Source organism: Phyllobates terribilis, unplaced genomic scaffold (assembly GCF_046119375.1).
Source record: "Phyllobates terribilis strain yellow unplaced genomic scaffold, ASM4611937v1 Scaffold_5__5_contigs__length_657084704, whole genome shotgun sequence".
Classification (NCBI taxonomy): domain Eukaryota; kingdom Metazoa; phylum Chordata; class Amphibia; order Anura; family Dendrobatidae; genus Phyllobates; species Phyllobates terribilis.
This window is the reverse complement of record NW_027362765.1, coordinates 623,810,092-624,098,449: the sequence shown is the minus strand read 5'-3', so window position 1 is coordinate 624,098,449 and position 288,358 is coordinate 623,810,092. Positions and strand designations below refer to the sequence as shown.

Sequence of the window (288,358 nt, the reverse complement as noted above, 5' to 3'; positions counted from 1 at the left end):
AAGTGCCGACAATCAAACACCGCTGGAAGTCCTCGCTGCGGAGACGCTGGGGAAGCGGTGTGGGCCCCGATGGCGAGTGGGCCCCTCTGATCGTCCAGGGCCTGTGATGGCCATCAGACAAGCCAGCGACCCTGCACAGTTGGACCGGACACAGGACAAGGGGCAGGTGAGTGAGGCTTGTCGCCAGATTTCCCATTCCCCATATTAAATATATTTCTAATGTGTCTTGTGTGTATGACTGTGTATATATATTTATGTCTGTTTTATGTGTTTTTAAGAATGTGTTCAAATATATACGTATGTCTGTATGTGTACTTATTTGTGTATCTGTTTGTGTGCATGGGTATCTGTGTATCTGTTTGTGTGCATGCGTATCTGTGTATCTGTGTGCATGCGTGTCTGCGTACCGTATGTGCGTGTGTCTGCGTACCGTGAGTGTGCATGTCTGTGTAATGTGTGTGTGTGCGCATGTCTGCATACATGAAGGATGAGGGGACAGCCTGGGCCATGTGTTGTATACCTATATTTCTCCGCCATATCTGTGCATCATGAATCGTGGTATGTGTTAAAGGGGCCCACTGAGACTCTTTCGCCCGGGACCCACGAAAACCTGGAGCCGCCCTGGTTGATAGCAATGATGGAGGAGGGAACGTCATGTGACACTCTCTCTCCCATCATTCCTCCTCTGCATCTGAGGCAGCGGCGTGATGACGCTCCACGCTCTGTCAGACAGTAGAGCTGACCGCTGCTGAGGTGATGACAGAGACGCGCTGCAGAGACTGAAGCAGCAGGGAACGAGGAGCGGTAAGTATGTATTTATTCATAAATCAGTGAGTACTGATAATACTGGAGGACTGGGGGCTGCATTTTACCCTATGGTGGGGGGGAGCTGCGTTTTATCCTATGGGGGGCTGCATTATACTGCGTACAGACCATGGGGTGCATTATACTGTGTTGAGGACCATGGGGAGTGCATTATACTGTGTGGAGGACCATGGCGAGTGTCTTATAGTGTGTTGAGGACCATGGCGAGTGTCTTATAGTGTGTGGAGGACCATGGCGAGTGTCTTACACTGTGTGGAGGACCATGGCGAGTGTCTTACACTGTGTGGAGGACCATGGCGAGTGTCTTACACTGTGTGGAGGACCATGGCGAGTGTCTTACACTGTGTGGAGGACCATGGCGAGTGTCTTACACTGTGTGGAGGACCATGGCGAGTGTCTTACACTGTGTGGAGGACCATGGCGAGTGTCTTACACTGTGTGGAGGACCATGGCGAGTGTCTTACACTGTGTGGAGGACCATGGCGAGTGTCTTACACTGTGTGGAGGACCATGGCGAGTGTCTTACACTGTGTGGAGGACCATGGCGAGTGTCTTACACTGTGTGGAGGACCATGGCGAGTGTCTTACACTGTGTGGAGGACCATGGCGAGTGTCTTACACTGTGTGGAGGACCATGGCGAGTGTCTTACACTGTTTGGAGGACCATGGCGAGTGTCTTACACTGTGTGGAGGACCATGGCGAGTGTCTTACACTGTGTGGAGGACCATGGCGAGTGTCTTACACTGTGTGGAGGACCATGGCAAGTGTCTTACACTGTGTGGAGGACCATGGCGAGTGCATTTTACTGTATGGAGGACTATGGCGAGTGCATTATACTGTGTGGAGTACCATGGCGAGTGCATTATACTGTATGGAGGACTATGGCGAGTGCATTATACTGTGTGGAGTACCATGGCGAGTGCATTATACTGTATGGAGGACTATGGCGAGTGCATTATACTGTGTGGAGGACCATGGCGAGTGCATTATACTGTGTGGAGGACTATGGTGAGTGCATTATACTGTGTGGAGGACCATGGCGAGTGCATTATACTGAGTGGAGGACCATGGCGAGTGCATTATACTGATTGGAGGGCCATGGCGAGTGCATTATACTGTGTGGAGGACCATGGCGAGTCCATTATACTGAGTGGAGGACCATGGCGAGTGCATTATACTGAGTGGAGGACCATGGCGAGTGCATTATACTGAGTGGAGGAGCATGGCGAGTGCCTTATACTGTATGGAGGACCATGGCGAGTGCATTATACTGTGTGGAGGACCATGGCGAGTGCCTTATACTGTATGGAGGACCATGGCGAGTGCATTATACTCTGTGGAGTGTGGAGAGGTGTGGGGCCACTATACTACATATAGGCCCATTATACTGCATGGAGGGCTGTGTGGGGGTCACAGTTGGGGGATCATACTGTGTTGGGGTCAGCATACTTTGCCCTGGGAGTTGAGGTGGGGTACAGTAGGGTCATCATACTGTGCATGTGGAGGAATTCACCATGGGGGTATCATACTGTGTTTGGGGGCACTTTTGTTGGCATCATACTTTATGGGGCAATGAAAAAGGAATTTAGGACTTCAGCAGGAGGAAAATTACTATGTAAAGGCTGGAAAGTTGTGAGATCTGCTCTTCTGTGACCCCGACAATTATTTACATTTTTTTTTGGGGGGTGGGGAGGTGCCCAATTAGAACTTCTGCTATGGGGCCCCATGATTCCTATGTACGCCCCTGCCGGAGAGGCAGCCCCACCAGCAGGGGTCGTGACTCCATTGATACCCATGGCCCTGCCGTATATCCCTGGAGCAAAATGGCTTCCCCAGTATGATGGCAAACCAGACACCCTGTCCGGGTTCAAGAGAAAAATATGCGGTGTACTGGACATGTATTCTATGACTGGTAAGCAGAGAGCCGTTGTTGTGCTGGGACAATTGACTGGTGCCACAGAGCGGGAAGTTGAAACCTGGCCAGCCGCAGACCAGGAATCAGTATCCATTATCTTTAAGAGACTGCAAACTGTGTTTGAAAACCGCACTGAGACAGATCTCCAGATGAGGTTCTACCACTGTGTCCAGCAACCTGAGGACAGTATCTGTGACTACGCCTGGCGCTTACATGAAGCCCTGCGGGCCCTGAAACAGGTTAGTCCAGCCAGCATACAAGATGAAAATAAAATGCTGACGGAACAGTTCATCGGGGGTTGAGGTCCCAGGAGGAGAGCAGAACCGTACGGTGGTGGGCCTTAGATCATTCAAATGCCACCTTTGACACCCTGAAGGACATGGCTATTAAGGGCCTGCAGCCCCTGGAAACATCAGGGACTGCTATCCAGCGTTACCAGGGTGGAGCTACCACAGTGCCCACAGAACCCACCGCTCCTTCATTAACGGCTGAAACAAAGATGCAAAAAGTGCCCCCTAGTGAGCTGGACAGCCTGCGCTCTGAAGTGCGTCAGCTAAGTAAAATCCTGGCCACTGTCCTGAGCACCCTGCAGCTATAGGAGGAGCCTGAGCTGGAAGGAAGGATCCTACTCGCAGACAGCCATGAGGATGTCCCCTGGATGAGTCGAAGAAGGAGGACAACACCACCCCGTAGGAGGACAACGCCACCCAAGAGGAGGACAACGCCACCCCGTGGGAGGACCAATGACCAACGTCGCCCTCCAGGAGAATTCATCTGCTACCGCTGCCACAAGGCAGGCCAAACCGCGCGGAACTGTCCTTTAAACGAGCAAACCCTGGGGCCGAGGGCCGACACCCAGGAGTAAATCAACCAGGCACATCAAGCTGGTACAATCGGTTTGTAGGAGGAAGGCCTTTCCTGTCCATCGTGCTGGACAGTATAGCAACACCTGCATTACTGGACACCGGCTCACATGTAACCATCATACCTGATGTCCTCTACAAGAGGTACTGGTCCGTAGATGAACTCCGCCCGCAAGCCCCGAACCTCTCTGTGTATGCCTCTAACAGCCTTCCTCTTAACCTAGTAGGGATTAAGGATGTGACAGTGAAGGTGCGGAGAGTGGAGCTAAAGGACCAAGGACTAATTGTCATATAATCTAACCCTGGTGATACAGACTTGTATATAATACTTGGTATGAATATTGTTGGTAACTGTTTGGGAGAAGTGTTGTTTTTGCTCCAACAGATTGCTGACACTGCCAAACCAGGGCAGAGGAAGGTGCTCCAGAGAGAGATTCGAGCCCTCCTGTACCAGCAACAGCTAAAGTTAACAGGTGGTGAGATTGGTAATGTATGGGTGACAGACCCGATACCCATTGTGATCCCCCCAATGAGTGAGATGCTGATTTGGTGTAGGGCAGCAATAGGTCTCAAGGGACAGAACTACCAGGCGGTAGTGGAGCCCATTAGCTCGGAGCACAGACCTACACTCTTAACTGCTAGAGGGGTAGTTGATGTACAGAATGGGAGGGTACCCATACGTCTCCTAAATTGTGGGGAGGAGGAAGTTAAATTACCAAGATACACCACTGTTGCCAGGTTGTGTACTGTGAATGATGATGCCATACACCCAGTGGAATCTTTGACCCTACCACATACAGTGGAGGACAATGACTCCGAAGCTCAGCTGGAGGATTGGTGTCAACAGCTCCATGTTGGGACTGACGCCACTCCTGTCCATCAAAAACAAGGTGTACACAGGGTGGTCCAGGAATATGAACAGGTATTCAGCAAACACCCACTTGATTTTTGGAGGATTAAAGGGGTACAACACCATATACCCACAGGTGACCATCCACCCATCAAAAAACGTTACAGGCCCATACCACCAGCACACTACCAGAAAGCGAAGGAAATGTTGCATGATATGAAGAAAGAAGGGGTAATAAGAGATAGCTGTAGCCCCTGGGCAGCTCCCCTGGTCCTGGTCAGGAAAATGGATGGAAGCATGAGGATGTGTGTAGATTACAGACAGGTAAACCGCATAACACATAAAGATGCATACCCTTTGCCCCGTATAGAGGAATCCCTGGCTGCACTAAAGTCTGCAAATTACTTCTCTACCCTTGACCTCACTAGTGGGTACTGACAAGTAACAGTTGCTGAGGAGGATCGGGAGAAGACGGCCTTCAATAGCCCGATGGGGCTCTGTGAGTTCAACAGTATGCCGTTCGGACTCTGCAACGCCCCTGGAATGTTCCAGAGATTGATGGAGTGCTGTTTGAGACACCGTAACTTCGAGACCGTGCTGCTATACCTGGATGATGTGATAGTGTACTCCAAGACGTATGAGGACCATTTGAAGCACCTGGCGGAGGTATTTGAAGCATTGTCCCGGTACGGAATGAAACTAAAGCCCTCTAAATGCCACTTGCTCAAGCAGAAGGTTCAGTACCTGGGGCACATCGTCAGTCCAGAAGGAGTAGCACCAGACCTGGAGAAGGTCACTGCCATCCAGAAATGGCCGGAACCAAAGAATCTCAAGGAGGTACGTCAGTTCCTGGGACTGGTCGGGTATTACCGGAGATTTATAATGAACTTTGCAAGATCTCCTGGTAGGACAGTCCCACAGAGGCAAAAAAAACCCCTTCCACTGGGGTAAAGAGCAGGCTGAGTCCTTTGCAGGGATGAAAGAGATCCTGACTGGCGAAGAAATCCTGGCCTACCCTGACTACAGCCAACCATTCCTGCTGTACACTGATACCAGCAACGAGGGACTAGGAGCTGTGTTAAGCCAGAAGAAGTATGGCAAAGAGAAGGTGATTGCCTATGCCAGCAGAAAGCTCCGTCCTACCGAGATGAATCCAGAAAACTATAGCTCTTTCAAGTTGGAGCTCCTGGCCTTGGTCTGGGCCATCACTGAACGGTTCAAGCACTACCTGGCCTCCACTAAGTTCACGGCCTATACTGACAACAACCCCTTGACACATCTAGAGACAGCCAAGTTGGGAGCCATGGATCAGCGCTGGATGGCCCGATTGTCAAACTATCAGTTCACCATCAAGTAGCGGGCAGGCCACAAGAACGCCAACGCCGATGCCCTATCCAGAATGCCTCACCAGTCGGACACTGAAGAAGTGGATGACCTGGAGGAGATTGAGCTACCTGCCTTCCATAGAAATGGGATGGTCCACGAGCAGCGTACCTCCAGGAGGTATCGTGGTAAGACGCTAAACCCTTTTCCTCATCACAGTTGGAAGGAGACCCAGGACAGTGACCCGGTTGTCAGCCGTATCAAAGAACTGATAACCCAGGAAGGTTCCTCCCTGGAGAAGGACGCTTCTCCACAAGCCAAGCAACTGTGGAATGAGAGAAGCCGGCTGTTCATCTATAGAGAGAAGCTGTGCTGAAGGTAATGTTAACCCCAGGACCCATGAGATGGTATGGCAGATCGTAGTGCCCAGGACAGACATCCAGATGGTGTTGGAGGCCTACCATGATCAAGCAGTGCACTTTGGCTGGAAGAAGCTGGAAACTCTCCTGAAGAGTTCCATAGAGAGGTGGTGCCGGGATTGTGGACCCTGTAGCCTCAGAAGAAAAGACTACAGCTGCCAGAAAACACCCTTGCAGTTCATCAAGACAACCCAGCCCCTGGAGATTGTCGCCCTGGATCACGTCAAGCTGTCACCCAGCAGATCAGGCTACTCCTATGCACTGACCATGGTGGATCACTACTCCCGGTTCCTGGTGGTAGCCCCCTTCAAGGATCTGACGGCAGAAACTGCAGCAAGGACGTTTCAAGCATACTTCTGCAGGCCCCATGGATACCCGGATAAGGTGCTGATGGATCAAGGCCCTGCCTTTGAAGCCGAGCTGTTCAAAGAGTTTTGCCATCTGTACTGGTGCAAGAAGATTTGGACTACGCCGTACCACCCTCAAACCAATTGTCTATGTGAAAAGATGAACAATATCGTCATAGACCTGCTGAAGACCTTACTTCTAGAAGAAAGGAATCAGTGGCCAGACAAACTACCTGACCTGGTAGATCTGTAAAATCACATACCTGTGAGTCCCACCAATTATACTCCAGCGTACATCATGAGAGCAAGACCCGGAAAGTTGCCCATGGACCTGGAGCTTGGAGTGGTAGAGCTGGAAGCAGACATGTCCACTGAAGACTGGGATATGACCCAACAGGAGCAGTACAAGAGAGTACAGGCCTGTGTCGAAGACAGTCTAAATAGGATGAGAGATAAGCAGGAAGCACAGTACAACAGGAATGCACCAGCAGAACCCTTGACACCGGGAGAAGTTGTGCTGAAGCGAAAGAGAAGAAACCACAAGCTTGACGACCAGTGGGAAAGAGAGCCTTACACTGTGTTGGATTCCAGGTTCGACAATAGAAAAACCTGTCTAATCAGTAAAGATGGAGGTTCGACAGCTGTAACAGTTTCAAGAGACCACTTGAAGTTGTGCCCAGGTCTATTGAAGCCACAGGAAGAAGTACCTCTATAGTGACTGAAGTACCCAAAGAAGATGTACTCTATACTGTCTTAGGAGATATTGTTTATTGTATAAACTGTCAATAATATGTGCCTTTAGTTACCCGTCAGGGTACAGAGACTTGTAGGCTGAGGCCTGTGAGCAGCCCAAAAACTGTCCATATACACAGTTGCACTCCCTGGAATGCCCCGTAAGTGACCACAGAACAAAAACCCCTTTGGCGTGGCCGAAGACGTGGTCCAGCACCTAGATCACTTATGCCCTGCAGCCACGCCCAGGGCCTACGTTGAGGGTTTTCAGGCGGGTCCCCCATGTTCTTTCATCGGTGAAATGGACACCAGGTTACGGGACTTACTGTAACTCTATTGTTATTATAATTGTTATAATTGTTATTATTGTTGTTATTGTTGTAACCTGTTACAAAATGCTTCAGTTCAGGAGTACTGAATTGTACTAGGGGGGAATGTGGCGCCCTGCTATGTACAGGTGCCACAGAACCCAGTAGGGTGCATGCATGGACTTCTCCATAAGAGGCCCTCACACATTCACACACCTCTACCCTACCACCTCAGACCACTAGAGGGAGCCCTGATAGGGATATAAAAATGGAGGGTGGAGCCAGGCAGTTAGTCAGAGTTTAGTTTTCAGTCTGAGAGTGTGCTGGCACTTAGACCAGCAAAGACGCAGCTCATCTGCTGCTGCCGTAGTGAGGGCCCTGAGTGTGGCCGACGGCAAGGAGGAAAGGAGAGAGGAGATGAGGGGGCAGAGGAGCGTTACCAGGCTCACCCCGAAATATACACCCCGCGCATACAGGGACTCTTTATACCCAGTAGGGACCACCGGATACCTGGAGGACTACAAGTCCCAGGTCGACCAACGCTGACTATTGTACCAGGGCTAGGAGTCACGGAGGCCCCAGCATCCAGGGAGAGTGATCTCCAAGAGAAGGCCCTACCAAAAGGTCAGCAGGTGCAAGAGAGAAAGAGAGACAGTAATAAAGCCAGGCCTAGCTCCAGGCAGGTCAAAAGCTTAGCAAGAGGAAGCAACGGATCAGGAGGCCCTATACCCGCTCACTGGGGAGAGTCCAGAAGTGCACCCTGCCTACCGAGTACCCTGGACCATACCTGCATCTACACCAGTAAAGGTACTGAAGCGAACCCCCGTGTGAGTGTCCATCATTTCTTTCTGAACCGCCCCGGCCGTCTCTCCCCTGTACCACCATCCATTACCCCACACTGCCCTGAGGCCCGCTCCACCTGTGGGGAGCTGTTCCATCACAAGCTGCCCAACCATCTGCCTCAGAGGACTGCTCCGCAGCGGCGGCTCCCTTTAGCCACCTTCCACAGGTGGCGTCACGAACACATTACAAATCCCCTATAAATAATTCCCCTTTTGGGTGACCGCCCTGGGCCACGGACCGGGTCAGCCACCGTGATATCCCCCACCAGCATCAAGAGTAGTGTTGAGCCACCCCCGTAGTGTTCGAGTTCGGTTCGATTCGTCGAACACCCGTGTGTTCGCCGAACTGTTCCTCGAACTGTTCGTCGAACACCTTCGAACACCGTTAAAACCAAAGGCAGGCAAACAAAAACACATAGCAACACATAGAAAACACATAGAAAACACTTCAAAGGTGTCCAAAAGCTGACAAACTGCACAGAAGACACAACTAACACATGGAAAAGTGACAAGTACATATAGTCATGCGAAAAGAAAAGAGGTGGAGGAGTAAAAGGAGGGGGAGACACAAATATAGGCATGTCATTGTAACATACCTGGCGGCGTCCTTGCATAGTGGTCCATCTCCCACTGTGCAAGAGCGCGCACTTGATCTCCAGTCCAGTCTGCTAGCCTGGCTTCCCTCCATGCTGTCTGTTTGCCTCTGTGTCTGCTGCTTAAGGGCGGCGCCCGATCACTTCCTGCTTTTTGTTCCTGCTGCAGGCACACCCCTTGTGCGTCCTCAGCCTATTGCTGTCTGTCATCTGGTATTTAACCCAGCTGCTCCAATGAATCCCTGCCTGAGCATTGTGTTCTGTCAGTTGGCCTTTGGTCACTGATATGCCAGGTCCCGTTTATGTTTCCTGCCTTCGGTATCAGTTCCCGTCTCTGAACTGTGTCCTGTCTGTATTATCTTCTAGCCTGTTGTCTTCTGCCTATCCTGGAGGCTGTATTTCCAGGCCTGTGTGAACTCGCTCCTGCCTGTTCGTTCCACCTTCTAGGGACCGCTTACCTAGACCCGCTCCTGTATCTTGCTGCTGTGTCTGTTCTTGCCTGAATACTCTCCTAGCCTGTTTTGTTTTTCTCTATGTCCATACTTTCCCTTTTTCTGCAGAGTCTGAACTCGTACCTAACTCCTGCTCGTTGTTACTGTACTTCCGTTTGTGAGTTTGTGGTCCCCTCGCTACTTCTCTGCAAGTACCCTGTGGGTGTCTGGTTCTGCCTTTCCCTTCTAGTCTGTTCCGTGTGAACAGAGCCCTGTTTCCACCGCGTCTGCGTTTTTCGCTTTGCTCAGCTCTGTCCACCGCGTCTGCGGTTTTCGCTTTGCTCAGCTCTGTCCACCGCTTCTGCGGTTTTCGCTTTGCTCAGCTCTGTCCACTGCTTCTGCGGTTTTCGCTTTGCTCAGCTCTGTCCACCGCTTCTGCGGTTTTCGCTTTGCTCAGCTCTGTCCACCGCTTCTGCGGTTTTCGCTTTGCTCAGCTCTGTCCACCACGTCTGCGGTTTTCGCTTTGCTCAGCTCTGTCCACGCGTCTGCGGTTTTCGCTTTGCTCAGCTCTGTCCACCGCGTCTGCGGTTTTCGCTTTGCTCAGCTCTGTCCACCGTGTCTGCGGTTTTCGCTTTGCTCAGCCCTGTCCACCGCGTCTGCGGTTTTCGCTTTGCTCAGCTCTGTCCACCGCGTCTGCGGTTTTCGCTTTGCTCACCTCTGTCCACCGCGTCTGCCGTTTTCGCTTTGCTCAGCTCTGTCCACCGCGTCTGCCGTTTTCGCTTTGCTCAGCTCTGTCCACCGCGTCTGCCGTTTTCGCTTTGCTCAGCTCTGTCCACCGCGTCTGCCGTTTTCGCTTTGCTCAGCTCTGTCCACCGCGTCTGCCGTTTTCGCTTTGCTCAGCTCTGTCCACCGCGTCGGCGGTTTTCGCTTTGCTCAGCTCTGTCCACCGCGTCGGTGGTTTTCGCTTTGCTCAGCTCTGTCCACCGCGTCGGCGGTTTTCGCTTTGCTCAGCTCTGTCCACCGCGTCTGCGGTTTTCGCTTTGCTCAGCTCTGTCCACCGCGTCTGCGGTTTTCGCTTTGCTCAGCTCTGTCCACCGCGTCTGCGGTTTTCGCTTTGCTCAGCTCTGTCCACCGCGTCTGCGGTTTTCGCTTTGCTCAGCTCTGTCCACCGCGTCTGCGGTTTTCGCTTTGCTCAGCTCTGTCCACCGCGTCTGCAGTTTTCGCTTTGCTCTGCCCTGTCCACCGCGTCTGCGGTTTCGAATTTGTCTCCCAGTCTTTACTGGACCCTACCCAGCCTGCGCTCTAGTCTGCCTGTTCCTGTATTCCCCGGTGTGGGTCAACAGCCGTGTCCGGAGTCTGACCTGGAGTAGACCCTGGTTCCTCTGCTCGGTTCCTCCCTGGTGCACTGGCGTCGTATGCCGTCGTGCGACCTTGGTCGGATCGGGCAGATACTTAGTTATGCCCCTCCAGGCACTCTCCGGTTCATGGCACAGTGGAATCACTACATAAACACGCACACGCCAGTCAGTCCGGGCGTGTGCATTACAGCATGCTCAGGCCATGGTTCCCGTTGAGCCCCACGGCCTTCGCTCTCTGAGACGTTTTCCAGCGAATACGTGCATTAAAAATAAATAAATAATTTTTTTTTTTTCTCTAGCTGAGTTCCAGGCGAATTACACACCCGTCCAGATGGATCTATCAGCTCTCGTTCCTGCGGATCCGCCACGGTACTATGGGGATCCAAGACAGAGTCGTGCATTTGTGGAGCAATGCATGCTACACATCAAGTTCTACCCTCTTTGTTTTCCAACCGATCGGGTGAAGGTGGGATTCATTATGTCTAACCTAGCGGGTGATGCCTTGGAATGGATCAACCCCTTATGGGAAACACAGGATCCTATCGTCCTCAACATAATGGCCTTCCTGGTGGCCTTTCTAATGGTCTTCGATGATCCTAACCCGGAGGCTCCTGCTGAAGCTTCACTTCCCAATAACCCGGAGCAGCCCCGATGGGTAATGTGTGTGGGTAGCGCAATAGTCCTCCAGCCCAATGAGACTACTGCCCACCCAGAATCCTCACAGGGTGACTACGCTCTCCGGAATACTTCTCCCACCTCAAGAGGCAGTCCAGACATGCTAGACATAGAGGCAAGCCGTCACGCCAGGGTCTGTCCTCCCTGAGACCTCCTGACCCCAATCTTGAAGTCCCTACTGAAGCTTCATCTCCCTGTATCCCGGAGAAGCCCCAACGGGTAATGTACGTGGGTAGTGCACCAGTTCTCCTGCCCGAAGAGACTACTGCCCATCCAGACTCCACACAGGAGAACTTCCTGCACCCGGTATCAGATACTTCACCCACTTTAACCAGTGTGCATGTCCAAGGATGCTCTGAAGCTGTGATTACCTCCGAGTCTGTGCACCTCTACTACCCGGCGAGGACTCCCTGTTGCCTCCTGAATCCTCCGGGATACCACTCGATGACAAATGGAGAGAGACTTCTCTATACCCGGTACTCGATATTTTGTCCGCTCCGTCCTGTGAGCCTGACAATGTGTACCCCAAAGGGGTAGTTACCCCCGAGTCTCTACACCCCTCCGACCAGGCGGAGGACCTCCAGTTGTCTCCAGAACCCTTCGGGGTGCTACCTGGTAGCGAAAGGACAGAGACTCTCCTATACTCTGTACCTGATACCTCGCTCGCTTTGTCCAGTGAGTCCGACCTAGTGTACTCCGAAGAAGAGGTTACCTCCGAGTCTCTACACCCTTCCGACCAGGCGGAGGACCTCCAGTTGTCTCCTGAACCCTTCGGGGTGCTACCTGATAGCGAATGGACAGAGACTCTCCTATACTCGCTACCTGATACCTCGGCTGCTTCATCCAGTGAGTCTGAACAAGTTTGCTCCGAAGCAGAGGTTATCCCCGAGTCTCTACACCCCTCCGACCAGGCGGAGGACCTCCAGTTGTCTCCTGAACCCTTCGGGGTGCTACCTGATAGCGAATGGACAGAGACTCTCCTATACTCGGTACCTGATACCTCGCCCGCTTCTTCCAGTGAGTCCGACCTAGTGTACTCCGAAGCAGAGGTTATCCCCGAGTCTCTACACCCCTCCGACCAGGCGGAGGACCTCCAGTTGTCTCCTGAACCCTTCGGGGTGCTACCTGATAGCGAATGGACAGAGACTCTCCTATACTCGGTACCTGATACCTCGCCCGCTTCTTCCAGTGAGTCCGACCTAGTGTACTCCGAAGCAGAGGTTACCCCCGAGTCTCTGCATTCTTCCGACCCGGCGGAGGACCTCCAGTTGTTTCCTGAATCCTCCGGGGTACCACCTGATAACAAAGAGACAGTGACTTTTCTACACCTTGTACCTGATACCTCACCCATTTCATCCTATGAGCTTGACAAGATGTACCCCGAAGCAGAGGTTATCCCCGAGTCTCTGCACCCCTCCAACCCGGCGGAGGGCTTCCAGTTGTCTCCTGAACCCTCTGGGGTGCTACCTGATAATAAGTGGAGAGAGACTTCCTTGTGTGCTATTCCTGGTACTCCACCCGTTTCGTCTGTTGCTGAGGATGGCTGGATAGGAGGTAGCATCCTAGCTACCCAGAGGAGACCAGTTTTTTCGGTGGACAGTGGAAGTGATCTCCTTGAAGTAAAGGATTGGCCCTCGAATTCCCTGCGGAACATTCTGGCAGGCCTGAAGAAGAGGGGGCGTTTGTGGGGGGGGGGTAGTGTAACATACCTGGCGGCGTCCTTGCATAGTGGTCCATCTCCCACTGTGCAAGAGCGCGCACTTGATCTCCAGTCCAGTCTGCTAGCCTGGCTTCCCTCCATGCTGTCTGTTTGCCTCTGTGTCTGCTGCTTAAGGGCGGCGCCCGATCGCTTCCTGCTTTTTGTACCTGCTGCAGGCACACCCCTTGTGCGTCCTCAGCCTATTGCTGTCTGTCATCTGGTATTTAACCCAGCTGCTCCAATGAATCCCTGCCTGAGCATTGTGTTCTGTCAGTTGGCCTTTGGTCACTGATATGCCAGGTCCCGTTTATGTTTCCTGCCTTCGGTATCAGTTCCCGTGTCTGAACTGTGTCCTGTCTGTATTATCTTCTAGCCTGTTGTCTTCTGCCTATCCTGGAGGCTGTATTTCCAGGCCTGTGTGAACTCGCTCCTGCCTGTTCGTTCCGCCTTCTAGGGACCGCTTACCTAGACCCGCTCCTGTATCTTGCTGCTGTGTCTGTTCTTGTCTGAATACTCTCCTAGCCTGTTTTGTTTTTCTCTATGTCCGTACTTTCCCTTTTTCTGCAGAGTCTGAACTCGTACCTAACTCCTGCTCGTTGTTACTGTACTTCCGTTTGTGAGTTTGTGGTCCCCTCGCTACTTCTCTGCAAGTACCCTGTGGGTATCTGGTTCTGCCTTTCCCTTCTAGTCTGTTCCGTGTGAACAGAGCCCTGTTTCAACCGCGTCTGCGGTTTTCGCTTTGCTCAACTCTGTCCACCGCGTCTGCGGTTTTCGCTTTGCTCAGCTCTGTCCACCGCGTCTGCGGTTTTCGCTTTGCTCAGCTCTGTCCACCGCGTCTGCGGTTTTCGCTTTGCTCAGCTCTGTCCACCGCGTCTGCGGTTTTCGCTTTGCTCAGCTCTGTCCACCGTGTCTGCGGTTTTCGCTTTGCTCAGCTCTGTCCACCGCGTCTGCGGTTTTCGCTTTGCTCAGCTCTGTCCACCGCATCTGCGGTTTTCGCTTTGCTCAGCTCTGTCCACCGCATCTGCGGTTTTCGCTTTGCTCTGCCCTGTCCACCGCGTCTGCGGTTTCGAATTTGTCTCCCAGTCTGTACTGGACCCTACCCAGCCTGCGCTCTAGTCTGCCGGTTCCTGTATTCCCTGGTGTGGGTCAACAGCCGTGTCCGGAGTCTGACCTGGAGTAGACCCTGGTTCCTCTGCTCGGTTCCTCCCTGGTGCACTGGCGTCGTATGCCGTCGTGCGACCTTGGCAGATACTTAGTTACGCCCATCCAGGCACTCTCCGGTTCATGGCACAGTGGAATCACTACATAAACACGCACACGCCAGTCAGTCCGGGCGTGTGCATTACAGTCATGCCCTTCTAAAACCAAAAAAGTGCGAAGCCGACACGGCCAGTCCGTTCCTGCCCGTGCGACCTCCGTGTCGCCGGGTTTGTGCCAGAGCTGCGGTGGACCCTGACGGCCAGCCCCCCTCTCCCAATACTGGTGCCTGTCCGCTGGTAGGTTGAGTGAGCCCCCCTGTGGTGGAGGCAGGTCTTACCTTTTTAATTTAAATTGTCTCTCTAATTTGAATGAATACACTTTAAATCCTTTTACAAGGATCTATTGGAGGGCAAGTCTCATGCCAGCAGCCACGTAATTCCAGCTCCAGTAGCGTCCACTAAAGCTGCTGCAGTTAAAAAGCTTTTATAAGGATCGAGCTCGGCGGTCCACCGCAAGGTGTCCTACCGCCAGTCCCAGCCCCTATGCCTTGGGGTGTCTCCCTGATGCTCTTCACTGAGTGTCCCGGGGGCCTGAACCATTTCCTTTGAAAAAATTAAGTGTCCAAACTACAGGTGGTGTAGCTTGCTTAACAGCTGGGATAATCCGCTTACTAGCAGACACTGCTACTAGGCACAAAGTATTTCCCTGGCTAGATGCAGTTAAAAATTTGTAATTAGATACTCTCGTTGGATGCTGAGAAAGCACTCCATGGAGTCTCCTGGCACGCCATATATTATTCCCTTAAAAAGCTTGGGGTAGGGGTCTAGGGGACCCTTTTATAGGCAAAATCACGGCCTTGTATCGCAATACGTCACCTAGGCTGAAGACAAATGGAACATTTTCATCACCTTTCATAATCACCAATGGGACAAGGCAGGGATGTCCTCAGTCCCCTCTCTTATACATCCTAGTGACGGAGCACCTGCTCTCATCAATTCGCCATAACCCCAATATTAGGTGGATTGAGGTGGGAGGCACCGAGTACAAGTGCTCTGCATTTGCTGATGATGTCCTAGTATATATCACTCAATCACATATATCCATCCCTGCTGTTATGGCTGAAATAGATCACTTTGTTACATGGTCAAATTTTAAAATCAATGCAGCGAAGTCTGAGGCCCTCGCTGTCTCCCTCCCCAAATCCATACAGGATTCCATCCAATCCAACTTTCCCTTTGGCTGGCCCTCACAGGGTATCAAATACTTAGAAATTCGTATTCATAGAGACCTCTCCCGTCTATGTTATCTTAATTTTGGGCCCTTTATTGAACAACTCCATACAGACCACGGTTGGCAAGTTAGAACTGTAAAATTCACTACGTGAACCACTGGTGTTTTGTGGAAAAGCACATGTACACTGTGTTCCAAATTATTATGCAAAAAGTGTTCAGTAGTGATAAGGTAAGAATTTTTTTGTTTGTCAGTTAAACTCATTGATGGTGATGTGTGTCAGGGCTCTTTATATCACTGTAAGCAATTGCAGACACCTGTGCTAATTAGTTTGGCAGGTGTGTCCAATGAAAGGCAAGACTACTTAAGAAGGCTGTCCCACATTATTAAGCAGCCTACATTTTCTGCCAAAATGGGAAAGTAAAAGGATGTGTCGGCTGCTGAGAAGCAACAAATTGTGGAGTGTTTAGGTCAAGGCATGACTACAATCAACATTGCCAAGACACTTCATCCTGATCATCGCACAATCAAGAAGTATGTAGCTGATTCACAGTACACACGTGTGCGTGCTGATAAGGGAAAATTGAGGACTCTTTCCTCCAGGCAATTACATCAGGTTAAAAGAGCAGCGGCAAAAAAGCCTTGTCATAGCAGCAGACAAGTTTTTGAAGCTGCTGGTGCCTCCAACGTCCCCCGAACAACAAGATGCAGAGTCCTTCAGAGGTTTGCAGCTGTGCGTAAGCCATCCTGTCGAACTCCTCTATCCACTGCGCACAAGCAGAAATGGCTCCAGTGGGCCAAACAATACATGAAGACTGACTTCAAAACTGTTTTGTTCACCGATGAGTGCCGTGCAACGCTCGATGGTCCAGATGGATGGAGTGGAGGATGGTTGGTTGATGGACACCCCACGCAAACACGGCTACAGCGCCAACAAGGAGGAGGTGGAGTAATGTTTTGGGCTGGAATCATGGGGAGAGAGATTGTCGGCCCCTTTAGGATCCCTGAAGGGGTAAAGATGAACTCCATAATGTATGTGGAGTTTCTCAAACAGTACTTCCTGCCATGGTTCAAGAAGAAGAACCGTGTATTCCGCAGCAAGATCATTTTCATGCGTGATAATGCAGCGTCTCATGCTGCACATAACACATCTGCATCTCTGGCTGATATGGGCATAAAAGGGGGCAAGCTTATGGTGTGACCCCCATGCTCCCCTGACCTCAACCCCATTCAGAACCTCTGGAGCATCATCAAGAGGAGAGTCTATGATGGCGGGAGGCAGTTCACATCTAAGCAACAGCTCTGTGAGGATATTCTGTCCTCATGCAAAACAACTGAAGCAGAAACCATCCAAAACCTGACAAATTCAATGGACGAGAGAGTTCAGAAGCTCCTTTCGAACAAGGGGTCCTATGTGCAAATGTAACATCACCTAGAATAAAGTTTTGAGTTGAAAACTGTTTGATTTCAGTTTCTAATAACCTGCTAATGCTTATAATTTCAAAAATTACCATTTTTTTTATTCTTTATTAAAATGAAAAGGTTGATCGAAGAGTGTGGGGGATCTAAGAGTGTGGCAACCCAGTAGTCAGGATTACTTCGAATTCTGACAATCTGAGGGTCATGTTGCAGGTAGTGCAGCAAGAAGGCACTCATGTGTCTTGCGCATCTAGGAGACCCAAAATTATTTTCCGGGCTAGATGCAGCGAAAAATTATTATTAATTTGAAAGCTGGTGGAGCTTAGTATAGATGGCCTAATAGAATCAGTACTGCAAACTGCTACAAAGCCCAAATTATTTTCCAGCCAAGATACAGATAACCATGATTAGTAATTTTAAATCTGGTGGAGCTTAGTATAGATGGCCTAATAGAATCAGTACTGCAAACTGCTACAAAGCCCAAATTATTTTCCAGCCAAGATACAGATAAACATGATTAGTAATTTTAAATCTGGTGGAGTTTAGTATAGATGGCCTAATAGAATCAGTACTGCACACTGCTACAAGGCCCTAATTATTTTCCAGCCAAGATACAGATAAACATGATTAGTAATTTTAAATCTGGTGGAGCTTAGTATAGATGGCCTAATAGAATCAGTACTACACACTGCTACAAGGCCCGAATTATTTTCCAGCCAAGATACAGATAAACATGATTACTAATTTTAAAGCTTAAAACGGTTGGTGAGGTGATTTTAACAAATCATCAAGCTTTTACTCTCCCCAGGATGACACAGGGGTAGAAAAGTCATTTCGGATCCATGATTTGTTCATCTTTATGAACGTGAGTCTGTCTACATTATCAGTGGAGAGCCGCGTGCGCTTATCTGTCAGCACACCACCAGCAGCGCTGAACACACGTTCAGACAGAACGCTGGCTGCGGGGCATGACAAGATCTCCAAGGCGTAAGTGGCGAGCTCCGGACATTTATCCAGATTGGAAGCCCAAAAAGAGCAAGGGTCCAGTGACACAGTCATGGCTTCAATGTTTACTTGGAGATACTCCTGTACCATCGTCTCTAGGCGTTGACTATGTGTCAGACTTCTTGTCTCCTGTGGCCTTGCAAAGGATGGGCTAAAAAAGTGGTGAAATGATTCCGCAAAATTGATGTTACCAGCAGATACTGTGTTTCTGTTACGGTTTGAGTGCTGAACACTCGACGGTCCCACGGTTGGCAAGTTGGAACTGTGAGATTCACTACGTGCACCACTGGTGTTTTGTGGAAAAGCACATGTAAGATTCTGCAACAGTCTCTGCTGATACTCCTGCATGCGTGCATCCCTTTCTATGGCAGGAATAATTTCTGCAAATTTACTTTTGTACCGGGGATCTAACAGTGTGGCAACCCAGTAGTCAGGATTATTTCTAATTCTCACAATAAGAGGGTCATGTTGCAGGTAGTGCAGCAAGAAGGCACTCATGTGTCTTGCGCATCCAGGAGCACCAAGTCCCTGTTGTGTTGGTGGCGAGGTAACAATCATGCTTCCTTCCTCTGTCCTCTCCCCTCAACCTCGCACAACAGAAATGTGATCAAGGTCTCCCTCATCTGATGAGTCTTCCACTTCTTCCTGGGCTCCTGCACCTTCCTCACTAGTTTGGCTGCTACCATGCGCCCTTGTAAAACCATCTCCCCCACCCTCACATGCCTGCCTCCTTGGTGCTGCCGACAGTCTGGACCTTGCAGATGTTAGCCCTTCCACATACAACTTCTCCTCCACCTCCTCTTGTGCCACCACCTGACTCCGAATTCTGTTTAACATGTGCTCCAGCATGTAAATCACCGGAATAGTCATGCTGATAATGGCATTGTCAGCACTAAACATCTTCGTCGCCATTTCAAAACTGTGCAGAAGGGTGCATAGGTCCCTGATCTGAGACCACTCTTCCAGCGTGATTTGCCCCACCTCTGGATCTCTTTGGCCCAGGCTATATGTCAGAACGTATTGCACCAGGGCTTGTCCGTGCTGCCACAGTCGCTGCAACATGTGCAGAGTTGAATTCCACCGGGTAGGCACACCGCATTTTAGCCGGTGAAGTGGCAGGCCCAACGACTTCTGTAGAGATGCAAGTCGCTGAGCTGCGGGATGCGAACAGCGGAAGTGAGCACACAGCGACCATGCCCTTTGTAGAAGGCCATCTAGTCCGGGATAGTGGGCTAAAAATTGCTGGACAACCAGGTTCAACACGTGAGCCATACAAGGCATTGCCCCGGCGAAGGGCCGCACCCAGGTTTGCAGCATTGTCGCACATGGCCATCCCTGGTTTCAGGTCCAGTGGAGACAACCATTCATGAAACTGGTTCTCCAGAGCTGACCACAACTCCTCAGCTGTGTGACTCACATTTCCCAGACATTTCAAAGTAAAAACCGCCTGATGACGTTGAGCCCTGCTGCTCGCATAGTAAGGAGGTGTGCAGGATCCCTTCTGCGCAGTTAGAAAGCTTGTGGCATGACCAGACAGGCTTTGGGTGCAGGTGGAGGACCGATAGGAGGTTGAGGAGGCAGAAGCATTGGAGGTACTTTGAGATAAAGAGGATTGACGCACAACTCGTGGGGACGGCAAGACTTGGACAGCAGCCCCTTGACTTGCTGTCACCATAGTTACCCAGTGCCCAGTCAGCGACATGTAACGCCTCTGTCCATGCCTACTAGTCCAAGTGTCTGTGGTGAAATGCACCCTGTCACACACAGAGTTTCTCAAAGAAGCGGTGATGTTGTGTGCGACATGCTGGTGGAGCGCAGGCACACCTTTCTTTGAGAAGTAGTGCCGACTGGGCATCTGGTACTGGGGCACTGCGATGGACATAAGGTCTCGAAAATCCTCTGTGTCCACCAGGCGGAAACTCATAGACACTGCCGAGCGCAGGCATGCTTGCGCTCTGCACTGTCTCTGAAGGATGACAAGCTGGATGGCAGTTCTCAGCTGCGTTCCAGCCTGTCATCAGAATGCCATCCCAGCATGGGAGAATTCTCCTGCTCAAGCGCTGAGTGCAGGAGAATTCTCCCACGCTGTCAGTGACGTGCATGAGGTGAGCTGAGTTCATTAGACATGAACTTGACTCATCTGGATGCTGTCACTGCCAGATACTGAGGAGCCTCACTGAGGAGCTTCTCAGAGTCTGCGGCATGGCAAGCTGGATGGCAGCGTTTTGCTACGATCCAGCCTGTCATGTCAATGTAGCAGAGCTGAAGCTGTCCTGGGAACCATGGAAAGATAAGGATGAGGTTGGTTTATTATTTTACTTTTATTGCAGAAGACATTGGCTTCAGCTGGAATGGGCGATACGGTAAGTAGGGTTTAATTTAGAACATTAAAGGAATGTGTCTTTATTTCAATTAAAGGACTTTATTCTGGGTGTTGTGTTTTTTTTAAATACTTTACTAGAAATTCATGGCAGTCATGTCTAATATTGGCGTGACCCGATGAATTTAGGGTTTAGGGCCAGCTGATAATGCCAAGCTGGCCCTAACCCCTTTATTACCCAGTGAGCCACCGCACCAGTGCCCTGAATGAGTTGGGTAAAGCGCCAGAAGATGGCGCTTCTATGAACGCGCCATTTTCTGGGGTGGCTACGGACTGCAATTCACAGCAGGGGGAGCCCAGAAAGCTTGGGCCACCCGGCGCTGCGGATTCCAGCCCCCAGCTGCTTAGTTGTACCTGGCTGGACACAAAAATAGGGCAAAGCCCCACGTTTTTTTTTTTTTTAAACTATTTCATGAAATTCATGAAATAATTAAAAAAAGGGCTTCCCTGTAATTTTGTTTCCAGCCAGGTACAAATAGGTAACTGGGGGTTGGGGCAGCCCGTTCCTGCCTTCTGTACCTGGCTGGACACAAAAATATGGCGAAGGCCACGTCAAATTTTTGGTGAAAAATTCATTAAAAAATAAAAAAAAAAACACATTTAGGGACTGCATCTTTATTAACCCCTCCACTTGATGGGTTAATAAAGATGCAGTCCCTAAATGATTATTATTATTTTTTTTAAATTAATTTTTCCCAAAAATTTTGACGTGGGTTTCGCCATATTTTTGTTTGCCAGCCAGGTACAGCATCCAGGAACGGGCTACCCCCAACCCACAGATGCCTATTTGTACCTGGCCGGACACAACAATATAGGGAAGCCCTTTTTTTTTATTATTTCATGAATTTCATGAAATATTTTTTTTTTAATTAAGTGGGGCTTCGCCCAATTTTTGTGTCCAGCCAGGTACAACTAAGCAGCTGGGGGCTGGAATCTGCAGCGCAGGGTGGCCCAAGCTTTCTGGGCCCCCCCTGCTGCGAATTGCAGTCCGCAGCCACCCCAGAAAATGGCGCGTTCATAGAAGCGCCCTCTTCTGGCGCTGTACCCAACTCATTCAGGGCCCTGGTGCGGTGGCTCACTGGGTAATAAAAGGGTCAGGGTCAGAAGCTCCTCAGTGAAGCTACTCAGAATCTCGCTGTGACGGCATCCAGATGAGCCGAGTTTATGTCCAATGAACTCAGCTCACCTCATGCACGTCACTAACAGCGTGGGAGAATTCTCCTGCTCAAGCGCTGAGCGCAGGAGAATTCTCCCACGCTGGGATGGCATTGAGATGACAGGCTGGATCGCAGCTGAACGCTGCCATCCAGCATGCCATCCTTCATAGACACTGCAGAGCACAGGCATGCAGTCTTTCTTTCAATTAAAGGACTTTATTCTGGGTGTTTGTGTTTTTTTTAACTTTGACTATGGGGTTAGTAATGGGGGTGTCTTATAGACTCCTCTCCATTACTAAACTGGGCTTGATGTCAGCTGGCATTATAAGCTGACATCAACCCCAACCCTATTACCTCACTGCCACCACTACAGGGCGGTGGGAAGAGCGAGGCTAAGTGCCAGAATTGGCGCATCCTATGGATGCGCCATTTCTGCGGTGGTTGAGGGCTGGTGTTTCTAGCCTGGGAGGGGGCCAATATTCATGGCACCCTTCCTGGGCTATTAATATCAGCCCCCAGCTGTCTGCCTAGCCTTTACTAGCTATTAAAATAGGGGGGACCCCATGTCATTTTTTTTTGGGTCCCCCATTTTAATAGCTAGTAAAGGCTAGGTATTCAGCTGGGGGCTGATATTAGTAGCCTGGGAAGCTCCGTGGGTATTACCCCCTTCCCAGGCTTCAAACATCTGCCCCAGCCGTCTGCTTATCCTCCTCTAGAGACTAAAATTACGGGGAACCCCATGCCAATTTTTTTTTTAATAAATCCTTTATTTTAACACTAAATGACAAGTACAGTAATCAACACTATCACTGTACTTATTATGTATGTGATTGACATGTTTCTATCTATCTAATGTATGTGTGATGTTCTATTTGTTCTGTTCTAAAATGTCGGGTACCGGTGTATGCCGCTGCTGAATTGCCGGCTTTTCATGTTTCACTGTGTGCACTGTTTCCATCGATTTGAGCAACCACTGTAATGCCACAACCACCATGGCTGTGGCATTATAGTGAGTGGCAGACAATCCCTGCATGATTGGTGCTCTAAATAGCGCCAGACATGCAGGACGGGGACCCGAGCTCCCGCCCGAGCATCTCAAAAGTATTACTGTGAAAAAATCCAGTTAAGCTTTTGGTGCATGAACAGTTATCGAACATAACCTCGATCAGCCGAATTTTTTACAAATCGTTCAAGTTCGTCGAACGACTCGAACACCGCCCAAAGCAGCTCGAATTTGAGTTTGGCGAAAAGTTCGAGTCGAACATCGCTCATCTCTATTGAGGGCTTATTTTTTACGCGCCAAACTGAAGTTTTTATTGATATCATTTTGGGGTAGATCCGATGTTTTGATCGTCCATTATTGCATTTTATTGCAATGTTGTGGCGACCAAAAATCGTAATTCTGGCGTTTAGAATTTTTTTATCGCTACGCCGTTTACCGATCGGATTATTTTTTTTATATTGATAGATCGGGCGATTCTGAACGCGGCAATACCAAATATGTGTATGTGTTTTTTTTTTAATTATTTTATTTTGATTGGGGCGAAAGGGGGGTGTTTTAAACTTTTATATTTTTTTAATAATTTTAAAAACTTTTTTTTCACTTTCTGCTTGATTCTATAGTCTCCATAGGAGACTAGTAGCAGCACTTGTCTGATCGCCTCTGCTACAGAGAGGTGATCAGCAGATCACCTCTATGTAGCAGAAATGCTCCTGTGCTATGAGCGCCGACCACTAGGTGGCGCTCATAGCGATCAGCTAATGACAACCACTAGAGTCTGCTGCAGACCCAGGGTTGTCATGCCCATGCATCGGTGACCCGCAATCACGTGACGGGGTCACCGATGGGCGAGGCTAAGGCCGCTCTTCTGGCGCGGCAATGTTAAATGCTGCTATCAGAGATTGACAACGGCATTTAACATGTTAACAGCCGCGGGTAGATCGCGATTTCACCAGCGGCTGTTGCGGGCACATGTCAGCTGTAAGAATCAGCTGACATGTGCCCGGTTCAGTGCGGGCTCACCGCCGGAGCCCTCACTGAACCAGGGGTTAAACCTGGTGCATACTTATATGTCCCAGGCTGTAAAGGGGTTAAAGACACATAGAGCAGGTCCACAGTAACAAGTATGACATGTTCCCATTAGAAAGGAGAGGGTCTGCTATACAGTTATAGGGTATGCATTGAGTCCAACGGCTGACCAATTTTAGGAAAAACACCACTAAGAATTTAAAGACACATAGAGCAGGGCCACAGGAACAAGTATGACACGTTCCCATTAGAAAGGAGAGGGTCTGCTATACAGTTATAGGGTATGCAGAGAGTCCAACGGCTGACCAATTTTAGGAAAAACCCCACTAAGAATTTAAATACACATAGAGCAGGGCCACAGTAACGACAAATTCCCATTAGAAAGGAAAGAGTCTCCCATAGTGTTGGCTTATGCAGTGAATGCAAGGGTTGCCAAAAATTTAAAGGCACTTCAATGCCCCTTGGAAGAGACATGGAGGAGGGCCTCATAAAAAAAATGTTCCCATTAGAAAAGGAGCGGGCCTTCTATACTTGTAATGCCCATGCACTAAGTGTATGGACTGAAAAACATTTACCCCTAGGGGATATACATGAACATACTGTATAAAATTTTTTTTTACGGGCATCATAAACACCATTTAAAAAAATTATGTGGGTGTTGCATTGCGGACCACGGTCACCCTGGTGATATGGTGGTGGAGGATGAGGAAAAGGAGGAGGACAAGAGCAAATAGCCAAAATTAGGAAGCGTATGTGGGTGTGAAAAGGAGCATGGGAGTACACCTACCAAGAAAAGACACTGGATTTGAGTTTCTGTTACGCTGCTATCATTCGGTGGTGTTGAGAAGTCTGGCCCAATCCAGCCCTTGTTCATTTTTTATAAGAGTCAGCCTGTCAGCATTTTCAGTTGACAGGCAGATGCGCTTATCTGGCAGGGCAGGCCAGAACCTCCAAGGCATAGAGAGCCAGTGCATTCCACGTATCCAGCTTGGATACCCAATAATTATAAGGCACAGAGGAATCACGGAGGACATTGATATGGTCGGCAAGGTACTCCCTCAGCATCTTCCAAAACTTTGCACTCCTTGTTAGAGTACCCCATGCCTCAGGGCCTGTGCGATGAGAGGGTCTGAGAAAACTCTCCCAGAACTTTGACAGTGTTCCCCTGCCTCTGTTGGATTGAAGTTTTGTCTCTTTTGCCTGTACTCCTTGGTTGTCCAATGAAGTGTGCCCTCTGCCGCCAACGTTTTCAGATGGGAATTTTTTTAATAGTTCCGCAACAAGGGCCATCTGGTACAGCCCTATTTTTGTAGACCTGTCCGCCTCAGGAATAAGAGATATAAAGTTCTCCTTCTAGCGTGGGTCTAGTAGTCTCACCAACCAGTAATGACTGTCACCCAAAATTTTGAGAACGCGAGGGTCATGGGAAAGGCAGAGTAACATAAACTCAGCCATGCGTGCCAGACTACTACCAGGCAAGACTTCCGTGTCCTCACCAAGAGGATGACGGACCATGCTCTCCTCCTCCTCCTCCTCTCTGTCCTCTGGCCATCCATGCTGAACAGACGGTATGACAGCTGTGCAGGTAGTACCATCTATAGTGCATGAAACTAGCTCCTGTCCTTCCTCCTCCTCTTCCTCATTGTCACCCAATCCACGTTGGGATGAGATGAGGCTTGGCTGTGTGTAATCACCCTGTATGGTTCCTTGCTCCATCCCATCATGCTCCGCCTGCAATGCATCCTCTTTGATTGTGAGCAGAGAGCGTTTCAGAAGACAGAGAAGCGGGATGGTGATGCTAACTATGGAGTCATCGCCGCTCACCATCTTGGTGGAGTCCTCAAAGTTTTGGAGGATGGTACATATGTCTGACATCCATGTCCACTCCTGAGGTCTTATGTGTGGAGTCTGAACTGAATAATGACGGCCTTGTTGATGGTGGTACTCAACAACTGCACTCTTCTGTTCACAAATCCTTCCCAACATCTGCAGTGTAGAGTGCCAATGCATGGGGACATCACACATCAGTCTGTGAGCCGGAAGCTGCAAATGCTGCTGAAACACGGCAAGGGTGGCAGAAGCTGTAGCTGACTTTCTAAAATGGGCACACAGGCGGCGTACTTTAACAAGCAGATCCGGCAGCTCCGGGTAGGATTTGAGAAACCGCTGAACCACGAGGTTAAGCACATGGGCCAGGTATGGTACGTGTGTGAGCTCACCTCGCCTCAGAGCCGCCACCAGGTTCCGGCCATTGTCACACACGACCATACCTGGCTGTAGGTTCGGCGGTGTGAGCCACAGATCTGCCTGCTCTTTCAGAGCTGTCTACAACTCTTCAGCATTGTGCAGAATGCTTCTGTCTCCACAAGCCTAAAAAGCAACATTTAGAGTACAAGCAGTCGTGAAATGTGAGAATTTAATAGTGTGGCCTGTGGGGCGTTGGCTGCATATTTGCGCTTGCGTTCCAAGAACTGGGGTATGGACAACTGAACACTGCGCTGGGACAAGGACGTGGACGTGCTTCCTGATGCTGCTACTTGAGAGTGCGCAACGACAGGTGCAGGGCAGGAGGCATCTTCGCATGCACCATGGACAGGGGATTGGCTTGCATGTACAACAGCGGAAGAAGCAATGGTGCCACCTGCAGACACTGTTCCTGGACCCTAGGGTTCGGCCCACAAAGTCGGGTGCTTTGCTGCCATGTGCCTGATCATGCTTGTGGTGGTCAGGCTGGTCGTTTTGCCACCCCTGCTGATGCTGGCCTGGCAGGTGGTGCAAATGGCCTATTTGGGGTTATCAGCAGAGTCTTTAAAAAGCAACCAGACTCGGGAAGACCTAACAGTTGTACTGGCAACTTCCTTCTTGTTGGTGTTACGGGGAATGGTTGCCTGCCTTCTGTCTGCGGCCAACACACTGCTTCTGCCTGCCTGTTGGGGTGCTCTGTCTCCCTCCCCCTGTGTGCTGCAGTCCTCGCTCTTCACGTCCTCCTGCCAGGTTCGGTCAGTTACTATATCATCCACCACCTCGTCTTCAACTTCCGCACCCTGGTCCTCCTCTTGACTTTCTGGCAATTGTGTCTCATCATCGTCCACCTCTTGTGACACTTTCCCACCATCGCCTTCGTGTGACCTTGGCTGCTCAAATATTTGGGCATCGCTACACGCGATCTCCTCTTGCCCCGCTTCAAGTGGACTGGGCGAGAGGCCCGAATCTATAAATGGAAAAGTGAACAGCTCTTCAGAGTGTCCAAGTTTGGGATCAGTTATCTCTGGGCACTCAGCATGGTGGGAGGAAGGAGGATCAGGGTGAGGAATATGCGATCCAGACTCACGGCTACTGAGACTTGACCCTGTGGAAGACAGGGCGGTGGTAGTGGTGGCTAAGTGACTGGAAGCATTATCCACTATCCAACCAACAACCTTTTGACACTGCTCTGGGTTCAATAGTGGTGTACTGCGGTCCCCTAGAAATTGGGGCACGAAGGTCAGGCGAGAAGATGTGGGTGTTTGTTGTGGCACAATTTCAGCTTGCCCACGGCCTTGTCCTCGGCCTCTGCATGCACCATTACCATCACGTCCAGTTGCCCGTCCCTTGCCACGTGCCTGGCCCATTTTAAATGGAGGACAGTATCTTCCACGCTCACTACAAATGACTGAGTTTGGAGCGAACTTATATGTGATCCATGTGACAGAGAAAACAGAATTTTAAATACCTGGTCTGTAGGTAAGTAGTTTGAACAGCAAACTGCTGTGAATTGCTTCACTGACACACTAAAAGGTGCTATATGCACTGCAGTATGCTATATACCCTGCCTGCCTGCCTATATACACTGCCTGCCTGATATCTCTGTAGATTTATTAGTTAGTCCTCAAAAGGACTGTTTGTTAAGATGGTTATTTGTAATGTACGGTTTTTCTCCCTACACTACATAGTACACAAGCAAATCTCTCCCTGACGCAGCAGCACCTCTCCCTACACTGTCTGATTCCGGAGTGACTGTGACAAACATGGCGGCGCCAGGTCTGATATAGACCTGATGACGCTGTGCGGCCAGCCAATCACTGTACTGCCACAACCAACATGGCTATGGTATTACAGTGCGTGGCAGGCAATCTCTGTATGTTGACTGGTGCTCTAAAGAGCGCCAAACATGCAGGGAGGGGTACCCGAGATCCCTCCGAGCAACCATGTAAATACTCGGCGAGCACCTCGAGCAGTCAGATGCTCGGGCGAGCACTGAGCAGTAGCAAGCATGCTCGCTCATCACTAACAATCACATTTCACGACTGCTTGCGCTCTAAATGTTGCCTTTTAGGCTTGTGGAGACGGAATCATTCCGCAACCTCGGTACTCGGTCCCCAGCCACCACTATTTCTCACGGTGTGCCGTCCCCGCATTACACAAGCACGTGTCCCAACACATTAGCCGTGCCCTCAACAATGCAGTTACCGGGAAAGTCCACCTAACCATGGACACGTGGACAAGTGCTTGTGGGTAGGGACGGTACATCGCACTGACGACACACTGGGTTAACATAGAGGAAGCCGGGACCTAGTCGGACCTTGGGACGGAACACATCCTCACGACGCCAAGGATTGCGGACCCTAGGTCTATCACGGTTGCCCCCACAGTCTACAGCTCCTGCACCTCATCCTCCTCAGCCTCCTCCTCCTCTTCAGCCTCCATCTCCGAAATGACCACATCAGTCACAAGCTGGAAGCACTGCAGCACTGCCTCGGCCAAGCGGCAACAGGCTGTGCTGAAGCTAATATGCTTAGGTGACAAATCGCACAATGCTGAAGAGTTGTAGACAGCTCTGAAAGAGCAGGCAGATCTGTGGCTCACACCGCTGAACCTACAGCCAGGCATGGTCGTGTGTGACAATGGCTGGAACCTGGGGGCGGCTCTGAGACGAGGCGAGCTCACAATCAAAGAGGATGCATTGCAGGCGGAGCACGATGATATGGAGCAACGAACCATACAGGGTGATTACACACAGCCAAGCCTCATCTCATCCCAACGTGGATTGGGTGACAATGAGGAAGAGGAGGAGGAGGAAGAAGGACAGGAGCTAGTTTCATGCACTATAGACGGTACTACCTGCACAGCTGTCATACCGTCTGTTCAGCATGGATGGCCAGAGGACAGAGAGGAGGAGGAGAGCATGGTCAGTCATCCTCTTGGTGAGGACACGGAAGTCTTGCCTGTTATTAGTCTGGCACGCATGGCTGAATTTATGTTACGCTGCCTTTCTCATGACCCTTGTGTTCTCAAAATTTTGGGTGACAGTCAATACTGGTTGGTGAGACTTCTAGACCCACACTACAAGGAGAACTTTATATTTCATATTCCTGAGGCAGACAGGTCTACAAAAATGGGGCTGTACAAGAAGGCCCTTGTTGCGGAACTATTAAAAAAATTCCCATCTGAAAACGCTGGCGGCAGAGGGCACACTTCGTTGGACAACCAAGGAGTACAGACGAGAGAGACACAACTTTAATCGAGCAGAGGCAGGGGAACACTGTCAAAGTTCTGGGAGAGTTTTCTCAGACCCTCTTATCGCACAGGCCCTGAGGCACGGGGTTCTCTCGCAAGGAGTGCAAAGATTTGGAAGATGCTGAGGAAGTACCTTGCCGACCGTACCAACGTCCTCCGTGATTCCTTTGTGCCTTATAATTATTGGGTATCCAAGCTGGATACGTGGAATGAACTGGCTCTCTATGCCTTGGAGATCCTGGCCTGCCTTGCCGCCAGCGTTTTATCAGAGCTGGATTTTAGTGTCGCTGGTGGAATTATAACTGACAAGCGCATCCGCCTGTCAACTGAAAATGCTGACAGGCTGACTCTTATAAAAATGAACAAGGGCTGGATTGGGCCAGACTTCTCAACACCACCGAATGATAGCAGCGTAACATAAACTCAAATCCAGTGTCTTTTCTTGGGAGGTGTATTCCCATGCACCTTTTCAAACCCACACATGTGTATACGCTTCCTGATTTTGGTTATTTGCTCTTGTCCTCCTCCTTCTCCTCATCCTCCACCACCATATCACCAGGGTGACCGTGGTCCGTGATGCAACACCCACATAATTTTTTTAAAGGGTATTTATAATGCCCGTAAATAATTTTTTTTATACAGTATGTTCATGTATACTCCCCAGGTGTAAATGTTTGTCAGCCCATACATTTAGTGCATGGGCATTACAAGTATAGGAGGCCCGCTCCTTTCTAATGGGAATATTTTTTTATGAGGCCCTCTTCCATGTCTCTTTCAAGGGGCATTGAAGTGCCTCCAAATTTTTGGCAGCCCTTGCATTCACTGCATAGACCAACACTATGGGAGACTCTCTCCTTTCTAATGGGAATTGGTCGTTACTGTGGCCCTGCTCTTTGTGTCTTTAAATTCTTAGTGGGGTTTTTCCTAAAGTTGGTCAGCCGTTGGACTCACTGCATACCCTATAACTGTATAGCAGTCCCTCTCCTTTCTAATGGGAACATGTTGTACTTGTTACTGTGGCCCTGCTCTATGTGTCTTTAAATTCTTAGTGGGGTTTTTCTTAAAATTGGTCAGTCGTTGGACTCACTGCATACCCTATAACTGTATAGCAGACTCTCTCCTTTCTAAATGGAATTTGACATTACTGTGGCCCTGCTCTATGTGTCTTTAAATTCTTAGTGGGGTTTTTCCCAAATTTTGGCAGCCCTTGCAGTCACAGCATTGGCATTACCACTATAGGAGACCCGCTCCTTTATAATGGGAACATTTTTTTTACTGAGACCATCCTCTATGTCTCTTCAAAGGGGTATTGGGTTGCGTCCAAATTTTTGGCAGCCCTTGCAGTCACTAGATACACAATAACAGTATAGGAGACCCACTTGTTAATAATGGGAACAACAAAGCATAGCCGGCTGAAGGCTTTCTAACAATAGCGAGGGCCGACTGCTGGACTTTGAAGAATAGTAAGGGCCGTCTGATGTCCCTATAAAAATAGGCTTTATGACTTTCCGAGTCCCTCCATCATAAATAAAACAGAATGTGTCTGATGATGTGTCACACACCACATTGCCAGATAAGGTTGTAAAATGTTAAAATGACATTTCCCGGTGAATGCATTTGTCTTAAAAAATAACGTAAAAAAAACATAACAATAGGATCTTTCTTTAGTATAAAACACAGCATCACCAATTTAACCTCAATGTAATCACATTGTTCAGTTCCTGCATCTCCTCCTCCATCTCCGAAATGACCACATCAGTCACAAGCTGACAGCACTGCAGCACTGCCTTGGCCAAGTGGCAATAGGCTGTGCTGAAGATAACATGCTTCATGCATAATTGACAAACCGCCCACTGCTGCAGAGTTGTTGAAAGCTGGAACACAGCAGCCTGATCTGTGGCTCTCACTGCTGAACATACAGCCAGGCATGGTGGTGTGTGACAATGGGTGGAACCTGGTGACGGAGAAATGACAGCCGGAGTAGATACGGTTTCCCTCTATGCCAGTCCTTTCACCGAGCTAAATACAACTCTCAGCAAAAAAAGCTGTGGAGGGCACGGGTAATGTTGTGGGACCCACTCTTGTGGAAGGCGGAGACGATACCGGGAAAAATAATGGCGGCTGGGGACCAAGTATGGATACCTGGTCGCCGCCGCCATAAGATTGTGGACAGCTTCTGCCTCCACGAGCCTAAAAGGCCATATTTCAAGTGCAAGCAGCTGCCCAGAAATCTGGCAGTTTAGTGTTGCGCTATTTCTCTGCCTTCTACCCCAACGCGCGTTTCTTGTGCTGCCCGACGAAGCAGCACGCGAAACGCGCGTTGGGGTACGAGGCAGTGTGTGTTCCCTAATCACATGGCAACGGGTGTGTATGATATCTGCCCTCTGGGCATCATGGTCTAAATGTACCACTGGGTACTTTTACTCTGAATAGACCTGAGTGCATGCAAGGGCTGCTTATATGTATTGTAACTGCATTACTATCTGCAATACTCATTTTGTATGCTTTATCTACCCTGTATTCATTATACTGTGTGTGTATTGTATCAGCTCTTGCATCATTGCTAGTCTATATAATTGTTTGGGGGAATTCTAAGACCTGGTTTATGGTGTGTAAACTTTACCTATTGAATATATGAAGGATCTCTTTAGGGTTGTCATATACCCATGTATTGGAAGTGTATATGCATCCCTTATGTTGTCATGTCATTGTATTGATATCTTGTGAACCACACTGCCTCAAATTTTATGGGGTCTGTCTCTTTTTTAGGGGCTCTTAATTAATTTTATGTGGTGTCTAAATGCTTTTGTAATAATAAAAATTTCTTTGATTAGCACATTTATTTAGTAATTGATTTTCTTATCTATCTATGAATCCCAGTGAGGAATGAGAAATAGTGTACTGGATTTGGTTATCCTCATTGTTTCGATATTGGTGTATTGTACTTGAGATGAATCTTGGTATCCTATTTTGCTTGCAAGTTTAGTGTTACGGCCTGTGGGTGGGTGGGTGGCTGGCTGCATGCTTGCACTTGCATTCCACGTAACAGAAAACTAAGCAGATAGTGGCCTGTATCATCATCATGACCTCACCTCGGCACTATGAACTCTCCTGAAGGAGAAGCCAAGGCCCGCCGGAGGAGTCTCCAGTTCTCTGGTGGGCCCGTCCAACCCTGCCGAGAAGCAGCCCTGGCTAAGAAAAGTGTGGGGGAAGGTTCCCGGACACTCTATGGCTGCTTTTTTATTGTGGATCGGACATGCTTATGCATGTTATTTCTTAAACCGCATTGCAGATCAGGCCATTGTCCAACTCTGTATTCATGAAATTAAATGCACAAAGAAAGATGTTTGTGTGTCAAAGCACCACCGACAAGTGCGAGTTGATGTTGGATGGGCTGCCATTGCTTCTGCAACAAGCTGCATTAGAGGACTTCCTGGGAGAAATGACACCCAGGGTAGATACAGTTTCCCTCTATGCCACTCCTTTCACCGAGCTAAATACAACTCTCAGCAAAAAAAGTTGTGGACTGGCTCCATACCGTCCCTGGCCACATTCACCTGGCCACATTCACCTGTCCATTTGTTTGTGGTTAGGTGGTCCTTCCCAGTAAGTGCACTGGGGAGGGCACGGGTAATGTTGTGGGAACCATGCCTGTGGAAGGCGGAGACGATACCTGGAGAAATAGTGGCGGCTGGGGACCAAGTATGGACACCCGGCCGCCGCCGGCACGAGGATATGAAAAGATTCTGTCTCCACGAGCTTAAAAGGCCACATTTCAAGTGCAAGCAGTTGTCAAAAATTTGGCAGTTTAGTATTGCAGCCTGTAGATGGGTGGGTGGTTGGCTGCATACTTGCGCTTGCATTCCAAGGAATGGGGTAGAGACAACTGAACGCTGCACTGGGACAAGGACGTGGATGGTGATTGTTGCAAGTCTGCAACGACAGGCATCTTTGCATGCGCCAAGGATCACTTATAATGGGCACACTTTTAGGCAGTGACCTGGGAGTCAGAAATGCTTCCACAGGTCTTCCCCATGCTGTTCCCATGTCTTTTCAGCACTGTATGCACGTTTCGGATGATGTGTCACACACCAGATTGCCAGATAAGGTTGTAAAATGTTAAAATGACATTTCCCAGTGAATGCATTTGTCTTGGTTGAAAGCAATGCAAAAGTGCAAAAATGCATCAAAAACGCTACGTGTGAACATAGCCCAAGGTGTGGAGGAGTATTTTTGGTTTTGGTATTTATTTTGAGTTATATACAAGTCATTACCCTGGAAAGAATGTTCCTTAATATATTTCCCAGGAAAATCCATTTTGGTTTTGTTTTTGTATGTTTTATTGTGAATCCGTAAAAGTGGCGTAAAACTCTGACAACGTTGTTGACAGCAGTGACCTGGGAGTCAGAAATGCTTCCAGGGGTCTTCACCATGCTGTTCCCATGTCATTTGAGCACTGTTCCCATCGATTTGGGCAATGTTTAGGCCCTCTGCAGACCGCTGGGGGGAGCCGCCTGAAAAATGCTCGAGTTTCCCATAGACTTACATTGGGCTTGTTGCTCGGATCGAGCACCCGAGTATTCCAATTTGCTCGACCCGAGCAACGAGTACCCGAGCATTTTAGTGCTCGTTCATCACTAGTCTTTATATGTTTTTTTTTCTGAAAACCCTAAAAAAATTATTAAAAGAAAGAACAATGAGCTGTGCATTCAGGAACATTAGTTGGAGCACCATCATCTTTTGCATACCTTGACATCGCTGAATAGACAGAATGACTCGTAGATGAGTTATAACTAGTGTTGAGCGAAGGTGCTCGAATAACGTGTTATCCGAGTACACTCGGGTGCTACCAGAGAATCTCTGGCGCACTCGAAAAATATGTTTGTGATGCCGCAGCTGCATGTCTCGCGGCTCTTACACAACTGCAACACATGCAGGGATTGCCTAACAAATAGGCAATCCCTGCATGTGGTGCGGCTGTCTAACAGCTGTGTCAATGCAGACATATTTTTCGAGCACGCCGAAGATATTCTGTTACCACCCGAGCATGCTTGGATAACACTTTATCCGAGCACGTTCAGACAACACTTAGTTATAAGCACTGGGTTCCCTTTCTTTGGATGTGTTTCTTTGATCTCACCATTTAAAATATTGGTCCTGGTGAGTCTAGCACTCATTACCATGCCTCATTTAAAGTTGCTCAAATTGCTTGAATTTTCCATTATAATATGGATTTAAATTAAAAATAATGCACTCACAGCGCATCACATGTCTAATTATGTTCATGGAAGCTCTGATTGTAAAAAGGCAGGGAACTCTAATATTATGGTTCTTCAGATCATTATTTGAGATTGTCTTGCAATGTTCTAACTTTCTGATCACCAGGTATATCAGATTATTGGTAAATAAAGGTGCAATATTTGCATTCTGGATTTTTCTTGAACTTTCAAATATCTGTGAAATTAAAATTAATGGGAATTTGCAATAATTGTCAAAATTACAATTTACAAAAGGAAGAAAACGTCATTTTTTTATTACACGTGTGGCAATAGTAATGTGCAATTTTTTATGCCTTCACCTCTAAAAGAAACCTGATACTCGTTCCCAATGGTGTCACGCGAGAGCTAGAGAGAGCTTTGCAAGTGCCTCACTTAATTGGATTCATATTCCTAGACAGCCTGGGTTTTAGGGATGAAGGGATATGTAGTTTCAGTCCCTCTAAGTATTTGGATTCTGGTCTCAGATTACATATAAGAGACTATCCCTAGAGAACTAGGTAACCTGGAGTACAGGAAGTGTCAGGCACAGCAGTGTTGGAATGTAGCAAAGGATTTTTGTAGGTGTTTCTAAATCATTCTTTTTTTCTCAATCCGTATGCAACTGAGTCATGAACTTGCTAAATTTTAGAAATAGATGTCATGTTATAACCTTCTGAAACATCTGGAGCATAGAAAAAGATACTAATCCAGTATTTTATAATCCACTGAGGGCAGCAGCAATTGTAAATAACAAGTGAAAAGAACATTTGGGCCACGATGCAGCATTGCCTTTGTGCCAGTTTTTTGTCAAGTTTTGTGTATTTTGAATTTTTTTGTTAGCACCAAATTCATTATATTTTATTTGGACTTTTTTGAAGGCTATTTTTTATGTGCTCGCCTAATGGTCTTTTTGTATTCTGCTTTATGGAAGGACTTTATGGATTCCAGATGTTTTTGGCTGATTATTTATTTGTGACTTTTTAAAAAGTTGCAAAATGTGGCACAAGTCCACTGCAGTCCTCTACTGGAGTGATTTTATGCACTTCAAGCAAAAATTTTTACAGCATTTTTAAAAAGATGAAACTTTTTCTCCAAAAAAAAAAAAAAATCACAAAAATAGTTAACCCTTTTACCCCCCCCCCCAGACTGTTTTCACCCTCAAGACCAGGCCAAATTTTACAATTCTGACCAGTGTCACTTTATGTGGCAGTAACTCTGAAATGCTTGAATGGAACCCACTGATTCTGAGATTTTATTGGGGTCATATTGTACTTTATGATAGTAAAATTTCTACAATATCACTTGCGTTTATTTGTGAAAAAAGCAGAAATTTGGCAAAAATTTTGAAAATTGTGCAGTTTTCAAACTTTTAAATTTTATGCCCTATAAGGGGTTTGATACTCACTCAGCTGCTTTTGAGGTAGTCACAGGAGTCAATTTCTTTAAAATGTCCAAGGTGGGTTTATTCGGACTTCATAAACCGCACTCTCCAAGTAAATGAAACATAGCCTTGTCCGGCACAATGTAACAAAACACCACCTTGTCTGGCACAAAGTAAGAAAACAAGAAAACAGTCCATGCAGTGCTGCGGGTTCGCCCGCTCACAGTCAGTGTCCTGTGGCACAGACACACTGGAGGTCTCCACACCTCCAGCCACAGACACTGCATGAGACACTCTGTCTCATTTTCTACACAAGCCCTGGGGTGGGGACATGTGAGCAGCCAATCCCGCCCAACTCTTATGACTGCTTGTAAAAAACGGCCCTGAAACGCCCTATTAACCCTCTCAGTACTAAACGTGCTGGAGCATGCTTTCCCGGTTTTACATCACCGAAGCTACCAACCTGGGTGATACATATCTCCCGTCAAGGACCTGTCCAGCGGCCATCTTACAGCCCTTAAATCTGTCTTATGGTAAGTACATACGCACACTAAACCGCCCCTGAACTTGTCTAGTCTTAATTCACACAGTGGAACTGCACTTTTTCACATGCTTAGTAATAAATGAACCTCAACCCCTTAGTAACCGAGACAATTTTGACCTTACTGACCAGGTTAAAATTTTGAAAATTGACCAGTGTCATTTCATGTGGTAATAACTCTGGAATGCTTAAACGGATCCCACTGATTCTGAGAATGTTTTTTTGTGACGTTTTGTATTTCATGATAGTTGTAAAATTTGTTTGATATGACTTGCGTTTATTTGTGAAAATATCGGAAATATGGAGAAAATTTTGAACATTTTGCAATTTTTACATTTTAATTCTTATGCCCTTAAACCAGAGAGATATGTCACACAAAATAGTTAATAATAATAAATAACATTTTGCACATGTCTACTTTAAATCAGCACAATTCTTGAAACATAATTTTTTTTTTTTAGGAAGTTATAAGGGTTAAAAGTTGACCAGCGATTTCTCATTGTTCCAACTAAATTTAAATTTACAAAACCATTTTTTTTAGGGACCACATCACATTTGAAGTGACTTTCGGGGGTCTATATGACAGAAAATAACCAAAATGATGCCATTCTAAAAACTGAACCCATGAAGGTCCTCAAAACCACATTCAAGAAGGTTATTAACCCTTCAGGTGCTTCACAGGAATTAATGGAATGTGGAAGGAAATAATGAACAATTAACCTTTTTTCACTAAAAAGTTATTTTTACCATTTTTTTTTAATTTTGCCGAGGTATGGACCCCAAAATTGGTTGTGGAATTTCTCATGAGCATGCTGATACCCAATATGTCAGAATACGTGGAAGCCCATATATTTCCATTGACAGATGACGGAACTGAGTGGGGGCTTTTTTTGCATAATTTCCAAAATGGGGTCACTTAAAGGGGGATTCTGCTCTTTTAGCATTTACAGGCTCTGTACTACTAGGCACTATAATGTACGGACTAGTGATGAGCAAGCTTGCTCGTTTAACCCTTTAATTGAGCACGCTCGGGTGCTCGCCGAGTTTTTGCGGTATACTCGGCATCTATGTTTGATCCGCCGCGGCTGCATGTGTCAAGGCTGTTAGACAGCTGCGACACATGCAGGGATTGCCTAACAAACAAGCAATCCCTGCATGTGTCGCAGCTATCCAACAGCCGTGACACATGCAGCCGCAGCGGATCAAACATAGATGCCGAGCATGCCGCAAATACTCTGCAAGCACTCGAGCGTGCTCGATTAAAGGGTTAAACGAGCACACTCGCTCATGACTAGTATGGACATGTTGATACCACATGTGCCTCACAGAAATTTATACCATTGGATGGTGAAGAAAGAATTATTACATTTTTACCATTAAAATGTTGTTCTAGCCCTTAATTTTTAATTTTTATAAGGGTTAATAGGAAAAAATGGACCTCTCAGTCTCTTATGCAATTTCTTGACAGTACACCAATACCCTACATGTAATCGGGAACTACTTTTGATGCACAGTGCAAAACTCAGAAGGGAAGGAGCGCCATAATTTAGTGCAGATTTTACTATTATGGTTTGCAAGTGCCATGGCCCACTATGAGAGCCCTTGAGGTGCCAGAATATCAGACTCTATTTTACAAATTATACCTCTCAATGAATTCATCTATGGGTGCAGTGATCATATTGACAGCATGGATGTGTCACAGAATTTCATACCATTGGGCAGTGAAGAAAAAATAGTTACATTCTTAACAGAGAAATTTAGTTTAGCCCCAGATTTTACAATTTCACACTGGGAAATGGGTAAATATGGCACCAAAATTTGTCACAATTTCTACTGAATGTTGCAATACCCCATATGTGGCTGTACTGTAATGTTTATCCATATAGCGAGACTTGGGAGGGATGGAGCACTATTTGCCTCCTGGAGCGTAGATTTTCCTAGAATAGTTTGCGGACTCCATATACACAGCTCCTAAGTGCTAGAAGAGCAGAATTCCCCCTCAAGTGACTCCAGTTTGGAAAAATATCCCTCTGAGGATTTATCTACAAGTGTAGTGGTGATTTTGACCCAATTGGTGTTCTCCAGAAACAAGCAGCAATGTTTCTGAATGATAACAATGATGTTACTGAATGAAAATTTCACATGGCTCTGCTTCTACCGGGCATCCGTCTTCCGGGGATTCTTCCTGAGCAGGCTCTTCTGGGGCACTTACAGGTGTTACTTGCAGTGGAGAGTCTTCTGGCTGTTGGTAGAAGTGTAGCACAGGTATTATTACCGCTCCATACAGTTGAGGCCAATCTGCCGGGAAATCTCCTAAGACAGTATGGAGTACTTCTTCTTTAGGCTCCTCCGGTACGGTGAGAGGCACTTCCTCCTGGGGCTTCGGTGGACTTGGGCACAACTTCAGATGGTCTCTTGATACCATTGCAGTTGTTCTTCCTCCGTCTTTGCTGATTAGACAGGTTTCCCTATTGTCGAATCTGGAATTCAACACAGTGTAAGGTTCCCTTTCCCACTGGTCGTCAAGCTTGTGGCTTCTTCTCTTTCGTTTCAGCACAACTTCACCAGGTGTCAAGGGTTCAGCTGGTGCACTCTTGTTGTACTGTGCTTCTTGCTTATCTCTCACCCTATTTAGACTGTCTTCGACACAGACCTGTACTCTCTTGTACTGCTCCTGTCGGGTCACATCTCAGTCTTCAGTGGACATATCTGCTTCTGGCTTTATCACTCCGAGCTCCAGGGCCATGGGCAACTTTCCGGGTCTTGCTCTCATGAGGTACGCTGGAGTACAATTGGTGGAACTCACAGGTATGTGATTGTACAGATCTACCAGGTCAGGTAGTTTGTCCGGCCACTGGTTTCTTTCTTCTAAAGGTAAAGTCTTCAACAGGTCGATGACTATATTATTCATCTTTTCACATAACCCATTGGTTTGGGGGTGGTACGGTGTAGTCCAGATCTTCTTACACCCGTACAGATGGCAAAACTCTTTGAACAGCTCGGCTTCGAAGGCAGGGCCTTGATCCGTCAGCACCTTATCCGGGTATCCATGGGGCCTGCAGAAGTATGCTTGAAACGTCCTTGCTGCAGTTTCTGCCGTTAGATCCTTGACGGGGGCTACCACCAGGAACCAGGAGTAGTGATCCACCATGGTCAGGGTATATGAGTAGCCTGACCTGCTGGGTGACAGCTTGAAGTGATCCAGGGCGACGATCTCCAGGGGCTGGGTTGTCTTGATGGACTGCAGGGGTGCCTTCTGGCTGCTGTAGTCTTTTCTTCTGAGGCTACAGGGTCCACAATCCCGGCACCACCTCTCTATGGAACTCCGCATTCCAACCCAATAAAACCGATTCTTCAGGAGAGTTTCCAGCTTTTTCCAGCCAAAGTGCCCTGCTTGATCGTGGTAGGCCTCCAACACCATCTGGATGTCTGTCCATAGCACTACGATCTGCCATCTCATGGGTCCTAGGGTTGACATACCTTCGGCACAGCTTCTCTCTATAGATGAACAGCCGGCTTCTCTCATTCCACAGTTGCTTGGGTTGTAGAGACGCGTCCTTCTCCAAGGAGGAATCTTCCTGGGTTATCAGTTCTTTGATATGGCTGACAACCGGGTCGCTGTCCTTGGTCTCCTTCCAACTGTGGTGAGGTAAAGGGTTTAGTGTCTTAACTAGACATGAGCGTTGTTCTACTCGAACTGTTCGCCAATCTCAAATTCGAGCTGTTTTGGGCGGTGTTCGAGCCGTTCGGCGAACACGAACGATTTGAGAAAAATTCGGCTGTTCGAGGTTATGGTCGATAACTGTTCTTGCACCAAAATCATAACTGGATTTTTTCTCAGTAATGATGAAAATTAATGTTAATATGCAGTTTGAGTGTACAGCGGGGTGGGGGGAGGGGCAGGGGATGGATCTCTGCAGGAATAATGAAGATCTCCATTTTTTTTTCTCTTTCCCGCATTTACAGTGGGGAGGTGCAATCTGTCAGCCTATCAGCAGCGCACACACGGAGCGAAGTGCTTTTTTTCACACAAGCAAGGGCATGTGTCATTGGCAGTGTATGTCACATGTCCTTGCCCTATAAGACCAAGCCATTTTCCCCGTCGCCACCATTTTCTCACTGCTGCAGCTGCGTGTTAGACGGCACCGCTGTTGCTGTGTGCGCTATACCTTGTTAATTTCAAGCCAATTTTCGCACAAATCTACAGATAGCTTGCTAGTAGGGAATAGTTGTGATTGCAGTCCTTTTAAGGACTAGGTTACAGCATTTCCTACGACTTTTATCAGGCAGGTCTGTGCTCTTAAATAGATAGGTTGTGGGAGTAAAGACTAATTGTAATTGGAGTCCTTTTCAGGACTAGGTTACATCAGTTCCTATCAGTTTTTGCCAGGCAGGTCTGTGCCAGTGCTGTGCAAGTTTTTTTCACAGCATTTGGCTGAATCTAGCAAAGCTAATCCTTTTTGGCCTATTGCAGAGTGTGTTAGTCAGTAGTGTTGAGCCACCCCCGTAGTGTTCGAGTTCGGTTCGGTTCGTCGAACACCCGTGTGTTCGCCGAACTGTTCGTCGAACTGTTCGTCGAACACCTTCGAACACCGTTAAAAGCAATGGCAGGCAAACAAAAACACATAGAAACACATAGAAAACACCTTCAAAGGTGTCCAAAAGCTGACAAACTGCTCAGAAGACACAACTAACACATGGAAAAGTGACAAGTACATATAGTCATGCGAAAAGAAAAGAGGTGGAGGAGTAAAAGGAGGGGGAGACACAGATATAGGCATGTCATGCCCTTCTAAAATCCAAAAAGTGAGAAGCCGAGACGGCCAGTCCGCTCCTGCCCGTGCCACCTCCGTGTCGCCGGGTTTGTGCCAGAGCCGCGGTGAACCCTGACGGCCAGCCCCCCTCTCCCAATACTGGTGCCTGTCCGCTGGTGGGTCGAGAGAGCCCCCCTGTGGTGGAGGCAGCTCTAAGCTTTTTAATTTAAATTGTCCCTCTAATTTGAATGAATACACTTTAAATCCATTTACAAGGATCTATTGGAGGGCAAGTCTCATGCCAGCAGCCGCGTAATTCCAGCTCCAGTAGCGTCCACTAAAGCTGCTGCAGTTAAAAAGCTTTTATAAGGATCGAGCTCGGCTGTCCACCGCAAGGCATCCTAGTGCCAGTCCCAGCCCCTATGCCTTGGGGTGCCTCCTGATGCTCTTCACTAAGTATCCCGTGGTCCCGAAGCATTTCCTTTGAAAAAATTAAGTGTCCAAACTACAGGTGGTGTAGCTTGCTTAACAGCCGGGATAATCCGCTGACTAGCAGACACTGCTACTAGGCACAAAGTATTTCCTGGGCTAGATGCAGTTAAAAATTTGTAAGTAGATACTCTCGTTGGATGCTGAGAAAGCATTCCATAGAGTCTCCTGGCACGCCATATATGATTCTCTTAAAAAGCTTGGGGTAGGGGTCTAGGGGACCCTTTTATAGCCAAAATCACGGCCCTGTATCACAATACGTCACCTAGGCTGAAGATAAATGGAACTGTAGCACCGAGGGCTCGGTTGCTACAGACGTATTGCACCTCACCCAGAGGTGTGATATCTCACTCTCAGATAAGGATGGAGTGTGGATCAGGACCCGACACCTGCATGCATTACACCACATTGCCGTGGGGCAGGGCGACCAATATGCCCCTGAGATGGGCACGACAGTCCCTGTCCCTGGCTGGAGTGGGGGGAGGGAACACTGAGGAAGGGGAACCCTGCAGTGCAGGAGCAGGGAGGAAGCAGTTCCTGGGTGCATTGAGAAGGGAGTATAAAAGGTGGGCACCATCTTAGTTCAGTGCAGAGAAGTCTGAGCAGAAGTGGAAGGGAGCAGGGGCTCTGCATGAGCTCTGCTCCGGAGGCGGGCCTAGTAACAGAGGCCCAGGCCTGCAAGAGGGAGAAGGAAGGAAGAGGAGCGGAGAAGGCTCCAGGAACGAGGAATGAAGGGATCCCAGGGGTGCGGACGGGCGAGTCGCCACCGCACGCCCGAATCCACCTGCGTGGAGGGGTCAGGCCAAAGGGGGAGACCGGTCCCCGAACTAGTGGAGGCAGGAAACGACCCTCAGCTAGAAACCGGAGGCTCTGACATTTTATGTGGCGCAGCCCCTTGCTCCACCCGCTAGGAAGGCACCACATAGGGTCAGGGAAACTGGCGCCAAGTTTACCAAGAGGAGGCCCGAGGCAGCCGGACAGAAGTGTTGGTAAGAAAGGCCAGACAAAGGACACACAAAGGGGGTCCTGTGAAGCGCTCCAAAGTTATCTGGGAGTTGTCTGAGCCCCTCACCTGGTGAGCACAGTACGACGTGGGCAGCCGTTACCTGCAGACGTGGTCTGGATAATAAGAACTGTGAGTAAAGGCCCTGAACTGCATCACTGACTCCGTGTCGTTACTGCTGCTGCCCTGCACCATCACCCCCATCCTCCGCATACACTGCCCTGAGGCTATACTCCTCCCGTGGGGAGTTATGCTATGCTCTGCTGCACCCACAACACCAGCCTTAGCGGTCTGCCCTGTAGCGGCGGTTCACTCTGACCGCAATCCACGGGTGGCGTAGTCGGACATTTAAACATCAAAACCACATAAATAGTTCCGCCACTGGTTTGACCGCCCTGAGCCACGGAACCGGATCGCCGCCACGAAGACTACAACCACCAGCATCCACCAAAAAGGGTCCGGCTCCGGGTGTCCCAAGGCCCAGGGGGTGCGTCAGAACATTTTCATCACCTTTCACAATCACCAATGGGACAAGGCAGGGATGTCCTCTGTCCCCTCTCTTATACATCCTAGTGACGGAGCACCTGCTCTCATCAATTCGCCATAACCCCAATATTAGGTGGATTGAGGTGGGAGGCACCGAGTACAAGTGCTCTCTATTTGCTGATGATGTCCTAGTATATATCACTCAATCACATATATCCATCCCTGCTGTTATGGCTGAAATAGATCACTTTGTTACATGGTAAAATTTTAAAATCAATGCAGCGAAGTCTGAGGCCCTCGATGTCTCCCTCCCTAAATCCATATAGGATTCCATCCAGTCCAACTTTCCCTTTGCCTGGCCCTCACAGGGTATCAAATACTTTGGAATTCCTATTCATAGAGACCTCTCCCATCTATGTTATCTTAATTTTGGGCCCTTTATTGAACAATTCCATACAGACCACGGTTGGCAAGTTAGAACTGTAAGATTCACTACGTGAACCACTGGTGTTTTGTGGAAAAGCACATGTACACCGCGTTCCAAATTATTATGCAAAAAGTGTTTAGGAGTGATAAGGGAAGAATTTGTTTGTTTGTCAGTTAAACTCATTGATGGTGATGTGTGTCAGGGCTCTTTATATCACTGTAAGCAATTGCAGACACCTGTGCTAATTAGTTTGGCAGGTGTGTCCAATGAAAGGCAAGACTACTTAAGAAGGCTCTCTCACATTATTAAGCAGCCTACATTTTCTGCCAAAATGGGAAAGAAAAAGGATGTGTCGGCTGCTGAGAAGCAACAAATTGTGGAGTGTTTAGGTCAAGGCATGACTACAATCAACATTGTGCGATGATCAGGATGAAGTGTCTTGGCAATCAAGAAGTATGTAGCTGATTCACAGTACACACGTGTGCGTGCTGATAAGGGCAAATTGAGGACTCTTTCCTACAGGCAATTACGTCAGGTTGAAAGAGCAGCGGCAAAAAAGCCTTGTCATAGCAGCAGACAAGTTTTTGAAGCTGCTTGTGCCTCCAACGTCCCCCGAACAACAAGATGCAGGGTCCTTCAGAGGTTTTCAGCTGTGCATACGCCATCCTGTCGACCTCCTCTATCCACTTCACACAAGCAGAAACGGCTCCAGTGGGCCAAACATTACATGAAGACTGATTTCAAAACTGTTTTGTTCACGGATGAGTGCCGTGCAGCGCTCGATGGTCCAGATGGATGGAGTGGAGGATGGCTGGTTGATGGACACCCCACGCAAACACGGCTACAGCGCCAACAAGGAGGAGGTGGAGTAATGTTTTGGGCTGGAATCATGGGGAGAGAGATTGTCGGCCCCTTTAGGATCCCTGAAGGCGCTAAAGATGAACTCCATAATGTATGTGGATTTTCTCAAACAGCACTTCCTGCCATGGTTCAAGAAGAAGAACCGTGTATTTCACAGCAAGATCATTTTTCTGCATGATAATGCACCATCTCATGCTGCACATAAAACATCTGCATCTCTGGCTGATATGGGTATAAAAGGGGACAAACTTATGGTGTGACCCCCATGCTCCCCTGACCTCTACCCCATTCAGAACCTTTGGAGCATCATTAAAAGGAGTGTCTATGATGGCGGGAGGCAGTTCACATCTAAGCAACAGCTCTGGGAGGGTATTCTGTCCTCATGCAAAACAATTGAAGCAGAAACCATCCAAAACCTGACAAATTCAATGGACGAGAGAGTTCAGAAGCTCCTTTCGAACAAGGGGTCCTATGTGAAAATGTAACATCACCTAGAATAAAGTTTTGAGTTGAAAACTGTTTGATTTCAGTTTCTAACAACCTGCTAATGCTTATAATTTCAAAAATGACCATTTTTTTGGTCTTTATTAAAATGAAAAGGTTGATCGAAAAGTTTGGGGGATCTAAGAGTGTGGCAACCCAGTAGTCATGATTACTTCGAATTCTGACAATATGAGGGTCATGCTGCAGGTAGTGCAGCAAGAAGGCACTTATGTGTCTTGCGCATCTCGGAGCCCCAAAATTATTTTCCGGGCTAGATGCAGCTAAAAATTATTTTTAATTTTAAATCTGGTGAAGCTTATTATAGATGGCCTAATAGGATCAGTGCTGCACACTGCTACAAAGCCCAAATTATTTTCCAGTCAAGATACAGATAAACATGATTAGTAATTTGAAAGCTTAAAACGGTTGGTAGGGTGATTTTAACCAATCATCAAGCTTTTACTCTCCCCAGGATGACACAGGGGTAGAAAAGTCGTTTCGGATCCATGATTTGTTCATCTTTATGAACGTGAGTCTGTCTACATTATCAGTGGAGAGCCGCGTGCGCTTATCTGTCAGCACACCACCAGCAGCGCTGAACACACGTTCAGACAGAACGCTGGCTGCGGGGCATGACAAGATCTCCAAGGCGTAAGTGGCTAGCTCCGGCCATTTATCCAGATTGGAAGCCCAAAAAGAGCAAGGGTCCAGTGACACAGTCGTGGCTTCAATGTTTACTTGGAGATACTCCTGTACCATCGTCTCTAGGCGTTGACTATGTGTCAGACTTCTTGTCTCCTGTGGCCTTGCAAAGGATGGGCTAAAAAAGTGGTGAAATGATTCCGCAAAATTGATGTTACCAGCAGATACTGTGGTTCTGTTACGGTTTGAGTGCTGAACACTTGACGGTCCCACGGTTGGCAAGTTGGAACTGTGAGATTCACTACGTGCACCACTGGTATTTTGTGGAAAAGCACATGTAAGATTCTGCAACAGTCTCTGCTGATACTCCTGCATGCGTGCATCCCTTTCTATGGCAGGAATAATTTCTGCAAATTTACTTTTGTACCGGGGATCTAACAGTGTGGCAACCCAGTAGTCAGGATTATTTCTAATTCTCACAATTCGAGGGTCATGTTGCAGGTAGTGCAGCAAGAAGGCACTCATGTGTGTTGCGCATCCAGGAGCACCAAGTCCCTGTTGTGTTGGTGGCGAGGTAACAATCATGCTTCCTTCCTCTGTCCTCTCCCCCCAACCTCGCACAACAGAAATGTGATCAAGGTCTCCCTCATCTGATGAGTCTTCCATCAGTTCGTCCTCCACTTCTTCCTGGGCTCCTGCACCTTCCTCACTAATTTGGCTGCTACCATGCGCCCTGGTAAAATCATCTCCCCCACCCTCACATGCCTGCCGCCCTGGTGCTGCCGACCGTCTGGACCTTGCAGATGTTAGCCCTTCCGCATACAACTCCTCCTCCTCTACTTCCTCCACCTCCTCTTGTGCCACCACCTGACTCCGAATTCTGTTTAACATGTGCTCCAGCATGTAAATCACCGGAATAGTCATGCTGATAATGGCATCGTCAGCACTAAACATCTTCGTCGCCATTTCAAAACTGTGCAGAAGGGTGCATAGGTCCCTGATCTGAGACCACTCCTCCAGCGTGATTTGCCCCACCTCTGAATCTCGTTGGCCCAGGCTATACGTCAGAACGTATTGCACCAGGGCTTGTCGGTGCTGCCACAGTCGCTGCAACATGTGCAGAGTTGAATTCCACCGGGTAGGCACATCGCATTTTAGCCGGTGAAGTGGCAGGCCCAACGACTTCTGTAGAGATGTAAGTCGCTGAGCTGCGGGATGCGAACGGCGGAAGTGAGCACACAGCGACCGTGCCCTCTGCAGAAGGCCATCTAGTCTGGGATAGTGGGCTAAAAATTGCTGGACAACCAGGTTCAACACGTGAGCCATACAAGGCACGTGTGTGACATTGCCCCGGCGAAGGGCCGCACCCAGGTTTGCAGCATTGTCGCACACGGCCTTCCCTGGTTTCAGGTCCAGTGGAGACAACCATTCATGAAATTGGTTCTCCAGAGCTGACCACAACTCCTCAGCTGTGTGACTCACATTTCCCAGACATTTCAATGTAAAAACCGCCTGATGACGTTGAGCCCTACTGCCAGCATAGTAAGGAGGTGTGCAGGATCCCTTCTGCGCAGTTAGAAAGCTTGTGGCATGACCAGACAGGCTTTGGGTGCAGGTGGAAGACCGAGAGGAGGTTGAGGAGGCAGAAGCAGTGGAGGAAAAATGACATAAAGAGGATTGACGCACAACTCGTGGGGACAGCAAGACTTGGACAGCAGCCCCTTGTCCTGCTGTCACCATAGTTACCCAGTGCCCAGTCAGCGACATGTAACGCCCCTGTCCATGCCTACTCGTCCAAGTGTCTGTGGTGAAATGCACCCTGTCACACACAGAGTTTCTCAAAGAAGCGGTGATGTTGTGTGCGACATGCTGGTGGAGCGCAGGCACACCTTTCTTTGAGAAGTAGTGCCGACTGGGCATCTGGTACTGGGGCACTGCAACGGACATAAGGTCTCGAAAATCCTCTGTGTCCACCAGGCGGAAAGGCAGCATTTCTGTAGCCAAGAGCTTGCAGATGGTGAAATTCAACCTCTTAGCTTTCTCATGGCTAGGAGGAAATGGTCTTTTACTTGTCCACATCTGAGGGACCAAGGGCTGGCTGTTGTGCTTTGACGGGGTTGAGTAGGGTGTCCCTGGCAAACTGCCGGTCTGTGAGGAAGATGCAGGCGGACATGTTAGGTTGCCTTGATCCAAAGGTGGTGCTCTCGATGTCAGAGAGCTCTCAACACCAGCAGGTGTTTCCACTTCCCAATGAACTGACGACCTGCCAATCACACTGGCTGTTGCAGGTAAAGAGGTGACAGGTCTGCGTCCAAAAACATGTGTGACTGCTGTCCCCCCAGTCACAGAGGATGAAGAGGCCGCGGATGCACAAGATGGGGCAGACGGTGGATGGCCCAGCCTGCTAGGCCGCATTGTAGCACAGTGGGCTTCCCACAGCAACTTATGCTTCATATCCATGTGACGGTACATGCATGAAGTACTCAAACTATGGATTTTTTGGCCTCTACTTAGCTTTTGGTGACAAATATTACAGATAACACGAGTTGGGTCATCCTTATCGATCTGAATAAATGCCCAGGCTATGCAAGGCTTAGAGCCCATTCGACCTGAAGAGCCACTACGACTTGTGGTCAGAGGCGGAGTTGTGGTTGAGGATGCAGTTGTTGACGTGCTTCCAGTACTCCGTCTCTGTCCAGGAAGGCGCAACCTAACCTCGTCATCAATAGCATCTGTGACGCCCCGCTGTGCTTGGTATCACAGATCCTAGAAGAGTGTATTGATGGAATCCTCCACAAGAGGCCCCCATAAACATTCACACATCTCCACCTTCCACCTCAGACCAGCAGAGGGAGCCCGTTAGGGATATAAATAGGGAAGGTGGAGCTAGGCAGTTCAGTTCCTCTGAAGAGTTCCTGCAGTAGAGAAGCCTAAGAGAGGTCAGTCTGCAGTGGAGCTCAGTCTAGTCTAGAGAACTCAGTTAATAGTTCAGCAGTGGAGCACGAGGCTCCTGCTAGCTAGATTCAGGGAGCCCAGATAGAGCTTAAGGTGTGCCGGCGTCATAAGATCGGTGAAGCGCGGCAAGCTGCCGTTAGTGTGTATAGCCTATTGAGGGCCCGAGTAGGCCGAAGGCGAGTGGCGAGTTAGTACATAAGGGGCAGAGGAGCTTAACCAGCTCACCCCGAAGCATTTACCGGACACCGGATCCGAGCTTACCGGGATCTCTATGACCCAGTAAGGCATAACCGGAATCCCTGGAGAACTACAAGTCCCAGGATCGCTAAGGTGCTGATACGTAACAGAGCCAGGAGACGCTTAGGCCCCGCATACTGGGAGCGTGAACTTCAAGAGAAGGCCCTACCACAAGGTCAGCCAGCGCAGGACAGAGACAAAGTTAGGCCTAGCTCCAGGCAGGTCAGAAACTTACTGCGCAGAGGCAAGAAACAGGAGGCCCTACACCCGCTCATTGGGGAGGATCCTGATATGCACCCTTCACCCTACAGTGCTCCAGGATGTGCCTGAATTTCCTCCAGTAAAAGGTACTGAAGTGACTACCGTGTCCGTTTCCATTCTTGCTCTGACCCAGCTGGGTCTCGCCTGTCCTGCATTCCCCTTGCATACGCTGCCCTGAGACCTAGCTCCACCTGTGGGGAGCTATACCATCGAGCTGCCTTATCACGGGCCTCAGTGGACTGCTGCAGCGCTGGTGCTTCTCACCAGATACCACAGGTGGTGTCACAAACTCTTATAAAATTAACAATTATCCACCCTTTTAAAGAGTGACCCCAGGGTACGGGCCAGGGAGCCGACCACCGCGACATCCCAAAGGCCAGGCAAAGGCCCGGGTGACCTCATCGACTGGCTGACTGTGGGTTGACAGTAAGTGGGATCTCCAACCTTGTCATCATCACCCTGTGTGTTATCACACCCGTCGTCCTCAAAGCCAACCTCTTCCTGCCCTGACCGAAAAGTCAAGTTGTCGCTCCAATCAGGTATTTGAGTCTCATCATCGTCTTCATCATTGTCTCCACCAACAGGAGTTACAGTTTGGGAACGAGGGTCTACATTATGCTCAGAACCTTCTTCATCTGGTCCTGGATCCGACTTATAAAGATTCTGGGCATCAGTGCAGATCATTTCCTCGTCTGGATTAACAGAAGCTCTGGAGCAGACCTCCGTTTCCCAGGCTATAGTATGAGTAAACAGCTGTGCAGACTCAACCATCTGTGTTACCCCATACTCAGACGGGCAGCTGGAGACTTGGGAGCTGTGAGGAAGCAAGTGCGATTGGGGTGACACCTCTGAGGACTGGAGTATTTGTGATGTTGAAGTTGAGGTGGAGGAGAGCCCACTTGAAGGAGCACTTGATATCCGCTGAAGCACCTGCTGTTTTTGTGCCTCATCTGGAATTTGTAGCGATGGGCGTGTCCGTAACAAAGGGATCGTATCACATTGTCCACGAAAAGAAGTCGACATGTTAGTTTGGCTGGAAGATGGTCTTTCTTCTGCAGATGTTAGCTTTTGGACACCTTTGAAGGTGTTTTCTATGTGATTCTATGTGTTTTTGTTTGCCTGCCATTGGTTTTAACGGTGTTCGAAGGTGTTCGACGAACAGTTCGACGAACAGTTCGGCGAACACACGGGTGTTCGACGAACCGAACCGAACTCGAACACTACGGGGGTGGCTCAACACTAGTGTTAGGCCCTCATTTAGGGCAATGTGAACACTCCTGGTTAGGTCTCCATCTCCTAGGTTGGCTGTGCTGGAACAGGTGTGGGTCTAATTTACACTATCTGCACTGTAGTGAAATTGATTACACATTGCTACCGTCTGCCACTAATTTTTTAAATGTGGAGAATCATGATTGGGTCTCCATCTATTGGGTTGACTGTAGTGGAAGAGGTTTTGGTCTCCATGCATTTCTATAGTTATACAGTAGTGAAATTGAGCATTTGGTGCAGATATTATTCTCCCCAAACGGGTACACAAACATGATAAACTCTAAATTGATTTTCAATAAACAATCATCAGCCGCCCCATCAAACACCTCTGCTTCTTCTTCCTCCTCCTCTGTTACCATGCCAAGTTGTGTCACGCAGGTGTCCGACAGAACCAGCTGTATACCCACTGCAGTTAGGCTGAGTGACAGCCCGTCAGCTGTAAGTGAAGCAGACATGCATGCTGTGTTTATTTCCCTGAGCACACCACACGTTTCTCAATCCACTGTAACATCTCCGCCTGAACCTCACTCACGGTCTATCGGTTTGTCCGTTTCACCTTACTCTGCCCTCTCTCAGCACTGCAGCCAGCCCTCAATCCCGCTGTTGTGGTCACGTAAAAGATTGTTTCATCCTACACATGACAAAGCTAAGAGATTGAACTCCACCATCTCCAATCTGTTGGACACAGAAATGGTGGTCTTAGGCCCTATTTTTTTAAATGTAAACAATTCTGATTGAGTCTGCATCTCCTGAGTTGCCTGTAGTGGGACAGGTATGGGTCTGCGTTAAACTACTTGTAGTCTGATGAAATGGATGCAACTTCGATGGTGTTAGGCCCTCATTTAGGGCAATGTGAATACTCCTGGTTAGGTCTCCATCTCCTGGGTTGGCTGTACTGAAAGAGGTGTGGGTCTTATTTACACTATTTCTACAGTAGTGAAATTGATGCCACTTTGCTGGCATCTGCTACCAATTTTTTTAAATGTGGGGAATCCTGATTGGGTCTCCATCTATTGGGTTGGCTGTAGTGGAACCTTCCTGTTCTGCAGTCTAAGTTGTGTAAGGTTGCATACCAGTCCTTGCTGCACTCCTGATACAGACTCTGCCTACTGCACTCCTGATACAGACTCAGCCTGCTGCAGTCCTGATACAGACTCTGCCTGCTGCACTCCCGATACAGACTCTGCCTGCTGCACTCCCGATACAGACTCTGCCTGCTGCACTCCCGATACAGACTCTGCCTGCTGCACTCCTGATACAGACTCTGCCTGCTGCACTCCTGATACAGACTCTGCCTGCTGCACTCCTGATACAGACCTTGCCTGCAGCACTCTGATACAGACTCTGCCTTCTGCACCATCTAGTCTGTCCTACTGGGTCCAGCTGTTGCGCGTTCGTTGGTCTGTCCTGGAATGGCACCTGGCAATCATCGGGAGCCAAGTTTAACCTCACCATCAGAGGCTCTAGTGAACAGTCTGATGCTTGCTTAGTCACGCCCCTGCTCGCTTAGTTCCACAAACCATGTCCGTGACAGTATGCCCTCGCAGGCAGGGTCCACTCTCCTGTTGTACCAGTCAGTGACCCCTTTTGACATGTAAAGCGCAACTGAATAAATGTCGCTGTCACAGTAATAATAGTTATAGTACTTGTACTCTGGGTCAATTGATGGCACTTCCCTGGTGTCTACACCTAATTTGATGTGTTTTGGCAGCTTTTGGTCCCCTTTCTAGGTGTTATATATGCATTTTTTGGTCCCCTCATTGACTCCTATGGGATTCGGAAATGTTCGACGAACATTCAGCGAATAAATTCGGCGAATATCAATTTGTTCGGCAAACTTTTCCAAACTGAACATTGAAATGCTCGCTCATGCCTAGTTTCCATCTATTGGGCTTGGCTGTAGTGCAAGAGGTTTCTGTCTCCATTAAACTACTTCTACTCTGTTGAAATTCATGCCACTTTGGTGGTGTTAGGCCCTAATTTAGGGAAATATAGACACTTCTGATTGAGTCTCCATCTACTGGGTTGGCTTTAGGGGAAGACAATTCTACAATTTCTACTGTACTGAAATTGATGCCACTTTGCTGGTGTCTGTCAGTAATTTTTGCAAATGTAAGGAATCCTGATTGGGTCTCCATCTATTGGGTTGGCTGTAGTAGAAGCAGTGTCAGTCCCCATTATACTACTTAAACTCTAGTGAAATTGATGCCACTTTGCTGGTGTCTGCCACTAATTTTTGGAAATGTGGGGAATCATGGTTGGGTCTACATCTATTGGGTTTCGCTGTAGTGGAAGAGTTGTTGGTCACCATTATACTAGTTCTACTCTAGTGAAATGAATTCTTTGTTGCAGATAATTTTGTCACAGGGGTACACAAGATGAAATCAAAAATTGGTTTTCTTTGTACCGTGGTATATAAAGCAGGCTATATTTCATTTTTTAAATTTTCAGTGCTGATATTGTTCTCCATACAGGAGTTCACATTAGTAATGGGAGAGCATTAAATGTGCTCAACTTAGTGGTTCAGCAGTTTTTCAAACCTTACCCAGATCTGCCAGAGCAGCTTTTCAAAGTACACCGCGTGTGTGCCCATTTCAGAAAGTCAGCTATAGCTTCCCCCACCCTGGCAGTGCTTCAGCAGCATATGCATCTTACAGCTAAATGACTGTTGTATAATGTCACCACATGTTGGAAATCAACGTTGCAGATGTTGGGAAGGATTTCTGAGCAGCAGAGGGCAGTTGCTGAGTACCGGCTTCAACACTCCCATCGGCATTCAGGTTAGCCTCCGCACATAAGAACTGATGAGTGGGCATGGATGTCTTGCATTCATGACATTTGAGGACTTTAAGGACTCCACCAGGATAGTGAGCGGCGATGACGCCATAATTAGCATCACCATCCCGCTTGTCTGTCTACTGAAACGCTCTATGCTCACAGTTAAAGAGGAGGCATTGTAGGCAAAGCAAGGAACTATGTAGCCCAGCCTCATCTCATCTCAATGAGGATTGGGTGATAATGAGGAGGAGGAGGAGGAGGAGAACATGAACAGTCGTCCTCTTGGGGAGGACAGGGAACTCTTGGCTGTCTTGGAAGTCTTGATACCCCTTTTTCAGTCTGTGGGAAAGCTGTATGAGTTTCGCTTAATAACTAGTGATGGGCGAGCACACTGGAATACTCGGGTTGCTCGACCCGAGCAAGGAGCCCAATGTAAGTCTATGGGAAACTTGAGCATTTTTCCGGTGGCTCCCCCCCGGCAGTCTGCAGAGGGCCTAAAAATTGCCCAAATCGATGGGAACAGTGCTCAAATGGCATGGGAACAGTATGGGGAAGACCCCTGGAAGCATTTCTGACTCTCATTTCACTGCTGTCAACAATGTTGTCAGAGGTATTACTCCACTTTTACGGACTCTAAAACATACAAAATCGAAACCAAAATGGATTTTCTTGGGAAATATGTTAAGGAGCATCCTTTCCAGAGTAATGACTTGTATATAAAGCAAAATAAATAACCAAAAACAAAAATACTTCTCCACACCTTGGGCTATGTTCACACTTAGCGTTTTTGGTGCATTTTTGCTCTTTTGTATTGCTTTCACCAGTGACAAATGCATTCACCGGGAAATCTAGCCATGTGGTGTGTGACACATCAACAGACACATCTTGTTTCATTTATGAAGGAGGGACTCTGAAAGTCACAAAGCCTATTTTATAGGGCCATCAGGCGGCCTTTACTATTCTTAAAGAGCCATCAGCCGGCTATGCTTTGTTGTTCCCATTACTAAAGAGTGGGTCTCCTATATTGTTATGCATTGAGTGGCAGGGCTGCCCAAAATTTGGACGCACCCCAATACCCCTTTGAAAATTTGGATGCACCCCAATATCCCTTTGAAGAGACTTAGAGGAGGGCCTCCTGAAAACAATGTTCCCATTATTAGGAAGTGGGTCTCCCATACTGTTTGCCTATGCAGTGAATGCAAGGGTTGCCCAAAATTTGGAGGCACTCCAATGCCCCTTGGAAGAAACGTGGAGGAGGGCCTCATAAAACAATGTTCCCATTATTAGGAAGTGGGTCTCCCATTGTGTTTGCCTATGCAGTGAATGCAAGGGTTGCCAAAAAAATTGGAGGCACTCCAATGCCCCTTGGAAGAGACGTGGAGGTCAGAGGGCCTCCTGAAAAAATATTCCCATTATTAGGAAGTGGGTCTCCCATTGTGTTTGCCTATGCAGTGAATGCAAGGGTTTCCAAAAATTTGGAGGCACTCCAATGCCACTTGGAAGAGACGTGGAGGTCAGAGGGTCTCCTGAAAACAATGTTTCCATTATTAGGAAGTGGGTCTCCCATAGTGTTGGCCTATGCAGCGAATGAAAGGGTTGGCAAACATTTGGAGGCACTCCAATGCCCCTTGGAAGAGACATGGAGGTCAGAGGGCCTCCTAAAAACAATGTTTCCATTATTAGGAAGTGGGTCTCCCATAGTGTTAGCCTATGCAGTGAATGCAAGGGTTGCCAAAAATTGGGAGGCACTCCAATGCCCCGTGGAAGAGATGTAGAGGGACTCATGAAAAAATGTTCCCATTATTAGGAAGTGGGTCTCCCATAGTGTTGGACTATGCAGTGAATCCAAGGGCTGCCAAAAATTGGGAGGCACTCCAATGCCTCTTGGAAAAGACGTGGAGGAGGGCCTCATAAAAAAATGTTCACATTAGAAAGGAGAGTGTCTCCTATACTTGTAATGCCCATGCACAAAGTTTATGAGCTGACAAACATTTACCCCTGGTGGGTATACATGAACATACTGTATAAAATTTTTTTTTACGTACATCATAAACACCGTTTATAAAAGTGATGTGGGTGTTGCATCACGGACCACGGTCACCCTGGTGATATTGTGGTGAAGGATGAGGATGAGGAAAAAGAAGAGGATAAGAGCAAAAAGCCCAAATCAGGAAGAGTATACCCATGTGTGGGTGTGAAGAGGTGCATGGGAATACACCTCCCAAAAAAAGACACTGGATTTGGGTTTGTTATGCTGCTATCATTCGGTGGTGTTGAGAAGTCTGACCCAATTCAGCCCTTGTCCATTTTTATAAGAGTCACCCTATCAGCATTTTCAGTTGATAGGCAGATGCGCTTATCAGTTATAATTCCACCAGCGGCACTAAAAACCCGCTCTGATAAAATGCTAGCGGCAGGGCAGGCCAGGATCTTCAAGGCGTAGAGAGCCAGTTCATTCCACGTGTCAGGCTTGGATACCCAATAATTATAAGGCACAGAGGAATCACGGAGGACGTTGGTACTGTCGGCAAGGTACTCCCTCAGCATCTTCCCAATCTTTGCACTCCTTGTGAGAGTACCCCGTGCCTCAGGGGCTGTGTGATGGGAGGGGCTGATAAAATTCTCCCAGAACTTTGACAGTGTTCCCCTGCCTCTGCTGGATTGGAATTGTGTCTCTCTTGCCTGTAGTCCTTGGCTGTCCAATGAACTGTGACCTCTGCCGCCAGCGTTTTCAGATGGGAATTTTTTTAATAGTTCCGCAACAAGGGCCTTCTGGTACTGCCCCATTTTTGTAGACCTGTCCGCCTCAGGACTAAGAGATATAAAGTTCTCCTTGTAGCATGGGTCTAGAAGTGTCACCAGCCAGTAATGACTGTCACCCAAAATTTTGAGAACGCGAGGGTCACGGGAAAGGCAGCGTAACATAAACTCCTCCATGCGTGCCAGACTGCTAACAGGCAAGACTTCCGTGTCCTCACCAAGAGGACGAGTGACCATGCTCTCCTCCTCCTCTCTGTCCTCAAGCCATCTATGCTGAACAGGCGGTATGACAGTTGTGCAGGTAGTACAGTCTATAGCACATGAAACTAGCTCCTGTTCTTCCTCCTCCTCCTCTACCTCATTGTCACCCAATCCACGTTGGGATGAGATGAGGCTGGGCTGTGTGTAATTACCCTGTATGGTTCCTTGCTCCATCTCATCGTGCCCCACCTGCAATGCATCCTGTTTGGTTGTGAGCAGAGAGCGTTTCAGAAGACAGAAAAGCGGGATGCTGACGCTAATTCTGGCATCATCGCCGCTCACCATCTTGGTGGAGTCCTCAAAGTTTTGGAGGATGGTACATATGTCTGACATCCATGTCCACTCCTGAGGTCTTACTGTATGTGTGGAGTCTGAACTGAATACCGACGGCCTTGTTGATGCTGGTACTCAACAACTGCCCTCTTCTGCTCACAAATCCTTCCCAACATCTGCAGTGTAGAGTTCCAACACGCGGGGACATCATACACCAGTCTGTGAGCCGGAAACTGCAAACGCTGCTGAAACACGGCAAGGGCGGCAGAAGCTGTATGTGACTCTCTAAAATGGACACACAGGCGGCGTACTTTAACCCCTTAAGCCCCGCGGGTGGTTTGCACGTTAATGACCGGGCCAATTTTTACAATTCTGACCACTGTCACTTTATGAGGTAATTACTCTGGAACGCTTCAACGGATCCCCCTGATTCTGAGAATGTTTTTTCGTGACATATTGTACTTCATGATTGTGGAAAAATTTCTTCGATATCACTTGCGTTTATTTGTGAAAAAAACGGAAATTTGGCGAAAATTTTGAAAATTTTGCAATTTTCAAAATTTGAATTTTTAAGCCCTGAAATCAGAGCGATATGTCACACAAAAGAGTTAATAAATAACATTTCCCACATGTCTACTTTACATCAGCACAATTTTGGAACCAAAATTTTTTTTTGTTAGGGAGCTATAAGGGTTAAAAGTTAACCAGCGATTTCTCATTTTTCCAACAAAATTTACAAAACCATTTTTTTAGGGGCCACATCACATTTGAAGTCACTTGGAGAGGTCTTTTTGACAGAAAATACCCAAAAGTGACACCATTCTAAAAACTGCACCCCTCAAGGTGCTAAAAACCACATTCAAGAACTTTATTAACCCTTCAGGTGCTTCACAGGAATTTTTTGAATGTGGAAGAAAAAAATGAACATTTAACTTTTTTCACAAAAATGTTACTTTAGACCCAATTTTTTTTATTTTCACAGGGGTAACAAGAAAAAATGGACCCCAAAATTTGTTGTGCAATTTCCCCTGGGCACGCAGATACCCAATATTTGGGGAAAAAACACTGTTTGGGCGCACGGCAGGGCTCGGAAGGGAAGGAGCGCCATTTGACTTTTTTATTGTAAAATTTGCTTGAATAATTAGCGGACGCCATGTTGTGTTTGGAGAGCCCCTGTGTACCCAAACTTTGGAGCTCCCCCACAAGTGACCCCATTTTGGAAACTAGACCCCCCAAGGCACCTTTCTAGATGCATAGTGAGCACTTGGAACCCCCAGGTGCTTTACAAATTGATTCGTAAAAATGAAAAAGTGAAAAAAAAAACACTTTTTCATTTTTATGAATCAATTTGTGAAACACCTGGGGTTCCAAGTGCTCACTATGCATCTAGATAGGTGCCTTGGGGGGTCTAGTTTCCAAAATGGGGTAATTTGTGGGGGAGCTCCAATGTTTGGGCACACAGGGACTCTCCAAATGCAACATGATATCCGCTAACAAATTGAGCCGACAATTTGTTAGTGGATATCATGTTGCATTTGGAGAGTCCCTGTGTGCCCAAACATTGGAGCTCCCCCACAAGTGACCCCATTTTGGAAACTAGACCCCCCAAGGCACCTATCTAGATTCATAGTGAGCACTTGGAACCCCAGGTGCTTCATAAATTGATTCATAAAAATGAAAAAGTGTTTTTTTTTTCACTTTTTCATTTTTACGAATCAATTTGTGAAGCACCTGGGGGTTCCAAGTGCTCACTATGCATCTAGATAGGTGCCTTGGGGGGTCTAGTTTCCAAAATGGGGTCACTTGGGGGGAGCTCCAATGTTTGGGCACACAGGGGCTCTCCAAACGCAACATGGCGTCCGCTAACAATTTGAGCCGATTTTCCATTCAATTTGTTAGCGGACACCATGTCGCGTTTGGAGAGCCCGTGATGTGCCTAAACAGTGGAGCTCCCCCACAAGTGTCCCCATTTTGGAAACTATACCCCTCAAGGATTTTATTAAGGTGTATAGTGAACATTTTGAATCCAGAGGTACGGCACAGAATTTGTTTACATTAGGTCATCATATTGAATAAGTTGTCATTATTCTTGAGCGCAAGTGCTCGCTACTTGAGTTTGCATCGGGTACTCAGGTATGCACCATGTACAGCGTGTGCTCGAGTGACATGCTCGAGTCCCTGCTCCGCATGTTTCACGGTTATTAGACACCCCAAAAAAAACATGCGGGGATCGCTCGTGCATGGCAGGCAATCCCCGTAAAGTTTTTTGGCCGCGAAGCATATGGGGCAGAGACTCGAGCATGTCACTCAAATACCCACGATACTCAATGCATACCAGAGCACCCGATGCAAACTCAAGTAGCGAGCACTTGCTCTCAACACTAGTCGCCATATCGTCATCTTTTTTTCTTACTTTTGAAAAAAATCCCAACCCCAGCCCTAGCCCTAGCACAACCCTAGCCCTAGCACAACCCTAGCCCCAGCACAACCCTAGCCCCAGCACAACCCTAGCCCCAGCACAACCCTAGCCCCAAACCCAGCCCTAACCCTAGCCCAATCCTAACCCAAGAGTTTATTTTTGACGCCGTTCCTTGTGCGGTATAAGTGATTAGACGACTTTATTCTTCGGGTCGGTGTGATTACAGCAATGCCAGAATCATATGGGGTTTTTATGACTGACAGCTGTCACACACTAAAAGACGCATTTTTTGTAAAATCTAGTTTTTGCATCGCCATATTTTGAGAGCTATAATTTTTCCAGATTTTGGCAGACAGTCATGTGACGGCTCGTTTTTTGCGGGATGACTTGATGTTGTTATTGGTGCCATTTTCAGGCACGTGACATTTTTTGATCGCTTTCTATTCCGATTTTTGGGAGGCAGAATAAACAAAAACCAACAATTCAGGAATTGTTTTAGTTTTTTTTTTTTAATTCTGTTCCGCGTGTGGTAAAATTGATGAGGTAGCTTTATTCTTCGGGTCAGTACGTTTACAGCGGTACCACATTTGTATCATTTTTCTATGTTTTGGCGCTTATACACAATAAAAGCTATTTTATAGAAAAAAATATTTTTTAGCATTGCTTTATTCTGAGAGCTATAACTTTTTTATTTTTTGGCTGATGGAGCTGCATGGCGGCTTGTTTTTTGTGGGACGAGATGACGTTTTCAGTGGTATCATTTTTATTTATATGCGTCTTTTTCATCGCGTGTTATTCCACTTTTTGTTTGGCGGTATGGTGATAAAGCATTGTTTTTTGCTTCATTTTTTTTTTTTTTTTTTTTACCGTGTTCACTGAAGGGGTTAACTAGTGGGACAGTTTTATAGGTCAGGTTGTTCCGGACGCGGCGATACCAAATATGTGTACTTTTATTGTTTTTTGTTTTTTTTATAATAATATTTATTGATGGGTACATTATATTTTAATTTTTGGTGTATTATTTTTTTTATTTTTTTATAATATTTTTGCACTTTTTTTTTTTTTTTCCACTTTCACACAGTTTATACACTTTATTACTTTGTCCCACTCTGGGACTTTCACTTTTTTTCTTCTGATCGCCTGCATGGCACAGGAATGAAGCACCATCCCTATGCCATGAAGGCTGTCAGAAGTGCACAGTGTGAAGATTGCTTGGAGATGCACTGCGCATGCCCAAGCAATCTTCCTGCTCTCTGGTGACCCGGATGTTGTCATGACGACATCGGGTCGTCATGGCAACACCCGGGAAGCCTTTGCAGACTGCGCTGGAAGCCGGAAGAGGAGGTGAGTATCACCGATCACCTCCCCTTGCCCCCGCAATGCCGCGATCGACTTTGATCGCAGCATCGCGGGGGTTAATGTGCTGGGAGCGGTGCAGGACCGCTCCCTGCACATAGTACCGGGTGTCAGCTGTGACAATCAGCTGACACCCGGCGGCGATCGCGCCCGCACAGCCTGTGTGCGCGCGTGATCGCCATGACGTACTAATACGGGTCTGGCTCTTAAGTCCCAGGGCACAGACGCGTATTAGTACGTCAGATGTTATTAAGGGGTTAACAAGCAGATCTGGCAGCTCCGGGTAGGATTTGAGAAACCGCTGAACCACGAGGTTAAGCACATGGGCCAGGCATGGTACGTGTGTGAGCTCGTCTCGCATCAGAGCCGCCACAAGGTTCCGGCCATTGTCACACACAACCATGCCTGGCTGTAGGTTGAGCGGTGTGAGCCACAGGTCTGCCTGCTCTTTCAGAGCTGTCCACAACTGTTCAGAATTGTGCGTTTTGTCACCTAAGCATATTAGCTTCAGCACAGCCTGTTGCCGCTAGTGCTTCCAGCTTGTGACTGATGTGGTCATTTCAGAGATGGAGGCTGAAGAGGAGGAGTAGGCTGAGGAGGGTGAGGTGCAGGAGCTGTAGTCCATGGGGGCAACCCTGATTGACCTAGGGCCCACAATTCTTGGCATCGGGAGGACATGTTCTGTCCCAAGGTCCAACTGGGTCCCAGCTTCCACTATGTTAACCCAGTGTGCCGTCAGCGAGATGTACCGTCCCTGCCCACAAGCACTTGTCCATGTGTCCGTGGTTAGGTGGACTTTCCTGGTAACTGCGTTATTGAGGGCACGGCTAATGTTTTGGGACATGTGCTTGTGTAATGCGGGGACGGCACACGGGGAGAAATAGTGGCGGCTGGGGACTGAGTACCGAGGGATGGCTGCCGCCATCAGGTTGCAGAAAGCTTCTGTCTCCACAAGCCTAAAAGGCAACATTTCGAGCGCAAGCACTTGCGAAATGTGGTAATTTAGTAGTGTGGCCTGTGGGGCGTTGGCTGCGTATTTGCACTTGCGTTCCAAGGACTGGAGTATGGACAACTGAACGCTGCGCTGGGACAAGGACCTGCTTCCTGATGCTGCTACTTGAGAGTGTGCAACGACAGGTGCAGGGTAGGCATCTTCGCATGCACTATGGACATGGGATTGGCTTGCATGCACAACAGCGGAAGAAGCAGTGGTGCAAACTGCAGACACTGTTCCTGGACACTGGGGTTCAGCCCACAAAGTCGGGTGCTTTTCTGCCATGTGCCTGATCATGCTGGTGGTGGTCAGGCTACTAGTTTTGCCACCCCTACTGATGCTGGCCTGGCAGGTAGTGCAAATTGCCTTTTTGGGGTTATCGGCAGAGTCTTTAAAAACAACCAGACTCAGGAAGACCTAACAGTTGTACTGGCAACTTCCTTTGTGTTGGTGTTATGGGGAATGGTTGCCTGCCTTCTGTCTGCGCAAAAGAGAAGGAAATACTGTATGCAAAGGCAGGGATCATTCACTATAAATCAATATTTATTAAGCAACAACCATGTAAGCAAACCACAAAATGTTAAAAACACTTAAAAACAAGAATGTTTCATTATGTGCCAAAACCATAGCAAGTCATGATATGGCAAGCCCTCATATACGTGTGGCGCCCTGCTGCGCACTGGTGCCACAGATCCCAGAGGGGTGCATGGATGGAATTCTCCCCAGTGTCCTCAATACATACAGACACCTCCACTCAAGTCCACTAGATGGAGCCCTGTCAGGTATATAAATACTGGGGGGGTGGAATTCAGGAAGTCAGTCAGCGGGAAGCAGACAGTGTGACACCAAGCTGCAGCTCCAGACAAGTGGAAGTCTGTGTGGCTGAAGGCCATGCTAGGCCCAAGCTGCGGGCTAGTCTGGCCAGTGAGAGCCTGGAGCAGGCTTGAAGGCAAGTGAGAGTCCATGTCAGGCACAGACAGGGACAGAACTCAGAGAGTCTGCTCAGGGAGTCTGCATGAGAGAGTCTGCAGACTGAGGAGAAGAAAGAGAAACGCATAGGGGGCAGAGGAGACATAACAGGCTCACCCCGAACCATATACCGGACACCGGGTCCACGCCTACAGGGATCTTTATGACCAGTAGGAACAACCGGAATCCCTGGAGAACTACAAGTCCCAGGTTAACCAACCGCTGACCACAGCAACAGAATTAGGTACCACTAAGGCTCCAGCGACCAGGAACAGTGGGAACCAGGAGAAAACCCTACCGCCAGATCAGTGGGTACAAGAAGGAAGCAGTAAGCAAGCCAGGCCTAGCTCCAGGCAGGCCCGAAGCTTAGAGAGTTAAAGACACAGATCAGGAGGCCTTACACCCGCTCACTGGGGAGAGTCCAGAAATGTACCCTTCGCCCTGAGTGCCCTGGACCGTACCTGCATCACCACCAGTAAAGGTATTGAAGTTTGCCCTTGTGTGTGTGCCTGTACTTCCTCTGGGACCGTTCTGCCATCTCTCTCCTGCTTCCACCATCTTTCTACACCTCTACACTGCCCTGAGGCCTGCACCACCTGTGGGGAGCCGTTACATCATAGCTGCCCCTAACATCAGCCTCAGTGGACTGCCGTAGCGCTAGTAACCTCTTACCAGAATCCACAGGTGGCGTCACGAATAATTTCAAAAACCCAAAATAATAGAAGTTTCCCCATTTCACTGACCACCCTGGGTCACGGACCTGGCCAGCCACCGTGATATCCCCCGGCAACCAGTGGCCCGACTGCCGAATACCCCACGGCCCCGGGGGCGCGTCATATGCAAGCCAAAAACAAGGTATTAGGAGGTCTGTTATAACGAAAACACCTTAAAGTGTCATTGGTAGAAAAAAAGTGGTAAGGCAGCACAAAAAACTAAAATAAGTTATATACAGTGGTGGCCAAAAGTATTGGCACCCCTGCAATTCTGTCAGATAATACTCAGTTTCTTCCTGAAAATGATTGCAATCACAAATTCTTTGGTATTATTTTCTTCATTTAATTTGTCTTCAATGAAAAACACTAAAAGAATTGTCCTAAAGCCAAATTGGATACAATTCCACACCAAAATTAAAAAAGGGGGTGGAAAAAGTATTGGCACTGTTGGAAAAATCATGTGATGCTTCTCTAATTCGTGCAATTAACAGCACCTGTAACTTACCTGTGGCACCTAACAGGTGTTGGCAATAACTGAATCACACTTGCAGCCAGTTAACAAGGATTAAAGTTGACTCAACCTCTGTCCTGTGTCCTTGTGTGTACCACATTGAGCATGGAGAAAAGAAAGAAGACCAAAGAACTGTCTGAGGACTTGAGAAACCAAATTGTGAGGAAGCATGAGCAATCTCAAGGCTACAAGTCCATCTCCAAAGACCTGAATGTTCCTGTGTCTTCCGTGCGCAGTGTCATCAAGAAGTTTAAAGCCCATGGCACTGTGGCTAACCTCCCTAGATGTGGACGGAAAAGAAAAATTGACGAGAGATTTCAACGCAAGATTGTGCGGATGGTGGATAAAGAACCTCGACTAACATCCAAACAAGTTCAAGCTGCCCTGCAGTCTGAGGGTACAACAGTGTCAACCCGTACAATCCTTCGGCGTCTGAATGAAAAGGGACTGTATGGTAGGATACCCAGGAAGACCCCACTTCTTACCCCGAGACATAAAAAAGCCAGGCTGGAGTTTGCCAAAACTTACCTGAGAAAGCCTAAAACATTTTGGAAGAATGTTCTCTGGTCAGATGAGACAAAAGTAGAGCTTTTTGGGAAAAAGCATCAACATAGAGAGTACAGGAAAAAAAAGAGGCATTCAAAGAAAAGAACACGGTCCCTACAGTCAAATATGGCGGAGGTTCCCTGATGTTTTGGGGTTACTTTGCTGCCTCTGGCACTAGACTGCTTGACCGTGTGCATAGCATTATGAAGTCTGAAGACTACCAACAAATTTTGCAGCATAATGTAGGGCCCAGTGTGAGAAAGCTGGGTCTCCCTCAGAGGTCATGGGTCTTCCAGCAGGACAATGACCCAAAACACACTTCCAAAAGCACTATAAAATGGTTTGAGAGAAAGTACTGGAGACTTCTAAGGTGGCCAGCAATGAGTCTAGACCTGAATCCCATAGAACACCTGTGGAGATATCTCAAAATGACAGTTTGGAGAAGGCACCCTTCAAATATCAGGGACCTGGAGCAGTTTGCCAAAGAAGAATGGTCTACAATTCCAGCAGAGCATTGTAAGAAACTCATTGATGGTTACCGGAAGCGGTTGTTCGCAGTTATTTTGGCTAAAGGTTGTGCAACCAAGTATTAGGCTGAGGTTGCCAATACTTTTGTCTGGCCCATTTTTGGAGTTTTGTGTGAAATGATCAATGATTTGATTTTTGCTTCATTCTCTTTTGTGTTTTTTCCTTGCAAGCAAATTAAATGAAGATAATAATACCAAAGAATTTGTGATTGCAATCATTTTCAGGAAGAAACTGAGTATTATCTGACAGAATTGCAGGGGCGCCAATACTTTTGGCCATCACTGTAGAAGTATGCTGCTGACACAAGGAATTATTTAAGGAGCATAAGTGCCATGATGAAATGTGGCAAAGCTACTGATAAAATAAAACATCAGTAGGTGGTCAGAAGATGATATGTCTGAGCCAAAAGGTGAGCCATAAGCTATACCTGAGAGGGTAGAGAAACAACCAAAAGCCCCAAGCAGCTTCATCAGGGGAGGTGATTGTGGCTGGTTTGCCTGCTGGCCTTTTATCTGCCTCAAATTGATATTTACCATAATCAGTATCAGCTGTAGGAGGCGTGTTTTCATGTGCCGGTCACCTGGTCAGAAAGCGGGCCGACGGCCCATGTTAATATCCGGGGCAAGTTGTAAGGTGTAAGAGCGCGATCGTGCTTTTGACTCGGAAGCGGAAGTAAGAGCTTACAGCGTGCTTTCCACCATGGAATGTAAGCAAAAGTAATGCGCAGGCGCACATGTGACCAATCAGGTCGTCACCAGTGTGCAGGCGCAAAGTACGCCCCCGGTTAGGGCATGCCCGGCATGTATCAAGTATGTGCGGGCCACACACAAAAGCGGTGCGCATGCGCATTTCAAGATTGACAAATACAGTGCCGCTGTAGCATCGGCGTCTCTGCCCCCTGCCAGGCAGAGACGCTGTCCTTCTCACCTCTCCGCTCCCCGCGCGGCGTCCTCCCGCGCTCCTCTTCCTGCTGCTGTCGGCGCGCGCAGCTTCCCGGGCACTGTGCTTAGGGCGCGCGCGCGCTCCCTCTCTCTTAAAGGGGCCGCGCGCGCCGTCCTAAGGAGTCCCCGGCCAATTGCCGGAGGACCTCCCATATATAAGGCACCTAATCCAAAATGGAGGTGCCCGAGCAAAAGTTGTTGCACAGTATATTACCTCTGCTTCAGCCCTCAGGTCCCGTTGCCAGCCTGACTACTGTTCCAGTCCACCAGCCTGTCTACTCTCCAGCCCGACAGTCTGCCTACCGCTCTACCAGCCAGTCTGTCTATGGGCAAGCCCACCTGCTTACCAGGAAGCTCCTGCCTGCTACCTGCCGTGCCTGCTAGCCTGCTCACCTGGGAGCACTCGCTTGTTACCTGCCTGTTACCAGCTAGCCTACCTGGAGGCTCCTGCTGTCACTTGCCGTGACCACCCATCTTCTAACCCTGAGACTTCAGCCTGCTCTGCCTTCACGTACCATGACCACCCGTCGGCTAACCCTGAGACTTCAGCCTGCTCTGCCGTCACGTGCCGTGACCACCCGTCGGCTAAACCTAGAGACTCCTGCCTGCTTGGCCGTCACTTGCCGTGACCACCTGATAGCCTACCTGGAGGCTCCTGCTGTCACTTACCGTGACCACCCGTCTGCTAACCCAGAGACTTCTACCTGCTAATCTTGCCTACCCGCTATACCGGTCAGTCCCAGTCATCTGACCCGTGGGAGCCACCTGCTCTCTTACAAGGTCGTCCCCAGAGTAGCACCTGGTCCCTCGGCTCGGTCCCTCCCTGGTCACGGAGTGGTTAGCCGCCGTACGACCAGGGTCGGTCTGAGTTGATACTTAGTCACGCCCCTCTGGGTCCCTCCTTGCACCTCGGCACAGAGGTTCCACCACCCGGACCCGTAACAGCCGCATCGTTGTTGATAAGGGAACAAGACCAAAGTAGTAAATTTCCAGGTGGATGAACCAAAGGATAATGGGGGAATATTCAAAAACAACAAGTCAATAAAAGTATGGAAAGGTTTGGGGAAAGACAATAATTAATGTAGTGTGAAAAACCAAAATACAAAATTCCAGAGGCTTTTTTTTTATTACCTTTCCCCTTCCCTCCTCCCCTTTGGATTAGCACCACTGATACATACAAATACATACAAACATACATGCTGATGCGGCCGCATCAATCAAGACATGCACCCACCAACAAACAGAACTTGTATACACATAGCATACATTTGTACAAAACTTCTTTATTAGTCAAAAATATAATGCGATTAGAGTATACATGTCCTTTGGCGGCGTAAAATGTAGAACTATTAAATATTCAATATTATGTGCCCAAAAATAACGGCACAATCAGCCCTGTAGAATCCAAGCCACTTAGGTGGATAAGTCAATTTCATTGCAAATCGAGTAAAATCCAATTTGTAAAATTTGAGGAAATTTGTATGAGCAGCAAGATGGTTTAATCGTGAGAGGATTATTACCAGTCATGTCAATGACATAAGGATTAAAGCGCAGCTTGGCAAAAACAGTTATGTCAGCAGCATAGTAAAGATAGAAAGTGAAAAAATGAAAAAAAGAGAAAGCAAAAAGTTTTTCTATGTATCAACTCTATGGATAAAAGCATATGGAACAAGAATTCTCGCATATTCTAGGTCCTGGATTTTCCAATGGCAGCCGTAGAGGATACATCCAGAGAGGCAGGCCTATATGGACAGAGAAAAAGTAGGGATAAATAATGGATCATTAAATAGTCTTGTAAAAGCCAGTAAAAAGAAGATCCTCGTTCAACCCCCTAGGGGAACGACTATCCAGCTTAAATATCCATTTGGACTCTTGGCGTAAAAGTTCCGGAACCACATCCCTATTTCGGATGTCTGTCTGGATCCTTTCCAGACCGATTATAAGTATCCCTGTGCAATCACCGTTATGTGTATCCAAAAAGTGCATAGCTACTGAAGTGAGGGTCTTACCTTTTTCCTTGTCTCTTTTAGTCGTATTGATGCTAGACAAGTGCTGTTGAATCCTGCGTCTTACCTCCTGAGTTGTTTGTCCCACATACATTTTTGGACACCCACATATTAGGGCATATACAAGATTCTTTGTTTTGCAATTGCAATAATCGCGCAAAGGAATCTGTTTGGGAAAGAGAGGGAGGTCAATGTTGTTATCAGATAACATTAAAGGGCACACCGTGCAGGCACCACAGGGGTATGTATCCTTCAATCTGAAGCCCCTATTAAGACGTTGTGTGGGCCGTTTGTAATGACTCACAACCAAATGATCTTTAAGGTTGCACGCCCTTCTTGCAATCACCTTCGACTGTGGAGAAATAAATTTATGTAGTCTTGCTTCACTCAAGAGGATGTCCCAATTCTTATTCAAAATGCGGTACATATCTCCCCACTGGTTATGGTAGGAAGTAATTAGATTCATGGTGCGTGGATTCTCCCGTTTCTTAGGTATGAAAGCCTGTTCATGATTTATCTGCTTGGAGAATTGAAAGGCATCAGACACAACTTTGGTGGATATTCCCTTGAAACAAATCTGTGAGTTAGATCGGAAGCTTCCTTCCTAAAATCCACATTGGTACTACAGTTCCTTCTGAGCCGCAAAAACTGACCTTTGGGGATGCCCTTCCTCACATGTATCGGGTGGAAACTTGAGAAATGTAGTAAACTGTTTGTTGCTGTAGATTTTCTGAAAAGTGTTGTCATCACCGAAGGTCCATGCAGAGATATTTTAAGGTCCAGGAATTCTACGGGGGAACATGAAAAATTGGCTGTTAAAACTATGTTCCATGGGTTGTCATTTAACATTGTGACAAATTGGTGACATTCATCCATGGACCCCGACCAAAAAACAAGGATGTCATTGATGTATCGGTACCACCCGACAACATATTTGTGAAAAAGGTCCATCTTGCGTACCTTGGTCTCCTCCCACCACCCCAAAAAAAGGTTGGCATACGCTGGGGCACAATTAGCCCCCATTGCGGTCCCAGATACCTGTCGGTAATATGTCTGGTCAAAGACAAAATAGTTGTTTTTTAGGACCATTGATAAAAGGTCAAGAAGAAAAGAGTCATGTTGTCTGGTTCCTGATGTATATAGATCCAAAAAATAGGATACAGCCATCTGTCCCAAATCGTGTTTAATGTTTGAGTACAACGACTCCACATCCAGTGTTACCATTAAAGAATTAGTAGGTAAACTAATTCTGTCCAACATTTGGAGCAAATGTGAGGAATCTCTAACATATGAACCCAAAGGTAGAACCAGAGATTGGAGAAAATTATCCAGGTAGATACATGGTCGTTCAAAGAGACCCCCTATGCCGGATACAATTGGCCTACCTGGTGGTTCTTGGAGGGACTTATGCACCTTCGGTAGCATAAAGAAGGTGGGGACTGTGGGAAGTTGGCAGGTCAAAAAATCCCGCTCCTTTTTGGTGATGATGCCATGTTGAAACGCTGTGGCAAGCAATTTATCTAGCTTCTTTTTGAAGGCTGATGTCGGGTCTGAGGGAAGGCTCTGGTAATAAAAGGTATTGGTTAGTTGTCTCTTTGCCTCTCTGAGTTATGGGTCTGTAGGCCACAGAACTACATTCCCCCCCTTGTCCGCCTCCTTGATGATAAAAGAGCTATTATTTTTTAAATTTGCAAGAGACCTCTGTTCTGTTTGGGATAGATTACCCTGTGCACAGGTGTCAATTTTAAGACGTTGTATATCCCTAAAGGATGTGACAAAGAAAATTTGGATGGCCGGAAAAAGGGAAAAGGCTGGAGTAGCATGTGAAAGTAACCTACTGGGGAAGGGCGATTTCCCACCAGAATGTTGCTCATTTTCAGTAAGTAGATCAATCAAATCCTTTAATACCCCTCTCTCATCCTCAGGTAGAGTGTCAATAATTGTCGTTTGTTGGTAGAGGAGTTTAAACGTTAACTGCCTGCAAAACAAGTACAAGTCTTTAATTAGCATAAATTTATCCAAGTGACATGTGGGTGAGAATGAAAGCCCCCTGGAAAACAAGGACTTTTCTCACTCCGAAAGAGTATGTGAGGAGAGATTGATGACACGCAGATTACCTTCATTGTTAGCGTCATCTATCTCCTTTTGTTTCTTTCCTGTCTCGTGTTTCTTTTGTACGTGGGAGACCACTCTTTGAATCTTCTGTTCCTTTTGCGTAGATTTGGTTTCTCTATGTCTCCCCCTCCGGTTGCGCCGTCTGCGTCGCTGAGCTCGGCCACCACACTGTCTGCGGCAACCACACTGCTTCTTCCTTCCTGTTGGAGTGCTATGCCTCCCTCCCCCTGTGTGCTGCTGTCCTCATTCTGCATGTCCTCCTGCCTCCTATGGGTCAGTTACTATATCATCCACCACCTCTTGATCCACTTCCGCACCCTGGTCCTCCTCCTGACTTTCTGGCAATTGTGTCTCATCATTGTCCACCTCTTGTGACACTTTCTCACCTTCGCCTTCGTGTGACTGTGGCTGCTAAAATAGCGAGAGGCCAGAATCTATAAATGGAAAAGTGAACAGCTCTTCGGAGTGTCCAAGTGTGGGATCAATTGTCTCTGGGCACTCGGCTTGGTGGGAGGAAGGAGGATCAGGATGAGGAATATGCAGTTCAGACTCATGGCTACTGAGACTTGACCATGTGGAAGACAGGGTGGTGGAGCTGGTGGTGGCAAAGTGACTGGAAACATTATCTGCTATCCAACCATGTGGAAGACAGGGGGGGGCGGTGTTGGCAAAGTGACTGGAAGCATTATCTGCTATCCAACCAACAACCTTTTGACACTGCTCTGGGTTCAATAGTGGTGTGCTGCAGTCCCCTAGAAATTGGGACAGGAAGGTCAGGCGAGAAGATGTGGGTGTTTGTGTGGCACAAATTTCAGCTTGCCCACGGCCTCGGTCTCGGTCTCTGCATGCACCATCACCATCACGTCCAGTTCCCTGTCCCTTGCCTCGTGCATTGCCCATTTTAAATGGAGGACAATATCTTCCACGCTCACTACAAATGGCTGAATTTGGAGCGAACTTATATGTGATCCGTGTGACAGACAAACCACAGTTTTAAATACCTGGCCTGTAGGTAACTATTTTGAACAGCAAACCGGTGCCAAAAACTAAACTGACACACTGAAAATTGTTTTTAATGGAGGCCAGAAAATGCAATATTTTCAGCGCAATTATATGTGATCCATGTGATAGACAAACCACAGTTTTAAATAGCTGGCCTGTAGGTAACTCTTTTTAACAGCGCCAACCTCGTTTCAATCAGTTTCAATCAGAACTGGAATGGATTATGCTATATGCACTGCCGTCTGCTATATACACTGCCTGCCTGATATCTCTGCAGATGGATTAGTCCTCAGAAGAAGTTTGTTGAGATTGATATGTGTAATATACTTCTGTTCTACCTAAACTACCTAATAAACAAGCAAATCTCTCCCTAACTCAGCAGCACCTCTCCCTACACTGTCTGATTGTGGAATAGACTGACGAGCACGGCGGCGCCAGGTCTGAAATAGACCTGGTGACGCCGTGCAGCCAGCCAATTACTGTAATGCCACAACCAACATGGCTGCGGCATTACAGTGAGTGGCAGACAATCCCTGCATGTTGATTGGCTCAGTAAAGAGCACCAAACATGCAGGGAGGGGACCATAAATGAAATAGATACGGTTTCCCTCTATGCCAGTCCTTTCACTGAGCTAAAGAATATGGCTGTGGCGAAATACAACTCTCACCGAGAAGCAGTGTCAGACTGAAGAACATTGGGCCAACCAGAGGATTTGATTCTGAGGGACCACCTTTCTCCCCTACTAAAGAGCCCCATAGCAGCTGCAAGGCTTGCGCTATGAACTCTCCTGAAAGACCAGGGCCCATTGGAGGATTCTCCGGTTTTATGGTGGGCCCGTCCAATCCTGCTGAGAAGCATTCCTGGCTAAGAAAAGTGTGTGGGAAGGTTCCCGGACACTCTGTGGCTGTTGTTTTTACTGTGGACTGGCTCTGTACTGTCCCCGGCCATATTCACTTGTCCACATGTTTGTGTTTATGCGGTCCTTCCCACTATGTACACTGGGGAGGGCATTGGTAATGTTCTGGGATCCGTGCTTGTGAGAGGCAGAGATGACACAGGGAGAAATAGTGGTGGCTGGGGACCGAGTATGGAGACCCTGCCACTGCCACCATGAGGTTGTGAAAAGCCTCCGCCTCCAAGAGCCTAAAAGGCAACATTTCAAGTGCAAGCAGCTGTCCATAAATGTGGCAGTTTAGTATTGCGGCATGTTTTGCTTGGCTGGCTGCATACTTGGGCTTGCATTCCAAGTAACAGAAAACTGAGGAGATGGATGGCCTCATCATCATCACAACCTGAAAGTTTTGCGCTATGAACTCTCCTGATTGAGAAGCCAGGGCCCACCGGAGGATTCTCCAGCTTTCTGGTGGGCCAGTCCAAACCTGCCGAGAAGCATCCCTGGCTAAGAAAAGTGTGTGGGAAGGTTCCCAGACACTTTTTGGCTGCTTTTTTACTGAGGGGGAAACGCATGCAAACACGGGGAGAACATACAAAATCCTTGCAGATGTTGTTTATTCTTGGATTTGAACCCAGGATCCCTGCGCGGCAAAACTTCAGTGCTAACCACTGAGCCACTGTGCTGCCATTCACCCTCTGATATCTAACAGGCTGGAGAAACTTGTACCTACTGCTACACTGTATCTTCAGCTCCTTTGTGAGAAACTAATGTATTTGGGCAGCCACTCAGTCTACCAAATAAAGTTCCTGAGAAGTTCATTCCCACAGAAAAGTAGCAGCAAGCTAAGGAGATGGTGGAATTTATCATCATGAAGGAGTTTGCTCGTTGTCTAGTAGTCTGACTTTTATACTAAAGATCTTGCTCATTTTTATAGTTTTAAGTGAGCACGCAGAGACCGTGGTTTCTGCAGCAGAGCATCCAGATCGGGATAGTGGTGGAGAAATTGCTGTACCATCAGCTTAAGGATGCGAGCCATGCAAGGCACGTGTCTGAGGTTGCCCTGGCATAGGGACGCCTCCGGGTTTGCACCCTTATCGCACATGGCCTTCCCTTGCTCCAGGTTCAGTGGAGACAGCCATTGCTCAAACTCGGCCTGGAGAGCTGCCCACAACTCTTCAGCTGTATGACTGCGAATTTCCAGGGCATATTAATTTGAAGACTGCCTGATTGCTGTGAGCCCTGGCTGCACAGTACGGAGGTGGGGAGGATTCTCTCTGCATTGTTTGAATGTGTGTCTCAGTAAGGCAGAGGTTGAGCCTGCAGGTGGAGGCCCTAGAGGAGATGGAGGATGCAAAAGCACTAGAGGAAGTGTTAGATACAAAGGTTTGTCCCGCAAGCCTTGGAGATTCTAACACTTGCTGTCTAGTGACACCTTGGTGTCTAGTGTTTTAGTTATCCATCCCCTGGTGTGTAGTGGTTTAGTTCTCCAACCCTAGCAGTTTAGTAGGTTAGTTCTCCAACCCCTGTTTTCTATTAGTTTAGTTCTCCATGTTCTGGTGTGTATTTATTTCTTTCTCCAACTCATCTATGCCCACCCCAAAGGGTTAATGTCTGGTGATGAGGGTTTGGATTCTTTTCGGACTCTACTTCGTCCGGGCCCGTATCAACTGAAAAAAAATTTGCGCATCGCTACACATGATTTTCCTGTCTTGAGTCTGTGAAGGTTTGGATCATTCATCTGACGCCGCGAAATAGGATCTCTGAACAGCCCTGCAGACTCTGTGCTTCACCATAGTCAGTTGGCCAGTTGGAGAGTTGTGATGTGGGCGAAAACAAGGGTAATTGCGGTGGCACCTCTGAGGACTGTACCATGTGTGATGTTAAGGTGGAGAAAAAGGAGCAGAGGCCATTTAATGCAGCGCTTGTCATCTACTGGAGCACATGTTCTTCCTGCCCCTCATCTACAAGGCATACCACTGTGTGACTGCCAAAGAAAGGGAGTGGAGTCCAGTAACAGAAGTTTTCAAAATGCTGCACAATTGCTCATTGCAGCAAAACAAACCTACTTCTCATCTCTCATATCATACGTGTCTCACAACCCTAAACAGCTATTGAGTACTTTCAAGTCCCTCCTCTGTCCACCAGCTCCCCCTCCCTCTCCTGTCCTCTCAGCTGAAGACTTAGCCTCATTCTTCAAGCAGAAGATTGACAACATAGGGCAAAGCTTTTGCTCAAAGTCCCAACAGCCCCTTCTCATAACGACTCAACTCTCCTCCTCCAAAACCAGCTTCTCCGCAATCATGGAAGAACATCTTTACTCTCAAAATGACATCTCAACACCTGTGAACTTGACCTAATACCATCCCACCTCATTCCAAACTATACCACAGTCTTCATCCCAAGCCTAACCCTCCTCTTCTACCTGTCACTAACAACTGGCATCTTCCCACCATGATTCAAACATACCTCGATCACACCCATACTCCAAAAGCCCTCCCTTGACCCATCCTATGTTTAGTTATCGCCCCATCTCACTTCTCTCCTATGCCTCAAAACTACTGGATCAGCATGTCTAATTTGAAGTGTCCTCCCACCTCTCCTCCTGCTCCCTCTTTGACCGCTTACAATCAGGCTTCCGACCTCACAATTCCACTGAAACTGCCTTGACTAAAGTCACCAACAACCTACTAACTGCCTAATCCAAGCCAGACTACTCTGTCTTCCTCTTCCTAGACCTGTCATCTGCCTTTGACACAGTAGACCATACCCTCTTACTACAGACTCTCATCTCTCGGGATCACCGACTTGGTCTTGCATCTTTTCATACCTAACCGACAGGACATTCAGTGTCTCCCACTCACATACCACCTCCTTATCTTACCCCCTATGTGTCGGTGTCCCCTAAGGTTCAGTTGTAGGACACAAGCTCTTCCCCTTCTACACCTTTGGCCTGAGACAGCTCATGATCTCACGGCTTTCAGTATCACCTCTATGCTGATGACTCATAGATCTACCTCTCTGGACCTTATTTCACCTCCTTACTAACCAGAATCCCACAATGTGTGTCCTGTATTTCATCTTTCTTCTCTGCTAGATTTGTAAAACTTAACATGAATAAAACAGAATGCATCATCTTTCCACCACCTCTTTCACCCCCCCAACTGATCTATCTATCAAAGTGAATGGCTGCCCACTCTCCCCAGTCCAGCAAGCTTGACTCTGATCTGACCTTTGAACGTCAGATCCAAGCCCTTTCCACTTGCTGCTGACTCCAACTCCAAAGTATCTCGGGGATCCGCACATTCCTCAACCATGAATGTAGAAAAGTACCAGTGCACGCCCTTATCATCTCCCGCCTCGACTTCTACAAGCTCCTGCTGTGTGGCCTCCCTTCTATCACTCTCGCACCCCTCCAATCTATCCTAATCTATTCTGGCCGATTAATCCACCTGTCAACCCGCCATTCCCAGGCTTCTCCCCTCTGTCAATTCCTGCGCTGGCTCCCAGTTGCCCAGAGACTCTAGTTGAAAAGACTAACTTTGGAATACCAAGCCATCGAAAAACCTGTCTCCTCCATAAATGTGTAACCTAGTCTCCCTGTTCTAGTTACCTGCACGCAACTTCCCATCCTTCCAAGATCTCCTTCTTTACTTCCCTCTTATCTCTTCTTGTCACAATCACATACAAGATTTGTCCCGTGCATCTCCGCTACTGTGTATTGCTGTACCCCAACACATCAGACTCTCGCCTACCATGCAAACCTTGAAAAGGAAGCTGAAGACCCACTTCTTGTGACAAGCGTACAATCTGCGGTAAGCTTTGCTCCAGCATACTAGCTGTACCCTCACCTACTGTATCCTCACCCATCCCTTGTAGAATGTTTGTGTACCCTCTCGAGCAGGGTCCTCTCTCCTCTTGTACCAGTCGGTGACCCATTTTGACATGTAAAGTGCCATGAAATAAATGTCGCTGTAATAGTAATTATAGTACTAGTACTCTGGTTTAATTTATGGCACTTTTCAGATGTCTACCCCTAATTTGATGTGTTTTGGCAGCTTTTGAGCCCGTTTGAAGGTGTTGTGTATGTGTTTTTTTGTCCCCCCATTGAATCCTATGGTGTTCGGTAGCATTCAACGAACATTCGACGAATAAATCAACAAATTTTCTGCACACGCAATAACAGTATAGGAGACCCACTCCTATGTAGTATGTTGCAGTACCAGATGGCTGCTGTTGAAGAATTATCTAAAAAAAATCCAATAAACAACCAATGATTACAGGCGAGGGAGAAACAAAGCAGATGCAGCAGAGGCAGGGTTACTCTGACAAAGAGAGAAAAGTTTTGGAAGATGCTGAAGGACTACCTTGGTGACCCTTCCAACATCCTCCGTGATTCCTCTGTGCCTGGGTATTCAAGCTGGACATGTGGCATGAACTGTCTCTCTACGCCTTCGGGCTCCTGGCTTCTGGCATTTTTGTCAGAGATGGTTTTTAGTGTTACCCGGGGTATTATAACCCACTCCTTAATAATGGGAAGGCCATTTCAAATCAATTCTACATTCTACAATATTACCTCTCATCTGATATTCCTTTTACGGGTGAGCTATTGCAGTATGGATAACATATTACACCAATCCAGCCAGGTATTATTACCTTATACTGCGTACTGTTGCTGCAAAAAAAAAACATCTATTCTATTCACTATTGAATACCGCTGTTAACTTGCACTTGTCCCTATTGTAAATGCAGCTGTCATCAACTGGAGATGAGTGTTGTTTATTGTCCTCGTACTTCATTGATATTTTCTCATTGACCGATTCATATTTTTTAACGATGATCTTTACTCACAAAATCATGAAAGCAGGCAGGGTTGCTTGTGTCCCTTCACAGTTTGTTGCTGCTACGCACCAAAAAAAATTTGGGGGGCCGGTTAAAATCTATTTTTTTATTGCACAATATTACCTCTCCTATCTGAGATTCGTGTACGAGTGACCTATAGCAGTAGGGATAGCATCTTACAGGCATGTAGACAGAGGTTATCGTATTATACTCTGTGCTGAAAAAAAAATCTATCCCCTACTGATAACACTGTTAGCTGCTTTTAAAATAGGGATAGGTATTAGATGATATTATCAGCTGAAAATGAGTGTTCATTCTGATCACATACATCCCTACAACAATCCATAACTTAATAGATTTTTTTCATGCATTCATTGACAGATTCATAATTTTTAACGGTGATCTGTAATTAGAAAGTGATGAAAGCAGACAGGGTTAGTTGCATTCTTTCACAGTTTGGTGGTGCAATGTACTACAAAAAAACTCTTGGGAGCTGGTTAAAATCTATTTTTTAATATATTAGCGCTCTTACCTGAGATTCATATACGGGTGACCTATAGCAGTTGAGATATTGTCTTTCAGGCATCTAGTCAGGGATTTTTGTCTTATACTCCGTGGTGAACAAAGAAAAAAATTCTATTCCCTATTGATAACGATGTTAGCTGCTTTTAAAATAGGGACAGGAGCTAGATGGTATTATCAGTTGGAAATGAGTGTTCATTCTAGATGTGTCTGATTATGTCTCACACACCACATAGCCAGATAAGGTAGTAAAATGTTAAAATTACATTTACTGGTGAATGTATTTTTCACCATTAAAATCTAGGGGTAATATTTCTCCTTGCAGAGAGTGACGTCTTAAGCTTGTCAGGTGAGAAGACTTTTAAAACCACAATGCTCCTCTGGGAAATCTGCAAATTGTCTCTTCCTCTCTGAAGAGACAATTCACCAGTAAAAGAAATGCACAAGGGCAGAAATGCAACAAAAACACTACGTGTGAACATAGCCCAAGGTGTGGAGGAGCATTTTACTTTTTGGTTATTTATTTTGCTTTATATATGTCATTACAATGGAAAGAATGTTTTTTAACATTTTTTCCAAGAAAATCCATTGCTTCATTTTTGTATGTTTTATTGTCATTCCGTAAAAGTGGCATAATACTCTGACAACAACATTGATCTGGGAGTCAGAGATGCTTCCAGGGGTCTTCCCCATGCTGCTCCCATGTCATTTGAGCACTGTTTACATCAATTTGACCAATTTTTAGGCCCCCTCCAGACCTCCATGGCAGCTGCTGAAAAAATGCTCGGGTTTCCCAATGACTTACATTGGGCTCGTTACTCGGGTCGAGCACCCGAGCATTATTATTTGGTCGACCCAAGCAACAAGCCCCCAAGCATTTTAGTTCTCTCTCATCACAAGTGTAGAATATAACCTTCAGCATGTCAATTCTCTGTGCATTTTTGACTGCGTTTTTCACCCATTGAACTCATTGAAAAAACACAGGCAAAATTGCAACAAAAAACGCAGAAAAAAAACAGGCAAAAAATGCAGCAAAATCATGGCACAAAACGCAGGCAATAAAACACATAAAAATCGCGGCATAAACACAGGCAATAAAATGCATCAAAATCACGGCAAATACGCAGGCAATAAAATGCGGCAAAAACTGAGGCATTAAAATACATCAAAATCGCGGCAAAATGCAGGCAATAAAACTCAGCAATATCGCTGCAAAAATACAGGCAATAAAATGCAGCAAATTGCGGCAAAGACGCAGGCAATAAAATGCAGAAAAATTGTGGCAAAATCTTTGCAAAAAGTCGGCAATAAAATGCAGCAGAATCACAGCAAAATCATGGCAATATCGCGGCAAAAACAATAATAATACGCAGTAAGTAAAAATGCGGCAAATAAGGAGGCAATAAAATGCATCAAAATAGTGGCAAAATTGTGGCAAAACTGCAGGCAAGAAAACACATCAAATTTGTGGCAAAATCGCGTCAACAACTCAGGCAATAAGGTGCAGCAAAATCACGTTTTAGTTACATGCATTTTAATGCCTGTGATTTTGCCACGATTTTGATGCATTTTATTGCCTGCGTTTTTGCTGTGATCTTGATGCGTTTTTTTGCCTGCATTTTTGCCACCATTTTGATGTGTTTTCTTGTCTGCATTTTTTCAGCGATTTTGCTGAGTTTTATTGCCTGCGATTTTGCCACAATTTTGATGCGTTTTATTGCCTGCATTTTTGCCGTGATTTTGCTGCGATTCTAATGCGTTTTCGTGCCGGCATTTTTGCCACGATCTTGCAGCAATTTTGATGCGTTTTATTGCTGCAATTTTTATGCGTTTTATGCCTGTTTTTTTGCCTTGATTTTGTAGCATTTTTTGCCTGCATTTTTGCTGCAATTTGCTGTGTTTTTTGCCTGTGATTTTGCTGCGATTTTGCTGAGGCAAAAATGCAAGCAAAAAACCCCCGCATTTTTGGTCACGATTTTGCCAGCGTTTTTTCAGTGTATTCAATAGATGAAAAGTGCAGTCAAAAATACACAGAGAATTGACATGCTGGAGATTATTTTCTATTTTAATTTTTGGTGCGTTTTGCCTGTGCTTTTCACCCATCGAATGCACTGAAAAAATGAAGGCAAAAACCGCGGCAAAAATGCACAGATAATTGACTTACATGACTATATTTTGCACCAAATCTGCAAGTCAAAAAATACTCAGCGTGTGCATGACACTTCATGTTGCTGCAGAAAAAAGTGTTTTTGCTGAGTTTTTGCATGCATTTTTTGCATGTGTTTTTGTACAGCAATGAATGCTTTTGGAGATAAATAAAGATATTTGAAAAAAGAAATGTGGGACATTGCTTTAACCCTTGTATTACCATTGGACCCGGGTGAGTATTTTCGCTGCGTCCAAAACGCTGCGTTCTAATGCCGCACTTGTTTTGTCAGTACATGCGGATCCAACACATGTAATGACTAGTGTTGAGCGAGCACTAAAATGCTCGGGTGCTCAAAGCTCGGGCCGAGCTCACCGTGATACTCGGGTGCTCGACCCGAGCAACGAGCCCAATGTTAGTCTATGGGAGACCCAAGCATTTTTTCGGCGGCACCCCCGGCAGTCTGTAGAAAGCCTAAAAAGTGTCCAAAACGATAGTGACAGTGCTCAAATGACATGGGGACAGCGTGGGGATCGCCACAGGAAGCATTTCTGACCCCCAGGTCACTGCTGTCAACAACGTGGTCAGAGGTATTAAGCCACTTTTACGGGCTAACAATAAAACGTTCAAAAATGAAACTGAAACTGTTTTCCTGTGAAATATGTTAAGGAACTTCCTTTCCAGGGTAAAGACTTGTGTATAAGGTAAAATAAATAACCAAAAACAAAAATACTCCTCCACACCTTGGGCTATGTTCACAAGTAGCATTTTTTATGCGTTTTTGCACTTTGTATTGCTTTCAACCGTAACAAATGCATTCACCGGGAAATGTCATTTTAACATTTTACAACCTTATCTGGCCATGTGCTGTGTGACACATGCATACAGTGCTGAAAAGACATGGGAACAGCTTGGGGAAGACCCCTGGAAGCATCTCTGACACCCAGGTCACTGCCTAGAAGTGTGCCCATCAGAAGTGATCCTTGCCGCATCAGAAGATGCAGACTTGCAACTATCCCCGTGCAAGTCCTTGTCCCAGGGCAGTGTTCAATTGTATCTCCCCCATTCCTTGCAATGCAAGCGCAAGTATGCAGCCTGCCACCCACCCCACTCCCAGGCTGCAATACTATACTGCTTGTTGGCTTGCACTTGAAATTGGGCCTTTTAGGCATGTGGAGGCGGAATCTGGCCACCACGTCATGACTGCGTCGGCGGCCTGGTATCCATACTCAGTCCCCAGCCGCCCGGCGGCCGGGTGTCCACGCTCGGTCCCCAGCTGCCAGGGGGCGGCCGGGTGTCCATACTCGGTCCCCAGCCACCCCGCGGCTGGGTGCCCAAACACAGTCCCCAGCCGCCGCTATTTGTCCCATTAACCTTCCCCACACTTTTCTTAGCCTGGTCTGCTGTAGGGCAACATTGGACGAGCCCACCAGACAACCAGACTCCTCCGGTGGGCCCTGGCTTCTCAATAAGGGGAGTTGAGAGTGCCAAGGTGAGGAGCATGATGATGATGATAGAAGTTAGCATCTGCTTTGTTTTCTTGGAATGCAAGCGTAAGTGTGCAGCCTGCCACCCACCCACCCCCAGGCTGCAATACAATACTGCTAGCTTGCTTGCACTTGAAATGAGGCCTTTTAGGCTTGTGGAGGCAGACGTCGGCCACCATGCTATGGCTGCGTCTGCGGCCTGGTATCCATACTCAGTCCCCAGCCGCCCGGCGGCCGGGTGTCCACACTCGGTCCCCAGGCGCCAGGGGGCGGCCGGGTGTACATACTCGGTCCCCAGCCACTCCGCGGCCGGATGCCCACACACAGTCCCCAGCCGCCTGGGGGCGGCAGGGTGTCCATAAACAGTCCCCAGCCACCCCTATTTGTCTCGGTGCGCCTTATACACAAGCGCGCATACCAAAACATTACCTGTGCCCTCCCCAGTGCATTTAGTGGGAAGGACAGCCTAACCACAAACACGTGGACAAGTGAATGTGGCAAGGGATGGTCCATCTCACTGACGCCTTCACACTGGGTTAATTTTGTGGAAGCCGGGACACAGTTGGACACTGGGATGCAACACGTCCTCCAGACATAGAGGATTGCGGGTCCTGGGTCAATCAGGCTTCAACACAAAGTTCAGAAGGTAGTCAGCAGCAGTGGTCAACCTCCTACACAAAGAGTAAATTATTCATGATCATTCAATGAGGCCATCCATCTCCTTAGCTTTCTGTTCCTTGGAATGCATGTGCATGTATGTAGTAGCGGCTAGGCCTGAGGTGGTCAGCGTTTTGACGCATATCCTACCTTCTCCGAGGATTGCTGGATGTTTTCCTGCTTCTATCCCAGTTCTATGACTCCCGTTAAAACAAAGCTTCAGGTGATGAATGATGGATGAGGTGGTGGCAAAGGAGAAAGAGTACGAGGAACAGGGACCAGTCACATCAATATCAGGCCAGTCATTCACACATGTCTTGTAGGATATGTTTCTGTACCAAAAGGAGCGGTTCAGCTATACAGTTCTAGGGCATACAGTGAGTGCAATGACTACCAAAAATTTCGAGGCACTCCAATGCCCCTTGGAAGTGACATGGAGGTCAGAGGGCCTTAACTAAACCGTTTTTTCCATTTATAGCAACTGGGTCTCCTGTACACTGTTGGCCTAAGCAGTGAATGGAAGGCTTTCCAAAAATTATGAGGAACTGCTATGCCCCTTGAAACAGACGTGGATTACAGCGTACTAAAAACCTTCTACCCATTATTGGGGAGGGGGTCTCCCTTAGTTTTCATCTATGCATTGAAAAGCAAAAGCTGACTAAAATTAGGAGGAAATGCAATGCCCGTTGGAACAGTCGTGGAGGTTAGAGGTAATTAAAAACAACATTTCAATGCCCCTTGGAAGAGCTGTGGAGTTCAGAGTGGTTTATCAAGATGGTTTTAATGCCCCTTGAAAGAGCTGTGGAGTTCAGAGTGGTTTAACAGGACGGTTTTAATACCCCTTGGAAGAGTGGTGGAGGTCGCAGTGGAATAAAAAGACTAAATCAATGCCCCGTGGAAGAGGCATGGAGGTCACAGTAGCTTAACAAGACAGTTTTCATGCCCCTTGGAAGAGCTGTGGAGTTCAGAGTGGTTTAACAAGACCGTTTTAATGCCCCTTGGAAGAGTGGTGGAGGTCGCAGTGGAATAAAAAGACAATATCTATGCCCCTTGGAAGAGTGGTGGAGGTCGCAGTGGAATAAAAAGACAATATCAATGCCCCGTGGAAGAGACGTGGAGGTCACAGTAGCTTAACAAGATGGTTTTCATGCCCCTTGGAAGAGCTGTGGAGTTCAGAGTGGTTTAACAAGACGGTTTAAATGCCTGTTGGAAGAGACGTGGAGGTCACAGTAGCTTAACAAGATGGTTTTAATGCCCCTTGGAAGAGCTGTGGAGGTCACAGTAGCTTAACAAGACGGTTTTCATGCCCCTTGGAAGAGCTGTGGAGTTCAGAGTGGTTTAACAAGATGGTTTTAATGCCCCTTGGAACAGACGTGGAAGTCACAGTAGCTTAACAAGACGATTTTAATGCCCCTTACAAGAGCCATGCAGTACAACATATTAAAAACATTATTACCATTAGTGGGGAGTGGGACTCCCATAGTCTTTGCCTATGCCTTCCAAGCAAAAGCTGCCAAAAATTAGGATGGAGGAACTTGCAATGCTGGCAAACAAGAGCCATGCAGTACAGCATATTAAAAACATTATTCCCATTATTGGGGAGTGGGTCTCCCATAGTCTTTGCCTATGCCTTCCAAGCAAAAGCTGCCAAAAATTAGGACGGAGGAACTTGCAATGCTGGCAAACAAGAGCCATGCAGTACAGAATATTAAAAGCATTATTCCCATTATTGGGGAGTGGGTCTCCCATAGTCTTTGCCTATGCCTTCCAAGCAAAAGCTGCCAAAAATTAGGACGGAGGAACTTGCAATGCCCCTTACAAGAGCCATGCAATACAGCATATTAAAAACATTATTCCCATTATTGGGGAGTGGGTCTCCCATAATCTTTGCCTATGCCTTCCAAGCAAAAGCTGCCAACAATTAAGACGGAGGAACTTGCAATGCCCCTTACAAGAGCCATGCAATACAGCATATTAAAAACATTATTCCAATTATTGGGGAGTGGGTCTCCCATAGTCTTTGCCTATGCCTTCCAAGAAAAAGCTGCCAAAGATTAGGACGGAGGAACTTGCAATGCTGGCAACATGGACGACAGCCACCCTGGTGGTATAGTGGTGGTGGAGGCTGACGATAAGGAGAAGAGCAAAATACAGCCGAAATGAGGAAGCGTATACCCATGTGTGGGTGTGAAGTGGTGCATGGGAATACACCTCCTAAAATAACACAGTGGATTTGACTATGTTACTCTGCTGTCATTTGGTGGTGATGAGAAATCTGGCCCAATCCAGCCCTTGTTTATTTTGATAAGGGTCAGCTTGTCAGCATTGTCAGTTGACAGGTGAGTGCGCTTATCAGTTATAATTCCCCCAGCGGCACTAAAAACACGCTCCGATAACACGCTAGCGGCAGGGCAGGCCAGGACCTCTAAGGCGTACAGAGCGAGTTCATTCCAAGTGTCCAGCTTGGATACGTAATAATTAAAAGGCACAGAGGAATCACGGAGGATGCTGGTACGGTCGGCAATGTACTCCCTCACCATCTTTTGAAACTTTCCACTCCTTGTGAGAGTACCCCGCGCCTCAGGGCCTGTAAGCTGGGAGGGTCTCAGAAAACTGTCCCAGAATGTTGACAGTGTTCCCCTGCCTCTGCTGGATTGGAGTTGCGTCTCTCTCGCCTGTACGCCTTGGTTGGGCAACGAACTGTGACCTCTGCCGCTAGCGTGTTCAGATGGGAATTTTTTTAACAGTTCTGCAGCGAGGGCCTTCTGGTACTGCCCCATTTTTGTAGACCTCTCCACCTCAGGAATAAGAGAGTGAAAGTTCTCCTTGTAGCGGAGGTCTAAAAGTGTCACCAACCAGTAATGACTGTCACCCAACATTTTGACAACGCGAGGGTCACAGTTAAGGCAGCGTAACATAAAGTCAGCCATGCGTGCCAGACTGGTAACGTGTCCTCACCAAGATGACGACTGACCATGCTCTCCTCCTCCTCCTCCTCCCCCCTGTCCTCAGGCCACCCACGCTGAACCATCGGTATTACAGTTGTACAGGTACTACCGTCTACAGCACATGACACCAGCTCCTGTTCTTCCTCCTCCTCCTCCTCCTCTCCCTCATTGTCCCCAAATGCACATTGGGATGAGATGAGGCTGGGCTGTGTGTAATCGCCTGCTACGGCTTCTTGATCCATCTCATCATACTATGGCTGCAATGCCTCCTCTTTAATTATCCGCAGAGAGCATTGCAAAAGACAGACAAGTGGGATGCTGACGCTAATGATGGCGTCATCGCCACTCACAATCTTGGTGGACTCCTCAGAGTTTGTCAGGATGGTACATATGTCAGACATCCAGGTCCACTCCTGAGGTCTTATGTGTGGAGTCTGACCTGAATATCGACGGCCTTGTTGCAGCTGGTACTCCACAACTGCTCTCTTCTGCTCACAAATCCTTTGCAACATGTGGAGGATAGAGTTCCAACGTGTGGGGACATCACACACCAGTCGGTGAGCCGGAAGCTGCAAATGCTGCTGTAACACAGCAAGGGCAGCGGAGCTGTACCCGACTTCCGAAAATGAGCTGACAGGCGGCGTACTTTGACGAGCAGATCTGGCAACTCGTGGTACGATTTAAGAAACAGCTGAACCACGAGGTTAAACACATGAGCCAGGCATGGTACGTGTGTGATCTCGCCTCAGAGCCGCCGCCAGGTTACGGCCATTGTCACACACGACCATGCCTGGATGTAGGTTCAGCGGTCTCAGCCACAGATCTGCCTGCTCTTTCACAGCTGTCCACAACTCACAAGCATGTGAGGTTTATCACCTAAGCTTATGAGTTTCAGCACAGCCTGTTGCCGCTTGGCGGAGGCAGTACTGCAGTGCTTCCAGCTTGTAACTGATGTGATGATATCTGAGATGGAGGCTGAGCATGAGGAGGAGGAGGATGATGCGCAGGAGCTGTACACTGTGGGGGCAACTCTGACTGACATAGGGCCCGCAATCCTCGGTGTGGGGAGGATGTGTTCCATCCCAAGGTCCGACTGGGTCCCGGCTTCCACTATGTTTACCCAGTGTGCCGTCAGGGAGATGTACCGCCCTTGGCCACAAGCACTTGTCCACGTGTCCGTTGTCAGGTGGACTTGTGTCAGGTGGCATTGTTGAGGGCACGGCAGATGTTTTGGGACACGTGCTTGTGTAGTGTAGTGTAGGCAAAATGGTGTTGGCTGGGGATCGAGTACCGAGGGACGGCCAACGCCATAAGGTTGCGGAAGGATTCCGTCTCCACCAGCCTAAAAGGCAGCATTTCCAACGCAAGCAGACGTGAAATGTGCAAATTTAGGACTGTGGCCTGTGGGGCGTTGGCTGCAAATTTGCGCTTTCGTTCAAAGGTCTGGGATATGGGCAATTGAACGCTGCGGTGGGACAGGGACGTGGACGTTAATGCTGTTTCTTGAGAAACTGCCATAACAAACTGCCATAACAAGTGAAGACTGAGAGGAGGAGGCATCTTTGCATGCAGTATGGACAGGGGATTGCCTTGCAGTCACAACAGGGGGTTCTCTTACTCGCACAACAGCGGAAGAAGCAGTGGTGACACCCGCTGACACTGGTCGTGGAGCCTGGGGTTCGCCCCACAAAGTCGGGTGCTTTGCTGACATGTGCCTGATCATGCTGGTGGTGGTCAGGCTGATACTTTTGTCACCCCTGCTGATGCTGGCATGGCAGGTGGTACAAATGGTATTTTTGGGGTTATCAGCAGAGTCTTTAAAAAACTTCCAGACTCTGGAAGACCTACCGGTTGTACTGGCAACGTCCCTCGTGTTGGTGTTACGGGGAATGGTTGTCCACCTTCTGTGTGCGGCCACCACACTGCTTCTTCCTGCCTGTTGGGGTACTCTACCTCCCTCCCCTTGTGTGCTGCTGGCCTCCCTCTGCGTGTCCTCCTGCCACATTGGGTCAGTGACTAGATCATCCACCTTCTCCTCCTCCACTTGCGCACCACGATCCTCCTCCTCACTTCGTGGCAATTGTGTTTCGTCATCGTCCACCTCTTGTGACAAATTGCCAGCGTCGCCTTCCTGTGGCCGTGGCTGTTCAAATATTTGGGCATCGCTACATGGGATCTCCTCTTCCACCACTTCAAGCGGAGCAGGCGAGGAGCACAAATATGGAAATGGACCAGTGAACAGCTCTTCAGAGTGTCCAACTGTGGGATCAGTTGCTGTCTGACGACACTCGGCATGGTGGGAGGAAGGAGCATCAGGGTAAGGAGGAGTACGCGGTTGAGACTCACGGCTAATAAAACTTGACCGTGTGGAAGACAGACCGGAGGTGGTGGTGCCCAGGTAACTGGAAGTATTATCTGCTATCCAATTAATAACCTGTTCACACTGATCAGTTCGCAATACTGGTGTTGTTGTGTGCTTCCCTAGTAATTCGGTCAAGAAGTAGGAGCGAGAAGATGTGGCTGTTGGTTATGGCACATTTTCACCTTGGCCACCGCCCTGTCCTCTACACGCACCATCACTAGAACGTCCAGTTCCACGTCCCTTGCCACGCGCCTTACCCATTGTAAATGAAGTGAAATAGCTTACACTTGCACTATCAATGGAAAAAGGGTAATAAAAAGGAGATTAGAACCGTGGAAGAGGAAAACCACAGTTCTATTTCTCTGGCCTATGCCAGAATCTTTTAAACAAATATATTTGTATCTGAACAGTCAGGGAGACACTATTACTGTTTTTTTTACGGAAAAAAGACCAAAAGCTGGATAATACAGAGATTTGAACCGTGGAACTGCAAAACCACAGTTATAGTTATGTGGCCTACACCAGAATCTTTTAAACAGATATATTTGTGTGTGAACAGTCAGGGAGACACTATTACTGTTTTTTTTTACGAAAAAAAGGCCAAAAGCTGGATAATACAGAGATTTGAACCGTGGAACTGCAAAACCACAGTTATAGTTATGTGGCCTACACCAGAATCTTTTAAACAGATGTATTTGTGTCTGAACAGTCAGGGAGACACTATTACTGTTTTTTTTTACGGAAAAAAGGCAAAAAGCTGGATAATAGAGAGATTTGAACCGTGGAACTGCAAAACCACAGTTATAGTTATGTGTCCTACACCAGAATCTTTTAAACAGATATATTTGTGTCTGAACCGTCAGGGAGACACTATTACTGTTTTTTTTTACGGAAAAAAAACAAAAGCTGGATAATACAGAGATTTGAACCGTGGAACTGCAAAACCACAGTTATAGTTATGTGGCCAACACCAGAATCTTTTAAACAGATATATTTGTGTCTGAACAGTCAGGGAGACACTATTACTGTTTTTTTTTATGGAAAAAAGGCAAAAAGCTGGATAATACAGAGATTTGAACCGTGGAACTGCAAAACCACAGTTATAGTTATGTGACCTACACTAGAATCTTTTAGACAGATGTATTGGTGTCTGAACAGTCACAGATACACTCATTTTTTTTTTTTTGTGGGGGGAAATGCCAAAAGGTTAATAAGACGCGTATTTGTACAGTCTGACTGAGGGGAAAAAAAAACACAGGTTTTAGATGAAAAAAAAGGATTTTTCCTGGGCTCTGAGACCTGGGGATAAGTCTAGCAATTTGACCAGCAGGAGCACACAGGACTGTAATTCACTGTTTGTTGGTATAACCACTGTGTCTCCTATACAGCCTGCCAGCCTGATATCTGGGATGGATATTAGTCCTGAGAAGGATTGTTTGTTTGATTTGGCAGGCTTTAGAGACCCTACACTACCTATTTCTCACTATATATGTCTCCCTAACTTAGCAGCACTGACCCTACACTGTCTGATAGCGGGCGACTGTGTCCACGATGGCGGCGCCCGGTTTTAAATACTCGAGGTGACGCTGTACGGCCAGCCAATCACTGTAATGCCCACAAACAACATGGCTGCAGCATTACAGTGACTGGCTGGCAATCCGTGCATGTTCATTGGCTCTGTAAAGAGCGCCAAACATGAAGGGCAGAGACCCGAGCTCCCGCCCGAGTAACCCGGAAATGCTCGGTGCTCACCGAACATCCCAAGTAGAGAGATGCTCGGGCGAGTACAGAGCAATGTCGAGCATGCTCGCTTAACACTAGTAATGACATTTCAATCGGTCAAAATCTGAAATTCACATGCTGCGGGTGAGTGTACGCAGCATCAAAAACAAGCACAGTGGGCATGGGATTTCTTCTAAATGAAATAAAATGAAGAATTAAATTTAAAAAATTAGCCAAAGTTGTTCCTTGGCTATTAGTAACAGCTCACAGCTGTTTGCTTATCTTTTACTGGCCAGAGAAGGAGCAATTATATCAGCCCTCAGTGACCCCAGAGATGGAACATCCATAAGATGTGCCAATTCTGATCCTTAGCCTCCGCTCTTTCCACTGCCCTGGTGCGGTGGCAAGTGTGGTAATAGGGTTGGGGTTCATGACAGGCTTTAATTGTCAGCTGACATGAAGCCCAGGTTAGTAATAGAGGTTTTGAAATAAAGATACGGCCAGAATAAAGTATTATATTTAATATAAAAGTCCACACGGTTTTAAGAATTTATTAAAAGATAAAAAATCCCCCGTCTCCTGTAAGAAACCAAAAATAAAAAACAACCATATCCCTCACTTGTCCACCGTGATGACATAATCCCAAGTATCCCACTGCGATCATTTGTAAGTCAGTCACATCAGTTAATGTTCTACAAACCACAGGCTATGCATTGACACAGAAGTGTAATCACTTCTGTGTCAGTGTACAGCACTGAGCTGCCGGGATTGAGGTCACTGGAGTTCAATCAGCTGAGAGTTCCAGTGACTTAAATTACGGCAGCACTACTGCATGGGAAATTTCTCACACGGCAGTGCAGTAAGTGAGGTCGCATGATGAACTCGTGTGACCTAACTGCCGGCAGCTTATCGCGATACACTGCGGGAGCAATTGCGCTCCTGTCAGTGTATAGTCGGCTGCTGGATAGCACAGTCACATCTCCGGATGTGGCTGTGCTGTCAGTGAGATTATCGTGGGACACTCCTTATTACCTGGACTATGGTGGATAGGTGAAGGTGATGGTGGTTTATTATTTTCTCTTTATTTCAGGAGACATGGACATCAGGGACTAGTTGTAAGGTGAGTATATGGTGTATTTTATTTTTTACAGGGGATGAGAACATCGGCAATTAGGTGTAGGTGAGTATAATGTGTTTATTATTTTTATTTAAATAATGATTTATTAATTGTAACTTTTTTTCTCACTTTCACTGCGCAAGTGCTGGCTGATGAGGGGTTATTCCTCCCATCAGCAGCGCTTGCGCTGCTTATTTACAGTGACAGCAAGCACCGGATGATGGGAGAAGTAGTCCCATCTCCCGGCGCCTGCTACCCGCGGTAAGTTTTTTTACCGCGGGTCACTGTCACAGCTCCGGGATCACCCTGACACCATGACCCCGCAAAGCTGTGACCGGCGGTAGCGATGTTACCACCAATAAAAGCCCCCTGTTGTCCGTGCTGTCACGCAGATGACAGTGTGGGAAACCAGGGATGTTGGTGTTCGGGCTGACTTTTGTCGATTTTTGTGCAAAAGGCTCTTGAACCCAAATACGAATGTGCAACGTTCGTGCCGAATTTGAAAAAAACAAACGTTTGCCAAACATGTTCACTTATCTCTAGTGGTTAGCACTGTTAATTTGCAATGCTGGGGTTGTGGATAGAAATCCCACCAAGGACAACATCTGTATTTTCTCTTCATTACAGTCATGCGGTTAGGGACAGGTAAGATGGTCCCAGTAGTCCAGCTCCCACCATTCTAACGTTCAAAATTTTTACTCTATTTTATTCTGTTTATTTGAACAGGGATATAAGTGTTTCTCACTATATAACCCTTTAACCTATATCTTGTGGAGTCCTGGTTACTATGAGATACATACAATTTTGTGATGAAAAAGAAGATATTTGTCATATACGTGCAAGTTTGATTTCTTCTTTTTTTACTTAACAAACCCCTAAATAATTTCTGATCAAATGTGAATGATTAAACTTTGAACACATGATTAGAAAATGCTTCTTTATTTTGTACATACCATACATTGTGTACAAGTGCAAAGGTAAATATAAAAATTAAATGTATTTTGTGTGAAAAGTATACATTGTAGGTAGAAGAGATTACATTGATGCAGAACAGACTTGCATAGTTGGGAGCTGCCTTCATGCTACCTGGAGTCTTTGTTCACATTATCTGGGAGATCTGATGCACGAAAGAATGCAAACATGGACCAGACAGAATCTATCTTTCTCTAGCATGTTGGCACTTTAGTGCAGGTTTGTACATGCAGAGCAATGTCTCACTTAATACAAAAAGATACTTTAAAGACTTTAGGATAGCTACATGTTACTTACGTTTATATGCTATAAAAATTAGGTTAACTTTAAAGAGGACCTGCCATCCTTTTGGTAATTTCTGCTTAGAAAAATACATTGCAAATAATTCTAAGAACTCAGCATAGTGTCATCACTCTGTCATTTCTTTTGTAAATGTACAAATAATTTGACATGAGTCTCTTGCCTCTTGACAATTGGGTGCAATCAATGCTCAGGATGCATTCACATATTGCATCTCTGATCTGGTCTCTCACTGTAGTTCTCCAAAGCTGCAGTAACAATATTGCATTATTGCTGTTATTCAGAGTAAACTGCCATAAAAAGATGCATGGATAAAAAAATGCAAAGCGCATTAGAGTCTTATCCAAATAAATTATTGAGAATAAAAAAAGGTTTAAGCTCACCTTAAAGGGTTAGGTTGTGTAAGACATAACCACTTATGAGGCAAAGATGTCAGCTGCTGCAATATCCACTAGTGTTTTACAGAAAGATATCAGGTAGAGTGGATGTTTGATATGCGCTACTGATTTAAACACAATCCAAAAGATCTCAGGAAAATGTGGTTTAATGTCAATGCATTTCATCTGATGCAGTCCATCTGACTCCTTCCTCAAGATTTTGTGCTTGTCCTGAGGAAGGAGTAAGATGGACTGAAATGCATTGACATTAAACCACTTTTTCTTGAGATCTTTTGGATTTGTGTAAATCAGCAGCGCATATCAAAAATCCACTCTACCTGATATCTCTCTGCAAAACAGATGCATAACATATGTCAGTAAAGTCTGTATTGTATATGACAATTTAAAGGCCACATTTTCATGCCAAGTGTTATTTAGTAGAGCTAAGAATCATGCTAATTTTCCTTAAAGGGAATCTGTCACCACTTTGGAGATATCGGACCTCTACTATGAGCATGCAGGGTATAGAAAAGTAACTCTATACCTACCTGTATGGCCATAGTAGAGGTCTGATGGGAATCTGTCCCCCCCTGGGAGATATCGGACCTCTACTATGGGCATGCAGGGTATAGAAAAGTAAATCTATACATACCTGTATAGCCCATAGTAGAGGTCTGAATGCAGAGAAATGTAGTTTTATCTTCTTGGTTTTTCACAGGCTTGGTGTCCCCTGGACGCCAAGCTATCCCTGCCCATCTGCTTATTATTCCACCAAATCCCAGCCTATGTACATGTTTACCATATTTCCCCCCCTCCCCGCACGTCACAGGGCCCTGTGACGTGCGCTTTTTTCCCTCACCTCCTGGCGCATGTGCAAAGCACGGCTCACAGGGAGCACGCTTTATTACCTCCCGGGCCTGTTTGGCTGAGTAGAGTTCAGCAGTGCTTAGGTGTCGGGGAGTCACAGTCACTCCTCAGCACCTGCGCAGAAGTCAAAAAACACTTTGGATTTTTGGACAAAATTAATTTAGAAGAATTTTGCACAAAAACATCAACGAATAATGTTCATCAATGAACAGACAAAAAAAAATCACTTAAAAAACACAAATGATGGTTTTATCAAGGTAATTCTACTATGTTAGATATAAATAGATAAGTAACATCCACTTATCTTGAGACATGGAAAAGTATCTTTTAAAAGGAACCTATTATGCTGTCAAAACCATGGGCAGCATGAACCGCAGCCTGGCGGCATGATGGTGGCCTGGTGTAGCATTCTCTGAAATGCTCCAGTGTTTAAAAGAAAATATACAGTACATACCAAAAGTTTGGACACACCTTCTCATTTAAAGATTTTTCGGTATTTTCATGACTATGAAAATTGTACATTCATAATGAAGGCATCAAAACTTTGAATTAACACATGTGGAATTATATACTTAACAAAAAAGTGTGAAACAACTGAAAATGTCTTATATTCTAGGTTCTTCAAAGTAGCCACCTTTTATTTGATGACTGCTTTGCACACTCTTGGCATACTCTTGATGAGCTTCAAGAGGTAGTCACCGGAAATGGTCTTCCAACAATCTTGAAGGAGTTCCCAGTGATGCTTAGCACTTGTTGCCCTTTTGCCTTCACTCTGCGGTCCAGCTCACCCCAAACCATCTCGATTGGGTTCAGGTCTGGTGACTGTGGAGGCCAGGTCATCTGGCGTAGCACCCCATCACTCTCCTTCTTGGTCAAATAGCCCTTATACAGCCTGGAGGTGTGTTTGGGGTCATTGTCCTGTTGAAAAATAAATGATGGTCCAGGATGGAATAGCATGCCGCTGCAAGATGCTGTGGTAGCCATGCTGGTTCAGTATGCCTTCAATTTTGAATAAATCCCCAACAGTGTCACCAGCAAAGCACCCCCACACCATCACACCTCCTCCTCCATGCTTCACGGTGGGAACCAGGCATGTAGAGTCCATCCGTTCACCTTTTCTGTGTCGCACAAAGACACTGTGGTTGGAACCAAAGATCTCAAATTTGGACTCATCTGACCAAAGCACAGATTTCCACTGGTCTAATGTCCATTCGTTGTGTTCTTTAGCCCAAACAAGTCTCTTCTGCTTGTTGCCTGTCCTTAGCAGTGTTTTCCTAGCAGCTATTTTACCATGAAGGCCTGCTGCACAGAGTCTCCTCTTAACAGTTGTTGTAGAGATGTGTCTGCTGCTAGAACTCTGTGTGACATTGACCTGGTCTCCAATCTGAGCTGCTGTTAACCTGCGATTTCTGAGGCTGGTGACTCGGATAAACTTATCCTCAGAAGCAGAGGTGACTCTTGGTCTTCCTTTCCTGGGGCGGTCCTCATGTGAGCCAGTTTCTTTGTAGCGCTTGATGGTTTTTGCAACTGCACTTGGGGACACTTTCAAAGTTTGCCCAATTTTTCGGACTGACTGACCTTCATTTCTTAAAGTAATGATGGCCACTCGTTTTTCTTTACTTAGCTGCTTTTCTCTTGCCATAATACAAATTCTAACAGTCTATGCAGTAGGACTATCAGCTGTGTATCCACCAGACTTCTGCATAACACAACTGATGGTCCCAACCCCATTTATAAGGCAAGAAATCCCACTTATTAAACCTGACAGGGCACACCTGTGAAGTGAAAACCATTTCCAGTGACTACCTCTTGAAGCTCATCAAGAGAATGCCAAGAGTGTGCAAAGCAGTCATCAAAGCAAAAGGTGGCTACTTTGAAGAACCTAGAATATAAGACATATTTTCAGTTGTTTCACACTTTTTTGTTAATTATATAATTCCACACGTGTTAATTCATAGTTTTGATGCCTTCAGTGTGAATGTACAATTTTCAAAGTCATGAAAATTCAGAAAAATCTTTAAATGAGAAGGTGTGTCCAAACTTTTGGTCTGTACTATACTTTGAAGATCTGTACAGGGACCATAGTCAGAGACCAGACTAGTCTGGTATGTCCCCCATCTGGCTCATTCCAGCACCGCTGCAGCTGATTTTTTTGCTTATTTTACTCACATAGCACCATTAATTCCACAGTGCTTTATAGACATTATCTGAACTGTCCCCATTGGGGCTCACAATTTAGATTCCCTATCTGTATGTCTTTGGAATGTGGGAGGAAACTGGAAAACCCAGAGGAAACCCATGCAAACACGGGGAGAACATACAAACTCCTTGCAGATGTTGTCCTTGGTGGGATTGGAACCCAGGACCCCAGCGCTGCAAGGCTGCAGTGTTAACCACTGAGCCACTGTACTGATTGACAGGTTTCTAACCAGACTTTACATAGGGAAAGATCTTCAATCAGCTGGGAAGACATGGCCAGAAACTGGAGCATTTCAGAGAATCATATACCTGTCTGCAATCGTGAAGCCATGCTGCAATTCATGTTGCCGGGGGTTTGGACAGCATGAATCACCTCACAGGTTCCTTTTAATGGAGAACAATTTGCTCTGCATGTACCAAATATATCAGTCAATACATTTCTGATTGGAATGCTTCACATTTATTGAGGTTACAGTGGAACATTTAGTTCAAAACAGAAAATGAACATATTACACACTTTATATGGCAGTGCATTTTTCCCATTAATCCAGTGTTTTCTAGTATACTTTCCTGTGTATAATATCACAATTATGGTTTACAGCCAAGGTTTTTATAGAAATTGTATATATTGGTGATCAAAGTGTTTATATTGATGATAACAGAACATTAGAACTTCAGACTCTGACCTACAAGCATTGCCACACCTCATTACATATTATTCAGAATTGCATTTGTAAATAAATTTTTTTATTAAAAATATATATTTTTTTTTTATTTTTTTTTTGTCATATGTGAATACAACTGATGAATGAGCCATGATAACTGAGCACAGAAAACTCGATGACAGTAAATAGAGACGTAATTTGAAGCTTCTGGACCCTAATGCAACATATGTAGCAGGACCCCATCCAGCATCTGTTATTTATGGCACTAGAGGGCTCTTAGGCCCCCTCAGACACCAGGTCATGGTTGCTACTTGTGCTTCTGCCTTTTGCCAGGTAGACAACAATGGCCTTTGCATTTACTGTACATGAAGTTTCTGTCTTGGTATTGCTGATTTAAACACAGAGTTCTCCTTCAAAATCTCTTAATTTAAAACACCAGTGGCATCTGTAAATCCAGACATTTATTGCTGCAATTGTTTTGCCCAGTGGGTGAATGAAGCAAAAACAACCCATAAGTAAATAGATACACTTAAGTGGATGAATGCTTATGGAATGTGTATGCAATATTATTTCTGAAAAACATATTGTTACATTGGAAAAAGGTGTTGTTAAAATATTCTTGGGAGGGCTGCTGAACAAAACATTTACTCTGTTCATGTAAAATGGAGCTCCTTGCTATACTATTAAAAAGACCTAAAGATGGCAAAAAAGAAATCCGGAAGCTTCCATGGGCCAGACACCTGACCAATAGAATATATCTGGGTTATGCTTGATTATGCAGTTCACGAAAACGTGCTTCCTAAAGAGTGTATGTCAAGTGTCCACAGATCAGAGCACTCACTGATTCCAGACCCGACCGGGTTAAAGCTTTAAATAAATCAAGTGGTGGGACAACTATATTTTAATATGCATTTATGAGATTTGTATCAAGTTGAAAGTGTGAAATAAAAAGCAATGTCCGAAAACTATGGAGTCTGTTTTCTTAGGGGTTGTCTCTGTATCACTAGGGTACATATTTCTTGTTTTTTTGAAGAGCGATCAGTAGAGGATTTTGATTTAGAGTCAACAGTTGTAGTATTCTGCATTAATGTGCAATATAAAATACTCAAAATGTAAGTTTATACTGTGCTTTCTATACCTGAAAAAGAAGCTTCCAATCCGGAATTTGTAGGGCTTTAATTTTTGAGGAGACATTTTATAAAAAAATGACAGATTTGTATAAAGGAAAACAGTTAGAAAGACCTAGAAATAAGACACATAATGTGGGAATTAGGTCCTGGGCTCCGAAATTATGTATCTTGGGGGTATATGCAATGTATCTTGCACTGTCCCTATTCTGTTGTTTAGATAGTTGCAATATATTGTATGAACATAGCTGTAGGCCGTCTGCACACAGGACAGACATGTACACTTAGTCTGTACAGGTAAGTACATTATAAACTTCTGTGGGTACCATACTATTGGCACATGCAACTTAAAGTACATACCAACTTATATTAATTAGGTTATGTTCAATTTTCATAAAGAACGTCGTTCCTCATATTAGAATTCTGGGTTAACAGAATATTTAGAAATATGTCTGCCCCTACAAATGCTAATTTAGCACTGAATTCTTTAATTCTGACAATAACATCCAGAAGTATTTCTACACATATTTCTAAATGGAGTAAACTTTAAAGTTTATGTTTAGCAATCCTTTAAATCAAAATATGCTTGTTGGGAAATGCAAGTTGTTGACTACTAGAAGGGTGCTTTGTTATCTCTCCTCGCTGTAACTACACTTATCACAAGCTTGCGCAGATATTTTTTCACTCTGTTCTTCATTAATCCAGTATCTTAGATCTAAAACAGTGCAATCTACCATTGTCCGAGTCTTTGGTTTGGCTGATATGAGCCTTTTTACAATTCTCTCATATGCAGTTGGTGTCAATTCCCAGCAGTTCATTATCTTTCTCATTCTAGATTGGAGTGGTGAGTTGTAGACAAAATAGCAAAAGGGTCCTCTTATCACTTCTCAGACCGATGAATTTTCACTGAATAACAGCCAAAACACAAGTTTTATCTCTCAAAGACATGCTTAAGGAAGGTTGGCAATAAAACACTTTTAGTGAGTTCTTTTAACATCTATTCTATGCTTACATTTTGTTGAAAAAGAAGCTTGCTGGAGCAATACTTAAGATGTGTTGGAAAACACACTAAACAACTGGTGTCTGAACATTAAAAATACTCAATTATAAACATGCCGGCTTGGCCAAGTCAGTTTGTGCTTAATGTGAAGAGGCACCTATGGTAGCTGTTTATCTGTTCTAGGAAGAAAATATGGGGCATGGTAAATTCCAGCATGACTGATACTTTTTTTTTTTTTCAACATCGATGTTGCCAGACAGGAAGAGTCTACATTACTCCTAAATTTTCCTTTTTCAAGTGGCACTGTCTTTATTGTTGATCTAAATGGAAATACAGTACATATGCATTAATAATAGTGTATAGTGACTGGGGTCACTGATTCTTACATTTCGGCTGTTCAAAAAAAAGGTCTTGCAGGTAATAAAAACTAAAAGGTGCTAAGCTGCAATAACTCGAGTCCACAATTGTGAATGAGCATTCCTGCCAATCAACCAATGAATGAGCAAAATGTTTGTTGTTCGGTGTGATATGATTTCTAAGCTTGCTTAGTAGTAGATTATCATGTGTAAACCAGACATGTGCTACCGAGAAGAATGAATATCAATATTAGGTAGACTGCAGGTGTGACCGGCAACCTAGGCAACAATCTGTACACTATAGAATTAAAAATGCCCCCTGTCCTTGACAACAGAGAGGACTTTTAATAGGCAGAAAACTGCAAACTTGCTTATTTTTATATAACTTTACAAGCACTAAACAGAACTTTACAATTTGAACAATTTGAAAACGTAACCTCTTTCACCTCCTGTTTACAAGTACGCTACTTTTTCGGCTACGTTTTTTTCTGCTCATGTCTGCATCAATCACCAATATATGCAATAGGAATCTGCTCTGATTGTTGAGGGTTTTTTGTTTAAATTTTTCCAGTTTTTATGTGTTTTGGGGACAAATTTGAAGCAAAGTTTTGTAAAGTGTTTTTTTATACTAGGATTCTGCATTTAAAAACGAAATAGCATTTTTACAAGTGTTTTTTCATGCTCCCCATGGAAGCCCATATTCATGGCCTGGGGGATTCTTGCTAGACCTGAAGTTGAATGCAGCTATTAAAAGTGTATGAACCAACCAGCTAAAACAGCAGTTTTAGCATAGAGTTTAGAAATTGAGTATATTACAAGGTATTTTAATACATTTACAATAATTCATACCTTTTGAAAGACTGATCGATAACCAATTTTTTTTTCAATTGCCAAATGAAAAAATATGAGATTTTGTAATGTGATTCCTTACCTGATTTGGTGGTCTTCTCTGTGCAATGCAATGCCATGATGCCGCACAGGTCTACCTGTTGGATTTCTTCTTCTGCCTTCCATTGCTACATTTGAACATCAGAGAATGGATAGTGTGGAGATGGGGCTTACACAGGACACCATCCACCAGTTTTGCAGAGCTGGAGTCTGTGACCAATCTGCCATTGCTTTGCACATCTCTTTCTTCTCCACAATTAGAAGTGCAGTGAATCAGAATGTGTTTCATTATCTTAGCTGCTGCTCCTGTTAAAAGGTCACCATTAGGTCTTCTGCTGTCTCGCTTTGCGTTTATCCACCGTGATTGCAGAAAAACTACGACATTTTTGATGCGCACACTGTTCTATCGTCACCCCAACACCTAAGCATTGATACTCTGAAAGTATGGATGTTCAAATACAGCAAGGGAAGGCAGCTTCTAAAAAAGATGAAACCCCAACCTGTGCAGCAGCATTGCACTTTATACAGAGGACAGTCAAATCTGGTAACGAAATATATTACAAAATCTCTTCATTTTTAATTTGGAAATCGATTATACAAAAAAATACGTTTTTGTACTCTTTAAGGTATTCCTAAGGTGGCATTCACATTTTCTCAGTTGACCCTATTTATTGTACTGTATATTGAGGAGCTATATAATTTTCTGCTGTAATAAATTAATGACATCCTCACAATTTTCTGTCCTCATGATGATATAATTACAACTTTGCATAGCTTGTGACAGCATAAAGCGACTAGTAGACCAGCTAACTACCTAATCGGCATTGGGAAGTCCTGACTCTCCCAGATGGGATTTTTTAGATTTCAACATTTCCGATCCTTTTGTATCTGGAAGATATGGCACCATCAGCAATGTCTGGCTGCTGATTACTCAGCTATCTCCATGCATGCTGGGTTGACACCTATATGAAGTGTATGGCAAGTGTATAACAAACTTTTGAGAAGGCTGTATGGGTTTTTAACCTCTGGAAATAAACATAATTGTTACATATCAAGTTATAGAAAACCAAGTGGTGTGGGATTATAAAATTTGGAAACTTCTTTCCAGATGTAATCTGTGAACCCTTATAATCTCAGTGCAAACATATTTGTGATACTAAAAATAACGGAAATCTTGCTATTGAATGGATATGTCATCTCTGAAATAAAGACAGTGGTGTAGGTATTAGAGATCAAGCTGAGAAACGTTAGTGCAGCCCAGTGATCTCAATGTTTTAGTGTTTCATTTGGAATTTCTTCTCCTTCAGACACTTATCTTCCATCTGATTTTATTTCTTTCCTCAGAAGTAGATTCTTCCTGAACAGAGGAAATGTGAGGAGAGGCATTATAGGAAAAAAAGATAAGGTTGCAAAGGGAATTCAACCAATCCTTGTGCTTAGCTAAAGGATAAAAAAAATTAAAAAGTGGATACTAAATTTTTTTCACATCTGTCTAATTTAGTTATGAATGTAGGCCCATATCTTAGGCACATAGGGAGCCAAGTTGTGCACTTCTGTGATAAGGAAAGAACTATCGGTGCTAATATCTAGAAAAATAAAGATAGAATAATAGAATAAAAAAGGACTAGTAGACTTAGTATTAGCACCATATCAGTGAAACCCTACAAATAATAATGGGTCCTATACCTGTCGTAGATGCACTCTTGATTGTCTGCTTTATGATGTATTTTATTATTGTTACGTTTAAAATAAGGTCAATAAATGCATTGCTCTAAAAAGATCAAAACTATTGGTAGGTTTTATTAACCTCTGATTAAACATATAAGGAGGGAATTGCAAAGTTAACAAGGCTAGCAAAGGAAAATAATTATATTTTTCTTTTTTTTTTTTTTTTTATCCTTCTCTACCTTGTTTTAACCCTTTTCTGTGCATCTCTGTATATGGATTAAGTGCCATAGTTGAAGAACCAAAGGGAAAATTGAAGTTGAATCAGTGTAGATGTCCATTCTGCCAACAGCATTGGAATTACCATTAGTGAAGTGTCCATCTCTCTTTACATATAATAGAAGCACAATATGACCTGAAGTACTGTGTGCAGTTGGAAATCTGTGATAGATTTGCAAGAAACCAGTGCTGTATAGTTCACTAAATGTCTTCTGCTCCAGAATTTGAGAGAAAGTTTAAGTTTTCACCTTCCTGTTGGTACAGAAGAAAAAATTGGTAAGAAAAGGTTTGATACTGCTTTATATAATATAAATATGAACATATTATAATATAGTGGCATAGTTTGCTTATTGATTTTTTAAAAATATTGCTAACATTTTACTCATACACAAAGTACATTTTAATCAATAGATCTTATAATTAAAATAATTTCCACAATTGGATGTATAAAAAAAAGTTCCTGTGCTGGGATACTGCAATCAACATAAAAACACACACCACAGCCGCAATATTTGAATGCAGGGATTGTCTAGTCAAATAATATCCTCCCTTTGCAGTAAAATATGCAGCAAATGTTCCTGCATTGAGATTATCTGGTCTGATCATACCACATCTCCTGGGCAGAGGAGGAAGCAAAGGAGTATACAGACATTACAGCTGGGGATTGCAAATGGTTCTTTCTGTGAGGTAAATCATTGTTTATAAACAGGAAGGAAAACATTTTTACCTTGCAGAAAGCAGAATCTGCGATCCCATGCTGTAATGTCTGTATACCCTTTTTCTTCCTCCCCTGCCCAGGAGATGTGCTATGATCAGACATTGTCCTTGCACAATGAGATACAACCATTACATAGTACATAGCAGGGGCACATTTATAAGATCTCAGCGCAGGAACATTTGCTGCATATTTTACTGCAAGGAGAGGAAATTATTTGACTAGATAACCCCTTTAAAACTGCATTCAAATGTTGCAGTTACGGTGTGTATTTTTTACAGCGATTGCAGTAGAACCTCAATATGTTTGCTGTTATTTTGCTAAAATCTCACCAAAACAGCAATAAAGCAGACTGTCAGTCAAGGCGCTGTGGAAAAGATTACAATGTGCTCACTGATTAGTGAGTGCTGACTTTGTAGCCCCCAGACCATCATGAATGACTGTAAGTGAATGGCTGCAGGGAGAATATAACTTCATTAATAGAGATGAGCGGTGTTCGACTCGAACTGTTCGCCAATCTCAAATTCGAGCTGTTTTGGGCGGTGTTCGAGCCGTTCAGCGAACACGAACAATTTGAAAAAAATTCGGCTGTTCGAGGTTATGTTCGATAACTGTTCGTGCACCAAAATCATAACTGGATTTTTTCTCAGTAATGCTGAAAATTAATGTTAATACGCAGTTTGAGTGTACAGCGGGGCGGGGGGAGGGGCAGGGGATGGATCTCTGCATAAATAATGAAGATCTCCATTTTTTTTTCTCTTTCCCGCATTTACAGTGGGGAGGTGCAATCTGTCAGCCTATCAGCAGCGCACACACGGAGCGAACTGCTTTTTTTCACACAAGCAAGGGCATGTGTCATTGGCAGTGTATGTCACATGTCCTTGCCCTTTAAGACCCAGCCATTTTCCACGTAGCCACCATGCGTGTTAGACGGCACCGCTGGTGCTGTGTGCGCTATACTTTGAGTGTTAATTTCAAGCCAATTTTCGAACAAATCTACAGACAGCTTGGGAGTAGGGAATAGTTGTGATTGCAGTCCTTTTAAGGACTAGGTTACATCATTTCCTACGACTTTCATCAGGCAGGTCTGTGCTCTTAAATAGATAGGTTGGGAGTAAAGACTAATAGTAATTGCAATCCTTTTCAGGGCTAGGTTACATCAGTTCCTATCACTTTTATCAGGCAGGTCTGTGCTCTTAAATAGATAGGTTGGGAGTAAAGACTAATTGTGATTGCAGTCCTTTTGAGGGCTAGGTTACATCAGTTCCTATCACTTTTTGCCAGGCAGGTGTGTGCCAGTGCTGTGCAAGTTTTTTTCACAGCATTTGGCTAAATCTAGCAAAGCAAATCCTTTTTGGCCTCTTGCAGTGTGTGTTAGTCAGTGGAGTAGCCTATCTGTGTTGCAAGCTACACCACCAGTGTATAGAATACAATTTTTTTTACTGCACCTAGTGAAGTAAAACCTTTGGGCATAGCATCATTCTATTAGTCCATCTATACTAATCTCTCCACCAGGTTGCAAATTCAAAATAATTTTTATCTGCATCTAGCTCTGAAAAAATATTTCGGCTTGTAGCAGTGTGTGGGACTTGATCTATTAGTCCATCTATACTAACCTCCACCAGGTTGCAAATCCAAAATAATTTTTATCTGCATCTAGCTCTGAAAAAATATTTCGGCATCTGGCAGTGTGTGGGACTTTTTCTATTAGTCCATCTATACTAACCTCCACCAGGTTGCAAATTCAATATAATTTTTTTCTGCATCTAGCTCTGAAAAATTATTTCCGCTAGTAGCAGTGTGTGGGACTTGTTCTATTAGTCCATCTATACTAACCTCCACCGGGTTGCAAATTCAAAAAAATTTTTATCTGCATCTAGCTCTGAAAAAATATTTTGGCTTGTAGCAGTGTGTGGGACTTGTTCTATTAGTCCATCTATACTAACCTCCACCAGGTTGCAAATTCAAAATCATTTTTATCTGCATATAGCTCTGAAAAAATATTTCGGCTTGTAGCAGTGTGTGGGACTTGTTCTATAAGTCCATCTATACTAACCTCCACCAGGTTGCAAATTCAATAAAAAAATTTTCTGCATCTAGCTCTGAAAAAATATTTCGGCTTGTAGCAGTGTGTGGGACTTGTTCTATTAGTCCATCTATACTAACCTCCACCAGGTTGCAAATTCAATATAATTTTTTTTTACAACTAGCTCTGAAAAAATATTTCGGCTTGTAGCAGTGTGTGGGACTTGTTCTATTAGTCCATCTAGACTAACCGCCATAAGGTTGCAAATTCAAAATAATTTTTATCTGTATCTAGCTCTGAAATAAAATTTCGGCTTGTAGCAGTGTGTGGGACTTGTTCTATTAGTCCATCTATACTAACCTCCACCAGGTTGCAAATTCAATATAATTTTTTTTTGTTTCTAGCTCTGAAAAAATATTTCGGCTTGTAGCAGTGTGTGGGACTTGTTCTATTAGTCCATCTATACTAACCTCCACCAAGTTGCAAATTCAAAATAATTTTTATTTGCATCTAGCTCTGAAAAAATATTTCGGCTTGTAGCAGTGTGTGGGACTTCTTCTATTAGTCCATCTATACTAACCTCCACCAGGTTGCAAATTCAATATAATTTTTTTTGCATCTAGGTCTGAAAAAATATTTCGGCTTGTAGCAGTGTGTGGGACTTGTTCTATTAGTCCATCTATACTAACCTCCACCAGGTTACAAATTCAATATAATTTTTTTCTGCATCTAGCTCTGAAAAAATATTTCAGCTTGTAGCAGTGTGTGGGACTTGTACTATTAGTCCATCTATACTAACCTCCACCAGGTTGAAAATTCAATATAATTTTTTTCTGCATCTAGTTCTGAAAAAATATTTCGGCTTATAGCAGTGTGTGGGACTTGTTCCATTAGTCCATCTATACTAACCTCCACCAGGTTGCAAATTCAAAATAATTTTTATCTGCATCTTGCTCTGAAAAAATATCTTGGCTTGTAGCAGTGTGTGGGACTTGTTCTATTAGTCCATCTATACTAACCTCCACCAGGTTGCAAATTCAAAATAATTTTTATCTGCATCTAGCTCTGAAAAAATATTTCGGCTTGTTGCAATGTTTGGGACTTTTTCCCTTTGTCCGTCTATACTAACCTCCACCAGGTTGCAAATTCAATATAATTTTTTTCTGCATCTAGCTCTGAAAAAATATTTCGGCTTGTAGCAGTGTGTGGGACTTGTTCTATTAGTCCATATATACTAACCTCCACCAGGTTGCAAATTCAAAATGATTTTTATCTGCATCTAGCTCTGAAAAAATATTTCGGCTTGCAGCAGTGTGTGGGACTTGTTCTATTAGTCCATCTATACTAACCTCCACCAGGTTGCAAATTCAATATAATTTTTTTCTGCATCAAGCTCTGAAAAAATATTTCGGCTTGTAGCAGTGTGTGGGACTTGTTCTATTAGTCCATCTATACTAACCTCCACCAGGTTGCAAATTCAAAATAATTTTTATCTGCATCTAGCTCTGAAAAAATATTTCGGCTTGTAGCAGTGTGTGGGACTTGTTCTATTAGTCCATCTATACTAACCTCCACCAGGTTGCAAATTCAATATATTTTTTTTCTGCATCTAGCTCTGAAAAAATATTTCGGCTTGTAGCAGTGTGTGGGACTTGCTCTATTAGTCCATCTATACTAACTTCTACCAGGTTGCAAATTCAATATAATTTTTATCTGCATCTAGCTCTGAAAAAATATTTCGGCTTGTAGCAGTGTGTGGGACTTGTTCTATTAGTCCATCTATACTAACCTCCACCAGGTTGCAAATTCAATATAATTTTTTTTTACAACTAGCTCTGAAAAAATATTTCAGCTTGTAGCAGTGTGTGGGACTTGTTCTACTAGTCCATCTAGACTAACCGCCATAAGGTTGCAAATTCAAAATAATTTTTATCTGTATCTAGCTCTGAAATAAAATTTCGGCTTGTAGCAGTGTGTGGGACTTGTTCTATTAGTCCATCTATACTAACCTCCACCAGGTTGCAAATTCAATATAATTTTTTTTGTTTCTAGCTCTGAAAAAATATTTCGGCTTGTAGCAGTGTGTGGGACTTGTTCTATTAGTCCATCTATACTAACCTCCACCAAGTTGCAAATTCAAAATAATTTTTATTTGCATCTAGCTCTGAAAAAATATTTCGGCTTGTAGCAGTGTGTGGGACTTGTTCTATTAGTCCATCTATACTAACCTCCACCAGGTTGCAAATTCAATATAATTTTTTTTGCATCTAGGTCTGAAAAAATATTTCGGCTTGTAGCAGTGTGTGGGACTTGTTCTATTAGTCCATCTATACTAACCTCCACCAGGTTACAAATTCAATATAATTTTTTTCTGCATCTAGCTCTGAAAAAATATTTCAGCTTGTAGCAGTGTGTGGGACTAGTTCTATTAGTCCATCTATACTAACCTCCACCAGGTTGAAAATTCAATATAATTTTTTTCTGCATCTAGCTCTGAAAAAATATTTCGGCTTATAGCAGTGTGTGGGACTTGTTCTATTAGTCCATCTATACTAACCTCCACCAGGTTGCAAATTCAAAATAATTTTTATCTGCATCTTGCTCTGAAAAAATATCTCGGCTTGTAGCAGTGTGTGGGACTTGTTCTATTAGTCCATCTATACTAACCTCCACCAGGTTGCAAATTCAAAATAATTTTTATCTGCATCTAGCTCTGAAAAAATATTTCGGCTTGTTGCAATGTCTGGGACTTTTTCCCTTAGTCCATCTATCCTAACCTCCACCAGGTTGCAAATTCAATATAATTTTTTTCTGCATCTAGCTCTGAAAAAATATTTCGGCTTGTAGCAGTGTGTCGGACTTGTTCTATTAGTCCATATATACTAACCTCCACCAGGTTGCAAATTCAAAATGATTTTTATCTGCATCTAGCTCTGAAAAAATATTTCGGCTTGCAGCAGTGTGTGGGACTTGTTCTATTAGTCCATCTATACTAACCTCCACCAGGTTGCAAATTCAATATAATTTTTTTCTGCATCTTGCTCTGAAAAAATATTTCGGCTTGTAGCAGTGTGTGGGACTTGTTCTATTAGTCCATCTATACTAACCTCCACCAGGTTGCAAGTTCAAAATAATTTTTATCTGCATCTAGCTCTGAAAAAATATTTCGGCTTGTAGCAGTGTGTGGGACTTGTTCTATTAGTCCATCTATACTAACCTCCACCAGGTTGCAAATTCAATATAATTTTTTTTTACAACTAGCTCTGAAAAAATATTTCAGCTTGTAGCAGTGTGTGGGACTTGTTCTATTAGTCCATCTAGACTAACCGCCATAAGGTTGCAAATTCAAAATAATTTTTATCTGTATCTAGCTCTGAAATAAAATTTCGGCTTGTAGCAGTGTGTGGGACTTGTTCTATTAGTCCATCTATACTAACCTCCACCAAGTTGCAAATTCAAAATAATTTTTATTTGCATCTAGCTCTGAAAAAATATTTCGGCTTGTAGCAGTGTGTGGGAATTGTTCTATTAGTCCATCTATACTAACCTCCACCAGGTTACAAATTCAATATAATTTTTTTCTGCATCTAGCTCTGAAAAAATATTTCAGCTTGTAGCAGTGTGTGGGACTTGTTCTATTAGTCCATCTATACTAACCTCCACCAGGTTGAAAATTCAATATAATTTTCTTCTGCATCTAGCTCTGAAAAAATATTTCGGCTTATAGCAGTGTGTGGGACTTGTTCTATTAGTCCATCTACACTAACCTCCACCAGGTTGCAAATTCAAAATAATTTTTATCTGCATCTTGCTCTGAAAAAATATCTCGGCTTGTAGCAGTGTGTGGGACTTGTTCTATTAGTCCATCTATACTAACCTCCACCAGGTTGCAAATTCAAAATAATTTTTATCTGCATCTAGCTCTGAAAAATTTTTTCGGCTTGTTGCAATGTCTGGGACTTTTTCCCTTAGTCCATCTATCCTAACCTCCACCAGGTTGCAAATTCAATATAATTTTTTATTGCATCTAGCTCTGAAAAAATATTTCGGCTTGTAGCAGTGTGTGGGACTTGTTCTATTAGTCCATATATACTAACCTCCACCAGGTTGCAAATTCAAAATGATTTTTATCTGCATCTAGCTCTGAAAAAATATTTCGGCTTGCAGCAGTGTGTGGGACTTGTTCTAATAGTCCATCTATACTAACCTCCACCAGGTTGCAAATTCAATATAATTTTTTTCTGCATCTAGCTCTGAAAAAATATTTCGGCTTGTAGCAGTGTGTGGGACTTGTTCTATTAGTCCATCTATACTAACCTCCACCAGGTTGCAAATTCAAAATAATTTTTATCTGCATCTAGCTCTGAAAAAATATTTCGGCTTGTAACAGTGTGTGGGACTTGTTGTATTAGTCCATCTATACTAACCTCCACCAGGTTGCAAATTCAATATAATTTTTTTTTACAACTAGCTCTGAAAAAATATTTCAGCTTGTAGCAGTGTGTGGGACTTGTTCTATTAGTCCATCTAGAATAACCGCCATAAGGTTGCAAATTCAAAATAATTTTTATCTGTATCTAGCTCTGAAATAAAATTTCGGCTTGTAGCAGTGTGTGGGACTTGTTCTATTAGTCCATCTATACTAACCTCCACCAGGTTGCAAATTCAATATAATTTTTTTTTGTTTCTAGCTCTGAAAAAATATTTCGGATTGTAGCAGTGTGTGGGACTTGTTCTATTAGTCCATCTATACTAACCTCCACCAAGTTGCAAATTCAAAATAATTTTTATTTGCATCTAGCTCTGAAAAAATATTTCGGCTTGTAGCAGTGTGTGGGAATTGTTCTATTAGTCCATCTATACTAACCTCCACCAGGTTACAAATTCAATATAATTTTTTTCTGCATCTAGCTCTGAAAAAATATTTCAGCTTGTAGCAGTGTGTGGGACTTGTTCTATTAGTCCATCTATACTAACCTCCACCAGGTTGAAAATTCAATATAATTTTCTTCTGCATCTAGCTCTGAAAAAATATTTCGGCTTATAGCAGTGTGTGGGACTTGTTCTATTAGTCCATCTATACTAACTTCCACCAGGTTGCAAATTCAAAATAATTTTTATCTGCATCTTGCTCTGAAAAAATATTTTGGCTTGTAGCAGTGTGTGGGACTTGTTCTATTAGCCCATCTATACTAACCTCCACCAGGTTGCAAATTCAATATAATTTTTATCTGCATCTAGCTCTGAAAAAATATTTCGGCTTGTAACAGTGTGTGGGACTTGTTGTATTAGTCCATCTATACTAACCTCCACCAGGTTGCAAATTCAATATATTTTTTTTTTACAACTAGCTCTGAAAAAATATTTCAGCTTGTAGCAGTGTGTGGGACTTGTTCTATTAGTCCATCTAGACTAACCGCCATAAGGTTGCAAATTCAAAATAATTTTTATCTGTATCTAGCTCTGAAATAAAATTTCGGCTTGTAGCAGTGTGTGGGACTTGTTCTATTAGTCCATCTATACTAACCTCCACCAGGTTGAAAATTCAATATAATTTTCTTCTGCATCTAGCTCTGAAAAATATTTCGGCTTATAGCAGTGTGTGGGACTTGTTCTATTAGTCCATCTATACTAACCTCCACCAGGTTGCAAATTCAAAATAATTTTTATCTGCATCTAGCTCTGAAAAAATATTTCAGCTTCTAGCAGTGTGTGGGACTTGTTCTATTAGTCCATCTATACTAACCTCCACCAGGTTGAAAATTCAATATAATTTTCTTCTGCATCTAGCTCTGAAAAAATATTTCGGCTTATAGCAGTGTGTGGGACTTGTTCTATTAGTCCATCTATACTAACCTCCACCAGGTTGCAAATTCAAAATAATTTTTATCTGCATCTTGCTCTGAAAAAATATTTTGGCTTGTAGCAGTGTGTGGGACTTGTTCTATTAGCCCATCTACACTAACCTCCACCAGGTTGCAAATTCAAAATAATTTTTATCTGCATCTTGCTCTGAAAAAATATCTCGGCTTGTAGCAGTGTGTGGGACTTGTTCTATTAGTCCATCTATACTAACCTCCACCAGGTTGCAAATTCAAAATAATTTTTATCTGCATCTAGCTCTGAAAAAATATTTCGGCTTGTTGCAATGTCTGGGACTTTTTCCCTTAGTCCATCTATCCTAACCTCCACCAGGTTGCAAATTCAATATAATTTTTTTCTGCATATAGCTCTGAAAAAATATTTCGGCTTGTAGCAATGTGTGGGACTTGTTCTATTAGTCCATATATACTAACCTCCACCAGGTTGCAAATTCAAAATGATTTTTATCTGCATCTAGCTCTGAAAAAATATTTCGGCTTGTAGCAGTGTGTGGGACTTGTTCTATTAGTCCATCTATACTAACCTCCACCAGGTTGCAAATTCAAAATAATTTTTATCTGCATCTAGCTCTGAAAAAATATTTCGGCTTGTAACAGTGTGTGGGACTTGTTGTATTAGTCCATCTATACTAACCTCCACCAGGTTGCAAATTCAATATCATTTTTTTTTACAACTAGCTCTGAAAAAATATTTCAGCTTGTAGCAGTGTGTGGGACATGTTCTATTAGTCCATCTAGACTAACCGCCATAAGGTTGCAAATTCAAAATAATTTTTATCTGTATCTAGCTCTGAAATAAAATTTCGGCTTGTAGCAGTGTGTGGGACTTGTTCTATTAGTCCATCTATACTAACCTCCACCAGGTTGCAAATTCAATATAATTTTTTTTTGTTTCTAGCTCTGAAAAAATATTTCGGCTTGTAGCAGTGTGTGGGACTTGTTCTATTAGTCCATCTATACTAACCTCCACCAAGTTGCAAATTCAAAATAATTTTTATTTGCATCTGGCTCTGAAAAAATATTTCGGCTTGTAGCAGTGTGTGGGAATTGTTCTATTAGTCCATCTATACTAACCTCCACCAGGTTACAAATTCAATATAATTTTTTTCTGCATCTAGCTCTGAAAAAATATTTCAGCTTGTAGCAGTGTGTGGGACTTGTTCTATTAGTCCATCTATACTAACCTCCACCAGGTTGAAAATTCAATATAATTTTCTTCTGCATCTAGCTCTGAAAAAATATTTCGGCTTATAGCAGTGTGTGGGACTTGTTCTATTAGTCCATCTATACTAACCTCCACCAGGTTGCAAATTCAAAATAATTTTTATCTGCATCTTGCTCTGAAAAAATATTTTGGCTTGTAGCAGTGTGTGGGACTTGTTCTATTAGCCCATCTACACTAACCTCCACCAGGTTGCAAATTCAAAATGATTTTTATCTGCATCTAGCTCTGAAAAAATATTTCGGCTTGTAGCAGTGTGTGGGACTTGTTCTATTAGTCCATCTATACTAACCTCCACCAGGTTGCAAATTCAAAATAATTTTTATCTGCATCTAGCTCTGAAAAAATATTTCGGCTTGTAACAGTGTGTGGGACTTGTTGTATTAGTCCATCTATACTAACCTCCACCAGGTTGCAAATTCAATATAATTTTTTTTTACAACTAGCTCTGAAAAAATATTTCAGCTTGTAGCAGTGTGTGGGACTTGTTCTATTAGTCCATCTAGACTAACCGCCATAAGGTTGCAAATTCAAAATAATTTTTATCTGTATCTAGCTCTGAAATAAAATTTCGGCTTGTAGCAGTGTGTGGGACTTGTTCTATTAGTCCATCTATACTAACCTCCACCAGGTTGCAAATTCAATATAATTTTTTTTTGTTTCTAGCTCTGAAAAAATATTTCGGCTTGTAGCAGTGTGTGTTTGACTTGTTCTATTAGTCCATCTATACTAACCTCCACCAAGTTGCAAATTCAAAATAATTTTTATTTGCATCTAGCTCTGAAAAAATATTTCGGCTTGTAGCAGTGTGTGGGAATTGTTCTATTAGTCCATCTATACTAACCTCCACCAGGTTACAAATTCAATATAATTTTTTTCTGCATCTAGCTCTGAAAAAATATTTCAGCTTGTAGCAGTGTGTGGAACTTGTTCTATTAGTCCATCTATACTAACCTCCACCAGGTTGAAAATTCAATATAATTTTCTTCTGCATCTGGCTCTGAAAAAATATTTCGGCTTATAGCAGTGTGTGGGACTTGTTCTATTAGTCCATCTATACTAACCTCCACCAGGTTGCAAATTCAAAATAATTTTTATCTGCATCTAGCTCTGAAAAAATATTTTGGCTTGCAGCAGTGTGTGGGACTTGTTCTAATAGTCCATCTATACTAACCTCCACCAGGTTGCAAATTCAATATAATTTTTTCTGCATCTAGCTCTGAAAAAATATTTCGGCTTGTAGCAGTGTGTGGGACTTGTTCTATTAATCCATCTATACTAACCTCCACCAGGTTGCAAATTCAAAATAATTTTTATCTGCATCTAGCTCTGAAAAAATATTTCGGCTTGTAACAGTGTGTGGGACTTGTTGTATTAGTCCATCTATACTAACCTCCACCAGGTTGCAAATTCAATATATTTTTTTTTTACAACTAGCTCTGAAAAAATATTTCAGCTTGTAGCAGTGTGTGGGACTTGTTCTATTAGTCCATCTAGACTAACCGCCATAAGGTTGCAAATTCAAAATAATTTTTATCTGTATCTAGCTCTGAAATAAAATTTCGGCTTGTAGCAGTGTGTGGGACTTGTTCTATTAGTCCATCTATACTAACCTCCACCAGGTTGAAAATTCAATATAATTTTCTTCTGCATCTAGCTCTGAAAAAATATTTCGGCTTATAGCAGTGTGTGGGACTTGTTCTGTTAGTCCATCTATACTAACCTCCACCAGGTTGCAAATTCAAAATAATTTTTATCTGCATCTTGCTCTGAAAAAATATTTTGGCTTGTAGCAGTGTGTGGGACTTGTTCTATTAGCCCATCTACACTAACCTCCACCAGGTTGCAAATTCAAAATAATTTTTATCTGCATCTTGCTCTGAAAAAATATCTCGGCTTGTAGCAGTGTGTGGGACTTGTTCTATTAGTCCATCTATACTAACCTCCACCAGGTTGCAAATTCAAAATAATTTTTATCTGCATCTAGCTCTGAAAAAATATTTCGACTTGTTGCAATGTCTGGGACTTTTTCCCTTAGTCCATCTATCCTAACCTCCACCAGGTTGCAAATTCAATATAATTTTTTCTGCATATAGCTCTGAAAAAATATTTCGGCTTGTAGCAGTGTGTGGGACTTGTTCTATTAGTCCATATATACTAACCTCCACCAGGTTGCAAATTCAAAATGATTTTTATCTGCATCTAGCTCTGAAAAAATATTTCGGCTTGTAGCAGTGTGTGGGACTTGTTCTATTAGTCCATCTATACTAACCTCCACCAGGTTGCAAATTCAAAATAATTTTTATCTGCATCTAGCTCTGAAAAAATATTTCGGCTTGTAACAGTGTGTGGGACTTGTTGTATTAGTCCATCTATACTAACCTCCACCAGGTTGCAAATTCAATATAATTTTTTTTTACAACTAGCTCTGAAAAAATATTTCAGCTTGTAGCAGTGTGTGGGACTTGTTCTATTAGTCCATCTAGACTAACCGCCATAAGGTTGCAAATTCAAAATAATTTTTATCTGTATCTAGCTCTGAAATAAAATTTCGGCTTGTAGCAGTGTGTGGGACTTGTTCTATTAGTCCATCTATACTAACCTCCACCAGGTTGCAAATTCAATATAATTTTTTTTTGTTTCTAGCTCTGAAAAAATATTTCGGCTTGTAGCAGTGTGTGTTTGACTTGTTCTATTAGTCCATCTATACTAACCTCCACCAAGTTGCAAATTCAAAATAATTTTTATTTGCATCTAGCTCTGAAAAAATATTTCGGCTTGTAGCAGTGTGTGGGAATTGTTCTATTAGTCCATCTATACTAACCTCCACCAGGTTACAAATTCAATATAATTTTTTTCTGCATCTAGCTCTGAAAAAATATTTCAGCTTGTAGCAGTGTGTGGAACTTGTTCTATTAGTCCATCTATACTAACCTCCACCAGGTTGAAAATTCAATATAATTTTCTTCTGCATCTGGCTCTGAAAAAATATTTCGGCTTATAGCAGTGTGTGGGACTTGTTCTATTAGTCCATCTATACTAACCTCCACCAGGTTGCAAATTCAAAATAATTTTTATCTGCATCTAGCTCTGAAAAAATATTTTGGCTTGCAGCAGTGTGTGGGACTTGTTCTAATAGTCCATCTATACTAACCTCCACCAGGTTGCAAATTCAATATAATTTTTTCTGCATCTAGCTCTGAAAAAATATTTCGGCTTGTAGCAGTGTGTGGGACTTGTTCTATTAATCCATCTATACTAACCTCCACCAGGTTGCAAATTCAAAATAATTTTTATCTGCATCTAGCTCTGAAAAAATATTTCGGCTTGTAACAGTGTGTGGGACTTGTTGTATTAGTCCATCTATACTAACCTCCACCAGGTTGCAAATTCAATATATTTTTTTTTTACAACTAGCTCTGAAAAAATATTTCAGCTTGTAGCAGTGTGTGGGACTTGTTCTATTAGTCCATCTAGACTAACCGCCATAAGGTTGCAAATTCAAAATAATTTTTATCTGTATCTAGCTCTGAAATAAAATTTCGGCTTGTAGCAGTGTGTGGGACTTGTTCTATTAGTCCATCTATACTAACCTCCACCAGGTTGAAAATTCAATATAATTTTCTTCTGCATCTAGCTCTGAAAAAATATTTCGGCTTATAGCAGTGTGTGGGACTTGTTCTATTAGTCCATCTATACTAACCTCCACCAGGTTGCAAATTCAAAATAATTTTTATCTGCATCTTGCTCTGAAAAAATATTTTGGCTTGTAGCAGTGTGTGGGACTTGTTCTATTAGCCCATCTACACTAACCTCCACCAGGTTGCAAATTCAAAATAATTTTTATCTGCATCTTGCTCTGAAAAAATATCTCGGCTTGTAGCAGTGTGTGGGACTTGTTCTATTAGTCCATCTATACTAACCTCCACCAGGTTGCAAATTCAAAATAATTTTTATCTGCATCTAGCTCTGAAAAAATATTTCGACTTGTTGCAATGTCTGGGACTTTTTCCCTTAGTCCATCTATCCTAACCTCCACCAGGTTGCAAATTCAATATAATTTTTTCTGCATATAGCTCTGAAAAAATATTTCGGCTTGTAGCAGTGTGTGGGACTTGTTCTATTAGTCCATATATACTAACCTCCACCAGGTTGCAAATTCAAAATGATTTTTATCTGCATCTAGCTCTGAAAAAATATTTCGGCTTGTAGCAGTGTGTGGGACTTGTTCTATTAGTCCATCTATACTAACCTCCACCAGGTTGCAAATTCAAAATAATTTTTATCTGCATCTAGCTCTGAAAAAATATTTCGGCTTGTAACAGTGTGTGGGACTTGTTGTATTAGTCCATCTATACTAACCTCCACCAGGTTGCAAATTCAATATAATTTTTTTTTACAACTAGCTCTGAAAAAATATTTCAGCTTGTAGCAGTGTGTGGGACTTGTTCTATTAGTCCATCTAGACTAACCGCCATAAGGTTGCAAATTCAAAATAATTTTTATCTGTATCTAGCTCTGAAATAAAATTTCGGCTTGTAGCAGTGTGTGGGACTTGTTCTATTAGTCCATCTATACTAACCTCCACCAGGTTGCAAATTCAATATAATTTTTTTTTGTTTCTAGCTCTGAAAAAATATTTCGGCTTGTAGCAGTGTGTGGGACTTGTTCTATTAGTCCATCTATACTAACCTCCACCAAGTTGCAAATTCAAAATAATTTTTATTTGCATCTGGCTCTGAAAAAATATTTCGGCTTGTAGCAGTGTGTGGGAATTGTTCTATTAGTCCATCTATACTAACCTCCACCAGGTTACAAATTCAATATAATTTTTTTCTGCATCTAGCTCTGAAAAAATATTTCAGCTTGTAGCAGTGTGTGGGACTTGTTCTATTAGTCCATCTATACTAACCTCCACCAGGTTGCAAATTCAAAATAATTTTTATCTGCATCTAGCTCTGAAAAAATATTTCGGCTTGTAACAGTGTGTGGGACTTGTTGTATTAGTCCATCTATACTAACCTCCACCAGGTTGCAAATTCAATATAATTTTTTTTTACAACTAGCTCTGAAAAAATATTTCAGCTTGTAGCAGTGTGTGGGACTTGTTCTATTAGTCCATCTAGACTAACCGCCATAAGGTTGCAAATTCAAAATAATTTTTATCTGTATCTAGCTCTGAAATAAAATTTCGGCTTGTAGCAGTGTGTGGGACTTGTTCTATTAGTCCATCTATACTAACCTCCACCAGGTTGCAAATTCAATATAATTTTTTTTTGTTTCTAGCTCTGAAAAAATATTTCGGCTTGTAGCAGTGTGTGGGACTTGTTCTATTAGTCCATCTATACTAACCTCCACCAAGTTGCAAATTCAAAATAATTTTTATTTGCATCTGGCTCTGAAAAAATATTTCGGCTTGTAGCAGTGTGTGGGAATTGTTCTATTAGTCCATCTATACTAACCTCCACCAGGTTACAAATTCAATATAATTTTTTTCTGCATCTAGCTCTGAAAAAATATTTCAGCTTGTAGCAGTGTGTGGGACTTGTTCTATTAGTCCATCTATACTAACCTCCACCAGGTTGAAAATTCAATATAATTTTCTTCTGCATCTAGCTCTGAAAAAATATTTCGGCTTATAGCAGTGTGTGGGACTTGTTCTAATAGTCCATCTATACTAACCTCCACCAGGTTGCAAATTCAAAATAATTTTTATCTACATCTTGCTCTGAAAAAATATTTTGGCTTGTAGCAGTGTGTGGGACTTGTTCTATTAGCCCATCTACACTAACCTCCACCAGGTTGCAAATTCAAAATAATTTTTATCTGCATCTAGCTCTGAAAAAATATTTCGGCTTGTTGCAATGTCTGGGACTTTTTCCCTTAGTCCATCTATCCTAACCTCCACCAGGTTGCAAATTCAATATAATTTTTTTCTGCATCTAGCTCTGAAAAAATATTTCGGCTTGTAGCAGTGTGTGGGACTTGTTCTATTAGTCCATATATACTAACCTCCACCAGGTTGCAAATTCAAAATGATTTTTATCTGCATCTAGCTCTGAAAAAATATTTCGGCTTGCAGCAGTGTGTGGGACTTGTTCTAATAGTCCATCTATACTAACCTCCACCAGGTTGCAAATTCAATATAATTTTTTTCTGCATCTAGCTCTGAAAAAATATTTCGGCTGGTAGCAGTGTGTGGGACTTGTTCTATTAATCCATCTATACTAACCTCCACCAGGTTGCAAATTCAAAATAATTTTTATCTGCATCTAGCTCTGAAAAAATATTTCGGCTTGTAACAGTGTGTGGGACTTGTTGTATTAGTCCATCTATACTAACCTCCACCAGGTTGCAAATTCAATATAATTTTTTTTTACAACTAGCTCTGAAAAAATATTTCAGCTTGTAGCAGTGTGTGTGACTTGTTCTATTAGTCCATCTAGACTAACCGCCATAAGGTTGCAAATTCAAAATAATTTTTATCTGTATCTAGCTCTGAAATAAAATTTCGGCTTGTAGCAGTGTGTGGGACTTGTTCTATTAGTCCATCTATACTAACCTCCACCAGGTTGCAAATTCAATATAATTTTTTTTTGTTTCTAGCTCTGAAAAAATATTTCGGCTTGTAGCAGTGTGTGGGACTTGTTCTATTAGTCCATCTATACTAACCTCCACCAAGTTGCAAATTCAAAATAATTTTTATTTGCATCTGGCTCTGAAAAAATATTTCGGCTTGTAGCAGTGTGTGGGAATTGTTCTATTAGTCCATCTATACTAACCTCCACCAGGTTACAAATTCAATATAATTTTTTTCTGCATCTAGCTCTGAAAAAATATTTCAGCTTGTAGCAGTGTGTGGGACTTGTTCTATTAGTCCATCTATACTAACCTCCACCAGGTTGAAAATTCAATATAATTTTCTTCTGCATCTAGCTCTGAAAAAATATTTCGGCTTATAGCAGTGTGTGGGACTTGTTCTAATAGTCCATCTATACTAACCTCCACCAGGTTGCAAATTCAAAATAATTTTTATCTGCATCTTGCTCTGAAAAAATATTTTGGCTTGTAGCAGTGTGTGGGACTTGTTCTATTAGCCCATCTACACTAACCTCCACCAGGTTGCAAATTCAAAATAATTTTTATCTGCATCTAGCTCTGAAAAAATATTTCGGCTTGTTGCAATGTCTGGGACTTTTTCCCTTAGTCCATCTATCCTAACCTCCACCAGGTTGCAAATTCAATATAATTTTTTTCTGCATCTAGCTCTGAAAAAATATTTCGGCTTGTAGCAGTGTGTGGGACTTGTTCTATTAGTCCATATATACTAACCTCCACCAGGTTGCAAATTCAAAATGATTTTTATCTGCATCTAGCTCTGAAAAAATATTTCGGCTTGCAGCAGTGTGTGGGACTTGTTCTAATAGTCCATCTATACTAACCTCCACCAGGTTGCAAATTCAATATAATTTTTTTCTGCATCTAGCTCTGAAAAAATATTTCGGCTTGTAGCAGTGTGTGGGACTTGTTCTATTAATCCATCTATACTAACCTCCACCAGGTTGCAAATTCAAAATAATTTTTATCTGCATCTAGCTCTGAAAAAATATTTCGGCTTGTAACAGTGTGTGGGACTTGTTGTATTAGTCCATCTATACTAACCTCCACCAGGTTGCAAATTCAATATAATTTTTTTTTACAACTAGCTCTGAAAAAATATTTCAGCTTGTAGCAGTGTGTGTGACTTGTTCTATTAGTCCATCTAGACTAACCGCCATAAGGTTGCAAATTCAAAATAATTTTTATCTGTATCTAGCTCTGAAATAAAATTTCGGCTTGTAGCAGTGTGTGGGACTTGTTCTATTAGTCCATCTATACTAACCTCCACCAGGTTGCAAATTCAATATAATTTTTTTTTGTTTCTAGCTCTGAAAAAATATTTCGGCTTGTAGCAGTGTGTGGGACTTGTTCTATTAGTCCATCTATACTAACCTCCACCAAGTTGCAAATTCAAAGTAATTTTTATTTGCATCTAGCTCTGAAAAAATATTTCGGCTTGTAGCAGTGTGTGGGAATTGTTCTATTAGTCCATCTATACTAACCTCCACCAGGTTACAAATTCAATATAATTTTTTTCTGCATCTAGCTCTGAAAAAATATTTCAGCTTGTAGCAGTGTGTGGGACTTGTTCTATTAGTCCATCTATACTAACCTCCACCAGGTTGAAAATTCAATATAATTTTCTTCTGCATCTAGCTCTGAAAAAATATTTTGGCTTATAGCAGTGTGTGGGACTTGTTCTATTAGCCCATCTATACTAACCTCCACCAGGTTGCAAATTCAAAATAATTTTTATCTGCATCTTGCTCTGAAAAAATATTTTGGCTTGTAGCAGTGTGTGGGACTTGTTCTATTAGCCCATCTATACTAACCTCCACCAGGTTGCAAATTCAAAATAATTTTTATCTGCATCTAGCTCTGAAAAAATATTTCAGCTTGTAGCAGTGTGTGGGACTTGTTCTATTAGTCCATCTATACTAACCTCCACCAGGTTGAAAATTCAATATAATTTTCTTCTGCATCTAGCTCTGAAAAAATATTTCGGCTTATAGCAGTGTGTGGGACTTGTTCTATTAGTCCATCTATACTAACCTCCACCAGGTTGCAAATTCAAAATAATTTTTATCTGCGTCTTGCTCTGAAAAAATATTTTGCCTTGTAGCAGTGTGTGGGACTTGATCTATTAGCCCATCTACACTAACCTCCACCAGGTTGCAAATTCAAAATGATTTTTATCTGCATCTAGCTCTGAAAAAATATTTTGGCTTGTAGCAGTGTGTGGGACTTGTTCTATTAGTCCATCTATACTAACCTCCACCAGGTTGCAAATTCAAAATAATTTTTATCTGCATCTAGCTCTGAAAAAATATTTCGGCTTGTAACAGTGTGTGGGACTTGTTGTATTAGTCCATCTATACTAACCTCCACCAGGTTGCAAATTCAATATAATTTTTTTTTACAACTAGCTCTGAAAAAATATTTCAGCTTGTAGCAGTGTGTGGGACTTGTTCTATTAGTCCATCTAGACTAACCGCCATAAGGTTGCAAATTCAAAATAATTTTTATCTGTATCTAGCTCTGAAATAAAATTTCGGCTTGTAGCAGTGTGTGGGACTTGTTCTATTAGTCCATCTATACTAACCTCCACCAGGTTTCAAATTCAATATAATTTTTTTTTGTTTCTAGCTCTGAAAAAATATTTCGGCTTGTAGCAGTGTGTGGGACTTGTTCTATTAGTCCATCTATACTGACCTCCACCAAGTTGCAAATTCAAAATAATTTTTATTTGCATCTAGCTCTGAAAAAATATTTCGGCTTGTAGCAGTGTGTGGGAATTGTTCTATTAGTCCATCTATACTAACCTCCACCAGGTTACAAATTCAATATAATTTTTTTCTGCATCTAGCTCTGATAAAATATTTCAGCTTGTAGCAGTGTGTGGGACTTGTTCTATTAGTCCCTCTATACTAACCTCCACCAGGTTGAAAATTCAATATAATTTTCTTCTGCATCTAGCTCTGAAAAAATATTTCGGCTTATAGCAGTGTGTGGGACTTGTTCTATTAGTCCATCTATACGAACCTCTACCAGGTTGCAAATTCAAAATAATTTTTATCTGCATCTAGCTCTGAAAAAATATTTCAGCTTGTAGCAGTGTGTGGGACTTGTTCTATTAGTCCATCTATACGAACCTCTACCAGGTTGCAAATTCAATATAATTTTTTTCTGCATCTAGCTCTGAAAAAATATTTTGACTTGTAGCAGTGTTTGGGACTTGTTCTATTAGTCCATCTATACTAACCTCCACCAGGTTGCAAATTCAATATAATTTTTTTCTGCATCTAGCTCTGAAAAAATATTTCGGCTTGTAGCAGTGTGTGGAACTTGTTCTATTAGTCCATCTATACTAACCTCCACCAGGTTGCAAATTCAAAATAATTTTAATCTGCATCTAGCTCTGAAAAAATATTTCGGCTTTTAGCAGTGTGTGGGACTTGTGCTATTAGTCCATCTATACTAACCTCCACCAGGTTGCAAATTCAATATAATTTTTTTCTGCATCTAGCTCTGAAAAAATATTTCGGCTTGTAGCAGTGTGTGAGACTTGTTCTATTAGTCCATCTATACTAACCTCCACCTGGTTGCAAATTCAATATAATTTTTATCTGAATCTTGCTCTGAAAAAATATTTCGGCTTGTAGCGGTGTGTGGGACTTGTTCTATTAGTCCATCTATACTAACCTCCACCAGGTTGCAAATTCAATATAATTTTTTTCTGCATCTAGCTCTGAAAAAATATTTCGGCTTGTAGCAGTGAGTGGGACTTGTTCTATTAGTCTATCTATACTAACCTCCACCAGGTTGCAAATTCAAAATAATTTTTACCTGCATGTAGCTATGAAAAAATATTTTGGCTTGTAGCAGTGTGTGGGACTTGTTCTATTAGTCCATCTATACTAAACTCCACCAGGTTGCAAATTCAAAATCATTTTTATGTGCATCTTGCTCTGAAAAAATATTTCGGCTTGTAGCCGTGTGTGGGACTTGTTCTATTAGTCCATCTATACTAACCTCCACCAGGTTTCAAATTGAATATAATTTTTTTCCGCATCTAACCCAGCCAATACTTTTGGGCTAATACCACAGTTTGGCCACTCAGCTCTGCTCGGTTCCCATCCATTGTTTTTTGTGCAAACAACTCCAGAGTTGTGAATTAGTTAACCACCAAAATGAGTGGCAAAAGGCCTGCTGCTGGTGGGAAGGGAAATAGGCGTGTTGGGAAGGGAAAAAAAGGTTGTGTCCGTGGGGTAGGTGTTAAAGCAACAGTAACATCTGCAGAAGAAAGACCATCTTCCAGCTAAACTAAGATGTCTACTTCTTTTAGCGGACAATGTGATAAGATCCCTTTCTTATGGCCACGCCAATCGCTACAAATTCCAGATGAGGCACAAAACCTGCAGGTGCTTCAACGGATATCAAGTGCTCCTTTAAGTGGGCTCTCCTCCACATCAACTTCAACATCACAAATACTCCAGTCCTCAGATGTGTCACCCCAATTGAACTTGCTTCCTCACAGCTCCCAAGTCTCCAGCTGCCCGTCTGAGTATGGGGTAGAACAGATGGTTGAGTCTGCAGAGCTGTTTACTCATACTATAGCCTGGGAATCAGAGGTCGGCTCCAGAGCTTCTGTGAATCCAGACGAGGAAATGATCTGCACTGATGCCCAGAATCTTTATGAGTCGGATCCAGGACCAGACGCAGAAGGTTCTGACCATAATGTAGACCCTCGTTCCCAGACTGTAACTCCTGTTGGTGGAGACAATGAGGAAGACGATGATGAGACTCAAATACCTGATTGGAGCGACAACTTTAGCTTTTTGTCAGAGGCCAATAAATACATAGTTTGAGTACTGCATGCATGAACCGGCACATGGATATGAAGCATAAGTTGCAGTGGGAAGCTCACTGTGCTACAATGCGGCCTAGCCAGCCGGACCAACCACCGTCTGCCACATCTTGTGCATCTGCGGCCTCTTCATCCTCTGTGACTGGGGGGACAGCAGTCACACCTGTTTTGGGACGCAGACCTGCCACCTCTTTACCCGCAACAGCCAGCGTGATTGGCAGGTCATCATTTTCTTTGGAGGTGGAAACACCAGCTGGTGTTCAGCGCTGTCCGACATCGATAGCACCACCTTTGGATCAAGGCAAACTAACATGTCCGCCTCCATCTTCCTCACAGACCGGCAGTTTGCCGGGGACACCCTTCTCAACCCCGTCTAAGCACAACAGCCAGCCCTCGGTCCCTCAGATGTGGACAAGTAAAAGACCATTTCCTCCTAGCCATGAGAAAGCTAAGAGTTTGAATTTCACCATCTGCAAGCTCTTGGCTACAGAAATGCTGCCTTTCCGCCTGGTGGACACAGAGGATTTTCGAGACCTTATGTCCGTCGCAGTGCCACAGTACCAGATGCCCAGTCGGCACTACTTCTCAAAGAAAGGTGTGCCTGCGCTCCACCAGCATGTCGCACACAACATCACCGCTTCTTTGAGAAACTCTGTGTGTGACAGGGTGCATTTCACCACAGACACTAGGACAAGTAGGCATGGACAGGGGCGTTACATGTCGCTGACTGGGCACAGGGTAACTATGGTGACAGCAGGACAAGGGGCTGCTGTCCAAGTCTTGCCGTCCCCACGAGTTGTGCGTCAATCCTCTTTATCTCGAAGTTCCTCCACTGCTTCTGCCTCCTCAACCTCCTCTCGGTCCTCCACCTGCACCCAAAGCCTGTCTGGTCATGCCACAAGCTTTCTAACTGCGCAGAAGGGATCCTGCACACCTCCTTACTATGCTGACAGCAGTGCTCAACGTCATCAGGCAGATTTTACTTTGAAATGTCTGGGAAATGTGAGTCACACAGCTGAGGAGTTGTGGTTTGCTCTGGATAACCAGTTTCATGAATGGTTGTCTCCACTGGACCTGAAACCAGGGAAGGCCGTGTGCGACAATGCTGCAAACCTGGGTGCGGCCCTTCGCCGGGGCAATGTCACACACGTGCCTTGTGTGGCTCACGTGTTGAACCTGGTTGTCCAGCAATTTTTAGCCCACTATCCCGGACTAGATGGCCTTCTGCAGAGGGCACGGTCGCTGTGTGCTCATTTCTGCCGTTCGCATCCCTCAGTTCAGCGACTTACATCTCTACAGAAGTCGTTGGGCCTGCCACTTCACCGGCTAAAATGCAATGTGCCTACCCGGTGGAATTCAACTCTGCACATGTTGCAGCGACTGTGGCAGCACCAACAAGCCCTGGTGCAATACGTTCTGACGTATAGACTGGGCCAACGAGATCCAGAGGTGGGGCAAATCACGCTGGAGGAGTGGTCTTAGATCAGGGACCTATGCACCCTTCTGCACAGTTTTGAAATGGCGACGAAGATGTTTAGTGCTGACGATGCCATTATCAGCATGACTATTCCAGTGATTTACATGCTGGAGCACATGTTAAACAGAATTCGGAGTCAGGTGGTGGGACAAGAGGAGGTGGAGGAAGTAGAGGAGGAGGAGTTGTATGCGGAAGGGCTAATATCTGCAAGGTCCAGACGGTCGGCAGCACCAAGGTGGCAGGCATGTGAGGGTGGGAGAGATGGTTTTACTAGGGAGCATGGTAGCAGCCAAACTAGTGAAGAAGGTGCAGGAGCCCAGGAAGAAGTGAAGGACGAACTGATGGAAGACTCATCAGATGAGGGAGACCTTGATCACATTTCTGTTGTGCGAGGTTGGGGAGAGAGGGCAGAGGAAGGAAGCATGATTGTTACCTCGCCACCAACACAACAGGGACTTGGTGCTCCTGGATGCGCAAGACACATGAGTGCCTTCTTGCTGCACTACCTGCAACATGACCCTCGAATTGTGAGAATTAGAAATAATCCTGACTACTGGGTTGCCACACTGTTAGATCCCCGGTACAAAAGTAAATTTGCAGAAATCATTCCTGCCATAGAAAGAGATGCACGCATGCAGGAGTATCAGCAGAGACTGTTGCAGAATCTTACATGTGCTTTTCCCCAAAACACTAGTGGTGCACGTAGCGAATCTCACAGTTCCAACTTGCCAACCGTGGGACCGTCGAGTGTTCAGCACTCAAAACGTAACAGAAACACAGTATCTGCTGGTAACATCAATTTTGCGGATTCATTTCACCACTTTTTTAGCCCATCCTTTGAAAGGCCACAGGAGACAAGAAGTCTGACACATAGTCAACGCCTAGAGACGATGGTACAGGAGTATCTCCAAGTAAACATTGAAGCCATGACTGTGTCACTGGACCCTTGCTCTTTTTGGGCTTCCAATCTGGATAAATGGCCGGATTTCGCCACTTACGCCTTGGAGATCTTGTCATGCCCCGCAGCCAGCGTTCTGTCTGAACGTGTGTTCAGCGCTGCTGGTGGTGTGCTGACAGATAAGCGCACGCGGCTCTCCACTGATAATGTAGACAGACTCACGTTCATAAAGATGAACAAATCATGGATCCAAAACGACTTTTCTACCGTGTGTCATTCTGGAGAGAGTAAAAGCTTGATGATTTGTTAAAATCACCTCACCAACCGTTTTAAGCTTTCAAATTACTAATCATGTTTATCTGTATCTTGGCTGGAAAATAATTTGGGCCTTGTAGCAGTGTGCAGTACTGATTCTATTAGGCCATCTATACTAAGCTCCACCAGCTTTCAAAATAATAATAATTTTTAGCTGCATCTAGCCCAGAAAATAATTTTGGGGCTCCTAGATGCGCAAGACACATGAGTGCCTTCTTGCTGCACTACCTGCAACATGACCCTCAGATTGTCAGAATTCGAAATAATCCTGGGTTGCCACACTCTTAGATCCCCCACACTCTTCGATCAACCTTTTAATTTTAATAAAGAACAAAAAAATGGTCATTTTTGAAATTATAAGCATTAGCAGGTTATTAGAAACTGAAATCAAACAGTTTTCAACTCAAAACTTTAGTCTAGGTGATGTTACATTTGCACATAGGACCCCTTGTTCGAAAGGAGCTTCTGAACTCTCTCGTCCATTGAATTTGTCAGGTTTTAGATGGTTTCTGCTTCAATTATTTTGCATGAGGACATAACACCCTCCCAGAGCTGTTGCTTAGATATGAACTGCCTCCCGCCATCATAGACACTCCTTTTGATGATGCTCCAGAGGTTCTCAATGGGGTTGAGGTCAGGGAGCATGGGGTTCACACCATAAGTTTGTCCCCTTTTATGCCCATATCAGCCAGAGATGCAGATGTGTTATGTGCAGCAAGAGACGGTGCATTATCATGCATGAAAATGATCTTGCTGCGGAATACATGGTTCTTCTTCTTGAACCATGGCAGGAAGTGCTGTTTGAGAAACTCCACATACATTATGGAGTTCATCTTTACCCCTTCAGGGATCCTAAAGGGGCCGACAATCTCTCTCCCCATGATTCCAGCCCAAAACATTACTCCACGTCCTCCTTGTTGGCACCATAGCCGTGTTTGCATGGGGTGTCCATCAACCCGCCATCCTCCACTCCATCCATCTGGACCATCGAGCGTTGCATGGCACTTATCGGTTTTGAAGTCAGTCTTCATGTATTGTTTGGCCCACTGGAGACGTTTCTGCTTGTGTACAGTGGATAGAGGAGGTCGACAGGATGGCTTACAAACAGCTGCAAACCTCTGAAGGACCCTGCATCTTGTTGTTCGGGGGACGTTGGAGGCACCAGCAGCTTCAAAAACTTGTCTGCTGCTATGACAAGGCTTTTTGGCTGCTGCTCTTTTAACCTGACGTAATTGCCTGTAGGAAAGAGTCCTCAATTTTCCCTTATCAGCACGCACACGTGTGTACGGTGAATCAGCTACATACTTCTTGATTGTGTGATGATCAGGATGAAGTGTCTTGGCAATGTTGATTGTAGTCATGCCTTGACCTAAACACTCCACAATTTGTTGCTTCTCAGCAGCCGACACATCCTTTTTCTTTCCCATTTTGGCAGAAAATGTAGGCTGCTTAATAATGTGGGACAGCCTTCTTAAGTAGTCTTGCCTTTCATTGGACACACCTGCCAAACTAATTAGCACAGGTGTCTACAATTGCTTACAGTGATATAAAGAGCCCAGACACACATCACCATCAATGAGTTTAACTGACAATCAAAAAAATGCTTACCTTATCACTCCTAAACACTTTTTGCATAATAATTTGGAACACAGTGTCCATGTGCTTTTCCACAAAACACCAGTGGTTCACTTAGTGAATCTTACAGTTCTAACTTGCCAACCGTGGTCTGTATGGAGTTGTTCAATAAAGGGCCCAAAATTAAGATAACAGACGGGAGAGGTCTCTATGAATACGAATTCCTAAGTATTTGATACCCTGTGAGGGCCAGGCAAAGGGAAAGTTGGACTGGATGGAATCCTGTATGGATTTGGTGAGGGAGACATTGAGGGCCTCAGACTTCGCTGCATTGATTTTAAAATCTGACCATGTAACAAAGTGATCTATTTCAGCCATAACAGCGGGGATGGATATATGTGATTGAGTGATATATACTAGGACATCATCAGAAAATGCAGAGCACTTGTACTCGGTGCCTCCCACCTCAATCCACCTAATATTGGGGTTATGGCGAATTGATGAGAGCAGGTGCTCCGTCACTAGGATGTATAAGAGAGGGGACAGAGGACATCCTTGCCTTGTCCCATTGGTGATTATGAAAGGTGATGAAAATGTTCCATTTATCTTCAGCCTAGGTGACGTATTGCGATACAGGGCCGTGATTTTGCCTATAAAAGGGTCCCCTAGACCCCTACCCCAAGCTTTTTAAGAGAATAATATATGGCGTGCCAGGAGACTCTATGAAATGCTTTCTCAGCATCCAACGAGAGTATCTAATTACAAATTTTTAACTGCATCTAGCCCAGGAAATACTTTGTGCCTAGTAGCAGTGTCTGCTAGTCAGCGGATTATCCCAGCTGTTAAGCAAGCTACACCACCTGCAGTTTGGACACTTAATTTTTTCAATGGAAATGGTTCGGGCCCCCGGGACACTCAGTGAAGAGCATCGGGGAGGCACCCCAAGGCACAGGGGCTGGGACTGGCGGTAGGACGCCTTGCGGTGGACCGCCAAGCTCGATCCTTATAAAAGCTTTTTAACTGCAGCAGCTTTAGTGGACGCTACTGGAGCTGGAATTACCGCGGCTGCTGGCATGAGACTTGCCCTTCAATAGATCCTTGTAAATGGATTTAAAGTGTACTCATTCAAATTAGAGATACAATTTAAATTAAAAAGATTATACCTGCCTCCACGGCAGGGGGGCTCGCTCGACCCACCAGCGGACAGGCACCAGTATTGGGAGAGGGGGGCTGGCCGTCAGGGTCCACCGCGGCTGTGGCACAAACCCGGTGACACGGAGGTCGCACGGGCAGGAACGGACTGGCCGTGTCGGCTTCGCACTTTTTTGGTTTTAAAAGGGCATGACATGCCTATATCTGTTTCTCCCCCTCCTTTTACTCCTCCACCTCTTTTCTTTTCGCATGACTATATGTACTTGTCACTTTTCCATGTGTTAGTTGTGTCTTCTGAGCAGTTTGTCAGCTTTTGGACACCTTTGAAAGTGTTTTCTATGTGTTTCTATGTGTTTTAGTTTGCCTGCCATTGGTTTTAACGGTGTTCGAAGGTGTTCGACGAACAGTTCGACGAACAGTTCGGCGAACATACAGGTGTTCGACGAACCAAACCGAACTCGAACACTACGGGGGTGGCTCAACACTATTCATTAATTCCCCAGTAAAACAGCTGAAGATGTTTAAATCAGTATTTTCTTGCAAATTACCAATAATCGCACATTCAGTATTTGGTCATTATTTTACATAAGTACATGTAAGCCAAAACCAGGAGTGGGTGATAAATGCAAAAATGATGCACGTGTTTCTATTATACAACTCCTGGCAAAAATTATGGAATCATCGGTCTCGGAAGATGTTCATTCAGTTGTTTAATGTTGTTGAAAAAAAGCAGATCACAGACATGGCACAAAACTAAAGTCATTTCAAATGGCAACTTTAGGGCTTTAAGAAACACTAAAAGAAATCAATATAAAAAATGTGGTACTGAGTAAGGGTAATTTTTTTCAGACCAAGCAGAGGGAAAAAATTATGGAATCACTCAATTCTGAGAAAAAAATTATGGAATCACCCTGTAAATTTTCATTTCCAAAACTAGCACTTGCATCAAATTAGATCTGCTCGTTAGTCTACATCTAAAAAGGAGTGATCACACCTTGGAGAGCTGTTATATAGCTATTATAGCTATTATAGCATCTCTTAGGAAACCCTCCAGGATTTTACCCACAGTAGAGGTTAAGCTTACTGGCCTATAATTTCCAAGTTCAGTTTTTGTCCCTTTTTTGAATATTGGCACCACATTTGCTATACGTCAGAATCTTTAAAGATTAAAAATAATGGTCTATCTATGACGTTACTTAATTCCTGCAGTACTCGTGGGTGTATCCCATCCGAGCCTGGGGATTTGTCAACTTTAGTGATTTTTAGACGCCGCCGTACTTCCTGCTGGGTTAAGCAAGTGATATTTAATGGAGAATTTTTATTATCACTAATCATGTTTTCTGTCATGCGATTTTCTTGTGTAAATACGGTTGAAAAAAATAATTTAGCATATTGGCTTTTTCCTCATCCTCATCCACCATTTCACCCAGACTATTTTTAAGGGGGCCAACACTATCATTTTTTCGTTTTTTACTATTTATGTACTTAAAGAATATTTTGGGGTTATTTTTACTTTCTCTGGCAATGATTCTCTCTGCCTCAATCTTTGCTGCCTTGATTTGTTTTTTACATAATTTATTTAATTTTCTATATTTACTTAGTGCCTCATCACTACCTACTTGCTTTAGATCTCTAAATGCTTTCTTTTTGTCACTTATTGCCCCCCTTACAGCTCTATTTAGCCATAGTGGTTTCCTCCTATTTCTAGCATGTTTATTCCCATAGGGTATATATGGTGCACAGGTCCTATTCAGGATGTTAATAAATGTCTCCCATTTGCTTTGTGTAGTTTTATGTCTCAGGATATCGTTCCAGTTTATTGCACTAAGATCATCTCTCAACCGTTGGAAATTTGCCTTCCTGAAGTTTAGTGTCCTTATAACCCCACTACTACACATCTTATTAAAGGTTACATGAAAACGTATTATTTTGTGATCACTATTACCCAAGTGACCCCCAACTCGTATATTTGATATGCGGTCTGGCCTATTGGTTAATATTAGGTCTAGCAGTGCCCCCCTTCTTGTTGGGTCCTGAACCAGTTGTGAAAGGTAATTGTCTCTCATAGTTGTCAAAAACCTATTACCTTTGCTTGAACTACATGTTTCTGTCCCCCAATGTATTTCAGGGTAGTTGAAGTCTCCCATAATAATGACTTCTCCTTGAGTCGCTGCTTCATCTATTTGCTTTATGAGGATATTCTCCGCTACTTCCTTTATTTTTGGAGACTTATAACAAACCCCTATCAGTAATTTATTATTTTTTCCCCCTCCCCTTATCTCCACCCACAGGGACTCTAAATTTTCATTAGATTCACATATATCCTCCTGCAAGACGGGTTTTAAGGATGATTTTACATATAAACACACACCCCCCCCCTCGCTTGTTTGTACGGTCATTTCTGAACAGACTATAGCCCTGTAAATTAACTGCCCAGTCATGGCTCTCATCCAGCCACATCTCAGATATCCCTACCATGTCATAATTATTTTCCAACAAAATTAATTCTAATTCCTCCATTTTGTTGGTGAGGCTTCTGGCATTAGTGTACATGCATTTTATGTATCTCTCTGTACCTCTATTCCTTTTTACTTTATTGACTGTTCTAATCCCACCCCCAATTTCTTTATTTGTGCCCAGGTCACTATCTGCACTATCTTCCTCACCAATAAAATGAATACCCTCCCCCCCAATCCCTAGTTTAAACACTCCTCCAACCTTCTAGCCATTTTCTCCCCCAGCACAGCTGCACCCTCCCCATTGAGGTGCAGCTGGTCCCTAGCGTAGAGTCTGTAGCCAACTGAGAAGTCGGCCCAGTTCTCCAGGAACCCAAATCCCTCCTTCCTACACCAGTTCTTGAGCCACTTATTTATCTCCCTAATCTCCCGTTGCCTCTCTGGCGTGGCACGTGGTACCGGTGGTATTTCAGAGAATACCATCTTGGAGGTCCTTGCTTTCAGCTTGCAGCCTAATTCCCTGAAATCATCTTTAAGGACCTTCCACCTACCTCTAACTTTGTCATTTGTGCCAATGTGCACCATTACCACTGGGTCCTCACCAGCCCCTCCCAGTAATCTGTCAACACGATCAGCGATGTGCCGGACTCGAGCGCCAGGTAGGCAGCACACCGTTCGACGATCCCTGTCTTTGTGACAGATTGCCCTATCTGTTCCCCTAATAATTGAGTCCCCCACTACCAGCACCTGCCTGGCCTGCCCTGCTCTCCTATTTCCCTCTTTACTGGAGCTGACACTCCTCCGGCTTTCAGGGGACATGCCTTGCTGCAGCAGTGCTACCCCTGTACCGTCACTCCCCTCATCTGCCAACTTTGAAAACTTATTGGGGTGTGCCAGATCAGGACTAGCCTCCCTAGCACTCTTCCCTCTACCCCCCTTCTAACTGTCACCCAACTAACGGCCTCACTGTCCTGCAGCTCCCGACTACCACCCTCCCCCACATCTACCCCAGTGAGCTGCTACTCAGTGAGCAGCAGACTCCTTTCCATATTGTCAATGCATCTCAGTGTTGCCAGCTTCTCATTTAGATCCAGTACCTGGGCTTCCAAACGCACAACGTGCACACACCCCGACCGGCTGTTCAAGGAATGCATACATGTGGCAAGATGTAAACTGGATAGCATTGTCAATAGTGGAGCTCATTTCCTAATGGGGATTGCAATAGACAGAATGTTAAGTAAAAAGAAAAGTAAAGAATTAATAAAATACAGACAGCAATTCAGTCCAAAGTCCTCCCTTCCAAACTCCCTGAAGCCAAAGTCACTGAAAAACAAGTCACACACTTACTTTCGTTCACACTTACGCTCCGGTCACACTCAGCTCATTCACACTCGCAAACTAAGAGATTTAAAGAGGTTTTTTTTCTTTTCCAGCAATGCACCCTACAGCTCAATGCACTTCCAAAGGCAAAGGTGCGGTAGACAAGCAAAGTAGAGCAAAACCGCAGGTGCGGTAGACAAGCAGAGCAAAGCAAAATTCGCAGGTGCGGTAGACAAGCAAAGCAGATACACACAAGGTACTTAAAATGAAGTAGCGAGTGGACACTAAACTCACAAACAGAAGTACAGAGACAATGAATTGGAGTCAGGCGCAGGTTCAGACACTGCAAGAAAATGGAAGAAACAAACATAGAGGCAAACAAGTAACGGGCTAGGACAATGTTCAGACAGGAACTGAACCAGGATCAAGATACAAGAACGATCTACCTTATACTATTCATCCTGATCAGGTGAGTTTTGTACACAACAGGGAAGGCAAAGACAATATCTGTAAAACTATCCAGCTTATACAATATGCACAGTCCACCTCTACACCACTTATGCTACTTAGTACCGACACCGAAAAGGCTTTTGATAGAGTTGATTGGATATTTATTCAAGAAGCTATGAAAGCTTTTCATGTTACTGAGCAGTTTATCGCTGCTGTTTTCTCTATGTATGCGGGCAAGGATCCTAGTCAATGGTTCGCTATCCCCACCCCTAAACATCACCAACGGCACCTGTCAAGGATGCCCCCTTTCACCCCTTCTCTTTACTCTCGCAATGGAAATTCTGCTACATAAATTAAGAGAGTAGGTGAGATTGGAAGGTGTAAAATTTGGGGGTAAGGAACATAAAACTGCGGATTATGCAGACGACCTGCTTCTGTTTATAACCAATCCCCAAAAAGCCATGCCAATCATATTTGATATACTGGATAGGTTCAGAGATATATCCAACTTCAAAATTAATATGAACAAGTCCCAAGCCTTAGATATTAACCTAAAAAAAAATATGAAAACAAAAATAACTCAAAATTCCCCTCTCAATTGGTCTTCTTCAATTCGATTTCTAGGTATTGTAATCTCTCCCAACCTCAAGGATTTATACAAAAACAATTTTCCACCCTTACTATCTAGAATTTCTGAACAACTGGAATGCTCCCTATATGTCCTGGTTGGGTAGAAAAAACCTTATGAAATGCATAATATGGCCAAAAATCAAGTACTTATTACAGTCTCTCCCCATACATCTACCAGGCTCCTTTTTTAGGGAATCTAGGAAAATTCTTTCACAATTTATCTGGAACAAGTAAAAACCTAGAATCTCACAGCAGGTGCTTATTTTATCCCATCAAAATACTATACTATCAACAAGCCATACACTTGCAAAGAATAGTTGATTGGGTGAGGAGCCCAGAAAATAAGCTGTGGGTCCAAATAGAAGAGGAAAATGTCTCCTTTCCTCTAAGACAAATTATATTCTACAAACCAGAAAAGTCTCTTAATTTTCAACTATCGAACCCTTTCACTCCAGTCACAAATGTGGTCATTAAAACACATTAGAGAAGCATGTGCCCCCTTCCCCTCACCGCTAATGCGAATCAGGGATCTTTTCCAATCTAACACACCAGAACTGAACAAAACAATACCCCAAGCAATACGAAAGTCCGATGCCATGATACAAACCCTAACGGACACGGGGCTGATACCCTCGACTCAAGAAATAAGTGAAAAACTAAGTGTTGAGAATCTTAACCCCTTCCTGTACCACTGTTTTTTACTACATTACAAACATATCATGCTAAAAGAGGATATTAACAGATAAATTACTTGGTTTGAGGCACTACTAACCCAAGTTAAACCACAAAAAAAGATTGTAGCTACCTCCTACAAACAGATAACCTCCCTAAATGTACCAAAAAAACCACCCCTTTATTATGAAATGGGAAAAAGATATGTGTAAAACATTTTCTGAGATAGAAACCAAAAAAATTCTTCTAGCCCCCAAACTTTCATCTAAATGTGTCAGATTACAAGAAAGTGGTTGACCACAGATGTTGGAGATGCCTCTTGGAACCAGGCACGTATTTTCATCTTTGGTGGTCTTGTAACATTATACAAAAATACTAGACAAATGTCCTCAAGGTTGTCTTGCAGGTCCTTAAGATTAATTTACCTGTTCTGCCGGAGATACAGTACAGACAAAAAGTTTGGACACACCTTCTCATTTAAAGATTTTCCTGTATTTTCATGACTTTGAAAATTGTACATTCAAGCTCATCAAGACAATGCCAAGAGTGTGCAAAGCAGTCATCAAAGCAAAAGGTGGCTACTTTGAAGAACCTAGAATATAAGACATATTTTCAGTTGTTTCACACTTTTTTGTTAAGTATATAATTCCACATGTGTTAATTCATAGTTTTGATGCCTTCAGTGTGAATGTACGATTTTCATAGTCATGAAAATACAGACAAATCTTTAAATGAGAAGGTGTGTCCAAACTTTTGGTCTGTACTGTATGACTGCTCCATCTGCTTCCAGATGACCTCTCCAGAAAATAAATCTCTCTACTAAGGCATCTTTTGGCTTCTGCTAGACTGTTAGTACCCACAATGTGGAAATCAAGCCATCCCCCTATGTTGGACCAGTGGAAACAGAAGGTGGAGCAGATATATAGACTGGAGGAATTAACAGCCTGGGAAAATAGGAAACACTCTCTCTTTACGGCGATATGGTCCCCATGGCACCGCTTCTTTCAAAAAGGCTCTTAACTAAAGATGTAGTTGTTGCTTCCCTCCTCTAACCAGAAACAAACCATATGTCCAATTATAAGAAAGTTAATCCTCTAGGAAACAATAACGCCTGATCTAAGCTCATGTACAGATTCAAAAGATAACTCACTGACTAACCCATTCCCAAATTACTAAAAATCTAACCCACCCAACATAAATCTGAAAACCTAATAATTCTGTAACTCCCTCTTCCTCCCAATCCCCCTGCCCCTGCCCTTTTTTTTCTACCCTCCCACCTCCCCCCTCAACTGTTTTATCATTCTTGTTGCTTTCTTTGATACATCTATTTATATATCGTTATAAAAGAATAACAATAATTTTTCTAAAAATATCTGTTATGTATATCTGCACTATATACTGATTACCTATAGATGATGTTTCATTATTACATTGGTAATGTTATGTTGTACTTTTTACCTATGGAAAAAGTTAATAAAAAGATTTTAAAAAGAAAAAGATACTGGAACGAGCCTGGAAACTCAGCCCCCAGGGTGGCGGAAACAGACTAGAAGTCACAGATACAGGTAACAGGCCTGGGTACTCAGCCCCCAGGGTGGCGGACAGGACAGGACCTTGCAACTATGTTGCACTAAATACACTGAAAGAAAGTGTTGCTCAGGTACCTCCTACTGGATGGAGGCGGTTTAAGTATCCAGTGACTCACAACAATTGGCTGGGGACACATTAGGAGTGCGCACACAGTAACTATAAGAATCAGACAGTAACCGCGCTGCCGCCCTAAGCAATCAGACAAGAGACATGCACACAGCAGATACTGTAGCAAAGTGTGCAGCCAGTACTGATAGGTAAGATGGCGGTCTTGCATGGTGGGAGGTGGTAAGCCATGCCAGCACACCGCCAGGGATGTTACACAAACCTCCTTCCATCAGTAAGGCCATTGAAGATGAAACATGGCTGGGTCTTTCAGCATGGCAATGATCCCAAACACACCGCCAGGGCAACGAAGGAGTGGCTTCATAAGAAGCATTTCAAGGTCCTGGAGTGGCCTAACCAGCCTCCAGATCTAAACCCTATAGAAAACCTTTGGAGGGAGTTGAAAGTCTATGTTGCCCAGCGACAGCCCCAAAACATCTCTGCTCTAGAGGAGATCTGCATGGAGGAATGGGCCAACATACTAGCAACAGTGTGTGCCAACCTTGTAAAGAATTATAGAAAACGTTTGACCCCTGTTATTGCCAACAAAGGATATATAACAAAGTATTGAGATGAACTTTTGTAGGTGACCAAATACTTATTTTACACCAAAATTAGAAAAAAATTTCCTTCCAAATCTGACAATGTGATTTTCAGGATTTGTTTTCTCATTACGTCTCTCATAGTTAAGGTCTACCTATGATGTCAATTACCGGCCTCTCATCTTTTTAAGTGGGAGAACTTGCACAATTGGTGGCTGACTAAATACTTTTCCCCACTGTGTATGTATGTATATATATATTTAATATAATTTGCATTTTATTGCATGAAAAAAGTATTTGAAAACCTTCGTTTGCAATTACAGAGGTCAGATGTTTCCTGTAATTCTTGACCAAGTTTTCACACAATCCAGCAGCAATTTTATCCCACTCCTCCATAGAGATATTCTCCAGATCATTAAGGTTCCGGGATGTCACTGAGCAACATTGAGTTTTAGCTCCTTTCAAAGATTTTCTGTTGGGTTCAGGTCTGGAGACTGGCTAGGCCACTCCATAAACTTGTAAATAACTCATGAAAGAATAAAGTTACATTAAAACCAAGCACACCATTGGTTTTCTTATGAAATTCTCAATAAGTTTGATGTGTCACATGACCCTCTTCCCATTGAAAAAAATAAAGTTGGATCCAAAATGGCCGACTTCAAAATGGTCACCATGGTCACCACACATCTGTAAAAGTTTTTCCCCTCCCATATACTAATGTGCCACAAACAGGAAGTTGATATCACCAACCATTCCCATTTAATTTAGGTGTATCCATAATGGCCCACCCTGTAGTGCTTCTCACTAAATTAGAATATCATCAAAAAGTTAATTTATTTCAGTTCGTCAATACAAAAAATGAAACTCATATTATAGAGAGTCATTACAAACAGACTGATCTATTTCAAGTGTTCATTTCTGTTAATGTGGATGATTATGGCTTACAGCCAATGAAAACACAATAGTCATTATCTCAGTAAATTAGAATAATTAACAAAAAAAACACACGCAAATGCTTCCTAAGCATTTAAAAAGGTCCCTTAGTCTGTTTCAGTAGGCTCCACAATCATGGGGAACACTGCTGACTTGACAGATGTCAAGAGGCAGTAATTGACACACTCCACATGGAGGGTAAGCCACAAAAGTGATAAATGTTCACTGTCAGGCAGGATCTCAGTTTTTTGAGTGATATTTAGGGCTAGCCTGAATGACATAACTGGTATCACTCACCCTGTTTGCACTGATACTTTTTATGGTCTTTGTCCATTCACTTATTTACTGTTTGGTCTTTTAAAATATTCATTAAAAAGTTATATTTTACATTAGGGTTTTTTTTTCTTTTTGTCTGCTTTAAAGAAGCTGTCTGTTCAAAGAATACTGTATCCAAGCATATTAATGGAAAGTTGAGTGGAAGGAAAAAGTGTGGTAGAAAAAGGTGCACAAGCAACCGGTATAACCGTAGCCTTGAAAGGATTGTGTAGCACCCTGAGGACTCGGCTGCTACAGGGGTATTGCACCTCAAACCAGAGGTGTGGTATTCCACTCCCGGGTAAGGATGGAGTGTGGAACTGAGCTCAGAAGGCTGCATGCACTACATACATCCCATTTCCGGGGGACAGAACTACGGTACTCCCACCAGTATATGTGCAGGTACGACAGCGTCTGTCCCTGGCTGGAGTGGGAGGGGGTGGAACATCCCAGTAATGTAGGGGCAGATAGGGGGAGTAGTCTGGGTAAATGTAGGAGCTCATTGGGTGCTGGTCACCTGAGCTCACACATAGAGGGAGTATATAAGGTGGGCACCATCTTAGGACAGGGTCAGTCAGTCAGTCAGTCAGTGAGTCAGCAGTAACTCCAGGAGAGGAGAAGGAAGAGGGACCCAGAGGCGCAGGACGAGAGGGGACCCCAAGATCCCAGAATAAGGACAAAAGGGTGAAGGGTCGGCAAAAGGGTACCGGATTCCAAGCTGGCGGAGGCCAAAGCAAACCTTAGCCAGGAACCGGAGGTCGTGGGCAAGATTTGCCACGACCCTCACCAAATCCACCAGAATGGCACACCGAGTATAGGGTCAGGGAAGCCAGAGAAAGTTCAACCACCAAGAGACCCGAGGGAGCCGGACATAAGTGGATCCCTGGTGAGAACGGCCAGAGAGAGAGAGAAGAAGGGAGCTCAGGACCATACTCAGGAATTGCCCGGGAGTTGACCGAGTCCCGCACCTGGTGGACGCAGCACGGCTTGGGTGGTCACTGCTGTACAGAGTGACCCGAGCAACACCAGTGAGTAAAAACCCTGAAACTGCATTTCATGCCTCTGAGTCTCCTTGCTGCACCTTCACAACCACCATCCTCCACGCCTGACCCCCTGAGGCTATACCCCTCCCGTTGGGGGTTATACTACCACAGCTGCACACACACCACCAGCCTCAGCGGACCATCCTGCAGCGGCGGCCTTTTGACCGCAAATCAACGGGTGGCGTAGTCGACACTAAGAACATCTGCAAGGACTGCCGCACACTGAGTTTGACACCCTGGGCACGGACCTGGTCACAGCCACTCGGAGACTACAACCCCCATCTGATACGGCTCCGGGTATCCCTAACAACATGGCCCAGGGGGCGCGTCAATTGCTAAGAAAAGGCCATTCAAAAATGGACTGCTGCTGGTGTCATTGCTTCAAGAGCCACCACACACAGACGTATCCAGGACATGGGCTACAAGTGTCGCATTCCTTGTGTCAAGCCATTCATGACCAATAGACAAGGAGAAAAACACCTAGACTGTTGCTCAATGGTCAAAGGTGTTTGTTATGCACACGCCCGGACTGACTGGCGTGTGCGTGTTTATGTAGTGATTCCACTGTGCCATGAACCGGAGAGTGCCTGGAGGGGCGTAACTAAGTATCTGCCCGATCCGACCAAGGTGGCACGACGGCATACGACGCCAGTGCACCAAGGAGGAACCGAGCAGAGGGACCAGGTGCTACTCCAGGACAGACCCCGGACACGGCTGTTGACCCACACAGGGGAATACAGGAACAGACTGGTAGGCTGGCACACAGACTGGTGGGTATAGGCAGGCACGACTGGTATGCAGGCAGGCGGGTATTCAAGCAGGGGGGTACAGGAAAGCACAGCTAGAGTGCAGACAGGGAGGCACTAGCAGGTAGGAACACAGGCGGGATAGGACCCAGTACACACTGGGACTCAGGAACAACACAAGCAGAGGGGTACAGGCAAGCACAGCTAGAGTGCAGACAGGGAGGCACTAGCAGGTAGGGACACTGGCGGGATAGGACCCAGTACACACTGGGACTCAGGAACAGAACCACAGATGTGGCGGACAAACACAGCAGAGTGAGGCCGCCCAGAGAGGTGAGCGAGAACAGGGCAGGACAAGGCCGCCTGGAGCGGTGAGCAAGAGTAGAGCAGGACAAGGCCGCCAGGAGCGGTGAACAAAGGGTCAGAGCTGAGCGAGACTGCCGGAGCAGTGAGCAAGAGTAAAGCAGGACGAGGCCGCCTGGAGCGGTGAGCAAGAGTGGAGCAAGACTGCCAGAGCAGTGAGCAAAAGGATAAGAGCGGAGCGAGACTGCCGGAGCAGCGAGCAAAAGGGTCCGAGCGGAGCAAGGCTGCCGGAGAAGCGAGCAAAGGAGTCAGAGCAGGCTAGAACCGCCGGAGCGGTGAGCAAAGGAGTCAGAGCAGGCTAGAACCGCCGGAGCGGTGAACAAAGGAGAAGGAGCAGGCTAGAACCGCCGGAGCGGTGAGCAAAGGAGTCAGAGCAGGTTAGAACCGCCGGAGCGGTGAGCAAAGGAGTCAGAGCAGGCTAGAACCGCCGGAGCGGTGAGCAAAGGAGTCAGAGCAGGGGGGACAGGGCTCTGTTCACACGGAACAGACAGGAAGAGAAAGGCAGAGCCAGGTACCCACAGGATACTTGCAGTGAAGTAGCGAGTGGACCACAAACTCACAAACGGGAGTACAGAGACAACAAGCAGGAGTTAGGTACGAGTTCAGACTCTGCAGAAAAAGGAAGGGAACGGACATAGAGGCAAAACAGGTAAAGGATAGGAAAGAGTTCAGACTAGAACTGAGTGTACGGAGGAGACCGACACTGCAGCGGGAGACAGGAGCGGGTCTGGGAATACGGCCCCCAGAGAGGCGGGACAAACAGGCAAGGAGCGTGTTCAGACAGGACAGACAAGAAACAGGAACGGGTCTAGGTAAACGGCCCCTAGAAGGCGGGAGGAACAGGCTAGGAGCGTGTTCAGACAGGCCTGGAAATACAGCCTCCAGGATAGGCAGACAAGAGAACACAGACAGGACTCAGTTCAGACACGGGAACTGATACCGTAAGGCAGGAGATATAGACAGGACTCAGTTCAGACACGGGAACTGATACCGCAAGGCAGGAGACATAGACAGGACTCAGTTCAGACACGGGAACTGATACCGCAAAGCAGGAGACAAAGAACGGGACCTGGCACCTTCAGAGTGCAAGCACACACTGAAAGAAACACTATGCTCAGGCAGGGATAGATGGGAGCAGCTGAGCTATATACCAGGTGACAGACAGCAATAGGCTGAGGACGCACAAGGGGTGTGACCCACAGCAGGTACAAAAAGCAGGAAGTGATCGGGCGCCGCCCTTAAGCAGCAGAAACAGACAAACAGACAGCAAGGAGGGAAGCCAGAGAGACATTCTGGACTGGAGATCAAGTGCGCGCTCTTGCACAGTGGGAGATGGACCACCATGCAAGGACGCCGCCAGGTATGTTACAGTGTTGTTTTCAGATGAAAGTAAATTTTGCATTTTATTGGGAAAGCAAGGTCCCAGAGTCTGGAGGAAGAGTGGAGCGGCACAAAATCCAAGCTGCTTGAGGTCTAGTGTGAAGTTTCCACAACCAGTGATGGTTTGGGGAGCTATGTCATCTGCTGGTGTAGGTCTACTGCGATTTATAAAGACCAAAGTCAGCGCAGCCGTCTACCAGGAAATTTTAGAGCACTTCATGCTTCCCTCTGCTGACAAGCTTTTTGGTAATGGAAATTTCATTCTCCAGCAGAACTTGGCACCTTTCCACACTGCCAAAAGTACTAATACCTGGTTTAAAAATGACAGTATGACTGTGCTTGATTGGCCAGCAAACTCGCCTGACCTTAACCCCATAGGGAATGTATGGGGTATTGTCAATAGGAAGATGAGAGACACCAGACCCAACAATGCAGAAGAGCTGAAGGCTGCTGTCAAAGAAACCTGGACTTCCATAACAGTAGGCCAACATTTTGGATTTTAGTACGTCATAGGCTACCTCCCCCGGTTCAGTGAGGGCTGCTGCACTGAGCCCGCACTGAACCGGGCACATGTCAGCTGATTCTTACAGCTGACATGTGCCCGCAACAGCCGCGGGTGGAATCGCAATCCACCCACAACTGTTAACATGTTAAATGCCGCTGTCAATCTCCGACAGCGGCATTTAACGCGCGGTTCCGGGAAGCGCATCCTAAGCCCCGCCCATCAGCGACCCCGTCACGTGATCGCGGGTCACCGATGGGTGGGCATGACAACCCAGGGTCTGCAGCAGACTCCTGTGGTTGTCATGAGCTTGTCGCTGTGAGCGCCACCTAGTGGTCGGCGCTCATAGCACAGGACCAATTCTGCTATATGCAGGGGATCTGCTGATCCCCTGTATGTAGCAGAGGCGATCGGATAGTTGCTGCTTCTAGTCTCCTATGGAGACTATAGAAGCATGCAAAAAGTGAAAAAAAAAAACGTTTTTAAAAATATAAAAAAAATTTAAAAAATATAAAAGTTTAAATCACCCCCCTTTCGCCCCATTCAAAATAAAATATAAAAAAAAAACCTACATAGACATATTTGGTATCACCGCGTTCAGAATCGCCCGATCTATCAATATAAAAAAATAATTAATCCGAACGGTAAACGGCGTAACGAGAAAAAAATTCTAAACGGCAGAATTACGTTTTTTGGTCGCCGCAACATTGCAATAAAATGCAATAACGGGCAATCAAAACATCGGATCTACCCCAAAATGTTATCAATAAAAACATCAGCCCGGCGCGCAAAAAATAAGCCCTCACCCAGCCCCAGATCCCGAAAAATGGAGACGCTACAGGTCTTAGAAAATGGCGCTATTTTTATTTATTTTTTTACCAAATTTTGGAATTTTTTTTCACCACTTAAATATAAAAGAACCTATACATGTTTGGTGTCTACGAACTCGTAGTGACTAGAGATGAGCGTTGTTCTACTCGAACTGTTCGCCAATCTCAAATTCGAGCTGTTTTGGGCGGTGTTCGAGCCGGTCGGCGAACACGAACAATTTGAGAAAAATTCGGCTGTTCGAGGTTATGTTCGATAACTGTTCGTGCACCAAAATCATAACTGGATTTTTTCTCAGTAATGATGAAAATTAATGTTAATACGCAGTTTGAGTGTACAGCGGGGCGGGGGGAGGGGCAGGGGATGGATCTCTGCAGGAACAATGAAGATCTCCATTTTTTTTTCTCTTTCCCGCATTTGCAGTGGGGAGGTGCAATCTGTCAGCCTATCAGCAGCGCACACACGGAGCGAAGTGCTTTTTTTCACACAAGCAAGGGCATGTGTGATTGGCAGTGTATGTCACATGTCCTTGCCCTATAAGACCAAGCCATTTTCCCCGTCGCCACCATTTTCTCACTGCTGCAGCTGCGTGTTAGACGGCACCGCTGTTGCTGTGTGCGCTATACCTTGTTAATTTCAAGCCAATTTTCGCACAAATATACAGATAGCTTGGGAGTAGGGAATAGTTGTGATTGCAGTCCTTTTAAGGACTAGGTTACAGCATTTCCTACGACTTTTATCAGGCAGGTCTGTGCTCTTAAATAGATAGATTGTGGGAGTAAAGACTAATTGTAATTGGAGTCCTTTTTAGGACTAGGTTACATCAGTTCCTATCAGTTTTTGCCAGGCAGGTCTGTGCCAGTGCTGTGCAAGTTTTTTTCACAGCATTTGGCTGAATCTAGCAAAGCTAATCCTTTTTGGCCTATTGCAGAGTGTGTTAGTCAGTGGAGTAGCCTATCTGTGTTGCAAGATATACCACCTGTGTATAGAATACCAATTTTTTTACTGCACCTAGTGAAGTAAAATCTTTTGGGCATAGCATCATTCTATTAGTCCATCTATACTGACCTCCATCAGGTTGCAAACTGAATATAATTTTTTTCTGCATCTAGCTCTGAAAAAATATTTGGGCTTCTAGCAGTGTGTGGGACTTGGTCTATTAGTCCATCTATACTGACCTCCATCAGGTTGCAAATTAAAAATAATTTTTTTCTTCATTTAGCTCTGAAAAAATATTTGGGCTTCTAGCAGTGTGTGGGACTTGTTCTATTAGTCCTTCTATACTGACCTCCAGCAGGTTGCAAATTGAATAAAAAAAATTTCTGCATCTAGCTCTGAAAAAATATTTGGGCTTCTAGCGGTGTGTGGGACTTGGTCTATTAGTCCATCTATACTGACCTCCATTAGGTTGCAAATTAAAATTAATTTTTTTCTGCATCTAGCTCTGAAAAAATATTTGGGCTTCTAGCAGTGTGTGGGACTTGGTCTATTAGTCCATCTATACTGACCTCCATCAGGTTGCAAATTAAAAATAATTTTTTTCTTCATTTATCTCTGAAAAAATATTTGGGCTTCTAGCAGCGTGTGGGACTTGTTCTATTAGTCCATCTATACTGACCTCCATCAGGTTGCAAATTAAAAATAATTTTTTTCTGCATCTAGCTCTGAAAAAATATTTGGGCTTCTAGCAGTGTGTGGGACTTGGTCTATTAGTCCATCTATACTGACCTCCATCAGGTTGCAAATTAAAAATAATTTTTTTCTGCATCTAGCTCTGAAAAAATATTTGGGCTTCTAGCAGTGTGTGGGACTTGGTCTATTAGTCCATCTATACTGACCTCCATCAGGTTGCAAATTAAAAATAATTTTTTTCTTCATTTATCTCTGAAAAAATATTTGGGCTTCTAGCAGCGTGTGGGACTTGTTCTATTAGTCCATCTATACTGACCTCCATCAGGTTGCAAATTAAAAATAATTTTTTTCTGCATCTAGCTCTGAAAAAATATTTGGGCTTCTAGCAGTGTGTGGGACTTGGTCTATTAGTCCATCTATACTGACCTCCATCAGGTTGCAAATTAAAAATAATTTTTTTCTGCATCTAGCTCTGAAAAAATATTTGGGCTTCTAGCAGTGTGTGGGACTTGGTCTATTAGTCCATCTATACTGACCTCCATCAGGTTGCAAATTGAATAAAAAAATTTTCTGCATCTAGCTCTGAAAAAATATTTGGGCTTCTAGCGGTGTGTGGGACTTGGTCTATTAGTCCATCTATACTGACCTCCATCAGGTTGCAAATTAAAAATAATTTTTTTCTGCATCTAGCTCTGAAAAAATATTTGGGCTTCTAGCAGTGTGTGGGACTTGGTCTATTAGTCCATCTATACTGACCTCCATCAGGTTGCAAATTAAAAATAATTTTTTTCTTCATTTATCTCTGAAAAAATATTTGGGCTTCTAGCAGCGTGTGGGACTTGTTCTATTAGTCCATCTATACTGACCTCCATCAGGTTGCAAATTAAAAATAATTTTTTTCTGCATCTAGCTCTGAAAAAATATTTGGGCTTCTAGCAGTGTGTGGGACTTGGTCTATTAGTCCATCTATACTGACCTCCATCAGGTTGCAAATTAAAAATAATTTTTTTCTGCATCTAGCTCTGAAAAAATATTTGGGCTTCTAGCAGTGTGTGGGACTTGGTCTATTAGTCCATCTATACTGACCTCCATCAGGTTGCAAATTGAATAAAAAAATTTTCTGCATCTAGCTCTGAAAAAATATTTGGGCTTCTAGCGGTGTGTGGGACTTGGTCTATTAGTCCATCTATACTGACCTCCATCAGGTTGCAAATTAAAAATAATTTTTTTCTGCATCTAGCTCTGAAAAAATATTTGGGCTTCTAGCAGTGTGTGGGACTTGGTCTATTAGTCCATCTATACTGACCTCCATCAGGTTGCAAATTAAAAATAATTTTTTTCTTCATTTAGCTCTGAAAAAATATTTGGGCTTCTAGCAGTGTGTGGGACTTGGTCTATTAGTCCATCTATACTGACCTCCATCAGGTTGCAAATTAAAAATAATTTTTTTCTTCATTTAGCTCTGAAAAAATATTTGGGCTTCTAGCAGTGTGTGGGACTTGTTCTATTAGTCCTTCTATACTGACGTCCAGCAGGTTGCAAATTGAATATAATTTTTTTCTGCATCTAGCTCTGAAAAAATATTTGGGCTTCTAGCGGTGTGTGGGACTTGGTCTATTAGTCCATCTATACTGACCTCCATCAGGTTGCAAATTAAAAATAATTTTTTTCTGCATCTAACCCAGCCAATAGTTTTGGCCTAATACCACAGTTTGGCCACTCAGCTCTGCTCGGTTACCATCCATTGTTTTTTTGTGCAAACAACTCCAGAGTTGTGAATTAGTTAACCACCAAAATGAGTGGAAAAAGGCCTGCTGCTGGTGGAAAGGGGAATAGGCGTGTTGGGAAGGGGAAAAAAGGTTGTGTCCGTGGGGTAGGTGCAGAAGAAAGACCATCTTCCAGCCAAACTAAAATGTCTACTTCTTTTAGCGGACAATGTGATAAGATCCCTTTCTTACGGCCACGCCAATCGCTACAAATTCCAGATGAGGCACAAAAACAGCAGGTGCTTCAACGGATATCAAGTGCTCCTTTAAGTGGGCTTTCCTCCACATCAACTTCAACATCACAAATACTCCAGTCCTCAAAGGTGTCACCCAAATCGCACTTGCTTCCTCACAGCTCCCAAATCTCCAGCTGCCCGTCTGAGTATGAGGTAGAACAGATGGTTGAGTCTGCAGAGCTGTTTACTCATACTATAGCCTGGGAATCAGAGGTCGACTCCAGCGCTTCTGTGAATCCAGACGAGGAAATGATCTGCACTGATGCCCAGAATCTTTATGAGTCGGATCCAGGACCAGACGCAGAAGGTTCTGACCATAATGTAGACCCTCATTCCCAAACTGTAACTCCTGTTGGTGGAGACAATGAGGAAGACGATGATAAGACTCAAATACCTGATTGGAGCGACAACTTTAGTTTTTTGTCAGGGCAGGAACAGGTTGGCTCTGAGGACGACGGGTGTGATAACGCACAGGGTGATGATGATGAGGTCGGAGATCCCACTTACTGTCAACCCACAGTCAGCCAAGAGATGAGGTCAGCAGAGGAGGTGGAGGAAGATGCTAGTGACGACGAGGTCAGGTTGCGCCTTCCTGGACAGAGACGTAGTACTGGAAGCACGTCAACAACTGCATCCTCAAACACAACTCTGCCTCTCACCACAAGTCGTGGTGGCTCTTCAGGTCGCATGGGTGCTAAGCCTTGCATAGCCTGGGCATTTTTTCAGATCGATAAAGATGACCCAACTCGTGTTATCTGTAACATTTGTCAGCAAAAGCTAAGTAGAGGCCAAAAAATACATAGTTTGAGTACTTCATGCATGAACCGGCACATGGACATGAAGCATAAGTTGCAGTGGGAAGCTCAGTGTGCTACAATGCGGTCTAGCCGGCCGGGCCAACCACCGTCTGCCATATCTTGTGCATCCGCGGCCTCTTCATCCTCTGTGACTGGGGGGACAGCAGTCACACCTGTTTTGGGGCGCAGACCTGCCACCTCTTTACCCGCAACAGCCAGCGTGATTGGCAGGTCATCATTTTCTTTGGAGGTGGTAACACCAGCTGGTCTTGAGCGCTGTCCGACATCGATAGCACCACCTTTGGATCAAGGCAACCTAACATGTCCGCCTGCATCTTCCTCACAGACCGGCAGTTTGCCGGGGACACCCTTATCAACCCCGTCTAAGCACAATAGCCAGCCCTCGGTCCCTCAGATGTGGACAAGTAAAAGACCATTTCCTCCTAGCCATGAGAAAGCTAAGAGGTTGAATTTCACCATCTGCAAGCTCTTGGCTACAGAAATGCTGCCTTTCCGCCTGGTGGACACAGAGGATTTTCGAGACCTTATGTCCGTCGCAGTGCCCCAGTACCAGATGCCCAGTCGGCACTACTTCTCAAAGAAAGGTGTGCCTGCGCTCCACCAGCATGTCGCACACAACATCACCGCTTCTTTGAGAAACTCTGTGTGTGACAGGGTGCATTTCACCACAGACAATTGGACGAGTAGGCATGGACAGGGGCGTTACATGTCGCTGACTGGGCACTGGGTAACTATGGTGACAGCAGGACAAGGGGCTGCTGTCCAAGTCTTGCCGTCCCCACGAGTTGTGCGTCAATCCTCTTTATGTCATTTTTCCTCCACTGCTTCTGCCTCCTCAACCTCCTCTCGGTCTTCCACCTGCACCCAAAGCCTGTCTGGTCATGCCACAAGCTTTCTAACTGCGCAGAAGGGATCCTGCACACCTCCTTACTATGCTGGCAGTAGGGCTCAACGTCATCAGGCGGTTTTTACATTGAAATGTCTGGGAAATGTGAGTCACACAGCTGAGGAGTTGTGGTCAGCTCTGGAGAACCAATTTCATGAATGGTTGTCTCCACTGGACCTGAAACCAGGGAAGGCCGTGTGCGACAATGCTGCAAACCTGGGTGCGGCCCTTCGCCGGGGCAATGTCACACACGTGCCTTGTATGGCTCACGTGTTGAACCTGGTTGTCCAGCAATTTTTAGCCCACTATCCCAGACTAGATGGCCTTCTGCAGAGGGCACGGTCGCTGTGTGCTCACTTCCGCCGTTCGCATCCCGCAGCTCAGCGACTTACATCTCTACAGAAGTCGTTGGGCCTGCCACTTCACCGGCTAAAATGCGATGTGCCTACCCGGTGGAATTCAACTCTGCACATGTTGCAGCGACTGTGGCAGCACCGACAAGCCCTGGTGCAATACGTTCTGATGTATAGCCTGGGCCAACGAGATTCAGAGGTGGGGCAAATCACGCTGGAGGAGTGGTCTCAGATCAGGGACCTATGCACCCTTCTGCACAGTTTTGAAATGGCGACGAAGATGTTTAGTGCTGACGATGCCATTATCAGCATGACTATTCCGGTGATTTACATGCTGGAGCACATGTTAAACAGAATTCGGAGTCAGGTGGTGGCACAAGAGGAGGTGGAGGAAGTAGAGGAGGAGGAGTTGTATGCGGAAGGGCTAACATCTGCAAGGTCCAGACGGTCGGCAGCACCAGGGCGGCAGGCATGTGAGGGTGGGGGAGATGATTTTACCAGGGCGCATGGTAGCAGCCAAACTAGTGAGGAAGGTGCAGGAGCCCAGGAAGAAGTGGAGGACGAACTGATGGAAGACTCATCAGATGAGGGAGACCTTGATCACATTTCTGTTGTGCGAGGTTGGGGGGAGAGGACAGAGGAAGGAAGCATGATTGTTACCTCGCCACCAACACAACAGGGACTTGGTGCTCCTGGATGCGCAACACACATGAGTGCCTTCTTGCTGCACTACCTGCAACATGACCCTCGAATTGTGAGAATTAGAAATAATCCTGACTACTGGGTTGCCACACTGTTAGATCCCCGGTACAAAAGTAAATTTGCAGAAATTATTCCTGCCATAGAAAGGGATGCACGCATGCAGGAGTATCAGCAGAGACTGTTGCAGAATCTTACATGTGCTTTTCCACAAAATACCAGTGGTGCACGTAGTGAATCTCACAGTTCCAACTTGCCAACCGTGGGACCGTCAAGTGTTCAGCACTCAAACCGTAACAGAACCACAGTATCTGCTGGTAACATCAATTTTGCGGAATCATTTCACCACTTTTTTAGCCCATCCTTTGCAAGGCCACAGGAGACAAGAAGTCTGACACATAGTCAACGCCTAGAGACGATGGTACAGGAGTATCTCCAAATAAACATTGAAGCCACGACTGTGTCACTGGACCCTTGCTGTTTTTGGGCTTCCAATCTGGATAAATGGCCGGAGCTAGCCACTTACGCCTTGGAGATCTTGTCATGCCCCGCAGCCAGCGTTCTGCTGGTGGTGTGCTGACAGATAAGCGCACGCGGCTCTCCACTGATAATGTAGACAGACTCACGTTCATAAAGATGAACAAATCATGGATCCGAAACGACTTTTCTACCCCTGTGTCATCCTGGGGAGAGTAAAAGCTTGATGATTGGTTAAAATCACCCTACCAACCGTTTTAAGCTTTCAAATTACTAATCATGTTTATCTGTATCTTGACTGGAAAATAATTTGGGCTTTGTAGCAGTGTGCAGCACTGATCCTATTAGGCCATCTATAATAAGCTTCACCAGATTTAAAATTAAAATAATTTTTAGCTGCATCTAGCCTGGAAAATAATTTTAGGGCTCCGAGATGCGCAAGACACATAAGTGCCTTCTTGCTGCACTACCTGCAGCATGACCCTCATATTGTCAGAATTCGAAGTAATCATGACTACTGGGTTGCCACACTCTTAGATCCCCCAAACTTTTCGATCAACCTTTTCATTTTAATAAAGACCAAAAAAATGGTCATTTTTGAAATTATAAGCATTAGCAGGTTGTTAGAAACTGAAATCAAACAGTTTTCAACTCAAAACTTTATTCTAGGTGATGTTACATTTTCACATAGGACCCCTTGTTCGAAAGGAGCTTCTGAACTCTCTCGTCCATTGAATTTGTCAGGTTTTGGATGGTTTCTGCTTCAATTGTTTTGCATGAGGACAGAATACCCTCCCAGAGCTGTTGCTTAGATGTGAACTGCCTCCCGCCATCATAGACACTCCTTTTAATGATGCTCCAAAGGTTCTGAATGGGGTAGAGGTCAGGGGAGCATGGGGGTCACACCATAAGTTTGTCCCCTTTTATGCCCATATCAGCCAGAGATGCAGATGTTTTATGTGCAGCATGAGATGGTGCATTATCATGCAGAAAAATGATCTTGCTGTGAAATACACGGTTCTTCTTCTTGAACCATGGCAGGAAGTGCTGTTTGAGAAAATCCACATACATTATGGAGTTCATCTTTAGCGCCTTCAGGGATCCTAAAGGGGCCGACAATCTCTCTCCCCATGATTCCAGCCCAAAACATTACTCCACCTCCTCCTTGTTGGCGCTGTAGCCGTGTTTGCGTGGGGTGTCCATCAACCAGCCATCCTCCACTCCATTCATCTGGACCATCGAGCGCTGCACGGCACTCATCCGTGAACAAAACAGTTTTGAAATCAGTCTTCATGTAATGTTTGGCCCACTGGAGCCGTTTCTGCTTGTGTGAAGTGGATAGAGGAGGTCGACAGGATGGCGTATGCACAGCTGCAAACCTCTGAAGGACCCTGCATCTTGTTGTTCGGGGGACGTTGGAGGCACAAGCAGCTTCAAAAACTTGTCTGCTGCTATGACAAGGCTTTTTTGCCGCTGCTCTTTCAACCTGACGTAATTGCCTGTAGGAAAGAGTCCTCAATTTGCCCTTATCAGCACGCACACGTGTGTACTGTGAATCAGCTACATACTTCTTGATTGCCAAGACACTTCATCCTGATCATCGCACAATGTTGATTGTAGTCATGCCTTGACCTAAACACTCCACAATTTGTTGCTTCTCAGCAGCCGACACATCCTTTTTCTTTCCCATTTTGGCAGAAAATGTAGGCTGCTTAATAATGTGAGAGAGCCTTCTTAAGTAGTCTTGCCTTTCATTGGACACACCTGCCAAACTAATTAGCACAGGTGTCTGCAATTGCTTACAGTGATATAAAGAGCCCTGACACACATCACCATCAATGAGTTTAACTGACAAACAAACAAATTCTTCCCTTATCACTCCTAAACACTTTTTGCATAATAATTTGGAACGCGGTGTACATGTGCTTTTCCACAAAACACCAGTGGTTCACGTAGTGAATCTTACAGTTCTAACTTGCCAACCGTGGTCTGTATGGAATTGTTCAATAAAGGGCCCAAAATTAAGATAACATAGATGGGAGAGGTCTCTATGAATAGGAATTCCTAAGTATTTGATACCCTGTGAGGGCCAGGCAAAGGGAAAGTTGGACTGGATGGAATCCTATATGGATTTAGGGAGGGAGACATCGAGGGCCTCAGACTTCGCTGCATTGATTTTAAAATTTTACCATGTAACAAAGTGATCTATTTCAGCCATAACAGCAGGGATGGATATATGTGATTGAGTGATATATACTAGGACATCATCAGCAAATAGAGAGCACTTGTACTCGGTGCCTCCCACCTCAATCCACCTAATATTGGGGTTATGGTGAATTGATGAGAGCAGGTGCTCCGTCACTAGGATGTATAAGAGAGGGGACAGAGGACATCCCTGCCTTGTCCCATTGGTGATTGTGAAAGGTGATGAAAATGTTCTGACGCACCCCCTGGGCCTTGGGACACCCGGAGCCGGACCCTTTTTGGTGGATGCTGGTGGTTGTAGTCTTCGTGGCGGCGATCCGGTTCCGTGGCTCAGGGCGGTCAAACCAGTGGCGGAACTATTTATGTGGTTTTGATGTTTAAATGTCCGACTACGCCATCCGTGGATTGCGGTCAGAGTGAACCGCCTCTACAGGGCAGACCGCTAAGGCTGGTGTTGTGGGTGCAGCAGAGCGTAGCATAACTCCCCACGGGAGGAGTATAGCCTCAGGGCAGTGTATGCGGAGGATGGGGGTGATGGTGCAGGGCAGCAGCAGTAACGACACGGAGTCAGTGATGCAGTTCAGGGCCTTTACTCACAGTTCTTATTATCCAGACCACGTCTGCAGGTAACGGCTGCCCACGTCGTACTGTGCTCACCAGGTGAGGGGCTCAGACAACTCCCAGATAACTTTGGAGCGCTTCACAGGACCCCCTTTGTGTGTCCTTTGTCTGGCCTTTCTTACCAACACTTCTGTCCGGCTGCCTCGGGCCTCCTCTTGGTAAACTTGGCGCCAGTTTCCCTGACCCTATGTGGTGCCTTCCTAGCGGGTGGAGCAAGGGGCTGCGCCACATAAAATGTCAGAACCTCCGGTTTCTAGCTGAGGGTCGTTTCCTGCCTCCACTAGTTCGGGGACCGGTCTCCCCCTTTGGCCTGACCCCTCCACGCAGGTGGATTCGGGCGTGCGGTGGCGACTCGCCCGTCCGCACCCCTGGGATCCCTTCATTCCTCGTTCCTGGAGCCTTCTCTGCTCCTCTTCCTTCCTTCTCCCTCTTGGAGGCCTGGGCCTCTGTTACTAGGCCCGCCTCCGGAGCAGAGCTCATGCAGAGCCCCTGCTCCCTGCCACTTCTGCTCAGACTTCTCTGCACTGAACTAAGATGGTGCCCACCTTTTATACTCCCTTCTCAATGCACCCAGGAACTGCTTCCTCCCTGCTCCTGCACTGCAGGGTTCCCCTTCCTCAGTGTTCCCTCCCCCCACTCCAGCCAGGGACAGGGACTGTCGTGCCCATCTCAGGGGCATATTGGTCGCCCTGCCCCACGGCAATGTGGTGTAATGCATGCAGGTGTCGGGTCCTGATCCACACTCCATCCTTATCTGAGAGTGAGATATCACACCTCTGGGTGAGGTGCAATACGTCTGTAGCAACCGAGCCCTCGGTGCTACAGTTCCATTTATCTTCAGCCTAGGTGACGTATTGTGATACAGGGCCGTGATTTTGGCTATAAAAGGGTCACCTAGACCCCTACCCCAAGCTTTTTAAGAGAATCATATATGGCGTGCCAGGAGACTCTATGGAATGCTTTCTCAGCATCCAACGAGAGTATCTACTTACAAATTTTTAACTGCATCTAGCCCAGGAAATACTTTGTGCCTAGTAGCAGTGTCTGCTAGTCAGCGGATTATCCCGGCTGTTAAGCAAGCTACACCACCTGTAGTTTGGACACTTAATTTTTTCAAAGGAAATGCTTCGGGACCACGGGATACTTAGTGAAGAGCATCAGGAGGCACCCCAAGGCATAGGGGCTGGGACTGGCACTAGGATGCCTTGCGGTGGACAGCCGAGCTCGATCCTTATAAAAGCTTTTTAACTGCAGCAGCTTTAGTGGACGCTACTGGAGCTGGAATTACGCGGCTGCTGGCATGAGACTTGCCCTCCAATAGATCCTTGTAAATGGATTTAAAGTGTATTCATTCAAATTAGAGGGACAATTTAAATTAAAAAGCTTAGAGCTGCCTCCACCACAGGGGGGCTCTCTCGACCCACCAGCGGACAGGCACCAGTATTGGGAGAGGGGGGCTGGCCGTCAGGGTTCACCGCGGCTCTGGCACAAACCCGGCGACACGGAGGTGGCACAGGCAGGAGCGGACTGGCCGTCTCGGCTTCTCACTTTTTGGATTTTAGAAGGGCATGACATGCCTATATCTGTGTCTCCCCCTCCTTTTACTCCTCCACCTCTTTTCTTTTCGCATGACTATATGTACTTGTCACTTTTCCATGTGTTAGTTGTGTCTTCTGAGCAGTTTGTCAGCTTTTGGACACCTTTGAAGGTGTTTTCTATGTGTTTCTATGTGTTTTTGTTTGCCTGCCATTGGTTTTAACGGTGTTCGAAGGTGTTCGACGAACAGTTCGACGAACAGTTCGGCGAACACACGGGTGTTCGACGAACCGAACCGAACTCGAACACTACGGGGGTAGCTCAACACTAGTAGTGACCTGGAGAATAAGAATTGCAGGTCAGTTTTAGCATTTAGTGAACGTGGTAAAAAAATAAATAAAAAACAACTGTGGTATTGCACTTTTTTTGCAATTTCACCGCACTTGGAATTTTTTCCCCGTTTTTCCGTACACGATATGGTAAAACTAGTAATTGCGTTGAAATGGACAACTCGTCCCATAAAAAATAAGCCCTCACATGGCCATACTGACCAAAAAATAAAAACGCTATGGCTCTGGGAACAAGGGGAGCAAAAAATGAAAACGCAAAAACGGAAAATGCACCGGTCCTTAAGGGGTTAAAAAACATTTTTCAAGCTGTTGTTATATGCTAATTTACTGAAATAATGACTTTTGTGTTTTCATTGGCTGTAAGCCATAATCATCAACATTAACAGAAATAAACACTTGAAATAGATCACTGTTTTTAATGACTTTATATAATGTATGAGTTTCACTTTTTGTATTGAAGAACTGAAATAAATTAACTTTTTGATGATATTCTAATTTAGTGAGAATCACTTGTATATGCAGTCATGGCCGAAAGTGTTGAAATTACTCCAGAAAATGAAGTATTTGTCCCCGAAATTTATTATAATGATACATGTTTTGTTATACATATGTTTATTAGTGATGGGTGAGCACTAAAATGCTCGGGTGTTCGATCCTCGGGTCGAGCACATTGGAATACTCGGGTGCTCGACCCGAGCAACGAGCCCAATGTAAGTCTATGGGAAACTCGAGCATTTTTCAGGCAGCTCCCCCCGGCGGTCTGCAGAGGGCCTAAAAATTGCCCAAGTCGATGGGAACAGTGCTCAAATGACATGGGAACAGCATGGGGAAGACCCCTGGAAGCATTTCTGACTCCCAGGTCACTTCTGTCAACAACGTTGTCAGAGGTATTACGCCACTTTTACGGACTCACAATAAAATGTACAAAAACTAAACCAAAATGGATTTTCCTGGGAAATACTGTATGTTAAGAAACATCCTTTCCAGGGTAATGGCTTGTATATAAAGAAAAATAAATAGCCAAAAATAAAAATACTCTTGCATACCTTGGGCTATGTTCACACTTAGCGTTTTTGCATTTTTGTATTGCTTTCAACCGTGACAAATGCATTCACCAGGAAATGTCATTTTAACATTTTACAACCTTATTCGGCCATGTGGTGTGTGAGATATCATCAGACACATCGTGTTTCATTTATGAAGGAGGGACTCTGAAAGTCACAAAGCCTATTTTTATAGGGCCATCAGACGGCCTTTACTATTCTTATAGGGCCAGCAGTCGGCCCTCACTAATCTTAGAGAGCCATCAGCCGGCTATGTTTTATTGTTCCCATTAGTAAAGAGTGGGTCTCCTATACTGTTATTGCGTATGCAGTGAGTGGCAGGGCTGCCCAAAATTTGGACGCACCCCAATACCACTTTGAAAATTTGGACGCACCCCAATACCCCTTTAAAGAGACTTAGAGGAGGGCCTCCTGAAAACAATGTTCCCATTATTAGAAAGTAGGTCTCCCATTGTGTTTGCCTATACAGTGAATGCAAGGGTTGCCAAAAATTTGGAGGCACTCTAATGCCCCTTGGAAGAGACGTGGAGCTCAGAGGGGTCCTGAAAACAATCTCCCATTATTAGGAAGTGGGTCTCCCATAGTGTTGGCCTATGCAGTGAATGCAAGGGCTGACAAAAATTGGGAGGCACTCCAATGCCCCTTGGAAGAGAGGTGGAGGAGGGCCTCCTAAAAAATGTTCCCATTAGAAAGGAGCGGGTCTGCTATACTTGTAATGCCCTTGCACTAAGTGTATGGGCTGACAAACATTTACCCCTTGGGGGTATACATGAACATACTGTATAAAAAATAGAGGGTGTTTATGATGTGGGTGTTGCATCATGGACCACGGTCACCCTGGTGATATGGTGGTGGAGGATATGGATGAGGAGAAGGAGGAGGACAAGAGCAAATAGCCAAAATCAGGAAGCATATACCCATGTGTGGGTGTGAAGAGGTGCTTGGGAATACACCTCCCAAAAAAAGACACTGGATTTGAGTTTATGTTACGCTGCTATGATTCGGTGGTGTGGAGAACTCTGGCCCAATCCAGTCCTTGTTCATTTTTCTAAGAGTCATCCTGTCAGCATTTTCAGTTGGCAGGCGGATGCGCTTATCAGTTATAATTCCACTAGCCGTACCCCATTCAGATGTATTGAGGGCTCCAATATCTGTGGTTTTCCACGCTGAAAAATGGACCTGTATGAGGGCTTGTTTTTTGCTCCCTGAGCCAATGTTTTTATCGATCTTACTTTGGGGTAGATACAATGTTTTCATCGCCTGTTATTACATTATTTTGTGTTTCTGGGGCAGCCGAAAAAACACAATTCTGGTGTTTTGATCTTTTTTCTCGTTACACCGTTTACCGATCGGATTCATTTATTTTATATTTTAATATTCAGGACTTTTAGGAATGCAGTGATACCAAATATGTGTATTTTAAACATTTTCTTTATTTTTTAATTTTTAATGGGGAAAAGGGAGATGATTTGAACTTTTATATACTTTTTTTTATTTTTTGATATTTTTTAAAACTATTTTTCACTTCTCACTGGTCTTGTTAGTCCCCTTAGGGGACTTGAAACTGCAATCATCCGATTGCTTGTACTATTCATAGTAGTGCATTAGAACTGGCTTAGTTGTGGTTTGGGTGTATAGTGAAAATCACCGTCTCCTATGAACGTGTTTTTCACAGGAGTGCTGTGATAACAGGCAGAGGGGTCTTCAGCAGACCCCTGGCTGTTATGGCAACCTATTGCCATCCCGTGATCACATCATGGGCGTGCATGAAATGATGTGCCCCCCTGCCGCCGCGTGCGAAATGCTGCACGTCATATGTCTGTTAGGGGTTAAACGGTAGATTTATGGTGAAGGAAAACAATCCACTTCCCTGAACACTGTCTGGGAGGCTATAGTTGGTGTTACACAAAAAGTTGATCATCGATAGAATAGCAAACTGACAGTTTCCATAAATGGGAGGCTAATGACTGTTATTGAAAAGAAGGGTGGTATATTGGTCACTGATATATATTTTTTGAAATGGTAGAAAATTATTCTTGTACGGTTTCAGTTGTTTGGTTATTATTCTTTCTATAACAGATAAAAATAAACAATTGAGATGGAAAATTTAAATTTTTTGTTTAGTTGAATAATGAATCTGCGAGCCTATATATTCCTCTTAGAAAGATAAAATCTTAGTTTTACAACCGACAGTACTGTTCAATAATAAAATTAAGCTTCAAAAATACAAATTGCCTAATAATTGTGTACACAATGTGCCTAGCAACATAGGTTTTTAGGATTCCAGAATTTGTGTTAAGGAGGGAAATAAAAATATATATATATTATCAAAACAAACAATGGGCTGCATTTTCAGGCTGTGTTTCTAACTGCAGGAGGAATTAGTCTGTTTTAACGAAAAATCTGCAAATAAATTATTACAGACATATCTGTGCATGTCTGTTTTGGCACACCTGTTAAAAATGTAAAATTGGAGACACATTACATCAATATATCAGACATGCTGGTGTTGCATTAGCCTTTTTGGCTAACACATGAACCCTGCCTAACATTTTTGCGTCCTTATTTTACAGGTTTGGCTAATAGTGGTAAAACAATTTTGAAAAACGTAATTGTTGTACTTGCATCCAAAAAGAATGTTATACCAAAACGTGGCACTGTCAGCAGATGTGACAGCATGCGAGAAATTAAACCCCATATCATTGCAAAAAATACACTGCTCAAAAAAATAAAGGGAACACTTAAATAACAGAATATAACTCCAAGTAAATCAAACTTCTGTGGAATTAAACTGTCTGCTTAGGAAGCAACACTGATTGACAATCAATGTCACATGCTGTTGTGCAAATGGAATAGAAAATAGATGGAAATTATTGGCAATTATCATGACGCACTCAATAAAGGAGTGGTTCTGCAGATGGGGACCACAGATCACATCTCAGTACCAATGCTTTCTGGCTGTTGTTTTGGTCACTTTTGAATGTTGGTTGTGCCTTCACACTCGTGGCAGCATGAGACGGACTCTACAACCCACAGAAGTTGCTCAGGTAATGCAGCTCATCCAGGATGGCACATCAATGCGAACTGTGGCAAGAAGGTTTGCTGTGTCTGTCAGCGTAGTGTCCAGAGGCTGGAGGCGCTACCAGGAGACAAGCCAGTACACCAGGAGACGTGGAGGGGGCCGTAGGAGGGCAACAACCCAGCAGCAGGACCGCTACCTCCGCCTTTGTGCAAGGAGGAACAGGAGGAGCACTGCCAGAGTCCTGCAAAATGACCTCCAGCAGGCCACAAATGTGCATGTGTCTGCACAAACGGTTAGAAACCGACTCCATGAGGGTGGTATGAGGGCCCGACGTCCACAGATGGGGGTTGTGCTCTCAGCCCAACACCGTGCAGGATGCTTGGCATTTGCCACAGAACACCAGGATTGGCAAAGTCGCCACTGGCGCCCTGTGCTCTTCACAGATGAAAGCAGGTTCACACTGAGCACATGTGACAGACGTGACAGAGTCTGGAGACGCCGTGGAGAGTGATCTGCTGCCTGCAACATCCTTCAGCATGACCGGTTTGCCAGTGGGTCAGTAATGATGTAGGGTGGCATTTGTTTGGAGGGCCGCACAGCCCTCCATGTGCTCGCCAGAGGTAGCCTGACTGCCATTAGGTACCGAGATGAGATCCTCAGACCCCTTGTGAGACCATATGCTGGTTCGGTTGGCCCCGGGTTCCTCCTAATGCAGGACAATGCCAGACCTCATGTGGCTGGAGTGTGTCAGCAGTTCCTGCAAGATGAAGGCATTGAAGCTATGGACTGGCCCGCCCGTTCCCCAGACCTGAATCCGATTCAGCACATCTGGGACATCATGTCTCGCTCCATCCACCACAGACTGTCCGGGAGTTGGCGGATGCTTTACTCCAGGTCTGGGAGGAGATCCCACAGGAGACCATCCGCAACCTCATCAGGAGCATGCCTAGGCGTTGTAGGGAGGTCATACAGGCACGTGGAGGCCACACACAATACTGAGCCTCATTTTGACTTGTTTTAAGGACATTACATCAAAGTTGGATCAGGCTGTAGTGTGTTTTTCCACTTTAATTTTGGGGGTGACTCCAAATCCAGGCCTCCATTGGTTAATAAATGTGATTTCCATTGATGATTTTTGTGTGATTTTGTTGTCAGCATATTCAACTTTATACAGAACAAAGTATTCAATGAGAATATTTCATTCATTCAGATCTAGGATGTGTTATTTGAGTGTTCCCTTTATTTTTTTGAGCAGTGTATATGACCTGCTAGCAGCAGCACCACCAGAACTGCTGGCAACAATAGTGCTAAATGCATTTCACACTTGGCCTCCTTTGCCTCTGTTAAATGTATCAGTGGTGAAAAAGCAGGAGGTGTAATGGAAAATATGTCACATCACTCATTTCAGTCACAGCAGGATGATGTAGTCTCTAATGGCGACATATCTGCTAAAATCAGTGTTCTGCTCAGTTCACCTCATCCGCCATAACAATTAATGTTGTACATATTGAAAATTTCCATTCTACCGATGAAACCCATTTCTGTTGTGCCCCTTAGTCCGCTAACCCACAGTACCCCTGGAGCTAAGGAAGATACAACATCAGAACATCTTCTTCCACTTGATTTATTGAAAAAGATGAAAAGTTAGCTTATGTGCTCAGATGACAAGGGGCCTGAGGAAATGGCAGAAATTATTCTAACACCAAGCTGTTTTGCTCTGTGAGCAGTGGTTTAGGGGTACTGGCAAAGGTAAAAGCAGCAATTTCAACCTAGATAAATCTTGAGTTAGTAATTAAACACCTGTCATCTGAATCAGAAATGATGATGATTCTGTGCTGGATGAGACCTGTAAACCTGATAGGAGTGACAAAGTAGTTATGTCATCAGAGAGTGTGTTGGCCTCAGTGATACACAATGCAGGTGCTACAAGTCCCTGTGAAGCAACTTCTGCTTGTCCTCTGGTCAGCGCTAGAGCAGGTGATATCACAACTGTTGGTGGTGTAACAGTGCTTGAAAACTGTGGTGGTAGTTGTGGTGGACCAGATGTTTTAACTGCTGCTGCACCAATGTGATGAACATAAGCAAACAGATTCACACTGCCTAAACAGCCAGATACAGTTGTATCTTCACTTTTTCCTTTCTCCAGCAGATACCCTGGGTTTTGATCACATGGATTTCTAGCTCAACATCAGATTGGAGCAATTGCAAGAACTGGCTCAGCTTGTTATGTGTGTACTGTAATGTCCAGCCTCCAGTGTACAGTCAGAAGAAGGTATTCAGCGCAGCTAGTGGCTTTCTTACATCCAAGTGGAATAGCTTATTCTATGCAAGTCTGAAAAACATTACATTTGTAAAATTCAGGCGTGAATGAGTGTCAACTTTCATTCACCTGCGGCTGATGTCAATAATTACATCAGACGTACCATCTGCTTGCCTGTGTGACTTCTACACAGTTCTGCAACTGCAAGTGCCAATGGCCCACGCTCAAGCAGGCATCTATTCTTTCTCCATCATGGCATCTATACTGAATTACTGCTGCTCCTTGCTAGCCTTACACTGCCAGATATCCCTCATTTTTCTCTACCATACAGCTCATGCTGCTGCCAGTGCCACTACACTGCAATGCCAGCCACACAACTCTTTGGTGCCTTCTAAGTTTTAAATCTGTAGCTAATGCTCTCTGTTATACAGCAATATTCCGCCATGCCGGTGTAGTAGTGGGGAAGGAAGTAGCTTCCTTCTGGCACTAAAAGGGTTTAACAGAATGTTCCTGACAGTTCGATCTCTCTGGGCTGCAGTTAGGTCCAGTTAAGGGGTTAGCTGTGATAATCCAGTCCGGTAGAGGAAAGGGGAACCCAGTGCTATGGTTAGGCATAGGATGTGAATAAATGCTTTGTTTCTAATATGCTTCCTTGTGGGCTGAATTGGTAACCAGTCACAAAATGCCACTTTCCCGGAAGCAGATGACAGGTTAAGTATGCCGACAGTATTGTAGACATTTAGGACAGTGAGGGGTTAATTGTGTGGGAGGACAGCCCATAGAGGGTGGGCACTTTAGGAAATCTCTAGTTAGAAGTGACAGTTCAGTGAGAGATAGTATTTGGAACAGTAAGGGCATCCTCGGTATAATGGCTGCCAGGGCAGACGTGAGTCCCATACCCCAGACAGTGGATCCCCAAGGAGAAGAATCCCTCCACAAGAGTCCCCTTAGCCAGCTGGAGAAACTCAACAGAGTTATTGAGGACCCGGGGGCACATTCTGTCTGCAAGCTGCAGAAGAAGCTAGGACTCAAGGCGGGAGCTCGAGTCCCCTCCCTGAATGTTTGGCGCTCTTTAGAGGGATTGCCTGCCACTCACTGTAACGCTGTAGCCATGTTGGTTGTGGCATTACAGTGATTGGCTGGCCGCACAGTGTTATCAGGTCTATATCAGCCCTGGCGCCGCCATACTCGTCACAGTCACTCCGGAATCAGACAGTGTAGGGAGAGATGCTGCTGCGTCAGGGAGAGATTTGCTTGTGTATTAGGTAGTGTAGGGAGAAAAACCGTACATTACACATATCCATCTTAACAAACAGTCCTTTTGAGGACTAAATAATCCACCTGCAGAGATATCAAGCAGGTACTGTATATAGGCAGGCAGGGTACATAGCAGACTGCAATGCATATAGCACAAGAGGCTCCATTTCAATTTTGCCTTCTGCTGCTGTTAGATATTTCTATACAAAGGCCCAGGTCTCAGGGACCAGGAATACTTTTTTTTGGATCTTAATCCTCATTATTTGCTTAAAAAGCAGTCCAGAGAACACCGTTTTTCTGCGCCATTTGGTTGTTGGCACTGCAGAATACAGCCAGGTCCTTTCCATATTACAGCGCTAGAAATCCAGCTATTTAAAACCGTGTTTTCTCCGTCAAACAGATCACATATATGTTGTCAGAAAATACTGCCATTTCTGGCCTCCATTAAAAATTTCCTTTATTGTGTCAGTGAAGCAATTCACACCAGTTTGCTGTTCAAACTACTTACCTACAGGGCAGGTATTTAAAACTCTGTTTTCTCCGTCACACGGATCACATATAAGTTCGCTCCAAACTCAGTCATTTGTAGAGAGCATGGAAGATACTGTCCTCCATTTAAAATGGGCAAGGCATGTGGCAAGGGACGGGGAACTGGACGTGATGGTAAGGGTGCATGCAGAGGCCAAGGACAAGGTCGTGGGCAAGCTGAAATTGTGCCACAACAAACACCCACATCTTTTCACCTGAACTTCCTGTCCCAATTCCTAGGTGACCGCAGCACACCACTATTGAACCCCGAGCAGTGTCAAAAGGTTGTTGGTTGGGTAGCGGATAATGCTTCCAGTCACTTAGCCACCATCACCACCACCCTGTCTTCCACACAGTGAAGTCTCAGTAGACGTGAGTCTGGACCGCATATTCCTTACCCTGATCCTCCTTCATCCCACCATAACGAGTGCCCGGAGACAAATGATCCCACACTTGGACACTCTGAAGAGCTGTTCACTTTTCCATTTATAGATTCTGGCCTCTCGCCCGGTCCACTTGAAGCGGGGCAAGAGGAGATCGTGTGTAGCGATGCCTAAATATTTGAGCAGCCATGGTCACACGAAGGCGACGGTGGGAAAGTGTCACAAGAGGTGGACGATGATGAGACACAATGGCCAGAAAGTCTGGAGTAGGACCAGGGTGCTTAAGTGGAAGATGAGGTGGTGGATGATATAGTAACTGACCCAACCTGGCAGGAGGACATGCAGAGCGAGGACAGCAGCACACAAGGGGAGGGAGGCAGAGCACCCCAACAGGCAGGAAGAAGCAGTGTGGTGGCTTCAGACAGAAGGCAGGCAACCGTTCCCCGTAACACAAACACGAAGGAAGTTGCCAGTACAACTGTTAGGTCTTCTCAAGTCTGGTTGTTTTTTAAAGACTCTGCCGATAAGCCCAAAAAGGTCATTAGCACCACCCGCCAGGCCAGCATCAGCAGGGGTGGCAAAACGACCAGCCTGACCACCACCAGCATGATCAGGCACATGGCAGCAAAGCACTCGACTTTGTGGGCCGAACCCCAGGGTCCAAGAACAGTGTCAGAAGGTGGCACCATTGCTTCTTCACTGTTGTGCATGCAAGCCAACCCCCTGTCCATGGTGCATGCGAAGATGCCTCCTGCCCTGCACCTGTCATTGCGCACTCTCAAGTAGCAGCATCAGGAAGCACGTCCATGTCCTTGTCCCAGCGCAGCATTCAGTTGTTCATACCCCAGTCCTTGTAACGCAAGCGCAAATATGCAGCTAACGGCCCACAGGCCACACTACTAAATTCAAACATTTCACAACTGCTTGCGCTTGAAATATTGCTTTTTAGGCTTGTGGAGACGGAAGCATTCCGCAACTTGATGGCGGCGGCCATCCCTCGGTACTCGGTCCCTAGCCGCCACTATTTCTCCCGGTGTGCCGTCCCCGCAGTACACGAGTACGTGTCCCAAAACATTAACCATGCCATCAACAACGCAGTTACCGGGAAACTCCACCTAACCATGGACATGTGGACAAGTGCTTGTGGGCAGGGATGGTACATCTCGCTGACGGCACACTGAGTTAACATAGTGGAAGCCGGGACAAAATCGGCCCTTGGGACGGAACACGTCCTCCCGACGCCAAGGATTGCGGGCCCTAGGTTATTCAGGGTTGCCCCCACGGTCCACAGCTCTTGCACCACATCCTCCTCCACCTCCTCCTCTTCAGCCTCCATCTCCGAAATGACCACATAAGTCACAAGCTGGAAGCACTGCAGCACTGCCTCAGCCAAGTGGCAACAGGCTGTGCTGAAGCTAATATGCTTAGGTGACAAACCGCACAATGCTGAAGAGTTGTGGACAGCTCTGAAAGAGCAGGCAGATCTGTGGCTCACACCGCTGAACCCTCAGCCAGGCATGGTCGTGTGTGACAATGGCCGGAACCTGGTGGCGGCTCTGAGGCGAGGCGAGCTCACACATGTACCATGCCTGGCCCATGTACTTAACCTCGTGGTTCAGCGGTTTCTCAAATCCTACCCAGAGCTGCCGGATCTGCTTGTTAAAGTACGCTGCCTGTGTGCCCATTTTAGAAAGTCAGCTACAGCTTCCGCCGCCCTTGCCATGTTTCAGCATCGTTTGCAGCTTCTGGCTCACAGACTGGTGTGTGATGTTCCCACGCATTGGAACTCTACACTGCAGATGTTGGGAAGGATTTTTGAGCAGAAGAGGGCAGTTGTTGAGTACCAACATCAACAAGGCCGTCGGTATTCAGTTCAGACTCCACACATAAGACCACAGGAGTGGACATGGATGTCAGACATATGTACCATCCTCCAAAACTTTGAGGACTCCACCAAGATGGTGAGCGGTGATGACTCCATAATTAGTGTCACCATCCCGCTTCTCTGTTTCCTGAAACGCTCTCTGCTCACAATCGGAGAGGATGCATTGCAGGCGGAGCACGATGAGATGGAGCAAGGAACCTTACAGGGTGATTACACACAGCCAAGCCTCATCTCATCCCAACATGGATTGGGTGACAATGAGGAAGAAGAGGAGGAGGAAGGACAGGAGCTAGTTTCATGCACTATAGACGGCACTACCTGCACAGCTGTCATAATGTCTGTTCAGCGTGGATGGCCAGAGGACAGAGAGGAGGAGGAGGAGAGCATGGTCAGTCATCCTCTTGGTGAGGACACGGAAGTCTTGCCTGTTAGTAGTCTGGCACGTATGGCTGAGTTTATGGTATGCTGCCTTTCCCATGACCCTCGCGTTCTCAAAAATTTGTTGTTACTGTGGCCCTGCTCTATGTCTCTTTAAATTGTTAGTGGGGTTTTTCCTAAATTTGGTCAGCCGTTGGACTCACTGCATACCCTATAACTGTATAGCAGACCCTCTCCTTTCTAATGGGAACATGTCGTACATTGTTACTGTGGCCCTGCTCTCTGCGTCTTTAATTTCTTAGTGGGGTTTTTCCTAAATTTGGTCAGCCGCTGGACTCACTGCATACCCTATAACTGCACAGCAGACTCTCTCCTTTCTAATGGGAACATGTCGTACCTTGTTACTGTGGCCCTGCTCTATGTGTCTTTAAATTCTTAGTGGGGTTTTTCCTAAAATTGGTCAGCCGTTGCACTCACTGCATACCCTATAACTGTATAGCAGACTCTCTCCTTTCTAATGGGAACATGTTGTATCTTGTTACTGTGGCCCTGCTCTATGTGTCTTTAAATTCTTAGTGGGGTTTTTCCTAAAATTGGTCAGCCGTTAGACTCACTGCATACCCTATAACTGTATAGCAGACCCTCTCCTTTGTAATGGGTGTCGCAGAGTGCATCTTCTTACAGTCACCACTGTACTTACGAGAGCTTCAATCAGCAAGATATCTTGAGTAAACAGTATTTACTTCATACTGGTTAAACATGAGATATAATTCAGTGTCACACAGTCCGTGTGCTGCTGACATAACACATTCAGGAAAGAAAGAAAACACAGGAAGTAAAATCAACCAACAATTGAGAGCTTTTCTCCCCCTCATTACAGCAAGCATATAACTTTACACACTATCGCCATCTGCTGTCTGGTTAGTATAAAGTCCTCCTTTCACTTATAATAAGTCCTAATCTGTTGTATATGCCAACAATGGGAACATGTTGTACTTGGTACTGTGTCCCTGCTCTATGTGTCTTTAATTTCTTAGTGGGGTTTTTCCTAAATTTGGTCAGCCATTGGACTCACTGCATACCCTATACCTGTATAGCAGACCCTCTCCTTTCTAATGGGAACATGACGTACCTTTTTACTATGGCCCTGCTCTATGTGTCTTTAAATTCTTAGTGGGGTTTTTCCTAAAATTGGTCAGCCGTTGGACTCACTGCATACCCTATGACTGTATAGGAAAACGAGAGAAACACGCTTCAAAACTGGTCAATTATATCGTGAAAAATATTTATTTAATTTTAGCAAGCATGGGTGATGAATCACAAGACACAAGAAATAATTAAAAACAATGCGGTAGAGAGGCACCAAAGGCAGAGGTGCAATAGTAACAACAAAGACCCTTCTCTATATATGCTGCTGAAAAACGTCAGAGAATGGACTTAATGAGAGATATGCCAGTGCCTAAATAGAAGCAGGTATAATATTCAAAGAGTGCCAAGTGGCAAATACTGTCCAATCAGGCATAATAGTCGGATCAATAGAAATTATGTATGAAGTATACCATATATTATGCTTCGATCAATAAACACTACTACATCAATTTATGCAAAAATGTATTGGCTGAATGTACCCGAATCTCACAGTATAATAGAACTGGTACATCAATTTATGCAAAAATGTATTGGCTGAAAATACCCAAATCACACCGTATGATAGAATATAAATATTATCTAAATAGAAAAAATGCCAAGTGGCAAATGCCTACAGATCATACACTGAGGTAGGTAAACCAAAGGCATACCATCAGATATATCTAGTGCACAAGCATAACAAATAAAACGTTGATACAAAAAGTCCTCAGCCAGTATATTCACCGCAAATCTAAATAAAGCAGCAAGGAATTCTTATATTAAGGGGAGTTTAGCAATCGCTCACATCCACTATGGATATATATTACCTCCTCAATGGCACACACCCGACGCGCGTTTCGGCTCAGCTGCCTTCGTCAGGGGGTGGTCTCAATGAAAATAGGCGGGGTTTAAAAGGGCCATTATTACAATAATGTGCGAGAGTGTGGAATCGCTACACCAATGTGTGTGAGATGAGCTTGTAGTGACGCATGCAAATCGACGCCCACCCGCCGTATCCACGGCAACCCCGTCATGTGACCGATGACGCGCTGATCACGTGGGTGTCACGTGACCAGGCGCCGCCGGACACATAGAAACAAGGCCGACGGAGACACAACGGGATGCTTCGTGAGCATGCGTACAACTCATTACACAGACATGAAGGTATCGTGAAAGCATTATCACAAGTGAAACTATAAACATTCAATAATCAATCAAGTGACATATTATAGTCATTAGTGTAGAATCCCAATGTGATAGTTATAAATATAACAACAATAATTATATATATAATTGTGAAGTGACAATACAAATAATAAATATATATACTGTATATATGAGAGGGGGTCATCCAAGACTGATTTCTTATAGTTGTAATATTGTCATGCAGTCATATTGCCAGAAGGCGGTATATCTGAATGCTCCATATGTTTGATGTCAATCAATTTATCACACAAAGGAATACTAAAAAGGAAAAATAAGCTATTAATATTAAATGGTTAGATAGAATGCCTCAGCCCAAAAATGTGCAAAAAATATAAAATAAAGAAATTAAAAAAATTGCGACATTAAAATATTGAAAATTCAATGTAAAGGCGATCAGAGAAATGGGGCATAGCTGATTTGTTCATTTAGGCCAAGTGGATGGAGAGTCTTCAATTCCCATATCCATCTACTTTCTTTTTGTGCCAATAATTGGCTGATTTTCCCAGCCGTAATATTGGGGGCAATTTGGTCTATGCCAAGAACTCTTAGCACAGATGCATCACAATTATGGTGTGAACGAAAATGTCTTGGAATCATTTTGAGAGTTGAAATATCCATGGTGTCAATTGCTGCAATAATCCCCAGAATGTGTTCACGCATCCTAACTTTTAATTGTCCAGTAGTAAGCCCTACATATATTTTGGGGCACGGACACGTGGCATAATAGATCACGGCTTTGGATGTGCAGGTAATAGATTTTGTGATCAAATAAGTTTTGAGGTGTTGAGAATCCGTAAAGGAAGATGCATGTTCTACATTTGAGCAGGCCACACATCTTCCACATGGTTTACATTCCTTTGCAGGAGAGGATCTAGTCAGAAAATTGGAAGGTACTTCAGGATAATAATGGCTCCTCGTGAGTTGATCAACGAGGTTTCTTGCCCGCCTGAAGGTAATCTGTGGTCTATCAGGTAGATATTGAGTTAATATGGGATCAGCCTTGAGCAAAGGCCAAGATTTATAAAGACAATCTCTTACCGCAGATGCTTGAGAATGAAAATCAGTAACAAACCGTAGTGTATTCAATTCTTTGGTGGGTTGTGGGGAATACAATGATTGATGGCGTGTAGTATATTTGGCTCTATGAAAAGCTTTTTTAATAGCTCAATGGCTATAACCCCTTTCTCTAAATCTTGTTGTCAATTCTTTTGCTTGTATGAGAAAGTCTTCCTCATTAGAGCATAATCTTCTTAATCGAAGAAACTGGCCCACAGGAATAGCGTTAATCATGTGTGATGGATGGCCTGATGATGCATGCAATAGTAAATTCACCGCAGATGGTTTGCTGTGAATTGTACTTTGTAATACAGTACAGACCAAAAGTTTGGACACACCTTCTCATTTAAAGATTTTTCTGTATTTTCATGACTATGAAAACTGTACATTCACGCTGAAGGCATCAAAACAATGAATTAACACATGTGGAATTATATACTTAACAAAAAAGTGTGAAACAACTGAAAATATGTCTTATATTCTAGGTTCTTCAAAGTAGCCACCTTTTGCTTTGATGACTGCTTTGCACACTCTTGGCATTCTCTTGATGAGCTACAAAAGGTACTCACCGGAAATGGTCTTCCAACAATCTTGAAGGAGTTCCCAGAGATGCTTAGCACTTGTTGGCCCTTTTGCCTTCACTCTGCGGTCCAGCTCACCCCAAACCATCTCGATTGGGTTCAGGTCTTGTGACTGTGGAGGCCAGGTCATCTGGCGTAGCACCCCATCACTCTTCTTCTTAGTCAAATAGCCCTTACACAGCGTGGAGGTGTGTTTGGGATCATCGTCCTGTTGAAAAATAAATGATGGTCCAACTAAACGCAAACCGAATGGAATAGCATGCCGCTGCAAGATGCTGTGGTAGCCATGCTGGTTCAGTATGCCTTCAATTTTGAATAAATCCCCAACAGTGTCACCAGCAAAGCACCCCCACACCATCACACCTCCTCCTCCAAGCTTCACGGTGGAAACCAGACATCTAGAGACCATCCGTTCACCTTTTCTGCGTCGCACAAAGACATGGTGGTTGGAACCAAAGATCTCAAATTTGGACTCATCAGACCAAAGCACAGATTTCCACTGGTCTAATGTCCATTCCTTGTGTTCTTTAGCCCAAACAAGTCTCTTCTGCTTGTTGCCTGTCCTTAGCAGTGGTTTCCTAGCAGCTATTTTACCATGAAGGCCTGCTGCACAAAGTCTCCTCTTAACACTCTTAACAGTTGTTGAAGAGATGTGTCTACTGCTAGAACTCTGTGTGGCATGGACCTGGTCTCTAATCTGAGCTGCTGTTAACCTGCAATTTCTGAGGCTGATTACTCAGATAAACTTATCCTCAGAAGCAGAGGTGACTCTTGGTCTTCCTTTCCTGGGGCGGTCCTCATGTGAGCCAGTTTCTTTGTAGCCCTTGATGGTTTTTGCAAATGCACTTGGGGACACTTTCAAAGTTTGCCCAATTTTTCGCACTGACTGACCTTCATTTCTTAAAGTAATGATGGCCACTCGTTTTTCTTTACTTAGCTGCCATAATACAAATTCTAACAGTTTATTCAGTAGGACTATCAGCTGTGTATCCACCAGACTTCTGCACAACACAACTGATGGTCCCAACCCCATTTATAAGGCATGAAATCCCACTTATTAAACCTGACAGGGCACACCTGTGAAGTGAAAACCATTTCCGGTGACTACCTCTTGAAGCCCATCAAGAGAATGCCAAGAGTGTGCAAAGCAGTCATCAAAGCAAAAGGTGGCTACTTTGAAGAACCTAGAATATAAGACATATTTTCAGTTGTTTCACACTTTTTTTGTTAAGTATATGATTCCACATGTGTTAATTCATAGTTTTGATGCCTTTAGTGTGAATGTACAATTTTCATAGTCATGAAAATACAGAAAAATCCTTAAATGAGAAGGTGTGTCCAAACTTTTGGTCTGTACTGTATATTAGCAGCATCTTTTATTACACTCACATCCAGAAACTCTATGACTGTATATCAGACTCTCTCCTTTCTAATGGGAACATGTCATACCTTGTTACTGTGGCCCTGCTCTATGTATTTTTTTAAATTCTTAGTGGGGTTTTTCCTAAAATTGGTCAGCCATTGGACTAACTGCATACCCTACAACTGTATAGCAGACTCTCTCCTTTCTAATGGGAACAAGTCGTACCTTGTTACTGTGGCCCTGCTTTATGTGTCTTTAAATTGTTAGTGGGGTTTTTCCTAAAATTGGTCAGCCGTTGGACTCACTGCATATCCTATAACTGTATAGCAGACTCTCTCCTTTCTAATGGAAACATGTCGTACCTTGTTACTGTGGCCCTGCTCTATGTGTCTTTAAATTCTTAGTGGGGTTTTTCCTAAAATTGGTCAGCCGTTGGACTCAGTGCATACCCTATAACTGTATAGCAGACTCTCTCCTTTCTAATGGGAATTTGTCGTACCTTGTTACTGTGGCCCTGCTCTATGTGTCTTTAAATTCTTAGTGGGGTTTTTCCTTAAGTTGGTCAGCCATTGGACTCACTGCATACCCTATAACTGTATAGCAGACTCTCTCATTTCTAAATGGAATCTGTTGTTACTGTGGCCCTGCTCTATGTGTCTTTAAATTCTTAGTGGGGTTTTTCCCAAATTTTGGCAGCCCTTGCAATCACAGCATGGGCATTACTACTATACGAGACCCGCTCCTTTATAATGGGAAATTTTTTTTACTGAGACCCTCCTCTATGTCTCTTCAAAGGGGTATTGGGTTGCGTCCAAATTTTTGGCAGCCCTTGCAGTCGCTGCATGCGCAATAACAGTATAATAGACCCACTTGTTAATAATGTGAACAACAAAGCATAGCCGGCTGATGGCTCTCTAACAATAGCGAGGGTCGACTGCTGGCCTTTTAAGAATAGTAAGGGCCGTCTGATGGCCCTATAAAAATAGGCTTTGTGACTTTCAGAGTCCCTCCATCATAAATAAAACAGTGTGTTTGATGATGTGTCACACACCACATTGCCACATAAGGTTGTAAAATGTTAAAATGACATCTCCCGGTGAATGCAATTGTCTTAAAAAATAATGTAAAAAAAACAAAAGAATAGGATCTTTCTTTAGTATAAAAAACAGCGTCACCAATTTAACCTCAATGTAATCACATTGTTCAGCTCCTGAACCTCCTCCTCCATCTCCGAAATGACCACATCAGTCACAAGCTGACAGCACTGCAGCACTGCCTTGCCAAGCGGCAACAGGCTGTGCTGAAGGTAACATGCTTAATGCTTAATTGACAAACTGCCCAGCGATGCAGAGTTGTTGAAAGCTGTAACACAGCAGCCTGATCTGTGGCTCTCACCGCTAAACACACAGCCTGGCATGGTCGTGTATGACTATGGGCGGAACCTGGTGACGGAGAAATGACAGCCGGAGTAGATACAGTTTCCCTCTATGCCAGTCCTTTCACCGAGCTAAATACAACTCTCAGCAAAAAAAGCTGTGGACTGGCTCCGTACCATCCCTGGCCACATTCACCTGTCCATGTGTTTGTGGTTAGGCGGTCCTTCCCAGTATTTGCACTGGGGAGGGCACGGGTGCGTCCCATGCTTGTGGAAGGTGGAGACAATACCGGGAGAAATAATGGCGGCTGGGGACCGAGTATGGACACTCGGCCACTGCCGGCATGAGGTTGTGAAAAGCTTCCACCTCCACAAGCTTAAAAGGCCATATTTCAAGTGCAAGCAGCTGCCTCGAAAGCTGGCAGTTTAGTGTTGTGGCCTGTGGGTGGGTGGGTGACTGGCTGCATACTTGCGCTTTCATTCCAAGTAATAGAAAACTAAGCAGATGGTGGCCTCTATCATCATCATGACCTCACCTCGGCACTATGAACTCTCCTGAAGGAGAAGCCAGGGTCCACTGGAGGAGTCCCTGCCGAGAAGCAGCCCTGGCTAAGAAAAGTGTGGGGGAAGGTTCCCGGACATTCTATGGCTGCTTTTTTAATGTGGATCGGACATGCTTATGCATGTTATTTCTTAAACCGCATTGCAGATCAGGCCATTGTCCAACTCTGTATTCATGAAATTAAATGCGCAAAGAAAGATGTTTGTATGTCAAAGTCATTGAGCACTGTTCCCATCGATTTGGGCAATTTTTAGGCCCTCTGCAGACCACCGGGGGGAGCCGCCTGAAAAATGCTCAGGTTTCCCATAGACTTATATTGGGCTCGTTGCTCGGGTCGAGCACCCGAGTGTTCCAATTTGTTCGACCCGAGCAATGAATACCCGAGCATTTTAGTGCTCGCTCATCACTAATGACAACCTGTTGTGCCTTATCCATTATATCTGTCTGTAAATATTGTACATATTCCTCTTCCCCAAGTAAAGTGCCAGTTATGGTTATGAACCTCGTGTTCACTGAATTTATTGCTGCCCTGGTTCCAGAAGAGAAATGCCTGGAGTCAGATGCGACCGGCTGGTCTGAAGTTAGTGGGAAGCACCACATACACTGCAGCACATCAGAGAGAGGACACACCTTGTCTGTAGGGTGCCAGAGTGAGCAGGGGCCACAGCTCGCCCACGACTACCTCACTAGGGCACCTTACACTTGGGATAGATGCAGAATAGTGCATGGAATGTTTTTTTTCCTTGCCTGATGCCTCCGGCTTATGATTAGGCGACATCATACAAGGAAAAAAATAATCTATGTTACCGTCTCCTTGGTTGAAAGAAAATTTAGCATAAACACTTTACCAACTAATATCTCTGAAACGAAGATAAGTATTAAAAAAATAAAATGCAGCCACTTTATCATGTGGTCATGTTTAGCGAGTAAAATTTGTGGAATGATCAGACCATGACTGTCAAACCAGACAATTTAATAGTGAAGGAGAAATAATTGCAAGTAGTAGAAAGAAAAGTTTCGGATTTTGTGGTCTTTTTACAAGATCTAATTTTAGGTGAAAGCTATAATCTCCATTTGGAAGAATCCATATAAAATTTCTAGATTGCACAAAGCATAATAAGGAGCACGTGAGCATGACGTGGAAGCAGTTATGCCTTTAAATGGATATTAAGGCCCCGCTTCAAGACAATTTCATTAATTTGTTACTCTTAATAAATGTAGCGCATCTTTGAGCCGACATGCACCGCCACAAGAAATCTATTCCAGATACGACTGGAGTACGTTTCTGTCATAATTTATGCCACATCTTTTGGTGTAAATTATGATGAATATGTTGACTACCTTGGCTATGCTCCCTCCCAGCTAAGCTCCACCCACTTTTCAAGAAATTGTAAGAGCTTGCTGAGAAAGGACGTTATGGTTATTTTAGATCCTATCGCATACATGTCTGAATCCTAACATATACGGGGCAACACCATTTATTATCAATACCTCCCTTTTGACTCCTATGCTGAATTTTTTGCTCATTAACAGAGCCTCATAATTTAGGCTGTTCAATTAGGAATATTGAACAATAAATAAAAATACTTTATTTTAATTAATTAATGATTATATGGTATCTCATTTTTATTATTTGCCAAAAATGCGTAAAGATATTAACCCCTTCACAACTTTGGGATTTTCTGTTTTTGCATTTTCATTTTTTGCTCCCCTTCTTCCCAGAGCAATAACTTTTTTATTTTTCCATCAATATAGCCATGTGAAGGCTTGATTTTTGCGGGACAAGTTATACTTTTAAATGACAGCATTGATTTTACCATATAATGTACTGGAAACCTTGATAAAAATTACAAATTTGATGAAATTACAAAATTCCGCAATTGTTTTATTTTTTTTTCACCATGTTTACTAAATGCTGAAACTGACCTGGCATTATGATTCTCCAGGTCATTTCGAGTTTTCAGATACCAAATATGTTTAGGTTCTTTTTTATTTAAGTGATGAAAAAAAATCCAAATTATGTAATAAATAGTGATGAGCGACCACTAAAATGCTCGAGAACTCGTTGCTCAGGTCGAGCAAATTAGAATACTCGGGTGCTCGACCCAAACAACGAGCCCAATGTAAGTCTATGGAAAACTCAAGCATTTTTCATGCGGCTCCCCCCGGCGGTCTGCAGAGGGCATAAAAATTGCCCAAATCGATGGGAACAGTGCTCAAATGACATGGGAACAGCATGGGGAAGACCCCTGGAAGCATTTCTGACTCCCAGGTCACTGCTGTCAACAACGTTGTCAAAGTATTACGCCAATTTTACAGACTCACAATAAAACATACAAAAACGAAACCAAAATGGATTTTTCTGGGAAATATGTTAAGGAACATCCTTTCCAAGGTAATGACTTGTATATAAGGTGTCACGAAAAACACACTTAGTCAGACCTTGCAGCCCTCTGGCGCCCTTTTATCCTGCTGGTCAAACACGGTATTGACCGAGGATAAGCACGGGCGCAGCTGCTCTAATTTATGTCGACTATTGTGGCACGTGATGTGACAGGACGTATATATACCACCAGTTCCTTCCAGGAATGTATATATACCTCCGTCCAGCCACCCTCAAACCACAATATCACATAAATACTGGTATACTGCCACCACGCATCGCTTAACAGGTGGATCGGGTACCCGTTAGGTAACGTGAATTAGCGCGTGAGGAACGTGTTTGCTTGACATAGGACAAGAAGAACGAAGCTGGTAAATAATAATGATTTACTCCCGAAAGTGGGCAGTGTTTACAAAAGATATACAAGATATTATAAAAGAGACAATTTACATATATGCATAAAACAGTTATTAAAATAAAAGGGATAAATAATAGCAAAACCTGCGCCACGAGGTGATGGCCTCAGATTCTGTGGGGGGACGGCTCCCCGGAAATTAAATGTGATTCTTCCACGCAGCGAGGAGTGCATGCGTCTGACGTCCCGGGTAAGAATGAATTAAAATGGCCGTTCTGGTTTTTTTAGTAAGGGGCCAAAACATTAGGAGACACCCATGTTGTTTACCTCACACGGGGGCTCGGTTTTGTGAACCCACCCAGCTGCATAAGACATAAAAATCCTTCAGATTTCATATCTTGGTATGGGGGGGTCCCACATCCAAGATGGAGACATCATGTTTGCCGTCACCACTATTCATGAAGATGGATATCAAATATGATATCTCTATGACGCTCAGAAGCTCAGAATTCATTTCCCAGGTTCCTGGTGGTCTCCCAGCCACGAAAACCACACCATCACAATTGGAAAAAGGTGAACATTTCAAAAATGTGGTCCCTGTGTTTGTGACAGTCATGTGAATTATTAAAATCGACATTAAACGTTTGTACAGTTAGACAATAGGATCTTGGAGGGAATTTCCAGTTTAGACCAGAATGCTTGCTCTGGGCTGAGGCTTTATGGCGGTCATAAAAATTCCTGGTTTGGGGAAAGCAGAGAAGTTCTATGTAGCTTCTTCCAAATGAGCAGGGGGTGGAGATTTAAGACATCTCTCATTTTTAAAACTATGACAAAAATACATTTTGCCTGACATAAGGCAAAATAAATAACCAAAAACAAAAATACTCCTCCACACCTTGGGCTTTGTTCACATGTAGCGTTTTTGATGCGTTTTTGCACTTTTAAATTGCTTTCAACCAAGACAAATGTATTCACCAGGAAATGTCATTTTAACATTTTACAACCTTATCTGGCCATGTGGTGTGTGATACATCATCAGACACATGCATACAGTGCTGAAAAGACATGGGACCATCATGGGGAAGACCCCTGGAAGCATCTCTGACTCCCAGGTCACTGCCTAAATATCTGCCCATCATAAATGATCCTTTGCGCATGCGAAGATGCCTCCTGCCATGCACCTATCATTGCAGACTTACAACAATCACCATCCACGTCCTTGTCCAGTGCAGCATTCAGTTGTCCCTACCCCATTCCTTGGAATGCAAGTTCAAGTATGCAGCCAGCCACCCACCCACCCACGGGCTGCAATACTATACTGCCAAATTTTTGACAGCTGCTTGTACTTGAAATGTGGCCTTTTAGGCTCGTGGAGGTGGAAGCTGTCCACAATCTTATGGCGGCGGCGACCGGGAATCCATACTCTGTCCCCAGCCACAACTATTTGTCCCGGTGTCTCTTCCGCCTTCCACAAGCATGGGTCCCACAACATGGTCCCGTGCCCTCCCCAGTGCACTTACTGGGAAGGACCGCCTAACCACAAACACATGGACAGGTGAATGTAGCCAGGGATGGTACGGAGCCAGTCCACAGCTTTTTTTGCTGACTTGTATTTCACCACAGCCATATTCTTTAGCTTGGTGAAAGGACTTGGGAAACCATATCTACCCAGCTGTCATTTCTCCCAGGAAGTCCTCTAAAGCCGCTTTCACTTGAAATTTGGCCTTTTAGGCTCATGGAGACGAAAGCTTTTCATAACCTCATGCCGGTGGCGGACGGGTATCCATGCTCGGTCCCCAGCCGTCACTGTTTCTCCCGGTATCGTCTCCGCCTTCCACAAGCATGGGTCCCACAACATTACCCGTGCCCTCCCCAGTGCACTTAATGGGGCGGACCGCCTAACCACAAACATGTGGTCAAAAACTTATACCTCACTAACAACAAGAAAATAGTTTACAGAATTGTGCTGATGTAAAGTAGACATGTGGGAAATGTTAAGTATTAACTATTCTGTGTGACTTATCTCTCTGATATAAGGGCATGAATATTCAAAGTTTGAAAACCTGCTCTGACAAAACGCTAGTGACAGGGCAGGCCAGGACCTCCAAGGCAAAGAGAGCCAGTTCATGCCACGTGTTCAGCTTGGATATCCAATAATTAGAAGGCTCAGAGGAATCACGGAGGATGTTGGTACGGTAGGAAAGGTACTCCCTCAGCATCTTCCCAAACTTTGCACTCCTTGTGAGAGTACCCCGTGCCTCAGGGCCTGTGCGATAGGAGGGTCTGAGAAAACTCTCCCAGAACTTTGACAGTGTTCCCCTGCCTCTGCTGGATTGCATTTGTGTCTCTCTCGCCTGTACTCCTTGGTTGTCCAACAAACTGTGACCTCTGCCACCAGCGTTTTCAGATGGGAATTTGTATTAATAATTCCGCAACAAGGGCCTTCTCGTACTGTCACATTTTATTACTTCTAACAGGCAACACTTCTGTGTCCTCACCAAGAGGACAACTGACCATGCTCTTCTCCTCATTCTCATCCTCCTCCTCCCTGTCCTCAGACCATCCACGCTGAACAGACGGTATGACAGTTGTGTAGGCAGTACCATCTATAAAGCAGGAAACTAGCTCCTGTTCTTCCTCCTCCTCCTCTTCCACATTGTCACCCAATCCACGTTGGGATGAGATGAGGCAGGGCTGTGTGGAATCACCCTGTATGGTTCCTTGCTCCATCTCATCGCGCTCCGCCTGCAATGCATCCTCTTTGATCGTGAGCAGAGAGCGTTTCAGAAGACAGAGAAACGGGATGGTGACGCTAATTATGGTGTCATCGCCGCTCACCATCTTGGTGGAGTCCTCAAAATTTTAGAGGATGGTACATATGTCTGACATCCATGTCCACCCCTGAGGTCTTATGTGTGGAGTCTGGACTGAATACCACCAGCCTTGATGATGCTGGTAGTCAACAACTGCCCTCTTCTGCTCACAAATCCTTCCCAACATCTGCAATGTAGAGTTCCAATGTGTGGGACATCGCAAATCAATCGGTGAGCTGGAAGCTGCAAATGCTGCTGAAACACAGCAAGGGCGGCGGAAGCTGTAGCTGACTTTTCAAACTTGGCACACAGGCGGCGTACTTTGACAAGCAGATCCAACAGATTCAGGTAGGTTTTGAGAAACCACTGAACCACGAGGTTAAGCACATGGGGCAGGCATGGTACATGTGTGAGCTCGCCTCACTCAGAGCCGCCACCAGGTTCTGGCCATTGTCACACATGACCATGCCTGGCTGTAGGGTCAGCGGTGTCAGCCACAGATCTGCCTGCTCTTCCAGAGCTATCCACAACTCTACAGCGTTGTGCGTTTTGTCATCTAAGCATATTAGCTTCAGCACAGCCTGTTGCAGCTTGGCCGAGGCAGTGCTGCAGTTCTTCCAGCTTGCGACTGATGTGGTCATTTCGGAGATGGAGGCTAAAGAGGAGGATGAGGAGGTGTAGGAGCTGTAGAATGTAGAGGTTACACTGATTGACCGAGGGCCCGCAATCCTGGATGTCAGGAGGGCGTGTTCCCAAGGTCCGACTGTGTCCCGTCTTCCACTATATTAACCCAGTGTGCCATCAGTGAGATGTACCGTCTTTGCCCACAAGCATTTGTCCACGTGTCCGTGGTTAGGTGGACTCTCCCAGTAACTGCGTTGTTGAGGGCACGGCTAATGTTGTGGGACACGTGCTCGTGTAATGCGGGGACGGCAAACTGGGAGAAATAGTTGTGGTTGGGGACTGAATACCGAGGGATGGCTGCTGCCATCAGGTTGCAGAAAGCTTCCATCTCCATGAGCCCGAAAGGCAACATTTCAAGTGCAAGCATTCACGAAATGTGTGAATTTAGTAGTGTGGCCTGTAGGGCGTTGGCTGCATATTTGGGCTTGTGTTCCAAGGACTGGGGTATTGACAACTAAACGCTGCGCTGCGACAAGGACATAGACTTGGACTGGCTTGCTGATGGTGCTTTTTGAGAGTGTGCAACGACACTTGCAAGGTGGGAGGCATCTTGGTATGTGCCGTGTACAGGGGATAGGCAACCGCGCTCAACAGCTGAAGAAGCAGTGGTGTCACCCACAGACACTGTTTCTGGACCCTGGGGTTCGGCCCACTTAGTCAGGTGCTTTGCTGCCATGTGACTGATCATGCTGGTTGTGGTCAGGCTGCTAGTTTTGCTACCCCTGCAGATGCTAGCCTGGCAGGTAGTGCAAATGACCTTTTTGGGGTTATCTGCAGAGTCTTTAAAAATCAACAAGACTTGGGAAGACCTAACAGTTGTACTGGTAACTTCCGTCGTGTTGGCGTTAAGAGGAATGCTTTCAAGCCTTATGTCTGCGGCCGCCACACTGCTTATTCCTGCCTGTTGTGGCGCTACACCTCCATCCCCCTGTGTGCTGCTGTTCTCGCTCTGTTCCCTTGCCAGGTTGGGTCACTTACTATATCATCCACCACCTCGTCTTCCACTTTTGCACCCTGGTCCTCCTCCTGACTTTCTGGCAATTGTGGCTCATCATCATCATCCACCTCTTGCGACAGTAATTGAACTTTCCCACCATTGCCTTCGTGTGACCGTGGCTGCTCCAATATGTGGGCATCGCTACACGCGTTCTCCTCTTGACTCGCTTGAATCTGGCCGGGCGAGAGGCCCGAATCTACAAATGGAAAAGTGAACAGCTGTTCGGAGTGCCCAAGTTTGGGATCAGTTGTCTCCGGGCACTCGGCATGATGGGAGGAAGGAGGATCAAGGTGAGGAATATGCGGTCCAGAAGACAGGGTGGTGGTGGTGGCAGCAAAGTGACTGGAAGCATTATCTGTTATCCAACCAACAACCTTTTGACAGTGCTCTGGGTTCAATAGTGGTGTACTGTGGTCTTCTAGTAATTGGGACAGAAGGTCGAGTGAAAAGATGTGGGTGTTTGTTGCGGTGTTTCTTGCGGCAATTTCAGCTTGCCCACAGTCACGTCCTTGGCCTCGGCCTCTGCATGTACCATCACGTCCACTTCCCTGTCCCTTGCCACGCACCTTGCCTATTTTAAATGGAGGACAATATTTTCCACATTCACGAGAAATGGATGATTTTGGAACGCAGTTATATGTGATACGTCTGACAGAACCACATTTTTAAATAGCAGGCCTGTAAGTTACTAATATAGACCTAGTGTGAATACCTTGACCGACAAACTGCAACAGAATGGAAAAGGAGGCCAATATTTTCCAGTTCAGTTTAAATTTCTGGATTTTAAGATAAAAAAATGGCCCTATCTGGGGCTATGTGTACAAATATTTGTAACAGAAGCAGCAGCAGACAGGAAGTTCAATGGACCCTCTTGCGCTATATGCACTGCAGTCTGCCACATACTCTGACTCCCTGCCTAACTCCTGCCTAGCACTGATTATATGCAGCTGGATTAGTCCTCAGAGCGACTGTTAGTATAGATATTCCACAACACATACATACATATACATGCATATATATATATACTAGCTATTGAGCCCATTCTACGCCCGGGTGGCACACATTTTTATTGGTATTTGGTCTCCCATGCTGGTATGTGCTGCCCCCATCCTGGTATTTGAGCTGCCCCCATCCTGGTATTTGTGCTCCCCAATCCTGTTCCCCCATCCTGTTATATGCTGCCCTCATCCCTATCCTGGTATGCATGGCATGCCTTATCCCTATCCTGGTATGCATGGCACCCCTCACCCCAATCCTGGTACGCATGGCACCCCTTACCCTCAATCCTGGTATGCATTGCACCCCTCACCCTCAATCCTGGTATGCATGGCACCTCTCACCACTAATCCTGGTATGCATGGCACCCCTCATCCCTATCCTGGTATGCATGGCATGCCTCATCCCTATCCTGGTATGCATGGCACCCCTCACCTCCAATCCTGGTATGCATGGCACCCCTCATCCCTATCCTGGTATGCATGGCACGCCTCATCCCTATCCTGGTACGCATGGCACCTCTCACCACTAATCCTGGTGTGTATGGCACCCCTCATCCCTATCCTGGTATGCATGGCATGCCTCATCCCTATCCTAGTATGCATGGCACCCACACCTCCAATCCTGGTATGCATGGCACCCCTCACCCACAATCCTAGTATGCATGGCGACCCTCATCCCCAATTCTGGTATGCATGGCACCCCACATTCCCAATCCTGGTATGCATCGCGACCCTCATCCCCAATCCTGGTATGCATGGCTCCCTCATCCCTCATCCTGGTATGCATGGTACCCCTCATCCCTATCCTGGTATGCATGGCACCTCATCCGAATCCTGGTATGCATGCCCCCCCCCCAAGATCCCTATCCTGGTATGCATGGTACCCCTCATACCCCAATCCTGGTATGCATGGTACCCCTCATCCCCTAATCCTGGTATGCATGGTACCCCTCACCCCTCAATCCTGGTTTGCATGGTACCCCTCACCCCTCAATCCTGGTATGCATGGCACCCCTCACTCCTCAATCCTTGTATGCATGGCACCCCTCTTCCCCCAATCCTGGTATGCATGGCACCCCTCTTCTCCCAATCCTGGTATGCATGGCACCCCTCTTCCCCCAATCCTGGCATGCATGGAACCCCTCATACTCCAATCCTGGTATGTGTGGCCCCCTCATCCCTCAATCTTGGTATGTATGGTACCCCTCATCCCCTAATACTGGTATATGTGGCCCCCTCATCCCACAATCCTGGTATGTGTGGCCCCCTCATCCCTCAATCCTGGTCTGTGTGGCCCCCTCACCACCCAATCCTGGTATGCATGGTACCCCTCATCCCCCAATCCTGGTATGTGTGGCCCTCTCACCCCCCAATCCTGGTATGCATGGTAATCCTCTGCACACATACAAAAAAATAAACCCTTATACTCTCCTTTCTTCCCTGTGCTCCACCACTGTGGTGTCCTGTTCTGCTGGAGGCCGGGGGAGGAGTGCGGCGCCGGAGCACCGCACTGTCCGGCGCCATTTTGCTGAAGACACACTGCAAATGTGTCTTCAGTAAAATGGCGCCGGATAGCGGCATGCGCCGAATCCAATGCCTTCACTCCGCCCCCGGTCTCCGGCCAGAAGAGAGTCGCCGCGGCAACGCTCTCCTGGTCAGGTAAGTATGTAAGTATGCCACCGGAGATCTCGGTATGCGTTCAGTGTCTACGCATACCGCGATCTCCGACTCCATACACTCCTCTTACTTGTAACGGCTTCATGCATTCTTCTGTCTGGAGCCAGACTGCGCATCGCGCATGTGCAGTCTGTAGAGGCTTCAGACAGAGGGAAGTTTGGCCGGTTATATTATAGATATATATAGCGATCTGAACTAACAGGACGTTCAATGGACACTCTTGTGCTGTATCATGCACTGCTATCCGCCACTTGTACTGCCTGCCTAGCTCCTGCTATCACCACTAAATATATGCAGCTGGATTAGTCCTCAGAAGGACTGTTAGTTCAGATGGATATATATATGTTGTGGAATACCTGTACTAACTATAAAATTATGTGCGCACTGTCCGTATTTGAAGCAAAAATTTCATGTGCGTGCGTTTCTGCATCTCCTTGACAGGAAAAACGCTGGGAGTTTTTGATGCGTTTTTGCATGCGTTTTTTGAAGCACTTTTTTACATCAATGAATGCTTTTTGGAGCTAAATAAAGTTTTTGCTGGGACATTGCTTAAACCTTGGATTACCATCAAAACTAAGGTGAGTATATTGGTTAATTTTAATGATTAAAAAATATGTCTGTTGTAATTCAAATAAAGTGTTTACTCTGTGTCTGTGTGTTTATTTAACTCTTTACTTTAATTAGGGTTGGTCATGAAAAGGTCTAACTGACACATTGACATCACCAAACAAAAGAGCTGGGTGTCCGCTAGTCCCATTCACCCAATCTTCATTAGCATTTCTATTCATGTAATTTATGCAGCTGCTGTGAGCTGGTACTTTTAGTCTGGGAAGGTGACATTTGAAAACACTTTTCCTGGCCATAAGTAACATCTCACAGCTTGTTCATTAGCCGCTACGTCCCTACAAACAGCAACAGACAGCACTTTGGACGCAGAATATTTTTGTTGCGTCCAAAACGCAGTGTCCTGATGCTGCACTTTTGTTGTCCGTAAATGTGAATCCACGCATATAATGACACTTCAATATGTCAAAATCTGCAGCGGAGACTAGCGTGTCCACTACAGAAATTGACATGCTGCGGGTGAGTTTGGGTACGTGAACACGATCAGGAGCCGCTGCAGGTTTGAAACTGTGTTTTTATACGGCATAAAACCCGCAGCATCCAGATGTTACAGCATAGTGGATGGAATCTCTAGAAATCCCATGTTACCTATGCGTGCATCAGAGGCTGCGGATTACCCGTGGACACTGACATGTGTCACATCTTTCAGAACCGCAGCATGTAAAATTCTCTTGTGGAGTCGCTAGTCTCCGCAACAGAAATTTGACCACTAGAAAGTATAGAATGCGGTAAATCCGCATGGTTCAGTGAACACATGGATTTACCTGCGTTCAATACAATGCAACGTTTTGGACGCAGCAAAAAATATGCTTTCAAAGCGCTGCTACATCTGGATCGTGGTCACAGAGCCTAAAATTAAAAAAAAATGGCGTGGGCTCCCTTGTCATTTTTATAACCAGAAGAGGAAAGTAGCAGGGAATGGGCCATTAGCCAACAATGTTCCCTGGCTACTAATATCAGCCCACAGCTCTTTGTTTAGCCTTTACTGGCTAGATCACAGATGGACCCCAGAAAGAAAATTGACGTGGGGTCTCTCTATAAAAACTAACCAGCTAATGCTAAACTAGACAGCTGCGAGCTGATATTAATAGCCAGGGAAGGATCCATGGATACTAGCCCCCCTCAGCGGCTATTAATATCACCCCTCAGTAGTCCCAGAAATGGCACATCCATAAGATGCGCCAAATCTGATGCATAGCCTCCGCTCTTCCCACTGCCCTGTAGCGGTGGCGAGTGAGGGAATGTGGTAACAGGGTCAGGTGAGCATCAGCTGATCGGTCACATGACCGACTACTGCTCCTCCCATCTGTTATCAGTGAGAGTGGATGTCGGATGAGCGGAGTTTCAGTCCTCCTCTCCCGACCCGGGTACAACCCACAGAGCGTTTCCGATGCGAATTTGCGCCCATTGACTTTCATTGAAATGCAGCATATCCGCAGGTATAGATATTATACCTGCGGGTTTGCTGCAATTCAATGTAAGTCAATGGGTGCGAATTTGCGGCGGAAACGCCCGAACAAGGTCATGCTGTGGTTTTTAACGCAATGCGAATCCGGAGCGGAAATTTCTGCATCATGTAAACAGCACATCCGGATTACCATTGCAATATCTGACATGCCTATTAACAAGGAAAACCGCCGTGAATACGCATTAAAAATGCATTGTGTGAACTTAATCTAAACAAGCAAATCTCTCCCTGACTCAGCAGTACCTCTCCCTACTCTGCCTGTTTCCGGGGTAGACTGTGACGAGCATAGTGGCGCCAGGTCTTATATAGACCTGATGACTTTGCACGGCCAGCCAATCCCTGTAATGCCCACAACCAACATGGCTACGGCAATACAGTGCGTGGCAGGCAATCCCTGCATGTTCATTGGCTCTCTAAAGAGCACCAAACATGCAGGGAGGGGAACCGAGTACACGCCCGAGTAACCCGGAAATACTCGCCAAGCTTGTCGAACACCATGATGCTTGGGCGAGTTACTAGCTGAGGCGAGCACATTCACTCATCACTAGTCCTCTCCTCTCCTGTAGCAGTCCCTGTAACATTTTTGTTCAAGATTATTGTAATTGTTTATGCGATGTATTTATATACCCCTTTTTCACATTAAAGTGCCATGGAATAAATGGCGCTAAAGTAATAATAACGTGGTCCAGACTCACAGCTTCTGAGACTGAACAGTGTGAGGCAAACAGGGAGGTAGTGGTGGCAAATTGACTGGAAGCATTATCTGCATTCCAACAAACAACCTTTTCACACTGCTCTGCCTTCAAGAGTGGTGTTCCACGGCCCCCTAGAAATGAATGATGATGGTTTTAGGAAGTGACCTGGGATTCAGAGATGCTTCCAGGGGTCTTCCCCATACTGTTCCCATGTCTTTTCAGCACTGTATGGATGTGTCTGAACATGTCTCACACACCACATGACCAGAAAAGAAATGTTAAAATGACATTTACTGGTGAATGTATTTTCACCGTTGAAAGCAATGCAAATTGCAAAAGCGCATCAAAAAGGCTACGTGTGAACATAGCCCAAGGTGCCTTCTTAGAGGCTGTCCCTAGGACCCAGCGGATACCTTCCTCTGGCTAATTAACACCCTGGCCTGGGTGTATAGATACCTGCTGTGTTCCAGAGGGAAGTGCTGGCGATGTTCATTACTCCTTGTGAAGGCTTTAGCAAGAGCAGTACGACTTCCTCTCTGGTGCTTGAGGACGTGAGTGCATTTGTCTGGAGTCGTCCAAAGCTAAGTAGTTTCCCCCTGTTTGTCCTCCCTTGTTGTATTTACTGTTCAGTGGGGATCGACTAGTGCTCATCCAGACGCCAGGGAAAAACATGGCGAGGAACGCGTGCGGCAATTGAATAGCCAATATAGGGATGTTAGGGGAGACAGGGTGATATTCTATCAGCCAGGAGGTCTCAATTTCCCCCTTTCCCTTGAGTCTGGACTTCCTTTCCCTTTTCCCTTTGTGTTGCACTAAGTCTTTCCCACACCTTGGGTGACACTTATATACAAGTCATTACCCTGGAAAGGATGTTCCTTAACATTTTTCCCAGGAAAATCCATTTTGTTTTTGTAAAGTGTCGCAATGCTCTGACAACATTGTTCACAACAGTAACCTGGGAGTCAGAGATGCTTCCAGGGGTCTTCCCCATGCTGTTCCCATGTCATTTAAACACTGTTACCATAAATTTCGGCAATTTTTAGGCCCATAGACTTACATTGGGCTCATTCTTCAGATCGAGCACTCGAGCATTACAGTTCTCTCAACTCGAACGAGTACCCGAGAATTTTAATGCTCGCTCATCACTACTATCCATGACTAGTATCCAGCATATTATAATGTTATACAATGTAGAGGAAATATGTTATTGATTTTATAGAGGATATTTGCTTTTGATTTCTCGAACATTATCCTTCTGAGAATTGCAACATTATATATACACTACGGAACGCTAGCTACACCTTTACCAAGCAGGGTGTAATTGTAAATATAGTGTCATGTAAAGGTTTGGGCCCCCCTGGTCAAAATTACTGTTAATGTGAACAGTTAAGCAAGTTGAAGATGAAATGATTTCTAAAAGGCCTATAGGTAAAGATGATTCTTTTTCTTCCATATTTTAGCCAAAAATAATATATATGTGTATTCTTTATCTTTTAAATTTTAAAAATTACAAAAAGGAAAATGTCAGACGCAAAAGTTTGGGCACTCTGCATTGTTAGTACCTAGCAGCACCCCCTTTTGAAAGTACAACAGCTTGTAAACGCTTTTTGAAATTATCCAAGAGTCTTTCAGCTCTTGTTTGAGGGATTTTCATCCATTCTCCCTTGGAAAATTATTCCAGTTCTGTGAGATTCCTGGGTCGTCTTACATGCACTGCTAATTTGAGGTCAAGCCACAGATTTTCAATGATGTTCAGATCAGGGGACTGTGAGGGCCATTGTAAAACCTTCAGCTTGCGCCTTTTGAAGTAATCTATTGTGGATTTTGACATGTGTCAAAATCATTATCCATTTGAAGAAGCCATCCTCTTTTCAACTTCAGCTTTTTTAGCGAAGGTGTTATGTTTGGATCAATAATTTGTTGAAATTTCATTGAATCCATTCTTCCCTCCTCATGTGAAATGTTCCTTTGGCTGCTAAACAACCACAAAGCATTGATCCACCCCCATGCTTAATGGTTGACGAGATGTTCTTTTCCTGAAATTCTGTGCCCTTTTATCTCCACACACACCTTTGATCATTGTGGCCAGAGTTCTATTTTAACCTCAGTGGTCCACAGGATTTGTTTCCAAAATGCATCAAGCTTGTTTATATATTCTTTCGCATATTTCAGATGCTGAACTTTATGGTGGGAGGGGTTTTCTTGTGATGACTTTTCCATGAAGGCCATATTTGTACAGGTGTCTCTGAACAGTAGAACAACGTACCAACAACTCCAGAGTCTGCTAAATATTTCTGAAAGTCTTTTGCAGTAAAGTGGGGGTCCTGGTTTGCCTCTCTAGCAATCCTACAAGCAGCTGTCACTGAAATTTTGCTTAGTCTTCCAGACCTTATCTTGACCTCCACTGTCTCTGTTAACTGCCATTTCTTAATTACATTTCGAACTGAGGAAAGGGGAACTTGAAAACGCTTTGCTATCTTCTTATAGCCTTCTCTTGCTTTGTGGGCCTACGCAATTTTCAGAATGCTAGGCAGCTGCTTAGAAGAACCCATGCTGCTGTTTTTGGCACAAGGTTAGAGGAGGCTGGGTTTTTATAAAGCTGGGAAATTTGCATCATCTGGCCATTCCTAATGAAGCTGGTGAACAAGACATAACGGGCTAATTAAGGTCTGAAATCTTAGTCAAAGTTATCTGAGCGCACAAATCTCCAAGGGTGCCCAAACTTTTGTATAGAACCAATTTTCCTTTTTGTAATTTTTAAAATGTAAAAGATGAAAATATATTTATTTTTTGCCTAAAATATAAAGGAAATGTGTCATCCTTAACTTAAGCCTTATAGAGATCATTTCATCTTCAACTTGCCTAACTGATAACAATAACAGTAATTTTGACCAGGGGTGCCCAAACATTTACATGCCACTGTATTATATTTTAATACACTTTAATGAAGATTACATTTTTTCATTACATTCCACTTAGGTCAGCGATAGTATTTTAATATTGTTGATTTATATATAATCAGACTGGCAATCTGTGATATACCAGTGTAAAAGTTGCATGATTTTTTTTTAACAAAGATAGTGATGTGGAAAATTAAAAAAATACAAATTAACCATAAAAACTCATCACTCTGCAACAAATGTTTGAACTAGTTGCTATAGAGTTATACATATTATTTTATATATTAGAAACAAACTTTTTTTTTTTTTTTTATTGTCATAATTTGAGAAATTGTCTTGTCTTGCTTTGCTCCAAGATTTAACATACCCTAAACAAAGTAATATATAAGAAGTTTACTGGAGAAAAACTTGCCCATAATGCTTGTCAGTCGGCTGCCTAACAGACAAAAGAACGAGGTCAAGGTGGAGTAGCTGAACATTATTAGTCTCCAAAGCAGTGGGGGAAGTTTTCTTCAAGCTGCCAGTTATCTTACAGGCAAGCACATGAGAAGTGGAGGAGAAATGGCTGATCTCCTAGAGTATACAGGATTTATAAAAAAAAAAAACTGTTTTCATGTCATTATAAGTACGCATATTTTAGCTAAGATTTTTAAAGTATCTGCCTTACGTCTCTTATGCTACTTTATCTGAACAAAGTATAGGGTGGATGGGGAGCAGCTAAGTTGAGCACTCTCACTATTCATAGAAAAAGCCTGGGTGCTGGTTCCTCTACTTAATGATTGTTTATTAACATGTAAAGTAAAAGACATACAAGGCTAGAGTTGTTAATTACTGTCCATGGAAGTTTTTAGAAACAGATTAAACTTTACGTCTATTCTTTAGTTCTCACATTTTGTCAATCATAGCCAACCTGAAATACAGTGCCTACAAGTAGTATTCAACCCCCTGCAGATTTAGCTGGTTGACACATGCGGAATTAACTTGGCATTGTGACATTTGTACTGTAGATCAGCCTGGAAGTGGGAAATGCACTGCAGCAAATTTTTTTTTTTAAAAAACGTAAAAAGTTAATTCAGAGTGTCATTTATTATTCAACCCCTCAAACCATAAGAATTCTGTTTGGTCCCCCTAAAGTATTAAGAAGTAGTTCAGGCACCAAGAATAATGAACTTCACATGTGTGGATTAAAGATCTCTTTTGCCAGCCTTTTCTGACTATTTAAGACCCTCCCCAAACTTGTGAACAGCACTCAGACATGGTCAACATGGGAAAGACAAAGGAGCATTCCAAGGCCATCAGAGACAAGATCGTGGAGGGTCACAAGGCTGGCAAGGGGTACAAAACCCTTTCCAAGGAGTTGGGCCTACCTATCTCCACTGTTGGGCGCATCATCCGTAAGTGGAAGGCTTATGGAACTACTGTTAGCCTTCCACGGCCAGGACAGCCTTTGAAAGTGTCCTCCCGTGCCGAGGCCAGGCTTGTCCGAAGAGTCAAAGCTAACCCAAGGACAACAAGGAAGGAGCTCCGGGAAGATCTCATGGCAGTGGGGACATTGGTTTCAGTCAATACCATAAGTAACGTACTCCACCGCAATGGTCTCCGTTCCAGACGAGCCCGTAAGGTACCTTTACTTTCAAAGCGTCATGTCAAGGCTCTTCTACAGTTTGCTCATGATCACTTGGAGGACTCTGAGACAGACTGGTTCAAGGTTCTATGGTCTGATGAGACCAAGATCGAGATATTTGGTGCCAACCACACACGTGACGTTTGGAGACTGGATGGCACTGCATATGACCCCAAGAATACCATCCCTACAGTCAAGCATGGTGGTGGCAGCATCATGCTGTGGGGCTGTTTCTCTGCCTAGGGGCCTGGCCATCTGGTCCGCATCCATGGGAAGATGGATAGCACGGCCTACCTGGAGATTTTGGCCAAGAACCTCCGCTCCTCCATCAAGGATCTTAAGATGGGTCGTAATTTCATCTTCCAACAAGACAACGACCCAAAGCACACAGCCAAGAAAACCAAGGCCTGGTTCAATAGGGAAAAAGTCAAGGTGTTGGAGTGGGCTAGTCAGTCTCCTGACCTTAACCCAATTGAAAACTTGTGGAAGGAGCTCAAGAATAAAGTCCACATGAGACACTCAAAGAACCTAGATAACTTGGAGAAGATCTGCATGGAGGAGTGGGCCAAGATAACTCCACAGACCTGTGCCGGCCTGATCAGGTCTTATAAAAGACGATTATTAGCTGTAATTGCAAACAAGGGTTATTCCACAAAATATTATACAGGGGTTGTATAATAATTGACCCACACTTTTATGTTTAAAATTTAATAACATAAAACTGAGCAACATAACTTTTTGGTTTGTAAGATTTATGCTTCTGTTCATAAAACCTACTCTCATTTGCAGTTTGAAGGCTCTAACTTATTTGCATCTTATCAAACCAGCTAAATCTGCAGGGGGTTGAATACTACTTGTAGGCACTGTATGTAGCAAGCCAAGCATTAGGCAGCAACCTATGAAACAGGAAGGAACGAGACACAGAAACAGGGAAGATCAGAGGGACTTGTATTTTGGAGGGTATATATATTTTCTTACTACAAGTCTAAAGAAAGAAAGGGAAGAAACAATTATTTTTTATCCCTATCATGGTTAGTTGCCTATAACATTACAAATCAGAAGTCTTGCTCCTTTCCTGACTCTCGTAGAATGGTGAGGTTCTCCTTCTCTTTACATTTTTAGTACTAGCATTAAGAAAGCACTGAGAATAACACAGCTGTATGAATGAGATTGCTTTTATAACTCAGCATGTGGCAACCAGATGGGACTTGATGTTATTAAAAAGTTTTACTTTTTTCCCATAACCAAGCAAATTTAAACATAAAATCAGGCAGTGGGCAAAATCCCAAGAGCACTTTTAGAAGAATAAGAGAGGGAGCAAGAAAAAAAATTAGAACTTAATGAGGAACTCAAACTGAGGGAATATGACACTCAACATTTTTCTATTTGTTATTTCAGTCCATGATGGTAAAGGGAATTCTAGAGCCAGTGTTACAATACAAACACATAAATATCTAAGGAGGTGTAAGATGTTTTTTTAAGTAAGGATTGTGTTTGTTTACTTTTTTACCAAAGAAAAGAACAGTTTTAGTCACAGATGTATTTATTTGAAGAAGGAAAAGGTAATTAGTGGGCCATATATACTATCTATCTATCTTAGACATTATCTATATATCTATCATATACAATATCTATCTCTGTCTATTTATTAGTGTTGAGTGAGCACTAAAATGCTCGGGTGCTCGAATCTCGGGCCGAGCTCGCCGTGATACTCGGGTGCTCGACCCGAGCAACGAGCCCAATGTTAGTCTATGGGAGACCCGAGCATTTTTGCGGCGGCACCCCCGGCAGTCTGTAGAAAGCCTAAAAAGTGCCCAAAACGATAGTGACAATGTTCAAATGACATGGGTCAGCATGGGGATCGCCCCAGGAAGCATTTCTGACCCCCAGGTCACTGCTGTCAACAACGTGGTCAGAGGTATTAAGCCACTTTTACGGGCTCACAATAAAACATTCAAAAACGAAACTGAAACTGCTTTCCTGTGAAATATGTTAAGGAACTTCCTTTCCAGGGTAAAGACTTGTGTATAAGGTAAAATAAATAACCAAAAGCAAAAATACTCCTCCACACCTTGGACTATGTTCACAAGTAGCATTTTTTATGCGTTTTTGCACTTTTGTATTGCTTTCAACCGTGACAAATGCATTCACAGGGAAATGTAATTTTAACATTTTACAATCTTATCTGGCCATGTGGGGTGACACCCGCTGACACTGGTCGTGGACCCTGGGGTTCACCCCACAAAGTCGGTTGCTTTGCTGCCATGTGCCTGATCATGCTGGTGGTGGTCAGGCTGGTAGTTTTGTCACCCCTGCTGATGCTGGCATGGCAGGTGGTACAAATGGCCTTTTTGGGGATATCAGCAGAGTCTTTAAAAAAATTCCAGACTCTGGAAGACCTACAGGTTGTACTGGCAAAGTCCCTCGCGTTGGTGTTACGGGGAACTGTTGCCTGCCTTCTGTGTGCGGCCACACACTGCTTCTTCCTGCCTGTTGGGGTACTCTGCCTCCCTCACCCTGTGTGCTGCTGGCCTAGCTCTGCATGTCCTCCTGCCACGTTGGGTCAGTTACTAGATCATCCACCACCTCCTCCTCTTCCAGTTGCGCACCACGATCCTCCTCCTCACTTCCTGGCAATTGTGTCTCGTCATCGTCCACCTCTTGTGACAAATTGCCAGCGTCGACTTCCTGTGGCCGTGGCTGTTCAAATATTTGGGCATCGCTACATGGGATCTCCTCTTCCACCACTTCAAGCGGAGCAGGTGAGGGGCACAAATCTGGAAATGGACCAGTGAACAGCTCTTCAGAGTGTCCAAGTGTGGGATCAGTTGCTGTCTGACGACACTCGGCATGGTGGGAGGAAGGAGCATCAGGGTGAGGAGGAGTATGCGGTTGAGACTCACGGCTACTAATATTTGACCGTGTGGAAGACAGACCGGAGGTGGTGGTGCCCAGGTAACTGGAAGTATTATCTGCTATCCAATTAATAACCTGTTCACACTGATCAGTTCGCAATACTGGTGTTGTTCTGTGCTTCCCTAGTAATTCGGTCAAGAAGTGGGAGCGAGAAGATGTAGCTGTTGGTTGTAGCACATTTTCACCTTGGCCACGGCCCCGTCCTCTGCACGCACCATCACCAGAACATCCAGTTTCACGTCCCTTCCCGTGGAAGAGGAAAACCACAGTTCTATTTCTCTGGTCTACACCCGTCTCTTTTAAACAATCTGAACAATCAGAGAGAAACTATTACTGTTTTTCTTTACGGAAAAAATACCAAAAGCTGAATAATAGAGATTTTTTACCGTGGAATGGCAAAACCACAGTTATTGTTTGCTGGGGTATACCAGACAATTTTAAATAGATATATTTGAGGCTGAACAGTGAGCGACACACTCAAACTGTTTTTTTTTAAGGTAAAAATGGCCCAAAAGTGGATAATACAGAGGTTTGAACCGTGGAACTGCAAAACCACACTTCTATTTCTCTGGCCTACACCAGACTATTTTCAACAAATATATTAGTGTCTGAACAATCAGAGAGACACTATTAATTTTTTTTTTACGTCAAAAAATGCCAAAAGCGGGATAATAGAGATTTTTTACCGTGGAACGGCAAAACCACAGTTATAATTTACTGGTGTATACCAGACTCTTTTAAACAGATATATTGGTGTCTGAACAATCAGGAGACACTATTACTGTTTTTCTTTACGGAAAAAATACCAAAAGCTGGATAATAGAGATTTTTTACCGTGGGACGGCAAAACCACAGTTATAATTTACTGGTGTATACCAGACTTTTTTAAATAGATATATTTGCCGCTGAACAGTGAGCGACACACTCAAACTGTTTTTTTTAGGTAAAAATGGCCCAAAAGTGGATAATACAGAGGTTTGAACCGTGGAACTGCAAAACCACAATTCTATTTCTCTGGCCTACACCAGACTCTTTTAAAAAAAATATATTCGTGTCTGAACTGTCACAGACACACTTTTTTGGGGGGGGGGGGGACACCAAAAGGTTAATAAGATGGGTATTTGTACAGTGTGAAGGAGGAAAAAAAAAAGAGGATTTAGATGAAAAAAAAAGGATTTTTCCTGGCTCCCGAGACCTGGAGCTAAGTCCAGCAATTTCAGCAACAGGAGCACACAGGACTGTAATGCAGCATTTGCTAGTATAACCACTGCGTCTCCTATACAGCCTGCCTGCCTGATATCTGGGATGGATATTAGTCTTGAGAAGGACTGTTTGTTTGATCTGGCAGCCTTTACAGACCCTACACTAACTATTTCGCAGTATATATCTCTACCTAAATCAGCAGCGCTGTCCCTACACTGTCTGATCCCAGCCGTCTGTGTCCAAGATGGCGGCGCCCGGTTTTAAATACTCGAGGTGACACTGTGCGGCCAGCCAATCAATGCAATGCCCACAACCAACATGGCTGCGGCATTACAGTGACTGGCTGGCAATCCCTGCATGTTCATTGGCTCTGTAAAGAGCGCCAAACATGCAGGGCGGAGACCCGAGCTCCCGCCCGAGTAACCCGGAAATGCTCGGTGCTCGCCGAACATCCCGAGAAGCGTGATGCTCGGGCGAGTACCGAGCAGTGTCGAGCATGTTCGCTCAACACTATTAATAAACATTATTTTTTTACATTTTTGTTATTTATTTTTAATGGAGGAAAATGTGTGGGATTCAAATTGTTATACTGTTTTAGGTTTTTTTCTATAGTATTTCTTTTTATACTTTATTTTGTAATTGCTTTAGGGCACTTGAACCTGTGATTGTCAAAGCTCTTATACCACATACTATACTGCTGAAAAAAATAAAGGGATCACTTAAACAACAGATTATAGCTCCAAGTAAATCAAACTTCTGTGAAATCAAACTGTCCACTTAGGAAGCAACACTGATTGACAATCAATTTCACATGCTGTTGTGCAAATGGAATAGACAATAGATGGAAATTATTGGCAATTATCAAGACACCCTCAATAAAAGAGTCGTTCTGCAGGTGGGGACCACAGACCACATCTCAGTACCAATGCTTTCTGGCTGATGTTTTGGTCACTTTTGAATGTTGGTTGTGCTTTCACACTCGTGGTAGCATGAGACGGACTCTACAACCGACAGAAGTAGCTCAGGTAGTGCAGCTCATCCAGGATGGCACATCAATGCGAGCTGTGGCAAGACGGTTTGCTGTGTCTGTCAGCGTAGTGTCCAGAGGCTGGAGGCGCTACCAGGAGACAGGCCAGTACACCAGGAGACGTGGAGGGGGCCATAGGAGGGCAACAACCCAGCAGAAGGACAGCTACCTCCACCTTTGTGCAAGGAGGAACAGGAGCAGCACTGCCAGAGCCCTGCAAAATGACCTCCAGCAGGCCATAAATGTGCATGTGTCTGCACAAACGGTTAGAAACCGACTCCATGAGGGTGGTATGAGGGCCCGAGGTCCACATATGGGGGTTGTGCTCACAGCCCAACACCGTGCAGGACGCTTGGCATTTGCCACAGAACACCAGGATTGGCAAAGTTGCCACTGGCACCCTGTGCTCTTCACAGATGAAAGCAGGTTCACACTGAGCACATGTGACAGGGTCTGGAGAAGCCGTGGAGAGTGATTTGCTGCCTGCAACATCCTTAAGCATGACTGGTTTGGCAGTGGGTCAGTAATGGTGTGGGGTGGCATTTCTTTGGAGGGTCGCACAGCCCTCCATGTGCTCGCCAGAGGTAGCCTGACTGCCATTAGGTACCAAGATGAGATCCTCAGACCCCTTGTGAGACCATATGTTGGTGCGGTTGGCCCTGGGTTCCTCCTAATGCAGGACAATGCCAGACCTCATGTGGCTGGAGTGTGTCAGCAGTTCCTGCAAGATGAAGGCATTGAAGCTATGGATTGGCCCGCCCATTCCCCAGACCTGAATCCGATTGAGCACATCTGGGACATCATGTCTCGCTCCATCCACTAATGTCATGTTGCACCACAGACTATCCAGGAGTTGGCGGATGCTTTAGTCCAGGTCTGGGAGGAGATCCCACAGGAGACCATCTGCAACCTCATCAGGAGCATGCCCAGTCATTATAGGGAGGTCATACAGGCATGTGGAGGCTACACACAATACTGAGCCTCATTTTGACTTGTTTTAAGGACATTACATCAAAGTTGGATCAGCCTGTAGTGTGTTTTTCCACTTTAATTTTGGGGGTGACTCCAAATCCAGGCCTCCATTGGTTAATAAATTTGATTTCCATTGATGATTTTTGTGTGATTTTGTTGTCAGCACATTCAACTTTGTACAGAACAAAGTATTCAATGAGAATATTTCATTCATTCAGATCTAGGATGTGTTATTTGAGTGTTCCCTTTATTTTTTTGAGCAGTGTATAATATAATGGTATTGCAGTATATAGTAAAAATCACAATCTCTAGTCAGGTCTCCCATTGCCGCTGTGCATGTCCGGAAGTCATCTTCTGAACTTCTAGACATGCGCAGTGAGCACCTCTGAAGCCGGTAAGCGCACCCTGACTTCAGAAACGCAGTTGCCAGAATGAGCGGCATGCCTGCACAAATTTGCATGAGTGGCTATGACGCCGCTCGTGCAAATTACATTATCACGCCCACAGGGGCATGAAAACATGGAAGAGGCTTGACTAGTCTTGGGCAACTAATGCCCATTGACTAGTCAAAGCCCTCAATAGCATAGGGAAATAGGAGATTATAAATGCCTTTTTAAAGCATTTATTTAACAGAATTATGTTACACAGGTCTGGTTAGGGAGGGGGTTTTATCACACTAGGCTGAATACTGCTGGTTTAGAGGGCATGGGGGACCTGACAGGTTCCCTTTAAACAGTTTTTTCACCGATGAGAAAAAAAAAGTTTCTCCATCTTCTTTCTATTAGTCAGCAAAAGAAGGACAGCACATGGATGGCATCTGAGTGCCATCACATTTTTTCACTGTCCCACAGACTTAAATTACCAAGTTTGATCTGACTCTCAGTTCAGCATCAGACAGTGTCTATGTCGATATGCTTGGACCACTCGATTTTGCTTGGACCACACAGTCCGCTAAAAATCATGGACATATGAATAGCCCCATAGACTGTCACAGATATGAGTGCTGTTCATGAAAAAAATGGATAGCGCTTGTACATGAAAAACTGAAGTGTGGATGAGCCCATGAAAAACCTACCAGGTAAGTTCCAATTCTTTTTGAACCTGTGAACGTGAAATTATTATGTAAAAAATGTATGTAGTTCTTAATCAGATCAGTCATGTTTTTCCAGCATATCTCACAGATGCTTTATTGAAATCTTGATGTAACAGACAACCTTATTACATTACTTCAAGATCCAGTTTTGATGCTCATGTGGCCATTTGGAGTGCTTCTGGCGGTGAACAGAGTGACCAGACTGACAGTCTTTCAGCTATATGTTCTTCAGTCCTTTGAGATGGGACCAGATGTGTTAGTCTTCACTCCCCACTTACATCAATGAGCTTCGGTCTGCTTTAATTTAAGCATACTAATCCATATGCATTTGGGAATTTAATCCCTTTTGAAACATTGATATAATTTAATAGGTACCAATCATGCAAATATTTGAGTGCAAATTGCACATTTTCAAAGAGAATTTCTCAGGCATTATAACTTAAAAAAAACACTCTAATGATGTCATTTGATCATCCATACAGTGGGTAAGGAAAATATTCAGACCCCTTTACATTTTTCACTTTTTGTTTCATTGCAGCTATTTCGTAAATTCTAAAAAGTTCATTTTTTTCTCATTAAAGTACACTCTGCACCCCATCTTGACTGAAAAAAACAGAAATGTAGAAATTTTTGCAAATTTATTAAAAAAGAAAAACTGAAATATCACATGGTCATAAGTATTCAGACCCTTTTCTCATTTTTGAGTAGAAGCACCCTTTTGAGCTAGTACAGCCATGAATCTTCTTGGGAATGATGCAACACGTTTTTCTCACCTGGATTTGGGGATCCTCTGCCATTCTTCTTTGCAGATCCTCTCCAGTTCTGTCAGGTTGGATGGTGAACATTGGTGGACAGCCATTTTCAAGTCTCTCCAGAGATGCTCAATTGGGTTTAGGTCAGGGCTCTGGCTGGACCAGTCAAGAATGGTCACAGAGTTGTTCTGAAGTCACTCCATCGTTATTTTAGCTGTGTGCTTAAGGTTACTGTCTTGTTGGAAGGTGAACCTTCGGCCAAGTCTGAGGTCCAGAGCACTCTGAAAGAGGTTTTCATCCAGGATAACTCTGTACTTGGCTGCATTCATGTTTCCTTCAATTGCAACCAGTCATCCTGTCCCTGCAGCTGAAAAACACTCCCATAGCATGATGCTGCCACCATCATGTTTCACTGCCGGGATTGTATTCGGCAGGTGATGAGCAGTGCCTGGTTTTCTCCACACATACCGCTTAGAATTATAACCAAAAAGTTCTTTGTCTCATCAGACCAGAGAACCTTATTTCTCATAGTCTAGGAGTCCTTCATGTGTTTTTGAGCAAACTGTATGCGGGCTTTCATATGTCTTGCACTGAGGAGAGGCTTCCGTCGGGCCACTCTGCCATAAAGGCCCGACTGGTAGAGGGCTGAAGTGATAGTTGACTTTATGGAACTTTCTCCCATCTCCCTATTGCATCTCTGGAGCTCAGCCACAGTGATCTTGGGGTTCTTCTTTACCTCGCTCACCAAGGCTCTTCTCCCACGATTGCTCAGTTTGGCTGGATGGCCAGGTCTAGGAAGACTTCTGGTGGTTCCAAACTTCTTCCATTTAAGGATTATGGAGGCCATTGTGCTCTTAGGAACCTTGACTAATGCAGAAATTATTTTGTAACCTTGGCCAGATCTGTGCCTTGCCACAATTTTGTCTCTGAGCTCCTTGGCAGTCCCTTTGAGCTCATGATTCTCATTTGGTCTGACATACAATGTGAGCTGTGAGGTCTTATACAACCCCTGGCAAAAATTCTGGAATCACTGGGCTCAGAGGATGTTCATTCAGTTGTTTAATGTTGTTGGAAAAAAGCAGATCACAGACATGGCACAAAACTAAAGTCATTTCAAATGGCAACTTTAGGGCTTTAAGAAACACTGAAAGAAATCAAGATAAAAAATGTGGTACTCAGTAAAGGTAATTTTTTTCAGACCAAGCAGAGGGAAAAAATTATGGAATCACTCAATTCTGAGGAAAAAATTATGGCATCATGAAAAACAAACATACAAAAGAACACTCCAATACATCACTAGTATTTTGTTGCACCACCTCTGGCTTTAATAACAGCTTACAGCCTCTGAGGCATGGACTTAATGAGTGACAAACAGTACTCTTCATCAATCTGGCTCCAACTTTCTCTGATTGCTTTTGCTAGATCAGCTTTGCAGGTCATGTCATGGACCATTTGCTTCAACTTCCACCAAAGATTTTCAATTGGATTGGGATCCGGACTATTTGCAGGCCATGACATTAACCTTATGTGTCTTCTTTCGAGGAATGTTTTCACAGTTTTTGCTCCATTGCAGGATGCATTATCATCTTGAAAAATGATGTCATCATCTCCATACACTCTTTCAATTGATGGGATAAGAAAACTGTCCAAAATATCAATGTAAGCTTGGACATTTATTGAAGATGTAATGACAGCCATCTCCCTAGTGCCTTTACCTGACATGCAGCCCCGTATCATCAATGACTGTGGAAATTTGCATGTTCTCTTCATGCAGTCATCTTTATAAATCTCATTGGAACGGCACCAAACAAAAGTTCCAGCATCATCACCTTGCCCAATGTAGATTCGCGATTCATCACTGAATATGACTTTCATCCAGTCATCCACAGTCCACGATTGCTTTTCCTTAGCCCATTGTAACCTTGTTTTTTTCTGTTTAGGTGTTAATGATGGCTTATGTTTAGCTTTTCTGTATGTAAATCCCATTTCCTTTAGGCAGTTTCATACAGTTCGGTCACAGACATTGACTCCAGTTTCCTCCCATTCGTTCCTCATTTGTTTTGTTGTGCATTTCCTTTTTTGGAGACATATTGCTTTAAGTTTCCGGTCTTGACGCTTTGATGTCTTCCTTGTTCTAGCAGTATGTTTGCCTTTAACAACCCTCCCATGTTGTTTGTATTTGGTCCAGATTTTAGACTCAGCTGACTGTGAACAACCAACATCTTTTGCAACATTGCATGATGATTTACCTTCTTTTAAGAGGTTGATAATCCTCTCCTTTGTTTCAATTGACATCTCTCGTGTTGGAGCCATGATTCATGTTAGTCTACTTGGTGCAACAGCTCTCCAAGGTGTGATCACTCCTTTTTAGATGCAGACTAACGAACAGATCTAATTTGATACAGGTGTTAAAATCAGAGAAGGGGACGAATGGAAACAGTGTTCAATACCCCTGAAGGGCATTTTGAGTAGTGTTGAGCCACCCCCGTAGTGTTCGAGTTCGGTTCGTCGAACACCCGTGTGTTCGCCAAACTGTTCGTCGAACTGTTCGTCGAACACCTTCGAACACCATTAAAACCAATGGCAGGCAAACAAAAACACATAGAAACACATAGAAAACACCTTCAAAGGTGTCCAAAAGCTGACAAACTGCTCAGAAGACACAACTAACACATGGAAAAGTGACAAGTACATATAGTCATGCGAAAAGAAAAGAGGTGGAGGAGTAAAAGGAGGGGGAGACACAGATATAGGCATGTCATGCCCTTCTAAAATCCAAAAAGTGAGAAGCCGACACGGCCAGTCCGTTCCTGCCTGTGCCACCTCTGTGTCGCCGGGTTTGTGCTAGAGCCGCGGTGGACCCTGACGGCCAGCCCCCCTATCCCAATACTGGTGCCTGTCCGCCGGTGGGTCGAGGCCCCCCACGGTGGGGGGGGGAGTAACATCTGCAGAAGAAAGACCATCTTCCAGCCAAACTAAGATGTCGACTTCTTTTCGTGGACAATGTGATACGATCCCATTCTTACGGACACGCCCATCGCTACAAATTCTAAATGAGGCACAAAAACAGCAGGTGCTTCAACGGATATCAAGTGCTCCTTCAAGTGGGCTCTCCATCACCTCAATTTCAACATCACAAATACTCCAGTCCTCAGAGGTGTCACCCCAATCGCACTTGCTTCCTCACAGCTCCCAAGTCTCCAGCTGCCCGTCTGAGTATGGGGTAACACAGATGGCTGAGTCTGCCCAGCTGTTTACTCATACTATAGCCTGGGAAACGGAGGTCTGCTCCAGAGCTTCTGTTAATCCAGATGAGGAAATGATCTGATCCGATGCCCAGAATCTTTATAAGTTGGATCCAGGACCAGATGAAGAAGGTTCTGAGCATAATGTAGACCCTTGTTTCCAAACTGTAACTCCTGTTGGTGGAGACAATGATGAAGACGATGATGAGACTCAAATACCTGATTGGAGCGACAACTTGACTTTTCGGTCAGGGCAGGAAGAGGTTGGCTCTGAGGGCGACGGGTGTGATAACACACAGGGTGATGATGACGAGGTTGGAGATCCCACTTACTGTCAACCCACAGTCAGACAGTCGATGAGGTCAGCAGAGGAGGTGGAGGAGGATGTGACTAGCCCTGGGGATGGGGATGACTCGGTACCCGGGCATTTGCCTGGCCTTGGGGATGTCGCGGTGGTCGGCTCCCTGGCCCGTACCCTGGGGTCTCTCTTTAAAAGGGTGGATAATTGTTAATTTTATAAGAGTTCATGACGCCACCTGTGGTATCTGGTGACAAGCACCAGTGCTGCAGCAGTCCACTGAGGCCGGTGATAAGGCAGCTCGATGGTATAGCTCCCCACAGGTGGAGCTAGGTCTCAGGGCAGCGTATGCAGGGGGAATGCAGGACAGGCGAGACCCAGCTGGGTCAGAGCAAGAACGGGAACGGACACGGTAGTCACTTCAGTACCTTTTACTGGTGGAAATTCAGGCACATCCCGGAGCACTGTAGGGTGAAGGGTGCATATCAGGATCCTCCCCAATGAGCAGGTGTAGGGCCTCCTGTTTCTTGCCTCTGCGTAGTAAGTTTCTGACCTGCCTGGAGCGAGGCCTAACTTTGTCTCTGTCCTGCGCTGGCTGACCTTGTGGTAGGGCCTTCTCTTGGAGTTCACGCTCCCAGTATGCGGGGCCTAAGCGTCTCCTGGCTGTGTTACATATCAGCACCTTAGCGATCCTGAGACTTGTAGTTCTCCAGGGATTCCGGTTATGCCTTACTGGGTCATAGAGATACCGGTAAGCTCGGATCCTGTGTCCGGTAAATGCTTCGGGGTGAGCTGGTTAAGCTCCTCTGCCCCTTATGTACTAACTCGCCACTCGCCTTCGGCCTACTCGGGCCCTCACTAGGCTATACACACTAACGGCAGCTTGCCGCGCTTCACTGATCTTACGGCACCGGCACACCTTAAGCTCTATCTGGGCTCCCTGAATCTAGCAAGCAGGAGCCTCGTGCTCCACTGCTGAACTATTAACTGCGTTCTCTAGACTAGACTGAGCTCCACTGCAGACTGACCTCTCTTAGGCTTCTCTACTGCAGGAACTCTTCAGAGGAACTGAACTGCCTAGCTCCACCTTCCCTATTTATATCCCTAACGGGCTCCCTCTGCTGGTCTGAGGTGGAAGGTGGAGATGTGTGAATGTTTATGGGGGCCTCTTGTGGAGGATTCCATCAATGCACTCTTGTAGGATCTGTGATACCAAGCGCAGCGGGGCATCACAGATGCTATTGACGACGAGGTTAGGTTGCGCCTTCCTGAACAGAGACGGAGTACTGGAAGCACGTCAACAACTGCATCCTCAACCACAACTCTGCCTCTGACCACAAGTCGTAGTGGCTCTTCAGGTCACATGGGCTCTAAGCCTTGCATAGCCTGGGCATTTATTCAGATCGATAAGGATGACCCAACTCGTGTTATCTGTAATATTTGTCAGCAAAAGCTAAGTAGAGGCCAAAAAATACATAGTTTGAGTACTTCATGCATGTACCGTCACATGGATATGAAGCATAAGTTGCAGTGGGAAGCTCACTGTGCTACAATGCGGCCTAGCCGGCTGGGCCAACCACCGTCTGCCCCATCTTGTGCATCCGCAGCCTCTTCATCCTCTGTGACTGGGGGGACAGCAGTCACACATGTTTTTGGACGCAGACCTGCCACCTCTTTACCCGCAACAGCCAGTGTGATTGGCAGGTCGTCAGTTCATTGGGAAGTGGAAACACCTGCTAGTGTTGAGCGCTCTCCGACATCGAGAGCACCACCTTTGGATCAAGGCAACCTAACATGTCCGCCTGCATCTTCCTCACAGACCGGACACCCTACTCAACACCGTCTAAGCACAACAGCCAGCCCTCGGTCCCTCAGATGTGGAAAAGTAAAAGACCATTTCCTCCTAGCCATGAGAAAGCTAAGAGGTTGAATTTCACCATCTGCAAGCTGTCGGCTACAGAAATGCTGCCTTTCCACCTGGAGGACACAGAGTATTTTCAAGACCTTATGTCCGTCACAGTGCCCCAGTACCAGATGCCCAGTCGGCACTACTTCTCAAAGAAAGGTGTGCCTGCGCTCCACTAGCATGTCGCACACAACATCACCGCTTCTTTGAGAAACTCTGTGTGTGACAGGGTGCACTTCACCACAGACACTTGGACGAGAAGGCATGGACAGGGGCGTTACATGTCGCTGACTGGGCACTGGGTAACTATGGTGACAGCAGGACAAGGGACTGCTGTCCAAGTCTTACCGTCCCCACGAGTTGTGTGTTAATCCTCTTTATCTCGAACTTCCTCCACTGCTTCTGCCTCCTCAACCTCCTCTCGGTCCTCCACCTGCACCCAAAGCCTGTCTGGTAATGCCACCTGCTTTCTAACTGCGCAGAAGGAATCCTGCACACCTCCTTACTATGCTGGCAGCAGGGCTCAACGCATCAGTGTTTACTTTGAAATGTCTGGGAAATGTGAGTCACACAGCTGAGGAGTTTTGGTCAGCTCTGGAGACCCAGTTTCATGAAAGGTTGTCTCCACTGGACCTGCAAAAAGGGAAGGCCATGTGCGACAATGCTGCAAACCTGGGTGCGGCACTTCGCCGGGGCAATGTCACACACGTGCCTTGTATGGCTCACGTGTTGAACCTGGTTGTCCAGCAATTTTTAGCCCACTATCTCGGACTAGATGGCCTTCTGCAGAGTGCACGGTTGCTGTGTGCTCACTTCCGCCGTTCGCATCCCGCAGTTCAACGACTTACATCTCTACAGAAGTCGTTGGGCCTGCCAGTTCACCGGCTGAAATGCGATGTGCCGACACGGTGGAATTCAACTCTGCACATGTTGCAGCGACTGTGGCAGCACCGACAAGCCCTGGTGCAATACGTTCTGACGTATAGCCTGGGCCAACGAGATCCAGAGGTGGGGCAAATCACGCTGGAGGAGTGGTCTCAGATCAGGGACCTATGCACCCTTCTGCACAGTCTTGAAATGGCGACGAAGATGTTTAGTGCTGACGATGCCATTATCAGCATGACTATTACGGTGATTTACATGCTGGAGCACATGTTAAACAGAATTCGGAGTCAGGTGGTGGGACAAGAGGAGGTGGAGGAAGTAGAGGAGGAGTCGTATGCGGAAGGGATAACATCTCCAAGGTCCAGACGGTTGGCAGCACCAAGGCGGCAGGCATGGGAGGGTGGGGGAGAGGGATTAACCAGGGCGCATGGTAGCAGCCAAACTGTTGAGGAAGGTGCAGGAGCCGAGGAAGAAGTGGAGGATGAACTGGCAATGGGCATGGAAGACTCATCAGATGAGGGAGACCTTGATCACATTTCTGTTGTGCGAGGTTGGAGGGAGAGGGCAGAGGAAGGAAGCATGATTCTTACCTCGCTACCAACACAACAAGGACTTGGTCCTTCTGGATGCGCAAGACACATGAGTGCCTTCTTGCTGCACTACCTGCAACATGACCCCCGGATTGTCAGAATTCGAAGTAATCCCGACTACTGGGTTGCCACACTCTTAGATCCCCGGTACAAAAGTATATTTGCCGAAATAATTCCTGCCATAAAAAGGTATTGACGAATGCAGGAGTATCTGTTGCAGAATCTTACATGTGCTTTTCCACAAAACACCAGTGGTGCACGTAGTGAATCTCACAGTTCTAACTTGCCAACGGTGGGACTATCGAGTCTTCATCACTCAAACAGTAACAGTAACACAGTATCTGCTGGTAACAGCAATTTTGTGGAATCGTTTCACCACTTTTTTAGACCATCCTTTGCAAGGCCACAGGAGACAAGAAGTCTGACACATAGTCAATGCCTAGAGAGGATGGTACAGGAGAATCTCCAAGTGAACATCGAAGCCATGACTGTGTCACTGGACCCTTGCTCATTTTGGTATTCCAATCTTGAAAAATCGCCGGAGCTCGCCACTCACGCCTTGGAGATCTTGTCATGCCATGCAGCCAGCGTTCTCTCTGAAAGTGTGTTCAGCGCTGCTGGTGGTGTGCTGACAGATAAGCGCACGCGGCTGTCCACTGAGAATGTAGACAGACTCACGTTCATAAAGATGATCAAATCATGGATTCGCAAGGACATTTCTACCCCTGTGTCATCCTTGGGAGACTAAAAGCTTGGGGATTTGGTAAAATCACCTCACCAACCGTTTTAAGCAACAGTGGGGCAATTGATGCCACTTAACCCTAGAACGCATGACCATAAAAATCTACACTTTCACATACCTGGGGCCCTTTAGGCCCGTGTGCAAATAACATGGAATAACTCAAACTCAAATGACAAACAACTATATACATGAAGAATACCTAGAGTTTCAAAATTCTAACTAAAGCAATCTTGCAGAAAATAGAAAACAATTAACTGGGCGGGCCTGCAAGGCCACAGGTATGCGTTCTAGGGTTAAGTGGTGTCTGTGCCACAATTTTGGGAGTCCCCTTGCTGTGTCTTACGTGACGTTGGCATCGTCAATTCCAGGTGGGTTGGGTCGCACCCCCCCCTTTTAACTGTAAGAAACTACATACACTATGGCTTGGGGTAACACAGATGGTTGAGTCTGAAGAGCTGTTTACTCAGAGGTCTGCTCCAAATCTTCAGTGTCTGCTAGTCAGCATAGAATTTTTAACTGCATCTAGCCTAGGCAATACTTTGGGCGTAGTAGCCCAGCTGCGAAGCAAGCTGCACCGCCTGTGTATCTAATAAGAATTTTTAAATTAATCTAGCCTAGGCAGACTGTGGGGACCCCCAACCAAACCCAGATGCTCAGCCCCCCTACCGCCCCCCTTTCATGGACAACCCAATAGTGTAACTCTTACAACTGGATGGGTGAGGATCGGTCACAGCTTTATTAACTCTTTATACTCATTCCATTAGAAAGGCATTTTATTTCTAAAATAATTCAGCTTGTTGCAGCATGCCCTGGGTCCCCACTCCGGCAAGTTGGCCAACAAGTGTAACTCTCCAACATGTCCTTTCTATTTCCAGGCCACGGAGGATCCAGCGTACTCGTATGCAGGACTCTGACCCCCACCCATCACTCTTAACGCTTGTTCCACTCCGTCCTGGAGTCCTGACAGGAATATGTCCAGTTCAATATCTATTAAGTGAACACCGTCGGGCCGTATGAGGCCTGCTTTATCTCCTTCCAGTTGTCGGTGTCGTATCACTACACCGCCTCTGTCTCTTCTAAATTTTGCCATCCGAATATTTATTACCCGCCTTGTCCATTCGATGGCCGTGATCTCTCGCGCACCTTGCCATACCGCTATCGGCACAATCTCTGACCATACTATAGCTAATTTTGTGAAAAATTCTCTGAAGCGCTCAGTGTCTAGTTTCATTATTGCCATTAGTTATGCGCTCTTGTGATGACCTAGGTTGTTTCCCCCGGCCTGTATAACTAAGATGACCGGACCTCTTGCCTCTCTCCCTACCTTGATTACCTCCATTAGTACCTGTGGCCATAGCAGGCCTCTAATACCTCTCCAGTTGAAATATGTGTTATGAAACTCTAATTTCCTCCCGCCTGGGCGGACTTTTGCCCTTTTTTGTGCCCAATATATATACGAGTGGCCTATCACTCACACTGTTGGCTTAGCGTCACCTGTAAAAGAAACAAACCACGTTAGGATAACAAGTCCGGTCTTATGTATCTCGCCAAACACGTGGATCGCCATCTCCCTATCCTCTGAACTTCCGTTTCTGACAGTCCTGCTCTTGCTGCTTCCGTGGCCGCACCTATGCGGAATGAGTGTGTCCCGTAATCTTTGGGGTGGTTCCCTGCCGATGTTATGCATTTATTAAATATAGCTTGGAACAGGTATCTTGATAATGGCGTTCCATCAATGTGTGATACGAAGAAATTACTTTGTGATCTGATGGTTAGATATGTTTTTACTATTGTTACCCGACTCAGTGTACCGTTTGTGGGTTGTAGAAGTACCCAAGTACCCCTGCCCGCTGGAACCGTTTTCGATTGGTGTATGCGTACACGTATTGCATTATTGGCTATGACTACTTCCTGGTGTAATAAGCGTCCACTGGTGGTAATTTTGGATTGAGGGACTAATTTGCTTATACATAGCGCCCCGAAGAAGGCGATCACAAATGCAGTAGACATTAGTGTTGCTTCAAATTGTGAGTGTCATGTTAATGGTGTTAGGGATAAGATGTGAGAAATCAGTTTTAGTGACACGGGACGGGACGTCTACATTCCTGACTTGGCTGACCCCTTTTCCACCCTTTTATGGATTGTCTGATGATGAATCTTTGTCACATCTCCCCAATTCAGTAGTTGGAAGTGAAATGCTACTCCGGTCAGACACCGCTGCGCTGACGCCCCTGATATGCCCCTCATCATTAGCTGGTGGAGAAATTCTATGGTGACTTGTGATCTGGCTTGTTCACATTGGTCAACCCGTCTGCCTGCTACTAGTCGTGTCCACTCTTCCCATGCCTTACCGTATGCTTGCCACGTTGACGGGGCAACTGACGCTCTGATTAATGGCATCAACTATTCGCCACTAGATCCCATAGGGAGGGTGGGCAACTGTTGCCCGATGGGTGGGCGTTGTGGAAGAGCTCTGTGAAAATCTGCCAATTGAATTGTTATAAAGCGTTAGCAGCAGCTTTATACCCCTCAGCATAGTGGCTAGCGCGGACCCATATATTGTGTTTTAGGCACAGGAATACTAGCCTGCGTAGTAGGCCTAGCACTGGGAGAGACGATGATGCCATCTTATTAATGCAGTGCGCTAGGCTGGTGTTTTGTGTTATGAAGCGTATATTTTTGTTAGCCAGGCGCGCGCCCCATATTTCTATTGCTACCACTATTGGGAAAAATTATTTTCAGGGCTAGATGCAGCTAAATATTATTATTAATTTCAAAGCTGGTGGAGCTTGGTATAGATGGCCTAATACAATGAGTCCCACACACTGCTAGAAGCCCAAATATTTTTTCAGAGGTAGATGCAGATAAAAATTATTTTTAATTTGCAACCTGATGGAGGTCAGTATAGATGGACTAATAGAGAAAGTCCCCCACACTGCTAGAAGGCCAAATATTTTTTCAGAGCTAGATGCAGATAAAAATTATATTCAATTTGCAACCTGATGGAGGTCAGTATAGATGGACTAATAGAACAAGTCCCACACACAGCTAGAAGCCCAAATATTTTTTCAGAGGTACTGTAGATGCAGATAAAAATTATTTTTAATTTGCAATCTGATGGAGGTCAGTATAGATGGACTAATACAACAAGTCCCACACACAGCTAGAAGCCCAATATTTTTTCAGAGGTAGATGCAGAAAAAAATATATTCAGTTTGCAACCTGATGGAGGTCTGTATAGATGGATTAATAGAACAAGTCCCACACACAGCTAGAAGCCCAATATTTTTTCAGAGGTAGATGCAGAAAAAAATATATTCAGTTTGCAACCTGATGGAGGTCAGTATAGATGGACTAATACAACAAGTCCCACACACAGCTAGAAGCCCAATATTTTTTCAGAGGTAGATGCAGAAAAAAATATATTCAGTTTGCAACCTGATGGAGGTCTGTATAGATGGATTAATAGAACAAGTCCCATACACAGCTAGAAGCCCAAATATTTTTTCAGAGGTAGATGCAGATAAAAATTATTTTTAATTTGCAACCTGATGGAGGTCAGTATAGATGGACTAATAGAGAAAGTCCCACACACTGCTAGAAGGCCAAATATTTTTTCAGAGCTAGATGCAGATAAAAATTATATTCAATTTGCAACCTGATGGAGGTCAGTATAGATGGACTAATAGAACAAGTCCCACACACAGCTAGAAGCCCAAATATTTTTTCAGAGGTACTGTAGATGCAGATAAAAATTATTTTTAATTTGCAACCTGATGGAGGTCAGTATAGATGGACTAATACAACAAGTCCCACACACAGCTAGAAGCCCAATATTTTTTCAGAGGTAGATGCAGAAAAAAATATATTCAGTTTGCAACCTGATGGAGGTCTGTATAGATGGATTAATAGAACAAGTCCCACACACAGCTAGAAGCCCAATATTTTTTCAGAGGTAGATGCAGAAAAAAATATATTCAGTTTGCAACCTGATGGAGGTCAGTATAGATGGACTAATACAACAAGTCCCACACACAGCTAGAAGCCCAATATTTTTTCAGAGGTAGATGCAGAAAAAAATATATTCAGTTTGCAACCTGATGGAGGTCTGTATAGATGGATTAATAGAACAAGTCCCATACACAGCTAGAAGCCCAAATATTTTTTCAGAGGTAGATGCAGATAAAAATTATTTTTAATTTGCAACCTGATGGAGGTCAGTATAGATGGACTAATAGAGAAAGTCCCACACACTGCTAGAAGGCCAAATATTTTTTCAGAGCTAGATGCAGATAAAAATTATATTCAATTTGCAACCTGATGGAGGTCAGTATAGATGGACTAATAGAACAAGTCCCACACACAGCTAGAAGCCCAAATATTTTTTCAGAGGTACTGTAGATGCAGATAAAAATTATTTTTAATTTGCAACCTGATGGAGGTCAGTATAGATGGACTAATACAACAAGTCCCACACACAGCTAGAAGCCCAATATTTTTTCAGAGGTAGATGCAGAAAAAAATATATTCAGTTTGCAACCTGATGGAGGTCTGTATAGATGGATTAATAGAACAAGTCCCACACACAGCTAGAAGCCCAATATTTTTTCAGAGGTAGATGCAGAAAAAAATATATTCAGTTTGCAACCTGATGGAGGTCAGTATAGATGGACTAATACAACAAGTCCCACACACAGCTAGAAGCCCAATATTTTTTCAGAGCTAGATGCAGAAAAAAATTATATTCAATTTGCAACCTGATGGAGGACAGTATAGATGGACTAATAGAATGATGCTATGCCCAAAAGATTTTACTTCACTAGGTGCAGTAAAAAAATTGGTATTCTATACACAGGTGGTATATCTTGCAACACAGATAGGCTACTCCACTGACTAACACACTCTGCAATAGGCCAAAAAGGATTAGCTTTGCTAGATTCAGCCAAATGCTGTGAAAAAAACTTGCACAGCACTGGCACAGACCTGCCTGGCAAAAACTGATAGGAACTGATGTAACCTAGTCCTGAAAAGGACGCCAATTACAATTAGTCTTTACTCCCACAACCTATCTATTTAAGAGCACAGACCTGCCTGATAAAAGTCATAGGAAATGCTGTAACCTAGTCCTTAAAAGGACTGCAATCACAACTATTCCCTACTCCCAAGCTATCTGTAGATTTGTGCGAAAATTGGCTTGAAATTAACAAGGTATAGCGCACACAGCAACAGCGGTGCCGTCTAACACGCAGCTGCAGCAGTGAGAAAATGGTGGCGACGGGGAAAATGGCTTGGTCTTATAGGGCAAGGACATGTGACATACACTGCCAATGACACATGCCCTTGCTTGTGTGAAAAAAAGCACTTCGCTCCGTGTGTGCGCTGCTGATAGGCTGACAGATTGCACCTCCCCACTGTAAATGCGGGAAAGAGAAAAAAAAAATGGAGATCTTCATTGTTCCTGCAGAGATCCATCCCCTGCCCCTCCCCCCACCCCGCTGTACACTCAAACTGCGTATTAACATTAATTTTCATCATTACTGAGAAAAAATCCAGTTATGATTTTGGTGCACGAACAGTTATCGAACATAACCTCGAACAGCCGAATTTTTCTCAAATTGTTCGTGTTCGCCGAACGGCTCGAACACCGCCCAAAACAGCTCGAATTTGAGATTGGCGAACAGTTCGAGTAGAACAACGCTCATCTCTAATTTTGAGACTTTGGTTATGCTTTTCGGTTTGACCAATGCACCTGCGATATTACAGCATTTCATAAATTATATTTTCCATCATTTGGTGGGCAGGTTTGTGGTGCTCTATCTGGACAATATTTTGATTTACTCACCTGATTTTGAGACACATCGGGGGCATGTTAAACAGGTGCTCCAGATATTCAGAGATACCAAACGTTAAGCTAAAATGGAAAAATTTGTTTTTGCTGTTCAGGAGGTGCAGTTTTTGGGGTACTTATTGTCATCTTCAAGTTTTCAGATGGATCCAGAGAAGATTCGTGCAGTCCTTGATTGGGACCATCCCGAGAACCTGAAGGCTCTACAATGTTTTCTGGGCTTTACTAATTTTTATCGGAAATTCATCCAAAATTACTCAGCAATTGAGAAACCCCTTACTGACATGACTAAGAAGGGGTCTGATTTTTCCAAATGGTCGGATGCCTCCCTTGAGGTTTTTTCTTCCTTAAAGAATCATTTTGCCACTGCACCTATACTCAGTCAACCCGATGTTTCCGGACCCTTTATTGTGGAGGTTGATGCGTCGGATGTGGGAGTTGGGGCTGTTTTGTCTCAAGGTCCGTCCCCTGGTAAATGGCGTCCATGCGCTTTCTTTTATAAAAAATTGTCGTCGGCTGAGAGAAATTATGACGTGGGTAATAGGGAACTTTTTGCAATCAAATTGGCATTTGAAGAATAGCGACAATGGTTGGAGGGGGCTATCCATCTTATTACTGACCATAAGAATAATAATCTTTTTATTTATATAGCGCTAACATATTTTGCAGTGCTTTACAATTCAGACAATTTACAGACATTATCAGAACTGTCCCCATTTGGGCTCACAATCTACATTACCTATCAATATGTCTTTGGAATTTGGGAGGAAACCAGAGAAAACCCACGCAAACACAGGGAGAACATACAAACTCCTTACAGATGTTGTCCTTGGTGGGATTTGAACCCAGGACCCCAGCTCTGCAAGGCTACAGTGCTAACCACTGAGCCACCGTGTTGCCCTGGCATATCTTAAGTCAGCTAAATGTCTCAACCCTGGGCAAGCCAGATGGTCCCTGTTTTTTACTAGCTTCAAATTTTGTTGTCACTTTTTGTCCAGGGATAAAAAATGTCAAGGCTGATGCTTTGTCCCTGAGCTTCCCTGGTGGTGGTGACCATGAGAACCCTGCCCCGATATTATAGAAAGTGGCAGTCATTTTGGCACTGTATCCTGAACTGGAGGGTGAGGTGTTGGAGGCACCCCTGCCTAATGCCCTTCAGGAAAGTTATTTGTACCATCTAATCTGCACCGCAAAGTAATTAAGGAAGATCATAACTCTATGCATGCTGGTCATCAAGGTGGTAAGGCAACCGCGGACCTCCTCGCTCATTTTGATGACCGGCGTTACATCGGGATGTGATTGAACACGTAGCTGCTTGTAGTATTTACGCGCGTTCTAAGGTATCACATACCCGTCCGTCTGGTACTCTTCTTCCACTTCCTATCCCTAGTAGGCAATGGACACACTTGTGCATGGATTTTATTATGGACCTACCAGTTTCTGCAGGCAAAATGGTGGTTCTGGTAGTTGTAGATAGGTTCAGTAAAATGGTTCACTTTTGCGCATTACCTGCACTTCCAAATGCCAAGGCGCTTGCACAGGTGTTCATAAATGAGATCGTGAAGCTTCACGGGGTTCCCTCCGATGTGGTGTCAGATCGGCGGACCCAATTTGTTTCCAAGTTCTTGAAAGCATTCTGTTCTTGACTGGGGGTGCAGCTGTCCTTTTCCTCTGTCTTCCACCCTTAGTCGAATGGACAGACCAAGCGTGTCAATCAGAATTTGGAGACCTACCTCAGGTGTTTCGTCTTTGAAAATCAGGAGGATTGGGCATCCTACTTACTGCTGGTAGAATTTGCCATAAATAATCATCGGGAAGAATCCACTGGCAGGTCACTGTTCTTCGGTGCATACTGTTACCACCTACAGTTTGGTACCTTTAGTGGGGGAGGAGCTTTGGGAGTTCCTGAGGAGGAACGGTTTGCTTTGTCGCTCTGCTTGTTATGGCGGGGTGTTCTCAGTAATTTAAAGATCATGGGAGACAGGTATAAACGTATGGCTGCCAGGTCAGGACCTGAATGTGAATGACTTTGTGTGGTTGTCTACCAGGTTTCTAAGATTGAAAGTTCCTTCTTGGAAGCTGGGACCTAGGTTTATTGGTCCCTATAAAATAATCGCCGTCATTAACCCGGCAGTGTTTCGTCTTGAACTTCCTCAGGCCCTTAATGTCCACAACGTGTTCCACAGGTCCTTATTCAAGAAGTATATGAAACCACTTGAGCCCTCACCTCTACCACCACCCTCAGTAATGCTTGATTGTAATCTGGAGTTCCAGATTTCAAAGATTGTAGATTCTCATCTCCAACGTCGCTCTGTTCAATATTTGGTGCACTGAAAGTGTTATGTTCCAGAGGAGAGGATGTGGGTTTCAGCATCAGAGGTGAACGCTCCCAGGTTGGTTCGCTCATTTCACACCTCTTATCCTGAGAAACCCTGTCCTGAGTGTCCAGAGGTCACTTTTTGAGGGGGATACTGTTATGGGTGTGTCAGAAGTTACAGACAGTCGCCCTGCAGTTGGTTTCAGGACATCTCTTCGTTTGGCATTACAGACACTTTCTTAGAAGCTGTCTCTCTTTGCTGCCCCTGCCGATGCTGGCATGGCTGATGTTGCAAATGGCCTTTTTTTGGGTTAACTGGACAGTCTTTAATAAAGAGCCGGACTCGGGAGTACCTAACAGATGGACTGGCAACTTCCCTCATATTGGTATTTTGGGAAACAGTTGCCAGCTTTGTGTCTGGCCACCCCACTGCTTCTTCATACCTGTTGTGGTGCTACACCTCCCTCCCCCTCTGCGCTGCTGTCTTCACTATGCATGTCACCTTGCCAAGTTGTGTCAGTGACTTCAACGTCCACCACCTCATCTTCCACTTCTGTACCCTGGTCCTCTTCCTGACTTTATGTCCATTGTGTCTCATCATCATCCATTTCTTGTGACAGTAATTGAACTTTCCCACCATCGCCTTTGTGTAATGTTGGCTGCTCAAATATTTGGGCATTGCTACATGTGATCTTCTGCCGCTTGAAGCGGACTGAGAGGCCAGAATCTATAATTGGAAATATGAACAGAACAGCTCTTCAGAGTGTCCAAGTGTGGGACCACTTGTCTGCGAGCACTCAGCATGGTGAGAGGAAGGAGGATCAGGGTGAGGAATATGCCAATTCCAACTCCAAAATATCTCCCGGATCTACACATTCCTCAACCACGAAGTTGCAAAAACACTAGTGCATGCCCTCAACATTCTTGCACCCCTTCAATCTATCCTAAACTCTGCTGCCCGACTAATTCACTTGTCCCCTCACTATTCCCCAACCTCTCCTGTCTGTCAATCCTTTCACTGGCTCCCCATTGCCCAGAGAATCTAGTTCAAAACCCTAACGTTGGCATACAAAGCCATCTACAACCTTTCTCCTCCATATAACTGTGACCTAGTCTCCTGGTAGTTACCTGAACACAACCTCTGATCCTCACAAGATCTCCTTCACTACTCTCCTCTTATCTCCTCTTCCCCCAGTCGCATACAAGATTTCTCCTGTGCACCCCCTTCTCTGGATCTCTCTAACCCATCATTTCTGACTCTCCTACCGTGGAAACCTTCAAAAGGAACCTAAAGACCTACTTCTTCCGACAAGCCTACAACCTGCAGTAACCACTGCTCCACCATACTGCTGCATGACCAGCTCTACTATCACTTACTGTATCCTCACCCATCCCTTGTAGAATGTGAGCCCTCACGGGCAGGGTCCTCTTCTCCTCCTGCACCAGCCGCCATCACATTTTTGTTCAAGATTATTGTAATTGTTTTTGCTACGTATACCCCTTTTTCACATGTAAAGTGCCATGGAATAAAGGGCGCTATAATAATAAAGTGGTCTAGACTCACGGCTACTGAGACTGGACCATGTGGAAGACAGGGTGGTGGTGGTGGTTGCAAACTGACTGGAAGCATTATCTATTTATCTGCTATCCAACGAACAACCTTTTCACACTGATCTGGCTTCAAGAGTGGTATTCCGCGGCACCCTAGAAAGTGGGACAGGAAGCTAAGTTAACATAATGTGGGTGCTTGTTGTACTCCCTCAGCAGGCACACTTTTTATCTTGCCCATGACCCCGACCTTTGTGTGTACCATCACAATCACGTCCACTTCCCCATCCCTTGCCATTTTAAAAGGAGTATAATATTTGTCACTTTCCCAAAAATATCTGTATTATTACCCCAGTAATATAGGATCACGTCTTATGGCCACGGTTTTAGCCAGTGGCCTAATAGATATGGTATTGGTCAGCGACCAAGTGTGAATAGGTTTCAACACACAATTGGCAGACTTTAAATGAAGTACAATAATTTGTGACGTTGCCAAAAATATCTGTATTATTACTGCAATAGTATAGGCTCATGTCTGATGACCACGGTTTTATGCAGTGACCAGGGAGTCAGAGATGCTTCCGCGGGTCTTCCCCATGCTGTTCCCATGTCATTCGAGCACTTCTTCCATCAATTTGATCAATTTTTAAGCCACTTCCAGACCTCTTGGGGTGTGTTGGGTCGCCGGAAAAATGCTTGAGTTTCCCATTGACTTACAGTGGGTACAGAAAGTATTCAGACCCCTTTAAATTTTTCACTCTTTGTTTCATTGCAGCCATTTGGTAAATTCTAAATAGTTCAATAGTTGTAGCCTTACGCCAGGGATAGTAGGGCAAGGCACGTGATTGGCGACAGCTGCGGAGGCTGTATAGAGACGGTAGGAGAAGACAGGGTGATGCTAGTCCAGTTTAGGAGGTCAACACTTCCCCTTTCCCTAGTGTCTGCACTCCCTTTACCTTTCCCCCTTGTATTGCACTCACACCTTGCGTGACAGGTGCTTCTACTCAATACTGAGCAAAGGGTCTGAATACTTATGACCATGTGATATTCCAGTTTTTCTTTTTTAATAAATTAGCAAAAATTTCTATATTTCTGTTTTTTTTTCAGTCAAGATGGGGTGCAGAGTGTACTTTAATGAGAAAAAAATGAACTTTTTAGAATTTACCAAATGGCTACAATGAATCAAAGAGTGAAAAATTTAAAGGCGTCTGAATACTTTCCGTACCCACTGTACATTGAGCTTGATATTAGGGTCGAGCATTCAAGCTTTACAATTTTCTTGAACCGAGCAACGAGCACCCGAGCATTTTAGTGCTCATCACTAATTTTTAACAGTTTTATTTAGCATCAGAAATCAGGAATAGATAAAAAAAATAGGAGGACTTAATTTGAATAAGTGGAACATTATTAGTGTATTAAACAATAGCGTTCAATTAAAAAAGTCAGTCATTCTTCATACCATTATATTAAGAGAGCTAACAGGTCCAATTAACACTAACAACTATTTCAAAAAGATAAGACACCCAACATAAGGTATTTCTTCATACCTACATAATAACATAGTAACGTAGGTTGAATAGAGACCTAGTTTCATCAAGTTCAACCTTCTTCCCCCAACTGTACATTCTGATTTATATTGTAATTTATCAAATTTATAATCCACGTGCGTACAACTTTATCTTTAACCAAAAAACTTGCTTATTGCCCTATTCCAGGTCAGAGCAAACAAATAATGTACTATAAATAATGCAATATTTCATGTATTTTGTGATGCATTACATGGCTAGGCTCCAATTTGCCGAATGTGCATTACACATTCAAACTTCAATTTTGTGCAATTAAGCAGATTTTGCACAATTTTTGACTAAGTGTTAGAAAACAGTTTTTCCAATTGTGTCCCAATACTTATAGCATTAGTATTTAAAGAGGACATATTACCTGGCCAGATTTTACTATTATTTTATTCCTCATGCTCCCGAGTAATCAGATTTTTACAGATTTTTTTCACAGATATTTGGGCCCTTTTATGTAGTGCTATATTTATGGCCTTTACCAAGGGGATGTTGTTTACAGGATTCTGCAATATTTACGCCTCTTTGGTAAATACCAACAAATGAGAAGTAAATAAAAAGGACCACATGTAAGGAATTTCATGGCAGATTTAAGAAAAAAAAAGAATGTGGAATACTTGAGGGAGAAGCTGAAATAAAATAGGAGGAAAAATGGACCACTCTTGGCCTTGTTAAAGGTTTTCTTTAACAGCACAACTACATTATAGAAACTCTCAGCAGCTAAGGACCTAAGGAGCAATCACACTGCAAAATTATTGTGTAAAAGCTGTTAGTGTACCTGGAATGAAGACGAGTTGAGTCCAGCTACTTTTCTTATGCCACCCCACACTGTAATCTCAAGAGTAGAACCGGTGTGCTATTCCCTTGTGGAGACCGTTTCCAGACCCATCTCCAGTCCAACGAAATAGCAGGATTCATTGCTAAAGAGGATAGAACTCCATTCCAGCCTCCATTGCCTTCTTGCTCTTTACCATGATAACTTTTGAAAGCAGTGGTGTAAAATCAATAGAACACCTGTAGTTGGACATCTGACTTGTAGCTCAATATTTTGCAAACACCTTCTGATGATTTGTGTAGACACTGTTTGTCAACTTAAGCTTAGTATGCAATGTCCCATTTTTCTTGCAATACAGAATGGATCAAAAGCGGAATTAGTTTTAGTCAGTGTGCCCATGATGCAGAAATGCTCCGGATTTTTTCCTGAGCGTTTCTGCATCTCCCTGGCAGAAAAAACGCATGCGGATTGTACATGCGGATTGTACATGCGTTTTTCCTGCCAGGGACAAGCGGAAGTGAAGCGTTCTTCACATGCATTTCCGCATGCGGGTTGACAAGAAATTTTGTCTGGCAGAACCTTCCTCAGACAACCATTATTAACCTCATTGATAGCAGCCAAGGCGTGTAAGTGGGGGATTTTTGAGCACGGTTCTGACACTAGATACTGAAAAAATTTAAATATTTTGAACATTTTGTTTTAATTTTTCCATCATTTGCATATCATTTACATGTCTATTGATCCTGTGATTTCCATAACTCCATGACTTTTCCTTCTTGATGTTGCTATTTCAATGTTGAGGAGCGTGTGCATATATAGTCATTTATGTATTTTTTGTTTGCTTACTAAGTATATTACAAGTACAGCTGGATGACAGATGAAGGAGGGGAAAGGGTATGACAATTGGAACAATAATGACTTTTACAATCATGGTAACTTTGCTGAGAGTATCTGCAAAGCATCTTAGATATGGATTTATATAGTTGAAACCAGAAGTTTACATACACTATGTAAAAAGACACATATGCATGTTTTTCTCAATATGTGACATGAAATCAGAATAAACCTTCCCCGTTTTAGGTCAATTAGGATTAGCATAATTTTTAATATTTGCCAAATGTCAGAATAATGAGAGAGAGAGAATGTTTTAAGGTATTTTTACCTACTGCAAAGTCAAAAGTTTACATACACTAAGATTATTATGCCTTTAAACAATTCTGGACTGCCCATATGATGATGTCATGTGTTTGGAAGAAGTGGACATTCATAGCATCCTCAGTTGGACTGCTTTTTGAATTCTGAAACGTCCGGAATCGCTATTCCACACACGTGTATATAGATCACTAGTGTACAATCTGAAGAAAGTCGACTTGACCGAAACGTTATTTTTATCTGTACACACTACTAGAATCTGAACAAAATCATTCAAAAAGCGCCGGATTCCATTTTTGTTTGAAAAGACTTTGGAACAGCATGGGGAAGACCCCTGGAATCATCTCTGACTCCCAGGTCACTGCCAAAACAGGTCTCATCAGACGTGATCCTATATTACTGCGGTAATAATACAGACATTTTTGGCAACGTGACAAATATTAAACTGCATTGAAAATGGGCAAGTTGTGTGTCAAGGGACGGGGGAGTGGACGCTATGGTGATGGTGATAGTTTCATCTTGCCCACGGCCTCTGTGTGCACTGTGCCTGCTGAGGGAGCACTACAAACACCCACGTCATGTCGAACTACCTTCCTGTCCCAATTTCTAGGGGGCCACAGAACACCAATATTGAAGCCAGAGCAGTCTGAAAAGGTTGTTGGTTGGATAGCAGATAAAGCTTCCAGTCAGTTTGCCACCACTACCACCCCGTATTCCACATGGTCTAGAATCAATAGATGTGAGTCTGGACCACATTATTATTATTACTAGTGATGAGCGAACGTGCTCGCCACTACTTGGTACTCGCCCGAGCATCACGGTGCTTGACAAGCTCGGCGAGTATTTCCGGGTTGCTCGGGCAGGAACCCGGGTCCCCGCCCTGCATGTTTGACACGTTGTAGAGAGCCAGTGAACATGCAGGGATTGCTTGCCATGCATTGTAATGCCGTAGCCATGTTGGTTGTGGGCATTACAGTGATTGGCTGGCCGCACAGCGTCAACAGGTCTATATAAGACCTGGTGCAGCTATGCTCGTCACAGCCTACCCCGGAAACAGGCAGAGTAGGGAGAGCTGCTGCAGATTCAGGGAGAGATTTGTTTGTTTATACAGTGCTGGCCAAAAGTATTGGCACCCCTGCAGTTCTGTCAGATAATACTCAGTTTCTTCCTGAAAATGATTGCAATCACAAATTCTTTGGTATTATTCTCTTCATTTAATTTGTCTTCAACGAAAAAAACACAAAAAGAATTGTCCTAAAGCCAAATTGGATATAATTCCACACCAAACCTAAAAAAGGGGGTGGACAAAAGTATTGGCACCGTTTGAAAAATCATGTGATGCTTCTCTAATTCGTGCAATTAACAGCACCTGTAACTTACCTGTGGCACCTAACAGGTGTTGGCAATAACTAAATCACACTTGCAGCCAGTTAACATGGATTAAAGTTGACTCAACCTCTGTCCTGTGTCCTTGTGTGTACCACATTGAGCATGGAGAAAAGAAAGAAGACCAAAGAACTGTCTGAGGACTTGAGAAACCAAATTGTGAGGAAGCATGAGCAATCTCAAGGCTACAAGTCCATCTCCAAAGACCTGAATGTTCCTCTGTCTTCCGTGCGCAGTGTCATTAAGAAGTTTAAAGCCCATGACGCTGTGGCTAACCTCCCTAGATGTGGACGGAAAAGAAAAATTGGCGAGAGATTTCAACGCAAGATTGTGCGGATGGTGGATAAAGAACCTTGACTAACATCCAAACAAGTTCAAGCTACCCTGCAGTCCGAGGGTACAACAGTGTCAACCCGTACTATATGTCGGCGTCTGAATGAAAAGGGACTGTATGGTAGGATACCCAGGAAGACCCCTCTTCTTACCCCGAGACATAAAAAAGCCAGGCTGGAGTTTGCCAAAACGTACCTAAGAAAGCCTAAAACGTTTTGGAAGAATGTTCTCTGGTCAGATGAGACAAAAGTAGAGCTTTTTGGGAAAAAGCATCAACATAGAGTGTACAGGAAAAAAAAAGAGGCACTCAAAGAAAAGAACACGGTCCCTACAGTCAAACATGGCGGAGGTTCCCTGATGTTTTGGGGTTGCTTTGCTGCCTCTGGCACTGGACTGCTTGACCGTGTGCATGGCATTATGAAGTCTGAAGACTACCAACAAATTTTGCAGCATAATGTAGGGCCCAGTGTGAGAAAGCTGGGTCTCCCTCAGAGGTCATGGGTCTTCCAGCAGGACAATGACCCAAAACACACTTCAAAAAGTACTATAAAATGGTTTTAGAGAAAGCACTGGAGACTTCTAAGATGGCCGCAATGAGTCCAGACCTGCATCCCATAGAACACCTGTTGAGAGATCTCAAAATGGCAGTTTGGAGAAGGCACACTTCAAATATCAGGGAACTGGAGCAGTTTGCCAAAGAAGAATGGTCTACAATTCCAGCAGAGCATTGTAAGAAACTCATTGATGGTTACCGGAAGCGGTTGTTCGCAGTTATTTTGGCTAAAGGTTGTGCAACCAAGTATTAGGCTGAGGGTGCCAATACTTTTGTCTGGCCCTTTTTTGGAGTTTTGTGTGAAATGATCAATGATTTGATTTTTGCTTCATTCTCTTTTGTGTTTTTTCCTTGCAAGCAAATTAAATGAAGAGAATAATACCAAAGAATTTGTGATTGAAATCATTTTCAGGAAGAAACTGAGTATTATCTGACAGAATTGCAGGGGTGCCAATACTTTTGGCCAGCACTGTAGTTAGTATAGGTCTGCATATTTTCAGTGATGAAGGTGATAGCAGGAGTTAGGCAGGCAGACAGGCAGTGTATGTCACAGATTGCAGTGCATATAGTGCAAGAGGGTCCAATAGCTGCTAGGAAACCACTGCTAAGGACAGACAACAAGCAGAAGAGACTTATTTGAGCTAAAGAACAGTGGAAATCTGTGCTTTGGTCTGATGAGTCCAAATTTGAGATCTTTGGTTCCAACCACCGTGTCTTTGTGCGATGCAGAAAAGGTGAACGGATGGACTCTACATGCCTGTTTCCCACCGTGAAGCATGGAGGAGGAGGTGTGATGGTGTGGGGGTGCTTTGCTGGTGACACTGTTGGGGATTTATTCAAAATTGAAGGCATACTGAACCAGCATGGCTACCACAGCATCTTGCAGCGGCATGCTATTCCATCAGGTTTGCGTTTAGTTGGACCATTATTTATTTTTCAACAGGACAATGAACCCAAACACGCCTCCAGGCTGTGTAAGAGCTATTTGACCAAGAAGGAGAGTGATGGGGTGCTATGCCAGATGACCTGGCCTCCACAATCACCAGACCTGAACCCAATCGAGATGGTTTGGGGTGAGCTGGACCGCAGAGTGAAGGCAAAAGGGCCAACAAGTGCTAAGCATCTCTGGGAACTCCTTCAAGATTGTTGGAAGACCATTTCCGGTGACTACCTCTAGAAGCTCATCAAGAGTATGCCAAGAGTGTGCAAAGCAGTCATCAAAGCGAAAGGTGGCTACTTCTGAAGAACCTAGAATATAAGACATATTTTCAGTTGTTTCACACTTTTTTGTTAAGTATATAATTCCACATGTGGTAATTCATAGTTTTGATGCCTTCAGTGTGAATTTACAATTTCCATAGTCATGAAAATACAGAAAAATCTTAAAATGAGGTGTGTCCAAACTTTTGGTCTGTACTGTATATATGCTCCCCCCAGTCCATGTATATATGCTCCCCCTCAGTCCATGTATGTATGCTTCCCCCAGTCCATGTATATATGCTCCCCCCAGCCTGCTAGCGCCGCTGTTCATCGCATATTAAAAAGAAAAAAAAACATAATAAACACTCCTACTCACCTTCCTTTTTCTCCCACGCAGTGTCCTCTCCTGTAGCCGGCAGCTGACTCCAGCGTCCTTGCGACAGGGGCGCATGATGTCACTGCCATGCGCCCAGTCGCTTGTACGCTGACGTCAGCTGCTAGCTGCTGGCCTCTGATTGGTCAGCAGTGTGTATTGCAGCGCACAGGCCTTGCAAGCTCGTGCGCTGCAATACACTTCAGCTAGATGTGCGTCCGAGAATGCACATCTAGCTGAAGTAGCAGGGCTGGCGTCGGCACTTGGCGGGTTCAGAGTTCGCACTCGCCGGGCCTGATTCAATAGCGCTAGTGCTGCGGTGATGGCGCGCGTGCCCACCGGGAGGGCTCTGCTTGCCTGCTCTGGTTCGCAAGCTCTATACTATGGCCGAGTGCCTAACTTTGCTTTTTGTACATTTACCCATGTAGCTAACATTTCTTCTTATGTCCTTCTTGGCAAGGGTTGAATAATTGTAGTTTAACCCCTTTACCCCCGAAGGCTGTTTGCACTTTAATGACTAGGCCAATTTGTACATTTCTGACCAGTGTCACTTTGAGGTAATAACTCTGGAACTCTTCAACAGATCCCACTAATTCTGACACTGTTTTTTTGTGACATATTGTACTTCATGATAGTGGTAAAACTTATTTGATATGACTGGCGTTTGTGAAAAAAAATTAAAATTTGGCAAAAATTTTGAAAATTTAGCAATTTTCAAACTTTGAATTTTTATGCCCTTAAATCAGAGAGATATGTCACAAAAAATAGTTAATAAATAAAATTTCCCACATGTCTACTTTACATCAGCACAATTTTGGAACCAAAATGTTTTTGTTAGTAAATTTTAAAGTAAAAAAAGGGTTAAAAGTTGACCACCGATTTCTCATTGTTCCAACAAATTTAGGGACCACATCACATTTGAAGTCACTTTGAGAGGTCTATATGACAGAAAATACCCCAAAGTGACACCATTATAAATCAGCACCTCTCAAGGTGCTCAAAACCACATTCAAGAAGTTTATTACCCTTCAGAGGTATCACATCAGTTAATGGAATGTGAAATGAAAAAAATTAACATTTAACAATTTTTCACAATAATTTTACTTTAGATCCCATTTTTTAATTTTTGCAAAGGCAACAGGAAAAAATGAACCTCAACATTTGTTCTGCAATTTCTCCTGAGCATGCCAATACCCCATATGTGGGTGAAAAACACTGTTTTGGAAACTAGGCCACTCAGGTAATTTATCTAGCTGTGTGGTGAGCATCTTGAACTCCCAGGTGCTACACAGAAGTTTATAAAATTGAGCCGTAAAAATAAAATGTTCACATTTTCCAACAAGAATGTTTTCAGCCTCAAATTTTGCATTTTCATAAGGGTAACAGGAGAAATTGCTCCAAACTGTTGGTTGTGCAATTTCTCCTGAGTAAGCTGATACCCCATATGTAGGGAAGACCCACTGTTTGGGCGCATGGCAGGGTTCGGTAGGGAAGGAGCACCATTTGACTTTTTGACTCTAAAATTTGCTTGATTAATTAGCGGTAGCCATATCGTGTTTGGGGAGCCCCTGATGTGCCTAAACAGTGGAAATCCCCCACAAGTGACACCCTCCACAAGGGACACCATTTTGAAACTAAACACATCAGGGAACTTATCTAGATGTGTGGTGAGCACCTTGAATTGCCAGGTCCTTCACAGAAGTTTATAACATTGAGAAGTGAAAATAAAAAAAACACTTTTTTTAAACAAAAAATATTTTTTAGCTACAATTTTTTTATTTTCAGAAGGGTAAATGGAAAAATTGGACCACAAAAGTTGTTTTTCAATTTCTCCTGAGTATGCAGATACCCAATATGTGGGGGAAAATCATTGTTTGGGCACACGGCAGGGCTCGGAAGGGAAGGAGCACCGTTTGACTTTTTTAACGCAAAATTCACTGAAAATGAGAACAGATGCCATGTTGCGTTTGGAGAGCCCCTGATGTACCTAAACAATGGAAACCACCCACAAGTGACACCATTTTGGAAACTAGACCCCTCAAGGAATTTATTTAGATGTGTGGTGAGTAGTGATGAGTGAGCATGCCCACTACTGCTTGGTGCTCGCCCGAGCATCCCACTGCTCGAGATGCTCAACGCTCACCGAGTATTTACGGGGTTGCTTGGCGATAGCTCGGGTCCCCTCCCTGCATGTTTGGTGCTCTTTACAGAGCCAATGAACTTGCAGGGATTGTCTGCCACTCACTGTAATGCCGCAGCCATGTTGGTTGTGGCATTACAGTGATTGGCTGGCCGCACAGCATTATCAGGTGTATATCAGACCTAACGCCGCCATGCTCATCACAATTACTCTGGAAACAGACAGTATAGGGAGAGGTGCTGCTGAGTTAGGGAGAGATTTGCTTGTTTCTAGTTAGTGTAGGTATACCAAACTATATTAGAGACACATATCCATCTCAACAAACAGTCCTTCTGAGGACTAATCCATCTCCAGAGATATCAGGTAGGCAGAGTATATAGGCAGGCAGGCAGTCTATATAGCAGACTGCAGTGCATATAGCACAAGAGGCTCCATTTCAGTTTTGTCTGCTGCTGCTGTTAGATAATTCTAGACATAGGCCCAGGTCTCAGGGGCCAGGAATAATTTTTTTTTGGATCTTAATCCTCATTATTTGCTTAAAAAGCAATCCAGAGAACACAGTTTTTCTGTGCCATTTGCTTGTTGCAACTGCAGAATACAGCCAGGTCTTTTTCATATTACAGCGCTAAAAATCCAGTTATTTAAAACTGTGGTTTGTCCGTCACACAGATCACAGAAAATTGCGTTGAAAATACTGCCATTTCTGGCCGCCATTAAAAATGTGTTTCAGTGTGTCAGTGAAGCTATTGACACCAGTTTGCTGTTCAAAATAGTTACCTACAGGCCAGGTATTTAAAACTGTGGTTTGTCAGTCACACGGATCACATATACGTTTTCAGAAAATACTGCCATTTCTGGCCTCCATTAAAAAATTTGTTTCAGTGTATTAGTGAAGCTATTGACACCAGTTTGGTGTTCACAATAGTTACCTACAGGCCAGGTATTTAAAACTGTGTTTTCTCAGTCACACAAATCACATATCCGTTTTCAGAAAATACTGCCATTTCTGGCCTCCAATAAAAATGTGTTTCAGTGTGTCAGTGAAGCAATTGACACCAGTTTGCTGTTCAAAATAGTTACTTACAGGCCAGGTATTTAAAACTGTGTTCTCTCCATCACACGGATCACATCTACGTTTTCAGAAAATACTGCCATTTCTGGCCTACATTAAAAATTTGTTTCAGTGTGTCAGTGAAGCTATTGACACCAGTCCAGTTTGCTGTTCACAATAGTTACCTACAGGCCAGGTATTTAAAACTGTGTTTTCTCCATCACACGGATCACATATAAGTTTGCTCCAAATTCAGCCATTTGTAGTGAGCGTGGAAGATATTGTCCTCCATTTAAAATGGGCAAGGCACGTGGCAAGGGACTGGGAACTGGACATGATGGTGATGGTACATGCAGAGGCCGAGGCCGTAGGCAAGCTGAAATTGTGCCATAACAAACACCCACATCTTCTCGCTCGACCTTCCTGTCCCAATTATTAGGGGACTGCAGAACACCACTATTGAACACAGAGCAGTGTGAAAAGCCACCACCACCACAACCTTGTCTTCCACAGGGTCAAGTCTCAGTAGCCGTGAGTCTGGACCACATACTCCTCACCCTGAACTTCAGCAGGGGTGGCAAAACTTCCAGCCTGCCCACCATCAGCATGATCAGGCACATGGCAGCAAAGCACCCGACTAAGTGGGCCGAACCCCAGGGTCCACTAACAGTGTCTGTGGGTGGCACCACTGCTTCTTCCGCTATTGTGCATGCAAGCCAATCCCCTGTCCATGGTGCATGCGAAGATGCCTCCTGCCCTGCACCTGTCGCTGCACACTGTCAAGTTGCAGCATCAGAAAGCACGTACAAGTCCTTGTCCCAGCGCAGCGTTCAGTTGTCCATACCCCAGTCCTTGGAACGAAAGTGCAAATATGCAGCCAATGCCCCACAGGACACATTACTAAATTCCCACAATTTGCGACTGCTTGCGCTCGAAATGTTGCCTTTTAGGCTCATGGAAACGGAAGCTTTCTGAAACCTGATGGCGGAGGCCATTCCTCGGTACTCAGTCCCCAGCTGCCACTATTTCTCCCGGTGTGCTGTCCCCACATTACACAAGCACGTGTCCCAAAATATTAGCCATGCCCTCAACAACGGGAAAGTCCACCTAACCATGGACAGATGGACAAGTGCTTGAGGGCAGAGACGGTACATCTCGCTGACGGCACACTGGGTTAGCATAGTGGAAGCCGGGACCCAGTCGGACCTTGGGACGGAACACGTCCTCCCGATGCCAAGAATTGTAGGCCCTAGGTGAATCAGAGTTGCCCCACAGTTTACAGCTCCTGCACCTCATCCTCCTCAGCCTCCTCCTCCTCTTCAGCCTCCATCTATGAAATGACCACATCAGTCACAAGCTGGAAGCACTGCAGGACTGCCTCGGCCAAGCGGCAACAGGCTGTGCTGAAGCTAATATGCTTAGGTGACAAACTGCACAATGCTGAAGAGTTGTGGACAGCTCTGAAAGAGCAGGCAGATCTGTGGCTCATACCGCTGAACATACAGCCAGGCATGGTCGTGTGTGACAAGGGGCATTGGAGTGCCTCCCAATTTTTTGCAGCCCTTGCATTCACTGCATAGGTCAACACTATGGGAGATCCACTTCCTAATAATGGGAACATTTTTTTCATGAGGCCCTCTACGTCTCTTCCAAGGGGCATTGGAGTGCCTCCAAATTTTTGCCAACCCTTGCATTCACTGCATAGGTAAACAGTATGGGAGACCCACTTCCTAATAATGGGAACATGCTTTCAGGAGGCCCTCTGACCTCCACGTCTCTTCCATGGGGCATTGGAGTGTCTCCCAATTTTTGGCAACCCTTGCATTCACTGCATAGGAAAACACAATGGGAAACCCCCTTCCTAATAATAAGAACATTGTTTTCAGGAGGCCCTCTGACCTCCACGTCTCTTCCAAGGGGCATTGGAGTGCCTCTATATTTTTGGCAATTCTTGCATTCACTGCATAGGCCAACACTGTGGGAGACCCACTTCCTAATAATGGGAACATTTTTTCATGAGGCCCTCTACATCTCTTCCAAGGGGCATTGGAGTGCCTTCCAATTTTTGGCAGCCCTTGCATTCACTGCATAGGCCAACACTATGGGAGACCCACTTCCTAAAAATGGGAACATTGTTTTCAGGAGGCCATCTGACCTCCACGTCTCTTCCAAGGGGCATTGGAGTGCCTCCAAATTTTTGTCAACCTTTGCATTCACTGTATAGGCAAACACAATGGGAAACACACTTCCTAATAATGGGAACATTTTTTCATGAGGCCCTCTACGTCTCTTCCAAGGGGTATTGGAGTGCCTCCCAATTTTTGGCAGCCTTTGCATTCACTGCATGGGCCAACACTATGGGAGACCCACTTACTAATAATGGGAACATTGATTTCAGGAGGCAATCTGACCTCTACGTCTCTTCCAGGGGGCATTGGAGTGCCTCCCAATTTTTGGCAGCCCTTGCATTCACTGCATAGGCCAACACTATGGGAGACCCTCTTCCTAATAATGGGAACATTGTTTTCAGGAGGCCCTCTGACCTCCACGTCTCTTCCAAGGGGCATTGGAGTGCCTCCAAATTTTAGGCAACCCTTGCATTCACTGCATAGGCAAACAGTATGGGAGACCCACTTCCTAATAATAGGAACATTGTTTTCAGGAGGCCCTCTTCTAAGTCTTTTCAAAGGGGTATTGGGGTGTGTCCAAATTTTGGGCAGCTCTGCCACTTACTGCATACACAATACCAGTATAGGAGACCCACTCTTTAGTAATGGGAACAACAAAGCATAGCAGGCTGATGGCTCTCTAAGAATAGTGAGGGCCGACTGCTGGCCCTTTAATAATAGTAAAGGCTGCCTGATGGCCCTATAAAAATAGGCCTTGTGACTTTAAGAGTCCCTCCTTCAAAAATGAAATAGGATGTGTCTAATCATGTCTCACATACCACATGGCCAAATAAGGTTGTAAAATGTTAAAATTACATTTCTCGGTGAATGCATTTGTCACAGTTGAAAGCAATGCAAAAGTGAAAAAATGCATCAAAAACGCTACGTGTGAACATAGCCCAAGGTGTGGAGAAGTTTTGTTTTTGGTTGTTTATTTTGCCTTATATACAAGTAATTACCCTGGAAAGGATGTTCCTTAACATATTTCCCAGGAAAATCCATTTTGGTTTCGTTTTTGTACATTTTATTGTGAGTCCGTAAAAGTGGCGTAATACCTTTGACAATGTTGTTGACAGCAGTGACCTTGGAGTCATAAATGCTTCCAGGGGTCATCCCCATGCTGTTCCCATGTCATTTGAGCACTGTTGCCAGCGATTTGGGCAATTTTTAGGCCCTCTGGAGACCGCCGGGGGAGCCGCCTGAAAAATGCTCGAGTTTCCTATAGACTCATATTGGGCTCTTTGCTCAGGTCGAGCACCCGAGTATTCCAAAGTGCCCGACCCGAGCAACGAGCACCCGAGCATTTTAGTGCTCGCCTATCACTAGTGGTGAGCACCTTGAACCCACAGGTGCCTCACAGAATTTTATAACGTGGATCTGTAAAACTGAAAAAAAAAAAAATTCTACAAAAATCTTGTTTTACCGCGCAACAGCAGGAGAAAATGGACCCCAAAATTTATCGTGCAATTTATACTGTTCACGCCGATACTCTGTATGTTGTCGAGAACTACTTTTGAGGCACAGCGCAAAGTTCAGAAGGGAAAAAGCACCTTATTGATGTTCATATAGGTGGGCTGGTTTGATCGTGCCTTGTCACATTGGCAGAGCCCCTAAGGTGCCAGAACCGCAGAACCCCCCCCCCCATTAAGAGACTCCATTTTACAAATTACACCTTCGATTAATTTATTTAGGGGTGCAGTGAGCATGTAGATGACGCGCCCAGGGGATGGGGATGACTTGGTACCCGGGCCTTTACCTGGTTTGGGGATGTCGCAGTGGTCGGCTCCCGGGCCCCTACCCTGGGGTCCCTCTTGAAAAAGGGGATTGGAACTTGGATAAAATAAATAAACAATTCGTGACTAGTGTTGAGCATTCCGATACTGTAATATCGGGTATCGGCCGATATTCGCAGTATCGGAGTTCCGATACTGAGTTCCGATATTTTTACAGTATCGGATACCGGAATCGGAAGTTCCTATAATGCCTGCGCTCTGCAGTGTCTCTGAAGGATGACAAGCTGGATGGCAGCGCTCAGCTGCGATCCAGCCTGTCATCAGAATGCCATCCCAGCTTGAAAGAATTTTCCTGATTGGCTTTTTACCGCCCGCCGGCTTTTAAACAATCACTCAGCCCCATACTCGCTTTCCCGCAGCCTCCCACCAAAAGACTTCACAGCCGGCTTTCCCGTTCTGTGCTGTGCTTTCCCGCCGGTTATTTCAAATGAACAGCTGAGGTATCAGGTGATGATGATCAGCTGTTCATTTGAAGTCGCCTCGGTGCCCTCAGAGGGTTCATGTGTGTTCATGCTTGACTGCATTGCATGAACTCACATGAACTTTCCCACGGCCGCACAGGTCAGCCACACCTCGCAGACCATCAGCCCGTCATGATTGGTGTGTGCGGGTGTCTGTGCGATGTCTGCGGGTATGTGCGTGCAGGCAGACATAGGCCGATGTGACACTACTACTCCCATCGGCCTATGTCTGTCCCCCGTCCACTCGTGCCAGCAGGATCAGCTCGATGGGAGCAGTAGTTCCCATCAGCCTGATCCTGCTATTTAAATTGCCCTACTGTGTCCCCAATAAATTTTAAATACATTTCATTGGTGGCCAGTGGTTACCTAAAATAAATTAGTTTATACATTACCTGTCTCCGCCGATCGCCACCTAAAATAAAGTAAAAAATAAAAAAATACACCTATACTCACCTAGACACCTAATTCCCCGAAGCCATCGATCTCCTGTAATAAAATATAAAATAATAAACCACAACCTTATCCTTACCCCTCCGTAGTAGTCAACGAGTGTCCCACGATGATCTCCAGTTTAGAACAGCCACATAGAATAACCGCTCTGAACCGCTGCCGCCGCTAGAATGACAGGGCCGTAAAGCAGCCCCTTCATTGCATGAGCGGGTTCGCCGGAGTTCAGGCAGCGCTGCTCCGGTTAGCTCCTTTACGGCCCTGCTGTACCGTGAGAAATTTCCACGGTACATGAGTGCCGTAAAGGAGGTCTCCAGAGCCGCGCTGACTGAATGCACTCCGGTGACCTCAGTCAGGGGCTCATGCTGCCGGGAGCGGACGTGTTCCCGGCAGTGTGAGCTTACAACACCCATGCACAGCTGTCACCATCTCCAGATGTGACAGCTGTGCATGGGATATGAGCGCAGGAACATGGACAGGTAACTATTTTTTTTTTGTAAACTAAGAATTAAATAAAATGGTGTGTTTTATTTCAAATAAATTATTTTTTTCTGGGTGTAGTGTGTGTTTTTTAATTTTAACACTTTGTAGGTTAGTAATGGAGGTGTCTTATAGACGCCCATCATTACTAACCTGGGCTTCATGGCAGCTGGCGCTGACATGAACCCCAACCCTATTACCCCCTGCCACCGCACCAGAGCAGCGTGGAAGAGCGAGGCTAAGTGCCAGAATTGGCGCATCCTATGGATGCGCCATTTCTGGGGCGGCTGACGGCTGGTGTTTCTAGCCTGGGAGGGGGCCAATATTCATGGCACCCTTCCTGGGCTATTAATATCAGCCCCCAGCTCTCTGCCTAGCCTTTGCTAGCTATTAAAATAGGGGGGACCCCACGTCATTTTTTTGGGGGGTCTCCCATTTTAATAGCTAGTAAAGGCTAGGTATTAAGCTGGGGACTGATATTAGTAGCCTGGGAAGCTCCGTGGGTATTACTCCCTTCCCAGGCTTCAAACATCTGCCCCAGCTGTCTGCTTAACCTCCGCTAGAGACTAAAATTATGGGGGATCCCACGCCAATTTTTTTTTTTAAGAAATCCTTTATTTTAACACTAAATGACACTTGAGGGGTTAATAAAGATGCAGTCCCTAAATTATTATTTGTTTTTTAATTAATTTTTCCCAAAAATTTTGACGTGGGCTTTGCCATATTTTTGTATGCCAGCCAGGTACAGAATCCAGGAAAGGGCTGCCCCCAACTCCCAGCTGCCTATTTGTACCTGGCCGGACACAACAATATAGGGAAGCCATTTTTTTTTATTATTTCATGAATTTCATGAAATAATTTTAAAAAAAAAATACGTGGGGCTTCGCCCTATTTTTGTGTCCAGCCAGGTACAACTAGGCAGCTGGGGACTGGAATCTGCAGCGCAGGGAGGCCCAAGCTTTCTGGGTCCCACCCGCTGCAAATTGCAGTCTGCAGTCACCCCGGAAAATGGCGCGTTCATAGAAGCGCCATCTTCTGGCGCTGTACCCAACTCATCCAGGGCCCTGGTGCGGTGGCTCACTGGGTAATAAAGGGGTTAGGGCCAGCTTGGCATTATCAGCTGGCCCTAAGCCCGAAATTCATAGGGTCACGCCAATATTAGACATGACCGCCATGAATTTCTAGTAAAATATTTAAAAAAAAACACAAACACCCAGAATAAAGTCCTTTAATTGAAATAAAGACACAATTCTTTATTGTTCTAAATTAAACCATACTTACCATCACGCCCATTCCAGCTGAAGCCAACGATCTCCTGCAATAAAAGAAAAATAATAAAGCAACATCATCCTTACCTTTCCATGGTTCCCAGGACAGCTTCAGCTCTGCTACATCGAGATGACAGGCTGGACCGCAGCAGAAAGCTGCCATCCAGCCTGTCATCCCGCAGACACTGAGAAGCGCAGGCATGCTTGCGCTCCTCAGTGTCAGGTTGTGACGGCATCCAAATGAGCCGAGTCTCTCACGCTCACCGCATGCACAGGAGAATTCTCCCACGCTGTCAGTGACGTGCATGAGGTGAGCTGAGTTCATTGTCGGCTCATCTGGATGCCGTCACAGCCAGACACTGAGGAGCGCAAGCATGCCTGCGCTTCTCAGTGTCTGCGGGATGACAGGCTGGATGGCAGCTTTCTGCTGCGGTCCAGCCTGTCATCTCGATGTAGCAGAGCTGAAGCTGTCCTGGGAACCATGGAAAGGTAAGGATGATGTTGGTTTATTATTTTATTTTTATTGCAGGAGATCGTTGGCTTCAGCTGGAATGGGCGTGATGGTAAGTATGGTTTAATTTAGAACAATAAAGAATTGTGTCTTTATTTCAATTAAAGGACTTTATTCTGGGTGTATGTGTTTTTTTTTTAACTTTGACTATGGGGTTAGTAATGGGGGTGTCTTATAGACGCCTCTCCATTACTAACCTGGGCTTGATGTCAGCTGGCATTATAAGCTGACATCAACCCCAGTCCTATTACCCCACTGCCACCGCTACAGGGCAGTGGGAAGAGCGAGGCTAAGTGGCAGAATTGGCACATCCTATGGATGCGCCATTTCTGGGGCGGCTGACGGCTGGTGTTTCTAGCCTGCGAGGGGGCCAATATTCATGGCACTCTTCCTGGGCTATTAATATCAGCCCCCAGCTGTCTGCCTAGCCTTTGCTAGCTATTAAAATAGGGGGGACCCCACGTAATTTTTTTGGGGGGGTCCCCCATTTTAATAGCTAGTAAAGGCTAGGTATTCAGCTGGGGGCTGATATTAGTAGCCTGGGAAGCTCCGTGGGTATTACCCTCTTCCCAGGCTTCAAACATCTGCCCCAGCTGTCTGCTTAACCTCCGCTAGAGACTAAAATTACGGGGAACCCCACGCCAATTTTTTTTTTAATAAATCCTTTATTTTAACACTAAATGACAAGTACAGTAACCAACACTATCACTGTACTTCTTATATATGTGACTGACATGTTTCTGTCTATCTAATCTATGTGTGATGCTCTATTATTTCTGTTGTAAATTGTCGGGTACCGATGCTGAATTGCCGGCCGGCTTTTTTAAAGAGACGGTGCATGAAAACACTAATATTTTTTAAAATAAATCCTTTACACTAAATGACAAGCACAGTAAGCAACAATGTCACTGTACTTATTATATTTGTGACTGACATGTTTCTATGTATCTAATCTATGCGTGATGCTCTATTCTTTCTGTTCTAAATTGTCGGGTACCGGTGTATGCCGCTTCTGAATTGCCGGCTTTTCATGTTTCACTGTGAGCACTGTTCCCATCGATTTGGGCAACCACCTCCCCCAATACATTCTACATTATTGTTAGTTGTTTTCCTTCATGTAGAATTAACCTACAAGGAAAGAAAGGGTTTATTTTCATTCCGATATTTGTGTCCCATTGACTTGCATTGGTTTCCGGTATCGGAATCGGCGATATCCGATACTTTTTGGGTATCGGCCCGATCCAATCCGATCCGATATTTCCTGATATCGGAAGGTATCGCTCAACACTATTCGTGACGCCACCTGTGGTACCTGGTAATGATTACCAGCGCTGCTTCAGACCTCCGGGGGTGTTGGGATGGCAGCTGAGGTGTTTCTGCTCCCCACAGATGGAGCGGGCCCCCGGGGCAGGGATGGTGTGAAGGGATGCAGGAGAGAGGGGGCCCAGACGGGTCAGAGGAAGAACAGACATGCACACAGGGGTTCGCTTCAGTACCTTTAACATTTACGGATGATGGTAGTCAGGTACGGTCCGGGGTACTTGTAGGTAGTGTGCACTTCTGGACTTGCTCCCCAGTGAGCAGGTGTAAGGCCTCCTTGCCTGTATCTTCCGGTCTCTCTCCCTGGCGCTTCTGACCTGCCTGGAACAGGGTCTAGCTTCCTTGATGATTCTCTCACCCGTCTGCTTGGCGGCAAGGGCTTTCCCACATTTTCCTAGAATAATATGCAGACTCCAAATACAGGGACCTTAAGTGCTAGAAGAGCAGAATCCCCCCTCAAGTGACCCCATTTTGGAAATTATACCCCTTTGGGAATTTATCTACAGGTGTGGTGAGGATTTTAACTACATGGGTGTTATCCAGAAACAAGCAGCAGAGGATGCTGCTGAGTGAAAACTGCAAACAGCCATTATAGTGATCAGTACGTTTTGCCCAGCTCCTGCTTCTGGAGACATGCACCTGTAAATTAGGCAGGCTCTCATCGCTACAGAAATGGCAAACATGGGTGATACAAATCCCATAGGCATAATGAAACACAAGAAATTAGATCATCATAGATCATTCATGCATATAAAGAGATACAAGACACTCCTGAATGAATACTTGAAAAAAAGGAGGAGCAAAAGGAGTGCATATAAGGCTGCGTGCCCACTATGCGTTTTTAAAGCTTAAAAAACGCTTGGTAATACATGCCCCATGGTCCCCATGTGCTGTGCACATGCTGCGGAAATTTCCGCTGTGGATTATCATTGCGGAATTATACGCATGTCCATTAATTTTGTGGACACGTAGCGTAATTGCCGCCATTGACTTGCATTGAATCGCTTAATATCCGCATGACTACATGTGCAAACGCGGATATTAAGCGATTCAATGTGCGAATGGTACCCGGGTCTGGAGAAGAGGAGGCTCTCATCCAGACTCTGGTACCATAGAACCTGTTAAAAAAAGAATTTAAAATAAAAAATAAACATATACTCACCTTCCGATGTCCCCAGGTCTCCTATATAATGCGGCTCGCAATGGTCTAAAAGGACCTTCCATGACGTCATTTAGTCATGTGACAGGTCACGCGACCGCTGACGTCGCCGGTCGCGTGACTAAATGACGTCATGAAAGGTCCTTTCACACCACCGCGAGCCGTAAAAGAGACCGGATGCAGCGGAGAAAAGACCAGGGGCCATCAGAAGGTAAGTACTGTATAATGTTTTTTTTATTTTTTACCATTTTTAATCTTTTTTTTCAACTATTACCTTGGTCACACTATATAAATCCATGCCGGTTGCATGGATTTATATACTGTGACCAAGTTGTCAAGCACTTTTCCAAGTGATGCTAAAATTGCTTGGAAAAGCGCTTGATAACCCGCATGCGGAAATGCATGCAAAAACGCTTGACAAACGCTTCTTCCTGGCAAGAAAAACGCATGTAAAATCCGCATGCGTTTTTCCTGCCAGGGAGATGCGGAAAAAATCTGCAGCACTTCTGCATCATGGGCACTTAGCCTTAAATATAACTTTTTATTAAATACAAGTTAAAAAGATTCAATCCTAAAAATAATCAGAACAGGCAATACAGCAACAAGCAAATACCCTGGGGTAGGGAAAGCACATGCAACATGCAAATGTGCAAGGTATTATATTATAAATGGTAGGTAGAACTTTGACGTGCATACAGTCTATCCTATATCACACGTTTTTCAATGAAAGCATATAAAAAAAACCACCGTCAACATATTCAAATATAAAAGACCTTACCCATGTGGCAGGTGAGAACCCTCCCAGGGGATGCTGCAGCAGAAAGTGCAGAGCCTCTGCGTGCATTTCGCGTGTTAAACACACGCTTTCTCAATTGCAATCTTTTAATGATGTAGTTTTCAAGGCAGCGGACAGGGGGGGAAACATCATGATCTGGCCAATTGAAAGTTATGAAAAAGAAGCATTCAAACAGCTGAGGGACCGTAATACTTACAAAAAACTGTCCTCCAATCCTGCGGCCTCTTTTTCGGACCAGTTACAATGTATATTAATTTCTGCCTTCGAGAAAGGATTATTGACAAAAAAATTCTGGAGGGTCTTACAGTTAAGTTCCTACACTATATCTCCTCCCCAAAATCCATAAGGATCCCGTCAGCCCTCCCGGACGCCCGATCGTGTCTGGTCTCGAAGGACTATGACATCCTGTCTGTACATTCATAGACTTACCTGAAGCCTTTGTTCGAGACCCTTCCGTCTTATATACGGGACACGACTTATATGTTGAGGAGGGTTGACGGGATTTTTGTGGAGCCAGATGTTCTACTCGTAACTGCAGATGTAGAATCCCTCTATACCTGCATTGGACATGAGGATGGACTCAAGGCAGTCCGCTTCTTCCTGGGGGGCAGCAACTGGGACAGCATGACCTGTGATCTGATACTTGAGCTGCTCCACTTCGTCCTTACTCATAATTTTTTTGTTTTCAAAAATATATAGATATACATATGAGGCAGACGAAGACCACAGTGCCTCTAGTGGCCTCATTACAGGGAATCTTCTGCCAGGAATTCCGTCTGAATCACATATTTCAGAGATTTAGTGAAACCCTGGTGCAAGCGCTCAGCGCAGGATAAATGTGAGCTGAGCAATACTGCGGTATTTGGGAGGCAGAATGAACAAATCAACAGCAGGTGAAGAATTTGTTTTATTCATTTTTTACGCCGTTCCACGTGTATAAATGATTAGACAACTTTATTCTTCGGGTTGGTGTGAGTACAGCGATGCCAGATTCATATCAGGTTTTTATGGTTGGCAGCTGTCACATACTAGAAAATGCTTTTTTTTTTTGCAAATGCTAGTTTTTGCATCGCCTTATTTTGAGAGCTATAATTTTTCCATATTTCGGCCAACAGTCATTTAAGGGTTTGTTCTTTGTGGGGCAAGTTGACATTTTATTGGTACCATTTTTGGGCACGTGACATTTTTTGATCGCTTTCTATTTTGATTTTCGGGAGGCAAAATAAACAAAAAACAACAATTCAGGAATTGTGCTTTTTTTTTTATGTCGTTTCGCATGTGGTAAAATTGATCAGGCAGCTTTATTCTTCGGGTCAGCATGTTTAGGCAATACCACATTTATATCATATTTTTATGTTTTGGCGCTTTTACACAATAATAAATATTTTCATAGAAAAAAAAAATTTTGTATCGCTTTATTCTGAGAGCTAGAATTTTTTTATTTTTTGGGTGATGGCAGCTTTTTATGCAGGACAAGATGTTTTCAGTGGTGCCATTTTTATTTATATTTGTCTTTTTGACTGCGTTTTAGTCCACTTTTTGTTTGGTGGTATGATGATAAAGCACTGTTTTTTGCTTTGTTTTTTTTACTGTGTTCACTAAAGGGGTTAAAAAGTAAGACAGTTTTATAGGTCAGGTCGTTCTGGACGTGGCAATACCAAATATGTGTACTTTTTTTTTTCATAATAATATTTATGGGTACAATATATATATTTTATTATTTTTTTATTTTTAGTTTTATATTTTTACCATTTTTTTTCACTTTGTCTCTTTTTTACTTTGCCCCACTATGGAACTTTCATTTTTTGTAGGTTGATCGCTTTTATAGCATAGGGATGCAGGAGAATGAATGTCAGCACTGCACTGCAAGCAATCATGTTTGATCATGCACTGCCCATGATCAAACTAGTTTGATAGTGCCTGGTGACTCGATTGTCATCATGACAACGGGTCACAATAGTAACGATCGGGACCCCGCGATGACGTCATGGGGTCTCCGAACCCAGGTAAGAGGGACTTCGATTGCAGCATTTTGGGGGTTAATCTGCCAGGAGCAGTGCGAAACCGCTCCTGTCACCAAGTGCCGGGTATCAGTTGTCAGAATCAACTGACACCCGGCGACGATTGCGCCCACACAGCCTCTGTGTGGGTGCGATCGTTGATGTGCAATAATATGTACCTAGTCATTAAGGCACAGGGACGTTTTATTGCACCTCGCGTCAAAAAGGGGTTAAAAAAGGTTGTAACAAGTTAATTATAGTGTTATATAAAATGTATGGTAAAAGAAAAGGTGGTAATAACATTGGAAAGAAAATAACATACCAAGGCTAAGAGAATGTGAGTAGCATTCCGCTAGCAGCAGAAAAAGAACCAGCACTGTTAGCTCAAGACATCCAAGCAGTAGTACTACCAAACACAAGTCACAATGGTTCTCCTTTACCTCTGACAGTGACACCATCAGTTTGAGTCAGGGTTTTGTAAAAAAAATGATCTGTCTGATTACAAATGACTAATAGGGTTATTGTTTGGACCATTTTTTATTTTAAAAACATTAAAAGTCTATCAGTGCACTCAGTTTTATTAAATGGGCTGCTACTCTGACATTAGAAAAGCTTCCATTGTGTTAAAGAGTTTGTAAGGGGTTGGATAGAGTCCTAGGAGCTTTACAGAGCAACTGGTGGCTTTGCAGTATTGGTATTTCAGCTAATTGTTTCACTGAGAATCACATTTACTGGAAAAATTTGTCCAACCCGTCAAATTGAACTTTCAAAAGATTTGATCATCTCTAATGCTCAGTAATTTTTTTTTAATTCTGATAATGGATCAATTTTTTCATTGAATTAAACTGAAATAGTGCAAAGTATAAACCAGTTTTTTATTACAAGAGCCAATTCTTGTGTAAGTTAGTAAACGCTGTTAAAGTAAAGGCATAGATTGAGTGGAAACTTGTCAAAGACAGGACATGTAATAGAGCTGTTGGAGCAAGAGAGTTATAGGATCAAAAAGGCAGACAATATGTTGAAAGCATGAGGCAGAAATTAAAAATAAAAAAAAATATTTTATTTCTGATGCAAAGTATCAAAATGAATAATGTGCATTTTTTTTCATTTTCATGCAAATATAAAAAATATATATAACATATATAACAGTGGAGGAATATTTTGTTTAAAAAGCAATTATATCTATTTACAAAGAAAGGAAATGTCAAAACACCCACTGGCTACAACACCCAACAATACTGGGGTTATACTGTGACTTTCACAATCTCATTCTGATACATAAAATAGTCATTCCTGTGGTCAAATATAGTTCTGTTCAAAAGTTTATATACCCCGTCAGAATTTTTGCTTTCTTGGCCTCGTTTCCGAGGATATGAATGATAACTAAAAAACTTTTTCTCCACTCATGGTTATTGGTTGGGTGAAGGCACTTATTGTCAAAATACTGTGTTTTCTCTTTTTAAATCTTAGTGACAACCAAACACATCCAAATGACCCTGATCAAAAGTTCACATACCCTGGTGATTTTGGCCTGATAACATGCTCAGAATTTGACACAAATGGGTTTGAATGGCTACTAAACGTAACATCCTCACCTGTGACCTGTTTTCTTGTAATTAGTGTGTGTGCATAAAAGCTGAGTGAGTTTCTGGAAACAAAACAAACTCTGCCATCTTTCATCCAGCCACTGACGTTTCTGGATTGTAAGTCATGGGGAAAGCAAAAGAATTGTAAACGGATCTACTGGAAAAGGTAGTTGAACTGTATAACATAATAAAGGGATACAAAAAGGAATTGATAATGGCAGTCAGCAGCATTCAAACTGTGATTAACAAATGGAAAATCAGGGGCTCTGTAAAAAACAAACCACGGTCAGGTAGACCAACAAAGATTTCGGCCACAACTGCCAGGAATATTGTTGGGGATGCAAACAAAAACCCATAAATAACATCAGCTGAAATTCAGGACTCTCTGAAAACTAGTGGTGTGGCTGTTTCAAGATGCGCAATAAGGAGGCACTTGAAGAAAAATGGGCTGCATTTGGCTACAATACGCCAAACAGCACAGAGATAAGCTTCAAAACTTCTGGAACATGGTAATTTGGAGTGATGAGACCAAAATGTAACTTTTTGGCCACAACCATAAACCTTACATTTGGAGAGAGGTCAACAAGGCCTTTGATAAAAGGAACACCATTCCTACTGTAAAGCACAGAGGTGGATCGCTGATGTTTTGGAGATGTGAAAGCTACAAAGGCACAGGAAACTTGGTAAAAGTTGAAGGAAAGGTGAATGCAGCACGTTATTAGCAAATACTGGAGGCAAATTTGCACTCATCAGCCCATAAGCTGCGCATGGGATGCACTTGGACGTTCCAACATGACACAAAGCCAGGTCGACCTGTCATTGGCTACAGCAGAACAAAGTGAAGGTTCTGGAGTGGCCATCTCAGTCTCCAGACCTCAATATCATTGAGCCACTCAGGGGAGATCTCAAGCGCGCAGTTCATGTTGGACCGCCCAGTAATTTACAGGAACTGGAGGCTTTTTGCTAAGAAGAATGGGCAGCTTTACCATCTGAGAAAATAAGAACCTCATCCACAACTACCACAAAAGACTTCAAGCTGTCATTGATGTTAAGGAGGGCAATACAAGGTATTGAGAACTGGGGTATGTGAACTTTTGATCAGGGTCATTTGGATGCTTTTGGTTGTCATTAAGATTTAAAAAGAGAAAACACAGTAGTTTGACAATAAATGGCTTCACCCATCCAATAACTATGAGTGGAGAAAAAGTGTTTTTGCTATCATTCATATTTTCTGAAAGAAGCCCAAGAAAGCAAAAATTCTGCCGGGGTATGTAAACGTTTCAGCAGAACTGTACATTTGATGTCATGGTGTTTGGACTGTGTTTCCCCAACCATCCATTACAGCATGAAACATGCCTCCCTATTGTAGTTATACAAACAACTGATGGATTTCTTTTTCCAGTCATACTAATTGCCATTGGAAGTTTACAAAACATTTCAGGTTTTAGTTTACATGAAATTACATTCCTTCCATTTTTAAATTAGAAACATACATGAAACATTTAAACCACCATTGTTCACAATGTGAAGCTCATATCCTCAAATCTCCACAATGGCCAGGGCAGCAGATGGAATCCTTTAAGGGCATGTGCCCACGATACGTACCAGCCTGCGACCTCGGCGTTGTGGAATAGCTGGCGGCTTCCGCTCATTATGCAAATGAGCGGCGCCATTTTTTTTTCACCTGCGGAATTTACTCATAGAGGCTAGTCTATGGGGAAAGCCCGCATGTGGACCCGCAAGAGAAATTGACATACTGAAGTCTGGAAAGACACACTGCATGTCAGTTTCCGCGGGTGATCTCCAGGTGCACGGAGAAAACCCATCCACTATGCTGTAAAATCTGCAGCGTCAAACCCGCAGCGGCTCTGGATCATGTGCACATACCCTAAAGAAAATTATACATGCAGTTTTAGGTTTGGCACAGTTGTTTGTTCAGTGACACTTGTATTCAGATGTTTACTTAATATTAGCTAATAAATATGTATGCTAATGTTAAGCATGCTAATGTTAAGTATGAGATAAATATATATCTATGTATATCTATATCTCATTTCACAATGCAGAGGACTCTGATACCATTATGTTTTCCAATAGTTAACCACTATGAGAGTGGATCCCGTAAGGAAAGGTTTGGGAAGTTTTTCCTGAAACCTACTCTGGGAACTGTCACAATCTTTGGTTAGAAAGTTCTTTAGCATTAGTGTGAAGGCAGCATTTTTTCTTTCACAATTGTTCTTATCGCTCGTGGAATAAATGTTGATGACATGCATACACTTAAATGTAATTTCGCAATGCCTGGTTTTTGAGAATGCTATATAAAAAGCTTTCTAATTGTAAATGATCTTCATAGCCCAAAATAATTAAAAGTTAAAAAGGAGATGTCCACTACTTGGCAACCTCTTCCACTTAGCAAATTTGCCCATGATAAAACAAAACAAAAATAAAAATAAAACATATAATTACCTCCCAGACTAATGCCATTCCTCTAATGTCTGTGCTGTGCCTCCCAGGGAGGTCACATGACATTGTTATGTCACATAACTGCTGCAGCCAATGGGTGACCACTGATTGGCTGCAGCCATTCGGTATTCTGTCAGAGCAGAATAGTAAATGCTGTCACCACTTGATATTCTGTCAAAACTGCTTTGACAGAATAGAAAAGCCTGCAGCTGATCAGTGGCCACTAACTGGCTGCACTTGACATAACAGTGAGGTAAGTATGTTTTTTATGGACAATTTAGTATTTACGGGGAGACATAGCGCCACCATTGGAAGAAAAGTGCCAATCTGGGACGTAAGTGTATGTTTTTTTATTTTATAACAATTAAGCAGCCAGGGATGGATTTTCCAGTTCCCGTGGGTTATAAACAAACACTACAACCTATTAGGCAGCAGCACGGCAGGGAAACACATTTTTCTTGCTTCTGACAACAAATGATGATGCGGATATCAATAAGTATTTAATATACACATATCAGATATTTGGACTTGATAATTGTATGACCACTATAGAAAGAATTCTTAAATATTATGTAGCCACTAGACATCTGATTCATCATCAGGGATACCTTGTGATTTAAGGTCTGGTTCTTTTGCTGCCAGAAAAAAAATAACTGCATATTATTTGGCAGTTAAGGTGTTAAAAAGCCCCAACAACTCTTTGGTTCCTGGAAGTCTGACCTCAAAATATGTTTTGGGGCTGCTAATTTATGCTCCTCTTAGGGTTTCTGGTGTCTTAATTAAAGCAAGACCTGATTCGGGAGCTTACATATCCTGTAGCAAGGTCAGGGGCAACAGAATGACAAAAAGCAGCTCATGCACTGAATACCTCACTAGAATCACGGGGAGTCGGGGAGTCCACTTGATTCCACATATGCTGCTCAGGATTTATTTATATGCAGAAGCAGGAAGATAAGCGAGCAACAGGGTTTGTATAAAAGCCAAGGAAGGCTAACCAGATGTTCTTGTATTCTTTACAAGTAATCTCATTCTGTGGTTGCCCAAACATAACAATGCACAGTCTTTGCCATGCAATAGATGCAGGTGGCATTTTACAGTTAAAAACAAGCAATTCACGTGAACCTTAACAAATGTTTGTTAATCTAAAATACCAACAACATGGTTATGCCATACCAAAGTGAAATACCTGGAGTACCAGGCTTAAAAAATTGGTGGAATTTTGTCTCTGATTTTAATTTAAAGAAAATGTATCGTCATGGGGCTGCTGAAAGAATGAATACATTACTTTACTTTTGATAACAGTGCACTTGATCATAAAGTTTTGTTTTATAGATCCAATGCAGATTGGTGCAATGGAAATGCATTGGTTTGAAAAGCCTTGTAAAAAAGTACCCAAAGCTTATATAGCTAAGAAAGGAAAATACTTTTGTCCTCTAATATCCCAGATTGCTAAACGGTATTGCTTTTCTTAGTGTAGATTCAGTTCCTAGGGAGAGTATATACAAGAAAGCATGGCTTCAAAAGAGGAAAAAAATCCATCTAGATCCATCTACAGACTGCTACATTGTAAGTCAATGTTTGACTTTTACACAGCCTTAAAATATGACTATTCAGTTCTCTATCCTTGGACAATGAAACAGTGAAATGTATGAAGATAGCAATGAAGTATCCATGAGCTTGAAACCCACTGATCCTCCAGGGAGAGATAAAACATGTCTCAGAATCTCACATACATTGTTTAGACGCAACATTGAATTGCATCTTCTGTATAAGGGTTTATGTGTCGGAGATGGCGTGTACAAAAAAAAATTGTAATGTACCTAAAAATGTGAGTTTGGAAATGTCTCCCAAATGAATTTGCTGGCTTCACTTCATGACTTCTTACTCACAAGGATTTCCTTTTTCTGAGTAACCAGTAGATTAAGGCTATGACAGTAAAATTCAAGACTAAATCCACAGCATCTGGAATGAAGACTGTGTAATCATTGCTTCCAGAAGCTTGGAGATATCACTTGTTGTAAGTGAGGAATTAAATGAGGTACGAGAAGCTTGGTGTGAGGTAAAAGCCCAATCCTTAAATGTTTTTAGGGTTCTGATAACTCATCTTATTTTAAGGGTACATCTGCCTCCCCCCCCACACCCCGTCTCTGTTAACTGTGAAAGCAATAAAGCTTTAGAAGACTGCGTGATATGGAGGTCATGCATGATTTTAGCACTGTTAGGAGATAAATGAAGTGCTAACATGTAATAGGCGACAATGGTGTCAGGTTCTACATTCCTTTTAATAAAGCAGCCTTTCCTGTCTGTAAATAGTGGGCTCTACAAAAGAGTGCCTTGTGAACCTGTATTTGTATCATGATGCAAGTGGATCAGGCATTAAAACCAAACCAATGTTTTGATGCAGGTTAAACAAATATACTGAAAACCCCAGAGGCAACTGGAATGGAGATGTTTTTGAGCGGGCCGAGACTTCTGTGACCCTCAATATTCTGCATGTTTGCAGCAGACAAAGCTATTGTGGAACTTGGTTCTAATGTGTGGCAGAACATTATGCCCTAATGGCAACCTTTACAAGGCATGTTTTTTTTTTATTTATTTCTGCTTTCATATAGTCACTTTATATAAAAACATTAATCATAGGTTTCTACTGTGACAGTAGTAGCCTCTTATACCCTAAAACAAAAATGCAGCACTAAGTGCAAGGTATTCTCCACCCTCCATTCACCACAGATCAATAAAAAGAAAGGCTATATTAAATAAAACAATATATGTATGTGTGTGTAAATATAGATAGATAGACAGATAGATAAAAAGACAGACTCAGCAATGTTAATGATGTTATCAATAACATTTCTGAAATGAATAATCAAATATTATGTGGTATTATCTAATTCTCTAATTAAAGAAATATAATTCATATCACACCACTACTGTCTGCACCTTGGAAAGTAAAACTTAAGGAAATTTTGCTTGATATTTTTGAAAGCTCCAAAGGAGAAAGGCTGTGTACAATACTGCTTATGGGATGTCCCAGCACTGGAAAGGAGACTTGGTCTTGGGGTCACATAGGGTTTCTTACAAGGCTCAGCGCCAGATACATTACAAGATTCCGGGTTACAGGCGTGTAAATGCCCGTGAAGACCGTGCCTTAACACATTCATGCCGGGAGTGGAAGCTGCACATCTGCGCCATCTGCTTACTTGTTCAAAGCTTTCTCCAGGTACTCCTGGATCCACTTAATCTTAGGGTCCAAACAAATCTGTTTGCCGTTGTGCTTAAGACGAGCCCTGTAAAACATTGTGATACAGTAAAGTAAGAGAAAGTGATATAGGTTGGGGGAATAATAAGGGCTAAAATTATGTGCGTTAATACGTGACTTTAAAAGTAAGTGTGATATAAATGTGTTGTCTGGAACCCCAAGTAAGATCCTGGTAATTGTTCTTAAAGTTTAATGGCTAAAATATATATCACAACAATATCTGCTTTGGATTCTCTGAAGAGTAAGAATTACACGATTACAAATAGCTTTGCTGAAGCAAGGGCATAGCAATAAGTGCCGTACATGACTTCCTTATGTTACTCATATCTTTTTCTGAAGCTCTTGCGGAGTCTGTGTTTGCACTTTTATATAAAATGAGGTCTGCTTCACTTTAGAGAAATCTTGACATTTTCCCCATGTTGCCCCTTCTGGGAGCCTTCCTTGTTTTCTTTTAAAATCAGCATGTTTTGTTACTTTGTACTTACACAATCTGCAGAGAGCAGTTGGTGGTGGACAGAATCTTCAGGTGTTTGATGTTGCTCTTGGACACATTACTTTCAAAGTATCTACAGGGACATCGGTAAGTCAAGCTGACCGGCTTCTCTGTGGGGACAAAACACAAACATTAGGAGTATAACCCCAGCCGGAGAACTGGCATTACAAAACAATTTGTCATTACTGCATGCCGCAGGGCAATCTGTTCTTAAAGTTGAAACTATTTTTGAGACATTATGTGAATAAAGATACTAACATGTAAAAACGTAAAGAAAAAGAACTAACTCTAATAACTTGCAGATGTATCTGGCTGCTTGGAGGCTATAGTGAATTAGCTGAAAGAAACTAATCTGGTAGTAAAAATTCTTAACTATCACTGTTATATCTAAAAGCATTAAATGTGTTAAAATTAAAAGAAAAAATGCAATATTCACATAATGGCTCCTTTTCAATACCAATGCAACCGCTATGATGGTAACTGCCATTCCTGCAGCAATAATATCATGTCCTTCATTTATATGACTGCTGCAGCTAATCACTGATTTTAGTGGTGAACAATAGGACTGAGATTGGATGCACCGGTGATGTGCAAGACAGGCATTACAAAATTGCTGGGGGACTATAAGTGACTATTGGAGCAGCAAAAAGGGAAATTTCAGCATACTTTTAAGAAATACCAAATATCTTTAAAGGAGTTGTATATAAAAAAAAAGTCTCCATTTTTTTCTTCACAGAAATAGTGCCAGTCTAGTTATTCGGTTTTGGATTGTATTGCAGCTCAATCTTGATTACTTGAATGGGATTGAAGTGCAATGCCAGTCACTGCCCATAGTAGGTTTTGTATTTTTTCTGTAAAAATAAAAATATCCTTTTTTTATTTGTGAGGAAACCCCTTGAATCTATCTAAAAAAGTAGACAGGAGGCAGCACACCAATAGAGTGTACAAAAGTTTATTGATTATTTATAAGCCCATTGTGGCAATGTTTGATTTCCAATATGTGAACCTTTTTCAATCAGTGCAAAGACCATATATTTAAAGGTGCAATGAGAATAATTATGCATAATTAATAAAACACGTGTTAATCTCATGTAGCATTATAATAAAACACATACAGTTCTGCGCAAAATTTTACATACCCAGACAGAATTTTTGCTTTCTTGACCTTGTTTCAGAGAATATGAATGATAACGAAAAAATGTTTTCTCCACTCATGGTTATTGGTTGGGTGAAGCCATTTATTGTCAAACTACTGTGTTTTCTCTTTTTAAATCTTAATGACAACCAAAAAAATCCAAATGACCCTGATCAAAAGTTCCCATACCAAAGTTCTCAATACCGTGTATTGCCCTCTTTAACCTCAATGACAGCTTGAAGTCTTTTGTGGTAGTTGTGGTTGAGGTTCTTTATTTTCTCAGATGGTAAAGCTGCCCATTCTTCTTAGCAAAAAGCCTCCAGTTCCTGTAAATTCCTGGGCTGTCTAGCATGAACTGCGCGCTTGAGATCTCCCCAGAGTGGCTCAATGATATTGAGGTCAAAAGACTGAGATGGCCACTCCAGAACCTTCACTTTGTTCTGCTGTAGCCAATGACAGGTCTACCTGGCCTTGGGTTTTGGATCGTTGTAGTGTTGGAACGTCCAAGTACGTACCATGCGCAGCTTCCGAGCTGATGAGTGCAAATTTGCCTCCAGTATTTGCTGATAACATGCGGCATTCATCTTTCCTTCAACTTTTACCAAGTTTTCTGTGCCTTTGTAACTCACACATCCCCAAAACATCAGCGATCCACCTCTGTGCTTTACAGTAGGAATGGTGTTCCTAGTTGACCTCTCTCCAAATGTAATGTGTTTGGTTGTGGCCAAAAAGTAAAATTTTGGTCTTATCACTCCAAATTACCATGTTCCAGAATTTTTGAGGCTTATCCCTGTGCTGTTTGGCTTATGGTAGGCAAGATACTTTGTGGCATTTGCGCAGTAATGGCTTTCTTCTTGCGACTCGACCATGCAGCCCATTTTTCTTCAAGTGCCTCCTTATTGTGCATCTTGAAACAGCCACACCGCTAGTTTTCAGAGAGTCTCCAGTGAAAGGTGACCTGCTGGCAGTTCCAGTGTTTCAAGGAGTGCGACGGGCCACCTTTCAATACATCTCTATGAGAACATTGTTATGGTCCTTATAGACTTGCACTGAGCTCTTGTGAGCTGTTGTGCATGTAAGACAATCCTCTGTCCATGGCGCATGCGGAGATGACTCCCGCCCTACACCTGTTATTGTACACTCACAACTACCACTTCCTTGTCCGAGCAGTGTTCAGTTGTCCCTACCTCAGTCCTTGGAACGCAAGCACAAATATGAAGCCAACGTCCCACAGGCCACACTACTAAACTCACACATTTTGCAAATGCTCGGGGAGCTGGAAGCTTTCTGCAACCTGATGGCGGCTGCTGTCCCTTGGTACTCAGTCCCCGGCTGCCACTATTTCTCCCAGTGTGCCTTCCCCGCATTACATAAACACATTTCCTAGAACAATAGCCGTGCTCTCAAAAATGCAGTAACTGGGAAGGTCCACCTAACCACAGACAAGTGGACAAGTGCTTGTGGGAGGGACGGTACATCTCGCTGATGGCACACTAAGTTAATATAGTGGAAGCAGGGACCCAGTCGGACTTTGGGATGGAACACGTCCTCCCGACGCAGAGGATTGCACTACCTGGGTTAATCAGGGTTGCCCCCACATTTTACAGCTCCTGCACCTCCTCCTCCTTCTTCTCTTCAGCCTCCATCTCTGAAATGACCACATCAGTCACACGCTGGAAGCACTGCAGCACTGCCTTGGCCAAGCGGCAACAGGCTGTGCTGAAGCTAATATGCTTAGGTGGCAAACCGCACACTGCTGAAGAGTTGTTGACAGCCCTAAAAGAGCAGGCAGATCTATGGCTGTCACCACTGATACTACAGCCAGGCATAGTCATTTGTGGCAATGGCTGAAACCTGGTGGCAGCTCTGAAGCAAGGCAAGCTCACACACATACCATGCCTGGCCCATGTGCTCAACCTAGTGGTTCAGCAGTTTCTCAAAACTTACCCGAATCTGACGGATCTGCATGTCAAATTACACCGCATGTGTGCCCATTTTAGAAGGTCAACTACAGCTACCGCTGCCCTTGCTGTGCTTCAGCAGTGTTTGCAGCTTCCAGCTCACCAACTGATATGCGATGTCCCCACGTGTTGGAACTCAACGTTGCATAGGTTGGGAAGGATTTGTGAGCAGGACAGGGCAGTTGTTGACTACCAGCTTCAAAACATCCGTCGGTATTAAGGTCAGCCTCGCACATAAGAGCTCAGGAGTGGACATGGATGTTAGACATGTGTGCCATCCTCCAAAACTTTGAGGACTCAACCAAAATGGTGAGCGGCGATGATGCAATAATTAGCATCACCATCCCACTTCTCTGTCTTTGGAAATGACAGCTGCTCACAATTAAAGGGGAGGCATTGCAGGAGGAGCACGATGAGATGGAGCAAGGAAACATACAGGGTGATTCCACAGAGCCCAGTCTCATCTCATCCCAATGTGGATTGGGTAACAATGAGGAAGAGGAGGAGGAGGAAGAACAGCAGCTAGTTTCCTGCGCTATAGATGGTACTACCCACACAACTGTCATACAGTCTTTTCTGCATGGATGAGGAGAGGAGAAGAAGGATGAGGAGGAAAGCATGGTCAGTCGTCCTCTTGGTGAGGACATGGAAGACTTGCCAGTTAGCAGTCTGGCACACATGACTGAGTTTATGTTACACTGCCGTTCCCGTGACCTTCGCGTTGTCCAAATTTTGGGTGACAGACATTACTGGTTGGTGACACTTCTAGACCCACGCTACAAAGAGAACTTTCTATCTCTCATACCCACGGCGGACAGGTCTGCTAAAATGGTGCCGTACCAGAAGGCCCTTGTTGCAGAATTATTAAAAAAATTCCCATCTGAAAATGCTGGCAGCAGAGGTCACAGTTTGTTGGACAACAAAGGAGTACAGGCAAGAGAGACACATACGATGCAGCAGAGGCAAGGGAACACTGTCAAAGGTCTGGGACAGTTTTCTCAGATCCTCCCATCGCACTGGCCCTGATGCGTGGGGTACCCTCACAATGAGGGATAATTTTATGAAGATGCTGAAGGAGCACTTTGCCGACCATACCAACGTCCTCCGTGATTCCTCTGTGCCTTATAATTATTGGGTATCCAAGCTAGACACATGGCATGAACTGGCTCTCTACACCTTGGAGGTCCTGGCCTGTCCTGCCACTAGCATTTTGTCAGAGCGGGTTTTTAGTGCCACCGGGGGAATTTTAACTGATAGGCACATCCGGCTGTCAACTGAAAATGCTGACAGGCTGACTCTTATAAAAATGAACAAGGGCTGGATTGGGCCAGACTTGTCAACACCACCGAATGATAGCAGCGGAACATAAACTCAAATCCAGTGTCTTCTTTTTAGGAGGTCTATTCCCATGCACCTTGTCAGGAAGATATTGAGAAATATTGAACATATACTTTCTTGCTTCCCCTGACCCCCCTCACCACTCCCTTATCCATCTTTTGTAACGAGACAAGAGCTGACAGTCCACGCAGCTGTCTGTATGCAAGTAACAGTGCAAGAAGCTCAATAGCCTACTCTACTTAACATATGAATGAATTTCCTCTTAACACAGACCTGGGATAGATTGACACCTTCCAGCATAGGGGCAGAGATGGCAGGAAGGTGAAAATGGCTCGATTAGTCTCAAAGATAGTTTAAACAAAGACTGCAGGATTTTCGGAGCCGATACGAAATATGGAATAACTAAAATTCCACACATCCGGTAATGATGGGACCCATATTTTTAGGTGCAGGGTCAGCTATGGAACGATAGAAATATTTTCTGTCGATGAAAAACCCTCCATGGAGCTGTAGCACAAAAACACCAGAACAGCAGACTGCAACTATGCGATGTGTGGTCTCTAAATGAAGGTAAAATCATAATAGAAAATATGGTACCACTTTTGGGCTTCTGGGATCAACGAGCGATAAGTTATCCCAAAAAAACTGATTTTTAATACAAACATGAAGAGTGGAGTCCAGGCCCTGTGATGTCAGCACAGGGGGTGTGTGGGCAGATATTCCCCTTCGGCATAAAAGAGACAAGGGAAGATTGATCCATACTCATTGCAGGGAGCATATGTATCATAAGCAAGGGGTCACATTCCGCTGAACGGTCATAAGGATAGCTCCCATCCGGGTATATTGAATCATCGCAGTGATCTTTATAGAGTAAGTTTCCCCTTTAATCCCTATTATTTTGTGTAACTGCTATGTATTGTAATGTCTCCTTTGTAAAATCCTTGTATATATTTTTCCCAAACACTGCCTGCCTTTTTGATGAAATATAACATTTAAAAGTTCTGTTTCTTTTGTCTTGTAATTGTTACCTCCCCCAAAGCCATATACGTTACCAGAACACAGACGTCTGCCCCGGCCTGTATTATATTTCATATATGGACGGTAGTGGCAGCGAATAAATATTAATAATTGGGCTATCGTGAAGCTGACAGTGACCGTGTACACATATTACATTGTGGAATCCGTAGGTGTGATGCCATACTCTCACTGGTCACTTGCCGATACCTAAGGAGTGAGTAGTCTGGATCGTGTGCTCGCGATTCCAGACAAAATCTGTGATACAGTGACGGCACGGTGAGATATTGCGTAATCTCCCCAGTGTCATCACTGTGGAATACGTGACACACCTCTTCACTCCCAGAAATGGGTATATTCTTCATGATTTTATCTATTTTCTGTTGTCCTCCTCATCCTCCACCACCATATCACCATGGTGGCCTTGATGCTACGCCCACAGTTTTTTTAAAGGGTGTTTATAATGCCCGTACTAAATGTTTGTTATACAATATGTTCATGTATACCCACCAGGAGTAAATATTTTTCAGCCCATGCAGTGCATTGCCATTACAAGTATAGGAGATCCGCTCCTTTATAATGTGAATTTTTTTTTAATGAGGCCCTCCTGTATGTCTCTTCCAAGGGGCAGTGGAGTGCGTCCAAATTTTTGGCAGCCCTTGCAGTCAGTGCATATGCAAGAACAGTATAGGACACCCGCTCCTTTATAATGGGAACATTTTTTTAATGAAACCCTCCTCTACGTCTCTGCCAAGGGGCAATGGAGTGCGTCCAAATTTTTGCCAGCCCTTTCAATCACTGCATATGCAAGAACAGTATAAGACACCCGCTCCTTTATAATGGGAACATTTTGTTACTGAGGCCCTCCTCTATGTGTCTTTAAATTGGTATTGGGGTTTTTCCAAAATTTAGGCAGCCATTGCAGTCACTGCATACGCAATAACTGTATAGCAGAACAGCTCCTTTATAATGGGAACATTTTTTTACTGAGGCCCAGCTCTATATGTCTCTTCAAAGGGGTATTGGGATGCGTTGAAAATGTAGGCAGCCATTGCAGTCACTGCATACGCAATAACAGTATAGCAGAACCGGTCCTTTATAATGGGAACATTTTATTACTGTGGCCCTCCTCTATGTGTATTTAAATTGGTATTTGGGTTCTTCCAAAATTTAGGCAGCCATTGCAGTCACTGCATACAAAATAACTGTATAGCAGAAGCGCTCCTTTATAATGGGAACATTTTTTACTGAGGCCCTCCTCTATGCCTCTTAAAAGGGGTATTGTTTTTTTTTCAAATTTTGGGAAGCCCTTACAGTCACTGAATACGCTATAACACTATAGGAGACCCGCTGCTTGATTATCGGAACAACAAAGCATAGCCAGCTGATGGACTTCTAACAATTGTGAGGGACGACTGCTGGTCCTTTATGAATAGTAAGGGCCACCTGATAGCCTTATAAAAATAGGCTTTGTGACTTTCAGAGTCCCTCCTTCATCAATGAAACAGGATGTGTCTGACCATGTTTCACACACCACATGGGCAGATAAGGTAGTAAAATGTTAAAATGACATTTACCAGTGAATGTATTTTTTACCTTTGAAAGCGAAAAGTGTAAATAACGCATCAAAAAAGCTACGTGTGAACATAGCTCAAAGTGTGGATGAGCATTTTTTTGGGGGGTTATTTATTTTGCCTTATATGCAAGTCATTACCAGAAAGGATGTTTCTTAACATTTTTTCCAGGAAAATCCATTTTGGCTTCGTTTTTGTATGTTTTATTGTGAGGCAGATAAATTGGCACTTAGCTGCCTTCTTATTCGGCTTATTTGAATGTTTTTTAACCTCCAGCTATAAAGAATTATATTCTGGAAGGAAAGGAAGCTAAACTGAGCAAGGGAAATGGAAGTTTAATGGCAGCAAAAGGGATTAACCCCTTTTGTGCTACAAGGATGCAAAGTACGGGGCTTAAACCATGTTCTAAGAAAACAAAGTAAAAACGAATAATATTACTACATTATTTGATATCAAGCTCCAAGTTAAAAGTCACTTTTTTTTTAATTTTAAAGAAGCATGAATGATTCATCTGTAGATCCTTCAGATGAGCTGGTAATATACACAAGGTTGCAAAAGTGCAATACAATATTATTATTTTTTTTAATCATAGACAAGTAAAAATGTTACTTTATATCAAGGATTTGTATTTTGTGCTATGGAGCCCTAACAGAAAAAGTGCCCAGACCTGATCCTGTCCCTTTTTTGAGCTGGTGAAAGTCCATGAAAACTCCTCTCTGTATTGTTTGCTAGCAATAGAAATGGCCCAAAGGTTAGGGAAAGGGGCAAAGAGGGAAACAAACAGCAGAGCCTTCTATCATGTCTGGCCACATCTGACAAGAATGAGAAGGCTCAAGTTTCCGCTTCAAGAAGAGCCCCCTTCTTTTCTGCATGTGGTATTAGTTCACTCCAGAAATATTTGGTCTCCAAAGTGAATCCAGTAATATGGTACCAAATAGGCCTATAGTTAGTGATGGCCGAACCCGTTACTGTTCGGGTTTGGCTAATATAGCCAAATACCGAAAAGTTTTTTAAAAGTTCGGGTTCGGGTACCATAACAGTACCTGAACCCAAACACGGACCCCATTCATTTGAATGGGGACACGAATTTACGTGGTTTCCAGCTCTGTCATTTGCATGACAGCGCAGGAAACACTGGCTCTGATCGGCGGTAATTGCATTACCGTGGTCAGAGCGCTGTGACATGATGCTGACAGGTGTCAGCATGATGCCACAGCTGTGACAGGTGACCCGGCAGTAATTAGCTTACGGGGGGTCATAGGCGCCGGCTGATGGTACTACTACCACCATCAGCCGGCACCTACTTCCATAGAAAACAGCGGGCACAGGCGCTGCTGGATAAGAGAAGTAGTCTCCCATCCACCGGCGTTTGTGCTCTGCTGAGTGTAAAAAAAGAAATGTTAAAATTAATAAAAAAATATTAAAATAAAAATAAAACACATTATGCACATTGTATGTGACTGCTCTGTTAATTTGCTGGCAATACACTGACTCAGTGTATTCCCGGCAAATCAGGTCACCGCATGCGCAGTGAGTGTTTTCCCATGCATGCAATGAGTTCAACTTAGTTCAACTCATTGCATGCGTGGGAAAATACTCACTGCACATGCGGTGACCTGATTTGCCGGGAATACACTAAGTCAGTGTATTGCTGGCAAATGAACAGAGCAGTCACATACAATGTGGCTGCTCTGTTCATGGGATCTTCGTGGGACCTTCGTTATTTGGACTGGTTTATTATTTTATTTTTATTACAGGGGACATTGGCTTCAGCTGGAATTGGTATAATGGTAAGTATGGTTTAATTTAAAACAATAAAGGGTGTCTTTTTATTTAAAATAAAATATTTTATTCTGGATGTGGGTGTTTTTATTTTACATTTTACCTTCACTATGGGATTAGTAATGGGGACGTCTTACAGACGCCTCTCCATTACTAACCTTGACTTGTTGTCAGCTGGCATTATAAGCTGACATCAACCCTAACCCTATAACCCCACTGCCACCGCTACAGGGCAGCGGGTAAAGTGAGGCTAAGTGGCACGCCATTTTTTTTCCAGAAATGTACTCATTTTTTAAATAAATTACATGAACAGTAAGGTATACACGCAAAGCACTGATTATATATATCACATATTTATATCTATATGTAAATCTATCTATTATTTATCATCTATATATCTGGCTATCCATATATCGATCGATCTATTATCTATTTATCTATCTATCCATTTATCTATTTACTATATTTTGACCTAATGATCTGTTGACCTAATTATCCATCGAAGATACATAATAGATAGATATATGGTTATATAGATATACTGATAGATAGATAGATAGATACTAGATAGATAATAGATCAATAGATAGATACATGGATAGATAAATTGATAAATAGATTTATAGATAGATAGAAAATAGTTAGATATATTGATAGATATATGGTTATATTTCTAGATAACAGATATATGGATAGATAGATAAATAGATTAATAGATATATGGATAGATGGATATATTATTTATTTATATATATACAGTACAGACCAAAAGTTTGGACACACCTTCTCATTTAAAGATTTGGTGACCCCTTTTGACATGTAAAGCGTAACTGAATAAATGTCGCTGTCACAGTAATAATAATTATAGTACTTGTACTTTGGGTCAATTGATGGCACTTCCCAGGTGACTACACCTAATTTGATGTGTGTTGGCAGATTTTGTCCCGTTTCTAGGTGTTGTCTATGCATTTTTTTGGTCCCTCTATTGACTCTTATGGGATTCGGTAATGTTCGACGAACATTCGGCGAATAAATTCGGCTAATATCAATTTGTTCGGTGAACTTTTCCGAACCGAACATTAAAATGTTCGCTCATGCCTAATTGTAACATAGGAGAGATTCTGAGGAGAGAACAGATCCCATTGTTTGCTATGAGATCTTCACATTCTTCTAGCACACCGTTATTGTATTGGAACCCTTCAATTATGTTATCTGGCTCTTTGAATAAGAAAAGTATAAGAAAAATGCTACAAGTTATGTATCTGAGCTCATTCTCCCATTTGCAGTAGAAACTAATGAAAAAGTCAGATGACAACTGATACAGTAGACTTGGAAATATGTAAATCAAACATAATCTGCTCTGGTAGACTCTTTTTAGTTTCCTTGCAGTGACCATTGCGGAGAAACAAGCATCTGATGGCACCCTTGATTGTAATATGAGAGATGTTATTTGTGATGAGACAACCTACTTATTTTTTGGTGTGGATGCATTTTGAACCCCATCTGATTTAATGTTTTTCTAAATTACATTACTGAAAGCAAATATAGATTTTCAACTATAGTTTTGGCTGCTTATTAAAGTCATTTTTATCGAGGCGTCTGGGTCTTTTTTACACATCTAGAATTTTTACACACAATTTAACGTGCTTCCATTAACCATCTGCTTATAGTACAGCATTTCACATGACAAAGCCGCATTCATCTCTGAAGTCACTTCAGAGTCGCTTAATGTGTGCCCCACACTCACTGCATTCTTGGGTCTGTCTGCTGCATATATCATCTATCTGTGTTTAACTATAGTAAAAGGGTCAGCCTGGAATGTCTCAATATGATTAACATGGCGGGAACTGGGAGTCAGTGTGCTGCCAAATGGGCCCGGTGTCAAATGTTTAATTTATATAAAGTGTATGTGTACTAATGTAAACAGTTCTGTCCTCGCTACAATTAGGCATCTTGTAAAAGATTGTGTTCTTACATTTCATACCTACATGTATATTTGCAGATTCTATGTATAAATCAGCTTCACTCACTGGAGTGGAAGTTGTTATCAGAATTTTTTTTATCACTTCTCTGGCTGTGTTGCTATGATTTGTACCAAATTACACAAAGTGTTGCACAATTTGGAACACCTTACAGGCGCTTCTCACAAAATTAGAATATCATCAAAACGTTAATTTCAGTTCTTTAATACAAAAAGTGAAACTCATATACAGTCATTACAGAGTGATCTATTTCAAGTGTTTATTTCTGTTAATGTTGACGATTATGGCTTACAGCCAATGAAAACACAAAAGTCATTATCTCAGTAAATTAGAATAATTAACAAAAACACCTGCAAAGGCTTCCTACGCATTTAAAAAGGTCCCTTAGTCTGTTTCAGTAGGCTCCACAATCATGAGGAAGACTGCTGACTTGACAGATGTCCAGAAGGCAGTCACTGACACACTCCACAAGGAGGATAAGCCACAAAAGCTCATTGCTAAAGAAGCTGGCTGTTCACAGAGTGCTGTATCCAAGCATATTAATGAAAAGTGGAGTGGAAGGAAAAACTGTGGTAGAAAAAGGCGCACAAGCAACCGAGATAACCATAGCCTTGACAGGATTGTTAAGAAAAGGCCATTCAAAAATTTGGAGGAAATTCACAAGGAGTGGACAGCTGCTGAAGTCATTGCTTTAAGAGCAACCAGACACACACGTATCCAGGACATGGGCTACAAGTAACATAGTAACATAGTAACATAGTTTGTAAAGCCGAATAAAGACTTGCGTCCATCAAGTTCGACCTGTTAGTTCTGTAATTGCTAAAGTTGATCCAGAGGAGGGCAAAAACCCCAAATGATTTGGCCAATCTTCACCTGAGGAAAAATTCCCTCCCGACTCTGAAACCAGCAGTCAGAATAAATTCCTGTATCAACCTACTATTTTATTTTATTTTTAAGTATATGCTGAAATCTGCCTGGTATCTAGAAATGCATCCAGTCCCCGCTTGAACTGGTGTAGTGAATCCGACATTACCGTCTCCTCACTCAGTGAATTCCATATTCTCACTGCTCTTACCGTAAAGAACCCCTTCCTATGCTGGTGCTGAAACCTTTTCTCTTCCAGTTTTAGTGAGTGCCCTCTTGTTACCGTAATATCCCTCCTTTTGAACAAATCCCGGGCAAGATCTCTATACTGTCCCCTAACATATTTGTACACATTTATTATGTCCCCCCTCAACCTTCTCTTTTCCAGGCTGAATAGTTCTAGTTTTGCCAACCTCTCTGGGTATTGCAGTCCCTCCATTCCCTTTATTAATTTTGTTGCCCTCCTTTGTACCTTTTCAAGCTCATTTATATCCTTTCTATATATTGGGGCCCATAACTGAGCACAGTATTCCAAGTGTGGTCTGACCAGTGCTTTGTACAGTGGAAGAACAATGTTCTCATCCTTTGCAGCTATACCTCTTCTGATACATCCCATTACCCTGTTTGCCCTTACAGCAGCGGCCTGACTTTGGGCACTCCAATTTAGTTTGCTATCAATCAAGATGCCCAAGTCCTTCTCCGTCTCTGAATTCCCCAATGATTTCCCATTCAGTGAGTACTGGTGACTTCCATTTTTCCTTCCCATATGTATGACCTTACATTTCTCCTCGTTAAACCTCATTTGCCATTTAATGCTCCACCTACCCAGCTTATCCAAATCCCTCTGTAGGTCTGCACTGTCCTCTTTTGTATTAATTGTTTTACATAACTTTGTGTCATCTGCATATATTGATATTTTACTATTTATCCCGTTGACTATGTCGTTAATAAAGATATTAAATAACATTGGGCCTAGTACAGACCCCTGTGGTACCCCACTAGTGACGCTTACCCAATCTGAGTATATTCCATTTATAACCACCCTCTGCCTTCTATCCTTTAGCCAGTTAGCTACCCACTTGCAGACATTTTCCCCCAGCCCCATCATTCTCATTTTGTATACCAACCTATTATGTGGCACGCTATCGAACGCTTTTGAGAAGTCGAGATACACGACATCCACTGGTTCCCCCTGATCTACTCGAGAGCTAACCTCCTCGTAGAAGTCAATCAGGTTTGTTTGGCAGGAGCGATTCCTCATGAATCCATGTTGGTTCGGGATTAAAAGATTATTAGCATCAAGATGCTCCGTAATTGCCTCTTTAATGAAGCTTTCAAAAATTTTGCCCACAACGGACGTCAGACTCACCGGCCGATAGTTTCCGGCGTCACTTTTCGCTCCCTTTTTGAATATTGGCACTACATTCGCCTGTCGCCAATCAAGTGGCACAGACCCAGTCTCAACAGAGTCCTTAAATATAAGATATAACGGTCTGTCTATCACATTACTTAGTTACCTTAGGACCCGTGGGTGTATGCCATCAGGTCCTGGTGATTTGTTTATTTTAATGTTACTGAGGCGTTTCTGTACCCCAGCTTGGGTTAGATTTGTCATACTTAGTGGAGGATTAAGTTTGTCACTTCTCATTTCTCCTGTTAGTTCGATTTCCTTTGTGAAAGTTGTCGAAAAAAAATTATTTAATAGATTAGCTTTATCCTCATCTTTCTCTATGATTTTGCCTTCCTCACTTTTTATCGGTCCAATATTATCCGATTTAATCCTTTTACTATTTATATACGTAAAGAACAGTTTGGGATTTGATCTACTTTCCCTAGCAATACGTCTCTCTGTTTCCTCCTTCGCTATTTTTATTTGTTTTTTACAGGTTCTCGTTTTTTCCTTGTAACACATTAGTGCCTCCTTACTGTTTTCCTGTTTTAATCTCTTGAATGCCTCTTTTTTGCCATTTAACGCCCCTTTTACGTTCTTGTTCAACCATATTGGTTTCCTCTTATTTCTGGCCCTTTTATTCCCATACGGTATATATCTCTTGCACTGAGTATTCAGAATTATTTTGAAGGTTTCCCATTTACTATTCGTATTCCTTTGATTAAGAACTTTGTCCCAGTCAATAAGTTGAAGGCTTTCTTTCAGCTGATCAAACTTCGCCCTCCTAAAGTTTAATGTTTTTGTTGTTCCCTTATTGATAACCCTACTGAAGGGCATTTTGAAGTCTATAATATTATGGTCGCTATTACCTAGGTGCCCCCCTATCTGTACCTCAGTTATTCTATCAGGCCTATTAGTCAATATTAAGTCCAACACGGCCTTCCCTCTCGTTGGTTCCTGCACTAGTTTGGAGAGATAATTATCCTTAATATTTGTCAAGAACCTTTTTCCTTTCTGAGATCTACAGGTTTCTGTTTCCCATTCCCTCTGTCAAGCCACTCATAACAGATGCCAGAGGCGTCTTACCTGGGCCAAGGAGAAAAAGACATGGACTGTTGCTCAGTGGTCTAAGTGTTGTTTTCAGATGAAAGTAAATTTAGCATTTCATTTGGAAATGAAGGTCTGAGAGTCTGGAGGAAGAGTGGAGAGGCCACAATCCAAGCTGCTTGAGGTCTAGTGTGAAGTTTCCACAATCAGTGATGGTTTGGGGAGCCATTTCATCTGCTGGTGTAGGTCCACTGTGTTTTATCAAGACCAAAGTCAGCGCAGCCGTCTACCAGGAAATTTTAGAGCACTTCATGCTTCCCTCTGCCGACAAGCTTTTTGGAGATGGAAATTTCATTCTCCAGCAGGACTTGGCACCTGTCCACACTGCCAAAAGTACCAAAACCTGGTTTAAAAACAACAGTATCACTGTGCTTAATTGGCCTGCAAACTCGCCTGACCGTAACCCCATAGAGAATCTAAGGGGTATTGTCAAGAGGAAGATGAGAGACACCAGACCCAACAATACAGACGAGCTGAAGGCTGCTATCAAAGCAACCTGGGCTTCCATAACACCTCAGCAGTGCCACAGGCTGATCGCCTCCATGCCACATTGCCGCATTGATGCAGTAATTGATGCAAAAGGAGCCCCGACCAAGTATTGAGTGCATTTACTGAACATACATTTCAGTAGGCCAACATTTCAGATTTTAAAATAATTTTTCAAGCTGTTATAAAGTATTCTAATTTACTGACGTTTGTGTTTTCATTGGCTGTAAGCCATAATCATAAACATTAACAGAAATTAACACTTGAAATAGATCACTCTGTGTGTAATGACTCTATATAATATACGAGTTTCACTTTTTGTATTGAAGAACTGAAATAAAATAACTTTTCTATGATATTCTAATTTTGTGAGAAGCACCGGTATAATGCCGACTAGAAATGTTGCACCACTTCTTATCCTTAAATGTAAAGTGCTGCGGGATTTTTTGGCGCTATATAAATAAAATTATTATTATTACTCTAACTCTGTACTAGAGAGAGTTTGCCACTTTTTTGTGTTTGTGTAAAAAAGTTACACTTTATAAATATGACTAAAAGCTCAATTGCATAGCTAACCATGCCCTCTTGGTGAGAGCAGTGTAAAATCAGAAAAAGTCAACCATTTGTGGGCAAAAATTGTGTGTGCCAAAATGTACAATTTTTTGCCACCAAAAAAACAGGCGCAAAAGCCTTACAACATATGCCCTCCACTGTGTTTCAATATGATGTTCCAGCAATAACGTATTATTTCTATAATACTTTCACTTTAGATACCTAAATTATATTTGTGATATTCTTTATTTCACAATAGTAAATAGTTTTATAGTTTTGTGAACTTTCTCATGGAGACATTTCAATATATTCTAAGTAGGCTAAAATATAGCCTTTAATTATTATAATTAAAATAGACAATAATTAAAATGTCACATAACCAGGCAATAAGACACACGGTATAAAAAAAACTTTCTATAGAAAACTGACTTGTTAAGCTTCCAAAGACAATACCAAACAATTGTTCGGTTAAAGAAAATGGTGGACCTCTAGTTAGTTTGGGTTGGCCATATAATACCACACAAATCCAGCTATCATGCAAGATTCCAGTATTAATTAGATGGATTCGATGTCAATGCACCTAGACGTATACTTTATAAGGAAATGCAATAATTATCCAACTATATAGCTAATAATGAACCTATTAGTCAGATTACTGCACCTCCAACCTCCAGCTGGCTATCATTTACTCCCCCAGGGTCAGCTACTGCCTTCTACGACCAGTTCACCATCTGGCTGCTGCATTTCCTTTCCGCTGACATCTCCACTATCATCATGGGTGATAAACATCCCCATTGACACTTCCCTCTCAGCTGTCTCTAAGATTCTATCCCTCATTTCCTCTTTCGGCCTTACTCAATGGTCTTCTGCAGCCACTCACAAAGATGGCCACACTCTGGACCTCATCTTCAACCGCCTCTGTTCCCTATCTAACCTCTCTAACTCACCTCTCCTTTTTTCTGACCACACCTACTTACATTCTCCTCCCTCTCCTCTCCAGGTCCTCAACACCCACTTAACAAACCTGCATACCCTCACAGAAATCTTAAACACCTTGATCTACCCTCTCTCTCTGAATCCCTTCTCCCTCTTACAGACATAAGTTCCTTACACGATGCAGATGTTGCGGCTGCTCTATATAACACCACAATGGCTGCAGCTCTCGAATAGGCCACCCCTCACACACATACCAAAGTTCGCAAAATCAACAGGCAACCCTGGCACACCAGCCTAACCAAACAACTGAGGCAGGCTACCAGAGTTGCTGAGCAGAGATGGAAAAGATCCCACTCCAGAGAGCACTTCATTGCATTCAAACAGTCCCTCACTACTGTCAAGTCCACACTCACTGCAGCAAAACAAATCTACTTCTCATCTCTCATATTCTCCCTGTCTCACAATCCTAAACATCTATTCAACACTTTCAATTCTTTCCTCCATCTCCCAGCGCCTCCTCCCTCTCCTCTCATCTCAGCTGAAGACTTTGCTTCATTCTGCAAGCAGAAGATTGATAACATCAGAGAAAGCTTTGGCTTACAACCCCCATAGACCCTCCTCATAACTACTCAGCCCTCCTCCTCCAAAACCAGCTTCTTCACCATCATGGAACATCAACTTTCTGCTCTACTCTCAAGACCACATATCACCACCTGCCCACTCGACCCAATCCCGTCCCACCTCATCCCAAACTTCACCACAGTCTTTACCCAAACCCTAACCCATCTTTTCAACCTATCACTAACAACTGGTCTTCCGCTTATGCTTTAAACATACCTCAATCATACTTATGACTTATTTCTTGTCATCACAGACTTGGCCCTAGCTTGGATCTCGTCATACCTAACAGGCTGGACTTTCAGGGTCTCCAACTCACACACCACCTCCTCCCCTTGCCCCCTATCTGTCAGTGTCCTGCAAGGTTCAGTCCTAGGGCCCCTGCTCTTCTCCATTTACACCTTTGGCCTGGGAAAGCCCATAGAGTTTCACGACTTCCATTACCAGCACTATGCTGATGACACACAGATCTACCTTCCTACTAACCAGAATCCCACAATGTCTGTCTGCTATTTCATCCTTCCTTTCTGCTAGATTTCTAAAACTTAACATGGACAAAACAGAATTCATCATCTTTCCCTCATCTCGCTCAACTCCCCCAACAGACCTATTAATTAAAGTAAATGGCTGCTTACTCTCTCCAGTCCTGCGAGCTTGCTGCCCTTTCCTCTTCCTGCCAACTCAAACTGAAAAATATTTCCTGTATCCACACATTAATTACTCAAGAATCTGCAAAAACACTAGTTCGCGCCCTCATCATCTCTCGCCTCGACGACTGCAACCTCCTACTCTGTGGCTTCCCTTCTAACACTCTCCCACCCCTCCAATCTATCGTAAACTCTGCTGCCTGACTAATTCACCAGTTCCCCCGCTATTCCCCAGCCTCTCCCCTCTGCAAATCCCGTCACTGGCTCTCCATTACCCAGAGACTCCAGTTCAAAACCCTAACCAAGGCATACAAAGCCATCCACAACCTGTTTCCTCTATACATTTGTGACCTAGTCTCCCGGTACATACCTACATGCAAACTCCGATCTTCACAAGATCTCCTTCTCTACTCCCCACTTATCTCCTCTTCACATAATTACATACAAGATTTCTCTCGTGCATCCTCCCTACCTCTGGATCTCTCTACCCAAACATATCAGACTCTTGCCTACCGTGGAAACCTTCAAAAGGAATCTGAAGACCTACTTCTTCCGACAAGCCTACAAACTACAGTAACCACAGTGCCACCATACCAATGTACAACCAGCTCTGCCCCCACCTACTGTATCCTCATCTATCCCCTGTAGATTGTGAATTTTCGCGGGCTGAGTCCTCTCTCCTCCTGTACCAGTCAGTGACTTCTATTGTCCAAGATTATTGTACTTGTTTTTATTATGTATACCCCGTTTCACATGTAAAGAACCATGGAATAAATAGCGCTATAATATTAAATAATAATAATAATAGCTTAGTGATACCTTTTGCTTATTATGATCTGTGAGTAGGGAGTGTAATAACAGGGTATCTTCCCTAATTCACCATTTTGCGAAATCACGATTTTGCTATATTTTTTATTCTAAGTAGATAGAAAGGACTACTTCTAGGCTGCACTACAGTATAATTTCATGAATTGCTATATATTAGACAGAAAATAACATTACTAACATACTATCATACATAACATTACTAACCCCCAAAATATCATATATAGTGAATGCATATAGAGTGTGGTAAGACGACTCGCTCAGCCACTTCAGGAAGTAGACTGAGGAACCTGGGTTTTCTCTGCAGCCTTTATTATATGGCATAAAGACCTGCACTCCAGCAAAATAAACACGGCTTTACTGGTAAAATGACAAAACAAAACATAAATGATAGCATAGTCCATAAGAGTGTGGGATTCGCCCACAAAGGTTTTAGTCCCAACTTTCAGGTCCGTCCTGAGCTGAAGCTTTCCCAGTCTGGAGACCTTGCCTCTCCAAACCACAACAACAGGAAAAAAAATGGTGACTGAGCTTTTAGGCTTGCTCAGCCACACCCTGAGGGGAGGTAGGGGAATGGCCTCTCACCCTCTTTGCCATTCCCATAAAACCACACCCCTTTTAAGGGCGTTAACCCCCAGCATATAACATGCTGGCAGAAATTTAGTAGGTTTCAGTTCACATAGGAGAGCAACCTGAGTGACACATACCTCTCCTCGTATATCACACCAATGACTCTGTCACATATTCCCCACCTCTGTCAAAAGCCGGGGGTTCGGGCACCATCCGATACCAGGCAGGGAATCCTAGAGAGGGCAACCGCGTTCCTGTGTAATTTCCCGAGCCTATGCTCTACGTGAAAGTTAAAATCTTGGAGACCTAGGAACCATCTAATTACCCTTGCATTTTTACCCCTCTTCTCCCTCAACCATCTCAAAGGGGCATGGTCTGACACTAATTTAAACTTCCGGCCTAGTAAGTAATATTTTAGTGTATCTACAGCCCACTTTATGGCTAAACACTTTCTCTACTATGGCGTAGTTCTTCTCGCAGGGCGAAAGCTTCCGGCTCAGATAGAGAATGGGATGCTCTTCCCCATTTATCTCTTGAGAGAGTATGGCTCCTAGATAGTGATGAGAGAGTGTATTTGTTACTTTTCACTATTCTAGTATTATTATTCTTAGTATTATACCATACTATATTATAGTACGGTATTCGGGTTACTCGCTATACTGCGTGTATTTGTGTACTCGCCTCGCAATATTCGGATGTCCCCCTCTGCAGTTTTGGCACCTCCTTTGCAGCCACTAAGCATGCTGGGCTGCTTAACCAATCACAGTAATGCCACAGACATCTTGGTTGTGGCATTACTGTGATTGGCTGGCTGCCCAGCATCATAAGGTCTATTTAAGCCCTGCTGCCATTTTGTGCACATTGCATCCGGAGCCTGCATTCAACAAACATAGACAGAGATTGCTGAGCTGCTAGGGAGAGTGTTTAGGCCTCTTGATAAAACAAAAGCCCTTTTCACTGCTATCTTCAGTGTATACTAGTTCAGTGTAGAGAAGGGCACGAGAGATACTCGAGCAGGGACAGTTTAAAGGAGCCGCTCACTAGCTCCATAATACCACCAAAAAATAGATCTTTTCAGAGCTGAAGACACACAACAAAGTCAGAGTACAGGGAGGGAGAGATTGTGTATTAGGTAGGGAGAGGTTAAAGTGTTCTTCCAGTGTCCATCTTAAAACAGTTCTTGTCAGAAGCAAAGCAATATTTTTCCAGCACACAGAGTAGTAGCATTTTGTGTTGCCTTTTTTTTTTTTTTAAAGCACAGGTCTATTTTCCCTGTTCTTTTTGGGGTGACAGCCTGCCTTCTGTCCACATTAATCCACTTAAAAAGACGTTTAGTGCCCTACGCAAAGCAGTAGTCCAAACATTTCCTACTGCGTGCTACAAAGCATGCACCAGCCCGTTTTCCCCGCTGTTTTTGGGGTGACAGCCTGCCTTCTGTCCACATTAGTCCACTTAGAAAGGCATTTAGTGCCCTATGAAAAGCAGTAGACCAAACATTTCCGACTGCCTGCTACCAAGAACGCACCAGGCCATTTTCCCCGCTGTTTTTGTGGTCACAGCCTGTCTTCTGTCCACATTAGTCCACTTAAAAAGGTGTTTAGTGCCCAACACAAAGGAGTAGTCCAAACATTTCCTACTGCCTGATACCAAGCACGCACCAGGCCATTTTACCCACTATTTTGGCTGTGACAGCTAGCTTGGCTTGTGCCATCAGCATCTGAAAATCCGTCAAAGACCCTAAGTGCCAAAAAAGCCTGTTGTTAAGGGACAGGGATGTGGATGTGGATGTGATGTTGTCAGTGGTGCACGAGAAGGCACTCAGTCTGTGTAAGGTCAGAAGAAGCTTGATTCATCCACTATGTTCCTGGAAAAATTTCCTGGTCTGGAACGTAAACGTGTGGAAGCCAGAAGAGCAAGAGCAGATTCTGTCTCGGATAGAAGACATGGCCTCTACGCATTTGTCAAGCAGAAACAAATCTTTCATGACCACACAGTCTACTGTCGATGCACAGAAGGCTGGCCCATCCAATCCTGAAGCTGGTTCTCCTTCCTCCCGCCATTATCAGTCACAGGAGACATAGGACCCCAAGCTTGGCCACTCCAAGGATCTGTTTGGTACGTATCCTTTGGTTGGGTCTGGCCTATCACCGTGCAGCATTGAAGAGGGATAAGAGGAGTTGGCATGCATTGATGCTAAAGTATTTGAGGACCTACGGCCAGAAGAAAGCCACTTGGAGGAACGTCATTTACTGTCTCCAGAGGTGGAGTCTGATGATGATGATACACATTTGCCATCAGGGTCAACTGCTCCCAAGAGCACCCCTGCTGTGTGCCAAGTCAGCTGCTGTGTGGAATTTTTTTTCTGAAAGTCCTTCGGAGAAAAACATTGTAGTCAATAGCATCTGCCATACCAAGTTGAGCAGAGGCCAGGGCAAAGGCAACCTGAGCACCACCAGTATGCGAAACCACATGGCAGCCAAGCACCCCAGTAGATGGGTGGAACACCAGGGTGCCAAATCTGCGTCTGCAGGTAAAACCAATGCCATGTCACCTGGGCTATGTCCTTTAGAATCTGCTGTTCAGGAAGCAGGCGCTCATACCTCCTGCCGTCAAGCTGCGGTTGCTTACACACAACAAACATCAACCACATCAACTTCCTTGTCCCAGCGAAGCGTCTAATTGTCCATGCCTGAGAGCTTGGAAAGAAAGCGTAAATACCCAGCCACGCACCCACAGGCACAAATACTAAACTCGCATATTGCCAAATTGCTAGCTATGGTGATGTCGTCGTTTAGGCTTTGTGGGAACACAGTCTTTCCGTGATCTCTTGGCTGTGGCTGCCCCACGATACAGTGTTCCCAGCCGCCACTATTTTGCCCGGTGTGCCATCACTGCATTACACAAGCACGTGTTAAACAATCTGAACTGTGCTCTCACCAACACCGTAACCAGGAAGGTCCACCTAACAACAGACACCTGGACAAGTTGTTGTGGACAGGGACGATACATTTTTGTCATGGCAAACTGAGTGAACCTGGTGGAGGGTGGGACAAAGGCACAAATGGGAACATCACGCATCCTACCAACGCCAAGAATAGCGGGCCGAACTTCTATCAAGGTTTCCGCCACTTCATATTCCACTTCCTCTCTCCCCTCCTCCTGCATCTCATCCTCTGCTGAATTACCCTCCCCATCACTGCCAAGCTGGGACCTGTGCAGCAGTGCATTAGCAAAGTGCAACACGCTCTGCTGAAGCTGGACTGTTTAGGTCAGAAAGCACACACTGCAGGAGAGCTGTGGCAAGCTTTAAAACAACAGACCGATCAGTGGCATTCCCCGCTGCACCTCCAACCCAGTCTGGTCTTCTGCAATAATGGGCATAACCTGGTGGCAGCTTTAAAGGTCGGCAAGCTGGTACACGTGCCATGCATGGCTCATGTGTTGAACCTAGTTGTTCAGAAATTTCTGAAAACCTACCATGACTTGCCATACCTACTTAAGAAGGTGCGCCGTATTAGCGCCTGTAACATACCTGGCGGCGTCCTTGCATAGTGGTCCATCTCCCACTGTGCAAGAGCGCGCACTTGATCTCCAGTCCAGAATGTCTCTCTGGCTTCCCTCCATGCTGTCTGTTTGTGTCTGTTTCTGCTGCTTAAGGGCGGCGCCCGATCACTTCCTGCTTTTTGTACCTGCTGTGGGTCACACCCCTTGTGCGTCCTCAGCCTATTGCTGTCTGTCACCTGGTATTTAACCCAGCTGCCCCAATCAATCCCTGCCTGAGCATTGTGTTTCATTCAGTGTGTGCTTTCACTCTGAAGGTGCCAGGTCCCGTTCTGTGTTCTCTTGTCTGCCTTTCCTGGAGGCTGTATTTCCAGGCCTGTCTGAACACGCTCCTAGCCTGTTCCTCCCGCCTTCTAGGGGCCGATTACCTAGACCCGCTCCTGTATCTTGTCTGTCCTGTCTGAACATGCTCCTTGCCTGTTCGTCCCGCCTCTCTGGGGGCCGTATTCCCAGACCCGCTCCTGTATTCCGCTGCAGTGTCGGTCTCCTCCGTACACTCAGTTCCAGTCTGAACTCTCTCCTATCTTTTACCTGTTTTTTCTCTATGTCCGCTCCTTTCCTTTTTCTGCAGAGTCTGAACTCGTACCTAACTCCTGCTTGTTGTCTCTGTACTCCCGTTTGTGAGTTTGTGGTCCACTCGCTACTTCTCTGCAAGTACCCTGTGGGTATCTGGCTCTGCCTTTCCCTTCCTTTCTGTTCCGTGTGAACAGAGCCCTGTCCCCCCTGCTCTGCCTTGCTCACCGCTCCGGCGGTTCTAGCCTGCTCTGCCTTGCTCACTGCTCCGGCAGCCTTGCTCCGCTCTGACCCTTTTGCTCGCTGCTCCGGCAGCCTTGCTCCGCTCTGACCCTTTTGCTCGCTGCTCCGGCAGCCTTGCTCCGCTCTGACCCTTTTGCTCACTGCTCCGGCAGCCTTGCTCCGCTCTGACCCTTTTGCTCACTGCTCCGGCAGTCTCACTCCGCTCTTATCCTTTTGCTCACTGCTCCGGCAGTCTTGCTCTACTCTTGCTCACCGCTCCAGGCGGCCTCGTCCTGCTCTACTCTTGCTCACCGCTCCAGGCGGCCTCGTCCTGCTCTACTCTTGCTCACCGCTCCAGGCGGCCTTGTCCTGCTCTACTCTTGCTCACCGCTCCAGGTGGCCTCGTCCTGCTCTGCTCTTGCTCACCGCTCCAGGCGGTCTCGTCCTGCTCTGCTCTTGCTCACCGCTCCAGGCGGTCTCGTCCTGCTCTGCTCTTGCTCACCACTCCAGGCGGTCTCGTCCTGCTCCGCACCAGGCGGTCTCGTCCTGCTCTGCTCTTGCTCACCGCTCCAGGCGGTCTCATCCTGCTCTGCTCTTGCTCACCGCTCCAGGTGGTCTCGTCCTGCTCTGCTCTTGCTCACCGCTCCAGGCGGTCTCATCCTGCTCTGCTCTTGCTCACCACTCCAGGCGGTCTCGTCCTGCTCTGCTCTTGCTCACCGCTCCAGGCGGTCTCGTCCTGCTCTGCTCTTGCTCACCGCTCCAGGCGGTCTCGTCCTGCTCTGCTCTTGCTCACCGCTCCAGGCGGTCTCGTCCTGCTCTGCTCTTGCTCACTGCTCCGGGTGGTCTCGTCCTGCTCTGCTCTTGCTCACCGCTCCGGGCGGTCTCGTCCTGCTCTGCTCTTGCTCACCGCTCCGGGCGGTCTCGTCCTGCTCTGCTCTTGCTCACCGCTCCGGGCAGTCTCGTCCTGCTCTGCTCTTGCTCACCGCTCCGGGCGGTCTCGTCCTGCCCTGCTCTTGCTCACCGCTCTGGGCGGTCTCATCCTGCCCTGCTCTCGCTCACCTCTCTGGGCGGCCTCACTCTGCTGTGTTTGTCCGCCACATCTGTGGTTCTGTTCCAGAGTCCCAGTGTGTACTGGGTCCTATCCCGCCTGTGTTCCTACCTGCTAGTGCCTTCCTGTCTGCACTCTAGCCGTGCTTGCCTGTAACCCCCTGCCTGCATACCCGCCTGCCTGCATACCAGTTGTGCCAGCTTAACCAGTCTGTTCCTGTATTCCCCTGTGTGGGTCAACAGCCGTGTCCGGGGTCTGTCCTGGAGTAGCACCTGGTCCCTCTGCTCGGTTCCTCCTTGGTGCACTGGCGTCGTATGCCGTCGTGCGACCCTGGTCGGATCGGGTGAATACCTAGTTACGCCCTTCCAGGCATTCACTCTCCGGCATGGTCCAGTGGAATCACACGCACACGCCGCTCAGCCCGGGCGTGTGCATTACAGCGCCCATTTCTGCCATTCCTTTACCGCTTTTGCTACTCTTACAGTGCTGCAAAAGAGCTTGAATTTGCCAAGTCACCGACTCATTTGTGACCTGCCCACACAATGGAACTCAACATATCATATGTTGGTGAGGATTAGTGAACAGCAGAAGGCAGTAGCTGAATACCAGCTTCAACATGCACGTCAGATGAGAGTCAGCCACCACACATAGCAACTGTCGAGTGGGTGTGGATCGCTGACTTTTGTGAGGTTCTTGAGAACTTTGGTTACTGCACTAACCTCGTCAGTGGTGATTAGGGTATTATCAGCGTAACCATCCCGCTGCTGTGTCTCTTGAAACAATCACTGCATATTCTCAAATAAGAAGCTTCGAGTGCCCAGCATGTTGGTATGGAGCTAGATTTCCCAATGGGCAATACTACCCAGCCCAGCCAATATTCTGAGGCAACATTGGGTGATGAGGAGGAAGATGAGGAGGATGAGGAGGGAGAGGACTTTTTTTCTGTGCTACCGAGGGGACTTGTAATGCTACAGAGGGGACACCCAACCCAAGCTTCACGGAGGAGGAGGAAGCGAGTCAGCGTGAGGAGAGGATGGGTACTGTTTCTACTGTTGGGGACACAGAACATTTGCCTTTTTGCAGCTTGGCCCACATGGCACAATTCATGTGTAAGTGTCTGTGGCAAGACTCTCACGTGATACACATTTTATCCAACAACCTATACTGGTTGGCCACCTTTCTCCACGGTACAAGGAGAAATTTCCTTCTCTCCTTTGGAGTCACCAAACAATTTTACAATGGAATCAATCAAAAGGGCTGCTGTAGATCAGTTGCTGAAAACACCCTCAGACAATGCTGGTGGCAGAGATAGCGTCTCTTTTCAACACCAAGGGATAATTGGGAGAGACACGAACACCAGCTCCAACAGAGGTGTGTGTGGTGGGGGGGGGGGGGGGGGGGAATGTGCACAAATTGGATAAGTTGCAGAACATGGTCAATGGGTACTTAGGTGACCATACGTGCGTCCTTTCTGACGCTTCAGTTCCCTTTAATTATTGGGTGTCTAAGCTGAACACTTGGCCAGACCTCTCCTTATATGCCTTGGAGGTGCTGGCCTGCCTGGTTGCTAGTGTGGTGTCTGAGCATGTGTTCAGTTCTGCTGGGGGCAATCATCACTGATAGGCGCACATGCAGACAGACTTACTCTGATTAAATTCAACAAGGACCGGATATCTCCACAGTTTGTAATCCCTTCAGATGACAGCAAGCCAACCTAAATTCACCAAAAATGCAGATTCATGCTACTGCTGTTAACGTCACCCCCTTCCTATAAAAACCCATTTCCTTCCTTCGTCAACTATAACTCGGTCCATAAGGCTATTTTTTACAAACCCTATGCACATTGTGCAGTTGACAAACCAGGACAGTATTCCTACTCCAGCCTAACTACTATTTGTGATTGGAGGCCCTTGGGATGGTGGCTTCCTACGTCAACCATGACTTAGCCCATAGGGCTAATTTTTACAAACCCTATGCATATTGTGCAGTGGACAAATCTGGAATGTACAGTTTTCATACCAAACTAATATTTGTCATAGGAGGCCCTTGTCACAGGTTGTGCCACACTGTGACTGAGATGGGGGATACATATTCAATAGACACTTACACTGACTGTTGGTGACCAACTGATGGCCCTCTGAAAACTTGAATTGAGGGCCACAACTACTACAGTACTCCATCGTAGATAATGTTTGTCAAGGGAGGCCCTTGTCATGGAATCTTCCTGCACCTATGACACAGCCCCCAGGAGTAATTTTTGGAAAAACGATGCACATACTGCACTGGACCAAGTAGTACAGCATCAAGAAGTCTTCTCTTCCTATATAATCTGGGGAATATTGACAATCAAAATCTCTGAGCCATTTGGAGAAGCTTCCCCAACCCATCCTGGAGGGGGGGCACCATATATCCTTTGTCCATTGACTTGCTCAAGTGATATATTTGAGCTCGTCATCCAGTTGACTAGTGCAGCTTTATTTTTACGGTTCACAGAGCTCACCCAAACCTGAGGATCGCAGGCCAAACTCACTGCTACCTTCTAGTACTCCAGGTCTCTTGGCCTTTTTCTCTGTAGTCTCTGCCCTTAAATGAGTTAAATAATAGAGTGAGGGCCCTACAATATGAATAAGTGAGGACACTCTCAAATGTACACAAGAGGGACCTCCACAATTTCTAGAGGAGGGCATTTCAAAATGTATGTTACAGGGCCACACAAAACTAAGCTTTCCTGCCTACTGCAAGGCCTTTGAACATTTGAATTTAGGGCCGAAGTATCACATGGTGGTGGAGGAGGTGGAGGAGGAGAAGGAAGGTCAAGCCCAACGCTACAATGGGCACATTGTAAACTGCTATGGAATATGTATTCCACTATCTGAGTGTCAAAGATGGAGGGACCACCCAAATGTCTAAGTAACAGCTGTCCCTCCAAAACGCCTGTTACAGAAGCACCTGAGGCCTCTCAGGTCAAAGATCAACATACCTACTGGTACGTTCTAGCTGTGCTTGTAAAGTGCTGGGGAATAGCGAACTAAAGATGATGTATGAGGGACCTTCAAAATGTATGTCAGGGCCCTCCCAATTGTAAAAGGTGAAAAAAAGCCACAACAGTATGTGTGAACAAATGCTAAAAGGGATATTTTTTTGGTTTCTCTGGTTTATTTAGACTTATATACAAGTAATTATGCAAGAAAACTGTTTCTTAATGTTTTTGGCCTGTTAAATGCAATTTAAGTTAGGTTTGGTAGTTGTTCTTGTGTGTCTGTGAAAGTGGCGTAATACTTCATCAAACTTATTCCCAGAAACCATATGTGAGTCAGAAATACATGCAGGTATATTCTCCAGGCTCTTCCCATTCTGTGTCATCACTTCCCCATCCATTTCAGCCTTTTCCTCAGGCTCCCAGACACCTTTGTAGGGTCCAGCAGAAAATTACTTGCATTTCCCATCGACTTACATTGTACTCGCTATTCGGACGAATACGTGATTATTACAAAGTACTCGTTACGAGTATAGCGTTTATAATTATTATGGTACTCGCTCATCACTACTCCTAGACCAACCTCAGAAGTGTCCATCTGGACCACAAATTCTTTCTTAAAGTCTGGTGCGATCAGGACTGGCTGCTTGCACAGTGCTAGCTTCAACAGTTCAATCGTGGTTTCTGTTTCCTCCGTCCATTTCACAATGGTTGATCTGGTGCCTTTCAGGAAATGAGTCAGTGGCACGGCTATCATGGAAAAATTTGGGATAAACCGCAGGTAATATCCCACCATTCCCAAGAACGCTCTCATCTGCTTCTTTGAGAGCAGTTGCGGCCAAGTCTGGATTGCCTCCACTTTATTAACTTGTGGCTTTATTTCGCCTCTCCCGAAGACATAGCCCAAGTACTTGACCTCCTCTTTTCCAATGTCACATTTTCTTGGATTTATAGTAAATCCCGCCTTCCTCAAAGCGTCCAGAATGGCCTATAGTTTAGGTAGATGAATAGCCCAATCTGGGCTAAAGACTACAATGTTGTCAAGGTAGGCTGCGTCATACTTATTAAGTGAGGGTAGGATCCGATCCATAGCCCTCTGGAAGGTGTCTGGGGCCCCTTGTAGCCCGAATGGCATCCGAGTGTATTGAAAGCACCCATTAGGTGTTGAGAACGCTGTCTTCTCCTTGGCTGTTTGGGACATGGGTATCTGCCAATAGCCCTTCCTCAGGTTGAGGGTGGTGATATACCTCGCTGGTCCCAGCCTCTCAATGAGTCCATTGACGCGGGGCATCTGGTGTGCATTGCACTTGGACACCTCATTCAGCCGGCGATAGTTGCTGCAAAACCTCCACTCTCCATTGGGTTTTGGCAAGAAGACAATTGGACTCGACCACCCACTCTTTGACTCTTCTATCACACCGAGGTCTAACATCCTCTTCACCTTGGCCCAGATCACCTCCTGTCGTGCTTCAGAATCCGGTATGGCTTCAGGTTCACCCTTACATGCGGCTCTGTTAGCACGTCATGTTCTACTACCTGGGTATGCCCTGGCAACAATGAGAACAGGTCCCGATTCTGCAGGAGTTCCCGACACTGTTGCTTCTGGGCTGAAGAAAGGGTCTCCGCTATCGTGACATCTTCCACCTGGCCTTCGAGAGTGGCTCCCAGGCAAGAAGTTCCAAAGGGTTCCCGATCTCGTCACGGCTTGAGCAGGTTTATATGGTACACCTGGTGTGGCTTTCTTCGGCCAGGCTGGTGGACTCTGCAGTTCTCTTCACCGAGCTTCTCTACCACCTAATATGGGCCTTGCCACTTGGCCAGGAACTTTTTTTCCACAGTGGGAATGAGAACCAGAACGTGATTTCCAGGCTGGAACTGTCTTAGTCTTGCCGACTGGTTATACACCCTCGCTTGGGCTTCCTGCGCCTGGAGGAGATATTTATTCACGATGGACATCACCTTTGCCATTCTCTCCTGTAACTGGGCGACATGTTTGATGATGCTCCGGTGGGGCGTAACCTCGGCCTCCCAGGTTTCCTTGGCAATGTCTAGGAGACCTCTTGGATGCTGCCCATATATGAGGTCAAACGGAGAGAAGCCAGTGGAGGCTTGAGGAATTTCTCTGACGGAGAAAAGTAGAAATGGGAACAAGTAGTCCCAGTCTCGACCATCCTTTTTAACGACCTTCCTGAGCATCGCCTTTAAAGGTCTTGTTGAAGCGTTCCACTAGGCCGTCCATCTGCGAATGGTAAACAGAGGCCCAAATCTGGGCAATCTGAAGGACTCTGCATAGCTCCTTCATCACCTTGCTCATGTTACTTGGTCTGTCAAAATCTCTTTCGGCAGACCTTTCCATGAAAAAATATGGACCAGCTCTCGGGCTATACTTTTACTGGACAAGTTCTTAGGGGTACCGCTTTGGGGTACCAGGTCACATAGTCCATGACCACGAGGATATATTGGTGGCCCCGAGCTGACTTAACTAAGGGACCCACGAGGTCCATGGCAATCCTCTCAAAGAAAACCTCTATCACAGGTAGTGGAACTAAGGGACTATAGAAATGGGAGGTGGGCACGGTTATCTGGCAGGTGGGGCAGGACCTACAGTAGTTTAGGATTTCCCGGTAACATCCTGGCAAATAGAACCTCCTCATTATTCTCTCCTGGATTTTCTCAACCCCTAGGTGTCCCCCCAGAATATGTGAGTGGGCCATGTCTAATACCCTCCGACGATATGGCCCTGGAACTAACCGCTGTTTCACTACCTCTTCACCTTTGAGTCTAGTCACCCAGGATAACAGCTGCCCCTGAACTGCAAAGTGTGGGTACCTGGTGTCTGCTCCTGGCTCTTGGGCAACACCATTATAAACAGTAACATTGTCCCACGCCCCTTTCAATGTCAAGTCCCGAACTTGGGCTGACCTAAAGTTTTCTCCGGGCACCTCTAATTCAGGGAGGTCGGCACCTCGGTCACAATCTTGTCCTCGTCGCCGGCAAGGACACACAGTTTGAACTCATCCACTTTCAATGTGGACCTGGTTAATTCTCTTGGGTTCTGGTTTTTGTCCACGTTACTCAGTCTGGATCCCCTCTCCCACAAGTCCCAAAACAAGGCAACACCCCAATATGACGGAATGTATCAGGTCCTTGACCACCCCGAACTCGTGGGATTGGGCACCAAGGAGACTCAGTGGGAACTCATCCACTTTCAATGTGGACCGGGATATTTCTCTTGGGTCCTGGTTTTTGTCCACGTTACTCAGTCTGGATCCCCTCCCCCACAAGTTCCAAAACAAGGGAACACTCCAATATGACAAAATGTATCAGGTCCTTGACCACCCCGACCTGGTGGGATTGGGCACCACGATCTGTTCCGTCACTCTGGTCACTGGGTAGTTCTTGGTATCCTCATATATACAGCGGATGCCCACAGATTTGGTAGGGATCAGCCGGTGGAAAAGAATGGCACTAATTAAGGTTACGAGACTCCTAGTGTCCAACAGCGCCAGGACCCTCACTCCAATAATAGATACTGCACAGGCCCCTCGTTGGATTGGCAGCCCACACTGCAGGCTCGGTAAGCATAATACGAACATTGTCTGTCTAGGCTGCAGTCCATTGGCTAGCAGACATGCAACAGTGGGCGGCTATGTGTCTTGAATTGTGACATCGCCAACAGATCACCTCCTTAACAATAGTCCTTACGGCAACTTCAGTGAAGATGGACGCCCCCCAGTTGTGGCTCTGAACCCCCTCTGTGGTGAACCCTCCCCCTTTTGGGCATTCTAGTACGGGGAGGTGATTATGTTGGGTTTCCCTAGGGATTTTTTGACCACTTGGTACCTCTCTATCAGACCCAGGAGGTCATCTGCATTCTGAGGGTCGCCCTGGGCAACCCAGGTCTGCACCAACTTAGTTAGGGAATGGATGAACCTGTCCATAACCACACGCTCAACCATCTGGGCAGGAGAGGAAGACTCTGGCTACAGCCACTTCTGGACCAAATGCAACAAGTCGAACATCTGTGAGCGTGGAGGTTTCTCGCCAGCATATGCCCAGTGATGAACTCTTTGTGCCCTAACAGACATAGTCACTCCTGAGCGTGCCAATATCTCAGTTTTTAATTTTGCATATTCCTGTGCATCCTGTAAAGTCAGATCATAATAGGCCTTTTGCGGCTCCCCAGCCAAATATGGCACCAGAACCTCTGCCCACTCTCCAGCGGCAATCTCTCCCATTCTGCCACTCTCTCAAAGATTGTCAGGAACGACTCAACATCATCCTCTGGGGTCATCTTTTGCATAGCTTTCAGACGTATGAGACATCACCTGGAGGGGCGGCCTCTCTGCTGCGAACGTCCCCCGCTAGAAGTTCCACCTGTCTTTGTTGCTGCTGAATCTGCTGCATCAGGAGTTTATTAGTCTCTGGCCACATCTGATGCTGCTCCCGGTGCAGCTGTTTCAGACTCTGCTGGGTCTGCAAGTTCTGTTGGTGCTGCTGTTGTTGGTTCTGCAGCAGCTGTTTAAGGAGATCCTCCATACTGCCGGACATCTCTGGCTGGCTGGTGGCTTTTACCCAGGACAACCAACGTTTTATAGCAGGCACATGTGTTCCTGGAATCTTGCTCGCACTCTCACACCAACTGTGGTAAGATGACTCGCTCGGCTGCTTCCAGAAGTATACTCAGGAACCTGGGTTTTCACTGCAGCCTTTATTATACAGCATAAAGCCCTGCACTCCAGCAGAATAAAGACGGCCTTACTGGCAAAATGACAAAACAAAAGATAAGCGATAACACAGTCCATATGAGTGTGGGATTTGCCCACACAGGATGAAGTCCCAGCTTTCAGCTCCACCCTGAGCTGAAGCTTTCCCAGTCTGGAGACCTTGCATCTCCAAACCACAACAACAGGAAAAAAATGGTGATCGAGCTTTTAAGCTTGCTCAGCCACACCCTGAGGGTAGGTAGGGGAATGGCCTTCCACCCTCTGTCATTCCCATAAAACCACACCCCTTTAGAGAGTTAACATCCCAGCATATATCATGCTGGTAGAAATTTAGTAGGTTTCAGTTCACACATGAGAGCAACCTGAGTGACACATACCTCCCCTCGTATATCACAACAGTGACTCTATCACAAGAGGAAATATGATGCACTAGCCTGGTATTTCTAAATCTTCTTTTGGTTAATACCTTAGTGTAAAATTAACTTGTGTAAAATTCAGGTTTTTTTTCATGTGACAAAGATAAAACATATTTAAAGAGAATCTGTCAGGAGGTTGCTGCTATTTAGTCTCCGAGCAGCATAATATAATATAAGGCATGTGATCCTGATTTTTTTAAGCTGTGTGTTGTAATTTCAATTCAATCAGTGTTTTATCAGCAGGAGATTATCACTGCCTGACTAGGATTAATGTGCATGGCAATCAGGCTAATCTGTGTAACCCCGTCCTCACCACTGATTGGGAGTTTGGCGGGGAATTGTCAATCAGTAGTGTGGGCAGGGTTATACACAGATCAGCATTCTGGCCACTGCTAGATCTACAACAGATAAAACAGGGTTATTATCAAAACTGCCCCAAGCAGCCCAGTAAATGATAATTGGAATCGGATTCTCTTGCCCTATAGTAGGCTGTTCTGAGATTACATAGCAAAAACTTGCTGATAAATTCCCTTTAAATAGAGTTCTACAAAATGAAAAATGAATAGCCTATCCTATAGATCTCAAATGTTTAATAAGTAGGGCTTTGACCCAATAATCATACCTATCTGCAGCATGGGCTGTTATGCAGCTTGCACTGTGACGCCACAATTTATAGTTTATATAGGCACAGCTGCCCATCTCTACATATGCTTGTGCCTAGTACTGCAGCTCATCATTACTGTCAGACACTCACAATTACACATCAACATTCTATCCTAAAGATAAAATAACAAAGTTCTAGTCCTTGAAAACCCTAGGAAGGGGCTTTTTGTTAGCAGGTTAAGGGTACGTGCACACAACTTCTTTTTCAGGCGGATTCCACCTGGAACATACTTGAATAAATGCACTAAAAAAATCCAAAAGAATGAACATATGGACAACAATGTAAAAACAACTTGCTGTGCATATGTTCTGGTCTTTATAGCTTCTTTTAACCACATTAGGCTTCAAAGGCCATGAAGTGGTTAAAAGCAGTGACTGGTCTATTCTTCTGGTGGTTTCTACTCAGAATCCACTACTATGTTATATATTGAAATGTAAAAAAATTATTTTCTGCCCATACATTGAAAGTGTGTTTCCCTGAATCGTCTGCTAAATCAAAAATTATGCAGGTTTGCCGGCATCTGTAAGAACTAACCCCAAAACCTGAATATGATGAAGTTCTTTTAAACAGTGTTCAATAAATCTGAAATCATCTCAAAGTAGTTGTCCTTTACAGCTGTTTATGGTTTTGTTCTTGGCACCCCCAGCCAATTGCTGATTTTGTCATGTGGGAAGCTGTAGAGCAAATGTACGATTACATGGCACCCATTCAGATGAATGGCTTTCCTTTTAATACAAGTACAGCTTGGGCCCACAAGAAAGATGTACTTCTTCATGATGTCTCTTCCTTCTGGCTCACAGAGGAGAGGTTCCCGAGCAAGGGACTCTCCTCTATGACATCTATGAGCTCTAAAAGAGCATATAAACAAGAGTTATTTTCACAAGACAACCCTTTGCAGGGCATCTGCCAATAGGTGGCACTAGAGTTCAAGTACTCTTCCTCTCTGAAAAGGCAATTTGCATATTTAATTTCCCAGAGAAGCATGCATGGGGTATAAGTTTCCTCATTCTGACATGCCAGGCATAGGTAGTCACTCTCCAGAAGGAGAAACGTTACCCCTTAGATCCCAGGATCAATCTGGCACAGAAATCTTTTTAGCTAATTTGCATATAAAAAATATGTGGATTTCTTTGGAATCTTTCATCGGATTTCAGAAATCAAGGTATCATTTTATGCAGCTTTCTTTGATCTACATGCCCATATAGACGGCTTAGAAGGATTGATCCTATTGACAGACTCTCTGTAAAGCAGAAACACAATTGCATAGAAAATCATTCTTATTTGCAAATTAGTGTGATTTTGGCAATCATTTTCATAATGCATGCCCATAATGGCCAGTGTAGTGTTACTAGAGTATATCAAAATGCTAGATCTATTTAGAAGACAGCTCAAGCACGGAGGCTCACTGGTTTGCACTTTTACTTTGCAGCGCTGGGGTTTTGGTTCAATTCCCACCAACAACATCTGTAAGGAGTTTGTGTATTCTCCCCGGCTTTGCGCGGGGTTTCTCCAGGGCTCCGGTTTCCTCCCACACTCCAAGGACATACTGATAGGTAGTATAGACTGCTGCATTAGGGACATTGATGATGATGTCTGTAAAGGGTTGCGGAATATGATGGTGCCATAAAAGTAAACACAGTAAATAAACAAACTTCTATGGCCAGCATCATGTTAGTAGATAAAAAAAACCTACAGCACAACCATCATAGAAAGAAGTGATAATCAACTGATATGATTAAAATATAAACAGAAAGTTGAAAATTACACCATAAATTTGCTGACCTGTGGATAATAGTAAAGCTTCTCTGAACCCAATCACTATTATGGTTCTTTCTGTTTATTTGTTGCAAGAGAATAGACAATAGATCTGTCTTTTATTCAAGTGCATGGGGCCGAGCTGCTATACCTGACCCATAGGCACTATTTCTAGTTATCTAAACACAGCACCCATTTTTACCAAACCCTTTCAATATGTTTTTTTTAGAATTCCATTTTTATATTTGTAATTTATATTTAGCAAGTCTATTTTGTGTGCCCCATCAAGGCAGGTCATGCCAATTTAATGCATTTGAATAAATTATACTTGATGATAATATGCTATTATTTCTGCTATTATTGAAGGATATCTATTTGACTTAAAGGTTGTGCAGTTTTAAATGAAAATTGTAACTTCACATTGTATTTTCAGTCAGACGTGGTAATGCGCAGGAAATGTTAGGGAGCTCTGTATTATATTACAGCCATTGGAATCTGAAAATTAAATCCAAGCTTAAACAAGACACCACTGGACGCAGACTCACATTAGCCACAATTATCCAATTTAAATGTCACTCTATCTCTGGACGCCCTGCAGTTCTACGCTTTTTCTGTCACTGAAGCTTGGTCATTTTGTAAATACGGGCTCACTAAAACTAAAGCCGTATGCTGCATAGAAGGGGGAGAGGGTTATTCAGTTTAACTTTTGGTCCTCATGGAGGCATCTGCAACCAACCTTAAAATCTCTGTTTTCATAGGAATTCCAGTGCTTCATATCTCAGATAGATCTTCTAGTCTTAGTCATCCAATGGCTGTTGCTACAGGCCACAGACATTTCAGCATATTTTAGAAGCTGGAAAATGATCCACTCTTAACATGAACTCCATTATTTATTAGATTGCAGCATTCATGAATTCATCAGATTTTCTAAGTTGCATTTACTTGAAGACTGTGTGACCCTTTTAATAGCAATGCTTTACTGAAGTCTCTAGAGTAATTGCTTATAGACTGAATAAACTTGCGGACAGGTACTTGGGTGTTTGCACTACAAAGGTGTCTCTTCTCCAGTAGTTCCTTTTATCTTCTCTGATCCTTTATCTTTGATTGCTTCCCTCTCCACTGCTTGTCCTTAGCCATGGAAAGCTTGTAAAATATTTTAGTAATTGGGCACCATAAAGATTGGAACAACTGGATGTTTCTTTACCACAAGAGAAGTGTCAATTATTGCAATGCTACTAAATATCTTATCACTTGGCTTGTAATGACTAGATAATGCCATGTTATAGTAAATAGTAGGACTTATTGTATGCCTTTCAAACATTTATTGCACATTTTAAGGATAGATTCATGCCTGAATGTGTTTGACACATTACTAATGGTCACAAAATAATCTCAACAGCTTCCTTCAATAGTAGATAAAAGCAAATGAAGATTACCACAAAAAAGTAACTTTAAAATACCTACACATAAAACAGGAAATATTGATGCTGACTTAAAATTAATAAGCAAGAATATTTAAAAAAATAGGTCTTTAAAAAATAAAATTATATATAGGCCCACACACAATTATACAGTGGGTACGGAAAGTATTCAGACCCTTTACATTTTTCACTCTTTGTTTCATTGCAGCCATTTGGTAAATTCTAAAAAGTTAATTTTTTTCTCATTAAAGTACACTCTGCACCCCATCTTGACTGAAAAAAAACAAACGTAGAAATTTTTGCAAATTTATTAAAAAAGAAAAACTGAAATATCACATGGTCATAAGTATTCAGACCCTTTGCTCAGTATTGAGTAGAAGCACCCTTTTGACCTAGTACAGCCATGAGTCTTCTTGGGAATGATGCAACAAGTTTTTCACACCTGGATTTGGGGATCCTCTGCCATTCTTCCTTGCAGATCCTCTCCAGTTCCTTCAGCTTGGATGGTGAACGTTGGTGGACAGCAATTTTCAGGTCTCTCCAGAGATGCTCAATTGGGTTTAGGTCAGGGCTCTGGCTGAGCAAGTCAAGAATGGTCACAGAGTTGTTCTGAAGCCACTCCTTTCTTATTTTAGCTGTGTGCTTAGGGTCATTGTCCGGTTGGAAGGTGAACCTTCGGCCAAGTCTGAGGTCCAGAGGTTTTCATCCAGGATATCTCTGTACTTGGAAGCATTCATGTTTCCTTCAATTTCAACCAGTCGTCCTGTTCCTGCAGCTGAAAAACACCCCCATAGCATGATGCTGCCACCACCATGTTTCACTGTTGGGATTGTATTGGGCAGGTGATGAGCAGTGCCTGGTTTTCTCCACACATACCGCATTATCACCAAAAAGTTCTATCTTCGTCTCATCAGACCAGAAAATCTTATTTCTCATAGTCTGGGAGTCTTTCATGTGTTTTTGAGCAAACTCTATGCAGTCTTTCATATGTCTTGCACTGAGGAGAGGCTTCCGGGCCACTCTGCCATAAAGGCCCGGCTGGTGGAGGGCGGCAGTGATAGTTGACTTTGTGGAACATTCTCCCATCTCCCTACTGCATCTCTGGAGCTCAGCCACAGTGAACTTGGGGTTCTTCTTTACCTCTCACCAAGGTTCTTCTCCCACGATTGCTCATTTGGCTGGACGGCCAGGTCTAGGAAGACTTCTGGTGGTCTCAAACTTCTTCAATTTAAGGATTATGGAGGCCATGTGACTTAAATATGAGTGTCTGAGCAAAGGATCTGAATACTTATGAACATGTGATATTTAAATTTTTCTTTTTTAATAAATTTGCAAAAATTTCTACATTTCTGTTTTTTTCAGTCAAGATGGGGTGCAGAGTGTACTTTAATGGGAAAAAAATTAACTTTTTAGAATTTACCAGATGGCTACAATGAAACAAAGAGTGAAAAATTTAAAGGGGTCTGAATACTTTCCGTATTTTAATACTGAAGTAGGAGAATGTCATAGATACAGCGTTTATCCTCATTGACAAAAAAGCCTTTCTTTAATATAGCTTTTGAACACCTAGAATATTTATCTGTAGAAAACTATGATATCTATGTCTATGTCATCTAAATAATTGTAATGATAATAAGTGTAATGATGTAAAAGAGGTAAAAAAAAAAAGTTTATGCAAAACATGTAGAGAAAGGGCACAATTCATGAAGGCCACAAAAATTCACTGTAGATCAGTATAATCTATAGCACAATATTTAAGATACAGAAAGAAGGCACAATAAGAAATGAAACTGTGGTACCGAGTTAGCTGAAAATCTATGGAAATAAATTTATACCGAAAAATGACAATAGTCTTCTAGGAGTGATATCTTTATTGGCTAACCAGAAATACTAGATTTACAAACTTTCAGAGCAGAGACTCCTCCACCAAACAAATTTACAAATATTTTTTTTAGTTAGCCAATGAAGGTAACACTCCTAGAATTCTTTTGTCATTTTTGGCATAAAAGTATTTCTATAAAATATACATTAAACACATTTCTCATCAGCTGTGACTAAGCACTACATACCAGAATTGCAAGATGTAAATGATAATGGGACATGGACCAGGCATACATGTTTGGGGAGTGTTCTTGATCTGTGTCTTGGTTTATCTGATCACATATAAATATACAGAGGGATAGAATTGAATTTGTGTCTGGCAAAAGCTTGTGTTGTCTGTGATTAGAATATGTATACATAAAGATAGCCGTAACATGGGGGCGATAAGGAACAGGGGTGGTCAGCTGCACTTACTAGAGAAAATACCTCCAGTCACAAAAATCTGCAGAATTATAGTCCTTACAATGTCAAGGCAACCTAGTGACTACAGAAAATGTGAACAGTGACTACATAGTGAGGACAGATCAGTGCCTATTAAGTATGTGAACAGTGGGCTCATGGTTCATCACTACATAGTTTTGCCGCAGAACCCATTATGACTTATTGTCAGGTCATTGTTTCCTAGACATTGACAATTTTATATTTTAATGAGTCAGATATTGAATTGTTAGATCACACAATGTAGCCGAATGCTCCCTATTGTATAAGCTTTGATGCTAAAAGGGGGTTCAGTGATTTTATAGTTGATGCATGCTGGAGGCTTTGTGTGTCTCATTGAACTATGGAAATCTTAGTGCTTGTAGAAGTGTAACTGTATTATAGTATGTAGCATATTTATAGTATTGGGCACACAGAATATTAACTATATTATAAAATGTACTGACAATCGTAGGCAAAGTAATAGACAAATATAAAGACGGCACATCCAGCACCAACAATTCTGCAGTTATAAACTATAATCTTTTCATTTTGAATTAATTACATTTATAAACTGAATCCTAATAGGACTCAGTAAAATCCTTGTTGAAACACATCTGAATATACTGAATATATATCATGCCATAAAAGCCTGTAGTATTTATGACTAAACCTATCTTTTTCATCCAGATCCTAAGGGTTATAAGGACATTGGAAATTGTGAATCAGCCCTAAAGGTTTTAAGGCCATTGGAAAAGTTAACCTTTTAGTGGAAGGTCTTAATGAGGAGCTTAACTGGCATAGATACATTTATACTTTCCAGATGTTGTAGACTGATATACCACCACCAGATACAGGGTGAGTAATGTGCCCCAGCTGATTAGACGACAGGATCCATGGACTAGTCACACACCCTCTTGGGCTGGCGTTCTTTTATCTTTCTATGCTAATGATGTTTATGGTTTTCTTTTTAATGGAAAATAGTTAAATGAACTGTTCCCAATCCCCAAACAAAGTCCTGTGTGATTTTACTATAGACAAGAGAGAGCTGGCCACTTAAATGTCCACCATTAACAGATGTTCAGGGCAGGACAAAAGGTACAAATCTCAAAGTGATCATAAGAAATAAAGGCATAAAGGTATCCCAGGCGTGGATCAGGGGCCCTCAGATAGCTGTACATTTCTATTAAATTATTGGAGGTGCAAAATACTGTTTATCAGGCTAGATTTAGCAATTGTGGATATATATGGATATATACATATATATATAAATATATATATATATATATGTATATATATATATATATAATGTAACCCCTCCTCATGTGCAGCACCATGGAATCAATGGTGTTATATAAATAATAATAATATTAAAGTATGTGTAATGTTATGTCTGCATTAATCCGCTCTGCCACAGAAAAATTGCTGACACTTCAGCTGTTGGAAAAACCACACAGACATATAGAAGTAGATGTTATCAATAAAAGCCACAACATGAACACTTTTCAACCATACACCTTAGTATCTTAGAACAGACCAACTCTATACTGACAGCATAAACATCTGGATCTGAATATAACACAGTTCTAAAGATTTACAACACCAATCCAAATCACTGCTGACCACAGAATTCAGTCATTATGGCCTCGTCTAAAAACACTAGGATTCTGAGATGGTTTAATGGCTAATTAAACAAGCTATGACAAAGTGTTCCAGCACACCTGGAATTAGACCCCTAGACCATTAGTCAGGATGATGAATAGCTTCGGTTTCCCATTCTCAGAACTTATTTTCATTAAATATATAATTTTTGGTGTTGTTTAGAAGTTTAATTCAGTTACCAATATCCTGAACTCGACTATTGAAAGAAACCTCTGCTGAGCCTCAAGGATGGTCGGCAATGCTTGTAAGGGAGGCATGGACAGACACCAAGTAGGTCCTCACTGTGTGGCACACATTCCAAGCAAAAAACATTACTGATCTATTTAATAATGTCTCCTTTATTCCAAAGCTACAATTGTCTGGGAGTTTTTCACTGAAGGTTATACTGATGTGTCTGGCTCAGTAGTTGAAGTTTAGCATTTGTCCAAGAATTGAGCAGATCTCCTTGTGACTAAAGCTAACAGGAAAAATAGAAAAAGAAACTGACTACAATCTAGAGTGGGAGAAACATTATATATTTATCGGACAAACGCAAATGTTGAAATAAAACAGAAGAGATTGGTAATGCATAAATTCTTGCACATGGTGGCATAAATAGGATGCAGGATTGGCAGCAATCACACCTGCATAAAAGCCACATAGCAACAAACCATGCCATGTACTGCCAGCCACCCCAAAACCACAATGACTTGTCCTAGTTAACACTCAGCCTTACAGATAACATCCCAGCGCCCCTCTAGTGGGGTTCACCTTGCCTTTTTATGTTACAAGAACTTTAGAAGGCGGAAGAGTTTGTAAAACTTATGTAGAAACTCCAACAAATGTTCTTCCTGATGAAGAGTTGTGGATGGTCCATGACTACCAACCTTCTGAAGAGCAGATCATCCCCAGCAGTAAAGTAAGGAGAGCGAGGTGCCTCACGTCCATGCTGATGCCTTGTAAGAGATGTTTGCAGTAAGAGAGCAGGTCTGAGAATGAGCTCTTCTCACAGTGGAGATGCCTGGGAGTGCAGGGCTGGGGGTGGGGACAAACTCCTAGTGATTTATCACATCTGGCATGTTATTACATCCTTCCTCTATTAAAATAGTTGGATGTAGACCAGCACAGCGCTGTTTCTCTATAGGTATGCTCTCTGCTAACTGCACACATTATTTCAGCTGCACAACCTTCTCCAGTACTACAGGCTTGTCATTTGTCCCTTAGCCTTGGAGATTGATGACATTTGAGAAGGGGACTGTTGTAATGATGAGCTGAACTGATTTCAGGCTGTAAAATATTAGAAATGCATTGTGTTGTTGGATCTGGTTAGTGATAACTGATCACTAAAATGCTTGGGTGCTCGACCCGAGCAACGAGCCCAAGGTAAGTGAATGAGAAACTCAAGCATTTTACCGGTGGCACCCCCCCCCCCCCGGGAGGTCTGGAGGGAGCCTAAAAATTGTCCAAATCGATAGGAACCGTGCTAAAATGTTATGGGAACAGCATGGAGAAGACCCCTGGAAACATCTCTAACTCCAAGGTCGCTGTTGTGAACAACGTTGTCAGAGGTATTACGCCACTTTTACGAACTCACAATAAAACATACAAAAATGAAACCAAAATGGATTTTTGGAAAAAATGTTAAGAAACATCCTTTCCAGGATAAAGACTTGTATATAAGGCAAAATAAATAACCGAAAACAAAAATGCTCCTCCTCACGTAGTGTTTTTGATGCATTTTTGCACTTTTGCATTGCTTTCAACTGTGAAAAATACATTCACCAGTAAATGTAATTTTAACATTTTACTACCTTATCTGGTCATGTGGTGAGACATGATCAGACACATCCATACAGTGACATGTGAACAGCATGGAGAAGACTCCTGGAAGCATCTCTGCATCCCAGGTCACTGCCTAAAACCGTGGTCATCAGACGTGATACTATATTACTGCAGTAATAATACAGACATTTTTGGCAACATGACAAATGTAGCACCCTGAGGGCTCGGCTGCTACAGGGGTATTGCACCTCAAACCAGAGGTGTGGTATTCCACTCCCGGGTAAGGATGGAGTGTGGGACTGAGCTCAGCTAGCTGCATGCACTACACTCACCCCATTTCCGGGGGACAGAACAACGGTACTCCCACCAAATAGATGTGCAGGTACGATAGCGTCTGTCCCTGGCTGGAGTGGGGGGGGGGAGGAACATCCCAGTAGTGTAGGGGCAGATAGGGGAGGGACTCTGGGCATAGAAGTAGGAGCCCATTGGGTGCTAGTCACCTGGGCTCACACATAGAGGGAGTATATAAGGTGGGCACCATCTTAGGACAGGGGAGAGTCCAGGTCTGTTCAGAGAGGAGCTCAGCCAGAGAGGGCTGACAGGGAGCTGTGGCTCCGGCTGGGCCCAGCTCCAGGGCCAGGCCTGTAGTGGAGAGGAGGAGGAAGAGAGGCCCAGAGACGCAGGACAAGAGGGAACCCTGAGATCCCACAGGTTAACGGGTGAAGGGTTGGCAGAAAAGGGTACCGGATCCCAAACTGGCAGAGGCAAGATATCCTTAACCAGGAACCGGAGGTCGTGGTCAAGCTTTGGCACGACCCTCACCACACCCACCAGGAAGGCACACCACGAATAGGGTCAGGAAAGCCAGAGAAGGTTTTACCACCAAGAGGCCCGAGGGAGCCGGACAAAGGTGGGTCCCTGGTGGGAACGGCCAGTAGGAAGGAAGAGAGGGGAGCTCAGGACCACGCTCTGGAGCTGCCTGGGAGTTGGCCGAGTCCCACACCTGGTGGACGCAGCACGACTCGGGTGGTCACTCAAGGCCGGAGTGACCGGGGCAACACCTGTGAGTAAAAACCCTGAATCTGCATCACATGTCTCTGAACTTTCTTGCTGCACCATCGCTACCACCATCATCTACACTTGCTGCCCTGAGGCCGTACCCCTCCCGTTGGGGGTTATACCATCTACGCTGCACAACCAAATCACCGGCCTCAGCGGACTGTCCTGCAGCAGCAGCCCTAAAGCTGCATTCAACGGGTGGCGTAGTCGTACAACACCCTACTATTCAAGACACTGCCGCTCAGCTTGACTCCCTGGGCACGGACCGGGTCACCGCCACGAGACTACTACCCCCATCTGATCCGGATCCGGGTAAGCTCCCCCGTGCGCGCGATGCCGCGCGACGCAGCAGGCCCAGGGGCGCGTCAACTTTTGGCGTAGTCTGCAGGATAACGTGCCCGCAACCACCGGGTACTGCGTGCCTGAAGAAAAGTTCACATTTACCGTAAAAAGGAGTCTCCCGCCAATTCCGGAGGGTCCCCGCCATCGGACGCCATCTCGGATCGTTTCCCGCCGTTTGCCCGCCATCTGCAGCCTTTTCCCGCCATCCACGGAGTTTCCCGCCATAGAGAGACGATTCCCGCCATCTGAGACGATTTCCCGCCCTGGCAGAGCGGACGCCATTGTGGGCGTGCCGGAGGGTGGCAAGAGGCCACCTCCCATCGTGGGCCAGACCCAGGAATGGCGCCAAAAGCGGAAACCGCCCCCACCAGCAGAGACTGCAATGGTAGAAATGTCCATCAGCGTGAGGGGGCTGCCCCTGAAATTGACGATCACCAAGTTGCCCCGAGACCACCCTCAGTGTGGGCGGATCAAGAACAAAAGGGAGAGGATGGGTGCAGCCTGGAGGAGTCTGGAAAGATCGCACCCGGAGATGGAGGGAGAGTCAGGCAGCACCGACCCTCTGGTCAGGAGCCTGTTGCAGGCCGCCACCCCAGAAGGCCTGGTGGAGATCCTGGCACAGCTCCCCAAAGATCGGGAGCATGCACAGACTGCGCTGGAGGGCTTGGCTCGGAAGATGGCCCGAGTGCAGCAAGAAGTGCTGGCCGAGTGGAGCAGAGAAATGGCCCTGCAGGCTAGAACCCGCCAGCAAAGGACGCCACCCGGGACGAGGAGTCTGTCTGCCTCTGAGGATGGTGCAGGAGGGACGAAGGCCGGAGACTACGCCGTGGAAGGAGCTGAAGAGATGGAAGCAGGTAAAGGGGACGTCACCACCCCAGGCCTAGTAGCCATGAGCCTGCCCCAGCTCCCCGTCGCAGAGCCCAAAATCCCCCTTACCGTGCCCGTTGCTGTACCGCCACCGCTCCAAACTAGGCCTCAAGCGGCAGGAGCCGCGGCCACGCCCCTTGTGACGTCACGCGCCTTAATCCAGAGCGCGGCCAAGCAGGAAACGCCACCGGCCTGGTCGCAAGGCCGAGTACCCCCGGGCGCCGCCGTATCCACAGTGCCCTTCACCTTCAGAGTGCCACCGGCCTGGTCGCAAGGCCTGGTGAATCCGGGCGCCGCTACCACCACCGCGCCCTCGACCTCCACAGTGCTGCCCTTAGGTGAAGACCTGTTCGCACAGCATACTTGCCCGGATGGGCAGCCCTTTGAATGGCCACCGGAGTACCTCAGTCCCCGACTCCGGAAGGAAAGGCCCCTGTGTGAGCCCCTGATCCCGGCTCCGGCGCCCGCCAAGATCACCCCACTCCCGTTGGAGGAGGCGCAGTTCGCATGGGACCCCACCGGTGAAAACCTCATGGGGTTCACCCAAGAGACCCGGGCGGCCGCAGCCCAGCGTGCGGAGTGCTGCCGACAACAACTAGAGGTCTTCAACAAAGAACGGCGAGAGAGGCGGGTCCGCGAGGAGCGGCTGCAGGTCCAAAGTGCGGAGCAGAAAAGCCGGACCCGGCGAAACCCCCGTGCAGCCCACGGTCCCCGCGCCACCGGGACTGTAATCAAGTTCCAACTGGAGCACGGTTGGGGCTTTATCAGGGATCACAGAACCCCCGGCGACGTCTTTGTTACCCGCAGGGATGTCGAGTCCCATCTGCCAGAGGGACACCGTGGACGTGACCTTTACCTGGGTGATGAGGTCACCTTCACCCGGCATCAGTGTGCCAAAGGACCGTACGCCCTTCACGTGCACCGATTGACGGAAGAAGAGCTGCGGTATGAGGGAGATCAAGAGGACCCGGACGGGTTTGAAGATTACCTTCAGGAAGGAGCAGGAGGACATCGTTATCATTGAACGGTAAAGAGAACTGTATAAAGTTAC

At 44.5% G+C, this 288,358-nt stretch overlaps 1 protein-coding gene and 1 long non-coding RNA gene across 2 annotated transcripts; both read right to left on the bottom strand.

Annotated features, from left to right (window-relative positions):
- Positions 1–89,935: 89,935 nt before the first annotated feature.
- LOC141271370 (uncharacterized) lies at positions 89,936–92,019 on the bottom strand. Its single transcript, XR_012321920.1, has 2 exons — positions 91,268–92,019; positions 89,936–91,163 (listed from the first exon to the last, which is right to left on the bottom strand). It is a non-coding gene; the product is annotated as an uncharacterized lncRNA (long non-coding RNA).
- Positions 92,020–93,917: 1,898 nt separating this feature from the next.
- Positions 93,918–284,289, bottom strand: CXCL12 (C-X-C motif chemokine ligand 12). The gene is made up of 4 exons (XM_073686121.1): positions 284,145–284,289; positions 243,226–243,343; positions 242,682–242,768; positions 93,918–99,959 (listed from the first exon to the last, which is right to left on the bottom strand). Exons 1-4 carry the CDS (start codon positions 284,203–284,205, stop codon positions 99,944–99,946), a joined length of 282 nt encoding a protein of 93 aa, XP_073542222.1. The 5' UTR covers positions 284,206–284,289; the 3' UTR covers positions 93,918–99,943.
- Positions 284,290–288,358: the final 4,069 nt, after the last annotated feature.

Excerpts from the sequence above, each read along its gene's own strand:
- CXCL12 (XM_073686121.1), bottom strand. The coding sequence starts at position 284,205 with ATGGACGTGAGGCACCTCGCTCTCCTTACTTTACTGCTGGGGATGATC. Across the intron at positions 243,344-284,144 it reads GATGATCTGCTCTTCAGAAG|AGAAGCCGGTCAGCTTGACT; the intron begins GTTGGTAGTCAT and ends TTGTCCCCACAG. Across the intron at positions 242,769-243,225 it reads AACTGCTCTCTGCAGATTGT|GGCTCGTCTTAAGCACAACG; the intron begins GTAAGTACAAAG and ends AATGTTTTACAG.